General features: G+C 40.3%; 7 protein-coding genes across 10 annotated transcripts in view; 5 read left to right on the forward strand and 2 right to left on the reverse strand.

The window, feature by feature from the left end:
- Positions 1-117, forward strand: part of pdk2a (pyruvate dehydrogenase kinase 2a) — a 9,487-nt gene extending 9,370 nt beyond the window's left edge. The window contains exon 11 of the mRNA XM_078279627.1: positions 1-117. This exon is cut by the window's left edge and continues 1,251 nt beyond it. The gene's annotated coding sequence lies outside the window, so the exon portion shown is untranslated.
- Positions 118-5,482: 5,365 nt separating this feature from the next.
- myo1d (myosin 1D) lies at positions 5,483-116,495 on the forward strand. The gene is made up of 22 exons (XM_078280017.1): positions 5,483-6,010; positions 30,358-30,566; positions 31,095-31,188; positions 34,900-35,065; positions 35,805-35,858; positions 36,266-36,361; positions 37,330-37,446; positions 37,884-38,087; positions 40,601-40,746; positions 41,561-41,675; positions 41,851-42,021; positions 57,408-57,478; positions 61,769-61,843; positions 62,460-62,592; positions 62,774-62,940; positions 67,014-67,221; positions 76,804-77,027; positions 77,703-77,841; positions 77,951-78,055; positions 78,255-78,368; positions 87,857-88,011; positions 111,811-116,495. The coding sequence occupies exons 1-22, from the start codon at positions 5,916-5,918 to the stop codon at positions 111,965-111,967; spliced, it is 3,015 nt and encodes a 1,004-aa protein (XP_078136143.1). The 5' UTR covers positions 5,483-5,915; the 3' UTR covers positions 111,968-116,495.
- Positions 116,496-122,477: 5,982 nt separating this feature from the next.
- On the reverse strand, positions 122,478-123,386 carry cdk5r1b (cyclin dependent kinase 5, regulatory subunit 1b (p35)). Its single transcript, XM_078280018.1, has one exon. The coding sequence runs from the start codon at positions 123,384-123,386 to the stop codon at positions 122,478-122,480; it is 909 nt and encodes a 302-aa protein (XP_078136144.1).
- Positions 123,387-126,102: 2,716 nt separating this feature from the next.
- On the forward strand, positions 126,103-134,484 carry psmd11b (proteasome 26S subunit, non-ATPase 11b). 2 transcript variants are annotated; one of them, XM_078279324.1, is made up of 13 exons: positions 126,103-126,227; positions 128,109-128,210; positions 128,360-128,556; positions 129,974-130,031; positions 130,294-130,488; positions 131,372-131,516; positions 131,660-131,724; positions 131,846-131,904; positions 132,199-132,324; positions 132,520-132,555; positions 133,064-133,115; positions 133,250-133,392; positions 133,481-134,484. In XM_078279324.1, the coding sequence occupies exons 1-12, from the start codon at positions 126,137-126,139 to the stop codon at positions 133,390-133,392; spliced, it is 1,269 nt and encodes a 422-aa protein (XP_078135450.1). In that variant the 5' UTR covers positions 126,103-126,136; the 3' UTR covers positions 133,481-134,484. The 2 variants fall into 2 exon arrangements, with proteins under 2 accessions (XP_078135450.1, XP_078135451.1); XM_078279325.1 differs by having other exon boundaries at positions 133,486-134,484.
- Positions 134,485-136,006: 1,522 nt separating this feature from the next.
- LOC144536125 (vesicle-fusing ATPase-like) lies at positions 136,007-167,682 on the forward strand. Its single transcript, XM_078279075.1, has 22 exons — positions 136,007-136,114; positions 141,080-141,165; positions 141,272-141,368; positions 142,259-142,298; positions 145,331-145,497; positions 145,862-145,969; positions 146,090-146,165; positions 149,383-149,538; positions 151,991-152,190; positions 154,310-154,475; positions 155,352-155,426; positions 155,900-156,087; positions 157,327-157,422; positions 158,729-158,885; positions 159,089-159,222; positions 159,611-159,677; positions 159,766-159,845; positions 161,462-161,596; positions 161,873-161,986; positions 165,780-165,835; positions 166,072-166,144; positions 167,175-167,682. The coding sequence occupies exons 1-21, from the start codon at positions 136,103-136,105 to the stop codon at positions 166,100-166,102; spliced, it is 2,241 nt and encodes a 746-aa protein (XP_078135201.1). The 5' UTR covers positions 136,007-136,102; the 3' UTR covers positions 166,103-166,144; positions 167,175-167,682.
- Positions 167,683-172,516: 4,834 nt separating this feature from the next.
- On the reverse strand, positions 172,517-191,661 carry wnt3 (wingless-type MMTV integration site family, member 3). The gene is made up of 4 exons (XM_078279181.1): positions 191,582-191,661; positions 178,581-178,822; positions 175,444-175,709; positions 172,517-172,996 (listed from the first exon to the last, which is right to left on the reverse strand). The coding sequence occupies exons 1-4, from the start codon at positions 191,659-191,661 to the stop codon at positions 172,517-172,519; spliced, it is 1,068 nt and encodes a 355-aa protein (XP_078135307.1).
- Positions 191,662-204,150: 12,489 nt separating this feature from the next.
- LOC144536290 (ORM1-like protein 3) lies at positions 204,151-216,818 on the forward strand. 3 transcript variants are annotated; one of them, XM_078279348.1, is made up of 4 exons: positions 204,151-204,468; positions 205,754-206,028; positions 206,540-206,691; positions 210,747-216,818. In XM_078279348.1, exons 2-4 carry the CDS (start codon positions 205,855-205,857, stop codon positions 210,880-210,882), a joined length of 462 nt encoding a protein of 153 aa, XP_078135474.1. In that variant the 5' UTR covers positions 204,151-204,468; positions 205,754-205,854; the 3' UTR covers positions 210,883-216,818. The 3 variants fall into 3 exon arrangements, with proteins under 3 accessions (XP_078135474.1, XP_078135473.1, XP_078135475.1); XM_078279347.1 differs by having other exon boundaries at positions 205,777-206,028; XM_078279349.1 differs by having other exon boundaries at positions 205,780-206,028.
- Positions 216,819-288,358: the final 71,540 nt, after the last annotated feature.

Below are 288,358 nucleotides of genomic sequence, written 5' to 3' on the forward strand. Positions count from 1 at the left end.
TGATATTAACCATGCAGTAAGTTAAAGGTTATTTTTATAGCTACGCGTGTTGCGACTGAAATGTTTGTACAAAGTGTGAATACAATATAATTAATAATAATAAAGAACATCTTAAGTACAAAAGCTTCTCTTGTGTTATTTCATCCTGCGTACGGTGTGTTAGAGTAGACTACAGTTGATTAGGTGATTGATTATTTCAGTCAGTGGAGGATCCCTGTGGGGTTCAGCTGTGTGGGATGAAAAGGGAGAAACAAAGTGGAGATATTTCACGTCAACAGCAATATCTATTTTGAACAAGGCAAAATAGACTTTCGGCACTTTTTAATGCTGTTTGCTCACCTGCTCTTATTTATTTAGGGAATTGTTGTAGTTGTTTGCTTTTAATGTAATTTTATCTGAGTCTTTCATGGGTGTATGTTTTTTATGTGGTCAGTGAACCCCTAGTCTATATCTACGACGTTTCACTTCAGGGATTGGTCCGATGCCGCAGGAAATCCCGCCGGATTCATGTCTTTTCGCCGATGTCCGTTTCTTTCCGCTTTCTTCTTCTGCAGGACTTTGGTTAACTGCTCCTCAGATCTCTGCGGGGTAAATCCAGACAGCTAGTTAGACTATCTAACTAAAACAACTTTTGAACGTACACGTTCCACCAAAATAAGGTCCTTCTCGAGGCTATTTTTCAGCGGCTCCGTACGGAGCTTAGTGCCGCCCATGACGATTGTGATTGGTTTAAAGAAATGCCAATAAACCAGAGCACATTTTTTCTCCCATCCCAGAATGCTGTGTGGACTAGCCAGACCTTCCTCCGCGGCGCTGTGGAGGAAGGTCTGGCAAAGCGAGACTAGTGAGCCCCTAAACCAAGACAATTTTCTATCATCATCATTTTTGAATCTTATGTCACCGTCACTGGATCTGTTCTGAAGCTGGTGATGAGTTCAGGAACTCTACCCTGCAGTCATCAGACCCTCAGGCTCCAAAAAAGTCTTACCACTGAAAGATTCATGTCTGTAGAAGCTCCCACCCTTCTTGTGTTACGGCACTTTTATGCCAGCAAATGACGAGCTAGATTACACTTCTAAAACTTTCCTCCTTTGGCCCACAGCCCAATAAGACAGAGGTCACTATGGGAAGACAGACAAGTCACAGTCTCGTGGTTGTTTGCGATCAGGGAAATGTGAGGCTCATGCAGCTAAATGGTGAGAACCTATACAGAGTTCTAATAATAGATAAAAAGGTTCTGTTGGCTTTTTGTGTCTCATATGTACACTATATGGAGAGAGAGATGTTAGTACGGTATGTTAGTAATGGCAGTGGTGAAAAGTAACTCAACACATTTACTTTTTAGGTACTTGTACTACATATCCTACACTCCATACACATACGTACTGTCTAGCACTTTCTGTGTATACTTACTTAGCAGCCCTGTGTGTGTGTGTGTGTGCGTGTGTGTGTGTGTGTGTGTGTGTGTTATAATTTGTGTTTTGCTGTGCTTTAATGTTTGTTAATTGAAAAGTTTTCAAAATGATTTTGTTTAAAACTACCCCACAGTTGAAATGAGCTACACCTAAACCAGCTACAACATTACAATTCTGCTTGATTAATAATTCATAATATAATAATACAGTATATATTTCTTAGTATATGAAAAACATGACATTCTGAAAGGGAGCTGTTTGCATAATGAGTACTTTAACTCATTATCAACTTTAGTACCTTTTGCCTACTTTAAGGGAAAGTTTGAGTGCAGAACTTTTTATTTTTCATTGTTTTTTTTGTTTTTTGTTTTTTGTTTTTTAAATCTATCACTTAAGTAAAGTTTCAGAATACTTCTTCCACCACTGAGCAACGACATCATAAGCTGATACTCTTAAAGGGAATGTTCAGAAGGATCAACCAAATACTGCATCTGGCTTGAACTTAACTGGATTTAGACCTTATCTCTTAAACCCAGCTCCTTTCCCTCTTTAAATTGAATAATGTATTATATAGTTGACTAAGCATACATATGTTATATTTAATCTAGCACATTTTCTCTCAGGACACCCCTGTTGTTTTTTCTTTTTTAAAGATCTTGCAGATGGCAGCTGTCCACTGAGGCTCATTTTACAGTCAGTCTTATGTTTATACCTGGGGTTCATACGAGCCAACAGCAGCTGATCTAAATACAGCCAACGGACAAGGATGTTTACCCCCAGGCCGCCTCAGCTACATCGAGGAGTGGAAAGAATCCAACAGTGCCCTTCTCCTTATCTCAGCTTATACAAACAAAAGGCTGATAATAAACTCTCCATAGCAACAGGAACAACTGCAACTGCAGTACCGTGGCAGGAACATCATGTCCAATATCTGCATGGGAGGTGGTTAAATGGTTTAATAGATAGATAGATTTATTCATTTGAGTTTATTTCATTCATCAAACAATCAACTGAATGCAAAACGCAAAATTTCAAGTCCTGAAAAAAAAAGAACAGAAAGAAGATTCATTTTATATAATCTGCCCCTTTTTCACAAAACATACATTAACAAAACAAATCATTTAGTGATTTAAATACAAATGATTTAGACAGATGGAGGTAATTGATAGTATTGCATGGTTAAAATGTTAGCTAAAACTAAAGGATACATTAAAAAGATACAGTAGCTAAAATTAATAAACATTAGAAATACTCCGCTAAATGGGTAAACAGTTTAAGTAGCTAAAAGCAATGAAGAATTGTTTGAAAAAGAAGCCAGAAGTACAACATTGATTATTTGTATTTGTTCATTTGTATGAAATAACAGCCAACATTTGGAACATGGTCGATAAACAGTAGCACTTGACTGTAGCTTACAAAAACAGTTGGAAACCATTCAAACCACAGCAGAGGTTAGATGTACACTGATGTTTGAGGACAAACAGCCTGGCTCAGCTCAGTTAAATCCCTCTGTGACCTTTGGCCTGGTGCTCTTACTCATACCGACCATCACAACCTGCCAACACAGTAGCTGCCAACAGAGACCGTGCTGCTGCCTGGCCCACGCCAAATATTTTCACATTGTATGGTTGATAAAGTTTCTCTGGGTGCTTTGTCATTGGAGTGTTGTGAATGCCTTCATGTGCTGCAAGTGTCTGAATTGAAGCATGTGTTGCAGGTTTTCTCTACGCCAGTTCATGTCGGTCTTCCTGTCATATATGCAGGGGCGATTCCAGGATTTTTTTAAGTGGAGGGGCACCGGGGGGGAGGGGGGGTGGGGGAATAATCAGTAAGGGGTGACCTATAATCAGTCACATTTTCTATGCTGTTTTAGAATACAGCATAGAAAATCTGCTTAGAAATATAGGAAATATAGAACATAATGTAATTCTGCTAAATAAAATTAAACAAATTGTATATCAGAATACAATACACATTTTCTATAGGCTCAGTCTGCCACTTTAAAAAACAAAAACAATTCAGTGCTGGTTCCATGGTATCGGAATTTTGGATAGTCACCACGGAAACATGAATTGGTCATGTGACAAGGGCTGGAAAAATTGGCAGATAGGCAGCCAAGTGACAGAACTCTGATCTAACGGAAATCACAACTGTCAGATTGACAGCACTTTAGCCCAGGGGGGCACTGGAGGGGGGGGGGCACCAGGGAGGGGCAATCATATTCAGCCTGGATTTAATAATATCCTTGGCTTGCTGTGGTCTCAGAGTTCAAAGAGAAGCTCATTAAAATATATAGTCTAGTCTCTTCTGTAAATCACTTTTTTGCCTCTAATTTTAAAGACTGATTTACTCTCCATTTGTTTGTTTAATTTTCATTTTGATAATAGATTCTGTTCAGCATGAGCCGCAGCCCTCACATGAATGCTGGTTTGAGCGTATTCACACTTCATCCATCTGTGGTCAGTGTGTAGTAACTGTACTGACAAAAGAACAACTCTCACAGTTCTACCACTCAGTGCCGACCATACAGACTGAAAATCTGTCTACATTTGCAGCTGGTCTGTAAAAACTAACCCCCAAAACTGAATGTCAAAGATGCTGTACATTCCCCTTTGTTTGTGCTTTTACTGTGTCACCTACTGATGAGTATGTAAGGTCGAATGCGGACAGTGGTTGAGTTTCTCAGCATGGTGATATGAAGAAAAGTAACAATAACATGTTTGGAAGAGCTCCAGTATTTGAAAAGGCTAATCAGCCATATTTAATATGATTTATCATGTTAATGATTTATTATTTTTCCAGCACTTGCATGGCCTTATACATATATTGTTTATATTCTTTTTATCCTTCTTATATTTGAGAATGTGTGACATGTGCCAACAACACCATGACAAATTCTTTGTATGTGCAAAAACGTACTTGGCAATACTTTATACTTTCTGATTCTGATTCTGATTCTGATTCTCTACATGCTCTGGTCAGGACAGCAAACTGTTGACTGCATAGTACAAGGTACATTTGCATTTATTGTACTCTCTTAATATCACAGATAGTATGGATATTGCCTGCTTCTTATAGTTGAAATTGTATGTAAAATGTAGCCTTTTTTCCAATTTAATTCTCATCTTATATTGTTGCCTATGTGTTAAAGACCTCATACTGTACTATGCTCATTTTCAGGTTCATAATTGTATTTACAGGTTGTGATGGATGCTATGCAAATTATACATTACATTATTGTGTTAATCCTTAAATATTAAAAATATACAAGAATGTGCTGGCTTTTTAAATGACACAGGTAGCCTCTATATAATTACCTTACAATATGTCTCTATACTGCACATCAGCTACTGAATGTTTCATTTTAATTTACAAATAGAGAAACATTCTTTACATCAAACAGAATGATTTGATGAATGTATCTGTAAATAATATCTATCTATCTATCTATCTATCTATCTATCTATCTATCTATCTATCTATCTATCTATCTATCTATCTATCTATCTATCTATCTATCTATCTATCTATCTATCTATCTATCTATCTATCTATCTATCTATCTATCTATCTATCTATCCATCCATCTATCTATCCATCTATCTATTTATCTGAAAAAGGCACTTGCCTGTGTTTTACACCAGGTGGGGCACTAACATCAGTGTGAACCTGCTGGGTAACTGGTGGCAGTCTGTTCTTGGTGTTCAGCTCAGCGGGAGGCCTCATTCAGAGTCCACATGGGCAGATCAAAGAATACGTACCTGATAGTTCAATTGATAATAGTTCGAAGTCAGTAGGTTGAAATGAGAAGGCTGCAGTTTAAACCATAACTTTCATTCATCCCCATTGAGAAAATTCTGATGAGGTCTATTTTTTCCTTTTATGGTAACAGAGGGCATCATAAACGTCAGGCCAAAACATTACGTTTTTTTCTTCGAGTGTTTCACATTTTAGAGGTGGCCCCGTCATCGCTGAAATATGTATCAGGAACAGCGGAGCTGTGGTCTTCAGAAATATTTGACCAGTCTGACCAACACCTCTCCACAGGGCGGGGGGCGGGGATAGAGAGAGGAGGCTTCAATCCCATTGGTGGATGGTCGACCGGGACGACAGGAGACAAACTCCAGGAAAACTGACGGAGCTGGCGCACGATGTAACGGGGAAGGTTACATTTCTGCGTAAGGAGGAAACTTTGTATGGACATGAGGATATTTTGGGACCATTTGCTATTTCTAACAGAAACGCCGGACCTATGAGGAAAAAAACCGCATAGTTTACTTTCACTATTTGAAGCTACAGGGCATTTTTAAACAGTTTATAACCTTAATCAAACATGACTGAAATTACTGTTTGACTAGTGAAAATGCGCATCGACCACACTGCCGTCCACTGAGGAGAGTAGGTGCTCAGAAGCCCGCCAATGTTCACCTTTTGTCGGCACTTCAAAGCAATTTGTTAAAACATTCATCCACGGACTTCAGTGAGAAAAAAGGTAGCAGCATGGCAGAGCACGAGAGCCTGGAGTATGGAAAAGCAGATTTTGTGCTTTTGGACAACGTGTCTATGGAAGAGTTCATGACTAACCTAAAACTCAGGTAAGCCAACCGTGCAGCGGCCATTTAGTTACCTTTGTAAATCCACTCATGGTCAAGGGAATAAAGGTTGAGAAACACGTCAGGAAAAACTTCTAAAAAAAGCTCTCTTTTTAGCATCATTTTAGCCGAAAATGTGTTATTTTTAGTCCCTCAACAGGTGCTACCTGGCTCATTCAGAGTGTTATTTTCTCTTGTATAGTTCGACATTGGTCCCTACTTAAAATATAGGAATGGAAACAAGTTGTCAAACAACCCAGCATGTCTGTCACTGCACCTGCAACGATACTGTAGCCTATGTCATTTTGTGTTACAATTGTTTGAGTGATGCCACTGCATTCATTTCATGCCCTCTTTCGATCAAACTTATCCCCTAGGTAATTCCCTTCGAAAAATGCTGTGTGAGACTCCACCCAAGACACACACACACACACACACACACACACACACACACACACACACACATTATCATGAAGACCGGTTCCTATCAGCTGTGTTGGCAGTGGCTCATTGTCAGCATGTCAAGCATTATTTGGGAATGAAGAGAGCAGTTGTGTGTTAACATGACGTTTCATGTGGACTGTGACTTGGAATCAGTTTCACCATCTCCTTTCCTCACCTCTGCCATCTGTAATTAGTGCAAACTGATACCTGATTATTGAGTTTGGAAGAGCTTTTAGTGCTCAGCAGGACGTGGTGTGTGTGTGGACACAGTCATGGTACAGTTAGATGTCAAAACGACATCATTAGTGTAGCTTGCTACAGTTGGAAACTCCTTATAGTAGATCTTTGACAACACAATGGCAGGTGATAGAACAGTAGTCTAACTGATAACATTAGAACAAGTTATAGTGTAATATTAAGACCAATTAAAGTAAGTTGTTACTGGAGATAGAAAAGGGTCTGAAACGATCATGTCAAAACCAAAATCAAGGACTTATATGCATAGAAAACCAAATATTACTTCCTGAATCACGTGTTACCTCACTCTTATCAAAGAGCCAACAATGGTTCAGTAAGCGAGCGGTTTTGCTTTGAGGGAGTTGAGTATCATTTCTTTTCTGCGTTGTATGTGGTGATTAAAGCTGCAGACACACTGACCAGACGGCCGACCCTCGGCAGAAAAGGCAGTTGGACTGATCAGTCTCCCAGAGTTGGTCAAAAAAGTTCCTCGGAACACACCAAAGCGACGAGACGCGATACGTCTTCATAGCAGCAGGCGGCACTAATCTGTATTGTTGCCCAAAAATGAAAACCGGCAGCTGATTGGACGAATGTGTCACGTGGGTCTGGTTTCTCTGGAAATTCAAAGACAGACTGTCATGGCGGCTTGTTCAGAATACGATCTCATGTTGTACTAAAATAGTTCACCGAAACGTGTTTCTGAAAACATTTTAAGCGAGAAATAGGCCGTGCAGTTGTTGAATCTGTCTTCATTTCAGATCGACAAAGGTCAGTTTAAAAGATTTTCGTCAGATTTTGAGAGGCTTAGTCACGCTCATTCCGCTCCCCGTTTCCGGGTTAGCACTCTACCAATCAGATGAGTCATTTGAGTCCGACTGCCGGCAGTGCCCGCCCCGCCGATTAGACATGTCAAATCGGCCAAAATAAAGGCCGACGGCCCCTCGGACGGACGACGGCACGGAACACACCGAACAGACTCGAGTCACTGACCTCGCCAGACTGTCCAACGGCCGATTATCGGCTTGGTGTGTCAGCGCCTTAATGATGACATGGCTTGACCACGAAACCCTGACATAGGCTATTCTCAGCTACAGATGATCCCAAATTGGAATGGTTATTTAATTTTGATATGTTTAAGTTTGCTAACTTTTAGGGGTGGGTGGGAAAATCGATACAGCATAGTATTGCAATATTTTCTGTTGCAATACTGTATCGATACACAGACGGCAAGTATTGATCTATTATATATATATATATATATATAATGTATGTGTGTGTGTGTGTGTGTGTGTGTGTGTGTGTGTGTATGTATGTTGGTCAGTTTGTCTGCTTGACAATCCCATTTTGCAGCAATACAATTAAAGTGAGATGAACAAACAGAAATGTATCTTTTTAGATAAACCAGATGTTGACAACGTTTCCTTTTGGGGACATGATTTGAAATAGGGAAACATTTGAAGTTGGTAAAAGGTAATACATTGCAATATATCGCAGAATATTGCAATATGTTTAAAATCGCTATACTATCGTATCGTGGGGCCTCTGGTGATTCCCAACCCTACTAACTTTGTCTAAACCCCAGCCTGGAAAAGAAGGCAAAATGGATTATTGAATTAATCATTAATGAGATTTTCCTAGGTTATCATTATGATTTATCATGAATCTATAAGTTCACACTTTATTGATAAAATGATTAGACTGCATTTATAATCTTGCAACAATACAACATTGCAATACCGAGGCCATATACATGACATGACTTAAGCATTGTGTAAGACGATGTGGGCACATACTGTATATGTGCAGAAGTCTTGTAGAGATATGGATTTTGTTGTAGACATGAAGGTCTGAGGATCTGATTTTGTAAGTTATTCTTTCTTTCTGGATTCTTTGTATTGGATCTAGTTTATATTATTTTGGTGTGTCTTGGTAGCCCATAGCAGCCTGGGTATACTGTAGTTGTTTGCATGACAACACTTCATAAAAACTCCTTTGTCATTATCTCACTTGTTATAATTTCTCGGTGCTGACTGCACTAGTCATTATAAAGTGAATTTTCAAGTCAGTATTCTAGACACACTGCCAACAGTGACTTGTAGAATAAATATTTGGAGGGTTTTAAGGATGCAGGTTTCTGTTGTTGGCTAGGCTGCATGTTATCCTTTATATGGCCAATTAGAGTGGGCTACAGGGCCTACTTATACTTACAAGAATGAATGTCCTCCATACCAAAAATGTTGTGATTTCCTTTCTGCCATCAGGGTGATAAATGAAGACGACATTCATCTGCTTGTTATAAGCAAGTGTAGTGCACTCTGGGGATTTCAAGTACTTTCTTTGCCCTGTGTGTAACTGTTGATATCTAAAATCTAATCCACTGTGGTTCTCCTGCGTTAAGATAGTTTGTGTCAGCATTTCCAAACTTTTCATTCTTGATTCTGCATCAAGTATGTTTGTCATAGTGTGTTTGCTAATGTTCTTGGAAATGTAGAACATTAAGGCAAGGTCTGCCTGCATGGAGATTTTGAAGAGTTATAATATATTGAAATATGTGACAACAGAAAGGAGGGTTGTGTGTGAGAAGTTCTCTATGAGAAGAGCAGAAATTATTTTGATGACAGACTCTAACGTACAGACAACGATATTATACTGTAAAATCAACTATCAGAAGTTTCAATTCCAAGTTATTCTAATTATTGTTTTTTTTATTTGTGATATTTTTGTATTTTGTGATGTATAAAAAGCCCAACGATGCCAAACATTTGATGTTCCCATCATCCTAAATGGGAGAATTAGCTGCTTTACTTTGTCTTACAATACAGTACATTGAACATATTTGTGTTTTGGACTGTTGGTTGGACAAAACAAGACATGATAGCCATATGTTAATAATTTTTAGACAAAACAATTAATCAATAAATTCGAAAATAATCAGCAAAGGAATCGATAATGCAAATACTTATCAGTTGCAGCCTTAAATTTCAATGGATTGGATCAATTTGAAGCTTAAAATGTCTGAGAGAAGAGAGTGGCAGGTGTGCATGTTTGATAGAGGACTAGGCAGTTCTGGTCAACAGTGTCTTTATTGCCATACCTCTTAAATTACATAAGTTGTGGTGGTGTGTACAGAAGCTCTGGCAGCCAGGCAAGAAGGCCTGAGAGCAACTAGACAGTCAGGCAGAAAATGGGAGAGAGTTGGGAAATGAGGCCTGTTTGTTTTCCCTCCAGCTAGACAGCTCGGTCCGGAGATGGCGTGTGCAGATTGTTATTTGTAGAGGGTGTGACCAGCCAGGAGTGCTTCCTTTTTACTCCTTTTCCCATAGTCTGAGGGTGCGCGCATGCATGCATGTGTGAGTGTGTTTGCCTGGGTGGATGGATCGCTTAAAGGAGGGATCCGGAGGGCACGAGGCATCTAATGGTCTCCATTTGTCCTGGTACAGTTATCCAAAACATGTAGGGCTGGAGCACGTCTGCACATCTCTCCTGGGTGTATTTTACACTACAGTACATGTGGAAACTGCCTCACAGTTAAATGCTTGGCATCATGAAAAAGACTTGCTGCACACCAAAGCTCAGCTCCAGTCTAGACCCACTTAACAAAATTAATCTATTTCTTTTTCTTTCTTTTTTTTGTTTTACTGGAAAAGGTTCATCAGGCTTGCTCATTGAAAATCCCTCAATTTCTTTTTTTGAAGTGGGTCAAAAGCCGAGCTTTGGTGTGCAGCCAGCCGTCCTTTAGCAACTCTACCATTGCAACCAACTGAATTACACTGCAGTGCAGGGGATTTCTACTTGTGCCATTAAGTGCTTGCCACGTTGAGTTGGTAATCAAGTCCCCAAGCTGCATGTGAGGCATTATTTGGAAAAGATTGCTCGTTTCCCCTCGGTGGGGCCAGACATGGTTGTTCAAGTTGACATTTACTTTGTTTGACTTGAGATTGAACTGCGTGGCCTGTTCCAGAGAGCCTCCCCATCTCTAAATAGAGCCCAGCAGATGCCCAGTCTCTCTGTAGAGATGTCTGGTAGGATAAAAGTTCAAGCCAAATTCCTGGAGGGTCTTGGGAATTTGCCTGAATCGACCAGTCAGCAGATAAGATTTCTTGGGCTGAAACTGTGCGGCACAGCCCATTGGACCAACGTGTGTTTATATAGGAGAATCAACTGATTAAAAATGACTCATGGCAGGAAAATACAGCAGGTTACAGACTGAAGGGAATTATAGTATCAAAATACATGTTTTTTCTTTACGTAGATTGCTCTCTGGTTCTCTAACTTGATTTTTAACTGGTGCCCACAGGGATGCCACAAGTCAGGCATAGTTAGCTACAGAGGAGTTTCCTTAAAAATAACAGGGATACAGTGTCTTGCTCATAAGCTCATTAGCTCTTCAGCAGGAAGGATGAATAGATAGATAAATACAGACAAAATTACAGGAAGCTATTTCAAACTAACAGTAACGAGCAAAGGAATCTGCACGCTGTAGGTCTGATGGTCCTGTAAGCTTACAGTATGTGTGCCAGGCACATTTATACTGCAACTAAATGTCTTTATAAGGCAGCATTGTTTTGTCTGTCCCTTGGAATCCATGAAAAAACATTCCTGCTAAACTTCCATGTGTTTCCCAAATAATTATGGAAGGATTTCTTCAATTCTTCTTCCAAATGGGTGTCTGATATTCCAGAGTAAAAAAACTGAACGCACTACACAACTTTTTAAGCAGATGATTGAAAATTGGTCAAGAAGAAGGTGTCTACGATTCACAGGAATTTGTTTTTTAATTGTTGGAGTATACGACGGGGGGGCTTATATCCCATAGCAAAACACAATTGGAGCCCAAATGTGTGCGCTATTTTTAGTCCGCTTAGCACACAACGCAGTCGGATTTGCCCAGATGTGGTATGCCCCCATAGCTGGTTCAAATATGTTCAACTAGAGGCTAAGAATTCTTAGCCCATGACTGCACCCTTTTTTGTTTTCCCTGTGGGCTAGAGATAATAATTTTCAAGATTTGTGTATATATAGAATATCATGTCTGAATAAGTGAAAATATTGTGCTGAAATTCTAAAGGCTCCTGTTTGTTTGACTGAATGAACTGCTCCAAGTGATTTGACCTTTGAACCCATCTATGGGGACTTAAAGAGGACTTTGAACAGGAAGTCTCTAATAATATGGAGCAGGCCAACCAAGCAGGAAAGCTGGCATTTCCCCTTGCCTTTGCTCCTCACATTTCATTGTTTCCTGCAGCTCCTCTTCATAGCTGAGTTGAGATTCCTGTGTGCAGACAGGCACATCATGGTTATGAGATTCAAAATTGTGGGGGATTTAATTCTCAGGTGGCACTGAGACATGCTCTGAAAGAGTTACGCAACACACAGTTCAAGCATTTGAAAGTAAAAGTTTGTCAAAAGTTGCATTTCTGGTGTTTCCTGGATATCACCTTGAAATTACAGGCAACATATTCACATCTGCTGTTTTAAGGAACAATGGCTCTCCTGTTTTAACTGGTATGTAGACTAGAATAATTTGGTGCAGAAAGGGACAACCCAACTCTGTCTCTCTTCATCCTGCAGAATAATCAGAGGGATCAAAGTACCCATGTGGCTAAGGTAGAGTAGGGCTTGCCAAGGTCCTGTGAGATATGGCTCCGTAAATAAGCCTCATTTAAGTCTTAATTTTAAGGGAAAGCCCAGGTCATAGTGAAAACATTTTTGTGCCATATGAGGATCCTTTTTAAAGTTAAAACTATTGGCATTTGGCATCAAAGTATGTTTAGCCCAGCGTCCTTTTCTTAGCTCACATATTTGCTTTTTCATGCCTTTGTTCATTCTTCAGCAATAAAAGTCCACGTGCAGAACACTTTCTGTCTGACCTATTCTTACCATGCAGCAAAGATGAAAATGGGTGATACTGTGCAGCAAATGCCTCTAAGAATATTTAATCCCAACCCGCTTATTAAAGTTTTTTCCGCTTAGCTTTGGTCAGCGACTGGAAGAGAAATATTTATAGATGAACGCTAAGATAGATGTGTTCTCCTGTTAGCTTCCCAGTAGCTCTTTCCCTTGGGCAAGAACATCAACGAGGGAGTACAATGTCAATTACAATCATAGGCTTAAAGGGACAGGATCTGGCCAATTGTGCTAGTAGAATATGCTTGTTTTATATTTTTGTTGTCAAAACTCCATGAGAACTTCTTATGTAAGTGTTGCTTCAGTTCCTCAGACTGACACTCGCGGGAGATTTTGGGCTAATCATGAAGGGGAGTCTCCCCTGAACTGACGGATTCATAGAAGGCTTTTGGAGAAATGCCTCGTAGGCCCGCTCCCCTGCAATCCAGCAGTGAAAAGTCCAGTCTCGCCACAAGAATTTCCATACAACCGCCTGTAATCTGAAACACATTACCATCCTTACATAAACAGGGGCTGTGCTTGTAAAGCTTTATTCCCCTCTAAAATAAGTTCACCAGCTCACAGAGACGTCTCATTCGTGGACTGCCTGAGTTGGCAGGCGGGGTCGTGAGCAGGCCATTTAGCACAAGCTCAAGTTTTTATTCTTTTCTCTTTTTTTGGTGCCTTTTGTGTCATCTTGCCATTTCATTTGGCCACTGCCTCTCCCCTTTTTCTCTTATAACTTTATTCCTCTTATACTATGTAATATGTGTCTCATACGTATGTATAATATGTTTCATCACTGATATTTTAAGAAAGAGATATGGGGTTTAATAAAACCTCGTATCAAACCTCAATATTTCTTGAGTACTGGCCCAAATGTGTCCGTAGCATCAAGTATAGAAAAGTGACTAGATGATTTCTGCTGGAGATGTCATAGATTTGTAGATTTTCGGAGCACTTCTAGTCCTAAATGGACCTTGTGCTGAGATTGAAACTTTGCTAATATAAGACTACTTTATTTAGGCAAAGGTCTTGTACAGTTGATTTTGTTAAGACAACGTTATGCATTGTTGCAAGTTTGGTATATTTTGATAAAAGGGGAGATGTACGGATTTTACACATCAACATCAGTTTACTGGTGTTGCGGATTACTACTGCGTAGCTGAAAAAGTTGTATACAGCCTTTTTATGGCTCCATAGATTGCCTCAAGTGAGTCACTTGAGTGAGCATTGGTTGAGTCTAAAGACTACAAGTTTGAAAATATGAAAATTGAAAAATACCGGTGCTGTGGAGTTGGAAAGAAGTGACTGTTCCAGTTCTATTATTGTGAGCTGTAGGCTACATTACTACTAGCATTACACACCCGAATCTCTGGCCAAATTAGCATTGTGGGTGATGTATGCACCATTTTTCTTTTTTACAATGAAGAGTGGAATAAAAAAGAAAATATCTCTGGTTCTGCTGCATCTTTTTTGATACTTTACCTTTTTTACCTGCCCATCATGAGTCCAACAGTGTTATAGAAGTGCAATGACTTGCATACCTTTTAATATGATAATAAAAAAAATAGGGTTAGGTTTTTTCTCCTCAAACTAAGGTTTTGATATAAGTACCACGACTCAGGTATTGCATTACCACCTGTATAGAAATGATCAACCGATACCAGCCCGAGGGTTTACCTCTGTAGACGGCTGAGAGGAAGAAACCGTCTTGATGACTCCGTTTATCAGTGAGGAAATGTAAGGTTTCAGTCTCCGTTAAATGCTAATAAAATCCGGGTTGTCTCTTGGATATTTTGTTAATAATCTGGATTATCTTCATCACCTTTCCCGTAGTTACTGTCTCACTAGAGGATTTAATGTTGTTAGGCGTCACATTAAAGCTGTCTGGCTCATGATTTAACAAGCAACCGCATTCTCTGTCTGCAACATTAACCCCAGACACAACACCCCAGAAGCCTTGTTCTCCGATCCCCCCACGCACACACACACACACACACACACACACACACACACACACACACACGAGACACTCTTATCTCTTATCTAAGCCTCGTTCTCTGAAGCAGTGAGCGTTAAGTTTTTTTCAGGAATCGGCTTGCATCATGTGGCGTCATGTGTGGGAATCCCTAATGATGCATGTGACTCAGTGTGTGTGTGTGTGTGTGTGTGTGTGTGTGTGTGTGTGTTTTTTTGGTGTATGTTTGTTTGTGCTCCGTGGCTGTGATGTCATTCTCTGCCTACTACACTGTTGCATTGTTCTGTTGTCCACCTGTTGGAGTTGTGCCCTGAGCCGTGGTGGGGGGTGGAACAGCTTACTCTCTTTCACAGCCAGCGCCTCCCATTACATCACATACACACACACACACACACACACACACACACACACACACGCACACACACACTTTTTACTGAAACTACTCAATGCACTTTTAAATCTTTAAAATGTGGTTGAAAGTAGCGGAGTACATTAACTCAAGTGCTGTACCTGAGTACAATTGTGAGGTACCTTACCTGAGTATTTCCCATTTAATGCTAATTAATACTTCTACTTCACTACATTTCAGAGGAAAACTACTACTACTACTTTTTTTTTACTGCACTTTGTTTATGACAGCTAGCTGTGCCCGCCCTACTACTACTACTAGCTACTTTTCAAATTAAGAGTTTAATTTATAAAAACGAACAAAAGCTTATGAAATACAAAAGAAAACCCCTGACAAAGTTGCAGTTCCACCGAAGGGTGATTTATCAGAACTTAGTTTTTTCTTCATTCTTCCTTCCAAGTTCAAATTCAAGTTTATTTAATTATCATTCCAACTTTATCCATACAAATACACATGAATGAGATGTCATTCCTCACACGTCCTCACACGACATGCAAAACACAAGACATTTAAAGTGTGTTCTGTTTTCATTGATCATCTCATAACTCCTCAGATTTATCTTGTGACCATTTGAAGGGGGCCTCCAACCTCCTGTGCATTAATATCAATAATGTAATATATGATCACAGGGGCCAAGAACTTTTGTAGACTTTTGAATACGGGACTTTCACTTGTAATGGAGTATTTTACTTTATTTTTTTTACATTGTCGTATTGGTACTTTTACTTGAGTAAATGTTTTGAGTACTTCTTCCACTGCTGTCTTTAAATAGAACAGGCCTTTGCTCTGTTAATAGTTAATAATCCCATTGTTTCTATCCCTATTCATTTTTCCCTACTCCGTCTATTCTCATGCTGTTATTCTTTGTCTGTTTTTGTGCTCTTCCCTGCCCTTCTTTTAGCTCTGATAGAAATAATAGTGCCTTCCTAAAATAGCCCGTTGACTAATGTCTGGTGGTTCTTTTGTATTGTTTCCTTTCTTTTCTTTTTCTTTTTCTCTTTCTCCAAATCCATCCAGTCATCCCTGTTCATAGCCGAGCCCCCTGTGATTTTTACATTAGCTGCTTCTGGCCAGTGTGTTACAACCTATGGTTAAAACATAAACAAGTTCTCGTGTGGCCGGGTTAGCTCAGTTGGTAGGGCAGGTGTATGTGTGTGTGTGTGTGTGTGTGTGTATAGATATATATATATATATATATATATATATATATATATATATATATATATATATATATATATATATATATATATATATATATATATATATATGAAGTTTACTCCTCGACACAGAGGCCGCGGGTTCGACTACGACCTGCTGCCCTTTGCTGCATGTCATTCCCCCTATCTCTCCCCTTTCATGTCTTCAGCTGTCGTGTGAAAATAAAGGCCTAAAATGCCAAAAAAATAATCAAAAAAACAAAACATAAACAAGTTCTGCATGAGGCTACCAGCCAGGTCCAAAAACCACACCACCACCCCGCCGTTCATTTCACCAGAAAGCCCTTTTTATTGAATTTTGGAAATTAAATCTGATTGAAATCATCTAAATGCATGTTACAGTAATAGATAGGTGTTACAGTAATAGGTGTGTGTGTGTGTGTGTGTGAGTGAGAGTGACAGTGACAGAGAGAGAGAGAGTGAAGGGGGTGGAAGGCTGCGATCCCAGTCGGCAAAGAAAGGAGGGTCAGCCACCTGATCTTCAGCCAGGCTGTTTACACATGGCTCCCATTTCCCATAAGTATCCAGACCTGCCAGCCTCATGGGAACATCCTGTTGTGTGAATGGAAACAACATATGCTCCTAAGTACTCTTCAAGTGTTATGGCTTTGTCTTTTAGTGTGCTTGTTGCTAGGGCTGTGTATTGGCAAGAATCTGGCGATACGATACGTATCACGATACATGGGTCACGATTCAATATATTTCGATACTGTGCGTAAGGCAATATATGGGGATTTTTTTTAAGTATAATTTTAGAAAAACTAATATAGCCAGCCATAGCTACATTGTTAGCTTCTAGAAAAAGTCAGGCACTGCTAGGCAAGGACACTAGTGGTGCATCTCAGCATAGCCATCTAGCGGTAGGGGGTTTAAACACAACATAAACGTGAACCGTTGTCTTACATGAATATTTTTGTACGTAAACTAAAAAAAGAAATAATAAAAAAAAAATAATTAAAAATCGATATTGCGTTTTTGAAAATCGATACAGTATTGCTAAATAAAATATCGCGATACTCAAGTTTATCGATTATTATTTTTTTTTTTTTTTTTTCTCACACCCCTACTTGTTGCACTGTCGCTTCCGCAAAATTGTTTTTAAACTCCTTCAGAGGGCAGGCAGCAAAGATGTAACTTTTGCTAAATAATTTCCTGTCACCATTAATGCCTATTAGAAGTCTAAATTCACTTAATGTAAACTGAACACACCCAGGTCTACCTCCTACGTACTGGATGCAGAGGTGAAATTGATATCGATTCAAACGCTGTTCTTGTGGAATCTGACCTGAGACTGACTTCTGTAGAACAATGTAAAGCTGGGAAAAAGGGAGCCTCTTTATTAAAGCTGGTGAAACGGATGTGGAAATTCTGCCTTGACCTGTCTGTAAAGTGTGTATTTGAAGTTGGTTTATAAACAGGAAAATGTGACATGTCACACTACTCGAAGCATCTTGAATCTATTACTGGGTGATACGGTTTGAATCAATATTACAGTATTGATATCAGTTTTCACTATCGATATATGTATAAAAAAAAAAAAAAAAAATGATCATATTGATGTCCAATGCAATGAATCATCTTCAACTGTTGCATGTATTGCATCTGACAAAACTCTGAACATGTAAACAACAAACACCTTGTTTATATACCTATAGTTATAATCATTAACATTTTGTAATGATATTAATGGCTGGTATTATATCTGTTATTATTAAATGCACACGTAGTAGGTTGCATTGTCAGTGGCGGACTCTGCCATTCCTGTGGTGAGTACAAATGATTTGCACATGCACAAGGGATTCACAGGAAACCAATCATGCAGATTGAAATTCAGAAAACATCACTGTGAGCACGCAACAAGTCTTGTATGACTATGTCTTACACAATCCGTCTCCCTTGCTCAAGGCCAACTGTGTTGTTAGCAGCGAAACTACCTCTTCTGATTTTGGGAGGAGATATACAGTATGTGGGCCTGAGGGAGAGTGGATGTGTTATGTGTTGATGGATACATCTCCTACAGACAGTCTGGGAGCTGCTGTTTAGCACTAAGCAGGCTTTACAAAGCAGCGGAAAATCCCCTAATGCAGAGCCCAGATGTCTGACGGCTGCAGACCGTGAAGGAGGCCTCTGTCACACTGTAAATGAAAGAGTGGAGTAGAGCAACACTTTTGACTCAATTCTGGTGGGTCCCCAAAATGAAAACTGGAGCAGAGTAGATCTTCATTAGCCACTAAGGAGCAATAACTGTCATAGAGTGGAGATGATGGATGGATGTCACATATTACGCAATGACGAGCCAAATTTACCCGTTAATCCACAAGACCTCATCTTAATTTCCTCCCTGGGCCCTGGGTGTCCCAGCTGCTGCAGCTGACCGTCTTGTGCAAATCAGTTACGGCTAAACTACATTAACTATCTTCTTGTTAGGGCTGGGCAATCAAAAATCAAATATCATTGATATAAATACCTCAATATTAAAATTGTGACAATTTGTAGGCTATAATGACTAAGTGGGTAAAGGCAAATAATAGAACTGGAAGAGCCTTTAAAACCGAGAAAAGACAACACTCATGTCATATTACCATATCCAAAAACTAAGAAGATATCTAGTCTTAGTATATCACAGTATCGATATAATATCGATATATTGGGCATTCCTACTTCTCGTTGTTTTTTAGCACTTGCATGCACCTGTCCCTTTCGACCTGCACATTATCTTTGCCTCGCATCTTTCCATCTGTTCCGAATGGACTCCTGCCTGCTGTTCTGTAAGAAAACCAGCTTTTGAATGGCAAGATATATCTTACCCAGCCAGCAGCCGTGGGGATAAGCCCTAAAGCATACTGTTGTTGGTCTAAACAAGTGCAGTGATAGTAATGAACTCTGAGATAAAAGTGGAACAGGCGCAGATTATCTCCCGACCCTTCATAATTCCTACAATGACCCTGAAGTTCAAACACATAATGATGACGACACGTGCCGGCTCAATATGGGCCTCCACACTGAACCAATATAGGACACAGTACAGTTTAAATCAGATTACTTCATTACTACAACTTTGATGGCTCACAGAAAGTGTATTTAAGTCTCGATAAACGTTCTCTGTAGCCTTGAAATTCTGTTTTGAATTGAACTTTACGAGAACTTTACAGGCTGATAAAGTTTTTACGATGCATCATCGATACAGTACAATGAGCAGTACTTTTCATTTTGGAATCGCTCAGCATATGACCTTATAACTTAAGTGACACATTTGGGTGTTAAAGGCAGACAATTATGTCATAATTACACCCGTGTGTCCAGCCTCAGGGAGAGATGTTGAGGGTGGCATTCTCACATCATTTTTTTACTCACATTTACCTCTTAATTATTTTCTGTTGGGAAGAAGGGAGGGATTGTTGGTGAGAAAATGACATAAATTGCTTGCGCTCCTCCCTAAGTTAACCATAAAAAAGACCCACCCAAACAAGATCGGAGACAGTGGTTGTGCTCGGCTTTGCTCTGTAATTCACATCTGAAGGGAGAGTGTGTGCATATGTGTATACATGCTGTAGGTTTGTGCATCAGTGTGTGTGTGTGGCATTAGAGTTCCTTGGGTATTTTTGGGGCAGACAAAGTTCTTTGGTAGAGTGAAAAACATTGGTCACATTTCCCCTGTGTTTTTGTGTAAGCCTAATCTTTGAAGTTACTTTTTAACATCTTTGCACAGTTGTCTGTATCTGATTTATTTTGTGAGTGTATGTCTGAATGAGCAAAGGTGGAGGGAGAGAGTAGAGATGTTGGTAGAGAAGTTAACGATACCGCCAACAATTTCTGTTTCATCACAAGTTATTCTGTCTGACATTTAATTTGTAAAGAAGTACATATTTTTTCAGCATTTTCTGCTTTCAGTCAGAAAACGGATATGATGTAGTCGCGTCAGCATTACCGTACAAACAGAAAATATTTAGATGAATCATTGTTAAAAATAAATAAATAAATAAATCGATTGTAGGGAAAAGAATCGACTTTAAAAATCGTCGCAAAAACATCACGATACATACGATTTTCGATTCCCCATGCATTTTATATGAGTGACAAAGAAGAAACTCAATGCATCGAGATTGCACACATTACGTTGGTCTTCATGGGTCGCTTCGACTCTGGCCGTGGTATTTGTTAGTCGTAGTGCAGAGATGGTGGCTTGTAAGAACCCAATATGACCGTGAATGACTCAGAATGGGCCTTTGTGGGGGGGGGGGTAACTACGCACGATAGAAAGCATGATCGGTTTGCTACCGTAAAGGCAATGAGTCTGTTACTTTATTTGACAGAAAACTATATGCATTTGCCTGACTATTTCATAAACAAAAATGTATATTATGCTTAGTAAGTAAATGAAACCCCAATCAACAAAACTGCTTAAGAAAAATAATATTAATATTTAAATACCACCGTTGAAAATCACCGGGAGGTCCGGGACAGCCAGACTCTGGACGGTAAAACTGAGATAAGCGCTCCTATTCAAGTTTATGTTCTGCTTTTTCAACTGATGTTTGGTAAATTGCTATTAAACAAAGTCAGAGGATTTGAAGTGCTATAGTGTCTCTCAATTCTGATCATTTTAGTGCTCGTGATTTTTGTTTATTTGGGGGGGCGCTAAAAATTCCTCTACGAAGGAAAAGCCCTGGTTCTCATCTACAGTACGGCTTTTTCTTTATTAACACCCACCAAGAAACACTTTGTTCAGAAACCACAAACTTCGTCTGCTATACTGTACAGGCAGATCTGATCATAAACTGAGAGAACCAAACAAATTGCACACTAAAATTCAATTCATGATTTTTACATAATGGAGGACCAGAACGTTGTAAATAAAGTGAGTACGAGTGATCGAGGTGCAGATTTTTCTTTTTTGTTCCATTCTGTACTATTAACACCCCGAAGAAAACACAACATGAATGGGTTCATTCAAAGCCATTTCCAACTGTCTCAAAAATGTGAGCAACCAAGCTGCTGTTGTTTTTGGAGTTTGTGTTCATTCTTTTGCAGAATCTTAAAAAGCTGCCGATAATAACCAGCACGTCCCTCAGTGGGAGTCTGACTCTACACCATTAATCAGAGGTCTCACAATTTATGATTGCTGCTTGCTTGCTTGTTCTTTTTCCTCCCTTTTTCTCTTCACGCCTTCTCTACCTTCTCTCTCTCTCTCTCTCTCTCTCTCTTTCTCTCTCTCTCTCTCTCTCATTTCCTGGCAGCTCTTGGGAGGGGTCCTTTTGGAAATAGATCACACAGCTGCAGGTCACAACAGTTCAGACACACTTCCCCTCACAGCTGGACAGACAGAAAGATGAAGGGGGAAACGGAGGATGATGCAGAGGGAGTTGCACTGTTACACCTGAAGATTTATGGACCCTCCCTTCCAGTTTTATGTACTTTCAAACTTTAACGCATATCTCAACCTTTTATCCAACCCGTGGCTTCACATTGCTCAATTCAGTCTGATAATTAGAAAACAAACAGATGACCATGTTACCAAATTTAAATTTCATTTCCATGCAATCTTCTATTATGCCTATCATGGCCCATAAGGTTCTCTAATCTCTGTTCTGTGTGTCCATTTAAATCCTCCTAAATGAGAGTGGAACAGATGGATCAGCCAACCCTGTATCTCAGTTGACACGCTCCTACTAACTGATTTTTTCCCTTCTCCCCTCTCCACGGGAGGATAATAGACACAAACATGATTTGTAGATGCTATTTATAAACTCAGAGTTGGGGAAAAACACCAGAGCACCTGTGGGCCTTACACTGATTGCAACTCTGCCTGTGTTGCTCTAAACTGTGCAGCAGCTTCACAAAGAGTCGTGTTGATGTTGGATGGTTAGACTACGATTTGTTTGTCCAGTGTGTAATGTTTAGTTATTGGGTGGGAAAATGAAAACTACAATGCCAGACTGGCTCTCCCGATGATAATATTTATACAAATATCCCCTCAACATATGCTTGAATGCTATTCTTGAAACAGAATCTAGCAATATTGCTAATCTTCCAGTAAGTGCTATCTCTGTAGTACAGCTGGGGAAATTCAAAGACATTTTAGTTGAACTAACTTGACTAAAGGCCAGGATGTTGCCTTGGTGAGCTCGTAGCGCAGTAGGCAACATATCAATAAAGCATCATATAAATAAAACATGTTAAAACACCGACAAAGATCATAAACATAAAGGGTGAGCTAAAAACTAAATGTAATATTGAAATACAAAGATTGCAAAGAAAACAATAGGCTCCAGAGACAGTTTTTCTTTATGGTATATTAACTTAGTCAGACAGCTAATATCGGTAAAGGACAAAAAGCATGCAACAGTTGTTACTAATCAATCATTAATGACAAATATACAAACTAGGCCTGCACGATATTGGGAAAAAAACTGACATTGCGATATTTTTTTTTTTTTTTTCATGCGATTTATATATTGCGATATGAAAAAAGACACATTTTTACAAGATGACATAAATAGCTCTATTTGGAAATAATAAATAATTCTCGACTACTGGGCTGATTTTGTGGGAGAGTGCATCTACATAGAAAATAAAAATGAAAAAGGACTTTTTTGAGCGCTGTGACTACTCTTCTGACGTGATTTTGGAGAGGGAAATTAGATGATTAAATACACTGGTTGACTGACATGACACCATTGTATTCATATAATATCAATCCAGGCTAAAGTGAATGATATTAATAATGCATGCATGTTGCTTCCTTTAAATGTCAGGCTGTGGTCGACTAGCGGGGCCTGCTTTGGTTGTTTGATAAATTAATCAACATTGATCATGATTGGTGGTTTGCTGTGCATGAAGAGCCTGCATGTCACGCACTAGCAACAAACTGTGTATCCAAGAACACTTACATCAGTGTAAGTGACGTTATATCAGACACAGACTGCTGTTGTAGATTAGTGTTACGTTTCCAGCTTCGCTGCTCCGAACCGTAATGCTAGTTGGGACAGACGCCTTGTTTCTTTAGGCTAACTATGTTAGCTTTAGCCTGGATGGTAGCAAGTCAAGTGGGTTTTATTGTCATTTCAACCATATACACTGTATATAGTGAGACAAAACGTTTCACCAAGGGTCAAGTGGTGTTACATTTAGAATATATAGAAACAAGATTTGAGACACACATTATAGATACATAAAGTGCAATTACTACTTAAAGTAGTGTATTTAAGACAGACAAGGGACAGGACAGACAACAAAAGACAGGGCATAAGTAGACTTGTAACACTGATTGTTATGAGTTAGGTTCACAGTGAGGTGGAGGTAGAATATATACTGTAGAATTATAGAATTTAGCAGCAGAGAAAAAGTGCAGGAGTGCATTTCAGTTCAGTGTGAAACATTTGCATCATCTTTTGTTGTTCAACAGTCTGACTGCTTGAGGGAAGAAGCTCTGATGGCAGTAAGGAGAAGAGTGGGGCGGGTGTGTTGTGTCCTTAACAATGCTTATGGCTTTACGCAAACAGGGAGTGTTGTCGATGTCAGAGAGGGAGGGAAGAGAGGCCTCAGTGACCTTTTCAGCCATCCTCACAATCCGCTGCAGGGCCTTTCGTTCTGCAGCTGATACCAAACCATGCTGTGTGATGGCACTGCTGAGGATACTCTCAATAGTCCCTCTGTAGAAGGTTGTTAGGATGGGGAAGGGGAGGTGTGCTTTCTGCAGAAAGTAGAGGCGTTGCTGGGCTTTCTTTGGGATGTATGTAGTGTTCTGAGTCCATGTGAGGTTGTCTGTGATGTGAACGCCCAGAAACGTTGTGCTCTGAACAATCTCAACTGGAAGGTCATAGCAGCTTTATGTGGTGATAAATGGCCGGGAGACGTCGTGATAACGTTGCATTAATCAAGTGATTTATTTCGTCTTTGCAGCGAACATAACACACTGACCAGTGTAGCGTCACTACCTATGGAAACGTGTGTGCATCACTGTGTCAGCAGCAGCTGCCACTTACGGTTGTCTACACACGGAGAGCCTCACTTCCCATAACAAACCCCGTGAGACTAACGTTACGCCACATACACACACACGCTGCCCACATGGCTACCTGTCTTAAAGGGGAAGGGTCGCCGGTAACGATCATGTAAAAGGAGAACGGTGAAAGTTTACTTTTCTGTCAAGTTTTAGCATCAACATCGCAACGTCCTGCGATGTGACTATCGCGCATGCGCACATCGCGATGTAGACGATGAAACAAAATATCGTGCAGCCCTAATACAAACCCACATGTGATGAAAACGTCCTATTGAGCCGCGAGAGCACCACAGGAAAACATCTTCAGTGATTTGTGTCAGTGCTCAGCTTGCTGCTGGTGGTAAACTTAGGTGTATATTTTTGGGTTAATTAGTTATTTTTCATAATTACAACCTTGGTGAAATGGATGGAAGATATGGATTCAATCCCTTTTCATAGTACATGTCATTTTAAATATTAAAATATACCAATGGGTGATAAATGACTGTAAAAAAAAAAAGAAAGAAACAAGAACAAAATGAAGTGCCTTAGGAATAAGGTAACAATACCTGTGTGGATAGCAGACCCCTTCTCTCTATGCATACCCAAGCTTGGGACACCAGATACACCTCTCCCATCACGTAATACCATTGTTAACAATCCCCCAGAAGCTATTGTACATGTGCGTTAGGTGGGCATCTCGCTGTGTTGGCCCATGTACGGGGAGACGTCTCAGACAAAGACCTCCGATTGACATTTGAACAATGGAGCTGGCACACAGCAGCCTCCTGACCGAGGGGAGGGAGGGCACAATGGCTCTTTTTCTGTAACACCAGGGGAGGAAGAGCCAATAGCATGGTAGCTTAGCTGCTCAGAGAAATTATAGTGGACCTGCTTATTTTATGCAATTGTTACAATTTGATGTATGCACGTGTAAAACTGACCGGTGGTTGTTTTAAGTTTTTGATGTTCTTTATTATGGGTTTGCTTTTATATATTTGATATATATATTATATGGGGGACACACAGCCACATCATTTGTTAAATAAATGATTTGCTGTGATGCAAAAGGGATGATACGTGATATAAGTTGTGGTAAATAGGCTTAAACATGCAACATCTTCATAGTATGCAACATTGATGTTTAGATTCTGGCGGTTAGAAAGTAGCATTATATAACACTGAAGCCTTTCTTTATCCCACCATGCCCTGATCGTCCCACCCTGTCCAGGACACATTAGCATCCCATGTCATTGTTAGCCAGTCGTGCCAGTTTGTGCATGGTCTGACATACAATATGAAAACTCGCACACGGATGAGCTAATAAGAGCATGTGGTGAGTGCATACAGCTGTGGTAAAGCATTGTTGTTTCCAGCTACTGCTGTATGAGTTAGAGATGGTCCGATACCATTTTTTGCTTACCGATTCCGATACCTGAACTTGCGTATCGGCCAATACCGAGTACCGACCTGATACCAGTGTGTCATATATTTTATTATGTTTTAACATCTGTATACTACTATCCCTGTATGGATGTGATATTATTTCTATCTTTGTTGTCGGTCTGGCTCAGGTTAAACTCTTTGTGGAACAAACAAACAATGAATGCCACAGAACGTTCTTTTATTCTCCAGTTTGACAATCAGTTATAACGGAAAAAGAACATAAATAAACTACTTTAATGTAGATTTTCTTTAGGGCTTTATTACATGGTATCGGATCGGTGCATGAACTCCAGTACTTCCTGATACCGATACCAGCGTTTAGGCAGTATCGGAGCTATCGGTATCGGAACATCTCTAGTATGAGTGTAGTGCATGTAATCCCGCCTCATAGCTTTGTGTACTCTCCCTCTTTCACTCGTAAATGTACTTCATTTCAATTAAATCGTAAGCATTCTATGATGGTATGAAGTCCTACCTACTTTTACATTCCCCTTCCTGTTTTGTGTTCCCGTTAAAAGGCATTAACAAGACACTTTTAAAAGTTTAGAGAAGATGCAATGGATTGAAAAGGCCAAGGCTCATTACCATTTAAAGAATCAAGGTTTAGGAAACACTGATAAACAAGAAGAGTGGGCATCCATCAACAGCCTCACCCTTAATGTTTTAGTTGATGCTCAAGGCCCTCTGGGATGACAAATATTGTGCTCATTGCAGCAACATCAACACTCTTCAGTGCTTGATTTGCAGTTCTACCAGCAAGTCTGCAAGAAGAAATTATATCTCAATATCTGGCAAGCCTTAAGCAAATATAAGTGCTTGATTGATTTTATCTGGCAAATGCTTAAAACCCACAATCACAAATGCCTTGCGTGGGCCGATTAGGACCGTTTTGGAATAATATGCTTTTGGCCTTGTTTGCAAGGCAGCGGCAGACTAGGTTTGGCAGCTGTGAAGAAAGAGGCCATTCTTCTTTTGAGAGAAACTCGGATCCTACTCCTCTTTGGAGTGGAAGGAAGTCAGGAAGGCGGCCTGGGGCAGAGAGAGAGAGAGAGAGAGAGATCGAAAGATTGTGTGAGAAAGTAGAGCACAGAAAATAAGAGAGCTACAGCAGATCTCCAAATTTTCTGGGCATCAATTACACCCATATAATAATGAAAATGAAGTTTAATTATATAGCACTCATCAAAACCAGAGATTACAAAGTGCTTTAAAGGACAAAATGAAAAAAGAAACAAAAGAAAAATATACACATACGTTGTATATGAATTCCACATAAACCAACCTGCATACTGTTCACATGCAGACAGGTGTGATTGTTGACCTCAGTGGCTGTTTATTAGTAAGGATCGACCGATACTGGTTTTTCATAATCATTAGTAGTTAATGAAACCGAATAACAGATATTTGGATCCAATATGCATTTACAGTGAAAATGGAAATCTTTAAGTCAAAATTAAGATTTTGGAATGTTACAAACTCCAACACAAATCTTTGTTTAAATGCTTTAAGCAAGTATTTAATAAATTAGAAAGTTTCAACATAATACCCAGTAAAAGTTAGTCAGATAGTGTAGATTAAGTCAGACTCAGTGGTGAGGGACAGACACAGAGCTGTAGTGGAGCCAAAGTAGACCACTTTTTATTTAATTTACTGTATCAGTTATTAGGCACATAATACGTCGATACAGATAATCTGCAAACGCGGGCTGATAATCGGTCTATCTGGCGGTCTTTCCACCAGATTTTAGAACCTGCTGCAGGGATTTTCTCCCATCTAGCAACAAGATAATCAGTGAGCCGAACACCGATGTTGGGTGAGAAAGTTCTAGCGTCCTCCCAAAGGTGTTGGATGGGGTTGAGGTCAGGGCTTTGTGCAGGCCAGTCAAGTTCGTCCACACCAGACTTCAAAAAACATTTCTTTATTGAGCTGGCTTTGTGCGCAGGGACATTTTCACATTTAAACAGGAAAGAGACAAACGCAAACTGTTGACACAAAGTCAGAAGCACACTATTGTCTATAAAAGCATTGTATGCTGCAGCAGTAACGGTAACAATGGACAGAAATGGGGAGAAACATTGGTGTCAACATAATGACTTCCTTATTGACAGTGATAGAGGGCATGAAAAAAGCTTTTGTGAGATTGTTGTAACATGCAAATGTGTGGCCTCGGACAGATGGGAGTTCAGTGTTATAATATCTATGGCTTATTTACTAATGTTCAGCTTGTTATAAAGTCCAAAAAGTGTTGTGATCACAAAGGTAACATTGTTTTGTTACTGAACTACATTTAGTCTTGATTACAAAATAAAATGTTATAATGGATGGATGTCCCTGAGTGACCCTAAGGGCAGGTCTGTGTCCAGCTACACTGTTGTAGTTTCTAGGAATTTAATTGGCAGGTGCAACCCAAAACAATATAACATAGATTTTTATGGGGCTGCTTTTTATATGAATTGTGTTTTTTTTAATTATTGCAATTCTGTAATATAATAACAATTGTGTATTTTCTTACTGGACTAGACAGTACCCTAGACTGAAACTAAAGGTTTTAAAGGAGAAGTTTAACATTTTTGGAAATGCACTTATTTGCTCTTTTAATTTTTTGTTTTTTATTAATCTTTATTGAACAAGGACCATGCATAATAACATAAATGCCGAACTGAGAAGAGATGATTTATGCCAGATTTAGATCTGCAGTCCCTGAGCTGGTACACACAGAACATTCACCAGACACTAAAACAATAATTTGCATTCAACACCATTACACACTCTCTATCACACTAATTATATACAGATAAATCTACGAGCACACATCAACATATAAATACCAGCACATTCAGTACAGTATACAATTACAACTATTAAACTATTACAACTCTTTGCCAGAAAGCAAATGAACGTATTTCCCAAATGTCAAACTATTCTTTTAATGAGAAAGGCAATGCATCTCCAATTCTTTGTTACTACTTTTAAAAAGCCATCGTTTATTCTTTAAAAGGTGTATTTCTAGAAAAAGTATGACATTTTTTTGTTATATCAGAAATATGGGTTTCTTTCAACCAAACTGCCCAAGAATAACCTGGATGCATGGATGTGCTTCGCAGGTCAAATTAATGATTACTTCCATTGAATTGTGGGTGTTTCATTCAATTTTACTAGCATTAGATTTTTTTTAAAAAAATGTTTCAAAACCGCATCAGACTCATCTTTGACAAAAGAAACATTTGGTGATACACTCCAAATCCTCTGAACTATCCGTCAAAAAAAAATCATAGTTACTGCTTTTTGTAAACTCAATAAAAGCTTTTTAAAAAGCGTCACAAGCATAAAAAACATTTCCAAAAAAGTTCATTTTAAATTTTGACCCGGAGGACAATAAGTTGACAGGAAGACAACACAAGGGGTGAAACATGTTTTTCTACTTCCTTCCCTGGGCCTGTGACTGCCCTGCCAGTAGTTGTGTCAGAGTTAGTGTCACTCTCACTCACATGTGTAGGTGCTCATTGGTGAGCCTGGAACGGTACTTGGTTTTAATAAACTTCCTAGTGGAGAAAACTGACTCACGGCTGTAAGTCGATCCAAACATGGTTAAGGTGTGTGTGTAGTGCTACTTTGGCTAGACGCTGGGAAAACACAGACACAGTGTAAAGCCAGAAAGTAGCAGGTCAGTTGCTCCATGCCGTCATCTCTCTCACACCTCTCTTACGCTGTTGTTCTGTCTGTGTTCAGTAGCGCTGCAAAGGTTAATCTATTGATTGATTACCATTTTGATAATAGATACATCGGTTTGAGTCATTTGTTGTTTTTTTAAGAAACGACTCGCACATCCAATAATTCTTCTGTGCGTTGGAAGAGAACATCAACTTGGAAACAAAGGAACAAAGGAACAAATCCTGCACCATGCTCTTGCTATAGCATCACCTCTTATTTACAAAAACGTACGTTTCGGTCCCTCCGGACCTTCATCAAGAGTATGACTTTTTTTTTCTAAATCTGGCACGACCTCTTGCTCACCTAGTAGAGTGTAATCCCCATGTAGGCGGAGTCTGTGGCAGCGGCCCGGGTTTGAATCTGACCGCGGCCCTTTGCGGCATGTCGTCCCCCCTCTCTCCCCTTTCCTGTCTTCAAGCTTCCCTATCAATTAAATGCCATAAAAGCCCAAAAAATAATAATAAAAATAAAAGCTGATTCCAGCTTCTTAGATGGAAATATTTTCTATTTCCTTCTCTCCTCTGTGACAGTAAACTGAATATCTTTAAGTTGCGGACAAAACAAGACATTTTCGGACGTCTTCTTGGGCTTTGGGAAACACTGATCCACATTGTTCACCATTTTCTGACATTTTATAGACCAAACAACTAATCGATTAATCAAGAAAATAATCAAAAGAGTAATCGACGACGTACTGTGCACTGTCCTCTCCAGTGTACTGTCTGCAAACTGCGGTCTGCCATTTGGAGATTACCGTTTTAAAGTATGAAGTCCAACATATTCCAAGACATTGAATTGCAACTGTGCAGTGTTATGTGTTTATCATCCCACATGTGCATGGTTACAGTATAAATAAAGAAAGCGATGTTTCAGAACTTTGTGTTTTACCTGCTTGAACACAGAAAGACCCAACAGTTAGACACCTTAAACGAAAAGACTCATTATGGAGTCAGTGTGGTAATAAATGATCAAATGCAAATAGAAAGAATATCTGATATTTGATTTCTAAATGGCCCTCTGATGTGTCCTCAGGTTTGAGAAGGGGAGGATCTACACCTACATCGGAGAGGTGGTAGTGTCCGTCAATCCTTACCGTGCCATGAACATCTACGGCCGCGACATCGTAGAGCAGTACAAGGGCCGTGAGCTGTACGAGAGGCCGCCCCACCTGTTCGCCATCGCTGACGCTGCTTACAAAGCCATGAAGAGGAGGAACAAAGACACTTGTATTGTTATCTCAGGTAACACGGGACGCCCACCTGCATGGGCCGCACAAAGATGTTTTACTCTCTTTTGTATTCTGCAATTCACATGTCACTTTTGGATCGTATTTCTTCTGAGCATTTTTCTGTCCTATTTCCTACTATTATGTACAAAAAACGTCCTGCTAAATAATCCTCTATTTCCTCTTATACTTAGGTGTTTTTCTTTCCGGAAATATGTTCTGGAGGAAATGTCTTGAAAAATATTGACCTCTGTTGAGTTAATGCAAACAATCCACCTTCTAAAACAAACATTGTTATGTGGTCACAAGCTGTGTGTCAGTGTGGAGACACCATGCAGAGGATGAAGCACCACTCAGTGGTCAGAGTGGGAACTGAGCCCCTCTAAACCATGACGTCATGTCATGAATCCCCATACCAAGACAGAAATATAGTTTGGGCTAATAATGTCAATAAAAGATAAACATTGGTGTGGTGGACTGAAATATTTTTGTGCAAAATGATGAACACCAAAAAATGTCTTTGTTCTGTGTTTTTTGTTTTCAGGGGAAAGTGGAGCAGGAAAGACAGAAGCCAGCAAGTACATAATGCAATACATAGCTGCTATCACCAATCCCAATCAAAGGGCTGAAGTTGAAAGGTGAGCTGCTGTTATCGACACTGTTGAACCTGAACACACTGCAGAAGCTGTGCACAGGCTTGGTTTGGTGACTGAACAAAAAAACAGAAAACCCAGTCATACCGTGCATATTGATATATGTTTTGCTTATCCAAGTGAGACCAGATGCATGAGATATTTTAATGTGAGGTGAAAACTGTCAAAACGACACCCATAGAGTTTATAACAAAGATACTCTTTCTCAAATTAGAGTTTGTACTATGGTTTCTACCCACGAGAAGAGTTGTTAACAAAGTGCCCATTCATGATTATCTATTCTCTAGGTCACCTTTTATTGTCTTATCACAGTCAATGTAGTTAGAAGTAAGCCATCGTCCTATTCCAGGAATTAATGCCGCTAGTAGTCAAAGTCTGAGATCATAGAGAGATATAGTTACAGCTCAACAAGGCTTTGGACAACATCACTGATAACTGACAGCCCACACCCACTATAGCAGAGGAGAATATTATTGCACCAAATTACGGAAGGCTTATATTGAGGTGTGTTGAAATCGACTAGATATATATTAGAAAGAAAGCAAGAGATGAGCTTTGTAAAGAAAATGTAGGTCAGCGATAAAGATAAGATGTGTGCATGTAAAAGGTTTTAAGATCAACCCAAATACAATGTGCTGCCGATACATTTGAACATATAGAAAGTATGAGTACAGCTGTACACAACTAAATAAACATGAAATACCAGAGAGGACATAATAGTGTAGAATATAATTTCACAAACATGTTGGTCATTTTGATCTAATTTGGGTCAAAGGACAGTCAGTCCCCATGTGACAGGAATATGTGTAGCCTGATGTTTGAACTCTTATACAGTATATTATATATATTTCACAGAATCCAACCCAGTGTCAGATTTCACTGTAAAATTCCCTTTTAAATGTACTTTATTTCTTTCTGCTGCCAGCTAACTTTTGGTACCACAATATTATAACTTTACACACCGAAAAGCTGTAATGTAAGTTCAAGAGATGTGTGAGATGATAATGTCGTTTGAATGGTATCATTAGCCTTCAGGTTTTGAAACTTGGTGTAATAAAGGTCACACTTTGTAGGAGCTCAGTCTATTACCGTAAGCTACTGAGATGACTAACCCAGGAATGACCTGGCCTGAAAGGGTCCATTTTTTCAGTTTCGTTTGGTACATCAAACTCTCAAGCTATAGCACAGCGACACCCAATGCACAAACAATAAATAACACTTCATTGCAATTATTATATTCAATAGTATTTGGTATTGAGATTTTCTTTTTTGTCTTTAATAAATACAAAAGTTGAATAATACACTTCTAGAGAGAAAATATCATGAGACATTTCTAAAAACCTTTTTTTTCTAAGAGGAATGCACATCACATGTCAGTCTGACAGTTATTTTATTTGTAAAGAAGTACATAACATGTATTTTCTGCTTTAAGTCAGAAAACGGATATGATGTAGTCGCTGTCGGCGGTACCGTATGAACAGAAAATGTTTACTTGAATCATTGATTAAAAAAAAAAAAGAATATTGATTCTAGGGAAAAGAATTGATTTAAAAAATCATCGCAAAAAAAAATAACAATACATACATGAATCGATTATTCCCCACCCTAACCCTTAATGTTTTTTTTTTTTTTGAAGATTTTTCGGGCATTTTAGGCCTTTATTTCCATAGGCAGATGAAGACATGAAAGCGGAGAGAGAGGGGGGAATGACATGCAGCAAAGGGCCGCAGGTCGGAGTCGAACCCGCGGCCGCTGCGTCGAGGAGTAAACCTCTATATATGTGTGCCTGCTCTACCAACTGAGCTAACCCGGCCAGGCTACACCTGTCAGGTTTTTCACAACAACACATTTTGAAACAAAGCAACAGCTTGTTGCGCCAGAGTTATTTGCAAAATATTGATTGTAGATGTGAGTCTTACATGATGAATTGACACTGCAGTGTGAATATAACAGGGCGGACATTGTGTACAATGACGCAGACCACAATCCTTCCAGCTCGGTAATATCCAGTCCTGACTGTCCCAGCAGATTAGTGTCTGTTATCTATGTGAGTTCTGTATCAGCTAAGATTGCCCCTCTTCCTGTTCTGTTATTAGTGAGCGTCAGGGGAAAGTGTTGGCACTGTATTAATGGAAACACATATGGAAAAACTCCAGCTGTGTCTGGTCAAATCCTGACCTGAACGGGAGACTGGTCTGGCCGAGTATCACTTATACAAACACTGAGAAGACACGTCTGTCTCTGTTCTGACCAGGATTTGTAAACATGGTTCAGTTTTCATAATTCTGTGTGCGTTACATTGTATTCAACCTGCATTATTTATTCTTTTTGACCATGTGTGCGCAGCACAACAACTTATACACCCAACATTGGCATATCATCATGTTATAAAGTTGATATGGGGAACATGTTAGCAAACAGTTGCCTGTTTATTGATCTGAAGTACTTAGAAGGTATAAAATAGAAGGCTGTAGTGGCACATGGCGGAGATACGCTTCACAGTATGAGTCGTTCTTTTAACATGGTTGTCCTTAGTCAACCTCTTTTTTTATTTATGATTTTAAATACAAAACGCAGTGTGTAAGCCCTTACACTTGTGAGGGAAATGAAAATAAATGTTTGCAAAGTGATAAGGGTCTTTTGCACAATATTATATCTAGGGATGCAAGATATATCGACTGAATATCGTTAACGTAATATATCGAAAGTGTCACAATAAGTATGCAATATTTAGTTTATTTTGCGGAGCGCTGCGTCCCGTCCGTTGGCTGTGTGGCTTAGTTGTGTTTGATTTAGAGCCCGCTTCAAACACTACAATGATCATGTTTCAATGGCCAGTTACCGTGCCACTTGCACATGTTAGTGCACGTCAGTGCACAGGTCCACCACGTGACAAACCCTATGGAGCGTACCACGTGTGTGCATATTTAGACAGAGTGACAGTGGAAGTGAAGAAATTGATAGAGACAACAAAACGGAACGAATCAGAGAAGCAAAAGAAAAGTTGTGTCCTGTTCTCTTTATTTATATATTTTATACTGTCCAACCAGTAAAACATGTCCTGTTCTCTTTATTTATTTATTTATTTATTTATACTGTCCAACCAGTAAAACATGTCCTGTTCTCTTTATTTATTTATTTCATACTGTCCAACCAGTAAAACATGTCATGTTCTGTAGACATGGTCCTTATTTATTTATTCATGTTGGACCAGTCCAATATGACCGTCAGTTGAAATAAACCTTGTGTTGTAAGAAAACTTGTTTAATTTGTTACAAATCTATTTTCTCATGCGTTTTCACGTAACTTTTGTAATATTACATATGCTTAAAAATATCAAAATGAATATCGATATCGCAATATTCATAATAAATATCGCAATATCACATTGTCAATATCGTGCAACCCTATGGATCAAAGAAACGTATGAATAAAAAATAAAGATAAATTAAAAAAAATGGCACCAAAAAAAAAAAAAAAAAGATTTTACAAAATGTAATAGTGGAGCCACGAAGGAAGTGTTTTATTTTCTCTAATTTCATAAAATAAAGGGCATCCTTTATCCAATGGGTGTGGAAGGGAGGATGGCAGTGGGTGGTCAGTGGTCAGACACCAAACAAGCCGATCAAGTGTGACGGGTGGATAGTAACGCTTAGTCAACCTCTTTACCTGTATTATCGTCCTGCCTTCCCACAGGGTAAAAAACATGCTGCTCAAATCCAACTGTGTCTTGGAGGCCTTCGGGAACGCCAAGACCAACCGCAACGACAACTCCAGCCGCTTCGGCAAGTACATGGACATCAACTTTGATTTCAAGGGAGATCCCATTGGAGGCCATATCAGCAACTACCTGCTGGAAAAGGTAAAGGCCAACTAGCGAAGGGTAGTCATACCTATTACATGGTGATAGTAAAATCTATGTTTTTCTTACTAAATTTGGTACAATAAAGACCGTATTGTAAGTGCTGATACTGTTTTTATTTGTTTAACTTTTATATTATAGTTTGTATGTTATGTCATTTTCTCTTAACAAGGAAAACAGGTTTAATATTGTGTATTATACAACAGATGTATAGTTTTAGCCAAGCGTTTGCTCAAAATGTGCTGATAATTCCCAGACACTACTGTTCTTCCTCTTTGCCCCTCCACTGCATAGATGAGTGGTTCCCAACCTGGAGCTCGAGACGCCCCATTTGGTTGCAGTATACTGTAAATCTGGGGGGTTGCGTGATGATAAACAATATACTGCCAAACATTTAAAACCTAATTCTGCTACACAGGTTATGTTTATTTTTTGGAATTTTCTCTAATCTTGTGAAATACTGGAGAGTTTTCCCCATTTCACTCCTGCAAAAACTATTAAAATGAAACAATCTGAATCTTTGGTTGAGCTTCTCACAACTCAACCTGTGAGGGGTTGTGAGTAAACATAGCTTCACTTTAAAGGGTCACAAGCCAAAAACAGTGGGGACCACTGGCCAAGGTAGTAATCAAGCTTTTGCATACAGACAGCAGAATGCTGCAGCAACAAAACCTCCTTCACTTTTTGTTGTTGCTCTAAGACCGCTGTTATGTTACACATTCCTTTTTTTCCCCAACAGTCCAGGGTCATTTTCCAACAGGAAGGAGAACGGAGCTTTCATTCATACTACCAGGTAAGTGTGTGTGTGTGTGCGCACCTGTGTTTGTATGTGTGTGCACCTACCTGTGTATTAGCATGTGAAGAGAGAGCATAGTATGTGTGTGCATGCAATCATTTATTGTTTTTGTCAAGCATGTGAAAGACTGTATTCACCAGCAGTAAATATGAATCCAGTCAGGATGCCATTAAGAGGCCTTTTGTTCCTACATGTAGGAGTTTAGTGAGTTGAAAATGAGGCCACCGTTTGTATTGGATGGTTAGTGTGAGAGCAATGTGCACATCATGTATGAGGTAACGTCAGAAAATACAGTTGGTAGTAGTTTGCACTGTATAATAGCCATCTAATGATTCAAAAACACAACAAAGGGTACTGTATGACGTGCTGTAAGTGAAGTGTGTATGTTTTTGGTCCTTCACCAGCTGCTCAGAGGAGCTCCAGATTCCCTGTTACGCTCTCTTCACATTAAGAAGGATCCGACGGCTTACAACTACATCAAAGTTGGAGGCCAAATTAAGGTGGTTCTTACAATTCAACTCACAAACAAATAGAACTGGGAGTGTATGAAAATCCTGAAAACAAATGTCTGAGAGAGTGTTTGCAGAGCATACAGAGAATACAGTCAAGCATACAACTTACAGATGTGTCTCCTCACCACAGTTTATCAATGTTTGAAACAAACCACACCAGTCCTTTGAGTACGAGTGCAAACTATTTTATGTAGAGAAAGTATTTCAGTAACCATCATCTCTGTTTCTGCACATTTGGAGTGTTTTTTATTTAGACCTCTGCTGTGTGCCGTCGTCTTGGCATGAGCTTAATGAGTAGGAACAAAACCACTTGACAGCAACAAACAGCCTGATGTCATGGAACACAATACAACCAAACAGCTGAGGTGGCGGTTTGTACACTGTGTGCCTCAGCAGCTCCTATGTTTATAATAAAACATCACAGTTAAAACCTGTTTGTAATATAATCAGCTGTGGGAATTTGATATCCCGGCTAGATTAATTGGAAGAGAAAAGAAAAGGCTGTGACTCCGGGGCAAAACACACATTTATATATTTATATATTTTATAAGAAAAATATCATCATCTATCATTTTTAAGACAAAATGTTGAAAAAATGACTTTCTTTGAAAGCTAACTAAACATTGTTTTTTGGTTGTAGTTTATTTTGTATGTAAAAAATATACACATATATATACATACATACATACACACACACACACACACACACACACACACACACACACACACACACACACACACATATATATATATATATATATATATATATATATATATATATATATATATATATATATATATATATAATCAAATTAAAATAACAGATAAATAAGAACATGTGCATCTCAGTACAATCTTCCAAAATTATTGTGATTCAAATAAGAAATTCCCATGTTCAAAAAGGAGTGGAAAGAAGTTTAAAACATTTCTCCAACATTTTTCCTTTTTCTCTCTAGTCTTCCATCAATGATGGCGCTGATTTCAAAGCTGTAGCTGATGCCATGAAAGTGATCGGTTTCACAGGGGATGAGATTCAGACTGTTTACAAGATCCTGGCCACCATCCTACATCTGGTAATACCCGATAATATCCAAATCCCTGCTAATTATTTACACCAGCTGTATCCCAGAAACAGTGTGTTGATTTTAGACAAATGAGTGCCATATTGGCGAAGTGGACTGCTATCCTCGCCAAGCTACTGAGTGTACACACTGTTAATTTCTTGTTTCTTCTTACCACTGGATACAGTGTCCCATGCAAAAGCCGCTTACAATTAATCTTGCAAAAAATGTTTAACTTTTTAACACGTCTATAATTATTATGTCATTTGTTACTTGTTAAATTGAACGTTTGCCTTGTCGAGAGAGGATTAGTGCATGGACATGAACGTGATATCAATCTTTTCACTTAAACTCTTGGCAAGAAAGCAAATAATTGCATTTTCTACTAACTATTCCTTTAAACAAACTGTTAAGCACTTAGCAATAATCCTCTCTGGTTTCTCTTCTAGGGCAACCTGACATTCGGGGTGGACGGTGATGTGACCCTGATAGAGAACACAAAGCTGGTGTCTGTGATCAGGGAGCTGCTGTCCACCAAAGAAGAAAACGTGGAGAAGGCCCTGCTCTACCGCACCGTGGCCACGGGTCGAGACGTCATCGAGAAGCAGCATACGGCACAAGAGGCCAGCTATGGACGGGACGCTCTAGCCAAGGTTATTGTTTGATTAGTGTTAATCCACGACGTTCAACTTCCGGGATTGCTCCGGTGCCGCCGGAAATTCCGCCAGATGCAGCTCTTTTTAGCCGATGTCCGTTTCCTTCCGCTTTCTTTGTATTGACACAACAGATCTCTGCAGGGTAAATCCAGACAGCTAGCTAGACTATCTGTCCAATCTGAGTTTTCTGCTGCACGACTAAAACAACTTTTGAATGTACACATGTTCGACCAAAACAAGTTCCTTCCCGAGGCTATTTTGCAGAGGCACTGTGGCTCCGTGCGGAGCTTAGCGCCACCCATGACGATTGTGATTGGTTTAAAGAAGTGCCAATAAACCAGAGCACGTTTTTCTCCCATCCTGGAATGCTGTGTGGACTAGCCAGACCCTCCTCCGCAGCGCTGTGGAGGAAGGTCTAGTAATGCGAGACTATTGTTTGATAGGAAGTTATAAAATGACATGTTGTTGGTCATCTGACAGGCAAAGCACTTTCTCCAGGACTCCAGACTGCGACCAAATGGTCGCATTTTGCGACCAAAATTTGAGAGTGTGCGACTGGATGTAAAATTCAGTCGCACATCATTTGCCCCCTTTTTTACACGTTAAACGTCGAAATTTCGGTACCCGGCAGCGCGTAAGCTCAAGCTTATCTGTCCTCTCTGAAAATTGACAGAGAGCGGAGCTCTGACACAAACACACACACTCGCACACACGCATAGCTGCGGACGGTGCAAACTACGTCGGCTCTGCAGTTTTGTTGAAGTCACAGTGAGTCACGGAAATGCCGATAAAGTGGTTTCAAGTGTGGTTACAGTTTTTCAAAACTTCATGCAGACAGCGTTTGCTGCGATATGATATTAATGGAGAGCCGAAAGCGGTCGCGGTGCTGTTGACCTTAACACTTCCTAAGCAGGCACGACAGTGGTTTCTGTGCCCTGGTCACTGACTGACAGGCTGAGGTTGTAAGGCAAGGCAACTTTATTTCTACAGCACCTTTCAGCAACAAGGCAGTTCAAAGTGCTTTACATGAAACATTAAAGAGCAATTAAAAACGGTCATGAAAATAAAACAAGCTAAAAAATAATAATATACAAATACAAGAATAAAAGTTACAGTGAGTAAGAAATGAATAATTATTCAGTTTAATAGGTTGTAGGGATGGGTTTGGGGTGAGGAGGATTTTGTTTAATTAATAAAATAACAATGTTCATAGGATAAATAGGTTTGACAATAATTTTTTACAACTGAAATTAATGTTTTGTAATTATAGAGGGAAAGTACCAAAAAAAAGGTACCGTTGGGTAACGGAACCGAATTTCAGGTATCGGTACCGATATCTGTTCAGTAGTAGCCTAAACGATGCATGTTTCATTTGAAGTTGAATTCATTGTAATTGTAGACTAGAGCTGGTGTGTGTGTGTGTGTGTGTATATATATATATATATATATATATATATATATATATATATATATATATATATATATATATATATATATAGATAGATATTATTATTTTTATTTTTTTTTCGTGATGGTGCTGTCGGTTAACCTTCTATGTTGCATCTTCAAAAGTGACACTGAATTTGAAACGGCACATTGTAATTTCTGCATCTATTATCAAAGTATTTATTAGTAATACAGTGGAAATTAGTAGAAATGTGAATATTTGGTTAGCATGTTGATTTACGGTGTGTGCCCCTACATTTTCTGGTTGCGCCCCTAAAATTTTCAGTTGGGGGCCACTGTGCTCCTAGTGAAAAAAGTTAGTCTGGAGCCCTGTTCTCTGTAGTGGGCTGCACAAAAAAAAGAAAAAAAGAAACAAATAAAACTGACCAGCTGATGCCCAGAGGGTTGTGACATTTATGTTATTGCTTGGCGATAATTTCACTGTGATTCACACAAGCATGAGTCACGATGTTATGACTCCAGGCTGAGGCTGGAGACTGTGGATGCAGCCATGAATGTAGGCAGTTTCTAAACCTGCTCTGTGGGCTGTAAGCAGAAGTCTGATATTGTGTCATTCACTCTCTCTGTGCCAGACTACTCTGTGCCCTTAAGCAAGGCACTTGCTCATAGGGCTGCACGATATGAGGAGAATATCTAATTGTGATTATTTTGACTGATATTGCGATTGCAATATGATTCACGATATTGAAGGGAATGATCATGTTTGTATCATTATTCTCATTTTCATTGACTAATATTAAATCTTAAAAAATGAAATGATTATAGTGTGATTAATGCGAGGATCTGTACCAAACAGATGTTTTCTGTAGTCCGTAGGATAGGATTTGTAGGCCGGGACGTCTCTGCAGCACCACAATACTTCATTCAGAATGGTCTGACACATATTTTGCCTTTAACAAATATTGCGCCCCACTGTGATTTGGATATTGCACTAGTCCATATTGCGATTTTGATAAAATTGCGATTAATTGTGCAGCCCTACTTGCTCACTAGCTGGCAGCCAGTTAGTCTACAACACACTTTAAATATTTTGTCGTCCTTAGGCAATGTACGAGCGCCTGTTCTGCTGGATTGTGGGACGAATCAATGACATCATTGAGGTGAAAAACTACGATGCTAGAGTCCACGGCAAGAACACCGTCATCGGTGTGCTGGACATCTATGGTTTTGAGATTTTCCAGAACAACAGGTTTGGATGAGACAGAATATTGCACCAATATAAAAAAAAAAGACATCTGGATCTTTATGGAAAACATTTAACATTTGATTTTATTGGTTGCAACGCACAGCAATGATTACATCTCTCTTAGGGCTGAACGATTTGGGGAAAAAATCTGGCGATATCTGGCGATTTTTTTATCTGCCAGATATTGCGATTACAATTCGATTTGCGATTATTTAAAAAAAAGTTTAGCTAAAGTTCAGTATTCACTGTGTAACAGATAAAACATGCCATGGAGCATTAGAACACGAGATATTATTTTGCAAGGATTAGAACATTTGCCAGCAATACGTGTTTTTCTTTTAATAAGCATGGAACCTTGAACAGTCAAACACGGAGCATTTATCACAAAAGCTAAAGTTATGATAATAAAAAACAATTCCAATAAAAAAAAACTTTTCTGTAAACTGAAATTTCTGAAACGCCTCAGTTCAACAGCAGCATCTACATATTGCACCTTCTATGATGATGTTAAATAAAGTAATACAAAATAAATGAAAGATCCACTGAAAATAGGACATTTCTGTTAACAATCTGTGATATGTAACATTATTCCAGCATTTATCTTATGAAAAAAACAGTAAAGAAATAATAAAAAGAGGAATAAAAAAAAAATAACAATTCAACTAAATATTCCACATTCTGGTCTTTACGATTAGCTAATCGCATTCTTTAAAATTTCGATTTGAAAACGATGAATTGTTCAGCCCTAATCTCTCTGTGTAGAATACGTTATGTATGTAGTTGCATCGCTTACATTCAGTCTCCTCTGTTTCCATAGCTTTGAACAGTTCTGCATCAACTACTGTAATGAAAAGCTGCAGCAGCTTTTTATCCAGCTGGTGCTGAAGCAGGAACAGGAAGAGTATCAACGAGAAGGCATCCCCTGGAAACATGTAAGGAGGACTTGTGTTTGTTTTATGTTTGGGGGTGACTGTTTTCATTTCTAATGCCATCTTTGAGCTTTGACATTGTAGATTCACAAATATTTTAAGAAATTAGTCTTAAAATAAAACTATACAGCCTGCTGTGTATTTATGTCTTTTTATCCTTTGTGTCCTCTGTTGTTAGATTGATTACTTCAATAACCAGATCATTGTGGATTTGGTGGAGCAGCAGCATAAGGGCATCTTCTCTGTGCTGGACGAAGCCTGTATGAATGTGGGCAAAGTCACGGATGAGGTTTTCCTTCAAGGACTCAATGGCAAGCTGGCCAAACACGCCCACTACACCAGCCGCAAGGTAGGAAACACTAAATACAGACTTCTTGTTATTTTAAAATGAACTAATAGAGCGTACAGGACTTTAGCTGCACTGTCTCTGCATCTTTTGCTGTCAAAGATTCAAATGCTGCCAGTCTGGTCTGTGATCTGTATCACACGTCATATTCTCCCTCATGTTTCCTTCCACAGTCACTGACTACACTTGTGTTAGTTACGTGACATTTACAATATTATTTTATGCTGCTGAAGACAGACAAATCGCAATGTCAGTGTCTCAATTAGAGCTGCAACAATTTGGCAATTTGTCCGTTGACATAAAATTAATCAGCAACTATTTTGATAATGAGTTAATCATTTCAGTCATTTATCAAGTACAAACAATGAATCTATAATAAAAGCCTAATCTATAAAAAAAAAAAGTCTCAATGCTGAACATATCATGACATTTTTGATTTGTGTTTTAGAGTTGATTTTTAATTGCACATTCCTGACATAATTTGCAAATATAATGAAAGATGAATATAGACATCAAGCAGTATATCAGATTGTGGTGTTGCAGGATGTGGCTGTAGTAACCTGAGAACACCAGAGGGCAGTAAGTAACCATTAGCGCCTGAACATGATCCTGTTAGTTTTAATAATCAGGCAGGCTTGCTGTCTAATTCACTCTAATGGTCTGGACGGCCAGACAAAACATAAGCCAATTTACTTTGCTACCATTTCCACGGTTCTGTTTGGGATCCGATGACTCTAGATAAGGTGAAAGTCACTCGTCATCACTGATCTGGGGTCAGTGTATTTCATTTGTTCCGCAGATGTTGAACATGTAAAATTGTGTTTGGGACAGCTGATAAGTAGATATTAAATTCAGGAATGTTTATTTTAAATAACTGCAGTTTTTTGTACAGACACAAGGGGGCATCAGCTGTCAGAGAGAGCGAGAAGGTGTCTGACTCAACACTTTGTACCGCTTTGCACAAGTGATGTCACTGCCAGCCAATGGGAGTGTATGGAGCTGGTGCTTTGCTGTGTTTATAATGGGTGTTAGAGGGAGAAGGAGGCAGGGAGGGAGGAGGGAATGTATTTACAAATGTATATGAGGAGAACTAAGCAGAGAGCTGGGAAGAAGAGAGCTGGTGATGCAGTGAAAAGGAATGATGTCAACATACATTTCTGGCCAGTGTACTGTAGATCAAAATACTTAAAGCAACAGGCTACAAAGTGAAGCTAAGAAAGTCAATTCAGAGGCTTCCTGGAAACTACATGTTCCCATGCGATGCAAAAAAAAAAAATTAAAGTTCAAGGTGAATAAAGCACACCATGACAAGCAAACTGTGAATTAAGCAAGGTTGAGTCAAGATGAGGTAAAGATTTTACTGGTGCTGCAGGGTGTATTGATCCGTGAAGCTTCCCTTTACTGCTGTTATCCTGGAGTCGATATGCTCCCTGCTGTCGCCCCTCTGCTGCTCTCTGACCTGCTCCTCTACAGGATCTGGGAAACCAAGGGTTGAAACTTGCAGTGATCCAGCTGTTACTTCCTGGAACTAATATTGGTATGAATCAATATTAGCCAGAGATCCTTTTTCCGTACTTTCTGGAGTCCTGTTGCATGGTAACATTAACATAATGGACTTTTTGTCAGGAAGTAGTGTAAATTGTTGGGGGCTTTAGTGGATCTACAGGGTTTCTTTTCAGGGAATAGACAGTGTGTGTATTGCCATTTAAATTAACAGTCATGAAAGTTAATTTGGCTAGAGTGCCTTAGAGATGAGGCTTGCTTCTACTTAAAAAAAAAAATTAACTTTTAATTTTGTCATTATATCAACAGACACAGAAAGCTTTCATAAGCACACAATCCTCATGTAATAAATAGTGTTATAACACACTGTAATGTGGTTGTAAGCAGCTATAAGGACATTTAAAGGTGCAATATGTAATACTGACAGCTACTGTTTAAAATAATTAGTGCAGTACAAATTCAAAATACTGGAGAGAGTCAGTCGTCTCCCCCTCCTCCCCAGACTCAAAGTTCACATTGGTTGCCAGGCTGAGACTGCAGCATCCACAACAATGTTGCCAGACGTTATGTCTCACATAGCCAGACGTTACTTGACAGCAGAGCGGAGTAGCTAACGTTAGATGCTGGCTATATTCAGTCATAAAAGCCCGTGCTCACGCGGAGCTCTGTACCTAACTTACAGACACACTTTTTCGGCTTAGAATTACGATAGGAACCGCTAAAAATACCACTACCTTGCCGTCCTTTTCCACCCGACTGAAATACACACTTTATTGGCTTAGAATTATGGCAACAATCGCTACACACACTGCAAACTCACGGTCCTCTCTTCCCGATTTACAGGCCGCCTCTCTTGGCTTAAAATAACTCACCGCTGTCGGCTACGGCCGCTGAACAGGCTACATGTTGTAAACAGCCGTGGCCTGCTTGCCTGGTCCTCCGGTAACGTTAGCAGTTAGCAGGGTTAGCAGGGTTAGCAGGGTTAGCATGGCGGCGTTAGCCAGGACCAGTCGGGATCACTTCACTGGCTGTGTCTCAATTTGTTTTTGCGAGTAACCAACTCGGGTACTCTAGCTATCTATATAATTCAATGTGAGTACACAAATGTTGAAATGACATAAAATGCCCGTTCCTTGTAAAAATTAGTCTGAAGCTAATGCTTACCTGTTTAGGAGGAAATTAGCCAACTCGGCGTCCTTTTGGGCTCTAAGCTGTCTCCATCTTTCAAATACATCTCCAATATTTACCCGGGGTTTGTTACGTCTCTGGTCACGCAACTGATAGAAACATTAGGTCGGGTAGAATCTAACTCTGTTGATCCTGTTTGTTTGTTTGCTGCTTTCATGGCTGTACCAACGTTACAGCTGTAGCACGCTGGGTTTACGTGTTTACAGGTATATCTGGCAACCTGGGCAGTTGATAACAACACACAGGCCAAAACACAAACAGAAATTCCGTCACGGAACGGAAATTTCAAAAGGAGAAAATACTGGCATTAGCATTGTTGTCAGAAAAGATAGTATTTCAACTTAGCATGTTTCAATAATATCTGATGACGCATTGGGGTCATTTTTGGATTTATAACAGTAAATACTGTATATTACATATTGGACCTTTTTAAAGTATTTATTAATGCACAATATCTGTCAACAATTCTAACTTCTCCTATGAAGATATGCTTTATATTATTAAACTATTATTCACTATTTTATTTATTCATTATCTGTTCACACACCAGCCTCCACTGATTGGTGCCCACAGAAAGAGTTAGTTGTTGACAAATGCATTAATAATTAGCAGAATGACTGTCATGTCTAATTAGTGGTCATAGTATTACTTTTTCACCCAGCACCCTATGATATTGTTATAGTAATATTATCTCTGTATATTAGTGTGACCCCAAAATAGACATCCTAACCCACACTCATGATGCAAGTTAGCTCCTGGAAAAGTTCTGGAAATGTTGAGGCTTTGGGGGTACAAAGTGTACATGAGCTCTGCAGACTTTAAACACCCACGGTGGCTCTCCAGCGTCGTACAGTAGCTCACATCTGTGTGTGAAGGTTAGGAAAAAAAGGTGCGAGAGAGGAAAAGAGGTGCACAGGGCGAGATTGTGAATTATGTGAGAGGAAGAGAGATATGTAAATCAAGGGTAAGAAAAGGGTTGAGGCATTTGGTAAGGGAGGAGGGCTAAACATGTAGTGAATGATTTATTGTATTAGTGGTATTTTCTAGCATATTTTAAGGCTACACTTATAAATATTTTCATATGAACAATAGATCAAAAGACTTGGATAGTGATAGAACCACAGCTCCCCTCGTTCCTTCGTTTTAGACTCTTGTAGCTCATTGTGTTTGGTTTTCCGGTCCACAAACTTCACTCTCATCAACCTCATTTCCAGCAGCAGCAGGCCGCTGTTTGTCAGTGAAAAAGCTCCAATACATTACCACTGTGTAACATCTGCCCAGCAGCAAACAGCAGGCAGACTAGCTGGTGAACACAGCGAAGCATTTAGCAGATAAAAAGATATTTTTTGCAGGAGTTGGTGGAAACACAAACAGCTATAACGTGAATTAATATTAGACCTACATTTATCACGTGGCCAGACACACGACCTCAAATGAAAGCTAATGTTGCTCCGTGTGTAAATGAGGAAATTTGCTAACACAGTCGCCATAACAATTATTATATTTTTATATTATACATACTAAAGTCTTAGATTTACACATACATTTTGTGAAGATTATCACTGTTGCATCATTATGTTAGTGATATTAGACTGAAAGATGCTGGACTGTGTGGTTGTATCTAAAACAATAAGGTATACATATAAAGTATACCCTGAGAATAGTTTTAAAGTTGTTATAATCACGTAAATATTCTGCACACAGGGGCTTAATGAGAAAGAAAAGATCTGTATATACCTGATTTCGTATGGAAGTAGGATTTTTGGGAGGAAATGTCAATAAACCGTCTTAGACTTATAAAAATGATTTAGCACAAGCTTGTTACTTTATGTACTGTAGTACTATGAAAAAAAAGATCTCAACACAAAGTCCAACTCAGTTGCCGAGCAACTCCATACGCTGAGGAAAGACAGAGTACTATGAATCAGACCTTGAGTTGAGATTTTGTTTTGTCAAGCTGCTGTTTCTGATGTCAATAATGGATCTTGAGTCCTGCTGCCGACACCTGCCTCTAACTGCCTCTGCCGCCACAAAACAAACACAACATATATATTGAATATCATGCATTTTGATGAGAGCCTTACTGCCAAGAATTGAGGAGAGATGCATAGGAAGAGAGTGAGTCAGAGATCTATTCTAGGAGAGGTTTCTGTAACACAATCTGTGCTGTGTGTCTGCACTTATGTTCCCGCCCTCCTTCCAGTACTGAATGATGCTCTGTCTTTACTCGGTACACCTGCTCCTGTCCTGGCTGTTAACCCTGTAACCATTCATTCATTCACTAGATACTGCATGTGCGCAGAAAGATAAGATAAGATTAAGATGTGTTTAAGGTCTGTGTTAAAGAAGCAGAAGAGGAAAGGAAGTCTGTTTATACCGCTAACTGATACACTCTCTTGTGGCTTCTAGTCTGAGCTTCCACATCTCAACGTGTCAATGTTGTTTTGCAGTCTAATGATGATAAACTCTTTTTACTGGCTTCCCGGCATCTCAGTCTAGTTATGAATTCATCAGATGCTTTTGATGCATTGGAGCTACAGGCTTGTTTACAGAGATGTCTTGAATCTGATGTGCTGCGGATTATGTTTCAGTGTGATGTTTTATTTATTTATTTTATTTTTGCTTGTGCGTTGGTGCAGTACACTCCAGCTGTTTCCAGTTGTTTTCCATCAGGCTGTTAGAATCTTCACTTTCATCATGCTGAAATTGAACTTGTTTCATAAATGTTGTACTCTTGTCGGCCTGCCAGCAAACTGCACTTGAGTCGTGCAGCGTTTTATTCTATTTTTAGGTCATTGCACCACAACTAAACTGGCTGGTTATTTTTCTTCTCTTTGTGTTTGTTGCCTGATTGCAGATTTGTCCTCTCTGACATAGAGCTCCATTGTGTCTAACAACTATTAAAAACAAATTCTCCTGCTCTCACTACGTGTGTAGGTGCTACAGATATTGAAGACTACAGTTGGGCTTTGCAGTTTTGTATATGTTAGGGCTTTTATTACCTTTTGTTAGAGCAGCCAGTCAGTAAACAGAGTCCTGTGACACAGAATTTTGTACTGCAACGTGAACGTGAACACGCTTCTCAGCTGGAGAAATGTATTATTGCGGGCAAGCTGCACTTTGCCACTGCTTGGTGTGTTTTAGATGCTACTCACCTCCTTCACTCCCTTATCCCTTAACACTCTCCTTGTCTCACTGTTTGTTCTTTGATCTTCCCAGATGTCCCTTTTTTATTTTTAACTCTTAATTATTTGCTGACACAGTATTTTCTTTTGGCGCGCCCATCCTGCCTGGCAGCTTCATTTCCTGCCTCTCCCTACTTTCTCTTCAGATTTTTTTCTCTTTAACAATCCCTCCTTCAGTAGCTCTCTGTTGTCTTCACTTCCTCGTTCAATTTTTTATTCAGGGGTGTGATTCTTCCGGATAAATCCATAACTCCGTATATTTTCCTGCTTTTTTGTCCTTTGCCAATCACACCTATGTTTGTTGAATTTTCTCGTCTGCCTCCAAATTGACTTTTCACTAGTGTCTCAGCAGCATGTGGCGGGTACGGGTGCAGCACACTAATGGGATATGATGTTGGTGTGTGTGCATGTGCTGCCACATGTATGAATGCATGTAGGGGGTCTGCTCTAAGTGGTAAAGCTTTTAGGGGCCATGTGTTGGTGATGCTAATCACCGAGATATTCTGTTCATTAGCTCAAGGGAGGCGCAAGGTCAGCAATAGCAGCAAGGACACATAGGGAAGTATAATTGATCGCTATTAGAGCACGGAGCTGTGGATACATGAAGCAGCCAGCAGTTCAGTGAGTGTTAGGTGAGTTATACTCTAGGGCGTAATTTCCACTGGGGACAGGGGGACAGGTCGTCCGTCCGTCCCCTCCCCCCTACCCTTGTCAAAATCCAGTTCTTTTTTGGCGGAGGACCCCCCAGTTTTGTGTACAATATATCGTTTTCTTTTTTTTTTAACCGTCATCGCGATATCAACTGGCGCAACAAGCACATTGCAGAGGGCTGCGACATATTGCGATTTTTTGTGTTAATTGAAAGATATCAGGAGAAAACTGCACTTTAAAAAAGTAATGTCATTCTTTTTTAGTGTTGCCTTTTATATTCAACTCAATGTTCACTTTTTTCCAATAAAAGAATGTTGGAAATGATTTCTTTTCATTTGTTTTAAATTCAACAAGCAATTTTTTGTTTTTTAGAAGAATACTGAAATGCAGCAGAACCGAGTACACTCTAATATCTGTTTATTTATCGCAAGTGGTATCATCGCAATATTCAACAATATTATCGTATATTTTCCTCACATCGTGCAGCCCTAGTCTAGAGTGAGGATTCAGCTTGATACTCAGTGTTTTAATACCCTGACAGCTGCAGCTCAGTGCATTGGGCATGAAATGCAAAACCCATCTCCTCATCTGCCGCCTGGATCAGCTCCCATGGTACCCGCTGTGAGTTCCTGACAGGTTTGGAGACAGTCAGACGCTGCTCATCGGGAGGTCTGGCTTGTGCCCTCGTACTGTAGATGAGATGGCTGTTCTTGGTCCTGGGGCTAGAGCGGGAGGGCACAGGTGGCAAACAGGATTGTTGGAAAAGTGATTGCAGGAGAGAAGTGGATAGGATTTGGGCAGAGTCCGATAGAGGTGGTAGTGTCAAAACAATCTATGTACAGTGTGTGCACAACAAAAAGTTGATTTGTTCTACCAGAGAGAAGTCTACCAACCAACACATTTCCTTTTGTCTGTACAGAGGGCTGGCTCAAGTGTCAGAAAGTGTTTGGGGTGTATTGTTAAGCTGTCCTCGCACGTCTGTGATTACAAACTGACTGATACAGAAAACAGTTGAATTTGCCAGGCCTAGTTCAGGGAATAATGATGGAGAATTAAAGGCATACTATGTAACTTTTCCCTCTTCGGTCCCCCTACAGGTTGTCTCGTTGGAACTACAGCCGTGCGAGCTGTAGTTCCAACGAGACAACCTGTAGGGGGACCGAAGAGGGAAAAGTTACATAGTATGCCTTTAATCCATAGACTGTATAACAGTCTATGCTTTAATCATAAAATGACCACATAGTGAAACATTCACTTTGTATTTTAGGGTAAAATAATTTACACTTGTCACATTGTTGAAAGGATCGAGTTTCGGGGCCAGTTCACCCAGATTACAAGAACATACTTTACACCCAGTAGTAGAAGTATCTAACCATTACTAGTGGGCAATATGAATGCAATCTGTAATTTTAAATAAAGTTAATTTTCTGATTTCATTAGACAACATAACCAGATTGAGTTTTCCCTTATTCAATAAATTAATGACCTGACAAATTAGGATATTGTATCACATTGTTTCAACAATCATTTCAATTAGGGCTGCACAATTAATGGCATAATCGAAATTGCAATGTGGACTAGTGCATTATCCAAATCGCAGTGGGGGCAAATATATGTCAAACCATTCTGAATGAAGTATTATAGTGCTGCAGAGACGTCGCAGCCTACAAATCACATCCTACAGACTAAAGAAAAAAGCCTTTGTTTGGTACAGATCCTCGCAAAAATACACACTATAATCATTTAATTTTTTGAATTTTAATATTTGTTAATGGAAATGAGAATAATGATACAAAAATGATCATTCTCTACAATATCGTGATTTATATCGCAATCGCAATATCAGTCAAAAAATAATCGCAATTAGATATTTTGCTCATTTCGTGCAGCCCTACTTTCAATCAAATACTGCCATTAAACTGCTTATTGATTTACCCACACTGGCCTAATTAACAAGATATTAACAAGATAGCTATACCACAGTATAAATACAGTAGTACATCTCTCATACAGTTCTCTCTCTAACCACAAACAAACATTTTCGGCTGCACTCTGGTTAATGTGCTCTCTGCAGCTGGTGTCTGTATTCAGCCAAAGATTGTTTACGAGTGAAAAGACACATCACTCTGTAACACCACTGTACGACTGAACGTTAGTTACACCCAGTTTAGTCTATATCCTTGACGTTCCACTTCCAGGATTGCTCCGGTGCCGCAGGAAATTCTGCCGGATGCATGTATTTTCCATTGGAATTTTAACTCCTGTCGATTTCTGAGGACTATGGTTAACTGCTCCTCAGATCTCTGCAGGATAAATCCAGACAGCTAGCTAGACTATCTGTCCAATCTGAGTTTTCTCTCTCTTGACTGTTTTGCAGCGGCTCTGTGGAGCTTAGCACCACCCATGACGATTCTGATTGGTTTAAAGACATGCCATTAAACCAGAGCACGTTTTCCTCCCGTCCCCGAATGCTATGTGGAGTAGCCAGACCCTCCTTCAGTGCACTTTGGAGGAGGGTCTGGCAAAGCAAGACTACACCCAGTTAAACTTGGATTCAGATCACATCAACATTTTAATCTGATCGACTTCATAGTTCTGAATCTGGACTTCCAGTATTTGGAGTAAGTAACTTGTAATGTAATGGGCTACATTAAATAGGCTGCCATTAAACATGTTTCTGCTTCTCAGCCAACAAAAGGTGGTTAGACATCCTTGAGTTGTGGTTATTTTAGCCTTCAGTTACTTACGAATGTTGAAAGGTAAATTCTGATTCCATGTCCAAGTGGATTCAGTACATCACTGCTCTGGGCTTTTGTTAAACCTCATGGCCACATGTGGCCTGAATACACTGCTACGTGTGTATATATATATATATATATATGTATGTATGTTTTTTGTATGTGGCATTTTTAGGCCTTTATTTGACAGGACAGCTGAAGACATGAAAGGGGAGAGAGGGGGGAATGACATGCAGCAAAGGGCCGCTATATATTGTATAAACCTCCTATATATGGGCGCCCGCTCTACCAACTGAGCTATCTGGGCGCCCCACTGCTACATATTTTGCACAACAAATGAATATGAGGCAGAAAAAAAACCTGCTCTGTGCTTCAGTTTCTATAGTTAAAGTGAAGAGTGGTTGTGGTAATCTGTGTCGTTTTTCTGCAAACAAAAACCTCGAGACACGTCGGGGTAATGACAGCCAAAGGTGAACGTGTTTTCCGTTGTTAGAGTGCCTTCCTGTCACTCCTGTCAGTGCTGTACTACAGTGTGTACCTGAGACAGTCGGTCCACCGTGTTCTCATTATTTTGTCTCTCGCCTTCTCACCTCGCAGCTTCCTCTGTTCACAGATTTCCTGTTTTTCTCTGCAACTCATGTTACTGTCTCCCCTCTGTCTGCTCTGTTCTGCCTTTCTCTTTATTATATTTAGTAAAACACTAACATCCCTTCGCCCCTTTTTGCTTCACTGCGTCTTCTGCTCAAGCCAGTTCCTTTTCTTCACGTGTTACCTTGCTCCTCTTTCTGTCTTACCGCAGTGTTGTTTCTGTCTCACTGTGCCTGAAACCTCTTTGTATCTCCTTAATTAATCTCTTGATTTGGCTATCTGGTCAACAGTAAGTTCTACTCTACAGACAATCCATTTTCAGTTGAGAGAAGAGGGTGATTTGATGGCTGTTGAGGACTGAATTATTATTTTGCTGTTGCAACTTTTCAAAAAGATTCCTTTGTTTACGTATGTGGTAGAGCTGAAACCAAGAGTTGATTTAATGGATAAGTCGAGCGACCGAACAGTAATCAGCAACTGTTTTGATAATTGATTATTCATTTAAGTAAAATTATGGTTCAGCTTCTCAAATGTGAGGATTATCTGCTCATTTAATTGTAACCGTCTTTGGGTTTTGGACTGTTGCGACTTGACCTTTTAGGGCTTTTATGAAATTGTGAACTGCAGCATTCTTCGCTGTGTGCTGACATTTCCAAAGGCCAAAAAATGTATCTGAGAAATAATCATGCTACTGGTATTTTATATTATTCTATAGGTTTTGCTGGTCCTGGGATTGCTTGCTGAATTTGCTCTTATTCAGCAGTGTCCCTGCTTTACATTCATGGAGTGGTCCGCCTGAAGCTGCTCAGTGTTTTACTGCCTGAATTAGCATTACTAGCATCTCCACAACAACTGGGTTAAGTTTTTTTTGCTCCAGGGTTATTTTAAAGGGAGGGCCTTCCTGCACTGATTTAGTTTAGTTTAGCTGCTGGTGTCGGGGGGGCCAGTCCACTGTGGACTGGCCACCATTAAGTTTCTGTTCCACCTGTCTAAACTTTTCTGATAATAATACCAATACTTATACTGAACCAATATATTTGCTGTTTAATAAATAAAAAAAGTCTTAAAATAAAAACTCTTAATATAAGTGGGCCTCTCTCTCGCCTGTTTGCTCATCCTTATATCCCTCCTGTCCTCATTCATTCTGACCTTGTTCTGTTTCTATTCATTTGCCCTCCCTACACACACACACACACACACACACACACACACACACACACACACACGCACGTACATACGCCCGTCTCCATCAGCCCTTTAGTCTTAACACTAGGCTGAATCCCAAACACAGAGGATGTGCTAACAATAAAGCTGCCAAGGTGTGTGTGTGTGTGTGTGTGTGTGTGTGTGTGTGTGCGCGCGCGCGCTGGGGTGTGACTGATTGTGATGGATGAGGGGCAGTGCGACTTCCAGCAGACGCAGGCTGTCTGTCTGATAGTGCATCTGTTTGTCTCTATTTGTTTGTGTGCATTTGTGTATTTGTTTTCTGCAAGTGTCCGTAGTATGTATATATGTGTGTGTGTGTGTGTGTTAGTGTTAATTCCCAAATAAATGCATTAATCTTGAGACAGTCAAATCCCCATACAGGCTTGATATTAAGATCCTGAGGATTAAGTTCGTATTGAAACGGTGTTTGGAGCTCTAAAGCTCTACATTATAGAAAGTGTTGCTAACTGTGAACATTAAATATTCTTTTTTAATAACACATTACTGTTGGCAATAAAAAACGGAGACTATTACTGGAAGCACTTCAACGCCTCAGTAGTTTTCTGAAGTGCCAGGTGGTAAATAGTTTTGTGATTTAAATGAGGAATTTCACTTGGATTTACTGTGAGGCTCTGTGTGGTTTTGATTCAGGCTTTGGATCTGAATCAAGGCTGACTGAATCATTCAGCACTCTAAAGTAAATCTGTCCGTTTCTGTGAGGCTTTTATTGTGTTTGCAATATTTCATCTCATACGGGATTGTTCCTTCTTTCACTGACGGTGTCATTGTCTGATAGTATGTGTGTGCCTGAGAGTACTCTGATGACTCATTCAATATTTTCACAAAGACCCAACGTAATGGAACACACTGTGTTGGCTCGGCTGACAGAAATAGCATCTAGGTGGAAGGCAATGTGGCTGTAAAAGTTTTATTTGTTGGCTGTGTTTGCTTTCTTGCATTCCTTCTGTTCCTTCACACAATTGCCCATTTTTAAAGCATCTTTGTGTTTGTCCCCCCCCCCCCACCCGCACCTTTCTCTTAATGCTAAAATGTTGACCTATTCCTTTAAGATTTTCTTTTAAGTGGATGCATTTGTCAGTTTTTGTCAGTACAGTTAATAAACACAGGTTTTGAACATTTATTACTGTTGTGTTTCTGCTTCTCAGCCAACAAAAGGTGGTTAGACATCCTTGGGTTGTGGTTATTTTAGCCTTCAGTTACTTACAAATAATGAAAGGTAAATTCCGATTCAATAAGTGGATTCAGTACATCACTGCTGAGGGCTTTTGTTAAACATCATGGCCACATGTGGCCTGAATACATTGCTACATACAGTATTTTGCACAACAAATGAATATGAGGCAGAAAAAAACTACTCTCTGCTTCAGTTTCTATAGTTAAAGTGAAGAGTGGTTGTGGTAATCTGTTAATCTGTTGTGTCTTTTCTCTGCAAACAAAAACCTTAAGACACGTCGGGGTAATGAGAGCTAAAGGTGAAAATGTTTCCCGGTGTTCAAGTTTCTTCCTGTCACTTTAAAGGGTAACTGCCGTTTTTTTCAATATAATAATAAAATATTAAACTATTCCTTTCCCTTTAAAATGGAATTACGGGGTCATTTAAAGGCCCAGACCAGGGATAATTACATGCTTTTGGCCATATTGTGTATCTGTCTGTACTTTTTTTTTTCTGTATCTGTATTACACTTAAGACATCAGTCTTTTTTCTCCTGCTTGTTATCTGTGGCTTTAATCACGCTGCCTTCTGGGTGGTATTTCAGGTAGAAGGTTTAACAAACCCTGTGTAACCCTGATGTCTGAGTTGATGTACCCTGAGATGGGAAACTCTGAGTTTTCGGTTCCAGAACAGATGATATGAGTTGGTTCAATCAACTCAGAGTAGGTTCACCACCACAATAAAAAGGCAGCATGAATGGAGCCATGATACTACGATTCACCATGGTAACAACCACAAACAAACGGGTCGGCGGAAATACTCATGCGCACAGCGAGTTAAAAAAAAAAAAACGACGGCTGCTGCAAAAGAGAGAGAATTTGCGTGGGAGAAAAGTGCTGCTAGAGTAAATGCGTATATTCCAATAAAGTGTATATCATATTTAATCATAAGGATAGCCTAATATTACTGGTGAAATGGTATTGAACCTATAATCAATTTCATTTCTGCAGACGAAAAAGTACTACGCCTACTAATCCCATTCTGAGGCTGCAGCACCATCATTAACAGCATTATAATTCATAATCTTTTATTTCAAAGGGTTTACATCATTCTCCTGCAATCCTGTGGAACTCCTTTTAAAAACGTTTAAAACCAGTTTCAGAGTGCGTCACACTCTTCTGACGGCGCTTTGCTACAGCGGCTTTACTAAAATGCTCCGCATCACCAATGTTGTAAAGACAAATGCCGTTTGCAAAAAAACGTAATGCGACACAAATAATCTGCTGGGATGTAAGAACACAGATGGGTGACGTTAGTGATATGAGGACGGATAAGGTTATGCAGCCTAGGCTACATTACTGATCGACTGGGAAGATGAACGATACCGCTCAAATAGGAATTATCTAAAAATTAAAATGTCGGGGCTTCAATATCATCTCCCGACATATAACACCCTCCCTATAACACCATCAGTTACCATAGTAACTGACTCTGAGGTGAAGTTCCCTCTCTTTCTGAAACAGAAAACCCAGAGTTACCCTCATCTCAGGGTTAACAAACTCAGACTTTTCACTAAACCTGCTTTCTGAAATACCACCCTGGACTCTTGGCCCTCTGTTCTCACAACAACAATAATAATAATAATAATACATTTTATTTTTGGGCGCCTTTCATAGTACTCAACCTTACAGTTAAAAAGGCTAATATAATTAAAACAAACACATTTAAAAAATATATGCTTATCATTTCTCTCTTTCTGTGGGATTGTTTAAGAGCACAGGCTACCTCTCCCCCCACTCTCCCTAGTCTCTGATGTCAGCATAATACTTTTGGTGAATAACACACACACACACACACACACACACACACACACACACACACACACAACTTTACTGTACCTTGTCACAGGCAGCTTGCAGATGTGGATGAAACAGGAGGCCTGATGCTCATCAGAAGCTGTTGCCAGGCTGTGACGGACCTTTTTGCATTTCCATTCATGCTTCTTCCCACCCTGCTCTCTTGCTAACTGGCCTACATACAGGCATCAGTATCACACACACACTCTTTTTTTTCTTCTCTTTCTATCACGCTCCATTCATCTCTCCTCCTCTTCCTCTTCCTCTTCCTCGTCTCATCATCTGTTGCCCCCATTCTTGAATTTGATTAATCACGTCTTCCTTTCTTGCTCTCCCTCTTCCCCTCCTCTTTTCTGTGAGACTTTATCCACCCTGACAGCGTTGGTGTTTTCCGCATCACCGCATCTGGTCTGCAGTAGCTCTGCAGTTTTGCAAATCATTTTTAGTGTTTGTTTTGACCTGTATAGAGAAATGATAAAAATACTGCTTCAGAATCCAGACAGTTTGTTTGAAATTTAACTTTAGAAGATGGACAATTTACCCAAATTTCTAATACAGAAGAAAAACAATTACAGAATAACATTCATAAGATGATGTGCATATTCATGAAACAAATATAGGAACCTGTGTGCTGGTTCTTTAGTACTGCTTTGGGATTCGTAGAAATTCATTCTGAAAACTTTGTTATCCAAAAACAAGGGCCTGGTCATGACTGCTGAGACTTGACTTACTGTCAGGTGCCAGGAAGGCCTTGCATAGCCACACACATCAAATATTCAGTTATTATTAGATCTATGCATTGAAGGCACTTGTTTTCATCTAGTGTATCAACACAACTTTATAGGTCCAGATGATGACTCTTAAATGCATAATTGATCATGGTTAGAACAAAGAGTGCATCTCACATGTCTGATAGCAGCAAAACCGCTGTTTGCTGGAAGATCTCTCATATGTCATGATTATTTTTTGGGCATTTTGGCCTTTAATAGGTAGTACAGTTGAAGACAGGAAAGTGGGGAGAGAGAGGGGGAGGACATGTAGCAAAGGGCCACAGGTCGGACTCGAACCCCGGGCCACTGCACTAAGGACTGAACCAAGGGGTGCACACTCTACCAGGTGAGCTACCAGGGTGCCCCCAGGGAGAACGTTTTTTAATTGGGTCTGAAGTGGCAGAACAAGATTTGTATTTAAGTACACAGTACAGTATAAACTCCTTTGCACTTTGAATGCATTGATCTGAGATGCCTTTTATTATTGCTCACTCGCTGCTCTCTCTCCATCTGTCTGTCTCTCTCTGCAGCTCTCACCAACTGACAAGAGTTTGGAGTTTGACAGAGACTTTCGCATCAGACACTACGCAGGAGATGTGGTGTAAGTCTCCAAGTTTTATTTATTCAGGAAAAGCTTTTACCGATGATTCATGCTCCTTTTCCCACATTTGTACATTTTTTACATATTCATACCTCAGAGCTGCCTACTGAAACCACAGTCTTGTACTTTTGGCCGTTTTTAAGAGCCGATGGGAGTTTGGGTTTCCTAAATTAAACCTGATGCTTGTTTGGAGGACGTGGGAGCACCACTCATGCTCAGACTTTCTGACTAGATTTTGACCAAATATTCTTTTCATAACCCTCAGTATTTGAATATTTGCCAGTTACTTTCTGAGAAGGGATGCATGATTAATTTGACCCCTTACTTTATATGATGCCATTGATCAATTAATGTAAAACACATTTGTGGGACTACCAATAAAACTGTAATGTATTAATAATGTCTGTCCAGACTGCAGGCTCAAAGAATTTATCTTTATGATCTCTGTGGTTTTCATTTAAATCTACATCTTGGCCTTAACTTAATATTGCTTTGTTTGTTTGAATTGTTTGAAAACACAATTGCTTGAGGATTTCACATACTTCTACCTTAAAGAGTAACTTACCAATCTTACTTTTGCTGACCTCCAGTGGTTTAACCTGTCTCCAGTACATCTGTACATCACTGTTGGGTGTAGTTACTGGTGCAAAAAGTAACTGGTCAGATGTGAAACAAACAAGAAACTTTCAACCAGAGAGGATGGTGAAACACTGTTTCTCCAACTGGTGTTAAATTACTCTTTAAATTGTTTATTAAGTATATTGTATATATCAAGTATATTGTATTACATATATATATAGTACATTTTAATCTTGCCAACTAAGGCTATAAAAAAAATGTCAGTGCCAGTGCCTGAATTCAAGTCGTCTCACAACCCTAAACAACTCCCATTTGACAATTTGACGTTTTATTTTCTGCAAAAATGATGCACAAAATCAAATAACCCACATGGATTCATCTTGATTTATTGTGAATGAGGAAAAATTGATCAAAGATTATTTCATGCACATGAACTTCCCACATGAAAAGAGTTTTACGCAGTCTGGGTGCTAATTTAAAGCATGTTTTCCCAGTGCACAGGCGTGAAGAATTATTGGATAAAAAAAAGCGTTGCAGTCTGTAGTAGTCTAATAAAACTGCAATTGAATTGCAAAAATAACCCTATTTGTGGACCAGCCAACATCTGCCTCTACTTCACATTCAAAACTTAAGACTCAAAAACACACACATGCACACTGGTGCATACACTCGAACATTGAAACTGCATCTTCATTGCATGAAGTCCCCCAAAATGACTGCACCACTTCCCAATCCCCAAAGTACTTGGCCACTATTTAAATGAATAAATTACACACGCTAAGCCCCTAAAAAGTGCTCTCAGGGAAACCAGTTGTGCCCATTTGTGAGGGCTAAGTGTCTGACACTCAGGGGAGGACTCAGGCAGAGGAGCCTGACTGGCAGACTTGATTGATCCCTGATCCACCTAGACCAGGCAGGAGACAGAGTGCACCTCACACCTCACAGCATGGTTTGTAACAGCTCTGCTATTTGTTAGGTTCATCACTTAACAGCCCAAATTAACTTAAAGTGTATATTAACATAGGACCATAAGGATCATCTTATATTTACAGTAGATTAACTCAAACCACAGTTTATACTGCCAGTGGCCACTTTATTAGGTACACTTGTACACAGGGTTTCCGCGGCGTCTTAAAAAGTCTAAAAATTCCAAAATCAAAATTTTAGGCCTTAAAGGTGCTCTAAGCGATGTCACGCGTTTTTTAGGCTACAACATTTTTCGTCACATACAGCAAACATCTCCTCACTATCCCCTAGCTGCCTGTCCCCTGAACACACTGTAAAAAAAACACGATCTCTGTAGACAGCCCAGGCTCCACAAACGGCAACAAAAACAAACTGCGCCAACCTGCACCACCAAACATAACAAACAGAGTTCCAGCCAGTGTTAATTTCGTTGACGAAGACTATGACGAAAAATATTCGTCAACGAACCTTTTTCACGGACGAAAACTAAATAAAAAGTCAGATATGATGACGAAGACTGTGACGAAATGTACCAGACACTTTAGTCAACAAATAAAAATGAGACGAAAATGTTAGGGAGGGACGAATGTTACACCATGGGCACAGCATGTGAGTGAGTGAAGCTCTCTGGGTGTGTGCAGTGACACCAGGGTCGTTGCATCACTCCCACTCGTCCTCCACAGAGAAACACGAGGTGACCTTTGAGACTCCAAGGATCCACGCCTGTCCATTGCTAGTCTCTAAAGTCTAGCCCTGACCCTTTCTCTTCTGTCTGTCTTCGATATGAGCCTCGGCCGAGTCATAAACATTCTTATGAAAGATCTTGTGTGCGAGACTTCATATGGACAGGATTAGAGATATTTAGGGCTGCAACTGATGATTATTTTCATTAATCAATTAAGTCTGTGAAATGTCACAATAATAAACAAATATGAACTCCATTAAATATCAACTTTGGTCCACTGTAGATTTAGTCGACTAAAATCTGCTAATATTTGGTCTACTAAAACTAGACTAAGACTAAAACTCTTATATTTAGTCGACTAAAAGATTTCAGATGACTAAAATAAGACTAAAACTAAATGGTGTGTTATTCAAAAAACTGAGACTAAATCAGAATTTGCTGCCAAAATTAACACTGGTTCCAGCCAATAACCGACAAGAGGGATTTGGGGGTGGGGGTTGGGGGGTTCATGACTGTTTCAGAAAGAACGGAAGGGAGGGGGAGGGGACGGGATGAGGAGGAGGGAGGGGCGAGCTAGCCTCCTTTTTGTTTGACAATACTTCGGACGTCAACAAGAAGTGACGTCACCCATCATCGCTTAGAGCACCTTTTTTAAAAAGTCTTACATTTGCTCAAGTATTGTGTTCTAGGTCTTAAATCATTTTACACAGGTCTTTAATTTCTCAACGTCCATGCAACGCTACCTCTAATGCTCTTTTTGTTATTGTTCTGTGGTGTCTTTCGCTAGTCCAAATATAATTTTGCTGTATCACGACTAAAAATGAGACCAACATGCAATTTATATCGCAGCCAGCAATCAGCTCTCGTGTCATTGGTGTGAGTCTCTTTCGGATTGTACCACAGACATAAAAGATTTTTTTATTATTATGAATTTAGGGCTTAGTTGATGTTGTAATTAAGGTCTTAAATTTCATTCATAATGGTCTTTAAAAAGTCTTAAATGTGACTTGGTGAAACCTGCAGAAACCCTGGTACACCTGCTCATTGATGCTTATATCTAATCAGCCAATCATGTGGCAGCAACTCAATGCATAAGTGTCAAAATTCTCTGATTCCAGCTTCTTAAATGTGAATATTTTCTAGTTTCTTCATTCCTCTGTGACAGTAAACTGAATATCTTTGAGTTGTGGACAAGCAAGACATTAGAGAACGTCATCTTGGGCTTTTGGAAAACACTGATCGACATTTTTCACCATTTTCTGACATTTTATAGACCAAACAACTAATCGATTAATCAAGAAAATCATCGACAGATTAATCAACAATGGAAATAATCGTTAGCTGCAGCCCTAGTTTAGACCAAACATCAGAATGGGGTTTAATGTGATCTAAGTGACTTTGACCGTGGATTGATTGTTGGTGTCAGACGAGGTGGATTAATTAATTCGGAAACTGCTGGTCTACTCAAACCACCCTGCTTCATTAGATTAGCGTGGATCCATCCTGTCTGTGTCATCGGTTCGTGCTGGTGGTCTAATGGTTTGGGGGATATTTTCTTGGCACACATCAAGTCTCTTAATACAAATCCAGCATGGTTGAAAAGCCACAGCCTTGTTGCTTGCCTTGTGCATCCCTATATGGCCACAGTCTACCCATCTTCTAATGGCCATAACGCACCATGTCACAAAGCACACATCATCTTAAGCTGATTCCCCCCAACATGACAGTGACTCCAGGGTTCTCTAACGGGCTCCACAGTCACCAGATCTCAATCTAATAGATCATATTTAGGATGTGGTGGAGCGAGAGATTCACAGCATGAATGTGTAGCCGACAAATCCGCAGCAACTCTGTGATGCTATCATGTCAACATGGAGCAGTATCTCTAACAAATGTTTCCAGCACCTTTTCAGATGCAGGCCACAATATCAGTTAGATTTAGATAAAGGTCAAGGTAATCATGTAGTTATGACATTACGTGTTAAGAGTCCATTTGACAGTCAGCAGGAGAGTACGAACAAAGCGAACATATACAATTATCTGCCTTCCTCTCTCCACAGGTACTCAGTGGTGGGTTTTATTGATAAGAACAAAGACACGCTGTTCCAGGATTTCAAGAGACTGCTGTATAACAGGTGACACACACACACACACACACACACACACACACACACACACACACACAGAGTGATACACACTGCTTCAATCACCTCTACAGGCTGTACTCACTGTATTTCTTGCTGCACTTTACATGACACCCCTCACCAAAGAACAGCACAGGACTTAACTAACAACTAATCTCTCAGCTGGCTTATATCCTCGAGTTTTTAGCTCTGCTGAATATAAACATGAAGTCGAGTAATCTCTGACCTGTCTAATGTGCATTTTATAATACTCTTTACTCGGGTCAAAAGCATGATTTTGGATAGCAGCCAAAAATGTTTTAACGTGGGTGCTAATGGACTAATGGAAACAGCTTTTTGGGGTTTGGTGTTGTATCCAGAGTCTACATTACAATAAGTACAAGGTAGTAGTCATTCAGATGTTAAAATAAAATAAATCATCTGTGCTCTTGCTTATTATAATATTTGGACATGAAAACTTGCAACAAACCTCTTTCATGATGAATGTTGGATGGCCAAAAACACTGAATTTGGGCTGTGATTATGTGTTTTTTTTCCCAGTTTTTTTTCAGTAGCCATTTAAGTGTTGTAATCTCTACTTGTACAATTCTACCTTTCTTGTTTCCAGTTCTAACCCAGTTCTGAAGGCAATGTGGCCTGAGGGCAAACTGAGCATCACTGAGGTCACCAAACGACCACTAACCGCTGCAACGCTCTTCAAAAACTCCATGATCTTGTTGGTGGAGAACCTGGCCTGCAAGGTGACGAGTCAGGACGAAGAAAAAAAAGATTTGATAAACATTACATCCAGGACTATAAACAAATTCTTGTTTACCCATATCAAATTCTGAAATAGCGTTCCTGCAGCCCACACAGTCTAGCATGTTGAATTGAGATTAAATGCATGTTCAGTAGTTGTTAACCCACTGTTGCCCTCTGTAGGAACCCTACTACGTTCGCTGCATCAAGCCCAACGATGTCAAGTCCCCTCTACTCTTCGAGCAGGAGCGCTGTCGCCACCAGGTGGAGTACCTCGGGCTGCTGGAGAACGTCAGAGTGCGGCGTGCCGGCTTCGCCTACAGACAGACATACCCTCGCTTCCTACAGAGGTACCCACAACGTAGTAATCACTCACAATCAGCCACATGTCAAAACTACCGTTACAAAATCACCAGAGCACATTGTGACATCTTCACAGTCCTTGTTTCATCCAAGACAATAGTTTAAAACCCCAAAAGAATCAAATTACTTACAAAAAAAAGCTGCAAATCCTCACATTTGAGAAGTTCAATTCAGGAAATGTTTGACATTTTTCGTTGAAAAATAGCCTTGTTTTTTCACAACTTGAAAGAAACTGCACTTTTGGAACTTGGTATTAAAACTACAACCGATCAGGTCAATTAAACGTAGTTATTGCTACTGGTCAGTCCTGCAGTAGATTATTTTAGTTCAGTGGATTAAGTCAGGCCTTTGAAAAAAACTACCCAAGTTATAGTCATATTTCATAATGTTAGGGAGTTGTGATTTGAAGATTACATGTTTGCTTACGGGACTAGCTTTAAAATCTGGGTAGAAGAAGATATCGTATAACACATCACACACACTCTGGACAAACATGCTGAAGCCCTGAAGCTGTCCACTGGGCAGCCATGAAGGATAATACATGACAGTTCCTAACTGTAGGCTGTAAATATTTGTTGTGTAACCGTAGTCAGCTCACATCTAATCTAATCTTGCAGCTAATCATTTACATCTCCAGCAGCCATCACAAAATAACCCCCTCATCATCATCATCATCATCATCATCATCATCGTTATCAGCATCTTGTGTTTACTGTAGTTTTATCAGTTTCCTCCTTGCATAATTATTTAGCTTGATTAAAAGCAGGCTGGAGTGTAATTACAGAGAGGCATTGTTGTGAAACATTTTAATTTGCTGCAAATATTATTTTTAATTTTTAAAGTAGCAAACACCCTCATCAATGACCTGAGTTAGTAGCTGATGTGTTATTCATATAGAAGCTCTAACACCTGAAATTACAAGTCCATTTAGTGTCCAATAAACACCAATTTGCTTGCAAGCGGAGGACTGATAATAGGACCAAAGTTGATATTTAATGGAGTTCATATTTGTTTATTATTGTGACATTTCACAGACTTAATTGATTAATGAAAATAATCATCAGTTGCAGCCCTAAATATCTCTAATCCTGTCCATATGAAGTCTCGCACACAAGATCTTTCATAAGAATGTTTATGACTCGGCCGAGGCTCATATCGAAGACAGACAGAAGAGAAAGGGTCAGGGCTAGACTTTAGAGACTAGCAATGGACAGGCGTGGATCCTTGGAGTCTCAAAGGTCACCTCGTGTTTCTCTGTGGAGGACGAGTGGGAGTGATGCAACGACCCTGGTGTCACTGCACACACCCAGAGAGCTTCACTCACTCACATGCTGTGCCCATTGTGTAACAGATGAGCTCTTAAGGTTTTAATTTGTTTTCTTAATGATGCTTTTGGTTACAAGCCCCTACATTACCAAATATCTCTCTAGAATTTGATACAAATAGCATAATAAAAATCATTAGATTGTTCGTTAACACTTTACTTGAAGGTATCTACATAAGAGTGACACAACACTGTCATGAACACAGGAACCCTAACTCTAACCCTAACCCTAACTTGTCATGACAAAAACCGAATGACACTTAATGACAGAAGCGTTATGTCATAAATGTTTATGACTTGTTTATAATGTCTATGACACATTCATGACAGTGTCATGTCACTCTTATGTAGATACGTTCAAGTAAAGTGTAACCGAATGGTCTTTCATAATGGTCCAAAAAACACAATTGTAGAAACCATGATGGTGGACGGAGGATTAGCTAATGAGTCTTTTGCATAACAAGTCATCCGACTCTGTCACTCCGATCACCCCTCACTGATGTATTTGGACTTGGCCTTACATCACAGCCTTGGCAGTGGGTCGGCTGTGAAATGACGGGATACAGTCTGTTAACAAGCACTGGGATCTTTGGATCTTAGAGGACATGCTGTCATGAAATAGCCTCACAAACAGGATTATTTCAAGTTGTAGTGTTCTGCTATGGTCTGTAGTTTTCAACATGTAAATTCATTGTAATTTAACTAGGGCTGCATCTAACAATTATTTTCAATGTCCATTAAACTGTTGATTATTTTCATTATTAATTGATTAAATGTCAATCAGTGTTTTCCGAAGCCAAGATGACGTCCTCAAATGTCTTGTTTTGTCCACAACTCAAAATATTCAGTTTACTGTCATAGAGGAGTGACGAAACTAGAAAATATTCACATTTTAACAAGCTGGAATCAGAGAATCTTTTTTTTCTATACAAAATGACTTAAACCAAATTAATCAATATTGATTGAATATAGAGATGGTCCGATACCATTTTTTGCTTCCCGATACCGATTCCGATACCTGAACTTGTGTATCGGCCGATACCGAGTACTGATCCGATACCAGTGTGTCATATATTTTATTATGTTTTAACAGCTGTATACTACTATCCCTGTATGGATGATATGATGTATAACCGCTGTATACTACTATCCCTGTATGGATGTGATATGATTTCTATCTTTGTTGTCGGTCTGGCTCAAGTTAAACTCTTTGTGAAACATGAACAATGAACGCCCCAAAACTTTCTTTTATTATCCAGTTTGACAATCAGTTATAACGGAAAAACAACATAAATAAACTACTTTAACGTAGATTTTCTTTAGGGCTTTATTACGTGGTATCGGATCGGTGTATAAACTCCAGTACTTCCCGATACCAGCGTTTTAGGCAGTATCGGAGCCGATACGATACTGGTATCGGTATCGGAACATCTCTAATTGAATAGTTGACAACTAATCAATTCATCTCTAAATTGAACACTCACCTTTTAGCAAATACACTATTTTGATCCAGTAGCAGTGATGGCTTGTCAAATCCACACACATTGCAAGAACCTTGCTTTGTTAAACGAATACAGGAAGGAATGTTATTGTGTGACAGCAGCACAACCTGTTTCAGGACAAACTCAGCTCCATTAAGCCGTGCATAATGTTAGTTTACAATACGCATTCCTAAATTCATCAGTTCATGATTGAAATTAGTCTCAATGTTATGACTCTGTTAACAGGTTTCCACAGGTCTTAAAAAAAACATAAGGTGGATGGTTGAGAAAAATAATATAAGGTCTCATATGTCAGTCCAATTATAGCACTGAAAAGACTCCATAGAGCGTAATTTGACCCCTTACCTCCTGTGCTGGGCTGTAGGTGCACTATACAGTAATTAAACCATTTTTTCATGTGTTATATGATATCCATGGCACCATGCCATGGGCAATGTATCACGCTGTCTTGGTAATTAAGAAGATCTATACAGCACTATACATCCTAGGGCCCACTTTGTTCCTCCTTCAGATATAATATGATATTTCCCTAGCCAAATGAAGAAAACCTGCCATTATAAACAAGCACAAAGGAAACGCATACATTATTCAATCAGAGAATCTAAGAAAATCAGTCTGGATTTTTCAAGGTGTACTGTATCAGTATGATTTCTTCAACAATGACAATGTTTGTGTTGTTCATTTTGTATTAACCTCATAAAAAGTAATCATATGTAAGTAATACCAATACTGAGAGTCTGCAGCCATGCTAGCAGCTCTGTAAGGTAAATGCAAATGTACAGCTGAGGCTGATGGGGATGTCATTAGTTTTGCAGGAATTTGGTTGTAAACCAAAATGTTGGACAAATAGATAATTTTACCTGATGATGGCGCTAGATGAAAAGTGTAGGGATCACCAAAGTTATTACAATTAATCCCGAGGAGGACATGAATGTGTTTACCAGATTTATGTCGAGACATTTCACTAAAAAAAAAAGAAATGTTTACCTCATGATGGTGGCCCATGAGAAGAAAAGTCAGAAGATCACCAAAGTCGGTAGGACTCCTCATCTGGGGACCATAAGTGTCTGTATAACATTTCATGGCAATTCCATAGCCATAGTCACATTGCTAGCATCGATATGTTTTTGGTCTATTTGCAGAGTGGTAACAAGTTATTTGTGTGCAGAAAGTAAAAGTCGCTGGGTCCATATACATGCATCCAATGATATGACCACTTTGCTCCCTCCTACAGATACAAGATGATCTCAGAGTTTACGTGGCCAAACCATGACTTGCCATCAGACAAAGATGCAGTGAAGAGGCTCATGCAGGGGTGTGGATTTGACCATGACGTGGCCTATGGAAAAACCAAGGTCTTCATCCGCACACCACGTACCCTCTTCAGCCTGGAGGAGCAGCGAGTAGAAATGGTCCAGAGAATTGTCCTCTTCCTCCAAAAGGTGAGAGTCTGACCACCTCATAGTAGCTTATGAGCTCAAGATACTGCACACGACAGCTTGGAACTGCAAATTACTGATGTAATATTGCTCTGAGCCCATGGGAAGTTCATAATTTGTGAAATGTGTACTGCATTTTACAAATGTACATGGTAAATCTATTAAGAAGCCACTGCGTTATAAAAAGTCTTCCTTTATTTAATCATGGTTTTCCTCTCCCTGATTTTGCCTTAAACTTAAACCAGTGAACCAACTTAACATCCTTTTTTCAGTGTTCTCATAGAAATTCACCGGCCCTTGTTCTGCATATCAATAACCTTGGAGACAAGAAATACTCTACTCAAATTTTTATTCTAGTTCTACAAGCGCTGAGGTATTTCTGGAGCTGCATTGATGGGCGTTGGAATCGTATATCTCTCAGGGTGAATGTCTCTGCCTCTTCTTCTTCTCTCTCTGTCTGAGTTTTCACCCACGCAGCTCTTATAAAGTTGTGAGTGGATGCAGATTTATAATTTAGGATGTTTCCTAGTTTTGGGCAGCAACACAAATGCTCCTGTGTGTCCTTTACATTATCATTGAACCAAATCTATTTGTTTTTGATTTGCTGGTCATAAAGTAACCCCTCTGACTTAAACCATTTGTCCGAGGACTGTAAATATGATGAGAATAGATAACAGGGGAAAGTTTTCTGTCAGTTATGGTTAGATTACCCATGTGGGTGTACAGCAGGATTGTGTTTTAGCATAATTCAGGTCGAAGTATGATGAAATCAATGCTTTTTTACAGACACTTTCATCCAAAGTGACTTACAATAAGCACATTCAACCTTTTGTAGGAACAAAAAACTGTATTTACTCACTATTTGTTGTAGCTCTTCTCAGGCTCTCCAAGGCTTAAATGTATTGATAAAAAGATTTGAATAAAATGTATCGTCCGGCTGTCTGTACATTGTTTTGGTTTAGTAACTCAAACGTCCTGTGTAACAAAACAGCAAGATTCTGAAAGTATGAATTTTAGCATACTTGGCAGCATGGTGGCCCAATGTTTAGCACTGTGGCCTCACAGCAGGAAGGTTCTGGGTCCGAATCCAGGTCGTTCCGGGCCTCTCTGTGTGGAGTTTGTATCTTCTCCCCATGTTTACGTGGGTTTCCTCCGCGGTGTTCCTGTTTCCCCCACAATCAAAAAAACATGTACTAGGTTCTCCAGTCAGTGCCCTTGATCGAGGCACTGGCTCAGATCTGGAGTTGGTCCCCGGGCGCTGTAAATGGCTGCACACTGCTCCCTTGAGGGATTGATTAAATGCACAGAATGAATTTCACTACATGTATATGTATGTGACAATAAAGTATCTTTACCTTTACCTTAGATGCATTCCGGCCACTGAATGAATAATGCTGATCTGAAATGATCTTGACGTTGGCCTTAATTAGCAAAATCTTCTTTCAACAGTCTGTTACCTTTGTTGCACCCCTCTCGCTCTCTCTTCCTGTATTTTCTGTTTGTATCTCTGTCTCTCTCAAATGGATTCCAAAAAGCATCTTTAAAACAAAGCAAAATCAACACAAAGTGTGCTAGTAAGGTGTTGTTCCATCATAAGCCTCCAGCACAGCTTCAGTGCTCCTTGATTCTTCAAATCTGTTGAACTCTACTGGAGGGATGAACACCATTCTTTCAAAAGATTTCCCCTTGGAGAGCGATTCACATCATTTTATTTAACTCCTCGTGCCCCGTGTGAAAGTATCTGCATTAACTATGTTGCTCCACTCCTATTCAGGTTTTATCCTTTAATTTCTCACTCATTTATAGATGATTTTAAAATATGTATCATTCATATTGGCAGTTTTGTTTGATACTGATATTGCTCTGTGACCAGTGTATCTTTGGCTGGACTTGTTTTAAAAGATCGGCTATGTGTATTGATCACTGTTTGTGTGTCTCTGAAATCAGTAGTTAGTTAGTTAATAATTTGTCAGTGATACGATGACACCTTCAGGCGAGAATGTCAGTATCTTGGTGTGATAATGGTGCAAGCGTTGACATGCCTATGCGTCAGAGCGGCATGCAGCCAGAACATTGTCGCATGGATAGATTGGTTTTTGAACGTGGTGTACTGCTGCCTGGCTGTCAGATTTAAGATGCACCATGTAAAATGGCATCTCTGACTGACAGGCAGGTTGCTCAAAAAACACCAACATCTGTGCACACTCAGAATCCAGATGATGCTGACCCTGAAGCACTAAATCCTACACCTGGGAACTATGTGATTGACACTTGCATATAACACTGTCATTAGATTAGAATCCAGTTTGCAGATTCCTCCACATGGTGTTGCTTTCATGTCTACCTTTCTCAGGGAGTATCTCCAAGCTCTCAGACATGAAAGGGTTTTCCAGCCAAATTAACTCCTTTAGTGGATGGATTGGTTGACCTTTGTATTGATCAGAGTGACCCCTTTGCGGGCTCTTCCCACAGACATACCAGACGACTTCTCCCTAAGGAGAACCCTATCTAGTATCTCCCAGGTTAAGCTGGCTTCGATAAAAAAGGGAAAGCCCAGAGGAATATCCACCAAAACAAACATCACAGAGGTGTTGGAGGAAGCGTATTTAATCTTGCCCTCTGTCAATGTTAAGGCTGGGCATGCAGCAGTATGTGCTTCACACATGTATGCTCACTTATGCCATAATATGCACTCACTGACACACCAAATGAAATAGTGGTGTGAGAGCAGCATTGACTCCTATCTCTCTTGCTGTTACTCAAGCAAACATCCAAGCCCGAGTCTGATCTGCTGCGCCAAGCAATCCCCTTATCAGCACCTGGCACACCACACAGCCTTGTGCCAGTCGGGGGCCGCAGTGCCAGGACTGTCAGCCTGTGACTGAGGCTTAGACACACTCCTTGTCACTCCATTTGCCTCATGGATTTATAATAATACCACTTAGTTTGCCCCTTCAAATGACTGAAAAACACAATTTGTGAATCTGCACACTTCCCTAAAAACAGGTTGAGTGGCCCCTTGTAGTGCCACTGCCTGTCCAAATTGGAAGAACATTGTGTCTCATTTTACCCCTCTAAATTACCATAACCTCTTCTCCTTTCCTTTGAGGATGGGGGAGTGTTTGGAGAAAAGAATTGGGGCTGGAGGTGAGGAGGAGGCTCCTTCACAGCTCCATTTTAATCCTGCTGTTCTCTCCATCCTTCAATCCATCTTCATGTGCTCTTACTCACCTCATCTCTCCACTCTTGTTATGCTACAGCCCCTCAACCTGCCCGGCCTGAAATGTATTGCAATCAAGGCCTGGTGCATTACCGGTGATAGCTCTACATCTTCCTGTATGCAACCCTGCATCGACGACACTGAAATATCTGCCTTGCTTGTACAGACCAATCTAAATCATTGCCACTTTAAGAATTGGCAACTGGATGAAAGGATCACAATGCAGCATAAATACAGATATTATACATAGGCCACCCCCCCACCTTCCTTCTTTGTTAAATGAATATTTCATAGATTCAAGCTCAGCCATCCACATCACAATAACTGTCGGCGCTTGTCAGAGCAGCGACGATGACGAGAAGAGAGACTCCCCCCTCGTGTGTGTTCTGAGCCACCGCCTTAATTGCTTTCCAAAGCTTTACATAGTCTCCGTGTGGCAGTAGGTTTATCAGACATGGCGAGTGTGGTGTCTTGGGTAGTCAGCTTTCACAGCGAGGCCACGAGGGGCTCGTCTGGGCAAGAGCTAAATGAAAATGTCTTTAAAGGATAAAGAACCATATATATATATATTATTTTAGTATTGTTTCCCAGTGGATAACTCCCGTCTTGAGGTAATAAATTGTCCAGTAATGACTAAAAACAATTGTTTTTGGAAAATCTGACTGACCAAGGGAGTAATCTGTGGATAGCTCTGTGCAGCCCTCTTGTGAATAGCAGGCTTCTTAGTGCAAGAATAGCACTGTCTCCTCTCTGCTTAACTGTCCAGAACTGATCTCTCTCCTGCTAGACCTCAGCAGAAACATGATCTCTAATCCTCTGATCCCCTTCTGAACCTGCAAAGTGTTTTAAGTTATCATCCAAAGCTATCACCTCCACAAAAACTTCACCGGGTGAGAGCACTGCAGCAGATCAAAGGAGGATGGTTTAACTTTTTTGTAACAATCATGCTGCTGGATTTTAAAGAGAGGAAATGCCTCTGTTATGTGGAAACTGACATTTTTTTTCTGTCTCCTACTGTGTCGTCCCTTTGCTATATTCTTCTTATGATTCTCTACTCTGCTATTCTTCGGTGATCAATATTCAAAGAAAAGCCATTTCAGAATAATTTCGTAATGGCTATAGAGTCGACTGAATCTGTGCTTTCTTTCAACGCTGTAGTCTAAATAATATCCTGCAGTACACAACACCAAACTCTGAAAGACTGTAACCATGGGTCTTTCTCCATGGCAACTGATGTGGGGCTCACAGCTTTTTTTTCTTAGATTTTGCTTCCACTTGTCACACAAAAACCTTTTAATTTAATAATATTCAAAGTTCATATTTGTTTGTATATTTGTATGTGACAAGATGATGATGATGATGATGAGGCCACATACAATAATGTTTTAAACATTTTAATTAATTAATGGAGGAAGAAAGAATTTATATTTTATACATATATAAAAACATATTGACAATTCAAGGGTTGCAACTAACTATGATTAATCTGCTTATTATTTTCTCGATTTATTGTTTAGTCTATAAAATGTCAGAAAATAATAAAAACTTAGCATCGCATTTTTCCAATGTTTGTTTTGTCCAGCCAACAGTCAAAAACCCAAATAATAATGTATTATTGATTCAGATAGTTGTTTTACTATCATGAAATCCCAAAAAATACTCATATTTTAGGAGCTACAAATCTTGAGTTTGTTGGATTTTTGCTCAACAATTATTAAAGTTGCCCTGTGGAGATTTTCCTGCACAGTTTAAAATATTAAAGAAAACTTTGACTTGACTTTGCAAATATTTTATGGATTAAGGATGCAAAGTGCAATCTGGGCAGAAACTCTGAATGTAAACATTTAGCCCTTACATTTCTGTCTCTCTAGTAATCAATTAATCGACTGTTTCAGCTCTCGTGAGTTTTTACTGTAGATATTTAGGATTCTTAGTAATTGAGTAAAGAACACCAATGGAGTCCATTGTGTATAGATTGTATTGTACAGCACTAATGGTAATCTACAAACAAGCTGTGCAGATGTTTACAATGCACACATGAACATAACACTATGTGCAAGACCTTTACTGATGCTGTAATGATTAGCCGTCTTTCTTTTACTTCATGGTTGAAGTGGGTGGATCTAGTCTACTGTATCCATGCTTTACTTCCTCTAAGTTGATTTTATTTTGGTTTCTTCAAACATGTTTGAATAGTGTGTGTTACTTTTAAGCTTGTACTGCTGACCATCGGCAATATTCTTCCAATCTGTTTTGTCCAGTCCCATCTAATTGATGGATGGGCCATCCAGCGCTATTCCATTCAATCTTCAATACTGTCTCTCCTAATTAGACTGTATTGTTCAAGATCACTTGGAACACATTTGTCATATTGTTAGAGTGTTAGCCCGGAGCTAAGACTTTAAACTGATGTAATACTGGGAGTTATGATTAAAGAAATCAGTGTATCGTGGTGTTAGTGTAACTGGTGGGTGAGTGCTGCTCACCAAAGCACTTTATTGATTTATGATAATGACTGCTGGCCTGTGCCTTGGCCCAATGTCTCTCGATGACAGGCTGTGGCTAGAGCACATTGCGGCCTCACTAAATTGTGTCACACGCTCTTGATTTCGCCTCCCTCCACCCACTGTGTGCATCGAGCATGTCACTGGAAAACCAGCTCAATATCCCCAGAGGATGTGGAAACTCAGGCGTTGAGCAGCGGATTGCAGTCAAGTGCGTCAATCGTGCAGACCGGCCTATCTGTCTCTCCATGTCGGAATTTGGTCATGTTTTTTTTTCTTTCTCCCCCCTCTAGGGGATAACAAGGTGAAGGATTGTTTTTGTATTGGACCTTTCAAATTGCCAACACTGCAGTTCAGTTAATGGCCTTTTATAAGAGCTGCAGCTCCCAATACTTTAAGATTAAAGACATTCAGTCGCCAGTAATGGGTCCTCTCTGTGTTCTGCTCTGCTCAACATCCCAACCGAAACCTTCCAGCTCTCACCAGTTCCTGGCTCGTGTGATGTGTGAATGCTTTTACTCAGTGTGCATTACAAACCAGCTCTCTGAAAGCTCTGCCTAATTTACTGTAACACTCTGACTACAGTTTGAATTTAAATGAAAGTAACTCTTAACCTTCACAGAGACAACTAAGTCAGCTGCAGTCGGGGCCGGCAGTAATAATCCATTCATTCCTCCCACCGCTGTCACCCTGAACATGTGGGAGAGTCATCTCAGGGGTCGATTAGTGATGAATATGTACAAAAGTTGCTCCTCTTTTCTCACTCTCATCCATTATGTATTAGAGACAGACAGTGCAGCATGGAGGAAACAGAGGATTAGGTCGTCAACTGCCATTTTGCCAGAAAAGCACCTTTTGAGACCTAAAATAACGCAGGATTAGAGGAGCTATTTTTGTACCTGAATAGATGTTGGTTGCTTGGCATAGACAACTCGCAGACAATATACAATGTTTAGATATGAATACAGTCTGTGCTTTCTGTCTTTAAAGATGAAGCAAGGCAAAAACATAAAGGGTACATTAACATAGCATGAGCTAAGAAAAACAGCCCCGTTTTCAGCTGTAAGAGTGTATGTTTTAAGTTAATCAAATGCGTTTTTTAAATTCTTTATTTAGCTTTAGAAGTGGTTGAATTTCCTCAACCCATAAAGGAATGCTTAATCCTTCAGATTTTGGTTAAATAGAATTTGGAGATGCATGGTTTTCAGCAGATAGATGTGACAGAAAATACATACAGTAAGACACGCTTTCCATTACAAAGACTTGGACAAAGGATAGAGCAAAAGTACAATTGATATGAAGGACTGTGTACTTTCTAATCTGCCCTGCCGTTTCTGTCTTTTGTTGTTAATAGAGCAGTGGCAGTTAAAACTGTGCCTGTTGGGAAAAGGGCTGATTGCTTGGCCTCTGGTATTGCTGCTTGCAGCTTTCGTGAGAACCGCTCATCCAAACAACTTCACACTTAACACTGCGCTTCGTTGGGTCCTGAGCAATAAACCTGCCATGACATAGTTACGTCCCCTAGCAAAGCTATATATGCAGCATTTGCTAACGCCTAGGCTATATCTAGGAATAAAAACGTCCTTTCCAAACATTACATCGCTGGTTTGCTACAATGTAACATCTCTGGCTTTGTTTTCTTCATCTGTTTTTGAATTTTTTTGGAAAAGTCATGGAATTTTAAAATCAAATTTCCTAGGTCTGGAAAAGTCTTGGAAAAAAGGTTGCTGTGTAATTTTTCATACTAAAATAAATATTTGGAGTATAGTTTACAGTTCTGTTTGTGTTCAAGGTTCTGAATGGTCATGGAAATGATATAGGTCCTTGAACAGTCATGGAAAAGTTTAGAATATTCTTCCATAAAAATGTGTTGGAACCCTGCAGTATGCTCTTACTCTGTATCCGTTGACATCCTGGGCACAGATTTCTCAACTTTTTATTCTGATAGGGCTGACCTCCGGCTTCTTCAAAAGGCCGCCCTCTTCTCAGTTCAGAACTAATGCTGTGGTGAATCAGTGCTCTGAAGCAGATCATTCACTTATGACTCTCCAGTTGATGCTACGTTCCTTTAGTTAAAAAGTGACATTTAATATTAGGAAAATAATACCAGTAGTACAACTTAAACACACATTTGCAGCTGATATGGTTACAAAGTCATCATCTTGAAAGGACATGAATTAATCTGCTGCTTCATATTCCAGAGGTGCATGACTTATTTTCTTCTATGCAAATTATTACACCGCCAGTCTCATCAGGTGGAATCTGCCTCCTCCACAGTTTTATTATGCAAATGCAAGAAATCCTTTTTCTGTGCCGTCGGCCACCCCCACACTTTAAAAGATTAAATATTCATGATCTTCATCATTACTTTGCATTACATATTGAAGATATTCAGGAGTAAGACTCTCGGACGGTATTGCCTTAAATTTGTGACTGTTAATCTGTGACGCTAAATGCACTCTATCACTGATTATTTAAGATTTAGGTACAATGTAGTCAAATAAATGTATAAATAATTGAGGAGTTGTGTGAATGTGTGTCTTAGAAAGAAAGAAAAAGCATACAGTAAGAGGGGAGCATATGGTGGTGATTGTAGTGAGGGCGGATCAGGAGTTATGGTTCCCTTGGGTCCCACTTACATCTATAATTCATGTTTTAAGGGGTCTGATGGCCACTCAACCTATGTGTGGTTACAGGCAGGCTTGGGGGTCCTTATTTGAGTCTTAATCCATGTTATTCAAACACTACAAGCACTGACTTATAACAAATAAACATGTAACCATGTATAATGAATTCTAATGTTGAGTAATAAAACAATTTTTTTTGTATAATTAAGGAAATGGCAGTATGATGCATTGGAACACACATTTGTGTATTAGCTTCTACAGCAATATGCAGCTGTATTATTGCAACAATCTTTACTTTGATTTAGATTTTACTGCAGAGGTTGTACCTCTTTAGGGTCAGCTTTTTACCACAGCTGCATAAGAGCTTAAAATAGCCCGGTTAGGGGAGTATAGTCTACTAAATAAATGATTAAAATCTAGATACAGCAGGTCTAAACATCCCCTCATCCCTTCCTCCAGTGCTAAAAGGGGAACTCTAACTTCTCTCAGTTGTTATTATTAGCCAAGATGGGTCCTGGGACTTCAGCCTAATTCAGGCTGGGCCCAGATGTCTACCTGGATGTCCCTCTTTTTGGCCGGTAAACATCCGGTACCTTCCACTTTCTTTGGGTTGTAATTCTAAACTCCGGTGGATTTCTGAGGACTATGGTTAACTGCTCCTCAGATCTCTGCAGGGTAAATCCAGACAGCTAGCTAGACTATCTGTCCAATCTGAGTTCTCTGTTGCACGACTAAAACAACTTTTGAACGTACACATTCCACCAAAACAAGTTCCTTCCCATGGCTCCGCCCGGAGATTAGTGCCGCCAATGACAATTGTGATTGAAATGGCAATAAACCAGAGTACGTTTTTCTCCCATACCAGAATGCTGTGTGGACTAGCAAGACCCTCCTCCGCAACACTGTGGAGGAAGGTCTGGCAAAGCGACACTAGCCTAAACCTAACCAATCAAAACAACGAAGGCAACGAGTACTAGTCAGTCAGAGGCAGAGTAGGGCGGGACATTCCTTCACCATCCTAGGAAACGCAAATTGGTGTACAGTAATGTCCCGTTCTAATGTCGTGCATCATGGGAAATGTAGGATCCAGCGTTTCTAGAGTTTGACTGCTAAAAGTGATTGGTTTTGGCCAATTCTTTTTTTAAGGACCCGTGCAGCAGTTGTGTTCCAAGTGTTATCTACAGAGGCTTCATTAATTACAATACATTTTCATGATGCTGTCCTGTGTCTCCAGGTGTGGAGGGGCACCATAGCCAGAATGCGATATCGGCGGATGAGAGCGGCCCTCGTCATCCTGCGGGCCTACCGACGCTACAAGGTGAAATCTTACATCCGCGAGGTCAACCGGCGCTTCAAAAATGTCCGATCCATGAAGGACTACGGCAAGCATGTGAAATGGCCAACGCCCCCCAAAGTCCTGCGCAAGTTTGAAGAGGCACTCAGGAGCATCTATAACAGGTACTAACATATTTTAGATAACATTACTCTAACTTTAAATGTGACTGCTGTATATCTGCGGCCATTTCAAGATTCACAAGCTGCTATGTTTGTGCTAAGTTGGTCCTTTTACAGAGTAGGTTCAGGGTTAATTCTCTTCATTTCAAAAATGAAGTCAAACTGAAAAAAAAAACTACTCTTAATCATTTAATTTAAAACAGAGGCAGAGAATCAACCTTTTTAAGATAAAATGTTTTTTAAATTGCTTTCTTTTGAAGAAAATCACCTTCCTGAATTGACTGAACCGAAAGTGTATCTGAACGCAGGAGAGAACGCATGTCCTCGAGTGTTCTCTTACATCCAGACGAATCCGTTTGAAGCAACTTACACATGTTTCCTTCTGCCTTGGGCTCACACTGTGAATTGATTTTTCTTTCTTCATCAAAGACTCATCACCGCTTTTCATCCCAGTGTCTGCTTGTTTGCTTTTTTCTATTTGGCAAAGTCAGTACATAGCCTTCCTAGAGAATGATGTTGGCTGTCAGGCCGTGTGAGTGAAAGGCCAATAAGTACAGTACAGCTGGGGTTCTCTGCAGTCCTGCTATACCGCCCCACTGATCCAGGCCTGAAAGAAAGTCGATTTTCCTCTGCTCTTAGTTCTCTTTTTGTGTGTTTGTTTGATGTGTTTACCTCCAGGTGGTGGGCATGGACACTGATTAAAGGTCTCTCTCCAGAAGAGGCCCTGCAGGTGAGGGCCAAGGTAGCCAGCCTGGAGGCCCTGAAGGGCCAGAGGGCCGACTTGGGGCTACAGAGAGCCTGGGAAGGAAACTACCTGGTGAGTATGTGGGATGGCAGTGTGGGTGCATACTGGGTGTACTGTGTCTGCATTCCTTGAAATAAGTGGAGTGTTCTAAAAGGTTTTCTGTGTTTTTTGTGCCCGACAGAAGCGAGACAGCGCTGATACGGCTGCATCATTCACACTGGTTTCCAGCGAGCTGCAGCGAAAAGACAAATTCATGAGAGTTTTGTTCTCCTGCAACGTGCGCAAGGTAGTAAGAAGGCTTTAAGAGAATTTATCCACTCCTAACCACATGCACACACAGTCACAACATGCATCTGTCTGTGCAAACAAATAAACCCAACTGCTCGTGGTTTGTGCCATCCTTCTGCAGGGTGTTTAGATCTGTGTGTACAGCATGTGTGCTCTTATCCTGTGGGGTGACTAATGAGGAGCTTTGTGTTTCCCAGATCAACCGTTTCCACAAGGCGGAGGACCGGGCTGTGCTCATCACTGACCGCCACCTGTACAAGATGGACCCCCTGAAGCAGTACAAACCCATGAAAAGCATCCCCCTCTACAACGTATGGCACACTCTATTCCTCTCCAACAGCCTCCTTTATGACAAACACAGGGAGGCTCATTAGACACAGGTGTAATAGCATTTTAATGCAGATTTCCAAAGCGGTTTCATAAATTGGCCTAATAGAAGGACAGATCTTCGAAATGCAAATCCATAAAACACTTTCACATGTAACAGATCAGAATGAGAATGGCTTATGTAGAATTGCTTTTGAATTTAATTGAATTAAATGTTACACACTTCAAAATGAAACGCCACAAATCACATTACCTCAAGATAATGCAGTAAACAGCACAAGAGTCTTGTTTTAATGTATCTAAAGTGTAGCCTGAAATGAATTACAGCTAGCTGAGCTAACCAGCTGACGGCAGCTACAGTTAGCAGCAGTTAGCCTTAGCACTAACCACAAATCACTTTAGCAACGAGTAAAGCTTTCCGTCCATCAGGAAACTCCGTAAATCACGGCGTCAAGGCAGTGCTGCCGGAGGACATCGGACGGGAAAACAGGAAATGTTTTCTCCATAAAATATCATACAGTTTTACCAAAATCAGTGGTAGTATCGTAAAGCAGTACGCACTTATCTCAGGAGATTGTACCCGCTCGCCAAAGTTACACGTGCGAGAACAGGTGTTCACAGCGCACAGTGGGAATGACAGAGGCACCATTCTCCTAATTACAAATCAGAGTAGCATTATTTTTTTAAGATTATGTTTTTGGCCATTTTCAGCCTTTATTTTGACAGGACAGCTGAAGACATGAAAGGGAAGAGAAAGGGGGGAATGACATGCAGCAAAGGCCGCAGGTCGGAATCAAACCCGGGCCCGCTGCGTCAAGGAGCAAACCTCTAAATATGAGCGCCCACTCTACCAACTGAGCTATCCGGGCACCTGTAGCTGTTATTAAAGTAAAATAGTTACGCAATGTTGCTTGTAAAGACAAAAACGTACTACACGATAAGCAGCAGTGATTTAAACTCTATTCCAATTAACTATTTAATACGGATTATACTCCCTCCGACCAAGTTTTATTACAATGGCTGCCTCGTTATACAGAGACCATCGTGTATATCAGAAGAGAGCTCTCTATGCCTGCTTCATTAGAATAAACTGTATGAATTGCCTAGTTTCATTATTGAAGACCTAGTGCAGTAATAGGATTATTTTGAACATGTTTCTCATTAGTTTAAATGTATATACATGTAGAGTACTGTACATGTTGTGTTTAAAATGGACAGACTGGATAATAAAAATTGTGAATAAATATTTTAGATTAGAGGTTTCAGGAAAGCTGGTTTGAAAGTGGTTGAACAAATATCAGTTTTTTATATATATATGGAATAGCGTCTACAGTATATCAGTTTTAAAATCATGTTGTTGACAGGGAATCTCATTTCATTTTTTTTTATCTTGCAACAAATTAGCAATAATTAAAAGACGTACTGAAACAATTAGACTACAACTATTTAGATAATCAATTGACCATTAAGGTCATTTAACAAACAAAAATAGTAAATATTTGGTTTCTCAAGCTTCTCAAATGTCAGGATTTGTTTATTGGTTGTTTCATGTCACCTTATTTGGATATCTTTGGACTTCAGACTTACGTAATTTTAGTCAGACAAAACAACTAGACATTTTCTGACATGTTATTGGCCAAACAATTATTTGATTATGAAATATTCATGAGTTGCAGCCCTATTTGAGACTTTCTATCAGAAATGTTAATTTTATAAAGCAGTAAGATATACATGTTATGATATTCTTGCACTTCTAGTTGAATTTTTCATTCCTCCTGCATATCCTGCTGTATGTGAGAGCAGCTGCAGCAGAGGTGACAGTATTATCTCTGGTTTTCACATCTCACCAGCCTGTTATCCTGTGGCAACATGTCAATATGCAAAATATCTCATTCAGCTCTGCAATTGGCTGCTTTTAATTCATATTCACAATGTGATAGGCCCATTAAGGCTGCTACATGCACACAGCACATGAGGCTGTTTCCATTGTGTGTGTGTGTGTGTGTGTGTGTGTGTGTGTGTGTGTGTGTGTGTGTGTGTGTGTGTGTGTGTGTGTGTGTGTTGACTTCATGTTACTTGTTTTTTTTCACAAGCACAGGAAATTTCCTTTCTCGTTTTCTTGAATCTTCTTGCACAAATGTAATTTATTTCTTGATAAGAGGCTGCAGTTGTCATTTTGTTTTTAACCTTTTTTTTTGTATACCTGCTCAGAAAAAGACAGTTTGACGTTTAGGGGAAATATAATTAATCGCTGCAGCAAAGACTACAGGATGTCACCAAGTCTACCCATCCAGTAAATAGTTCAGCAAATAACCCCCCTGTAAAACCATAACTTATCGTCTTTACACTTTAGTTTTTGTACAGATTAAACAAACAGGATATAACGTGGTAACGAGTGAGTGATACTGTAGTCGGATTGTGTTAGCCGTTTCCCCCGGTTTCCAGTCTTAATGCTACGCTAAGCTAACCGTCTCCTGGCTATAGCTTCACATTTAACGGATATATGTGAGACTAGTATCGATCCTCTCACCTAACGCAAGTTTCAAGAACTTTAAGCACAACAAAATCGCATCAGCCGCAAATGTTGCATTGCATTAAGACTTAAAATAAGGCATGAATGAGATAAGAGATCATAAATATCAGCGATAACATTTCAGAATCTAAGCAATAAAAGTACAAAATGCAATATGAGTTATAATACAATAACGATAAAATAGTGTGCAAAGCAGCAGCAGCAAACATCCAGTAAAGTGCAGTATGACAGATATGGAGTTGTATGTAACTCTCAGCAAGCAGAAAGATGCATAGAATTCTCATACAAAAGTATTTAAATAACGGCCAAGTCTCATACTAGCTATGGGTGTGGCCAGTATAAACAAATGGGGTAAAAACTAGTGCTGTCAAACGATTAAAATATTTAAACGCGATTAATCACTTTAATGTCATAGTTAACTCACAATGAATCGCAATTAAAGGTGAGGGTGGTGTAATTTGTCTTAACACTCTTATGTCTTAACACTCAAACAGCCCTTTGAAGAGAAGATGACCAGCCAATGTGTCTTCACTCACTGATATTTCTGATTGTAACCAACACTCCTAGTAAGCTCTGAGATGATACATATTGCTCACCAGGTTTTTGCACCACTGACCTTGGAGGTGAGGCAGAAATGAGACAGGAAGTGAAGGTGTAATACATTAATCTCTGAGGTGGATATGCCCCCGTCGTCTGGTGAAATGAGTGAGATATGAGGCCGGTGTGCGGTGACAACTTTGACGAGACACCCCAGTGTTTAATCTGACAAAGTGACATGTGGGAATTAGAGAGCTTGGAGATGGACGCCTAAAGGCTGTATCGCTGCATCTGGAAGTGAAATGAGGATATGGAGTTGAGACAGATGGTGGCAGACAGAGAGCAGCATGAGTTTAGGAGATTCTTAGTTATTGTTCATTCAGAGAGGGTGAGTTACACACACACACACACACACACACACACACACACACTGAGTTGATAGATGAGGCTCAGTCCCATACACATAGCATATGGAGAGCCATCAGTGTTGTTAAAGAACAAGGCGGGCACAAAGTATGGTTTGCAGCTTTTACATATTGGCAGCGACTCAACAAGATTAGTTCAGTACAAACGCATTAAAACCAAAAGATATACTGAAGGGTAGAGACATTTACAGCTTTTGTAACCTCGCTTTTAAACCCTGAAACAAAAATGTTTGTGTCTGGTTTTTTTTATCATAAGAATTTGTTGTATTTTTAAAGGGGCTGTACTCGATATTCAGAACATTAATATAGCAGAAAACTACTGTTTGCTATGTAAAGATATAGTGGAGTAATGACGTCACACCCCCTCTGTGCGCGTTGTAATCCAAGCTTCTCTGTTCTTTATTTTGATAGTTGGCCACGCGTGCATGTTAGGGCCTTTTGTGTCTGTATCATAAGCCTAGGAGCTGTGTGGAGGTAATCCCTGACCACTTTTTTTGTATTTCAAGTACAGAACCTGTTAAAGTTGGTTATATTCTATATTTTTGTTATTTTCAACAAATCCCATTCAAACACTATACAGGGAAGTATTGTGAATTTATCAAAGCCTGATATATCTTCTTTCTCTGTGCCCTAGAGCTCCATTGTTGTCCAAAAACTATTAAAAACCCATCAATGAGCAACACTGTTGCACTGGGTGACATGTTCCTTCTTTACCATGAACACACACACACTGTAGTTTTTTTTACTCAATCCCACATCGATCTTAAATGTGCTGTAAATACGCACTAGAACAACAAATGTGGATTAATCAGCCACTGAAAATAGTTTAGTCCCCCACAAGTGCACTATTTCCTCCTGTTTGATTGATAAAAATTACAATGACCAACTTTTAATTTTTTTTATTTACATCTTCAGTAGGATGTAAATCTTTAAAAACACAATAGGTTTCATTTACTAAACAATTAAAAAAGTGTTTTGGTCTTTTCAAATTTGTTGACAATGAGATAAATATAGAAAATGGCCAGCCTTATCATTTAACAGCAGTCATCCTTTTAGTCCCCATCATATCACTGATTAGAACCACTGCCCTGCTGTATCTGTAACACCGGGCCTTTTTAAATGTCAAGCTGAGTGGGTGAGTGAAAACGAAGAAGTGCAAAGGCGGGTGAGAAGGAGGTTAGAGAGAAAGAGGGGCGAAGAGGAGGAGATAGAGTTGTAGGCCGAGAGCCACGGCAGCGTGACACGGAGCTATCGATCGGAGAAGGTCACACAGAGGGGGAAAGCAGTTAGCTCATTGTTGATTAGCACTGATAGGCTAACCCCATACTGTGTATTTACAGCTGCAGGGCAGCATGAAGGCTGATAGATGGCTAGTACTACAGAGAGGAGCCTACTACTGTGGATTTACACGCCAATTAATGCCTGTGCAGCAAAAGTGGGATAGTTACACTGTACGTCTTCTTTGTATAAAACAAATACTGATGAAGAAATGGTGAATTATCCATCATGTATCAGTGACTCATCTCACTGCTTTTCACCATCTTCTCGCGTTTCATTTTCTATTCCTGCCTCCACCCACCCCCCACCTCACCCCTCTCCCTATCTAGTACTGTCTTTCCCCTCTCTCCTCTGTCTCTCTCTCTCTCTCTCTCTCTCTCTCTCTCTCTCTCTCTCTCTCTCTCTCTGCTGCTGCTGCTCTCTTCCCGTTGTTGTCATGCCAACTTCCCGGGAGACAGCGTTGTCATGGATACCGAGCGGCAGGGCAGATCAGCTGATGTCTGGTGTCGGTCAGGCATGTGCACAAATCGGTCTCCTGTATGTGCACTCTTTTCCTTCCCTTTTTCCCAGCGAGGCTTGTTTGTGATCCCCAAGGCTCTCGTTCTCCTCGCTCTCTTCCTTGCCTTGTGTGTTTTAGTTTTTTCACATTCACCCGTTGATCTTTTCACTTAAATCAGTTTTTTTCCTCCACCTACCACCACCCACAGCTGCAGTGTGACCATATAGACTTTGTTTGTAAAGTACATTGTACATGTGCAGCCATGTAGTGGTATTCTTAGGGCCATGTTTTTTCATGCACTGGTCAATTTTTAGATTTTGGGCTATTTTGCTTCAATAACGTCTTCATAATTCTTTAAAAACTAGTGGAATAAAAAGAAAAAAATACATACATTTATGTCATTATTTTACTACAGTGTATATTTGTGTCTGTAGAATTCTCCAAAGGGTATAGTAGCTAAGGATTTGATTTGAAATAGTGTCTGTAAATAGTGGTTACCAATAAGAATTTATGGATTTTTAAAATCCATATCTTTAAAGGTTTTTTTCTCGTACTCTGAGCCAGAAATCCCCACACACAAACTTTCCAGTTTCATCTATATTCTGGAGGTTTTTACAGAGGGCTTTGTTCATATATCATCCAGAGCCTGATTTATATTACGTTAACCTTCAAAACATGGCAACATTTGATTTGTACTTTTGTTGAAAGTATTTTCTGATTCATGGATTGATAAAAAGAGTTGTCCAAAATTCTTTCCAAAAAACCTTTGACTCTAATATGTCAACAAATTAAAACAAGAATGAATTTTGAACCTGGCTTTATCCATTAGATTTCTGTTCTGGAAATGTATGCACATTAACACATTTAATAAGATAATGCATCATTTGCATATTTAGAATTTTCAGAAAATTTTATTTTCATATTTTTTTTTTTTTTATTAATGTCAGTAATCAACTGGGGAAGTTTCATGATGTTTGACCCTACCCCTCACCTGTAGTATCGTCTCTTTACCAGCTGGTAGAAAAAACCTGTGTTGGCTGTCTGTAAGAAGCTCCCAAATTATAAAGAAAAACACACAAGATCAGAATGAGAAGGTGACGAAGCATAAATGTGTTAATAAATTCATACATTTCAGAGGCAATTTGCAGGGCTATTGCTATTCTTTACTGTAAACATCACTAGTTTGCTCACTGGTGCCCTCATAGCCTCACAACACGACTGGCTGCACAGCGTAGCTCATTATATTCATTTAATCACAGAGCCCACACCCCCATCCGCTGCTTTTTCCCCCCTTTTATCTTTACAGGACTGTTGGGATGTGTTAGATAGCCAATAAGCTGTTCCCATAAGAATACACTGGGAGAACCTGCTGTTGTCCTCATGACAACCACAGAGCAGAGTGGATCAGACCAGAGAGCACTTTACAAAAACCATTGTGGTCCAGCCTGCACATTGTCAACTACACATTGTAAATGTGTTTTCTCACAAGTGCTTTTACCAAAATACACCCACTGGTGTTCCTGTTTGGGAACATGGCATTTATAAATGCAAATGAGACATTAGCAAACAATTTGGTGCAGTCCTCCTGAGTCAAACAGAAACTGGACTTGAAATTGTAATGTCCTCCTTGAGCTAGTCAGTGTGATTTAAAAAAGACATAACAGAGCTGTGAGATGCATAATATTCCAGCATTTTTTTTCAAACATATTTAGTAGTGAAAAAGAAAAAGGCTTCAAGTCAGTTTTGTCAGTATGTGAAAATCTGTGGTCGCTAATCCAAATGCTTGACCCTAGATTGAACTGCAAGTCCGTCAGTTTTAAAGCTTCAGCAACCAAATCATTCTGGCAGCGTCAGACATTTAGGACCAAATGTGATTGCTGCTTTGAACCTCATCTACAAGCCATCCAGAAAACACTGACTGATGCAGCATTTTAAGTGCAAATTTTAAAATATTTTTTTAAAAACGTGAGCCGAGCAGATGAACAACACAGGTTGATGACACATCTCTGTCAGCATTTCTTTACGATTTGCACCATAACTGGCTTCAACGAACTAACCCACTGATTATTTTAGTTAGTCGATTAATCATTTGGTCCAGAAAATGTCAGAAAATTCCCATCACAATTTTTAATTAAAGTCCAAGGTGATGTACTCAAATGCTTGTTTTGCCAAATGTATTCCGTTTACTATCACATAAGACAAATCAAAGCAGATGACTATATTGCACAATCTAACAAATTTGATATTGTGTAGTCGGACACAGATTGGGAAAAATATTTGATTAAACCCATCTCACTCAGTGTGCAATATCACTATTATCTCAGTGTGTAGGAGACTAGTTCTCAACACAAATGAACACAAAAAGGTTGGACTGCAGTAGTGAAATGTATCATTATCCTCAAGTTGTCTCAGATTGGTGTGAGTTGGCCACGCCAACACTTGAACAGATGGCTGGGCAGATAAATGCCTTGAACACATTTCTTATAGTAAAACTGATTTTGTGACAAATGAAGACAAAAAAAAGACAAGGAAACGAATCAGAATGTATCATTACCCAACTCATTAGAACACTGACTGTCGCGCCAATCAATTAGGCCTTTAATATAAATGTAAATGTAATCGTCACCATGTAATTAACTGCGGGTGGATTGCTAGACGGAGAGGCATGGCTTTAGGCTTTAATTCATGGTGATTACGTGAAGTGTTTGTTTCCGAAGTCACAGGCGTCATGTTGGAGCTAAATAAGCTAGCTGGTTGTTTAGCCGCCGGAAGCAACCCGTCCTCCCTCCCCTGATGGGAAACTTGTCTCAGTGTTTCAGTCTGGTGAGTGGATATTAATGTACCTGACTGGCTGCCCTGTGGCTGTTTCCTCAACACGCACCGCCTCATTTCAGCTCAGAAAGACAAATTAAGGGAGAAATAAATGGCTTTCAACCTAAGGGAAGGAATGACAAAGGAGATGGAGAAAAGCTAGATTTAAAGGAAGAGAGATAATAGTATATAAGAGAAAGAAATGGGGGTTAATGAGCTCATTTTCCTCCTGAGATTTGTTGAACATATCGGTTTCTTCCTGTTGTGTCTACTTTAAAGACCTGTAAAGCTAAACAACCCAACCGCAAAAGTGGGATTCCCCTTTTAGCCTGGCTGCTCTCCATTGGTATGTCGTTTGGGGACTTTTCGATTGGACCTTTGGGATGCTGATCAATAAATCTTTATTGCAAGTGCTGATTTAAACCTTGAATGGGAGAAATTCCATACACCACCATACACCAGATACTGAGAACACCACAACGGTGTTACATGGTTGCTTTGGTTCCGTTTTTACAAGAATTTCAGTGTGAAAAGCTCTCAACACAAAGTGGTTTACTGAAACTTAATGAAGCATGCCAAAAAAAGATACATCTTAAAGTAGGTAATCCATGAGGCGTCAAGTTATTCACAACATTGTACATGTTTATCATTTTAATGTTGTGGGGTTTCATTTGTTGATAAGGCTATTATACTTATATTACACTATCTGTTTGGCTTTTGACAATTCCAATAAAGTTTATTTAAACAAGACAACAACAACGTTGCCAAAAGAGAAGTATTACTTTGTGCAGTTCTACTATAAACAGAATGTCAGAGGAAAAAAATAATAATATGGAGCTGCTGGAAGATTCAGACAAAAGTCCTCAAAACAGCGCCCACGTGAAAGGAAGCCATGGCTGCATGAGCACCAACACTTTATCCATCAAGCTGCACACAACCATAGTAGAGTTAGATGTCATACGTTGTGGAGATAAAAAATAACATAAGCAGTACCTTTTTTATTACTGAATCAAGGTGTTTCTTCTCCCACTAAAGAAAGAGATCTGCTGAATACTCCAAATTCCTCAGGTCCTCCCTTCACTTCCAGTGGAAGTTGAACGTGATGAGTTGTAGCCTGGTGCAGCAGCCCCAGTGAATTCATGTCCTCTGGGGTGGGCCAACTCAAATTCCCTGGTATGCGTCTGTGTCTGCATATGTGCTGTATTTGTGTTTAGCTACAGTACAGATGGGTATGTGATGTTTCTCAACACACATTTCTGCCTTTTCACATGTTTGCGTTTCTCTGCAGACTCTATGTACATGTTTATTTGGGTTTAATTGTGTACTCTCTCTCTCTCTCTCTCTCTCTCTCTCTCTCTCTCTCTCTCTCTCCCTCTCCCACTGTCCCAGGTGACGGGAGTGAGCGTGTCCCCTGGGAAGGACCAGCTGGTTGTGTTCCACACCAAGGACAGCAGGGATCTCGTGGTGTGCCTGCAGGGCATGGTGCCGGCCAATGAGAGCCGCATCGGGGAGCTGATTGGCACCCTACTTAGCCACTTCAAGAGGTAAGCGGTGCGGGAAACAATGGGCAACAAGCGGTCACTCGTTTATCTACAACTTGACATTTTCAACTGTTGGAATGATGTTCATTGTCCTGAAATGCTTTAAAAACATGGACTGCCGATTTAAATGACCTGTGTTTGACACCAAGGGGAAGGTTGAGAACCCCTAATGTTTTATTAACTGCGCAGAGAAAATCACTTTAATTATCAGCATATTGTTCCCACTTAAACCCAGTGCTCTTCATTAAGTTTAACTTCCAGCAGTATTACAGAACAATATGTCGTTTAAAATAACTATACCATTTTTGTAATGGTGAAATAAACTTCTCAGTTGAAAAAAAAAAAAATAAGCACTGCGTCACATCCAATAGTATTGACTGATGTGACCTCTTGCAGGAGGATTATAGGGCAGATAGAGTGCACGGTCACAGCTGTCCTCACTTGAACCCTAATGTTCATTTAATCTGAGCTCAGAGATCTCTCCAGGACAGGATACTGTGAAGGCTAGCATTCATGTTGTTTCCAACCTCCTAAGAATAGAAAAAATATATAGAGATAAAGTCCCTGAATCCTGCAGTCGCTTTCTCTTCCCTTCAGATTCACTGAGGTTCACTTCAGGACTGTGCCTTTTCATATTGCTCTCCAAATCTGCAATACATGATCAGCATTGAAAACCCACTCTATATACTTTATCATAAAGACATTGAAGAACGGGCACAGATAACAACCTATTGAATTTACATGTGCATTTCAAATACAAATACATCTTGTTAACAATATTGCATGTATCCAGTTTTATTCTGTTGAAAGTAAAACTAGGGGATATATTGAGATGTGGATATGAGGAGGTATCTCAGTATATTTTACTTAAGCTCAATTTATTTCATTTTAGCTCCGTTCACATGAGGTTCTTCTTACTGCAGTAAATCTGCTTGTCTTTCCCACTTACCATCAGGAAATCCAAGCACCCACCCACTTGCTTTAACGCCAGGCTTGGTGTCCTCACTTCACTCTTTTCTTCTTTCTTTTTTTTAACGTTTTTATAAGCAGCTTACACGTAGTTTAAATACACATCAGCGGGAAACTCTTGACTCCTTCAACTGATTTGTCTTCAAAGAACCTTAAAGCTTTAGTGCGTAACGTTTTGATATTAATGGACGTCCGTTACATTCAAGCCGTTGCCAAATGAGTTGTTACAAAGCTAATTAGGACTATCAGCTCCTCACAACTCTCTCTGTGTTTCTCAGTCTGACTATGTTCAGAAGATTGTGTCGTCCGGTGACTTTCCTGCACAGAAACTCGAGTGAAGATAATGACCTCTTCTGAAGAGTCCATCATGTTTTTTTAATCCTCCGTGTCCTCCTTAGCGCCAGCTAAACATATATGATTTCATTCATTCCACTTTCATCCTGTGTTTTATTCCCAGAAGGGGAGGTCTCTGTCAACTGAGCTAACATTGACCTATATACATATACATAAATGGGGAAAAAGGAAGAAAAGAAAAATGCTATTGAAAATGTTCCTCACAATATTAAACATCAGGAGACACATAGTCTGGCTCAACGGATGTACATTGCTGGGATAAAGCCTGACATCCGGCGCATCTCCCACACGCTCAACGTTCCTCCCCTCTCGCCGTCTCTGCTATCCATGCTTAGCTCCGCCCAGGACGGTTCTGATTGGTTTAAAGAAATACAAATACTGCATAGAGAAAATGCTCTAGTCAAACCTTTTGTCCCAGTGCACTTTATTTGACTGATTGGAATCAATTGGTTGTTAAATCCAGCTGTTGATGCTCAAAATAATTAGAACCAGATCAAGGAGTAAAAAAACAAGACAATTTGTTTGCAGATATTTTGATCACTCTATACTATACTGTGATTGTTGTTTTGATGAAGCATGTTTTTAGATCACTAACTTTGCTCATTTCACTGATTATTGACGTGCCACAACAGTCTGGCACGTTGGTATTGATTTGTGTGTTCATGTTTGTCTCTCTTTGTGTATGTGATTGTGTGGGAGAGAGGCAGAGACACAGACAGGCTTTGTGCATGCAGACAGTGTCCAGATGTGTCGGAATCTGCTTATCTTGGTGTGTATGTGTGTGCAGCGTTGCCTGTGTGTGCGTTTGCTCCATCCTTGCCATTCTGTGATGGTATCTTGTTTCATTGTGGAGCCCATTTTCTCTGGAGGTGTCGGGCTGAGAAAGGCCTCCACTGGGCCTCCTGTAATGACCCTTCATGCGCTTCGCATACCGGCTCATCCATCACTGTACAACATTGGCAGAACAAAGGGCGCACCAGCATGTGCAAAAATGTGTGTGGGTTGTTTTGACTGCATTATGTGCGTATCTGCATGGGGAGAGATTCTTGAGAGGCAGTCTGCATGCGACTGTGTTTGTGTTTGTGCATCTGCACAGTGTGATTTCTTTGCATGCAGTGTCCCCACTGCTACAGCTCCCTGTAGATGTGGCTTTAACCTTTATCTCTCCTTCAACATGCTGCACAGTGCACAATATGCACAATAGCGAGCAGGGAGAGGGGCAGCTTACAGCAGCAACAAAGCAACACTTTATCCTCCTCAAAGTGACAGTGAGGCCAAAGCAGAATGACACTGCCGCTGGGAATAAACCCTCTTCTTGTCATAGCTGTGTCTGGATACGTGAGTTTCTTTGGGGCGTGATTTGTTTTTGACAGTTTCCACATGTGTTTGGTGTTAATCTGTTTTATCATGTTATTATGAATTTAGATTTTGCTGAGAACTTATCTATACCCCACCAAGTCACCAATTTGCCTCAAACTGAAGTGATTTGGAGATTTCAGCAGCGCATAACGATAGATAACCCTCTTATCGGCCATGACGCACCAGTCTAGATTCAGAAATACTTAATTCTTATTTTGCATAAAAGGGAAGGGGGGGGGATTAGATTCCCAGCCTCCCTCCTCCCTTTCTCCCTCTATCCTTTTTTTCCCTCTCCCTCTTTCATGCCTTTTTTCAGCTTCCTATTTTTGACTATATCCCCTTTGTACTAATTCCAGTCTCATGAAACCCCTGCGCCCCCCTCCATTTCCTCATCTCTCTCTGCCTCTATCTCAGTCTTTCCCTCTACCTCCCCTGGCTCCCCCTACTTAATTTTTGGAGAGGAGGCACTCAAATATTTATGGCTGTGCTGCTGATGAGGCCTATATTTAGATGAGACCAAGCTGTGTGTGTGTGTGTGTGTGTGTGTGTGTGTGTGTGTGTGTGTGTGTGTGTGTGTGTTGACATGCGCCCCAAACTGCAGCACTCCCACCGACTGCTGCTAGGACAGCAGATCAGACACTCTGCATCTGTCTCACACAAACACTGGAAAATGTTCCACCCTCTACTAGTGAGAAACTGTTAGTCTGTATGAAATAGTCTTTATTAGGGGCAAGCCTTTATTCCTAATTTTCCCAGATGTTATACATAGATTTATCATGTTCTATTAAGATGTCTCCCTGGCTCAATCTGATGCCTGGCAGCTTCACATAGTATAGTATGTCATACCTGCAAGCTAGTCGCGTTTCGGCGAAAATCGCCGCTTTGAATGGGAAAATGTCATCCACGTGAATCGTGTAGATCCGAAGAATTTTTATTGGGGGGGGGGGTCCGAGACCCTGTGCTAATACGGTTATCTACCGGACCGAATTGCAACGCGGATAAGGTTAACCCTACACTTGGCAGCAGGTAACGTTAGCCTACCGTTAGCTAGCAGCTAGAGTAAACACGGTTAAAATGCTGACGGCTGTGTAAAAGTTTGTCTGTATTTCACTGTAGAGGAACGTATGACAGCGTGCAGCTGCTGTTGTCGGAAAAACAACACAGATGTTGCGTTCACCTCAAACTCGCCTCGCCAGCCTAGTGGTGCATTCAAAGTTATTGTAAAATACCCTTTTCCCATCCAGTGGTTGTTTTTGTCGTTTAACAGGAATTTACTGGTGAAATAAGTTATTATTATAAGTTATTGTTATTACATTTTTAATAAATCATTTCATTTTGACCCTGTGGCCTTAGCAATAAACAAGCCGTTTTTTGTTGTTGTCACCTTTTTCAGCCCTTCTGAGTTTGCAGGTATGGTATGTGTTAAATGATGAAACACTGTGAGAAAAGACAGAGAGACCCGGGGTCAACCCCTCAGACAGTTTAGTCCAAGTCGAGGAACGACCTTTATTGACTACGTTTACATGCACATAACATTCCGGTTTTAGTAGACTGTTTTAGTGACTCTCAGAAGACAAACAAGTTGAAAAGTTATACTCGTGTAATACACAATATTTTCAAATGTCTTGTGACGTTATGTTAAATCAGTGAAAGCTTTATTTGTCATTTTCATTTCTTCTTATTCAAATTTGCCAACATTTCTAGCGGGTTATTTCTCTATCAAACACTTGCTTCACACTTTTCCCACTGAGATCTGAATGTAAAAATAGCTCAGTGTTGAATTATTCATCCACATCCTCAATTCTCACAGGTGGTTCGCTGCAGTTTAAAGATTTTGCTTCATCAAATGCAACAAGACCTGATACACTTACACGCAGAAATTGTCTTGTAACTGAAGACAAATGTGACGTTAGGTATGTTTAGATCATGTTAACATTTTGCAAAATGTGTTTACAGCACGCTTTCTCTCTCTACTCCTCTCTCTGTGTGTCAGTCACGACCTCATGACCGACACTTGTAAATCCCTGGTTCACATAATCTTTTCTGTCTTCCCGTCATTGTAGTTTCTGTGTTGTGTAAGCTTAGCAGCTGGAGTTGGTTTCTTAGAAAAGCAGTGTGGATTGTTTCTGTAGCAACAGCTTGGTTTAGGCTCCACCGCTGCTGTCAGTGTCCACAGTGACTAATGAAAAACCCTGTGCAGTAGATTGTGTGTGTGTGTGTGTGTGTGTGCGCTTGCATGTGTGTGCGTGCGTGTGTGACAGGATTTTATTAACCCGAGTGTGCTCTGTGTGTTTTGGTGCATCGAGTAAATTGATAGTTTAAGTGCTAAAATGGTTAATTGATTAATCGATGGAAAGAAAATGTATCGACAGCACGATTTATGCATGGTTATTATTAGTGGCAATACAATGCCTGACTTCAGTGCAGATACTAAAACTATACTTTACCTTACATTGTGAAATATAAAAATGATTTACTTTAAAAAAAATCTTAAATGTTACATTTTGTTCGATCACAAGCAGCTGTACTAAACTTTGCCTCAATGATAATAATTCTCAGAGGATAACATGAAAGGGTGAAACACTTAAATCAGGAAATCTTATCAAAGAATAAGTAAACAACATGAAAAATCTGAGCCGAGCCGACATGAGAGCTTTTAGTACTTGACTAGTCTATATCCTCGATCTTCCACTTCCGGGATTGCCCCGTTGCCGCCAGAAATTCCGCCGTATGTCTTCATTTTCGGCCGGATTTCCGTTACCTAACGCTTCCTTTGTGTTGGAATTTTAAACTCCAGTGGATTTCTGAGGACCATGGTTAACTGCTCCTCAGATCTCTGCAGGGTAAATCCAGACAGCTAGCTAGACTATCTGTCCAATCTGAGTTTTCTCTCGCACAACTTAAACAACTTTTGAACATACACGTTCCACCAAAACAAGTTCCTTCCTGAGGTTATTTTGCAGCCGCACCGGGGCTCCGTGCAGGGCTTGGCGCCGCCCATGACGATTGTGATTGGTTTACAGAAATGCCAATAAACCAGAGCACGTTTTTCTCCCATCCCGGAATGCTGTGTGGACTAGCCAGACCCTCTCCGCAGCGCTGTGGAGGGAGGTCTGGCAAAGCGAGACGAGTACTTGACAGATAATGGACACATGTTGAGGTTCAATACCCAGCTGTGATTTTGATAAATTATTAATCATTCAAGCCCTTTACTCAGCAAAAATGCCAAACATTTACTCAGCTTTTCAAAGGGGTGCTTTGAGCTAAATGCTAATGTCAGTATGCTAACATACTGATATTTAGCAGATATAATATTTACCATGTTCTGGAATATCCTTAGTTTTGCAGGTATTTGGTCACAAAACAAAGTATTGGACAAATTGATATTTTGTCCTTAAATTGGCCATGGATAAAAAATCATGGGATCACAGATGGTATTACAATTCATCCTAAAGGGATGACATGAATGTCTGTAGAAAATGTAATGGAAATTCATCTAATAGTTGTTGAGATATTTCAGTTTGGACCAAAGTGGTTGTCCGACCGACTGACTGACAAATATTCAGTCAGTCATCTATATCAATATCCATCTCTAAACGAAAAAGTCTGAAAATAAACAAAATCATTTCGTGCAGCATTTATTTTTTTGCTTTTTTTATCTTATACCAGGAATAATTTTGCGAGCCCTTAGATTCATCTCTTGGGCCTGTGGAGAGTTCCCAGGTGGGGAACCACTGAATTAAGAGATAATTAAATGAATCAAAGTTTGTTGCAGCCCTTGAGGATTTATTATTAAGGACTATAGTGAGCATGAGGACATCCTCCCCAATCTCTCTTCCCCCACTGTAAACTGTCCAAATCTGTGTCTGTGACAGATGTTTATAGATTTAAATGTCTCATATCTGTCTTCAAGCATGGCTACAACCATTCATATATTTTCTCTGTCTTACTCTTCTCTAACCTCCACCACCGCCCTTTGTCCTTCTCTACCTCCCTCCCACTCGCTCTCATTCTTCCTCTCCTTCGCCCTCACCTCCTCACCCACCCTACAATATGAGTCAGCAGTAGTGTGCTGCACATGAAGCACAGCCCTTCATTGATCTGAGATGCGGTCATATTTTGTTTCTGCCATTGCCTCCTTTCCCTCTTTCCCCTAAGACCTGTACGTTTAGCCTCCCCCCTGTCTCCTCCTGACACTGCAGAAAGGTTTTGGGGAAGTGCTAAGCCGGACTGCTTCGGGGGAAGAAAAAAGTGGGTTGAGAACAGAGGAAACACAGAAAGTGTTAGCGAGTGTGTCAGGAACAGTGAGCTAAGAGGGAGGGAGGTGAGATCATGGAAGAGATTGCAAACAATGCAGAAATGAATTCTAGAAGGAGAAAGAGATGTAGAAGATGTTGAGGATTAAAAAGATGTACACTTGTATTGAACAGCCAAAAAACTAATCGGATTTCCTTGTGGTTCAGGTAACCCATCAGGAATCGGATGAGTCTGCAGTAGTAAGAGTGACTGCAGACATGTTGGCGTCATACGAGTGTATCAGATTGGCACATGCCTACCTGGAATTGTGGTAAAAATCCAAATTTCTACAACAACACAAATTTCAACGCAGTGGCAAATGGTTAGCTGTGATGTGAAGTACATGGGATAAAGAAAATCACTGGTATGGCCCTTTAGTTAAAAGAAGGCCATCTATTCTTCTTTTTTGGAAGAATTCTATCTGTTGCTCAGTGTTTTAGCTTCAGAGAGAGTAATAATTATTTAAAAACAAAAAAACTGTTAAATTAATGTTTAAAAGTTTATTTTCTGTTATAGCTGGATATGGCACTAACATTATAACAGTAAGATGAGAGAGAGAGAGAGAGAGAGAGAGAGGGAGAATAAAAAAACAAAGAGAGAAAGCCATGCTGCCTTTGTCTTCCTCACCAAGGTCACCTTTTCTGCTGAATCAAATATTTCCGACTGATAGAAGCGGGCTTCTCCTCTCTCGCTCCATCCCTCCTTCTCTATTTCCTCTTTCTCCATTTATCACCCTCCCCACTGCTGCTCCCTCCCCCTCTTGTTTTTCACTTCACATTCCACTTCTCCTCCTCCCTCTCTCTCTCTCTCTCTCTCTCTCCCTCCCTCCCTCCTTTCTGGGGCGCTGCGGATGCAGTTCCCATGGCAACCATTGGATCCATGTTTGTCTGATACGTATGCCATCCATTAATAACCCTGCTGGCTGGAGATAATAACAGCAACACCTTGTCCCTGACCACATACAGAGGAGCAGAGACACATGCTAACAAAACAAACAAAAATATTGTAGAACAGGGAAAATGTGAGAGGAATATAAAGATTAGAGAGAGAGAGAGATGGATGGAGGGATGAAATGTGTGTCAGAGAAGATCAGCACAAGCTTGTATTTTAGCTTTACTCTACAGACAATTAGAGCAGGATATCAGTCCTCTATTCATTTAGTTTTGTGTCCGTAGCATCGAATATCGAGTTAGAACAAAATATCTGTAATCTTCTTTACAACTGCTGTTTTTAAGACAGGATTTTACATTTAGGAACTTGGCTTTTTCTGTTAATATAAAAAAAGGGTTTTGCTGAATATTTCTCAAAGTAAGGTTTAAAAAAAAAAGTATTGATTGGTATCAAAAACTAGGTATTTTATTGGCACTAGTACAGACAAAATACATTTTCTTTGTGCAAAACTTGAGCAGCCTTCTGTTTCAGTCACCATAGGGTCTTAATCTATCTGCATAGTCGTTATATAACTCCCAATTTGCAAAGTCAAATTGCAATGCGAGTTCACGAATTCTCCCAAACACATGAAAGACACTCGTACGCACACTCAGTGTCATTGTTATGTGGGCCACCGGGGAGTCCTGCTCGTCTCATTGGCACTGTGCTGCAGCCTGGGGGAGGACACTGGCTGGCTGGAGTGATGGATGGCGAGTGGCCAGGCCAGCGCGCGTTTGTGTGTGGACTGCGATGATGTGTTTGTATGCTGACTGTGTAAGTACACATTAGAGATAATATCTAAAAGGTGTGGAAAAGTGTCAGAGGTTGCGTATGAATGAAAGAGTGAGAAGGTGCAGCTCGATCTGACCTACATTTCCACTTCAGCCAGCCCCAAATCCCTGCCAAACAACCTTTCTCTCACACACAATGGCAAACACACTCAGCAGAGTGTGTCCACCTTGCTAATAGCACCATGTGTTTTTTTTATCATGCATGTAAGCACAGACACTGGCACAAGCTTAAGTAACAGATCAGTGTTTGCCCTAGGTTTGTGGAAGACTTGGGTGCACATATTGGCGGGGGTTTCGGGGTCCTCCCTCAAGAAAATCGCTGCTTGGGTGCTGCACGAAAAACCTGTCAGATGACTGGGTGGAATATAAAGCTTCATAGTGAACTAGTGCTGAAACAATTACTTTACGACACAACTGTTAATATTATTGATTCATCTTTGCAGTCATTTATCAAGCAAACGTTTGCCTCTCAGATGGATAAATCATTGCAAATTGAACATGTATATTTGGATTTGGCAACTTCCAGACATCATCTGGGGCTGTTGAGAATGAGCATCTGTCACTATTTTCTAGCATTTTATAGACTAAACGACCAGAAAACTGCTGATAGTTCTGCTGTATCATCTTCCACGGCAGTCATCTATGCCACTGACTGTTGGTCACATCTTCCAGCACTGCAATATTGCATGAAATCTCATCATACATGTGAACAAAATTGTACTCTTATAATTAGCTCTGGCCATTTGACAGATTTAGCACTCTGGGAGAGAATTATTAAGACTCATTTCAAATTCATTCTAATGGGAAGAGATAAAAGTGTTGCACTCTTTCCGAGGATCAGTTTTGCATGGAAAATTCTCTGCTTCTGAAGTTTAATTGCAGCCTCAGTTATTATTGTCAACATTTGGATTGCCGTTACTTCATTAATGAGCATTTCTATTTCAGGATCATTATGATTTTATTTTCTGAGCTTGTTGATCTCAGACAAATCCCATCTGTGAACTTTGCCTTTTAGCTTCCCCCCGTAACACAGTCCCAGCCGTCGATCGTCATAATTAGTTTCCGTCTAAGTAAGTACAAACAGATTGCGAGTGCAAATTGAATGAAAGGCTTAGCGCACATTTGCCTCATGCTTTCCTGTCATAGATTAGGCCCTCGTCGTTTTTGTAACAATTAGTGTTATTGTTTTATTTATTTGAACTTTATTTTGCGTGAATAGTTTTAAAAAAAATAAAATAGTATGTTGTTATTTAGTCTCTTTAGTTCGTCAAAATATTCACAGACTAATAAATAGTGTCTGTGCAGTCAGTACTCACTAGTAGGCTACTAAATACTGGAATTACAACTAAAACTCAATCAGTCAATTAATCATTTAGTTGAATCAACAGAAAATGTATCAGCAAAACATGTCATGACCAAGTACTTGTTTGTCACTTTTTAAGCAAAAATGCCCCAAATTCTCTGATTCAAGCTTCTCAAATGTGAGGATTGCGTGGTTTTCTTTGTCACACTAAACTAAATCTTCAGGTTTGAGACTGTTAGCAATCAGTTTGGGCCATTTTTCACGTTAGTATAACTCCATTTTTAATGAAATGTAGGTACTGTTGTGGTTATTATAAATGTTGACGGTGTCCAACTTAAACAAGCTGCGAAGAAAGTTAAAGATGTTAAAGAAAGTTAAAGGTGTGCAGCTGCTGTGTGAAGTAAAATATGTGTTCTAATTTGGTAGGAATGCATGTGTCCATAAACGATCTGTGCAGATCCAAGCAGGGATCAGGGGGTTACATTGTTTGATCATTTGTTAACACAAATTACTTTTATCCGATTACAAATGACTCATTTGTATCCTTAGATTAATAATTCTCAGGATGAACACCCTAAATTCTGCATGTGCAAGTAAGCTGCTAGTTTAGGCTACTGGCACCTTTTTAGTCCAATTTAACATCTGCATAGATTATCCCCTGTGTGTACGTATGTACATATATGAATTATTTATATGATAGTCAAAAAGCAAAGGGAGATATATTGTACATATATATACTCTTAGAGTAGCTGCCTCTGCATTCCCATAGGAGCTTTCCTCATACTGAATGTATATATGCAGTATGTTACACCGTCTCTTTGGAAAAAAGCATCAGATAAGTGCTGTACAGTTAGGATGATACAGTAGCAGCTTTAATTTGTTAGAGACTGCATCTCTTTAGCTACCTCTAGATTTACCCCATAATCCTCCATCCCCTCCCCCTAAACACACATGTTCCACCCAGCAACAGCACCAGACCATCTCCCACTGTCAGGCCAATAATGATTAGCCTCAGCACACTCTCCCCTCGGCCTCCTTCGTCTCCTCTCTTCCTTTTCTCCCTCCCTCGATCTGGTGTTCTGTCCCTACTACTTCCTTTCTTCATTTCCCACCTGCCATTAACCCCCTCCCCCCACCCCCACCTAACCTCTTTTCATCATGCTTCTTTATTCTGCTTCCCACCCTCCCCATCCCTTCATCTCGTCCTCCCATACTTTAATCTCCTTCACATCGCTCATTCATTACACCTCCATCCCTCCCTCTTTCCACCTCACCTTGCTTTCTCCCCCTCTCCTTCCATTTCTTCTATTCATTTTTGCTTTTTATCCCACCGTCCAGCCCTGAGGAAAGTCAACTCTACTGACCTGGTACTGCTCGCACAAAGAGATTCTTTGACTGTGACTTTAATCAAGCAAATAGTAAAACATCTATGTCAGATAAAGCACAAAGGAGTTCAGAAGCCATTACAGATTGACTTCAAAGGGACAGTTTAGGTTTTTTTTAAAGCCTAAAGGACTTTAAATTAATTTAGCCATTTTCAGAAGTCTCTAAATTATATATTTCTGTCTGATACAGAAAATATCTAAATGTCTATTTTTAATTGTTGCACAAAGCTGTCTAATTTTAGTCTGGCTATCACCAGACCAAGCTCAATTTTTTAAGATTGAACATTAGTCTGGGGAGTCTGCTCTGTGTTTTCTACTGCACAAGAGGCGTGATCAACAGGCATAGTTCAAATGACTCTGTACACAATCGGATAGTCCTTCAACCAATCAGACCAACGATCCGGGTGACGTAGCAGCGACAGCAGCATCAACGGGTCGCTGCGCTTCGGTGGCCGCCACGTTGAATGTAAACAAGAAGCTGCTTGGTCGCTTCTCTATCGTCATATATCGCCAATAGGGTGCCAAGTGGATAAGCCAGTTTGTGATTGGTCCCCGCAAATTTGTGGCAAGAGCATCTAGCTCAAGGGACAAAAATCAGACTTGAACACTCTCGAAGAAAAAAAACATAAAAGGACATTTTGCTAGGCAAATTTAGCAATGACTTTATAAATAATAGAAACTGAAAAATATATTTACAAGATGTTACACTGGAATCTAAAAACTCTTGGCAAACATTGCGAGATAGGGCATTTGTGCTGCATTCATGTGGTGTCGAGGTTAATGAGAAAAAAAGCCTGAGAAAATTTGTGGAGGAACTCAGTTTTACAGATCACTCAATTAAGTCAACTAATCAATTAGTCGACAAAAGCTTGTGAGCGTTTGTGCACTTTCACAGCTATATTTCGGTGCACTTCAAGTTTCTTTCTAGAGCTCCCCCTACAGCTTCGGAATAGATATTTGGCAGCTTCTGTGTTTACTTGTGTCTGACTCCTCGCTCGGTCAGTCTGCCGTTTCCCTTTCTCTGTTCCTCCGACAATGCTTTCCTAGCTTTCTGCTTCTTTTTTGTCGGCTCAGCCATGCAACTCCATCGCTATCTTGTTAGCCGGTTCCTGAATGGGCGTATGTGTGCAGTGCCTTGAAGCAATTCGATACATCGCAAGACCTGATATCCCAAGATACTTCCTGACGCTGAGGCCAGTGCTCGCATGCCGAAAGTTGCAAGGGTGGTTTTTCCACTCACAGGCGCTAGGGGGAAGCAAGACGACCACCATTCAAACCGAAAAGTCATATAACCGTTCCAATGACTCCGAAGCTGTTCAGTTAAGGTAAATTAAGCTAAAAAAAACGGCCTAGTTGCCCTTTAAGGATAGACCCCAGAAAAAAACTAAATTTTTAAGGTTTCAGTTATAAACTTTCTGAAAAATAATGGAAAAGACAAGAATCTAATCTATTGTTTATGACGTTAATGTTACTTTTCCTAGTCGTACTAGCAGTGAAAGCTCTGCGTAGTGCCAGCGTCCCGCACGTGGAGCAGTGAATGGTAAAACATGAATTGGTCTTAATTTTTGTGAAACTGTTAAACACACTTTAAACTAGTCTAGAAGCAGCACTGAGACCGGCGCCACCCAGAAGATGCACGTCCCTGATGGGGACTCATTCTTGACATTCAAACCTTCCTGCCGTGACCTGTCAGCGGATGAAAATAGATAGACCTTTGAGTGACGTATTGATTGCCTTTAATAAACACAATTGGAGGTGTAGCCACTTGAAAAGTGAGCGGTCTCCCTTCAGTAATGAGCAACTAATTGAGGCAGCCTGTCTTTCTTTTCCGTTTTGACTCAGTGTGCTCCAGCTTATTGATTGGCCTAATATGTTTTAAACTCCATTCAGCCTTGAGACGGTGGAGAGTCCTTTTGAAAGGCCAAACACGCAGCTGATCAGTGATTTAGCTCACTGGTTTCACAGTACAAAGACAACAACAATGACAGGATCCAGCACACAGTTTACCAAATGCACACACACACACACACACACACTGGTTTAACTCTCCTGCTGTGTGGCTATTATGGCTCTGCAGTGTGAGATAGCCTCCACCATCTGTGGAGCAACTACAGCATCCCCTAGAGACGGAGGCCTTTGCTTTGTACATTTCCAGTTGTGTTTCATCTCCCACTGATCTCTTAAACAGAGAGACGTAGAGGTAAGAAGTGTGTCCTTTTGTTTAACCAGGACATCTGTGAACACTGAACTCCTTACAACAGCTGGCACAAGTAGCTGTTATTGATAGCCATTATTCACCCGCTGTCCTGTGGGAATGGGGAGGGTTTACCTCCAGATGCCATGTGGACAACCTACCATTGGTCAGCCCAAATGTTGCCCATCTTCTGCTCTGCTCAAGGGTATTGCAAGGAATTATGGGCTGTGGCCACAGGATGTTGTCTTGGCAGGAACAGCACTGGGCTGTGGGGCGATTTTAAAGTAGTGGCCGCTCTGTATTGTAGAATGTGGGAAAGGAACAGCTTTAAAACGATACATTTATTTCCCCAAACACCCCAAAATGACTCTTTGTGTGATCAGAGTTATCCACGAGGTCCAATAAAAACAACCATAGCAGTAAATTATTTCACACCATTTGTGTCTCCACTAAAGGAAATCAGCTGAAAGCCTGAAAAACGTTTTTGTCTTATTAGCCCCTTGAGCATCTTAATACATTCATATCCTTAAGTCTTTTAAAGCTATATTTTTGTCTTTAAGAAAATAGAAATGTATGATATATGTAACTAAAAACAAGCATTAACATCTGAACTGCAGGAGTTGTTAGTTACAGTTTTCATCAGATAACACAGCAGCTGCTAAATCTTTTGTTTGTTTTTGAGAGATTTCAACCAAAACCAAAGAACTATGTATGCTTTTACACTTGAGGATCACAAAAGGCATTTTATTCAAGACACCTCGGAGGACCATGATATTCAGCCACTGCAGCAACCCAGGTCTTGCTTACTGTGCATAATACTAGCTTAGCATATTAACAAGAAGGGCTTGGGTTTACTGTTCATGTGTGATCCAGCTTCAAATGGAGCCTCATGGGAGTTTTGGGGAGTAAAAATATTGTAAAGTCGAATGTGTCTTATGGGACGATCTCATGTTTGAGTTGAGTTGGTTTAGAGTGTCATCCATAGCTGCTGATCTTTCTCTCTTTTCTGTCTGGTGCAGAGGCCTGGAGCAGTGCTGATGCTCAGCTACTTATAGCTGCCTTTGATGTAAGCCTCGCTTTGGCAGCTCCACCTCTGAACTCCACTTCTCCATGTACACACACTCTTTACTTTCTTTCTCTTTTTTTCTCTTCTACACACATTTTAATCAATACCATTTTTGCAGTCAGTGCATTTTCACCCCGTTCTTTCAATGACTTACTTAGTAATCTCTCCTGTTGTAAGTACAGCTCTTTTTTCTCTGAAACGAGAAGAAAAGATCAACAACTGAGGAAAGGAGCGGACAATTAAAGGGAGGCAAAAAGGGTATCCATACCCGGATTCACTGAACTTTCACAGCTTAGTAAAAATACTGCAAGCAAAGTCTGCCTTATGATATAATTTCATGCACCAAAGAGATGGAGCGAAAGGTTCAAAGAATAAGTTTTACCTTGAGAGAAGAAGAGTGAAACATTACCTAATGCAGAAATGATCTACAGTCAAGACGTGTTAACCCTGACTTCCACTGATATGATGTCTGCACTCTTGAGATATCCCTCCAGTCTTCTTTTAACACTGAGCTAAAGCACCTGTATCATACCGCAATAACTGTATCTCAAATCAACACACCCGCCATGCCGTCAAAACTGCTTAAACTCTGCGTCTTCCCTGCATTATCTCTATTATTCATACACCACATCTGCAGTTGCAGTACTAGCAAAACTGTGTAACTTGGGAACAGGGATGCTAATTAAAGAACTGCACTCAGAAAGCCTCTTAGGCAGTTTTCACACTTTAAACTGGGGCAGATGAGGCCAGAACAGTTTTATCTATCCAGACTGGTGAAGCTGCCTCATATCAAAGTGTCTGTGATAATCGTCCAGGATAATAACTTTTCCTCCCATTAAAAGCCTGTTCAGTTAGGAGGCGACCTCTAGCTCACCCAGTAAGAGCATGCTGTTTCCTGTCTATCCACTGTCACCTTCAAATAAAGGAAAAAAAGCCCCAAAACATGATCTTAAAAAAAAGCCTGTTCAGTTAGTTTCAGTGTGATGCTGGTTTGCATTCTTCTATGCTCTGTGTGCATCTTTCTGTTTCCTCTCTGGTGTGAATGTAGCACAGGGGAGCATGTGGGATGTGTGATGCAGCCATGTGAGACACAGAAAGGGTATGACAGTGAGAGGAAGAGAGATGCTGTGTCAGGTCTGGTGTTAAATGCAAATATATGTTGTTAAGTGGGTGGCTACAAAGGAAGACAGAAATGTAGAAAAAGAGCAATGGGATACAGAAACGTGGATTTAAAACAACTGCATCTTGTACAATGTAAAGTTTTTTTCTTCTGTCTAAAAGTAAGGCTAAAACTTAATTAGCTAACTGTCATCCTCTGACCTGTAATACACCAAACCCATACGTAGAAAACCATTGATGACCTTTATACCTATACTTAACCATCTCTACTCAAATATTTGTTACCAAGCCAGAGATAGGGACTCGAGTCTGAGACTCGGACTTGAGTCACACTTAAGTTGCACAAACAGCTGACTTCAGACTTGACTCGGACTCGACCCAAAAGACTTCAGACTCTAACAACTTTGGTGATCATCTGACTTTTTATCTAGTGCCTTGTCATGTCAAAATGACATCCCCATCAGTTGTTTGTTTAGTGCCAATTAGCAAATGTTGGAATGCTAACATATTAAACTGAGATAGTGAACATGGTAAATAATATACCTGCTAAACATCAGCATGTGAACTAGAAGCGCAGACTTCCACCAAGGCCAAATACCCTATCTCACAATGTTAATTGAAAAATGATTCATATATCCGCCCCATGATTTGGGTTCACTCCAAAATATAATGGGTTCATCCATGGCCCCTGCTCTGCTTTCCCCTAAATTTCAGGAAAATTGGGCCTGTGGTTTTTCCCTTAATCCTGCTGATTAAACTCAGCAGGATTAAGAAAATCAGTTCAAAAAGATCCTTTTCTAACCATGAGATAGCCGTGTGATATTTGTAGCTGGATGAAGTAGCATATAATCTCACCCAGGGTAGATCAGCCTCAAAAGCTGCAAGGTTTTCTAAAATGTATACATATAATAATGCTCTCACTCTCTGGCAGCACACCTATCGTTTAAAGTCTCCATGGGCCCTATTTTAACGATCTAAGTGCACAGCGTGAAGCGCCTGGCGCAGGTACGTTTAGGGCGTGTACGAATCCACTTTTGCTAGTTTGACACCAGTAAAAAGGGTCTGTGCACCGGATGCATTATTCAAAAGGGTTGTACTTTGTGTCTTATTCATTTATAGGTGTGTTTTGGGCGTAACATGCAATAAACCAATCAGAGTGTCATTTTCCATTCCCTTTAAAAGCCAGGCGCGTTTGTACCTTGGCGCATTGGTATTATGATGGAGGATTTGCACCGTAATATTTTTATTTGTAATGTTTTGCATGTTTGTGTGCTGCTGCGCTTCCCTGTGTGTGTGTGTGTGTGTTTGTGTAACAAGCATAATGTGTGCGCGCTGTGCACGAGCCCAGGCCCATTTTACTAAGGCGCTGTTAAAATAACAATTAAATGCTGTCTACTTTAGACCAGGTTTTTGTTGGTCAATGCCGCGATCATGTCCCGCTGCCTCAAGATAGCAATACATCCAGAATGCACCTGAATACTGCTCCCTGTAAGACCAGCACGCCCATGGACACACAGATGGGTGCAGGTGCATTTGCTATTTAAATGACGTGGGTACTGGACGGTCTTAAAATAGCAAAGACACTTGAGTCGGGCTTTGCGCCGTGCTGTGCCGGGTGCAAGATAGGGCCCCATACTGTTAATAATCCACTTTTTTTTCAAAGATTGTGTCTGATCAAATGTGGAGATGTTGCTGTAATGTGCACAAGGAGTCGGAGAATAGCCTGGCTATCCATCATCCAATCATAAAGGCAGCATGGTGTGTCTGCAGTGTGCGCTCCTTCAGTGCTGCCCCATGGTGTCTTACCTTCACACACACACACGCACACATATGTGTGCATGCTTTCTCCACTATCTTTCTTGATCCCAGTGTGGTTCTTACAAGCTGAAATATTGATGTGAGGAGACTGAAGGTTTGTTTGTTTGTTTTTTTACAAAGAAAATGGCATCATTTGGTCAGTGCTGTGTGTGGAGACACTGACTACGTTTACATGCACATAATATTCCGTTTTTTGCCCTTATTCCGAAAAAGACGATATTCCGACTAAGCTGTTTACATGGCTAATGAAAGTGAATATTCCACTAATATTCCCGTTGACATGTAACGTTACGTTAGCTGTGCAAAATAAAAATAAAAAATTGAAGTCTACCAGCGGTGGCGGACTTGTTGGACTGTGCGAGCACAGCGTCCCTCTTTCATTCCTTCGACCAGCTTCTTGAAAAGGTCGGCGTAGCGATGTGTGCGCATATCAAAAAGCCTGTTGAGATCCAAGTCTTTGATAATGTTTAAAAATAGCTGTGTTTCTCCTTCTTATCGGGTCTGCAGCCTTGCAAACTGTTGGCTGGTTGGTTTGTGTACAGCAATCATAGCAACGCACAGAGCTGACCATAAGCCGTAAACAGGCAAGAGGCCGTAAACTGCAGTAAAAACCCCAATTGAGACGCATATTCCGAATGCGCTGTGTACATGTCCAAAGAATGCCTCGAACACCCGAATAATACCGGAATATCCTACATGTCTTTATCGGAAAATGCTCTGTTCGGAAAAAGGCCTTACTCGGAATATCCAACATCCATATGCTGTTTACATGACCTGTATCAAATTCGGAATATTGATATAATCAGAATAATAGTGGAATATTGGTGTGCATGTTAACATTCTCACCGAGTCTCTGACAGATCAACAGCATGGGTTCATTTCCTGCTCCCGTCTGCATCAGCCGGCTGGAGTTCAGGTGTCTGTGTGGATGTTTTTTGTATATCCACAGTCCATTTCTTTCAGGTTGGATGGTATATTTGTTGTGTTCCTGCGTACTCTTGGCACAGAATCTGCTCTATCCATACTCACTGGTCTCTAGCGCTGTCTGTCTCTGTTTTTCATGCTAAATATCTTCCTTTTCCACTGATGCAAATATTTGCCTCCTACATTAGTCTCCTTTGTAATCGATTAAATAGGATTATGCCAAGAATAGAAATCATCTAATTACAAAAGAGTTGGACATTAAAGTGCTTTTTATTCATATGTGATGCACAAAATAAGATAAATACATCATGATGTTACCTGATGCACTCTGACCACATGTAAGTTTAAATCAGGTTATACTGTAGGTTTAGTTTAACATGCCTTCAAGCTTTAGTAACAGTAGGTTTGTAAGAGCATGAATGAGTTTGAAATACGTCATTTGGAAGCAACTCTGTGTTTTTGCTCCTTCAGTAGCTCCTAAAATGGCTCCGTTATTGTGCGGAAAGATCATACTTTGATCACCTCCTCAAAGTCCTGAGTCTTCATAGCAAATCAGCTTTGCAAAGTGTTCTTCCCCTTCTCCAACACATGCAGCGCTCATATATTTTTCAGCAGCAGAGAGCTTGGGGGAGAGCCAGGTACACTATTAGAGGAATGACTCAGAGTGGGACTAGGTGGCTTCACAGACTGGAGGTAATCCTGGCTCCGCATCCTGAAAATAGCCCGGCTCGTCCTCTCCCGCTTCTCTTCCACTGTTCTCATTTCTCCGCACTTTTTTTTTTCTCACTCCGATACTTTCAGCACCCAGACTTTTTTCTGAATAGTCTTTCCAATAAAGCTCTTTCTTCAGACCCTCTTTATTCCCTTTTCGCCACCCTTTGAAGCAACATTATGGAACATTGGTATTTTTCCGCTTTTGCACCGTAAATACGGACAGCTGTACACATGCATTTGTTATGATTACATTACTCATGATCTCAAGCAAGTGCAACAACACAAGACTCAGCAATCCAGCTAATATTACCTACTAGTCCAACAGCAAGATGGCCAGCTGACGTCTGTCTTGCAGCTTTTTATTTTGCCAAGTTCTCACCAACGACTAAAAGCCGGTCTGAGATTTACTCTTCCTCCGTCACTCTCTTCTTAGCTTCCTCTATATCGTTGACGGTTTCTTCGCCATTATGTCTGTAGAGGCTGCTGAACCCGGTTCCGTTGCCTGCTCGACTGAGCTGACGGCAGCTACAGTTAGCAGCAGTTAGCAATTAGCATGACTTGACTAACAAGCACAGCTTTCTGTCCATCAGGAAACTCCATAAATCAGTGAGAGTCAAGGCAGAGCAGCCACAATACATTAAAGGGAAAACCAGAACACATTTCCTCCCTAAAAAATAATCCTGTTTTACCAAAATCGGTGATAGTGCGTTACACACTTCCACTCCCGGGATACCGTACCCGCTCACCAAAGTTACATGGTGCGAGAACAGGCGTTCAGGGCTTGCAATGGCAATGACAGGCACCATTCTCCCTATACAAGTCAGAGTAGCATCAAAATGATTGTGAAGCTTTAAGGTAAAATATTTACGCAATGTTGCTTTATCTCTTTCTTGAGCCTCTCTAATTTTGTCCTCAACTTTTATTTTTTACTTCTATTTCACTCCCATTTATCTTCACCCTCTTCCCCTTTCCCTTCCTATCCTCCATCCTTCCAAGTAAAGAGGAGATTCTTTTGGGAACAAGTGTGCCTGGACTCGCATGGCATTAAGGGCAAAGACACACAAAGGGAATGGGGGTAGGGAGAAGGAAAGAATTGACTTTCCAGTCGGAGAGGCCATCCAGGGGAGGACTAAGTCTGCCCTCGGGGCTCAGGCCAGATCCTGGTAGGAAAGGCCAGCCAATGACCTTAAGACTCAACTGATCATGTTTTCTATTCAGAGATGAAGCGTTTTATTGGTTTTCATTGGGATGTCAGGGTATTTATTCAGAGGCAAGCTTTGGCCCAGACGGATCAGAAAGTTGTCAGAGACCTGTTTGGTGTATCCGATGGAAGCTTTGTAAGAGTGTGTTACACTTTGTGTGTGTGTGTCTACATGTGTGGGTATATGTCTGTGAATGTGAGCCTAACCCTGTTTGCCCTTCACGAGGAGAATAGCGCAGCATCCCCTCTGGCATTTCAGTGAGATGGAGAAGTAACAGGATGAGAGACGCTCAGAAAAAGGGGACGTATCACAACACACACATACACAAACGCACAGAGTACCATTGGCTGGCTGGCAGCCATGACAGATGGGGGAGTTCAGTTCACAGGGGGTTGCCATGGAAACCAGCATCAGTGCTACCCTGAGCTTCTCCGCTCTGCATAAAGCCGCCATACAGAAAGGCACACACTCTGCAGAGGAGTGCAGCGTGGGCAGCAGGAGCCTTTTGCTCCTTGTTTATGACTTGTTGTTGCGCAACAAGTCGGTGTCACCAGGTTCACGTCTCATTTCCTAATTTTAGATTTTAGGGAAGGAGATTGCGGGAATCCAACAGTGATTGCACTTAATGGATTTGTTTACGAACTGCAAAGGCAGCCACGATCAGTGACTGTCTGTGAGAAATGTCATGACGAGCACTTGACTGAACAGAAAGAAACGCATGTTTATTAACACCCCTCCTCTCTGAGCACATTTACATTTACATTACATCTTTCTCCCACTCGCTCTCGACCAAAGGGCTATTATCACATTCATCATCTCATTCCCCTTCACATTTACATCACATTACGTTTTCCTCTCTCTTTCTCTCTCTGAACTGCAATTTTCTGCCTACAACTCCTCACTCTTTGAGTTCCGTCATCGATCCTGTTTAAGAGCAAACGAGGCAAAGCACCCGTCCGCCCAGAAAGGATCTAACTAGATGTGACAGGCACTAAAAGCCAATCCAGCAAGGCAACGCCATATGGATCATTACTTCAACAGCGCTCCTGCTTGATTTCCTCTCCGTTATTCATCTTAATTTTCTTAGTGTGCATGCTGAAACATGCACACAGATAGGGTTTTAGAACATACAGCAGCATAATCCTGCACATATACTATTATTCTCTCCCACACACACATTCCTGTATCATCACAGCATCATACTCTCCTACATACATTCTCATAAAACAAACAACTGTATATGATTTGTGGTGAATGTCAAAGGTGACCCTAAACTTATCGTGGCTTTATTCAAATGCTCCTTGTAGATTAAATGTATCTTTACTGTGCCACTGAGCAGATACATGCTTTGTTTTCAACAAAGCTGTAAACCAATCAGGAACTGAACATTTAGGGCCCTATTTTAACGTTTTAAGCGCCTGGCGCAGGTGCGTTTAGGGCGTGTCCAAATCCACTTTTGCTAGTTTGACGGCGGAAAAAAGGGTCCGTGTGCCGGGCGCATGGTTCAAAAGGGTTGTACTTAGTGCCTTCATTAATTCATAGGTGTGTTTTGGGCGTCACATGCAATAAACCAATCAGAGTGTCATCTCCCATTCCCTTTAAAAGCCAGGCGCGTTTGGACCTTGGCGCATTGCTATTATGATGGCGGATTTGCACCGTAATATTTTTATTTGTAATCTTTTCATGTTTGTGCGCTTCCCTGTGTGTGTGTGTGTAACAAGCATAGTGTGCACGAGCCTAGGTGCATTTTACTAATGCGCTGTTAAAATAATAAATAAATAAATAAATAATGAAATGCTGCGTTATTGACTTTAGACCAGGTTTTTGTTGGTCAATGACGCGATCACTTCCCGCTGCCTCGAGATAGCAATACGCCAATTGTTCACCTGAACACACCTCCCTGTAAGACCAGCACGCCCATGGGCGCACAGATAGGCGCAGGTGCATTTACTATTTAAACGACGCGGGCGCTGGACGGGAAATTGACAACTGCATCAGTCTTAAACTAGCAAAGACACTCGCGTCAGGCTTCATCCACTTTGCTTTTTTTGCTGAGAGTAGATGAGAAGTTTTGATACCACTCTTATGTCTGTAAGGTAAATATAAAGCTACAGCCGTTAGCCGTTAGCTAAACCTCTCTGTCCAGTGGATCATAAACAAGCAGCTGGTCGAGTCATTTCAGTTTGAGTCAATTCATTTATTTATATAACCTCATCAACTAAATAGTTCTATTGGAGAATCTCTGAGCCAACAAAGAACTATCACACATCTTAATCTAATCCTTATCCTAAAGTTTTCCCTCATATACACTGTCATTTATCTCCTTGGCAATTCACAATTGGCATCTGTTTTGCATTATAATCTTATGAAGTAAACCGTGTTCTCAAAAATGTCCTGAATGCTTCTTTTAAACGCCACCGCCGATGTTTTTTTTTTTTTTTCTGCAGCTCAGAGCACCTTTTTGAAGTTGAAAAATGGTCAACTTTTCTGAAAAAACGCCATACGTCAAGCGCTTTTTTTTGACAGCGGAGTAGCAAGACCTGTCGTTTCCATAACAACAAGATGGAAATGGAGAAGGTATCAGAGCGAGTTTTATGATGTGACTGGGTGCTCCTTGTTTAGGGAACTCCCTTTGTTATATCAAACGTTAGTAGTAGCACCGCTCCCTCTCTTTGGTCATTCTCTAGATCGCTCGAGTGCTGTTTTATCTAGCACCGCTCCACATAGCACTCTTGGATACTGTAGCAGTAGCTGTTGTTATAACAACAAAAAACGCTTCCAACTTTCTTTTTTTTTTTTTTACAAAAGCCCCCTAGTCAATTTTTCCTTGTCAAAAAAGAAGCCCAGTCTGATCATGTCCTTAGACATATTTTCCATCTCATTTGCAAACAAAGTCATCCTTGCTTATATATAATATCAATCTTAGTCTCAGTCTGACAAAACTGCTGTAAAGGGTGTAATGGTATGTGTGTAATAATGTGATCGTATGCATGAGTAAGAATTAATTGAGTTTATTCAAAAGTACAGATGTGTGTTTTTGTGTGTGAGCAAGCGCCCCAAACAAAGTCTGATATATAAAATAAAAAAGTGTGTGAGAGAGTATGACTGTCAATACTGTGTGTGTGTGTGTGTGTGTGTGTGTGTGAGAGAGAGAGACCGGGTCACTAATGGATCTACATATTTTATCCCTGTGCATTAAACTATGACTGAATGTAATGTGAAGCCACTGAGGAAAGCTGCTTATACATTAGGGCTGCAGTAATGAGAGTATATAAACAAACCGTTTATGTGCATAAATGTTTATTCCGTGATGATTTCTTTACAAAATGTGCTATAACCTATCTTTCTGTCCCTCCATCATTTATTTTCTCCCTGCAGTGAGAAGAGGAAGCTGCAGGTGAACATCGTGAGTCCCATCCAGTGCAGCATGAGCGGGAGGAAGTGCACGGTCATCGTCGAGCCCAAGATCAACCAATCGCAGCCAGACTTCACCAAGAGCCGATCTGGTTACATCCTGGCTGTTCCTGGCAACTAAAATAGGCCAAATGAAAAAGAAATAAAACAGTGACAGCTGATTTCCAAACCAGGCCGGGATGATGATGATGATTCACTTCTCTTTTTCTTTTTTTTTTGCCGAGCTGCTGATAATGTGACGATTTAAATAGCAGCTCTGTAGGAGGATTGTGGTATTGAATCCATAATGTATGCAAAGCCATGCCAAATTTGACCTGTTTAGTAGATTTCTTTGCAGTGTTACTATAAACGGCAAGTGCACAATGCGCCTACATGTAAGATGCTATTAGCTAAACAGGTTTTATAATATGCACTACAGGATAATGTTCTTTCTTTAAAAAAAATCCAAATTACAAATGATTTGCTTTGTGCAATATTTACTTTATTTTAGATGGAATATTGTGGTAGTCAAGGTGAGAGGAGATTATGCAGCAACTGTTTTCTGAACCACTGATTGCATAATAGGAAAAAAAAAATCCAAAGGCTTTACAGTAATTTATAATCTGTGCAGCTCCACGTGTAGGAGGCGGGGCACCATCAAAAGTGAAACCCCCCCCCCGGAAGTAAGATGATATTTCCGTATGCTTTTTCAGATACTAGATTGATGATCTGCTTGATATGTGTTTAAGGAATAATAACGTAAACAAATTTAATTAAAGGCTTACCTACAAACATGGTAAATGAAAGAAATTGCAGCGACCACTTTTTTTTCCCCAATCACATATGAAAACAGCGACATGTGATTCAGCGGTTCAGTCAGTGTCTGAGGCACAAACTCCAAATTCACTGTTAGTTTGTTAGTCACAAGATGTCGCCCAGGATGTGTTGAGCGTATCCTGAACATCGCAACCTGCTACATGCAAAGTGTTCAAAATCTATTAATTTAAATCCTGCTTTGTATACTCTCTACTGCAATGTGTACTTTTATAATATACTATAATACTGCTTATATAGTAAAGGTTAGAATATACTTTATGTGACAGCACTATACTGCATTTAGTATAAAAAGAGATGCTATAACTAAAACTGAATAACTCTAGTTTAGTAGCAGAGTTTTGTTGGCCAGTACTGTATAATCCCACGTGAACTCCAGCCCCTGAACATAGTCTCATTTGCTGTCTTTGTGTTGAGTGAATAGCCTAATGAATTGTAGCGTTCCTTTGACAAACCCCCTTCATCAGAGAGAAAGCGAGTGTGAGACTACGACTGTGTGTGCTGTATGTGTGTTGATTAGCTCTTTTGAGCTCTCCTCTTGTTGGCTCGGAGACTGAGAGCCTGTCCGCTGGCCACAGTGACGGAGGGAAGACAGAGGCTCACGGGGTGGGAAGTCTGGAATCAGACTGCTGTCCTAGTTTACCTCCTTGTCTAATGATGGGAAGGACTTTTTGTGGACTGTTTGGAGACTTGATTTGCATCTGCTCAACCTAAACTCCCTTCGCAGTTCTTTTTTTAAAACCAAATCACACCAATCAAATCATCAGCACTCCGAGATCGGTTTGTACTGTTCTCACAAGCTGTCGGCTGTGTTGAACATTTTCACTCTGTTTTCATCCTTTGGTAAGTGTTAGCACATTAGAATATGTTTTCTTTTTCTAGCCATTGAAGGAAATGTGTGGCAGTAGTACAGAAGTTCATGAGATGGGGGATGTCTGGCTAATTTTAACATCCATCCACAGATTGAGTTCATAAGGCGTAATTATTTGTTCTTGTGTAAGGTTTTTGCTGCTCTTTAACCAACCTAATTATTCTGACTTTAAAAGTGCATTCTTGGCCTTTGAAACAGCAGTTGAGAAAAAAATGTCTTCACAAGGTAGCATGTAGAGCTAACATCTAACATGCTGGTCAGCCAGGCCCACACAAACGCTACTCAGTTAGCGGACAAGTCTATGTTCTGAGGGTCAATGTCATCGTATTATGACACATTAAAGGTGCTGTAGGTAGGCTTGTGAAGATCCAGGACTTAGGCAAAAAAATTTGAACATCGACAACTTCTCAGTCCCTCCCCCCCTTTCTGCTAAAGCCCAAAACGGTCTCCTAAGCCCCTCCCCCCACAAGGGAGAATGAATGTGTGTGCATGAGCAGTGATTGACACGCAGTTAGACACCCCCCCCTGGCCCTGATTGGTGCATCTGAACAGGGAGCGGTGGATTTTTGCAAATCACACTACAGGCTGTAGGTGGAGCCAGAGGAGCTGGATTTTTATTTTTAATGACCTGCTTCATGTCGTTCTACTGGAACATAGGGTCAGTTTCAGCAGATATGACAGAAAGTTAGTTTTAGAAGTCTTACCTACTGCACCTTTTAAACAGACCTTTTAAAGGGTTCTATTTTCTCAGCAATGTTATTTCCCCTGGTTTCCCTCCTTAGTCCTTAGTGCTCAGAAAACATTTAATTTTCCCATCAACATTTTCATGACAACTGGACAACCTTCAACCACTAATGAAGATCATGTGACGTGGTCGAAAGCCCCTGAACAGCAAATTAATGATTGCCTCTTTGCACAAAACATCCTCATTGGTGAATTTGGATGGAACGGATCTATAGAACGTTTTTGTTAATTTAATGCTGAAATGAACTGCAATATTCCTACTTGATAACGTGACGGTAAATTCTTAGGGCGAAGAAAACCAGAACTGTATCATCCCTCTACCCACAGAGACTTGGCTGTATTGTCTCGGAGTAAAGACTAAGTAAAGAACACTGACTGTGGGCTGAGGAACGACAGCCCAGGGTTATGAATCGGAGCTCCCTCGGTGTCTGGTCTAGTTGAAGAGGCAGTCTTGTTAGCAATCATTCTAATTGTGCCCGAGTGTTGTATGAACAAGTCATTTATCTTAATTACAAAGCGAGTGCCCCGGTTTTTTTGAAGAAGCTAACTGTACCTCGCTGCTTTGTGGTGGCTGACTTTGTCCCGACACATCGATGCAGAAAAGAATTGTTTGGGGAAACTGGTGCATTCGTAGTGTGGATTAGGGAAGTGACATTGGTAGCATTAATAGATGGGTTTTCTAAGCAGCTCAGGAGCAGGGGCTGCGTGCGTGCGTGCGTGCGTGCGGACCATAAAACTGCAGCTCTCCGTATCCTTCAGCATGGTAATCTTGCGAAGGGCTTCTCCTCCTCCTCTGCTCTGTTATGCACCGCTCATCATTAGGATGGACTCCGTGTCACTTCTCACTTCAGCGCTTCTCTCTAAGGCAAAAAGGGGGTTTCGTGAACAAAGCCTCACTTGGCCTCGTCTCCTCCACTCCCTCTGCTTTCTTTTCCTCTCTCCACCCCTCCCTCCTTTTTCCATTTTCTTTCCTCTGTCAAATTACTTTGCTCAGTTTGGCTGACTGTACCGTCCTGCAGGGCAGTGAACGTTTTCTCTTTTTTTTTTTGGTTTTCTCCTTCTTTCCGTCCTGTGCCCAGGAGGCGTGGAAATAAAAAGGGAAACTACACCAGCAACAAGGCATGTCGAACAATAGGAGTATCATGCAGTAACAAAAACAAAAAAGATGAGACAAAGATGAGTATATTAACCTGAAATGTAAATACTGTGGACGTAAATCTTAAAAAAAAAAAAATTTAAAAAAACTGCTCACAAGTATATATTTAATTCTAATTATTTTTTTTATTTTTTTTTTAAAGGCTCAATAGTTTTCTTAAACAGCTGGTCACTGTAGTTTTAGCAAATGTTACTCAAACAGGAGCTAATATTGTGTTTGTTTGGGACTGTTTTCAGCAGCAGATTAATCCACATTTGGTGCTCTTGGGAGTATTTGTGGCAGCAGGATGGTGTGTGGGGGATTGAGTCAAAATAAACTACAGTGTTTGTGTTCATGGTGATGAAGGAACATGTCACCCAGTGCAACAGTGTGGCTCACTGATGTGTTTTTAATAACAATGGAGCTGCTACGGCACAGAGGAAGAAGATACTTCAGACTTTGATAGACACACAATACTTTATTTTATGTTATTTTACTGTTGGAATATGGCATATCATCAGATTTATCCTTTAATGATTTGTTTTTGGTGTTCAAACTGAATCAGCAAAGATTACTTTTCCATTATGCTTATTGATGGCAAGTTCAAAACTCACAAGCGTTTCCTTATTACTCCTTTATGAATGGGCCTAAAAGATTATCAAATATGAATGTTAACACTAGGAGACGTGTGCCATTGTGTTCTCCCCTTTAATGTTTTCCATAGAGGGATCTTTTAAAGCTTTCACAACAACACAACTCTATTATCAAGCCCGTCCATTTTAGCCAAAGGGTAACAACTTCCATTATCTTTTCCATAATTTATTCCATGCTTTGGCTTTGTGCAAAAATGTGTATGTATGCACCACTCATTCCGTATGTGCCTAATTTTATATTACGTTTATATGTTGCATATCTGTGATTACATACCATAAATATTCTGTAATATCCAGACCAATTCAAAAAGGAACTTTCCTGTTGTATTGCTATTTTTTGTGCTAATGTATTCTGTATAAATGCATTCCATAATGTTCCATAATGAAACATGTTTCATTAATCATTTTATTAATAAATGTATTTGCATCAATAGCTGCTGCTTTCTACATTGTCTAGGTTTGTTCACTGATGTGTGGGTGATCAGATGGAACAGTTGGAAGTCATGTGTGTGGCCAGGACTGATGTTATGTTGACTCAAATGTTTCCTGAGGCCACCCGTACGCTAAACGTGCGACGCGGTAATAGTTGTTAATCCACCCACTAACCGCTGTTTCAGCGGCTGACGTTGAGACGGCTAAAACCCCTTGCAGTTGGCATGACAAGGCTGCTTCCCACTGCCAATGTGTCAGCCATCACCAGATACCTCAGCAGGGCTTTATAATCCACTGGTTGATGAATGACTATCTGCTGCAAAGAGTGGAGTGACTGTTTTTTTCCCCAAGGGCAGTGACTAAGTACGGCAGCATTGACTGACCTGGTGGTTAAATAAATGGGAGTTAATGGACACAGAGTGATGTGCAAAGAGTGAACTGACCCAAACTTGTGTTTGTGGGGGGGGCTCTCAGCACTGACTCAATACCAGGAGATGTGGAGCTGGAGCAAAAGTAGACATTGATTTTTAAAGTTTATCTGCGCATTTGTCGAGTCACCGTTTTGATGACATGTGACTCGACTTGGAAGTCAATGACTCGAGACTTGACTTGAGGCATGATGACTCGGATGACTTGCGTGCATCATAAGTTTGAATGTTGAAGCTGTTAAATATAAAATAATATAATTCATTTGTTGTCACGTGTGTTTGTCTAACTATCAAGTATGCTATGCAGCGGCTGCAGCGCAAACTGTGAATCACTATTGGACGACTCAACAAGCTCCCCGGTATGTGATTGTCATGATTGGGTGACTGGTTGTCCGTCAAAGTCCAACATATGGTAACATTAAAGGAAAAAAAAGTGACTTGATTTGGGACTTGACTTAAAATGCTCATATTATGCTTTTTGGCTTTTTCCCTTTCCTTTATTGTGTTATATATCTTTTTGTTCACGTTATAGGTTTACAAAGTGAAAAAGCCCAAAGTCCACCCCAAAGGGACTTACCATCTCCAACAGAAAACACTGTTCACAAACTGCTCCAAACAGCTCTGTTGTAGTCCAGCTTTTACTATCGTGACGAACGTGCGTCACTTTGTAACACACCCTATAATGCTCGCCTAGCTGCTAGCATGGCACGCCCTCATACTCTGCTCCTGACTGGCTAGTAGTCCTTACCTAGGTACTGTCAGGGCACGCCCTCATACTCTGCTTCTGACTGGCTAGTAGTCCTTACCTAGGTACTGTCAGGGCACGCCCTCATACTCTGCTTCTGACTGGCTAGTAGTCCTTACCTAGGTACTGTCAGGGCTCGCTCTCATACTCTGCTTCTGACTGGCTAGTAGTCCTTACCTAGGTACTGTCAGGGCACGCCCTCATACTCTGCTTCTGACTGGCTAGTAGTCCTTACCTAGGTACTGCGCAAGTGCGACTCCCAACAAAGATGGAACAGAAGTGAGAGGTCTCACTCTGTAGCTAAAACAGAGAGCTCAACACACAGGGTGAAAAGAGGAGCTGCAGCAATGTGCAGTACAACAAAAATATGGTGTTTTTTGAAAATGTAACCACATAAACCTATTCCGGTACAACCTCTAAATACAATTATGAACCTGAAAATGAGCATAATATGAGTATGTTAACTTAGGACTCGACTTGCAAAACCTGTGACTTGACCCAAAAAAACGATTTGCTTGAGACTTGGACCAAATGACTTGAGACTTACTTGGGACTTATGCAAAAATGACTTGGTCAGAACACTGCGTATTTGTGTGTTGGAGGAAAGTAAATACACATAGGATTACAGATTGATGTGAGGCTGATCTTTAGTATATTTATTCTCACAATAAAGCCACGGTAAGGCCGACTGCACAGGACCAGCCCCTTCACCAACCAGATTCATTTGTATACGATGAGCACCAGCTGCTGTGATTGAGAAGGCAGTTAGCAGACAAGTCGAAAAAGATTTCTTTTTTTCAAATTGCAGGAAACAGAGATCACTAAATGTATTCGATAAATGGTTGGCACCTTCAGTTTCTACCACTCCAAGTATTAATAGTACAAATGCAAACCAAATCTACTCAAATTGAGGCTCAAAGGATAGAGGGTGTTGTATACTCTACAGTGATTTGTAGTTTGGAGGTTCTATAAACGGGCGTAGCACAACATTCTGGGCCCTTAAAAAGGCATTTTCTATGGGCCCCTCCTCGCATCCACAGCTATTCATTCTAGCATCTTTTTGGGGCCTCCTCACATGAGGGCCCTGGGTACTCAGTCCCCTCCCCCCCCCCAGTCCGACACCCCTGTCTATAAATAAAACTGACTTGACTTAGTTTGACTTTAACTTTGTTTTTTCCATTGTCAAATTACAGTTATTAATCGTACATAGCCACAAATGGATACATTACCTCATCGCTATGCATACTACAAACAGCTGTGTTTAAAAAAGAAAAGGTAGTATTAAAAATAAGTCTTTCTTTCCCTCGCTTTCAAAACAAATGCATGCGCTAGCCAGATCAAGATCTTTACGAAACGAGTGCTCATCAGTCCACATCTGGAGGTACAAAAAGACAAGTAGCTGCCTTGAACGATCAGTGCATTTTATTTTTCCATCACAGTACAAAAATAAAATAAAATGAGCAGAAACTAACTGAAAAAAGTTTCAATTACAGTAACAGCTTTTTTGTCTTTTTCAAAAAAGAACATTTTTATTGAACAGCATCAACACCCCTCCCTCACCCCACCAAGGGAAAACCAAGTCCTAGTACCAGTGTGGTTGGTGTATGCTTCATGTCCATAAGAAAACAACATGGCACACATTCTTCTGTACAAATAAATGCTGTCATTCACACACACACACACACACACACACACAGATTCACACACACATGCAGCCATTCGAATGCCTCCCTTTTTTGAAGTTCTTAACCACTGTTTTGTTTTTTTTATCTACAAAGTACGCAACAAGATACAGAAAAAGAATTTGACAGAAATCTCTTAACTACCACATGAGTCTTTTTTTCATATTTTATAAGCTTTTGAAAGTATTTTCTCAAACAACTACTCAATGATGCAAAGTGGAAAGAAAATGGCACATTTCAAGTGAGTCGGGGGAAAGTGTGGACATGAGAGAAAAAGATTTGGGGTCTCTTCTTGAGGCCCTTTACCCCAATGCCCTTTTTTTTTCTCTGCCGGAGCAGAAGCCCATCCAAAGTGCGTGTCCCCCTATTGTGCCAGTACAAACACTCTAAATGAACTTTCGCTCACTGATCTGACTCCACATGGCACAACACAGCAGCAGAGAAGCCTTCCATTCTCTGGGAACAACTTTAAAACATGACAGAAGCCTTTTGTTGGCACTACCAGATTATGCTTTTTAGACAGATTTTCAGAACACTGCTATAGAAAAAAAGAGTTCACACTATTTGTCTATATTTAGATGAGATGTGAAAACCAGTAAAAACTCATACATTTCTGGATGGAAATACGGTAGTTTATCCAGTGATTGCAGTCATTGTGAAGATAGAAACTATGTGTAACCTGTGTAACATAACAATACAGTTGTTCTGCATGCTTCCTGTTTTAGTTGTCAATGTCGTTGTCATCGCACACCGCAGCATGTCCTTTAAGTCCGGTGGTTTCTATGATTGAAAATGTGATTATTCCTGTGGAGGTCGCCTCATATCCTACAGCACTTAGATAAATGTGATGTCACCTCACAGTTGATTAACACCGAGGTGATGCTGATGGATTATCCTGAAGGTAAGCTGTGCTTTTCTGCAGTGATGCAGAAAGAATGTCATTGAAATAATCTATTTCCCTGGAAAAGTGTGTGTGTGTGTGTGTGTGTGTGTGTGTGTGTGTGTGTGTGTGTGTGCTTGTTTAACTATATTCATGGGGTCCAAAAACCGGGAGTCCAGTATACTTGTGGGGTCTCGAAAGCTTTGTGGGGCCAAAATGCTGGACCCCACAAGTTTAAAGGGCTGTTTGAGGGTTAAGACTTGGTTGTAGGATTAGGGATAGAATTAGGTTATGGTTAGGGTGAGGGTAAGGGTTAAGGTTAGGCATTTAGTTGTGATGGTTAAGGTTAGGGTAAGGGGCTAGGGAATGCATTATGTCAATGACGGGTCCCCACAAAGATAGTGCCACGTGTGTGTGTGTGTGTGTGTGTGACAGCAGGTTGGGTTAGCTCCTCGTGCAGGCCAGCAGTGCGGGACAAAAAGATGTTTTTTTTAAGGGCTTTTTCTTTAGTTTAAGGTCAATCATGTGTTGTTCTGTCAAGGTGTCCTTCATGATGTCCCTTTGGTGACGGGTCAGATTTGACATTGGTTTGTTTAATTAGGTATTCATCAATAAATTCCAGCAACATTCATTTGCATAAACCAGATCAATCTTCATTCCCACCAAAGATAAGCACACCTGCCATACCAGCAAACCCCCCCCCCACATTATTCCCTTTTCAAAGTCTCTCATCACGGTCATTCATTTACATTAGATGTGCCTAAATAAATACATGAATGGCAATAAATTAGGTGTCAGTAAGTAGTTAGTAGTAGATGAAATTCCATCCCATCATTCAACAGCTGGACAAACAGTACAGTATTTCAGAGTGTTCTCAGACCTGTGGGATTTTCATCGAAGATATGGCACTGTTTTTTTTGTTTGTTTTTTTAACATTTTCTATACTGAACCATAAGCACGAAATCAAACATCATTCCAAAATCGACAAAAGTACAAAAAGAATTTCCCTGGTAAACAAATAGCCTATTTTAGCAAGCATAGCTAAATAAACTACTGTCACTTTGTTCACAGCATTCTCTAATGCAGATGCAGTCAGTTTACAAATCAAGTAAAAAGAAGAAAAGTAATAATTGTTCCTTCCCTCCCGGAAACTCTGTAAAATTGCATGGCACACGTGCAAAACATTACGTTTCTAAGTTCAAAAAAAAAGAAAGAAATCAAAGAAAACCTGTTCCAGAAAAGCAATAAATAAGCCTCCATAGGTGTAAGCCTCTGGGGAGTAAAACATCCATTAACTTGTTTTATTTTTTTTCCTAGATGAAAATAAAGTAGGTCTTTCTCATCATATGTCCTCTGGCTGTTGTCCTCCTTATCAAAAGTCCCACAATGCAGTGTTTGCTCGAAATACAGTATACAGTATAAGTCCTGTTGTAGAGTCACGAACAGAAACCCACAAAAATATGGATCCAGCATTGATGGCCCCTGCTGTTTTTTTTCAGATATGCATTGCAGCAAAAAGATTCCAGTGGTATCCGTATTAATGGACGGGACGTGGTGTTGGCCTTCCAAAGATCCAGAGTTTGCAGCCAGACGTGCCTGTTCATCCGTGATGCATGAAGAAAGCCAGTCAGGCGATGGCCCTCGCCCTCCTGCAGTAGGCAGTGCACATCACATCGTCAAACAGTCAGAAGGTCACTGGTGGGCTGCCGCAGCCTCAGTCCTCTCCACATTCATTGCTGTAGATGTACGCTTTCTTTTCTAATGTTTTTTTTGTCTTTTTGTCTGAAATGTTTTTTTTAAGATTTTCAGTATTTTATATAGATATATATCTGTAAGTTAGCAAAGGATTTACCCAAGTCTGGCATTTTTTGTTTATATATCATTGTCGAAAAAAGCTTTCATTCTCAGGTTTACAGAAAATCCATCCTTTGCTCGTTTGAAAATAGAACTTGATAACTACAATATTCTGGCTTTTTAGACCTTATGCCTTATTTTTAGGTGACCATTGCAAATGTTATCCCTCAATGCAAACTCCGTCTAAATCCATCTAAATCACTGAGCCCCCCCCCCCTCGATTCACAACTTACTAGATACAAAGTTGTGATGAATGTCAAATACTTCCTAATTGGCCTCGTCACACTTGAGTTTGGACAATAATAAATAAATAGCATCACAGCTAATCTTTCAAATTTGTCCAAATGCCAGACTGGAGTATTTCCCTCCTCCCCTGAACCCTCTGCGCCCCCCCTCACCGGTCCAGGCCGATGAGCAGGCGGCTCCTCTCCTCCTCCTTCTGGCTCTCGTTCTTCAGGTCTGCAAACACCTGAGTGAAGTAGTGTGGGTCGGAGTTGATCTGGAGCATCTTTGCGCTCATCAGGTTGATGATGGACAGGCAGCGGTCCCAGAAGGTCTCCTTGGAGCTCTCCACCAAGAAGGGCTTGAGAGGGTAGGAGATCTCGTTGCCCATGTAGGAGTAAGACAGGTAGAGGCAGGTGAGCAGCACGGCCTGCAGCTCGTGCTCCGTGGCCACCTCGGAGGAGACCACGTCACGGCAAAGCATGTAGACAAAGACCACGTTTGCAGGGGTGATGAATCCCTGGTCCTGCCAGCCTTGGAGCAGCAGGGAGCGGTCCACGCTGCGCAGCCACAGCACTGGGTCAGTGGGTGACAGGTGTTTCAGCCGGTAACAACGCCGGCACAGAAACTCCCCCAGGCAGCGCAGCAGCTCGCTGGTGGAGGCCTGGACAATCACTCTCTTAGGGGTCCCGGGTGCCACATTGGAGTTGGTCAGAGGGGCTTTCTTGATAGACGATACTGTGTTGTTGGAGGTCTTGGTGAGAGCAGGAGTGCTCTGATCCTGGGTGAAGGTGGACAGGTTGGCGCATGACTGTGACTTCTTCAGGTTTTCATTGTTCAGCTGGGTGACATTGTTCTGGTAGGTGCCGTTGGGCTGCACCTTCTTGGAGCCTTTCTTCTTGGCGGACACTGCTACAATCCGCTTCCACGGGAGCACATTGATGAGCGAGTGGCGCTTCAGGTTCTTGTCTTTGGCGTTCTTGCTGTTCTGGACAGCTGTATAGTGGCCCACAGTGGCCGGCCCATCCTCAAAGAGAGCAGCCTTTCGGTAGCTAGGCGACAAAGACAGCACGGTTCCCATGGTGACTGTCGGGAGGCGTCCAGGGGCTTTAGCCGCACTGGGTCAGAAGAGGGTCTGCCAGGGGAGATCCTGAGGGTCTCAAAGCCTCTATGCTTCTGGGAGCTGGGAGTCCCGGGCTACAGGCTGCCGCTGGGCATCTAAAGCCTGGGAGAAAATGATCCTGTGAACAGCTCTCTGACAGGATAACGATCACCCCAACTGAAACAGTCTCTCTTGTATTTCAGCTCTCTGTCTGCGTCTCCTGATGGCCGCTGCTGGAAGCAGAAAAGATCAATAATCAGAAAGATAATTGGTGTGGGATCAATAACCTTCAGATTATCCATGGTTATTTACAAATTGCAAACAAAATGTATTTGATCTCAGATTAGATCTATAATTATTCAGCTTGCATCAGATAATATCACAGTAATGGGTTCTACAATGTTCTCATGAATGTGTGCTGAGTGGTTTCTGCTTCTAAGCAGCATTGATTGGTCTCAGTGAGCGGTGGAATGGATCAGGCTATAGCTTACACTAATTAATCCAAACAGTAGCCTATGTATCTCTTCTTGCTGCAAATGATCAATGTAACAAGGACCCTAACATTATAAAGATTTTAGTGTGAAATTGTGCTTCAGCTTCATCTGCAGTAGATTACAGAGTTTACAGAAAAATAATACGATAGGTGATTGCTGTGCATCAGCAATTCAAAGGAATTCTTCTCCACATTTGATTTAAATGGATCCTATATGGTAAATGCATACATTTATGATGAGAGAGACATACTGTATTTTTCTGGGCAATGGCCGACTTGTCAAAGTGAACCACGCGCCACCCACCCCTCTCACTAAAATGGAAGACAGAAACGTAAACACCTTAATAACAGGTGAAGGTCGCGTTTGGTGCATATAGGATTCGGCATATTAAAGCCCAAATTCAAGCTCATATAAATTACCTCCACGAAAACTAGATAAACAAAGAGATGTAATGAGTACGATTCTTTCTTTGCACGACATATATTCGTCCTCGCTGCAGTAGCCTGCCTATGAGTTCGACTGTCGATCGACTTTGGTCGCTTGCGCAGGATCCAAGCTGCTCGATCCGTCATTCCATCACCCTGTTATTAATCCGATTCGTCAATGGTGAAAAAATTCCAAAACACGAGCTTTTAACGGGACTTCACTGGGCTTAAATTAAAACAGGCTACGTTTTGGGCTTCTTGCTGCGATAAGGTGTTGTGCTGCCTACATCATCGGGTGCTCTCCGTGGTGCTGAAACTGAGCGTCTGCGTCGAAATAAAAATGCTGGCCATAATAGGCGGTGGCTTAGAAATGAAGAACCTCCTCATCTTTTCTTTCTATCCGATAATATCTTACAATATGAAGGTGCATGTAGCTGTCTATAACGTTACATCCCAATTTCTTTCGTTTTTTTGTGCCATATTTTCCTGATTAGATACATATAGCGTATAGCTGCGCATTATCTGTTTTCAAATATGCACAAATATGAACTAATGCACTTTTAGGACCAATATGTTCCAAAAATGAAATGAAACTCACCTGATCTCCTGCTCAATGAGAATATAATTGCTCTGTAAAGATGATGCTCCGCGTCTCGAGCCTGGTTTTCCTTACAAGACGCGATAAAAACATAAAACCATCTCCGAGAATATAAATGCAACAAAGAAAATAATCCGAGCCGAGGCACACAAAAAAAACAAAACACGCTTTGGATAAACACGCCTGGTGTCGGCGGTGCTCAGACGATGGTAGGCAGTTGTGGAATGGATGCTTAGATGAAGATGTGCTCCTGGTCCTCCTGGCTGTGAGATGCGGATGCTGCGAGGGCTGATGTTGTGTTATGTCACTGGCTGTGTGAGGATGGTTGACGCAAAGGCGGTGGTGGGGCGCCGCTCTGCGCTTTGTGCGCGGTGCTGTCTCTGCTGGGAAACAACTCCGCCTGTAGCCACACACAGCAGGCGTACATGTGAACCCAGTGAACTCCGAGGATTTCTATTTTTAATTTATTGTTCAAGTGTTATTTTGTTTGCGTTTATATTTTAATTTAAGGACCTGACCAGAGTTCCTAGTTCGTCTTACAAAATAAGATAAGATAAGATAGACTTTATTAATCCCACACTGGGGAAATTCCTGTACAAAACAATGTACAAACATCAGAATAACACAAATACACATTAAGTAGACATAGGAAGTATATGAACAAGAAATATTAGAATCAGTCATAATAATAATAGTTAAAAAAAACCAGACATATTTACACAATAAACACCCTTATATCTTTATATACACCCTAACTATAGGCTAGATGCTACAGTTTAATTATATTGGCCTATGGTTTCACATTCGTTATTGTGTATTTCTGAAGTAGACTAATAAGTTCTTAAATTAACACATAATAAATGTAATTGTGTCCCATTCTCATAAAAACAATGTAATATTGTCACAAAATATTGGCCTTGGGCAAGCATTTGATTTGGGCATGTATATTATACAAATGAAGTGTATGGTGTTTAACCTACTTTAAAATTGACGACCAACTGAATGAGCTAAATGTTATGAGTAAACACACATACAAATCAAATGCGTAGGATAAGCAGCCTCTGATACATGTTTATGGCCCATTTTTTTTATGTAACTACATTTCCCATGTGCCTTTAAATCTCAACATGCAAGTCACACGCTGACGTCACATACGCTAGGTAACGTAGTCCGCGCACGTATTTTCATTCAAGAAGCATTTGAATAAGGAAGATGGCGGCTGCAGCAGTGGTTGAATTTCAGAGAGCCCAGTCTCTCATTAGCACGGATCGCGACGCCTCTATCGACATTCTACATTCAATAGGTAAGTGTTCGGCCGAGATTTTGAAATGGACGCTATTTCTTTGATCACCGTTATTTCCTATTTCTCAGGTTGCGAGGTTAGCGTGTTCAGTAGCAAGAGCCGGTGGTGTGCCGTGCTGACTCACTGTTGAACGCTGGGTAACGGCAACTGCTAGTGGATATTAGCTCGTTAGCTCGTTAGCAACTTTGCTAACTTTAGGCCTGGGTGTGAAATATGTTAGTAGCTAGGTATCAGTAATGTTGTGTTTTTGGCTGTGTAGTTGGGTCTTGTGTTGTTGTGTCATTGCCCACAGTTTCTAAGCTAACTACCATTAGCTCTATTGAAGACGGTGGATGCTAGATCGCACCCGATACACGCGTCGACGTCAACACGGGCGTACTGCGCATGCGTTAACACTCAGGGGTTTCCCCCTCTGTCATTGCAGCGCAAGACTGACTCTACCGTAAGAAATCACCAATAAAGACTTCTAATCCAAATACTACACAATCGAACATATTCCAACAGGAATTTGATCCGAAATTGGGGAGAAATTAACAATATCGGTGTATTGACGCCTGCGCAGTATGCCCGTGTTGACGTCGACACGTGTACCGGATGCGATCTAGCATCTACTATTGAAGACTGTCTGTCATGTTAGCATGATTGCTATTATGGCTAACATCGTTAGCTTGTTGTCAAAAGCCTTTAACCAATTTCAACACAGTCAAATGCAGCTCTCTGACAGAGTAAATAAAGTTACTACATAGTTTATTATTAACGTAACGCATTACTAATTGTCAGCCTGTATGTGTATGATTGCGCAAACGCAGAGCATAATGGAAATTGCATTACGATATATAATGGAACGTTACTGTAAACTATTCTCACTGTACTGAAATTGCCTTGTCACTACAGCCTACTAGCTTTGAAGCTGTCCGGCTTCACTGTTTACTTCTCTTAAGTATATTAGATGTCGTGACATAACATTGATTTAGTTCTCAGTAGTGGGGTAAATTATTTTTTTAGCAATTTGACAGAAAAGTACTTAAATGTTGATTAATAAGCTGATTCCACGTCAAATGTGAGGGTTTGCTGCTTCTCAATGCTTTATATGATAGTAGCCTACATTGGATTTATATTTGGGTTTTGGACTGTCGGACATAGTAAGCTATTTTAAGAAGAAAAACTCAGTGCCCTAGAACATTGTGGTCTGCATTTTTCACTATTCTTCTCAGACTAAACCAGGGGTCTTCAACGTTTTTAAGCCAAGGACCCCTAAACTGGAAGAGAGACGGAGCAGGGACCCTCTAACCTCTACTACATATATTGTATAACATGTTGCATATTAAACTGGGCCCAAAACCTTTATACTTACCTTTTTTAGCATACAATACTAAGCTATTAAAATAGTTGTTGGAATGATTTTATAAATCTTGTTTTAGTGTTAAACATACATGTGGCACTGTGAATCCTTAGGATTGACTCTCTGTAGATGGCCTTACTTTGTGTCTACCTCACCTATAGGCCAGTGAGCCTATCATCAGTGGGCATTTATATTTGCTAGTAATATGTCAGATTCATTTTAGGACTTTTCTAATTTTTAAAATAAGGGGTCACGGACCCCCTGTTGAAGATCCCTGGACTAAACATTATGGTTAGTTGCATCCATATTTGTCAGATGCATGGACCCAGTATTGAGTAATATTGGGATAATGTAAATAAAAAGAGATCATCAAAACCATGACTAAGTCAGATTTTGGTTTCCAAAGCTTAAAAAGTCCATGACTCACACTGATTAAATGATTGTGTCACTTTGGCAGACTGTTTTTAGAACGTACAAATTGTTACAAATTAAATAAGTAAATAGTTTTCTGATGTCAACATGTTGCCTTTCTTTAACAGTGAGGAGAGATGTCCAAGAGAACGATGAGGAAGCTGTCAGGGTTAAAGAACAGAGCATCCTGGAGCTGGGGACACTCCTGGCCAAGTCAGGACAGGCCGCAGGTAATGGTCAAACTTTGATTGGATTCCATTCTGTGCCTGTTTTTACTTTCCCAAGTAAGCCTACAAACAACCGAATGCAACCTATTCTATGTTATGTTTCCACTTTCTGAAATATTTGTCTTTTCCTTTTTTTTTGTGGCCGTCTCCAGAACTAGGGGGTCTGCTGAAATTTGTGAGGCCTTTTCTGATTTCCATCAGCAAGGCCAAGGCGGCCCGGCTGGTCCGCTCTCTCCTGGACCTCTTTCTTGACATGGAGGCAGCAACAGGGCAGGAGGTTGAGCTGTGTCTTGAATGCATCGAGTGGGCCAAGGCTGAGAAGAGAACCTTCCTACGACAGGCTCTGGAGGTAAACGGACCTAGAATAAGCTTGTGGGTGCTGTCAAATGGAATAAATGTAGCTTGATTTTTCTCCTTCTAGTCAACATCACCCCTTTTAACTGAGAATAGCTCATGTAGAGGAAAACTGCAGTACACAACTGGATATCACTGAAATATAAAGCCTTTCAAATGGAACATGAGCCCTTGTGATATATTTTGGAGAACCTCAGTGGAGAGCTGCAAATAAATGACATTGTGTTGGCAACGGTTATCAGGCTATTTAAACTTTTTGCAACAACTTACTGTATAGCGCCACTATTATGCTGTCAGGTTTATTTGCATTATGTTGTCGTTTTGTCACGACAACTTGATAGCTGATGAGGACGAAATATAGGATACAACCTATCACCAACAGGTGATGTATTCGTCCTCTCACCCAACCCCAGTTGGCGCCTACGTATAACAGCCTCTATGTTTAATGATAGTGAAAACCAGACCGATATCCCCAAACATAAATAGAAGCTGTGGAAGGGATCAAATTTAACATTTCCTGACTCATGGAGTGGCAGACGCTGTGATTTTAAACAGATTACGGTGGAGCATTTGGTTGTTAGTAGATATGCAACGCCGCCACTGTGGCATTACTTTAGGTTAAAACCAAACGAACACAGGAAACTTGATAAATGTGATTAAGCAAAGTTGTAAACTTTGCCTGAAGAAGGTAACAAAAGCTGCTAAAACAGTCACTACACAGTGCCATCTATGATGACATCGGCCTGCTATAGCTGCCAAAAGGTGCTTTGTGGCAAATGACTGCCAGCAGGTTCACACTCAAAGTCAGGAATATCTGGAGCTTTTGGCTAAAATACAAAATTTAGGATCAACAATATTTTTTTTATTAGTTCTATATATAGTGTCGAAGAAAACTATGTAATGAAACTGTGGCATGTATAAATGAGTGAAGCTGAGAAGAGGGACGCTCTTCAGACAAGCGCCATGGTTTGCCTCAGGACAAACATTATTATGAGGAATGTGACAGGAGTAAAAGAATTACAGGAAACTTTTTAAATGGCACTGTGTGTGTACAATGAGCTCAGGCTGAGAGAGAGAGAGAGGTCCTGGTGTGCTTAAATAAGATCCACCTTAAAACAGTTAATTACTGTTTTGAGGAACAGCTATAAGGGCTGTATTTGTATTTCAACGCCTATCTGTAGACCACATGACATCATGTTGAGATATGTAATTAATACTTTAAATAAAGAATTGGTGCTGAACATCAGGTTTGTGTGTCCAACTCCTCAGACCTGCTATTTTGCACCATTTAACAAACATGTTAGTCTTCCCACAGTAGTCTCAGCAGGCAATAATGTAATGCGGCATCCGCTTAGATTGGCACAGCTGCTCTCTGCTTTTCTAATGGCACTCTTCTTCTTTTTTTCTTTCAGGGACGTCTGATCTCACTGTATTTTGACACCAAAAGATACCAGGAGGCCTTGGCGCTTGGTGAGTGTATAGAGACTTAACATTTTTATCTTTTGGTAAATCGCAGCATCTGTCTCCTGCTTCAGAGACTTGACAAAAAGTCTGGCGCTGCTATCTGGGCATGACTTTACTTCTAATGAGAGGAAACGAGAAACAAGAAAGAACAGCACATATCGGGACCATAATTGCACAATTTACCCCCAAGCTGTTTACTGAATGTTGTACGAAGTTATTGCAACAGGTAATGTGCAAGACATTAACTCTGTCATTCTCTTACCCTCAGGCACCCAGTTGCTCCAGGAGCTGAAAAAGATGGATGACAAAGCTCTTCTGGTAGAGGTTCAGCTGCTTGAAAGTAAGACGTACCACGCTCTCAGTAACCTGCCCAAGGCCCGCGCAGCCCTGACCTCAGCCAGGACCACCGCCAACGGCATTTACTGCCCTCCAAAGCTCCAGGCAGCTCTGGACATGCAGTCAGGTCAGATGTGTTCGATATTCTAACTTCCAACAGTTACCTGGGCTAAAGTGGTTTAGTTTCTATGGGTTAACAGCAAGGTGGCGCTTATCAAAACAGTGAAACTGAGAATTTAGCAGTTACAGTATTTAAATTATTTATAGTATTGGTATCACAGAAAATATTGAAACTATGGAAAAGTAACTTGTATAACGCATAACCGTGATTATTATTTGCACTGATTGTATTGCTTTTTAACAGCTTTACCATCTGTACACATAAGGGATGTCTTTGCCAGGCTATGGCCATTATTACATAATGGTCATAGCAGAATGAAAGGATTGTTTATTTTATGTGACTACAGCAGCTTTCAGATTATTCTGATAACATAAAGCTTTGTTTGTCAAAAGATGAGACAATCCCTGTTGTCTACCTCATTTTCTCCTTTTGATACTACCACTGGGGGGTGCCAGGAGTTCAAATTCTTAACATTGTATTTATATTAATTATAATATTTAAATTAGTTAATAAAAAGTAATATGCCAAAGACCGCCCATGAAGCAACTTCTTCTTCTCAACAGTTCATTGAAAAAGGTATATGTGGTGTGAACTTCAGCGACTCAGCTCTTTTTATGCTGACAACCATCTCAAAGTCTCACAGTTTGTGTTTACCAGCGTGAAGGCCTGATAGTATCCTAGTTATTTGTGACTTTACAACACAGTGTGAACTGACAAAACGAGCCGTTTGTGGCTAATTCTTCGGTGGTTTTAACATTTCTTTGACTCGTACAATCCCATAGCAGCTACAGGCCCAGCAAGTTTCTCCAGTTTTTGTTGGCGTTTCACGGTGGCTGAAGCGGTTTGTTTTGGCCACAGATGGTATCATGCTGTGTCATCTCTGTTGCAGGGATCATCCACGCAGCAGAGGAGAAGGACTGGAAGACGGCCTACTCCTACTTCTTTGAGGCCTTCGAGGGCTACGACTCCATTGACAGCCCCAAAGCTGTCACAGCACTCAAATACATGCTCCTGTGCAAAATTGTCCTCAACTCGTGAGTAGTGCTTAAAACTCAACGTGCAATGCTTTACGGTTTGAACATTCATTACTTTCACATCCACATGGTGCCTTTTTGAATCTTTAACACTGCTGAGTTTATGTATCTTATACATTTTTTCTGTTACTTGACTGTTTCAGACCAGAGGAGGTTCAAGGCCTGATCAGTGGAAAACTGGGCCTGCGATATGCCGGCCGACAGGCAAGTATCATACGTAGATAGGGACAATCTACGTATGGTTTGTTGATTGATCTACAGTCCCTAAATAAAAAGATGTTTAAAAAAGAATGACATTAATATTTTTTTGTCGTCATTCATCCAGACAGATGCACTGAAATGTGTTGCCCAAGCCTGCAAGAACCGCTCATTAGCAGACTTTGAAAAGGTAAGAATCCTTTTTAGTCTCATCAAATCTGTGTTGTTGTGGCCGCGTTGGCTCTGTGGTAGAGCAGGCGCACATATACTGAGAGGTTTATGCCTCGACACAGTGACGATTTCCTGCATGTCTTCCCCCTCTCTCTCCCCTTTCTCATCTAGCTGTCCTGTCAAATTAAAGGCGGAAAAGCCCAAAAAAAACCTTGTTCCAAGTGTTTGCTCAATATATAATGCATTTTAATGATTTATTTTGTAGAAAGCTTCCACACAAATTGCCTGACTGTTGTAGTTGTGCATCTTCCAGGCCCTAACAGAGTACAGAGCAGAACTGAGGGATGATCCCATCATCAACACTCACCTGGCCACGCTGTACGACAACCTGCTGGAACAAAACCTCATCCGAGTCATCGAACCGTTTTCCAGAGCACAGGTGCGAGGCTTCTCTTTACAAAGGAAACATGTGACTATAGTATTATACTATGAAACTGCATTTATTACCAGGTCCTAAATTCTTACATGTTCCTGCCCCTAAGCATTGTCTTTATTATTTTTTAACTATTTAAGTTCTTGTTCCTCATCATTTTAACAAAGACATTATTTAATATACCTCTTCTTCGGGTTTCAGATAGAACACATATCGGGTCTAATGAAACTGTCAAAGGTATGTATATTTGCAGTTAGCCTATTTTTCCTGAGTACAGGGTTCATACGTTTTTGAAAAAACCTGGAAAAGTTATGGAATTTAAAAAATGCAAATTCCAGGCCTGGAAAGGTTTTGGAGACATAAAAAGACCCAGAAAGTTTTGGAAAAGTCATGGAATTTTTTTTTTTTTTAACGCAGCATAATAATATGTGATTCATAAATGTATTTCACGTCGTCCTAACCTCAACGGTCTATTCGGGGCGCGATATTACGACTCCCACTGTGAACCACAGAAATTGTCATTCATTTTATTGTTAAACCTCTGAGGGTAAACTTTAACACAGATTTTTATTCTTATTGTATAATGACTGACATTTTCAGGAATACATAGTCATGGAAATTTGCCAAAAAGTCATGGAAAAGTATTGGTTAAAATGCGTATGAACCCTGTGAGTATTAAAATCCTCATTTATATCTCTTAAATTGTCGGTTGTATTCATTTATTTTTTTTTAATTTTTTTAATAGGGGGATGTTGAGAGGAAATTATCACAGATGATTCTGGACAAAAAGTTTCACGGTTAGTGAAAGGTTAATTGGAATTATGTTTCTATAAGACCTATGCACTTCACAGGCAGAGCAAGAGTCTTTACTGTGTGTGTGTGTGTGTGTGTGTATATATATATATATATTTATATATTTTTATTTGTGCAGGAATCCTTGACCAAGGTGAAGGTGTCCTGATCATATTCGAAGAGCCCCCAGTTGACAAAACGTACGAAGCAGCCTTGGAAACGATTCAGAACATGAGCAAAGTCGTGGATTCACTTTACAACAAAGCCAAGAAGCTGACATAGGTAAAACCAAATACTTCAGGAAGAGAAGAAGCATTGTCTTTGGGCTCTTTCTTTAGTCTCTACTAAATGTTTTGTCTTCCGTCCTCAGAGCAGATTGCCACGGCAGTGCGATGGAGGAACTGTGTGTTTGACCAGCGTGTGTAACATTTTAAGAAGGGGACAAGGGAGCGCAACAAAAAGTCCCACAAACTGCAACAAACAGGATTCCCCCATCAAACTCCCCACCCCCACCCCGCTCCTTTCCCTCAATGGACAATTTCATCACTTCTCTTGTTTGTTATTTTATCCTCTTTTGATTTTGATATCTCTTCAGGATTCTGTATAACACTCAGCGGCCAAATCAGGCCATCAGGGAATATTGTACAACCACAATAAAAAGAATAAAAGGTTTAAGAATACATATATGTTTATATCTGCTATAAGGTCGGGCTTACCAAGCCTTAAGCTGACTCCACTGCAACCTCTAAGGTGCAACATTGACCTCTGCAGCCTCTGACTCTGCTACCTACTGTGTTTGCAGAAACAAGGCTTTCTCTTGTCCATATCTTTCAAAAGCACACTGTTTAGTTTTTGGAAGGTTGGGATACTCCTTGGGATACTGAATATTTGTCGAAGAGCTCCCCCTAACTCTTATTTCTTTTTCCTCACCATATCAATGCCAACAGTTCAGTCCCCACTGTATTTCAGATATGTATTAAACTCACTTTATTTGTTTTGGGGTTTTGTGTTTTTGTTTAAAAAGGAAAAAAAAAAAAGAATCTGAATTTTGCTACATGTCTGCCCACCCTGGATATGTAAGTTTGAACAGACAGGATGCCATTTCACCACCAGTGCCACCTTTTTGGGCGCTTCTGTTTGCCTCAGTGTTTTGGGTGCAATATGAAATCGAAGGGCAGAGGTGGAGATGTATTCATTGCCTCTGAGTGTCTGAGAGTTACCCCTGACTGAGCAATTCTCCATTGTTAGTTCCTAGCACTAGTGTGGTATGCTAGTAACCAAACAATTTGTATGGTTTTGATTTGGTTTTTGATTATTATTTTTTTTGTTTAACTCTTATAAAGACATTTTCAAAATAAATATTTTGTATTTTAAGGATTTTGTCTTGTCTCTTGCAAAAGAAATTGCTGATGGTAATTTGACGTGGTAACTTACCGGCCACTCAGCTATGATATTTGTTTTACAGTTTGAGGATTTACATGTTGCAAAGTGTCTATTGGCAGTGTGACCCAGGAAATGTATACAATAGTTAAGTGGAAGTATGTCTGCTAATCGGAGGACAAGTCAAAGGGGAGGTATCTAAGCAGTCACCATTCTTAAACCGGAATTGACATGTTGGGATTTTCAAAATACAGAATTCACCCAAGAGTATCTTCTTCCTGCTGCTATATTTGTCACTAATTTGAAAGGAAACTCGCATCAAAGGGCATTAAATCGTTAAACGGACAGCTTTGGATTGTCTTTTATTTTGATTTTTAAACAATCAGCATGATGATTACCCAACCCATGTTGTCAAACTTGGGTACAGATGTGTATTTTTCTTCTTTTTTTTTTTTTTTACTGTGTAACACTTTATGACCAAGTTTATCTTAAAAGCATCTGTGATCCGCATCAACAGACTTAGTTCTACAACCCTTTCCCCATTTATCGGAGCAGATTCTTTACACCACAGTGTTCAAACAAGCGCCACAAAATGCAGGATTTTCTAATTTACTTCTTTTTTCCCTCAATACTTAAAAGCACAAGCATGTCATTTTAAATGTAGCTGCCCAGCAGAAAACTACTTCAAAGACTCAAATATTCCCTCACAAGGAGTTTGTGCATCCAAAATAAAGATTTAACTTTACCTCTAATTCAAACTAAAACATTTTTTTGTTATTATATTGGCATGTTACATTTTAGAAATGTGAATGTAGGTCTCAGCCATCCCCAGGCTTAATTATTTACTAACTAGAAAAATAAAATATGATTGTTTTCGATACAGACTAATATTAAATATACAAGTGGTTCTTAATTTCAAAATTTTTTAAAACAAGTACAACTGATGTTCAGAATAGTTCAAATAAATCTTTTTTTTTTATTAACCATTGTATTCATTCTTGGTTTTTGTCGGAAATACAAAAACCGATAAGTAAAACAAAATGATCGTTATAATTGAGTATTATTATTGTGAAAATTGGCACTAGACATTCTACACATTTCTTAGGTTTAAGAGATTCACTGTAATTTCCAAATTCAAAAATGAATAATTCATAAACAGAGAATATTTTGTTCTATGGATGTACAGTACATCCAAGGCAAATTCCTAGTAAGTGCTACTTACCTCGCAATAAATCCGTTTCTGATTTTGATTCTGACATTTTACCAAAAAGAACCAGTCAATTCATATTTAAGTTGTATTGTTTTGATCACTTTGCATAGTATAAGTATGAAATTGCAACATTGGCTTCTAATTTAAATACATGCTTTATCTGATGACCAACATAATCCCTCAGAATGCTATTATTCATAAACGATTAATAAAATACATGTTTTGTTGTGTGCTAATACGTGTTACATCGCTCACTTATCTACGTAGCTTGTGCGTGATTACGTCACCACGCGTCGGCAGATCCCGCCTCTTAGCACGTCACTTTCTCAACGCTACAGTTGTTTTGTCAGCGGAACCTTTCTGCTAAATTGCACTTGAACAAGAGTTAAAAAACAAACAAAGATGACCGACCGGGTGAGTTTATTTGAAGCGAATATTATAACCTAAATAGACCACGAACAGAAAACAATGAATACTAAACCTAACGTGTAGTCAAAGGACTAGAAGCTTTTTCTTGTTACACGTAAAGTGAGCCAGCACAGCACTAGCCTGTGTGGCAGAATCAGATGTCATTCAAAACTTCGTAGGCAGTCCGGAAGAGGAATGGACTATCTTGTGACCACTGCTAGCATTGTTGTGCTAGATGTAAATTAATATGTGAAACAGCTTGGGTATTTTAGCCACTGAGCAGCCAGAGTCGCTGAATTGTATTGTCAATATTGTTATTGACTTCGATGTAAAACTGCTGCTAAGGGTTGTAAATATAGCTCCGATTTGGGATGCTAGCTACATCAACGATGACTCTTAAGGAAATGTTAGCTGCATTAAATGGCTAAAGTGAGATCAACTGGACTGATGTTGAATGCTCAGTTAACTCCTTACATCAGGGGGCAATTTTCAAGTAGCTGTAGTTTATTAGGTACAGCTAGTTAAAAGTATTGCATTGCAAGCTAATACAACAGCCCTGCAATATAAGTACTACCTTCATTGAAATTGTTATTATTATGGCTTCAGTTAACAATTATTTACATTATTATTCTTTATAAAATGTCAGAAAATAGTGAAAAATGTCCTTCATCATTTCCCAGAGCCCGATGTGGCGTCTTCAAATTGCTTGTTTTGTCAGACCAACAGCCTAAAATCAAAAATCATCAGTTTAATATCACAGAAGACATTATTACAAAAACCCAGTAAATATGCACGTATGAGAAGCTGGAGCCAATATATTCTTGGCATTTTTGCTTTAAAAAATGACGCAATGGTGCTGCAATTAATGTTTTTTCAGTTGATTAATCAATGAATGATTTCAGTTTATGTTTAAACTAGTTAAGAGAGTTTACCAAAACAAGCTATAGGCCTGGGCAATATATCAATATTATGTCGACATCGATATATGAGACTAGATATTGTCTTAGATTTTGGATATCGTAATATGATTTGACAGAAGTGTTGTCTTTTCCTGGTTTTAAAGGCTGCATCACAGTAAAGTGATGTAGTTTTCTGAACTCACCAGACTGTTCTAGCTGTTCTGTTATTTGCCTTTACCCACTCAGTCATTGTATCCGCATTATTAATGAATAATTATCTAAAATGTCAATGTGTAAATTTTTTGTAAAAGCACCAAAAGTCAACCCTACAATATCGCAGCAATATCAACATTGATGAATTTGGTCAAAAATATTGTGATAACTTTAAATGACTGGGTTGACAGTATCCTCGCAAATACTCCTATTATATTGTTGATTTTAATAGGTCGATTTTTAAACTTGATCCGCAGAGAATGAGGAGTTTTGTGATGTGTGTAACCCTCACGAGAGCATCTCCCAAATTACATTTCTATTATACAATACATCTATTTACCACCAAGCCCATTATTCATGACAGGGAAACTACATATAATACAAAATAATGACATGCATAATGGCCTTGTGATATTTGAAGTCACCACTTAATTCCTGATTTATTTGGTAAGCGTAGTCAATGGCCTTTAACCTTGGTTACATTGATCCATGGCCGTATATATTGCTAATTTATGACACTGAACAGTGATGGGTATTTGTGTGGTTTTATCCTTATTAGCCTAAGTCAAACTGGTTTAATCCAAATCTACGATACTGTGAAGTTTTCCATCCCACAGACAGTTGCTAGTTGTCTTATAGTCTCTTAGGTATTTGTAATAGACTATAAATACTTTATCTACTTTTGTTGGTACTTTTATTTGGTCTAGGCTACATTGTAGAACAGTTGAGGCCAAGTATAAAGTTGACCCTTTAGTAGACATTTGATCACAGTGGATCATGAAGTTGCTTGCTTCATTGAGTTGAGTAATTCAGTGTGAGGCAATGGCAGTAAATCACTCACGGAGTGAGCAGAGATAGAAGAGCTGCAGCTTTCCTCTAGATATAATGAAGTTTAGCTCTTTAACATCCAGTTTCCCCACTTCCATTTCCCCCTTAAGTAGCTTTAAGGTTGTTTAAACCACCTTTCTCCACACTGCCTGACAGCATCATATATTATGTATTTAGCTCATCATTCAAGTTCAACGTTTTATTGTCATATGCACAGTAAGGAAATATGTTTCCCTGTACTAGGGTTGCACGATATTGACAACATGTGATATTGCGATATTGAGTATGAATATTGCGATATCGATATTAATTTAGATATTTTTAAACGTATGTAAAATTACAAAAGTTATAGAAAAACGCATCAAAATAGATTCATAACAAATTAAACAAGTTTTCTTACAACACAAGGTTTATTTCAACTGACAGTCATATTGGACTGGTCCAACATGAATAAATAAATAAATAAATAACGACCATGTCTACAGAACAGGACATGTTAGAAACAATAAATATAAAAAAATATTGCATACTTATCGTGACACTTTTGATGTAATATTGCGCAACGTGACATCGCGATAACGATATTGAGTCGATATATCATGCACCCCTACCCTGTACAATGAAATTCTACCTTTGCTGTCCACAGAATGCGGAACAATGTAAAATCTACAATATATACTACAAATATACAAAATAAAACAATTTTAAAAGGCAGCATGTGAAAAATAAAGCAATAATAATAATAATAATAATAGGAAACAGTGCAAATGTAAATAGCACGTTGAAGCTATGTGATGTTTACACTGAGTAACGTTTTTTAAAACCTTAGACTTGTTTTATGGCTGCACTAAGTTCATCAAATGAAAATATTCCGCCTGAAATATTTGGTATCTTTGGGAACTTTAGGAACTGCTCCACAGTTAAAAATGAAGTTCTGTGGTTTTGAGAAATGTTTAGCTGCATAGCCTGACATTGTATTGATTGACCGACTGACTTAAACAGGGCACAACATAGGATCTGGGGGGAAAAAATCTAGGAAAACCTGAGACACTACTGGCCATTGACATCAGGGGTTTTCCTACATAGAGAAAGTGTTGGCGCCCCCCCCAAAGTGGTTTTCAGCAAGCGCCAAAGGAAAAACACAAGCGCCAAAACGTCAAAAAACGTAGAAAACATTGAACTTCATAACGTTTTGTATTCATAACAGGATTGTATTTTTGTACAAATTAGCTACAACAGTAATAGCAGTTACCTTATGTAAGTCACTCCTACATTTTTCAACTTAGTCAAGCCCTGTTCATATTAATCAAACAAACTGGACTTTGGGGTAAAGTAGTCTGACCCGGGCCCAGGTCTCGGATGAGAAAGCCTCCTTCTAGCTAGGCCTGCACGATTAATCGTTATAAAATCGCAATGTCGATTCACCCTGTTCACGATTTAATTTTTAAATAACTTCGATTTTTGTTTTGATTTAAAAAAAGGAAAAGAAAATTTATACTTCTTTTTTTTTATTTTTTTATTCTCATTTCATTTTACGAGCCGACAGCATCACAAACGCTACTACTTTCTTCTGTGAGTTTTAAACATGGACTGTATAAAATAGGTTTTAAAGAGCTCCCAAGCGCTGCAGTGCTCTCCCTTCTCTTCATTGAAGCCTCTCTGTTTACAGCCTTGTGGTGATGATCAATGTGCTATAGGTGCCAACATTTTTTTTATGTTTGGTACTGCCAATTTGCTTTGTCATGGTTCATGTGTGCAATAAACATTACACTTCGTGAGAAAAAAATCGTGGCAGAAAATCGTGATATCAATTCTAAGCTAAAAAATCGTGATTCATATTTTTCGCTGAATCGTGCAGGCCTACTTCCAGCATTATATTCCATTATATTTCTAATTGTTACCTGCCATCAGAATTTTGTGTTTTCCTTGACATAAATAAAGACGTTTTCACCATAAATTGGTGCCTAAAAATGTATCAGAATGCAGGAAATTAAGTGTTTGATGCTCAACATTTCTGGCCGCTCAATATGTGTGTCCCCTCCCCCCCCAAAGGCCCATTATGAGCCAGGAAAAACCCTGCACATGAAGGAATTCCTTTCACAAGTTAGTAAGGCTAAGCAGAAAAAAAAAGTCAATACAAATTCAATAAGTCCACTGTGTGTGCAGCACATAATGGTATCTCTGAATGTCTCGGATCCAATTGTTCCGCTGTATGGACAATCACTGCAATCCATCACGTTGTATAGGAAAGACAACAAGAACCTCTGCAACACTGCTCTCTGTCTGCTCTTTATGTGCGTTTGACAATACTTTACATTTATTTCACCCTCTATTTAAGCAAACTACAATGGACATTTGACAGTGCTAGTGAAAGCTATTTCAACCATTAAGATGAAAGATAGATCTCTGATCTTAATGGTTGTCAGAGACCGAGGAAGCTAAATTTACACTTGACATACAGACACTTGACATTTTAAACAATGAATAGAGTAAGACTTTAAGGAGCATCAGACCTAGCAGGGTGTTTCCTGTGTCCTGAAGGTCTCGAGAGGCTTTATCCGTGTAGAGAGATCACCATGGCAACATGCGTGACATGTAATGGTGGTGAGAGTGATCTCTGTGCTGAAGGGAGCAAAGTCACAAGGGTGCTGAAGTACACAATGTGCCTTTCTCTGTAGATGTCCAACTGTATTGAGATCTATACATATGGACTGTAAACTCTGTAAATGATTATCCAAAACAGTCCACAATACTGGCTTTCACAGTACTTCAGCTGTGGCACTAGCAGTTCTTGTAATGTACATGTATACTTTTTTTGCCCTTTTTAACCATAAACTGATTTATACCATTGCCAATAAATTAAAAGGAAATAGCTTCAAGAGGACGGAAAAAAGAACCTTCAATGGCTTATTTAGTAGTTTACTAAATTTGGAGTAGCAGCTTTTAAAAACCCACATCATTCACATACGGTCTATAAATATTACTTTCTCAGTGAAGTCACTGTTTTCATTTTTCTCTGCTCTTTTTTCAGGTGATGCAAGTGGCTCGATGCCCAACAGACGAACTGTCGTTAAGCAACTGTGCCGTCATCAATGATAAGGAGCCACAGACTGAACAGTGAGTGGGATTCCCTCTGGAAGAACAGTAACACATGGGCTGACACTAGATCTGTACCACACTGAATCCTTTCCTTCTGTCTCCCTATTGTTCCACTTCAATGCAGACATGTGACTGTGCGGAATTTAGCCCACAAGTATGTGTTCACCTTGAAGAGGCATCCCAGTGTTAACCTCGGGACCATTGCCTTCAGCCTGCCACAGGTAAGTTTCAGTGTTTAAGAGCCAAGTTGTCCCACATGTTCTCGATGATTCCTGCGTCACCTGATGGAAGCTGTGCATCGCTGCTAACTCTCATGCTAAAAAAAGTTTTCAGTGATTGGTGTTGTGTTCTTCAATGCTTGATGTTCCTTATAAAATGAGATACCAATGTATGGCTATATTTTCTCTCTAAATAATACATTTATTTAATAGGCGAGGTTGCATTCAGCAAACTGTACAATCATCAACACTACAATCATCGCACACTTTGTATTTATTTATTTTTTCAAACCTTGATAGTCACCAAATCAAGATGTTCTCTGGGAAAAGTGATGCTGTCTTCTTGCATATCTATGGGCTCTTTGCATGGACCTCTTTGTTTGTCTCAAACTGTTACTGCTCTTTCCTTTTTTGCTTGCCTTTCTCTGCCTGCTCTTCTTCCGTCTTTATGGCAGCCACAACGGCACACAGGTACTACTGTAACCTCCTCTAGACGCCGGTCTTATTTTACCACAAGAAGTCATTCAATATTATCCATTGATTGATAGACTCATATTTGACATCTGAAAAACTACTTTTCTGTTAAAAAGTAGACCATTAAAGATGTTTTAAATATAGATAAAAGTTGCTGTATTTTAGTGTAAAGAAGTGTTGTGAAATAAGACCATGTTGCAGAGGAACGTTGCACTGATGTCTCTGAAACACGTAGTGTTGATTAAAAAAGTATAGCTATCCTTTGTCTGATAACTTTGTTCTTCTGGAAAATGTAATTGCCTCATTGATGGCTAAATTGTTACCAATTGCCTTTTTCCATTGCAATAATGTGCCCTAAAACAAAAGGAAATGATGAGACATAAAATGAAATCAATCCCTCGCGTTTTTTTTCTTTACAGAGAAAATGGGCCGGCCTATCGATTGGACAAGAGGTTCAAGGTAAGCTTCACATTTATACCATAACACCTGTGATTCTCTAGCTTTTTGTCATTGTCAACAATTCCCACGAAAAGACCAAAATCAAAGCCTGATATATGATCTTCCTCTGTGCCACAGAGCTCCATTGTTGTCCAAAAAACTGTTAAATAAAACATCAGTGAGCCCCCACTGTTGCACTGGGTGAAATGTTCCTTCATTACCACAAACAAATTGACTCAATCCCACACACACTGTCCTGATGCAACAAATACTCACGAGAGTGAGAGAGAGAGAGAGAGAGAGAGAGAGAGAGAGAGAGAGAGAGAGAGAGACCTTGACGCAGCGGCCGCGTCTTCGACTCTGACCTGCGCCCATCATCCCCCCCCCCGTTCATTTCTTAATCTGTCCTAAGGAAATAAAGGCCTAAAATGGCCGAAAAAATAATCTTGAAAAAAAAAAAGATAAGTAACTTTTCAAATAAAACATGGCAGATGAATAGATTTTTTATTTGCTGTGGCAAAATGTACAGCAATGATTTCAGCTAACAAAAATGATGACTTAACTAGCTGTTTTCAGGTTAAATGAAAAGTTAAACAAATACTGGTTGCTACTGGTAACAGGTTAGCTGTGCCTCACATGTACAGGATCTACAAGCTGCACACACTTCTGATTGTTCGACGACGTCCTTTCAGCCTTTTGTGATGGCTGGCATTAATTTGTCATCTATTGATTTAGCAGTGATTGACAGTCATTCTCTCTTATCACTGAATGCCTTTTGAGTCACAGACACCTCACTGCAGTAGAAACATCAGACCTCAAACCCTCAGACTTTAAAGTCAGTCACATGTAAGTTGCATGACTTCTTTAAAGGCTGCGGTCTCTCTCGCTGCCAGAGAAGCATCTCACTGTGCCAACTTCTGATGGTCATATCCTAAAGAGTACTAATTATACGCAGGGTTAGGGGGTTTAGCTATTATCGAGGTGTCATGAGGGCTGGAGGGAACATGATTTACCCAGAGCAGGGAGAGACAGTATAACAATATGGGCAGGTGGTGTCATTGCACATCTGTCTCACAGGCTGGCCAGGATCCAGAGAAAGAGAAGACCAGTTCTTTGAAGTATTTCGCTCCAAGCCAACTGATGCCCAAAATGATGGCCGCTATTATGATACCGTCTGCATATCAGGAGTGAAAAGGAGGAATGAAAATATAATCCACTGAGTGAAAAAAAACCTCATGATACCTCAAACTTCCTTGACATGGTCTTGGAAAATAAAACCAGCGAAGCCACGGCTCTTTTTTTTTATGAATGATTCGATCAAAGAAATAATCTCTCTCTCTTTCGGTTTAAATCAACCATTTCAGAATATCTGAACATTACATTCATTTTCATAATGAATAGATGAATAATACGTTTTTAGGAGTGTCTCCTGGGAAATGTGATATGACTAATGCAGCATTATTGCGAGTGTAATTTCCCTAATTACCTGGGCCACCTACAGTATCTCATTTCCATAATGAGGCATTAGCAGCAGTTTGAAGACATGCAGACAATTTAAATAGGGCACCACAAATCATGTCAAATTCAGGAAGTGCCAGTTTAATTGCTGATTTTGTTACTCGCATTAAAGGACTGTTTTGATGCCTGCTAACAAGGCATTAATTGATTTGGTAAACACTCCCAATGTACTAACGGGCTTAGACCCTGCTGTCTAGTTAGTGTCTAATTGGACATGATCGGACCATAAATCTCAGGCTATGTTTAGACGGAAACTGAAGAGAGAATGCAAAAGTGGCGTTGCATTCTCACTTTTTATTCCGCGTTTAGACGAGCGTTTTGGGGGGGGGGGGGAAATCGGCGTGCATATGGTGACACAAAAGTGTGTGTGTGCGAGCATTGTCGTGTAAACAGGGCCTTAGAGATACTAGATGTGCCAAAGAGCTGTGGGTGATATTCAGTAGTGACGGGAGAAACATTGCTTTCTGAAGAACTGCATCTCTATGAAGCAATTGTTTTGAAAATGGTTCAGTGTTTAGAAGCATTTGATACAGGCACTACAAAATGGAGATATCTGGATGGATGGATGGATGGATGGATGGATGGATCTTTATTGTTATTGTGCTGAAAGTACAATGAAAATCAGTTGAGCAGCTCTTCAGCAGTGTGCATAAAATATTTGAATAAAAAGTAAATGGAACAAAGACGAATAGAGCAAACATGAATAACAGCTAAATGTATACAAGTTTTTTTGAATAGTAAAACACAGTGTTTAAAACAGTGGTGATGGTAATGTAGCAGCATAAAAGGGATTGTTTGTGCAAAACAGCAATTCAAGTCTTTCTATCTTTTGCAGTGGGGGGAGCTCTTGGAAAAAGCTGTTTTTCAGTCGATTTCTTTTACTTTTGATTGCTCTGTACCTTCTTCTTCCTTCTGTCTAATTTGCGTGGATGGATTAAGATAAGATAAAACTTTATTTATCCCGAAGGGAACTGCTGGACGGCAGTTGCAAAACAAAGTTGGAAGAGTGCAAATATTCAAAAGACTAAGATAACATAACAGCAGGTGCTCAAGGTTGGTAGGTTGATCAAACGTGTGAGGGGTCGACTCTAGAGGCAAACCCACAAATAGCTACACAGCGCTTGAGTTTCATTTAGCTCGTTGTTTTGGTTGTCCGACCATCAAACTCTGCTCTATTCAACAATGAATGCAGCTTAAGCAGTACAAAGCTAAAAGGAAGATATATTCTCATGAGGACCTGCAGAAAACAGCGTAATTGGGCCATTTTTTGGGTTGCTTGCTAGGCTTCAAGTAGAAATAACTGTCCTATCAAAAATAATCCAGATGTTCTCTAAACCAGTGATTCTCAAGCTCTTTTCAATAATGTTCCCCCTTTCAATTGATCAACAAAAGTGACAAAAAATGTTTTTTTTAAAAGTGACAAACTTCGAAAAAAAGTGACAGAAACTTTGAAAAAAAAACACGTACCCCCATTTGAGAAACGCTGGTCTAAACTATAAACCTCACCACCTATTGCTTTTTTTACCCCCTTATAGTTAGAGCCTACACATTTGACAAATCCAAACAGTGTATACGCACCATGACAGTGGAAATTGACTTCCTGCAGAAGAAGAATGTGGACAGCAACCCCTACGATTCGGACCTCATGGCCAGCGAGTTCATCCAGCACTTCAACAACCAGTCCTTCAGCGTCAACCAGCAGGTGCTCGGGGCTTTAAGGGGGCAATAATGTTGTTGTATTGTATGTACTTAAAAACTGGACAACCTCTTTAGTTTATCGTAGAATTTAGTGGAAGTGCTGACTACAGGTCTGTAGCTGTGAGAGAGACTTATTCGTATTTAAATCATAGGTGACTGATGTACGTTCACAGTAAAAGCACAAACGTGCTACACAAAACCAGAGAAATGGAGTGTTTCAGTTGTTTGATTTTGTTACATTTGTTGCATTCATTGTATCTTCATTTATTTGTTAATTTAGTTTACTGTTCCGCTATGCCAGTAAAACAATTTTCCATTCCAGTAGTTAAAAGGTATACTGTCCTTATCTCTTTCTTTTTATTGTCTAGCTGGTGTTTAGTTGCTGTGATAAGCTGTTTGCCTTGGTGATAAAGGATATTGAGGCGATGGACCCCAGCATCCTCAAGGGAGAAGATGCCTCTGGCAAGAAACCAAAGGTAACTAGAGAGCCATTTGTCACTGTCCCATGATGTTCTGTATGTATACACATATAAACACAGTAAACGCAGCTGCCGATTGTCCTAAACGATTACGATCTTTATTGTTTCTTTCTGCAGATCGACATCGGTTTGTTGCTGGGAAACGGTCAGGTGATTTTTGAGAAGTCAGAGAGCTCATCCATGACACTGGTTGGTAAGTGTTAACAACTTACAACAGTTAGATACATCTTTGTATCTTTTGTGGTCAAATCTCCACCGAACAGCCAGTGCAAATGTTAAAGGACAATTCCGGCGCAAAATGAACCTAAGGGTTAATAACATGTGTACCGAGTCGACCGTTCTCTGGGATATGTTTTCATGCTATCAAATGTGTCTCTAGCTTGAAACAAGCTACCGCAAACCGGTGATTATCTTATAACGCTAGCCTTCGGGGCAGAGGGTAAAGTAAAAAGTGTAAAGTGAAAAGTTGAACTATGTTACTGGTTGCACGGCGTTCATCGTTCGACTGGTCATGACTGTTTTCCCAAGACGGCGCCTGCCTGTATACGTGAACGCTACTGTCTTTATAATCTATCCTTTTAATAAACTGTCTGTACACTTACAAAGTTCTCAATGCTTCGATTTACATGTAGGGACCCTCATTATGCTACCGTGGAAGTGTGGTGCTATTTTGAGCCTTGTTAGTGGTGTAGAAATAGAGATTTCTTTTTACTTTACCCTCTGCCCCGAAGGCTAGCGTTATAAGCTAATCACCCGTTTGGGCTAGCTTGTTTCAAGCTAGAGACACATTTGATTAGCATGAAAACATATCCCAGAGAACGGTTGACTCGGTACACATATCATATGTTATTAACCCCTAGGTTTCTTAGGTAGAAATGAGTACACCTCAATATCTGTTGATTTATCGCAAGTAATATCATTATCGTGATATTCAAAGTTAGCGAATTTTCTTCTCATATAGTGCAGCCCTATTACAGCCACTGAAGCTGACATGAAGATGACAGTCAGCTTCTGAAGCCACAGCAAACCTCACACGAAAGAAGTGTTTAAATTCACTGTTTGCAGGGGGATTCTCCACAAGGGGGCACACTTGACACATTTTTCTCAGATCGCTTTCCCTTTCACATTCACAAGTCCAACTGAGCCAATGGCCACCTGATGGCCAGTTTACCTTCATAACAAGGTGTAAATGTAATGTATTCTACTTATATTCATATTGAATAAAGCTAAAACATCGTTTTGACTATTATCTTTATAAACTGTATTGCACATGTTCTTTTTATACTTCATACTGTGGCCTTTTGCACGTTCCTGCAAACTTCTAAAACTGTACAGCTCTTTCATTTAAAACAGATATATTGTTAATTTCTTTTGTTTAATTTTTCAACTTTGTATGTGTGTTTTGTATTTTTTTTTCTATTTCTTTCTATCTATCTATCTATCTATCTATTTATCTATCTATATATAGGTGCTGGTCATATAATTAGAATATCATGAAAAAGTTGATTTATTTCAGTAATTCCATTCAAAAAGTGAAATTTGTATAATATATACATTCATTCCACACAGACTGATATATTTCAAGTGTTTATTTCTTTTAATTTTGATGAATAGAACTGACAACTAATGAAAACCCCAAATTCACTATCTCAGAAAATTAGAATATTGTGACAAGGTTCAATATTGAAGACACCTGGTGCTACACTCTAATCAGCTGATTAACTCAAAACACCTGCAAAGGCCTTTAAATGGTCTCTCAGTCTAGTTCTGGAGGCTACACAATCATGGGGAAGACTGCTGACTTGACAGCTGTCCAGAAGATGACCACTGACACCTTGCACAAGGAGGGCAAGACACAAAAGGTCATTGCTAAAGAGGCTGGCTGTTCACAGAGCTCTGTGTCCAAGCGCATTGATAGAGAGGTGAAGGGAAGGAAAAGATGTGGTAGAAAAAAAGTGTACAAGCAATAGGGATAACCGCACCCTGGAGAGGATTGTGAAACAAAACCCATTCAAAAATGTGGGGGAGATTCACAAAGAGTGGACTGCAGCTGGAGTCAGTGCTTCAAGAACCACCACGCACAGACGTAAGCAAGACATGGCTTTCAGCTGTCACATTCCTTGTGTCAAGCCACTCTTGAACAAGACTCAGCATCAGAAGCGTCTCACCTGGGCTAAAGACAAAAAGGACTGGACTGCTGCTGAGTGGTCCAAAGTTATGTTCTCTGATGAAAGTAAATTTTGCATTTCCTTTGGAAATCAAGGTCCCAGAGTCTGGAGGAAGAGAGGAGAGGCACAGAATCCACGTTGCTTGAAGTCCAGTGTAAAGTTTCTACAGTCAGTGATGGTTTGGGGTGCCATGTCATCTGCTGGTGTTGGTCCACTGTGTTTTCTGAGGTCCAGGGTCAACGCAGCCGTCTACCAGGAAGTTTTAGAGCACTTCATGCTTCCTGCTGCTGACCAACTTTATGGAGATGCAGATTTCGTTTTCCAACAGGACTTGGCACCTGCACACAGTGCCAAAGCTACCAGTACCTGGCTTAAGGACCATGCTATCCCTGTTCTTAATTGGCCAGCAAACTCGCCTGACCTTAACCCTATAGAAAATCTATGGGGTGTTGTGAAGAGGAAGATGCCATGCGCCAGACCCAACAATGCAGAAGAGCTGAAGGCCACTATCAGAGCAACCTGGGCTCTCATAACACCTGAGCAGTGCCACAGACTGATCGACTCCATGCCACGCCGCATTGCTGCAGTAATTCAGGCAAAAGGAGCCCCAACTAAGTATTGAGTGCTGTACATGCTCATACTTTTCAGTTGGCCAACATTTCTAAAAATCCTTTTTTGTATTGGTCTTAAGTAATCTAATTTTCGGAGATAGTGAATTTGGGATTTTCATTAGTTGTCAGTTATAATCATCACAATTAAAAGAAATGAACATTTGAAATGTATCACTCTGTGTGTGATGAATGAATATAATGTACAAATTTCACTTTTTGAATGGAATTACTGAAATAAATCAACTTTTTCATGATTCTGATTGTGTTTTTTTTTTTTTTTTACTTTTGCAGTACTCCCTTTATTTTTATTAAACAGCAAGGTGAATTTGGAAAAACATACCTACGTGACAATATAACTGACTCTTACCTCATATAAAAGACAAAGCAGTTGTTCAGTCAGAGCTTGTTTAATGCATCACTACTTTTTAATTCAATAGGTTTCACTGAAAAATGATCATTTGAGATTTAAAATGACTCCTGCAACAGTCTCTTATAACTGTCAATGAAACACCTGCTGTATACATAAGAGTAGATACAAGTGTTCCCCCCCCCCCCCAGTAAATGATCATAAACCATTAGACTCTCCTTTTAAACAAAGCCTTTAGTGTCTGTTTTTGTCTCACTCCTCCAGGGAAAGCCAAGACCCGAGAGTCTCGTCAGTCCATCATCAGCCCAGACTGGAACTTCGAGAGGATGGGTATTGGCGGCCTTGACAAGGAGTTTTCTGACATCTTCCGTAGAGCCTTTGCCTCCCGAGTCTTCCCTCCAGACATAGTAGAACAGATGGGTGAGTTTTCCCTCTTTCTTTTCATCCCTCCATCACTTATTTTTTTCATGTTTAAGAACACAAACGGAACAAGAACAATTCAGGTCCATAGATCATTACATAGCCGGTCAGTTATACAGACAAGCTAAAAATATGGTTAAGCGCACGTATACATGCATAGGGGTCAAAAATAGACAATACATGGCTGGCCAGATTATACGATGAAACAATAATGACAAAAGTACTTATAATGATAGTAGAAAATGGAAAAAGAGAGGGGGAGGACATGTCTATGACATGAAAACCATGGGAAAGAATTGGTTAACAATCTGTCCTCGCCAGATGAGTTTTATAGAGGTCCCAGATCTTAGAGAAAATGTTGGATTTACCCATAAGTGTGTACCTTATCTTCTCTAAACCCAAAGACATCAGCAGAAGATCTCTAATGAAATGAACGAATGACCCTGCTTGTGAGAAGCATAGCCAGGGCCACAGCCCCACGCTGAAGTCCAGACAGACAGTTTACTGGCAAAACTCCAAATAGCGTGAGGAAAAGTATTTCAATTTTCCTAACAAATGTAAAGCGATGTGAGAACATTTTCTCATCATGCTAAATGAAGAAAAAAAAAAAAAAACACAATTATGTTGCGAGAAACACTTTTTGTCTCTTCAATTCTCAGTCATCAGGTTGAACTGATTACTAATACCTGGCAAAAAATAATCACTACGTTTTCAGTTATTATATTCAGCTTGTGTTTAATCCTTAAAGCAGCATTATAGCAAACCAAAACTTTTGAATAAATCCTTTGAGGTATGTGTCATCGCTTTAACCAGTGAAACCCAACAATCACTGATTAGCAGACGAGGACCATGACTAAAGGGCCTGGCATCCCCTGACAGTGAGACCTGCACACACTCATTAATAGATCTTTGGCAGCTGTCAGATTATGACGGGCCATCAGGTATTCTTCTTTGTGAGTCATACACAAAACCCTCCCTTCCCACACACATTCACACACATACAGTCACATCAGTCCTAATCCTTGCTCCCAGACGTCTTGTGTAAAACTGTTGTAAAGACCGCTGAGCTTGGCAAATACACACATCACTTAAATCTGGTACCCACAGTGCTCAGGGCCCGTGGCAGCGTCCAGCAGTGTGTGAGCTGACCTTTACCCCGGTGGTTGTGTGCAGGAGTCGGCCTTTGGCTGTGGCCAGCTGGCGGCTGTAATGAGATGGCATGCCCTGATAGAGCATCCAGCTAAAGGTAAAGCTGTAATTGGCAGGCGTTGGGGGCAGGGAGAGCAGGCGCTGACAGAGAGGTGGCGTGCATGTGTACGTCGCACATTTGTGTGTGCGGCGGAGCAAGAGTTTGAAAGCTTCACCTTGTCTCCCCTTTGCTCCCAGAGAGGTGAAGCAGACAGACAGAAGCTTCAGTGCGTTCTCTCCCAAACGCAACCACATACCTTCCCCCCCCCCCCCCCGCCCGGCTGGAGAAGCTGTTCCTCTTCTTCCCTCACCCGCCGCTGCCACCCCCCACCCACCCACCCCAACCCTACCTGTCATCCTGGCTGCTTTTCCTTCAGCAGGCCCAAATGGCAGCTCAGATTGTTATCTGGGGCCTCTCAATTAGTCTGGGCTAAATGTCATTAAGCAGGTGCAAAAGGCCATTAAAAGACCTACACTGTAAACTTGGTCGACTGGAGAGCTTGCAGTCTGAGTCTGCACACTTGATCTTTATGGAGACGGAGAAAAACAAAAGGAAATCAGCTGTGATGAGAACAGCTGGGTCCAGATTGAACTGCCTCGTAATAAATTCATGGTCAGTGAAGTCTGGACGCTGGAATCTCCCAACGCAAGAACAGTTTATTATCACCACGAACACACTGCTCTTTATCAGACAGATTAACATCACACAGAGACGTGCACGTTTTGAGACAATAAATTTATGGTTAAAATATGCAAGTGAACAAATGCATACTTTATCAAAGCAACATAATCCTAAATCAAAGACAGTTATTGATTGCACACAACACACCTTTTGAAGAATTGTATTCACTGGAGGAATAATTTATTGAACTATCTTATGATGTAGTAAATTAACTTGCGCGATATTGATTTTCTTTACATTTGTATAAATGCAGTATCTCACTAGGCTTCATGGGTCACCACTGTACCTTTTCATACTCGTTATTACATAGCATATGCCAATAGTAAACCAGTGGGCTAAGGAAAATGGGGACAAAAAGACAAATTGTGATCTAAATGTGGGGATAAGACCCTACACTTGAAAGGGATAATTACTGCTGATTGATTACCATATTTGAAACATCTGATTGGGCTTCACCTAACAAAGATGTGAGCGTTATAACTAGTAGATACGTTTTACCTGTGTACAAGTTGAAAAAAACCCAACATCTGTGCTCAGTTTAACTTCTACTCCTCTCTCCCTGGTTGTGTTGTCTGTCTCCAGGCTGTAAGCATGTGAAGGGAATCCTGCTGTACGGACCCCCAGGCTGCGGTAAAACCCTGATGGCACGACAGATCGGCAAGATGCTGAATGCCCGGGAGCCAAAGATTGTCAACGGCCCCGAGATTCTCAACAAGTACGTCGGAGAGTCTGAGGCCAACATCAGGAAGCTGTTTGCAGACGCAGAGGAGGAACAGAAGAGGGTAAGAGGAGGACACATTACAATATCTATACTCGCATGCACAAGAGCGTTTCTCAAACACTCTTTACTTTTATCACCGGACATTAAAAACTGTTTATTGAGCTTTCAAGAGGTGTAGAATTTAAAGCACAGCTAAACCCACATAGCCAAGTTGATGAATGAGTCTGTTTTATTACAACTTCCATATGCATTACCTGTAGTGCTCCAACTTTGCTGAACTTATTATCTTAACAGAGAAAAAGTCTGTTCTCTGTGATCAGTATTCTCCCATTATCCCCCACAAACACATTTCATCTATCTAAACAGAAAAAAAACTAATTTCTCCAGGAGTGGAGAGATCTGCCCTTTAGCCAGACATATCTGTAATAACTTTGGTAAAGTGCGTGTGTGTGTGTGTGTGTGTGTGCGTGTGTGTGTGTGCGTGCGTGCGTGTGTGGAAGGGTGGGCAGTTATGCATTAAACCCAGCAGTGATGGTTGGTTTAGAATGGGAGACACCAGCGTCGAGCCTCACTCTTCACCACCTAATGAGGGGCTGGGCTGTCTTTGACCTCCTACTAGACCTCCCTACACACACAGACCCACACACTCAGACACACACATACACACACCATCCAGTGTGTAATAAGGACAGCTCCACACCTGCTTTAAATGCTACGTCTGAGACTGACAGGTCTGTAGATGGAGGGATAACCCCCCACCCTGCTGCTCTCTCCCTTTTTCCATCCGTCTCTCTGAGGGTCAGAACTGATTTTCAGGTCAGCATGAAAGGAAAAACATCAGAGTCTTTGGAGGAAAATATTAACATGATTTTATGTTATATTTAGAATCACTTTGAGCCTCGGCAAATGAATCTGGAGCTACTGCTACAAAAGTAGTCAAAGTAGTTATCCCTACTAGCTGCTAGTTGACCATGTAAAGGTGTAGCACATTTGTTGCGGGGGAAAAAAAATGTCACTGTAATTTGTGATATATTTGACATTATTTTTTTGTGTAGAAAACAATTCATGACTCAGAGTCCAAACCAAATCCTTGTAAAAGGAATGAAATGTTTAAAAATACAAATCAGCCTCTGTATGCAGAGACAGGACATGGTTTCTTTGAGTTTTGCATGTGTATGATAGCTCAACCTGTATATTATTATATATCAATATTGTCATTTTATTTTTTTAATTCAATTGCCTAAAAGTGTTTGAAATCCAATGCATTTTTTTTCCGATATGGGAGTAATATTCACATAACTCAAAATTAATGAATTTTATTGTAATTTAATAAATTCACAAGACCATGGCAATGTCCCAGGCCCTTATTATTTCAGTTTTAGCTACCAAATCGTAGCTTAAAACATGTATTAGCATGCAACAGGTCAGGACACTGTCCTGGGAGTAAACTCTTAGACTTTCAGATCTTCTAAAAACTTCATTTAAGGATGCAAAATAAAAGATAACCGATATATTTTTAACGTATTTCCTCATATTTTCTAATGTATTTTTCTGTTTCATCGCTTGACTTTCCTAATTGTTATACGCCAAAACACCAAGACAAATTACTTGTATATGCAAACGTACTTGGCTATAAAACAGTTTCTGTTTCTGAAAGTGTAAGAATTTTTGTCAAAACAGGCCAATTATAATACATGAAGACATTGAAAAGCATGGGGAAATCATTTAGTTTGATGCCCAAATAAGTTTGGGAAACACTGGAAGAACACATATTTTGGATGTTTAAGCAAAGACTTATATATTTTAAGATTATTTTTTGGGGCTTTTTGTAGCTTTTATTTGAGAGGACAGATGTAGACAGGAAAGGGGGGGAGAGAGAGGGGGGTGACATGCAGCAAAGAGCCGCGACTCAGACTCGAACCCGGGCCGCTTCGGTAAGGACTGACACTTTGTACATGGGGCGAACACTCAACCAGGTGAGCTATCAGGGCGCCCCAGTAAATATTTTTTTTTTTTTTAGCAAATAACTTGCACACCACCATTAACTGGCACATAAGTATCGTGCACGACAAGTTACTAGTGTAAGCAGGTGGTAAAAGACAATAGTAGACAGCACTTATTTACAGTTCACACATTCACTTTCTTTCATTTATTTTCCTTCTCGTCTCTCTGTTGCACAGCTCGGGGCGAACAGCAGCCTTCACATCATCATATTTGATGAGATCGACGCAATCTGTAAGCAGCGTGGCAGCATGGCGGGCAGCACGGGAGTCCACGACACCGTGGTCAACCAGCTGCTGTCCAAGATAGACGGAGTGGAGCAGCTCAACAACATCCTGGTCATAGGTGCTCAGACACACACATTACATACATACTTTTTCCCCTCCTTTCCCGCTCTGTAGAGCAACAATAGAGTCAATTCTTCGGTCTGGTATTACCAGCTGGTTTGGGAATTTGACAGTCAAATCCAAAACTCAGATTTTCAATCTGAGTTTAGACGTCAGGCAAAATGATGGGAACACCTGCCCCTCTCAACCCGCAGGAGCTTTTTGATCAGGCTACAATCAGGCAGGCTAAGACCATTCTATCTGATAACTCTCACGTGTTGTCTTCAGAGTTTGAGCTATTGAACTCAGGAAAGAGGTACAGGGTTCCTCTGTGCAAATGTAACAGGTATAAGCACTCATTTGTTCCTCTCTCAGTCAAGCTCATTAATGAGCAGCGATTAACTTATGACTATGAATTCATTAATGTATATCTGTGACTGAATGTATGGATATTTATGAGTGGATAAATGAATGTTTATTTATGACTGAATGCATGGATGCTTATGGACGTAGGAATGAGTGTTTGTAAGGCATGTATGGGAGAACAGAAGAATATAGGAAGGATTGCTTTTTTGCACAAGTATAGAAAATGGTAATTTGCAATTTGCATAGCTCTCTGAGTAGCCCAAATGTTTACTGTACATTTGTCTTTTAATTGTTTTAACCCTGTGCTTGTTGTGTGTCTCTGTTGTAACTCTTGCAGCAATTTCCCCCAGTGTCCACAACAAATTTCTCCTTGGGGAGACTAATAAAGATACTTTGACTTTGAAAGTAACACACTTACAAACTCACAGGCTCTCCGGTGTCTTCCCTGAACATCTGCACTCTAACTCATCTCCCTCATTAATCCTTCTCCTCTGCTTTCTCCTCTTTCCGCTATCTGTCCCTCCCTCAGGTATGACCAACAGGCCTGATCTGATAGATGACGCCTTGTTGAGGCCAGGAAGACTGGAGGTGAAGATGGAGATTGGTAAGAAGTGAAAAACGCACTGATAAGGTTTCACTCTAGTATCAACCCCATACAGTTTATCTCAGTAGACTGGAAAGGGAATTACAACTGTATCAATGAAAACATTGGTACAACTAACTTTTTCCTCAGAACAGTGAACATTCAGAGAGTCGGGGTCTGTCCCAAGTTTTCTTCCTGTAAAAAGGAAGTTTTTCCTCGCCACCGTCGTACCAAATACTTGCTCTTGTGGGGTGGATTGTTGGGTCTCGGTAAATTATAGTGTGTGGTCCAGACTCTATCTGTAAGGTGTCCTGAAATAAGTCCTGTTGTGATTTCAATAAAATTGAATTAAAAGTAATTCAGCCTGTTAAGACCAGCAGCCCTAGTGAGGTAGTTTACTGGCTGCCTGCTGCTATGGATATGGGACTTGATCTGTGTCAAAAAAGGCAGTGTTGAAGCTTTAAGTCTCCTATGTCCCCTTCTCTCCTTTCCAGGGTTACCGGATGAAAAGGGTCGCATTCAGATTCTCCACATCCACACTGCAAAGATGCGTCAGCACAATCTGCTGGCCGGTGACGTAGACGTTAAGGAGCTGGCGACGGAGACTAAGAACTACAGCGGCGCCGAGCTAGAGGGCCTGGTCAGGGCTGCACAGTCCACTGCCATGAACAGGCATATCAAGGTCAGGGTCTTCATGAACAGTTGGTACATTACTGCACACAGTTATACTCTGTGAGCAAAGACTTAATTACTCTGTCCTTTTTTGTGATAACTCATTTAGTGTATAAAATGTCAGACAGTCAAGAAAGTGCCCATCGGAAGCCAATATATTCAAATGTTGCATATGTTGTCCGACAAACAGTCCACATACTATATATATATATATAACAGAAAACCAGAGAAGCAACAATCAGTGAATGTGGTGGATGTTTTGCTTGATAAATCAAAAAAAAAAAGATCGGTAATGAACATTTTCAATATCTCTGTTAATTGAACAATTGATGAATCAACTCATTGTTTCAGTCAGGGTCGCAATTTCAACAGGGGATGGGGAGGGCCCTATCGATGTCCCCCTCACTTACAAAAATCTTGACATCCAAAATAATATTGGTAATCAAAAACTCACATCTTTCAACTTGTATAAATCTGTTTAAATGCACACTAATATTCCACTATTATTCCAAATATGACAATACTGAATTTGATACGGGTCATGTAAACAGCATAATTAGGCCTTACTCTGAATGTAGCATTTTCCAATAAAGACGTGGGAAATGCCGATATTATTCAGGTCTTAGAAGCATCCATTTGGAGATGTATACTGCACATTCGGAATGTGCGTCTCAGTTGCGCCAGTTTAGGCCTCTTGCCTGTTTACATTTTTGGTCTGAACGAGAAACACACCTACTTGTGTGTGTGTGTGTGTGTGTGTGTGTGTGTGTGTGTGTGTGTGTGTGTGTGTGTGTGTGTCCGCGTGTGTCCGCATACGCACTTAAGTGTTTTATCAGGTGCATAGGCTCAAATCTACATAGCTCAGTGGAACACACAGATAAGGTGAAGTTCTCATCTGTTAAGTGTTCCCCCCCCACACACACACACACTTACACATGGAGCACAGATATTGGATGGTGATGATAAATGACAGACAAGGGCCTTACACATGTCTGATGGCTGTGACGTTTTGCTTCACTCCTCTAAACACTTATTCTTCCCTCCCTCCTCCTCTCGGTCTGACCTTTCTGCTCTGAGGGAGTACATTGTCTCCTGACACATTGTGCAATCTAAATGTGCAATACTTCATGTAATGGATTTCATTAGCGAGGGTGCATGGAGTTCATTGGGGAACGAAAGTAACTCATTATCTGCTGTCGCTCAACTTGTTTTTTTAATGTTTGTGCGTGTGTGTGTGTGTGTGTTGCAGGCCAGTAACACAGTGGAGGTAAACATTGAGACGGCAGAGAAGCTGGTGGTCAGCAGACTTGACTTTATAGGCTCGCTGAATAACGACATCAAACCTGTAAGTTGCTTTACATCACTCTCTATCTCTTTTCTGTGTCTCCTTCTATTTCTGTGTAAGATACATTTTATTGAGAAATAAACTAGAATACGGAACACATGATATTAATGTGACATTAACAGCCTTATGCTACAAACAGTTCACTATCCCCACATTCTCCCATCCTCCCTCTATCGTAAGAACAACTCTGTTGAAAATATCAACATACAATCAAAAATATAAAACATCCATGCCCATCACCTAGCAGTGATTGGTCCGCCAGAGAGGGGAGGCGGAGCTAACGCAACAGACTCATTATTTAACTCACTTGTGTGTGAAGCGCGTTTGTTCCGGTCTCTGCTAGCGTTGCGAGTAAAGGGTTACTATGACTGAGTAAACGGTTACTATGGCAGAGTAAAGGCTGATTTATGCTTCTACGTCGAATCGACGGCGTACCCCCGCAGACCCCTCTAGCTCGACGTGCACCTCCAAAAATGGGCGACGCAGACCGCAAGGACTGTGATTGGTCAACTCGTCCTGTGTGTTGATAGTCGGTGTTTCAAGCAGCATACTGTGGGGAGTAGCAACATGCTAGTTCACTGACATAAGCTTTGCAAATAACTACAGACGATGGAACTACAAAAACAAGTGAAAGTGAGTTCCAAAACCACACCTGCAATTACTGCTTATCGCCATTGGTGCCAACAAAGAGAACAAAACGGAGATCATCGAGATTGTGACATTAACAAGACAAGTTGTTTTTGTGAAGTTAAAGTCTGTGATACCTCCTGTCTTTTATATTACTAATACCTGCTATTGTTGTTCTTGTATGTTTCGTCATGCCTGTCCGATATTAACGATTGTACTCTTAATTGATTGAATCTGAGATTTTGGGGAGGGCTTTATATACTTTAAGCCCATTGGTTGGTTGCTCCGTAGCACATATATACACGTTATTGTACAGTATATTTATATATGTAGTTTTTGTTCAATAAAGATGTTAAGCATTTCAGAGATTGTATAATCAGCCTGCAGCACACAAACATAATGGATGTAAACCATTGTAAATGCTAACAAACTATATTTTAAAGGGAATTTAGTGTGCAGTTGATCCGGTTCAAGTTCAGATGAATTGATTTCTGCCTACAGACTCTCAGGGAAAAATCAAAACATTTGAAGACCTTAATTAAATCTATTTAGCGGCCTTTATGCATATTGCCCATTTGACAAATCACATTTAAAGTACGTATTTTTTTTGTCTTGACTTCACACACAAAATAAACCTGACCTAAACAATATTTTTCTCTCTCTCTCGCTTCCTGTCCAGGCGTTTGGTACCAATCAGGAGGACTATGCCAGCTACATCATGAACGGGATAATCCGATGGGGTGACCCGGTGTCAGCGGTCCTAGAGGACGGGGAGCTGCTGGTGCAGCAGACGAAGAACAGCGAACGCACACCGCTGGTCTCTGTGCTACTGGAGGGTAGGACGCACACACATCTACTCAACACACGCTAACCTCATGCAACATCCTTAGTCATCATACAACAGTTGAACACGCAATAAAAAGCCCTAAAATCGAAACTGCAGATGTCCGTTCTGTTGTGGTGGACTTAAAATGGACAGCTTAGCCCAATCATTTGTGTTATTACAAACAGCTGATTTGGGATTCATCCTCTTCCTCAGGCCCACCTAACAGTGGAAAAACAGCACTGGCTGCTAAGATCTCTGAAGACTCCCAATTCCCCTTTATCAAGATCTGCTCCCCCGACAAGATGATCGGACACTCGGAGATCGCCAAATGCCAAGCCATCAAAAAGGTAACGCTCACCACTTGACAATCTTTTCACGCTGAGTAGTAAGTGGTCTTGAAATATAGAAAACTGATGTAATCATCTCCAGGCTTAGAACTGTTTGGGATTCTCACAGAGATTATGTAAAGGTGTGGAAAATGTATCTCCATTATTGATGCATCTGCATCTCCATGAAATAGTTGTATTACTTGATCTCAGCCTTTAGTACTGACTGACAAAATATGGAAGACATTTTTAAAGAAAGGAAGACACCATTTGAATTTTAAACTGACATGCATGTACCAATACCATCACAAACAAAACATCTTTTCAGTGTTTTCAGGTCATGCATAAAGCTGTGTGCCTATTTGTGCTTTGATTTGAACCTGTTTTGCTCTTTTATTCCCTGGGATAGATATTTGAAGATGCCTACAAGTCCCAGCTGAGCTGTGTGGTTGTGGATGACATTGAACGTTTGTTAGGTAAGACACCAGTGCATTTTGTGGGTGGACTTTAAATTGTTTATGTGAAATAAGAAAATTGCTAATAGAAAATGATCTGTCTCATCAGACTACGTCCCAATTGGCCCTCGTTTCTCCAACCTGGTGTTACAAGCTTTACTGGTGCTGCTGAAGAAACCTCCTCCAAAGGTAAGAGATGCTTATTTATTTGTGGCGAGCTCACTGTGGGGTTGCTAGTCCTTAGGTGGCAGAAAGAGGGCAGCAGATCTTATGGATGCCAGCGCAAAGTCTTATAAGGAATTGTTGGAGGTCTTTGGCTGCGACTGGCATGTGTGAGCAACTGTATGGTTATTAGCGAGTGTTTTGGTCCAGGCCTGTTGTGCTCACAGTGAATGGTGGTGGTAGAGACCCATTTCTCATCGTTTCTTTGGTTGTAGTTTGTGTGTGTGTGTGTGTCTATGTTGATGGGTTTGTGAATGAGAGTATACCACTATATGGCTGCATGTGCATGAGAAGTGGCACGGGGCCTGGTGTTGAATGCCTGGCTGCAGTGCTCCTCTGGGGTTGTAAAGCGCTGGGCCCAGCGGGGTGCCTGGGGCCGGGGGAGGCCAGGGGGACAGGGAGGAGAATGGGCTCTGTGAGAGAGCCAGGACCTGGCAGCACCGCCGCCTGTGTGGCACCTCATCTGCATGCAGCATCACAACCCCCCACGCCATGGGGGGGCAGCCGGCAGCCATAATCCCCCTGTCTACTCGCCACTCCTCTGCCTCTCCTCCTTCGTCTTCTTCGCCTGGTCCTTCTCCAACTTGTCGGCTTAGTGGAGCTACATTTCTTTTGCTTATCTTCTTTCTTCTCTGCTCATGTTTGTCTTCTCTACTGTTGTTTTCTGTCGTGTTATGCGCTGTTTTGGTTGTCCTGTCTCCTCCTGTCTGCGGTTATTTTCTATTCTCTGTGCTCTTGTTGCGACTTAAAGGCCTATACTATGCTCCTGCAATAGAGGAAGCTGCAGTTTCAGGACTGCATTTCTACGACCGCATTTCTACGACCCTAGTTACCGAACGAAACTGGCATACTGCGCAAGCGTCAACATTGAGGTTAGCAGCTAGCAAGCTATGAAGGGTTAAGGTTAGGTTAAAAGACAGGGTTTGGGTTAGGGTTACATCTCGTTAGTTATAACTAGTTATAAGACTTCATGTATAATGAATTATAAAGCAGATTATTGCTGAGTTTGGCCTCATATTTATTTACTACTACGTCGCGTTGTAGCAGGGTTCACATAACCTGTGTGTTGACGCCTGCGCATTATGTCCATGTTATCATGCAAGTTACGTTCAGTAACTATATTCTAGCATCTACCTGAAAAAACTAGGGTCCTGGAAATGCGGTCCTGAAGCTGCAGCTTCCTCTATTGCAGGAACATTGCTACTCCTTAAAGCCCCTGAACATCGTTAACCTTTATCTGGGACAGCCCAAATGTGGTGAAATCTACGGTCAATCTAATGGTCCGAGATCTCACTGTGAGACACGTCAACCAACGGCCGATAAGAGCTTTGGCATCCTGCATCAAAACTTTTGACAGCTTCATAAATTTAAGACCAAATTCTCACATTGTGACAGCCACATCTACAAACCACTTAATCAGAATAACACATGAAAAGATGCAGAAAACATTGGGACAACATTAACGAGCATGTTTTGAGTAAAGGAGAAAACTGTTTAAGAGGAAAGCAGCTAAAGATTTATGAACAAATGAATGGTTTACTGAACAAATTTAAGTATGAGGGTCATGTCTGCTTCTTTGTCAGGGGCGTAAGCTGCTGATCATCGGCACCACAAGTCGTAAAGACGTCCTACAGGAAATGGAGATGTTGGATGCTTTCAGCACCACCATCCACATTCCCAACATCTCAAGGGGAGAGCAGCTGGTCGAAGCCCTGGAGGTAACACACACACACACACACACACACACACACCTACACATGCATACGCTAAATGCATGCAGCGTCACTTTTAAACCCGAAACTATTTAACACACTTGACATTTACTTTGTCAGCAAAGGTGTTAAACGTGTTTTATCCAGAACCTATAATGTGCATTACTTTTATGCTGACAAATGTACTTTACAATTCATTAATGCATTTCCCAATTTGAATAATGAATTCACCTGTTTTATTCCCATGCTGAATGCTGTCCTTTCTTTGTCTCCTCCCCACAGCTGCTGGGCAGTTTTCAGGATGTGGAGCGGGCCAGCATAGCTAAAGCTGTGAAGGGCCAACATCTTTGGATCGGCATAAAAAAGTTGCTCATGCTGATTGAAATGGCCGTGCAGGTGAGAAAGAGATACTCTCTTTGCATTTGCTAGCAGACTATTGGATGGATTGTCATGAAATTCTGCACAGACATGGTTTCCAAAAGAGTGTTTTACTATTAATTTGGTGATCCTCTCACGTGACTTTTCCTATAGCGCCACTTTTTTATGTTCACTTTTGAGATTTTAGGTGAAATGTGACAACTATTGGATGGATTACTTTGAAACATACATTTGCACATTTATTCATTTATGGTTTATTTGATTACAGTATACATAGACAAACTGAAAACGGCTATCCGAAGCAAGTAGCATACTGTAGTGTTTGCAACACCAGTCCCTAGAAGGGCTTTTATGAAACTAAGAGATTAGAACAGTAAATAGAAAGCTAATATTTAGATGAAAATTATGAATACAGCAAGAACCTTAGGAAATGGACAGCGGCCGACACGAACACACACGCCGATTGACTCGATAATGAAGCCGTAAAGTAGGCTATCTTTCAACTCAGGACAACGCCACTTCTCACAAATACAGATAGGATTGGAGATGAAAAGTTTAACTGACACGTAACCGCGATCAGCTTCGTGGACTGACAGCGACATAACCAGTCACACTATGACAGACGCTCCACTTAGCACCAACTGCAATGTTTAATTTTAAATGAATGTAGCCTACTGGCAGTCTGGCACACGGGTGCTCAGTATTTTGCGGTATCGGCGCCTATGCCCTCAGGATAAACTGTAATAACTTTGGTTTATGAACAAATCCCTACAAAACTAATAACATCCCCATCAGTCTCGGCTGTACTTCATTATTTTTCCGCTAATTAGCAAATCTTAGCATGCTAAACTAAGATGGTGAACATTAGCGGTGTGCAAAAAAAATCGGTTCACATTTGAATCGCGATTCAAGCTCTACCGATTTCAAAATCGGTTCATAGAATTCCAGAAATCGGTTCATGTTTTTTATTGTATGTCTACTGCAATCTCATGGGAAAAGTAACTACATTTACATACTGTGAATCATTTTTTTAATAGAGAATCGTTTTTTCTTGAGCCTGAAAATCGATATTGAATTGTGACATTTTCTGAATCGTGCACCCCTAGTGAACATGGCAACATCTGCATGTTAGCATATTGAGCCTGTTAGCATGCTGACGTTAGCATTTAGCTCAAAGCAACGCTGTGTCTATGAACAGCCTCACAGAGCTGCTAACATGGCTGCAGACTTTTCAGTCTGGTTTCTCTCTAACATCACAAATATTCACATTCTTACTGGCTAAAAGAGGTTATTATGGGAAATGTAATGCTGATGCAACTCCATGTGCACTGGTGGCATTAGATGTGAGAAAGCGCAAGTAGACTTTGGTGAAGGTACGAGCAAGGCTGCCTTGTCTTTTTATTTTTTTTTTATTCTGAAAGACAAATTTCAAATTGGCTCAGCCTCTTTATTATTGTTTAGTGCGGTCTGAGCTCAAGCAGCCTGTTCCTCCTCTTCCTCGACATCTGGCCAGCATTCTCAACAGTCAACAGAATCTGTCTCCGTCACAAAAAACTGTCATCTATTAGCTGGAATGAAAAAGTGTGTGGCTTTGTTGAGCAATCTCCAAACGGTTGAGATCCAATAGATTCATAGTTATGAAACCATGTTCTGCGTAGCTTTCCAAGTTACATTCACATGTTCTGAATCAGAGGGAAGCGAACTCATAAGAGCAACCATACACACCTTGTGGTTTTGGTGTGCCTACAATTTAGAGCAAAATCAATAAAGATCACCCATCCCACACATACAGCAGGTACAAATAAAACAAACACAGACGTGTACATTAAACCCATCCAACTGTGGAAACAGGGGAAAAAAAAGGTAGACCACCAACTCACAGCAGATTCTTGGCTTCAACATCAGTTGTATGTATATACATACAGTAGGCATAGTGTACTGACCTTTTTTTAAAAGTTGCCTTTAGGGGTTTTGTGGTTTGGCCTAAGAGTTATGTTTTGTTGCATTTTTCTCAGACTCCCTGTTGACATTGCTGTAGTTCTTTCTGTTTGCCGCGTGTACTCACGTTAGCCTTGTAGGGGCCCTGACCCTGTCAAATCACTAAGTTAATCAAATTGATTGGTTCTGTGAAAAGTCAAGATCAGTCATACATCACTCCCTGTTCTTGTGATTTTATATTGAGTCATAAGGACTAGTGCATTTCAAGTAAATGCATGATTTCTTTTGCTTTAAAGAACACGTCACTCCAGAGGTGGCAACTTGACTGCCATAATGCCTCTGTAAATGAAGACCTGGACCTTTTGTACTCCGCTAGGATCAGATTTAATGTCTTTCTGTCAGATTGGGTCTACATTTCATGTTTGGTTCAGGTACAAAGATACTGTTGGTGTTGATTTATCATTAGCATACACTATATTATAATTATACCCTTTTTAACTCTGATTGGCTTACCCTGATATTCTCACCCTAACCCTAACCAATCCCCACTCCTCATGCCTTAGTCTCGCATTGCCAGACCTTCCTCCACAGCGCTGCGGAGGAGGGTCTGGCAAGTCCACACAGTATTCCGGGGTGGGAGGAAAACGTGCTCTGGTTTATTGGCATTTCTCTAAAGCAATCACAATCGTATTGGGCGGTGCTAAGAGCCGGACGGACCCCCGGTGCAACAGAAAACTCCGATTGGACAGATAGTCTAGCTAGCTGTCTGGATTTACCCTGCAGAGATCTGAGGAGCGGTTAACCATGGTCCTCATAAACTGACCGGAGTTTAAAATTACAACACAAAGAAAGCGGAAGGTAACGGACACCCGGGGAATTTCCGGTGGCACCTGAACAATCCCGGAAGTGGAACGTTGTGGATATAGACTACTCATGCCTAAACCTAACTAGGTCGACCAGTCTAGCAGATCTGATTTACGATTTATGCCTCAAGAGCTTTGTCAAGTCTGAGAAATTAACCCTGATGATGTCACAGTGATGTGTCATGTCAGCACAGGCTGGGAGACTACTCATTTCTAACACAAAGTCAGTGTAACAAAGTCTGGATTCTGTTTTTAATCGCTTTCTTGCAGAACCCTTATTTGTGTCACACCAGCCTTTTCTTAAATGCTCCTGAGATGAGAATTTTCAGTACACCGTTACCAGATCATCTTAAAATGAACTCCAGTAGCCTACAAATAATGTTTGTTCACCAAAACAGGTAGCAGACTTGTACGCAGCAAGCAGTAGCAGCAGAAGCTGACCTAAATCTGACTGTTGGCTGGTGTTAATTTCTCCCACTGCCTGTGTATCTGTGGTATGTTGATGTGCGTTGCCTGATTGTTGAGGCTGGATGCTGTGTAATTGCTGTGGTATGCACAAATGCAGCCATGTTCTGCACCCTGCATCCCCCCCCCCCCCCCACTCTGAGCCTGAAGAAGTATGAATCTGTTTGCCGAGACATGCACGCAACTACACACACATTCATAGTTAGTCTTCTGTCTTCTCTTTAGCGTTTTTCCTTTCATTCCAATGTTTCTGACTGCTCTCATGTCTTAACTCTAGTAGCTACAGGCAATTCCATAGGCATACTGTAAGTTATTGCATAGGTTGCCATTAGTTTTACTTCCTCTCCCCCTCCCCTTCTCTACAATCCTGTTTGTTCAAACTGAAGAGTGAACTCCAGGACTTGCCACTATTGCTCTGATGTTTCAACACCTTGCTTCTAAAACAGATGCTTGTCCAGAAATAAAAAATAAGACCTATTCATAAATGTACGTTTATTACATTATCTGCGTACATGCACTAAAAAGTAATGCGTCTGTTTTTTTAGATGGAGCCTGGCTACAGAGTTAGCAAGTTCCTGCGTCTACTGAAGGATGAAGGAGCGTAAGTATTCCTTTCCTGTGTCTAGCCGACTGCCTTTGAGCAAAACAGGATCGTCAGTGACACTGAACACTGACGCACCGCACACATCTGTCACCTTTACTACTCTTCATTCACAAGTGTAGCAGAGAAAGGAAAAGAACTTGATAGAAGTGCAAAGTGTTTACATTGTGATCATTGTATCAAGTGTGATTAATAATATACATTTTGTCTTTTTTGTTGTTTTTTTTCTCCTTCAGACTGGGTTCTGATAAGTTTGTGGCAATCTAGACTCAGTGGAGCCACATAGTGAAAAAGAGGCATCCTTCAACGGTAAGACTGCAGGGCCTGCATCAGGCTACATGATCACATGTTATACTACCATTTCCTGTCCGGGGTGACGGGAGCTGGTGTCTAGCAGAAGTCTGACCAAAGAGTAATAAAGGCAAACAGAATGTGAGCCTCATTGAAATGTGTTAAGCCAGTAAAAGCCTTGCACAACGCACGCTACGCTGGTCGACGTAATGACACCGCCGTTGATTATGGGAAGGTGTTTACGTAGGTGGACCGTTCAATGCAGTAGGCTGTGAGAAAGTGAAAATGGAACTCCGGAGCAGAAAAAGTGTTGTTTGGCAGTACTTTCAGTCAAAAGAAGGCGATTCAAGTCCAGCTACGTGTTCAATTTGCAATGCCGATTTGTCTCGTGGACAATTGTTTACAGTTTTTATAAACTAAGCTAACCAGCTGCTAACTCTTGACAAGAAGGTAAATATTTCCTAAAATGTTAACTATTCCTTTAATCAGTCTCAATCTCTGGCCATCCATAGTCTGTAGTAAAGATAATTCAGGGCAAGCCTGCTTAACTGTACTTGTACTGTAGGTTGTGATTGTATTGATGTCCACAGTGACTTTTTATTATTTTTATGTGGGCACCATAAACAATAAGCACACTGCATATGTGTCATGGAGGAACTTCACAAAATAGGATTTGGATGTTCTTCAGATAACTGTGAAATGAGTGTCCTGTATCCACATGGGGATAATGGCAAAGTTCCAGAAGATAGTTCTCTTTTTTTCTTCTTTTTTTTTTTTTTTAAAGTTATCTGGCTAACTTGCTAATCCTGCTTTTTGAGATGCACCCTCATGAGGACAGGCTGCCCACGGTGATGATGAACAACAAAAACTCGAAACTTTTCAACCTGCAGCCAGAGCTTTGCTTCTCATCACATCACAGCCTCAAAGGCTTATGGTATAGCTAGCGCACGGCGTGCCTTAAAATAGGTCGACTAGACAGGTGCTCTCTTGTGGCAGCGTGTCTCCTTTGCCTGTCTCTTCTCACTTCTATTTGTCTCTGATCACTCAGTCGCTGAGGAACGGGAAGCCTGAAAGAGGCTGGCAGGAGGAAGCAAGCGAGAGAATGTTTCCATCTCTCTTTCTGCATCCTTCCCTCCCATCCCTGAAGCTCTGCACTGCAGCTTTCTGCAACCAGGCAACCTCCTCCTCTTCAGCACTATGTGAACATGTAAAATAAGAGAAGTAAGCAGTGTTTGTGGTATCTGTGTATATGGTATTTGCCGAAGACTAGTGCTGTATGTTTCATATATGTAGCATCTCCATATGATGCCCCAAACACTCCATCAAGATTTTTTTTATATATATATGAGTCCATGGCAGGTAGATGTGCATGCACAAACACAAATAATAACACTGTTTGATTATGTAGGCCTTATTTGTGTGCACAGATTTGTAATCTGATCATTCCAGGACATGGTTACACTTAAAGATCTCACTTTGTTCTTATCATGTTATGTACTTGCTCATGTCTGACCTTTTATATTTTATGAATAAATTAATTCTACTACTAACAAGAACCTCTGTAGTATCTGGAATTAATGATGACATAAACGATTTTATAAACGGCGATTCCCCTCAATTCAAATGGTTTGCTCCAAAACCTCCCTTAATTCACCACCGTTCGTATGAGAACTCTTTTACACATGAAAACAAACTACCACCAGTTGTTTTCATGACAAAGTGTTGCTCTCCTATTTATGGCTTGTTTAAATCATAGGGATGTGTCTTTTATAATTATGATCTAGCATAATTATCTTTTAATTATGAGAAATTTGACATCTCATCATGAGATGAACCTACTGAGACATTTGCGGTTAACCTCCACAGCATTCTACAGTACGTTGTGCAATCTCTGCACCGCTCAACAACAAAACCCAGTCAGACCTTTTATTTAAGTAGCTACTGCAGCATGTCTGCAGTGGATGGGATCCATCAGGTGCAGATTTCTTGATCCATCGCTTCAGGTGTCGGTAGCTCTTCAGTCATGATAATGCTACAAATGGAAATTCTGTTGCTGCATGTGGTCTTCCTTCTTTTATACATACGAGTGAAATGAAATGAAAATGAACCAGAGCTGGGGGATTATCAGCTTTAACCATTGCTTTCTTTCCCGTTTCCAATTTATGCCATAATTCTACATTTCTTGTATGTTTTGGTAGCCTAGAAATCTAGACACACCCTAGTGGCAGCAAATGTAATTTTCCAATCACATCGTGTATGGAGTCGGTGGGCGGGCTTATGGTTGCTGCTGCTGCTGCTGGGAACAGCAGTCTTCTGGAAGACTTGGAGTTAAGCTTTTCTTTGAGAAAAGAACGGCACTGAAGTCATTCTTAAAAAAAGAGTGTTCAGAGTTTTACCGACCGGATACGGCAAACGTTTAATCTATCAACTAGCTCTGCTAGCTTCTTCGTTGCTCTGGTTGGTTCTAGCACTATCCCATTACGTGCAGAGGGAATTTAAAGGACAACCGTTTATCCCGCCCCTCGGATTGAGCCCTGCCAATGGTTGTCTTGTCAGGCTAATGTTTTGGATGATTGACATGCAATCGTGTCACCTCATCTGGATCACCAATTAACTAATATATGTGCTCTAAAATGTAACTTTATTATGCAAATGAACAGCCAATTCAATAATATTTCATATACACGCTTCATTTTATATTTTTGTTAACAAATCCCACGAAAAGACCAAAACCAACAATGTGTTAGTCAATCTCTCAATACAAATATATATATATATATATATATAAAGTTTAATTTTGTGTATAGTTCAGTAATTTACCAAAACAGCTGGGCACTGTATATTTTATCAAACAAACAGGAGGAAATAGTGCATTTTTGGGGATTATTTTAAACAGCGGATTAATCCACATTTGGTGATTTAGTAAATATTTGTGGCAGCAGGACGGTGTGTGTGGGATGGACAATAAACTACAGTGTGTGTGTGTGTGTGTGTGTGTGTGTGTGTGTGTGTGTTCATGGTGATGAAGGAACATGTCACCCAGGGCAACAGTGTGGCTCATTGATATGTTTTTAACAACAACGGAGCTCTATGGCACAGAGGAAGATGATATATCATTCATGGGATTTGTTTACAGTAAGAAAAGTTTTTTTTTAAAGGCTTCAGCTTAAAATAAATGTACGGTATGTGATAAAACTATTGAAGTGATTAATGAATATAATAGGTATTTTTGTTTTTGTAACTTTGCTTGCGGATACTTTCAGGGTGGAAAACACAAGACTAGCCTCCAGCCATGCATCAGTAAACTTAGTCTGTGGCTTGTAAAGTATTCTGATCGGTTCTTGAAAAACTTATTGGCAGTGGAATTGCTGAGGAAATTTCTGGCTTTAGTAGCCACTGTGGTCTGCGAAATACTGGTTTAATTCTCTGGTCGTGTTCGTACAAATTTCAAAACTCAGATCACGTAACTGTTAATGTCAAAAACTCAGGCCACTCAATGCTCTTGAAAAGTCGAGCCACTGCTACCTTTACCTGTGTACGTGCTTGTGTGTGTGTGTGCGTGCGCGTGTAGGGCTGGGTACCAAATTCAATACTTTTTACACACCGACCGAATTGCTTCTTAAGTATCGAGTATCGGAAAAAATGCCTCGTCATTCAATACCCAATTTCAATACCTAAGGAGTAAATCTCATCAGCGTCAGTGAGCCTATTAGCACGCAGCATGCTTCTACCAAGATAAGATAAGATAAGATACCAAGAAAAATAATGCTGCCGATTGGCTGTCTAACGTTACACGTCGTAGAGACACGCAGGAGAAAAAAAGAACACGCACAGAGACGGACTCGAGACGAAAAATAAATAAAAAGATTTGTGGCGTAATGTGTGATGTCATTTATTTTTGTTTCATAAAATTGGTATCGAAAAAGTATCGTTAAGGAACCGGTATCGAAGTCACGGTATTGATATTTGTGTTTGTGTGTGTGTGTGTGTGTGTTTGTGTGTGTGTGTGTGTGTGTGTGTGCGCGTGTGCACTGCCAGCTATAAAGTAAAAAGCATGAGACAGTTTTGTTCTTCAAATATATAATCTTAGTTCAGTCATACAGATATATACATTGTATAATAAATAATATTTATAAAAACATAACATTTACGATTATAAAATAAAAAGGGAATTATTCACTTTAAAACATTTGTACAAAACTTTGGATATAGCGGGAGAAGTGGGGGGGGGGGTTGGTGTTGGAGGGAACTGAACACAGAAATATAGGCCCAGGTAGGGTGGGCTGTGTAGAAGATGACCCAAATGCTAAGCTATGTCACAAAGAGAGGACAGCCTATACACTACTGGTGTTTGTTGTTGAATATAATTAATAGGAAGCAGGTGGGACTGTCAGAACATGTTGTGTGGAAACCTCTCGCAGTTTGTTCCACCATTGTGTAGAGCCACCCTGCCTACCATCCATCCATCCATCCGTTTTTCCATTCGCTTCTGTTTGTCACTGGCAGCTGCCATGTGCGCGCGCACACACACACACACACACACACACACACACACACACCTGCATCTTGCACACTTAAATCATCCACTTCCTGATGAAATTCCCCAACTTTCTTCTGCTTAATGCTCTCAGAATCTACATAAAGTGGAAGTCTTTTCTGTCCACCCAAAAATCACAACAATTGCTTCAATGATCGGTAAAAAATGTACCTCAGTGATTGGTAAAAAATATCCTTTTGTTAAAAAAAAAATTACAAATCAGCCTAGGCAGACCTCCATGCCATTTTTTTTTTATTTATTTTTTTATAAATGACTGTATTGTTCTACCAATATCTCCCAAACCGCGAGGCAGGAGTGTTTTTGGGGTGTACTGAAAAGAGTACAAGTTCATAAATCAGGCTTGTTAAAAACTTCAACTGTCCAACTGAAAGAAATTATGGAGAGGAGGAAGGGAGGGCGTGAAAGCCAATCAGAACCTCTGGTCTGGACATGTCTCCCTCTAAACAAAGAAAGATTTGCGTCAGACAAAAAGTCTCTCAGATGGACCTGATGAATGCCTGAAGTGTTAGATAATAAGATCTCCCAATAATCACTTTGCTCATAAGACCAGAATTAATATTAAGCATGCTGAAGCTTGACTCACATTTGATGCATACATATATAAATGAAACGGCCACAAATCATCCAAATAATGTGAACGCTGGTCCTTTTCACCGCATCACTCCTTTAGATTGAATCGTGTATGACTGTGTTGCATCATGTGGAAATCATGAGTAATTTACAGGTTGATCGTGCCCGAATGCGGGAAACAAAGTCGTCATTCATAAGAACTGCTAGCTTGCATTGAAGAAAAATTTGCTCGCATAAACAATGCTCAAATCGTTATCACCTGGCGTAACTGAATAGTGCATACATGTACATGTGTAGGGTTGTTAGTTAGTGGAATGAGCATGCTTGTTCACACACATGCTGCATACCTCCAGTCCCAGCCCTATGGTAATATTTCAAAAAAAAAAAAATGCAGGGCTATAAAATCAGACTGTAGCATATACTGTATCTTCCAGGCTTCCCGGTTGACTGGTGCAGTAGAGTCAGTCAGCAGGGAGAGCAGCAACACTGAGGATTTCATCAGCTCAGTAGTTTACAAAAGGACAGGACTGTGGCACTTCCAACACCTGTTCAGTTCAGTAGTTACAAAGTGATGGTTTCCTGGGGCTGCCGACGTGTTCAGTGTCACTTAAGTGACGGTGTAGAGGTTGGTTTAGTTTAAAAAACAAAAAAGGTAAACCAGCCAGAATGGCCGGACAAGTGAGGTGTTAGTTAGAAAGATACTTTTTTTTTTTTATCCAAAAGCAAAGAGTCTGAAAGTTTTTTTTTTTTACTGCATTAATCTCACAGGTAAGAAGTGTTACTGTACATGCCATAAACATTGTGTTGGCATGGAGGGGGGAAATAAATAAAGACGAAGGGGAGGGGAGGGGAGGGGGCCAAATGCTGCAGGGGAAAGTGGCACAACTGTAGCTTCTTCCCATGAGAGCGGATTAGACCTCAGAGTAGAGATCAGTCAGGTCAACAGGATGCTTTCTGGTCAGATATTACGGAAATGGGTGTAGTGGTTTGGAAGACGGATTCTAGGGCAGGGTTTTTATTGTCAATAGCTGATGTGCCATTATTACCCATTGTGGTCTAAGTGGGTGTGCTGGGGAATTTGTTTTTGTGTGGGATGCAGAGTGTCTGTGTCTGGGGGAAGCAGGGAAATCGTGCAGGAGGTGGGGAGTTGAAGTGGTGGGTGGGCAGCACTTAGTAGTCCAGCAGCCAGAGGCCTCTCTTTCTCTCTCTCTCTCTCTCTCTCTCTCTCTCTCTCTCTCTCTCTCTCTCTCTCTCTCTCTCTCTCACTTGCACGTGTGGACGTCGTAGACACGCACACACTCCTGACAACTGACGTAGCAGCACCAGTGGAAGATGCAGTGACACTTCTCTTTGCGCTTCTCAGTCCGGGTGTTGTGGCCGCGGCCGCAGCACAGCAGGTCGCAGCCCTCGATGCCATGTGACGACACGTTGCAGGCTCGGTCGCGCGTCCCAAAGGAGCCCGTCTCCGGGTTGGGCTCGCAGAAGTTGGGCGAGCCCTCGTAGTAGACCAGGTCGCGCTCGGTGGGATGCTTGAAGAAGTTGTACCTGACTCGCAGTGTCTCCACCCAGCCGCGTGACTCGCGGTGCTTCTCCACCACCATCTCTGAGGCGCTGTCGTACTTGTCCTTCAGGTAGTCACCCAGCATGCGGAAGTCTGGCTGCGCCCACCAGCATGTCTTCACCTCACAGCTCCCTGACAGGCCGTGACATTTACAGCGCAGGTGCATGTGGTCGAGGATGGTCTGAGGAACACAGAAGACACTTTTATGTTCACTTTGTAGGCATCTTGGTTACACTTTACTTGAAGGTATCTACATAAGAGTGACATGACACTGTCATGAATGTGTCTTAAACATTATAAACAAGTCATAAACGTTTATGACATAACGCTTCTATCATTAAGTGTCATTCGGTTTTTGTCATGACAAGTTAGGGTTAGGGTTCATGTGTTCATGACAGTGTCATGTCACTCTTATGTAGATACCTTCAAGTAAAGTGTTACCGGAATCTTTAAAGCCAATGTTGGTTCTAAACTTGACTTGCTTTAATTCGTGGTTGGAAAAAAAAAAAAGCATGTACAACTTACTAAAGCTACTGCATTTTTCAACTTGGCAAGCATTCAACATGTTTAAGCTTTCATAACCCATTTTTCCTGACCTCTTAAAGCAATACTCCACTAAAAATATATCTGTCAGGCCCTTAGCCAGTCTAGTGGAAGGAGGGGGGGGGGGCATTTTTTCCAAAAGTGGACCTTTTTGCAGTTTTTCCCCTCATTTTGTATTTAATTATGAGATTCAAATACTTGATTTTGGTGACTTTTTATGCACTTATTTGTGCCAAGATCATGTACCACCTTTTTTAGTCCAAACGCATGCACGCACACATGTCATGACACAAAGATATAGAATAGATATTGAACCTTCTGAACCACGTACAGTAGACCACTTCTCCGTAGTGGATCCATATGTTCCGTGTGCCCCAAACTATTAGACGTTTTGACATTTTGCTTGTGTCTGTCAGTTGCTACTAGAATCCAGTTTTACTGCCGTGAATTCAAGCTGAAAACACCCGCCATCCTCTGGGGTTACGCAAGCTACAAACTTTTCAGAGCCTACAGGCGGTGCGAATTTGATACTCCAAAAGGTAGACTTTGGGTGGAGTATTCCTTTAAAGTGTAATTAACTTGAATGTGCTGGTCTTAATGTGATAACTGACTCAGTGCTTGTGGGGCAGTCATCATCACTGAGCAGTCATCTGCTGGAATTTTATGTTCAGAAATTAACAAGATATTCAGACTAACAAAACCACTGAAGACTCACAGAGCAGGCCAAGAAAAACAATATGCCACTGGCTGCAATTTCTCTAAGTGTCATGCAGCTGTGAAGTACAGAGGCTCTGTGCTGCTGCTAATTCTCTCTGAAGTCACTGGCTCACACCATGAGTGTGCTGCCGCGGGGCTTATTTTACCTTTGTGTCCTGATTTTGTTGTGATTTAACTCAACAGCTATATTTAGCTGCAGAATTCCCCCAGCTGCGGCGGAAGGCAGGTGGCTGTGGCACCTCTGGCTGAGGAAGGGGAAAGTGGGGGCAGAGGGTGGACTAGTGACATCACTCTGTGAGCTTGTCATGCCAACATCAAGTCCCAGAGGCCCCCTAGGGCAAAATAATGGAGCGTGAGAGGGCCAGGTGGAGAGCAGAAGAGTCTCCTGACAGTACTGCTGTTCAGTTAGCTCCTGTGGTCGCCCCGGCTGCTCCTGTGTGCTCAGATCAAAGTGATGTCTTGTTGCCGTGTGGTCCCTCCATTTGCCCCTCAGCGAGCAGCCGGGGAGCCTATTTTTTTCCGAAGCGGTGACAGCAGCCAGTGATGTTTTAAGTCTGGGCTGATTTCCTTCTTTTCCCCCTCAACTCACTCGGGTTATTTGACTGTCAGGGAATTTTTCATTGGGATGCAAAGCATGAAAGGCGAGGCGGTAGAGGGGGGCCGGTGTTGCTCAGATGAGTAATTAACCAGTCATTCAAAGTCAAGTGCTCATTTGCAGGTGGAAACTCAGAAATGTGCGGACAAGTCAAATACCAAATCCCCGCACGTCACACGAACAATTAGCAATCCCAAACAGTAATCTTTCCTGGATAAATCCACTCCTTTTGCACAAGGTCGTTGTCCATTGTTTACTGCGCCTCTGAAACCTAAGTTTCCCCCCCCTTTTTGCTACAATTGATCACACAATGTGTGCTAAGGTTGTCTAATGAATGTGATGTATTACAGTATTTTCATTCCACTCTACAAAATGTGCTCAACAATGGAACATTCTTTTGTCTTGCAGAGTCCGTACTACAGATACTTTTGAACCACTGCTGTCTGATCAGTTTAGTTTTGTGGTTATCAATATGTACACTGTCTGGCCAAAAGTATGTGGACTCCCCTGTCCCCCTTTTTCATGGTTTGTGCTTGGCCCCTTAGTTCAAGTGAAAGCAAATCTTAATGCTGCACAAAATCTTGTGGAAAGCCTTCCCAGAAGAGTGGAGGCTGTCAGCAGAAGACGGCACATGAATTTATAACAATCACATATGAGTGAAATGTTCAGATGTCTACTTTCTTTTGACATGTAGTGTATATTATTATGGTATACAGAAACCTAACAAGAAATCTGAGCACATTAGTTCCTCATATGTGTGTAAATGTGTTTACCGTGCGTCCCGCCTCATTGTTGTGTCTGTTCATCGCTGAGCGAGCGTCTGGACGATTCTCTCTGGCGTCGGCGAACTCCCTGGACACCAGCACCCCAAACTCTGCGTCCTCGCTGCAGCCGCCCCACTTCCAGCCCTCGCCGGGGGGTCCCTTGTGGTGGGAATCGCAGCCGCACATGGTGGACGTGCCCTCAGCGCAGGAGCGCGTCACTGCAAACGCCACGCCTGCTGAAGCTATGGCGTGGACAAACGCTGACTCTCTGGTTGCTGAGAGAGACGGATGAAGTCGGACAGAAAGAGAGATACAGAGAGTGTGTCAATCTTGTGTTAAAACATGGACAAGGCAATCTTTACTGCTGCCAACATCCAGACAGAAGTATTGAAAGGGAAACCTCCAGGCAATAACCTTTTTAACACTAACATTTCATCTTTGAGAAGGCACATTTATGCCCAGGTGTTTGCCACTGTGACAACCGAAAAAGCCTTCGGAAAAGAACTTAACCCTCTCTTATTTTACAATATGTAAACCTGATTCACAGTATTGACCATATAGGATCATTGTCAGCGATCAAGAGGCACAGACTGCAGGACACATGAAGGAGCCTAATAGCAGAGTCCCTGCAGTGACATCAGCCCATTGTGGTTGTGTCAGGAGGGCCTAACGCTCAGTGGGATCTCAGTGACCTCCTGTCATCCCTGAGGTGTGCTGCTTTGCATCTGGATAGTGTTTCAGGAATGTTGTCACCCCCACCTCCTACCCGTCCCTGTTCAGAGCCCAAGGCCTTCCTGTGAAACCAAGCAGTGCGTCGGCCTGTTTCTTTTTTTCTTTTACACCGAAGGATGGAGTTACCCCTCCTTTGAAGGCAACAGCTTATTACGTAACCAAACACCATTGTTTCACAATCACAGCACACTTACCAAGGCTCACCCATTACACTCCACTAGCCGTGTAACAGCCATACAAACACACACACACACACACAGGTAAGGGGATGCGTGGCTCGACTTTTCAAGAGCATTGAGTGGCCTGAGTTTTTGACATTAACAGTTACGTGATCTGAGTTTTGAAATTTGTACGAACACGACCAGAGAATTAAACCAGTATTTCGCAGACCACAGTGGCTACTAAAGCCAGAAATTTCCTCAGCAATTCCACTGCCAATAAGTTTTTCAAGAACCGATCAGAATACTTTACAAGCCACAGACTAAGTTTACTGATGCATGGCTGGAGGCTAGTCTTGTGTTTTCCACCCTGAAAGTATCCTGTATGGCAAATATGATGCCACAAGGCTCAATATTTGTGATGTTTTATGAATTATTTATGATGTATCTATATTTCTGAAATTTCTGAGTGTATGAATGCAAATAATTTACAGGGTGAAAGGTCAGATGGATCATCTGATGTGGTCTTTTGCAGATGCTGAAATACTGTAAATCCCAACTATATTCAGTAATATTTGAAAAATAACAATACAAACTGAACCCATAAGGTCACAATATGTTATTTTAGATATATCATATTGCATCTAAACAATGAAATACTAACTAGACTCATGTGTGTCTATGTATACTGCATGTCCACTGTTCATTCCTAGTATAAGGACACAGTTTTGGTCTAAATCCCCAGTGAGTCCTTGCATGATTGGATGACACTCAGTCCTCAGGTTGGGCATCCCCTGCTCACCCTGGCAAGGCTAGCTGGGCCCTCCACAACAGGGGCCTGTGAGCCCTGGGCCCCTGGAGCTCTGGCTGTTAGCCATGGCTAGCGCTGCTTCTGCTACCTGCTGGGCCCATCAATCCGCCTTTGTTTCCCTTGTGTCACACTGTATTATCCACACAAAGGGCCCAGCGACTCGCGCCCCCACAGCCCCGCTCTGCCCGGAGCTGGCATTCCCTGAACTCCCTAACCCCCCACCCACCCTCCTCTCTCTCTCTCTCTCTCTCTCTCTCTCTCTCTCTCTCTCTCTCTCTCTCTCTCTCTAGCCACCACCCTGAGCTGAAATCCCATACACCACCCACAGGACCTCAACCCCCCACTTCCTCCAGGCATCCACCCACAGCACCACCATGGCCAACACACAGCTTAAGGTGGCTGGGGCTGGTGGTTGGTAGCTCTCCCTTCCCTAACTCAAAATCTTCCATTCATCACCCGCAAAGTGAGATGCTCTTCTTCCTTCCTTCCTTCCTTCCTTCCTTCCTTCCTTCCTTTGCTTCCCTATCCCAAAATGCACACCCGGGCTAGGTTGGGAGAGATCCCCTTTCAGCCTGTTTTCATGACAGAGTCAAAAGGGCGTGTGAATTGGGCGTCCGTGGGAGCTGGACTGTGTGAGGCGCGCACTGGTCTTCATGCACAGTAGGGGTTGAGCGGAGCCCCCCGGCCCTTTTCTATTGCCTGTAATCTCATTTGGCCTCCCCTCTCCCTTTTATTTGACTGAGGAGCTTGGACTGCTCACACTGCCCATTGCTGCTCAGATTCCTTCCCCTCTAACACACAGGGTAATTCATTTCCAATCAGCAGCCTCACTCACAACACACAACTCTACCTTTATAATTAGAGACTGCAATGCCTTAAGCGGGACACCTGTGCCTATTGTCCCTCACTGTCAGGTTTAGTCGGATTGTGTAAAGGGCACAGTTAGTGTGGAGATATCTTACAATTAGTATTCTGCGTGTGAAGCGCCTGATGGATGCCTCCAGTATATCAGCTGTACTTGACAGGTTGCGTTGATAGATTTACCGCGCTGACCCCCTTTTATGTATGAGAGTGTAAACACGTTTGGGAAAACCGAAAAAGAAGTCACTGAGTCTGAAGACAAATGCGGTACTGAGGGTAAAGATGGATGGAAGTTGAATAATGTGTCAGTGCTTGTACCTGCACTCATTTCTCACTGCAGCCAGGAAAGGTGTATATTATTGTAATTGCCCTAGTTAGGCGTTTGTCAGCAAAAGCCCAGAGAACAGGCAGTGCTAAGCCTTTAGGGTGTACGTTTCATAACAGCTTGCAATAGCCTCAGCCATAGCTTTTACAGTAGTGAGTTGTTTAGCACAGATCATTTAGATTCTAACTTCTTTTATACCGTAAGCCTCGGATACATATGTACATCGTTACAAAATACAGAAATAGAGATTTTTATTTACCTTTATCTAGCACAGGGCCAAAGATGGCCAGGTTGTCCTTAATGGTGGTGCAGTTCCATCGCCGGCCCCTAAACTGGTGCTGGCACTCCTGGATCCCCAGCTTGACTCCTTCTGCGACGCTGGGCATGATCTCTATGTAGTTGCGACAGAAACGCAGCTGCTTGGGCACGAGGCCGGGGATAGAGCCACACAGGATGGGTTGGGAGCCCAGTGACGAGTACTGCTGCCCAAGGGCCAGGGACCTGTGACGCACACAGACAGAGAGAGAGCATCATTAGGTGAGATCTGCTGGACATAAACACATCTCTGCATCTTTATAATATATAAACATAACTGCAACATGATCAAAAAAGGTTTATCACAGCAACCAAAAACCTAAGAGGCCATCACTGCAATTAAAAAATAGGCTAAATTTAACTCAATTTAGTTAAATGGAACATCATTTTTGAAATAACATTTCATTTTCTTTGCTTTTTAGGGTTTATATTGAATTGTTTAGTACCGGCTAAAAGTATGTGTAGCACAAAAAAGTATTGAAAGCTGAAAGCCGGAATGTCTGGTCAGATTAGTAATAATCTTGTAAGCTAAAATAAGATAAACTTTATTTATCCAGAGGGATGTACATTCTTTGGCCAGACAGTTCCTGATTATATCAAGATTTTGCCCATTTTTGCCAACTTTATTTAGTCATTATTGTATATAATAGTAACTCATGTACTGCTGCTTTCATTTAGACAACATTTAACAAAAAGGTTTTGTCGTAGAATACGTATCTCTTAAAGTAAGGCATTTAAAAAGTATTGCACACTGGTATCAGCAAATGATCCTCAGCCCCAGTGCTTTTACAATTACATAGGATGTGGGAAGTGAGACTGTTTGCCTCACAGTTCAAGTCTGTGCCCTCCTCTGTGTAAGGCAACTTGCTCTTCCAGAGGAGACCACTTCTGTATTCATTAATCTCAGGTTTAAGCGTAGCTCTGTGACGGTGCAGTGATTCATACTGGAGTGTTTATTGACTTATCAGTTTAATATAGTTTATACTAAGAGCTCCTGTTTATTTTGTTTCTTTTTTTTCTACCAGGAGAGGGGGGGACTAATAGGCCCACTTCAGGGCAGGGATACAAGCTATTAGTACTGACTTTTCAAAGTGTTCCCACTTGTTAGCATAAACAGATCTGCTGATCTAACAGATAACACACAAGAACCTGTCTGTTTAGGTTGGGAAAAGCCCCCTCATACAATTTCAAATATATCAAACACCTGCCTCTGCAGTTCCATCATCAATTGTGGTTTTCCTCTGTAGCTGATTTGGTAAGAATGACAGCGTATACAGCTGAGCTTGCTGGTGATGGACGAAAACAGAATATCTGAACGTTTGTGCCTCACCAGAAGGCTCACGCAGATGTGCCTAAGCAGGGATTTATCACCACAAAGAGACAGCCGAGATCAGCTTGTGATGCCAGAAACCATTATGGTTTCATTCAGGTAATTAATTTTAATTGCTTTCGATTTCTCTTGAAATAAAAGAGAGAGAGAGAGAAGCATGTTTGCCATGCCCATGTTTTAACATGCTTTTTGTGATGACAAGCTCAAACAAAACTGTGTGGCTTTTTCCAGAAGGTCATCACTGTAGGATGTCAGTTTACCTTTTTATTTATTTCTGGGCATACAGTGTATCATCTAAAGAAACATGCATGCTTCTGTACAGGTCTGCGTTCTTAAGAGATGAATGCTTTACAATAGATGTGTGTGATTTGGGTGTTTACAGGGTTAGGGATGTGAAGATGTGCTGCCAACAGCTCTAAGAGAAGAGCTTTACCAGTGTCGAGCAGACTCTCCAGCACTTGGCTGAGTCTGGGCGTACAGCGTGGCGCTGGAGGCCATGAGAGGATCATCGGGAACAATTGACGCTGATCAGATCAGAGCGCCACTCAGGATGACCTCAGTACCCCCGCAGGGCGCAACCCAATCATAGTAGCCACTGACTCTGACAGATGAGTGCAGTGTAGTGCCCCACCCCAACACAAAAGTCAAGCCATTGAAGTCACAGGGGGGAAAAAAAATAGGTTCACAGCTCATGTGCGCTTTTGCTTTCTACATATGGCTACCAACAAAGCCCTGCCCCCATACCCTCCACCCCTCCCAAACACACAAACTTTTTGATCTCATGCGAGCATTGTTACAGCAGCCTCCCAGGTATCAATGTTTGCCAGTGCAGCTTACACACTGAGAAATGAGGCTGAGTTGTTTTGCTTTTACAGCTGCTGGTGTAATGGAATATACTGTATGATGATCACATGATCAGCTATAAACCACTTGTGTTGTTGGCATGAGCTTCCTGACTGACACTGATACACAACAAACAGTTTCAGTATGAAACCCTGTCGGATCACAGTTCCTCAAGGATAGCACAGTTACATAAACTATTCAAAACTCTCAAACACCGCTATGCACGAGAAAGAATATGTCTCTTCTCTTTCATATCCAACTTAATAATTCAAACTTAAAATGCTGTTTTGCCCAATTTGATGTTCCCATGCAGTAATTTGATAGTGCTCATCAATCTCATTCATGTTCTTGTCTTAAGTTTACTGAAGCGAAGGCAGCCACATTATGTCATCTGCCAGTCCCAATCCCACCAACATCATTGAGTTCAAGTGTTGCTGACTTCACTCTGTCTGGTGACTGAGTGACTAAAGGCCTTAATTACACTGTCTGCTAGCTTGGTTACTGCCCATTAATCTCTCAGTCATGGGATGGACCAGAGTGGGTGATGCCCTCCACAGAGCTTGAATTTGAAGCTTGGTGTCACATGCTCCCCAACAACATCAGTCAGTTAACTCAAAGGAAAATCTCTGCCCAAGTGAGATATCTCTGTATTTAGACTGCTGTGCCAACCTCTGCTACATTTCAGGTTCTATTAAGGACAGCTAAACTGCTTGCCCACGACTCTGACATGCAGGCTTAGCCAGTGAATTTGGGATTTCTGATGGAATCAATTAGCTTACCGCGTGGGTCTTTGTGGTGGACATAGCATGTTTAGACTACAGGCTGTGGATCTGCCAGTCTATTTGTCTTTGTTTGCAAAGGATGTGCCTCACTTGATTCGTGTGGACAGATGAGTTGAAAGGGATATCTTTTTGGCTAGGTGCTAATGAGAGTCTTAACCCCAAGGGGTTATGAGGCGTATCGTGCAAACAGACACACACAGACGCATGCATGCAGACCACATGAGAGCCATGCTGATCCTGCCTGCTTTGCCTCACTTCTCGGAAGCCGCGAGCAACGTGTCTCAACCGAGTGAGGGAGCAGGAGATTCAGAGACCTCCACAGAGGCAGAATGCCGGGGGAATCTGCTGCAGGGGATGAGACAAGCAGCAGAGGAGTAGTGAACAGCAGGGCTTGGCAGGTGCATGCCCAGGCAGGTCCGTATGGGGCCTCTACTGGCCTGGGGTGTTTACGGCTTGGTTGGGGGGTTTTCTCAGTATCTAAACTGGGCTGATGTGAAAATATGACGGGCCGCTGGAAACCACAGAAATGAAGCAGAGGAAACAAAGGGATTCCACCACACACCTCGCTGAAGAGTGGAAATTCACGCAATCAAGACTATAATACTGTCAACAAAAACTTGAGACCCAACCACTCCCAATGCAATAAAATCACAACTACAATCTCTGCTGCCAGGTTAGATAAGTGAAGTGGCATCTCTCCATTTTTATTTTGTCTCTGAGCAAGGAATCTTGTACTGTCAGACATATGTTGTAGCTGCTATTGTGGGAGGTCTGCATTACAGGGGTCAGTGTGTAGCACACGTCTGTGCACAGATGAGCTTTCTTTGTGTGACAGCCTCTTATGTCCAGAGGCACAAAAAGCACCAGGTGACCCTCTGAACCTGTTGAGCAGAACATGACATCTGACCTCACTGCCTTTAGCCTGATGGCCTACAGAAACAGTTTGAAGTTCATGACCAGGGCCCGTATACAAGTATCTAAGAACAGGGGTGCTGATCTTCGGCTTGTTTGCCTCATTAATCAAAGTCATTATGATCAAGTGCCTGCTCTTACTCAGATTCTACGATCATGTGTATTTGTGATCAAAAATGACTTCAATATATCTTGTCGAAGTTGCTGCTCATCTTTAAGTGAGGAAAGTAAAATAAGTGAATGTTTTCTGGGCAAACCCGATGTAGGCCCTTTAGGCTACACTGTTTGGGTCTTGGCCCTAACCTTGGCAAAGGCTTGACTTCCACACATGAGCACACACAAATACAGATGGACCTGCAACCAACCTCAAAGTAGAATTGTACCTGTAACGGTCACAAAAGCTTTAATATGTATACTTTAGGGAATAATTGTATTCATTTTATTTTCATAACTGTAACAGTTTAGATGTAGTCATATTGTTTTTACTTATCGTTTAGTTGACACTTGTATTGATGATTGCACTGCTAAGCATTTACAGTACTCTCATTTTTATTGCTGTTATTTACAATGATTGTATATTTTCATATAAAATACGTGTTCACGTGTCACTTCCGGCTGCCATCTTTGGTCAGAATGTGGAAGGTTCGCTTAATATTCTTCCTGCAGCTCACTGAGTTTTTTTGTTTTAATTGGATAACGTTTGAAGAATGTTTGAGGAATCTGGAAATATTTAAAACAGTGGTAAGTGTCGACGACCTGCTGAAATATTTGAATCAACATTTGACTTGAACGTTAACGTTAGCCTTCAGGGAAACTCAAACAGAGCGCTAGCTGTGCTTTCATTGTAGCTAGCTAGCTAGCTAACGTTTAACGTTAACGTCAGTGAGCCAACGTTAAGGGACCTCTCAAATGTAAAAGATGGTTTATGCTACATTTACTCATTCCACTTTTCTCATGTAGTTAAGTTCCTTTAAAGCACATAATATTGTGTGTTTTATGCGCTTCATTTAATTTCTATGGTTGTATCATACAAATAAAAAAGAATACAAAACATACAACTTGTATTGATGTTATACTATGGGTGATGGTTATGATATATGTATGCAGCCTTTTTAATGTTGCAGCTGATTGAGGTGGAGCTAATTATAAAGCAACATACTGTGGGGTAGTTTATTTGATTAAAGTTCACATTATATAAGCTTATGACATGCTTTGTGTGTAAAATCTGAATGAAAAGTAAGAAGTACAATATTTCCTTCTAAAATGTAATGGAGTATAAGTCTAAAGTAACATACATTTTGAAATACTCAAGTAAAATATGAAAAATATCTCAAAACTGCATTTAAGTACAGTGCACTTTGTTTGTTTTCACTGTTACTGGTTTCAGCTGACATTATGAACCTTGATCATGAGCACTGGTCAGAAAGGCACAAATTAAAATAGGTTTTATGTTCAGATTATTGACTGAAGTTTTTAGGTGGCTTGTAGTTCAGAACAAATTGGAGTGTTAAGTGGCATCCAAAGTATGAGGGTGAAGCAGAGAGGAAAGCGAGGGATTAGAGAGCCTGTCACAATCCATCCCTCCATGCATTATTCCTTAGGCACTGTTTAAAGACTCATGGAAACATGCATGCATGTATGAAGGCAAAGTGAAATACATGGTTGTGTTGGTACTTGTAAGTTCCTACTTCCAACAAGGTTACCACTGAGATTATGGCAAGAGGTGGGATGCTTTATTCACATTGCTCATTCTGGGCAAACATTGTAAAAGTGTTAATTGTGTACCAGGCTTGCACCCTTGTTGCAGGACATGCTGAATGCTGCAAACCCATTTTCCATTCAGTTTCATCACAGGCTGGGACATTCTCTGGGCTTTTGCTTTCAGGTCAAGAGGACACTTAGAGTTGATAATGTATTCAACTGCACCTTTGTTTTTGGTTTAGGGTTGGATTCATTTCAGACCAGTTTCTTAGTTAGTAGAATATCAGGCTTCATTCAGCTCTGATCCTTAAATACACTGTTTCCCAAACGTTTTATAGTCCCGTAGCCCGGCTTCAGACACTTTCAGCCTCCAGCTACATACCCCGCCCCCCCCGCACTCTCATATATGGATTTTCTTTTTTGCGTACCGCCTATGTCACTTTCCGCACCCTTGCCTGGGTGTACACAAACCCCAGTTGGGGAACCAATATTTTAATGAATCTCTTATTCAATCTTTTATCTCCTTTTTTTAATTTTATGAACAAAGACTCATACAAAACGTTTCGTTCTTAGATACTATAATTACTTTATAATATTTTCTGTTACTTGTAAAGTTTAAACCTACAGCTAAATAGAGGCATTAAGTAATTTGACAAGATTCAGCCTTCACACACATATTTGATTCTGGCTATTGCTATTGCATTCCAATGTATTTGCCATCGTTGACGATGGGTGCCAGTCGTTCTTAACCATGTCTGAACTAGTTAACTTATTTCATTAAAGATAAATTAATGTTGGCTTATGCTGGGTTTGTGCCTGAAGCGCTGAGTCGCAAGTGTATTCTGTCACATCCTCTGTGAGAGCCAGGCTCCTGAAAAGGCCTCTGCAGTAACGGAATATTGTTTGCATTAAACTCTAATCTACCTCTAATTTACCTCCTATATGTTGATGCTGCAGCTCAACTTGTCAGATTTGCCTGGAGGACATCATGTTGCTAAATGAGGCCCTGGCAGAGCAGTCAGCGACGTGCATTGAAAACATTGCCATCAGAATTTCATTTATAAATCCCAAAACAGAGTCCGTAGAGAGATAAAGACACTCGAAAGAGAGTAAGTGGGCCAAGGAAAAGTTGCCGGCTTTGCCCGAGGATGGGACTTTTCCTGGTGGAGGCTGGAATGCAAAGCTCCTGTCTGTGTTTTGTTGTCTTCTCTTTTTCTTTGGCACACTTTTGATTTGTAGTCCAACAGCTCCTGGCTGATCAGATAAAAAATGACAGGACCCCTGAAAAATGTTCCAACCTGTTCGTTGATTCTACCTCCTTTGCCTCCCCTCCTTTTTCCTCTCTGCAGACTGTTGCAGAGAGTGCGGAGTTGGGACAAGGAGCCCCTGCAGTCACAAGTATGGAGATGTGAAGAAGGAAACTGAACAGGGTGTAAACTTGTGAACCTGCCAGTCAGAAAGTGAATGAGAGCAGAAGTTGCTCTGCACACAAGTGCACTGGAGAGTATACACTGACAAATGCACGTCAGACTGGAAGCTTGGTGTCCTGGTCTGTCTGGAGGTGGACACAACAGAGGCTGATCTGTTGTCTTGAAAGGACAGAGCTTGTTTGAACGCGAGTCTTGAGGGACTGTGTGAATGAACCACAACTCAAACAGTGCATTGTTCCCTGCCACTGCTCATTAGGGGCAGCTTGTTGGCACTGCTGCTTGAATTGTCAGCAGTAATGCATCCTATGCAAATCATAACTCGTAGGGGATTGTCTGGAATCTTCCATTGTATGCCTAGAATTTCTTTGTGGCAATTTCAAACACCACATGATTGTGTGTTTAAAAGTAGTTAAAAACCTAATTGCTGTTCACCCTTGCATGCTTAGGTAATTTGGAAAAAGCTCTGTAAAAGCTGTGGTGTAATGCTACATTGTTGGGGTTGAACCCGGTTAACAGAGCGTGCCAGTCTGCAGATATTTCACTCACAGACAGTATGTCGGATCCAACTGTCATACATGTTTTTGCCTTACCTTTGTATCCCTCAATAGGGCTGGGTGTCGTACATCAATACATTTTTGGAGCAGGCTAAAATGTACCGAACTTTATTCAAAAGCTGGCATCGAACATCTGGGCAGATTGGCAATATTGTTCACATATTTTTGATTTTTGATAATTTTGCCAATTTTAGACCATTTTCTTTAGGGAATGTTCTTGTAAAGGCTGCTTTTGTTTAGACAATACAGAACCTTTTAAGACTCAGGTTTCTTTTTTTGAACGAACAAAAGGGTTTTGTTGAAACAGATTTCTGAATTTAAAGTATCGGGAAAAGGAATCACTATGGTATCAGTCCTGAAACTCAGTAATCATATCGCCGCCAGTAATGAAAAAACATACCCAGCCCTACCCTGATGAGGGTAAATGTGTGCAAATGATTTCACCATATATCATTATTATTCATGTTTGTGATTGCAAAAACATGACATCTTATCGTAAATTATTAATAGCATTTGTTTGACAACATGTAGGGCTGGATATTGTTAAAAAAATGTTCAGTACAGATACCATGAATTCAATACCGGTTCCGGAAATATACTTTATATATATACCAATTTTATCAAATCCATTTAAACAAAAAGAATTACAACATTACACATTACGGTACAACCTTTGTTTTTTTATACATCTCAACTTTACACCTACGTGTCGCACACTGTAGTCAAGGCTGCATGCTTATTGGCTCACTGACGCTGATGAGATTTAGTCCTTAAGTATTGAAATTTCATGTTGAATGACAAGACATTTTTCGATACTTGATGCTGTGGAGGCAATTCGATCGGTGCCTTAAAAGTATCGAAGTTCGGTACCCAGCCCTAACAATACGTAAACTGAATTCTTTGTCATTTAGTGACATTGAATGATAGTCCTCTCCTCCTTTCCACACTGCCTCCACCAGTTGTTTGGTTGACCTGGTCAGTAACCTGAGGGCTTTGACTGGATATACAGGTGTGAGCAACACGTCTCTGTCGCTGACTCTGTGTGTCAGAGAAATTGCTTTTTGCTAATAATTAACCTCCTGTAACAAGCCATACAGGTGGGATCAGCCAGGTAATGAAGACTTTAAATATTGTGTGTGTGCGTGTGCTTCCACACGTGTCCCCTAATGATCTGTTTGCCTCTAGCCGTTGCCGTTTTTTCCTTTGAGGAACTGCCCTGGCCTGTGTTTTAGTGCAGCTAATAGCTGTGCACTGGGGGGGGGACTTTGTCATTTCCTACAAGAGTACATTGCATGTCCTTTGATTGTGTAGGAAGATTAGAACTCCCCTTCACTGCTTTGAAATACCACTCTCCTTTGAACCTCTCGCCTACCTTGAGTCTGACTGTATAATGTCATCCCACATGCTTGTTCAGTGACGACTGCCTTGTAAGTTTGTTTTGTGAAGTATTGTGTTGGTTCAGCACGTTAAGGTAACTCTCACTGACACTACAAGTACAGTTAAAGACTGGTGCATTCTTGGTCATTGTGATAGGCAACATTATTTAAGATATTTAAAAAAATGCATTAAAATGACATCTAATCAAATTCAAAAAGTGTTTTGCAGTGGCAATACACCTGCTTAGGGCTATAGTAATTTTAGAACGCTTTACATAGTAATACATGTTTTTGTAGGAATTTACTCCTTCCATATTCCCTGTATCCTGTGGATGTCACTTTCTGTGGAAACATTTCTCTTTGGCTTTATCCCAAAATTGCCTTTGACCCTGGCCCTATGGCGGCCATCAGCCATTCATAATGGAACCCTAAAGTTTCTTATGAATGACATTCTTCTGGACTTCCCTGCTCTTTTCTCTACTTGCCACCTCACTGCTGAGAATAATACCCGAACATCCTTGATCTTTTCACACAAGACGGCAGACGGAGGATTTTCCCGCAGTAAGAATCATTTAAGTGATCCCTTTGCCAATGGTAGGGGTTTTGGGGTTTGAAGATTGGATTGAAGATTGGAGGTGGGGGGTGTCGCAGTCAGATAATGACATTCCTGAGACCCAGCGATGGACTCTAGAGCCCCATTTAAGCCGCTCAGGTTGAACTGGAAAGGTCTGTGTATAGACTGGGCAGTGTGGTAGATAGCTTTGTGTGAGATCTTTCGAGAGGTATGCCACTGACATTATTGAGGCCTCAGTGGTTCCTAAAACTTCCACAAGTAGTCCTTCAAACAGCAAACACAATTTTAGACAGGAAGCCGTATTTAGGCTTATACATGCTCCAAATTTTAATTAAAGGATGTTAAAATTGAATCACTGAAAGCCTTAAAAATGCCCAATTACAGAATAGTGTTTATGGATAATGCCTTTTTAAATTGTTATTCTGCACTGTTACCAAGTGGTATTTCTTGTTTTTTTGTTCTGATCATAAAGAGTTACTTATAACCTATTTCTGCATTTGTAGCAGCGACTGAATATTAGGCAGTTATGACTGCTTTTCATTGCTTATGTTTTCCCGTCAGATTGCCAGACTGCCAATAATGTTTCACCTGTGAGTGGAAGTTATACGAAGCCCTGCCAGGTGCACTGATTCAAAGAAAGATTGGTCGATCAGGACTGCATTGATTGCTCATTAAAGCTGATGATGATTTTAGCACCGGCAAAGTTTATGCTGACCATTATTAAAAAATCATTTGCCATGCAGCAAATAACACTCAGTTTCCTCTATCCCTTTGATTTTGATTTCATAACCACCGCAATGTAAATTAAGGAGTCTTGAGCAATGAAATTTGAGGGGAAACATGAAATGGCCGTACTTGAAATTGCAAAAAAAAAAGAAAAAAAGAAGAAGAAAATGTACATCAAGTGTACAATATCTTTGCTTTCTCTTGCAGATTAAAACGGTTGTGATGATAACAGTGGATTAGGAGAATAACAGTTATTGGTTTAAAACATCTCGTGGCTGTGTGGTGTGATATGACAGAGATAAACCGATAATCACTGCTAATGCTCGATGGCTGGTAAATTCAGCTGAGGTAATTCCTTGCTGAAAGTGACTGTCATCATTCACTTACAACCACTGCAGTTTATGCAAGGAACAAAAACACACAGTGGCTTAAGCTGTTCTAGAGATTGTTGATGAGTCAAGCCAAACAGGCTTTATACAATACCAGCCGTGACGCTTATTAACAACCTTGGCGTTTGATCAGAACAGAATATTAGTCATAGTCCTTGGCTTCAATATCTTAGATATTGATATTCTAAAAGGTTAAAAGGTGAAACCAAAACACAGCAATAAGTCTAAGAACAGATATTCTTTTCATTTTCAAACCACAGAAAGGCTGGCGTTGTCAGATAATTGGACAGAGACACTGCTGGACCTGTGGATTATGTCGAGTCAAAGCATAGCTTTAAACTGTTTGATTTCGCTCATGTTGTACGACACTGCTGTTTCCCCAACATTCTTGCATTTCAAAAAGGCAATTTACTGCTCCGTCTCGCCTTTTCCAAACCCACCTCATTAGTTTGCTATGTCTTTCTACTACACCTCATCTTCGCTCATGCATATGTGCATATCACTAGAGTTATTTATGCTCTGTTTGGTTTTCAACACCCCATCTTGTAAAAGCAAGGCTGCCAGGCATAAAGCAGTCAAAAACTGCTCTTCCCTCCAATCCGTCCCACTTTGGCTGGAGAATTTATGGCCAAGTCATCGCCCCAGAGACAGAAGCTGAGAGGAGCCTGCATGGGCCCTTGCTGAAACTCGGCACCCTCTTGTTTGACACACCACCTCATTTTGTCTCCTTTCGGAGTCCGACACTGCGGGGGGGGCGTGATGCCACTGACAGTGATGTGTGACACCCATTCCTCAGCACCTGCCCAGTCACCTGGAGCTACGGCTTTGCTTTTCATCTTTCCACCCTCCCAGTAACTCCTTCCACAGCGTACACTTCAAAATTTGTATACCCAAATCAAAGGTGGTGCGCTTTGTTGAGCTTCGAACATTATACCAGTGTCATGTAAGCTCCTTGAACAGAACAGCTGCAGGTATTTCACAGAGAGATAATCCCAGGCTCTTTGTCACTGTTGTCTGATGGTTCTTGCTGAAGCCAGGAGTGGGTGTAAAGTCCTCTTTGCCATTAACACTTCAGCCCTGTGGCCTGTGTGCTTGGCAGCTGCCTGCTCTGTAAATGAAACCAGAAGATGCTCGCGGTTTGGACGCACTATGGTCGGACCACATGCTAGTTGGGCTACTAAAAGTGCAGTAGCTCTGACAAGTATTGTGCTGTGAGCCAAAAGAGCTTTGTCATACGCCTACGCAAATATCTCCAAAATAGAAGCTTTATGTTACAAAAGAAGAGCAGGAGCTATGAGGTCAGCTGCATGTAGCTGAATTTGTAACGAGATAAACCTCTAAATTTCAGTTACTGGTGCCAAAAGCGATCTGGGATAATTTAACAAAGAATAAAGCCCTGCGGCACCTAAACATATTGTCTCTTGACAAATCCGTAGTGGAGGCGGTGAATTGCGGTACAATTGAAAAGCAAAATGATATGCTTTACTGTTTTTTCAAAAAAAGGATTAATTTAATTACAGCTGATACCGCATGGCAGACAGCACATTTGTAATATTTTTCGAAATTGTGTACAAGTTTGTCAGTCATGTCATGCATCTACCAAAAAAATAAAATAAAAAAAAGCCCAAAAACACTTTAGATTCAATTCACGCCGTATTTGGCGGCCGGCGGCCTGAATGTAGAACAGTGACGCACAATAGCAAACAAAACAAAATGACACTGATTGTTTAAGTCGTGATTGTTGAACTCCCTGAGGCACTCCTGAAATTACATGGCTGTATTTCAAGAAAGAAATTGATCATGGTTTAGAAACAGGAGCCTTTTTTTAAGGCCATGTTGAGTTTTCACGACCACCATCAGTGTTGTCATCGACCTTAAGCGATATCCACAATTTATGTAATAATGAATGATCTTACTGACGTACACTGTTGTGTGGAAATGCCTCGTAAGTCCTTGCAGTGCTGTTGACAATTAATATCAACAAGGCAACCTCTCGCTCATGTGTTTTTTCCTTTTTTAAATTAAAATAAGAAGTCTACATTTTTAATCATTCAGTGGTTCCCAAACGAAAAATGCATCCTCTTTGCATCACAACATACTCCAATATGATAAATGGACCTGAGTGTAGAGGGAAAAAGAACGGCAAGCCTTTTCCGTTACACTAGTATTTGAGGTTAAGATTCTTTGGACTGGGCCGGAGAACATTTTTCCACGCAGTCAACTGAAAGTGCACATTCTGCCCTCTCAGAAATGATCATTTGACCAAAAAGACTCTCTCTCTTTATGCAGCTAGAGGGTCTGATGCTGAAACTGTGTATTTGTACTCACCACCAGATGGGATAGCCTCCAAGCACCCGTGAGCTGGACAACCACACACACATCAAATATCCAATCAGATACAAATCCATGAGGTAAGCCTTGTAGTGTGTGAGAGGGTAAATGGATCAATACATAGAACTTCCAGCAGGCAGTGAAGAAGAGTTTCCAGGAGGAGAAGCTTTAGGGCAGCTTGATTGTTGAATGATGGGAAGATTAAAATGATATTGAAGAAAAAAAAAAAAATCTTGCTCCTGTTTTCCCCCTTCTTTGAGTCGGGCCAGGAAAGTGTGTCTGTCTCCTAGTAGTTAAGAGAATAAGTGTCTCTTACACACATGCACACACGCTCCTACCCGTCCTCTCCTTCCCTCCCTCTCTCTGAGGTTCTTCCCTAAGGTAGATATCTTTTTCTCTCTCTACTTTTTTCTCCCTCAGGATACCTCATCCACAGGCCCAATATTAAAGGGGGGTAAGAGGCGGGGGGAAAGAGGTTTGGAGATGTCAGCTGGCAAGCCAATCACAGAAGATGGCCTTAGGTTACGAAAAAAAAATTATGATTCGTTCCCATCTGTCAATCACACGCCACCCCCTGGTAATGTGGAAAAGAAAGGAAAGAGTGAAAAGAGGGAGGGAGGGAAATGAGAGAGGGAGCTATGGGGAGGGACACATGAAAAAAGGTAGAGTAGAGTAGAGTTGTTACTCAACTTGTTTCATATGTGATCATTGGAAGAAAAAAAAATTCCCAAAGTGTTTGGAGGTAGGTGAAGGGATATAGGCCGGCTTATCTGCAGAAGACTCTGCAACACAGGGTTTACACCAGCTGACGTACATGTTGACACATTGATTTTTAGGGGTTGTGCCCTGACTAATTGATCCGGATATATACTGTGTGCGCACACACACACACACACACACACACACACACGCACACACACACACACACACACACACACACACACACACAAACGGACACACAAACGGACACACACACGGACACACACGTCAACACACGCATAATCTCTGTCCCACTCACAGGGACATATACAGTGAATTTTCTAAATTGTTGTCCGCCCACCCCAACAGGGGAGGACATAAAAAGGGACACAATAAAGCCATAAAGTGTGGTGGTGGCTGGGCCAGGCATGCAGGGGTTATATGCTTCAGCGGCCCAAAGGCGACCCATTTTACATCAATACTATTGTCATTCTGATGGGCTGTGGGGCGAGTAGCCGTGGGACAGGGGGAGGAGGTAGAGGAGAGGGAGACAGATAGAGAGTGAAGGAGGAGGGTGGGACACTTGTGATGGACTTAGCCTGAAGTAACCAAGCATTTGATTCACAAACAAGGAAACTGATCAGGACGAATACAAACAAGATAGCTGGCAGAGATCAAACAAAGCCAGTTGTAGTGATAACAATCTCGTTAAGAGTTTTGTCTCAAAGGATTATCAGTCCTGGAAAGATTGACCACCAACCACTGCAGAAGACATTTTGAAACCAGTAATGAAGGGGTTCATCAGAATAGAGTTCATACTTCACAGAACATAACTTTTTATGAAAAGTGAGGCTCTGAAGTTTCTTTAACATCGGGATTATATTAATCTACCGACCAGTTTTCGGCTAGATTTTTTTATTTGTTTTTTAGAGACTGATGCTGTCAATGGGAACATGTTATTATAAAGGTCTGTGTTAAGACTGTAGTTGAATTTTAGGACAATTCACTCTTTTATGACATGATTAAATAAGCATTTTTCTTTTTTTTACATTCTTCCTCCATGAACAAGTGAACTAGACTTGAAAGACTTTTTGAACACACACTTTTAAAAATGTAAGTTAACACTTATTGGAAATACATTCACAAGAAATGAGACCAGATGGATTACCTGAGATTTCGCAACAGAGCCATGTGGAAGCCAGTCTTTGTAAAGTCTTAAAGTTTCCAAGTAAGGAATGTCGTAATAACTTCAATAATATAGTAAGAGATGTTTAATTGATTTCGTCCTGATCTATTGTAGCAACCAAAGAATGACTTTGAAGATGAAATGTCATCCATACACAATTACAGACATTTGATACCTGCATTTGTTAAAGACGTAGATTAGAGTTCACAATGCCACTAAAAGTCAGGTGAGTCAAATATCACCCACAACCACTGTTGTTAAATACAAAGTTTGTCTTGGACATGTCACTCTAACACGAATGCTTTCACACTTTAGTGATTTTAAATGTGCCAGTCGTATTTAATACTTGAAATATAAAATATCTACGTTGTCTTTCCCTCTGCTGTGTTGCCCGGGGGCCGTGGTCTTTCTGCAGAGGACCTCCAGGGCGTGAGTGAGCTCGGTGGACTGAGGGGGCTGGAAGGTCGCTCAGCAGGGGCTGGGAGCGTGCACTCTGCAGAGAGAAGGCTGAGTGCCCACCGCAGGGAGAGAGCCCAGTGACCACAGTCTGGAGGTCAGTAGTGGAGTGCCCCCTTTTACCCGCCCTTCTGTGTTTTATTCCTCATAACAAAGAAGATGGGGAAACAGGCAGTGACTGAGCAGCACTCGACCTACCACCCTGTTGAGAAGGGGGGGGGGGGGAGAGAGAGATCCTCCGAGCTGCTAAATGTGACAATAATTGATAGATATCTTTTGTGAAACGTGTATGAAGCCTGCTCTCCTGCCAGTCGTGGTGGGGAGTCTTCTACATTGTACGGAGAAAGATGACTTTTCAATGCCTCAAGTCAAGATGTGGTATGTCATAGTGGTGCTGACAATGAGGCAGATCTGTTTTCGATCATGAACATTTTCATGTGTTACGGCATCATCAGAAATGTGCGTAGCTCAGCTCTGGGATTTGGATGACAGTTGTTCTGTAGGGCCAGGGATGAATGGGGGGGGGGGATGTGACAGTGGTCTGATTTATGGGTGCAGGCAAAGGAATCAGTCTGCGGTCTGCATCTGAACAACATTGAAACCACGTTTCCCAGGTTGAGGCCACAAGTGCAACGCAAACTGTCTGGAAAGGCAACAACGATTAAGGTCAAGAACATTGGAGACGGATGTCGAAATGAGCTGTGACTCAACAACACTTGTGGTGTTTTGTACAGACCTGCAAAGGAAGGCCTCGGTCTGTGTGTCTGCATCAGTAGATGCACAGGAGGGGGAGGCACACACCGCGGTCCCCTACCGGGCCGGTTTCTACGGTGACCTGAGAAAGGCCGTAACCAGGTCCGGCTCTTTCTCAGGCCTAATCAGCGTATTACCACAAAGAAGGACATGTGTTCGGCCCCCCCACCTCTCTACCCTCCCTACTCAATCCGACCAGCATGGCTGGACACAGGCAGCCAATAAAACCAGGATTAGGAGGGTATCTACACACACTGGGCTGTAGCGAAAAAGTTTCTGAACACGCCCAATCCCGCCCTGCTCCCTTCACAAACTTCTTTTCATTCTTCTCTGTCTCTCATTCCTTCCATCTTTCACTTTATTTCACTTGCTCCCATGTTTATAGCCTTCCTTTGCCTCTTCCTTTCAGAGCCCTCACCCTGTAAGCTCTTCACACAAAGGGGCATCCAGAAATTACTCATTTTGCCAGAGCAGTTCAGCAAATTCCCAATGCCTCTTGCCCACCTACCCCCTTTTATACTCTGGATCCTGTGCTTTTTTTTCGGTTATGATAATGAAATGTGCTCCATCACAATGACAAAGCTGTGCATGTGTTTGGCTGTGTATGTGGATTGGTGAATTTATGTGAATTCACGCTCCTTTACATATTTTCCATGAATTCACGCTCCTCTACATAATGTTAAAAAAATGGAAATCTCCCATTTGAATTTAAGGACAGCGAACCACATTTTCTTTTGCCTCCATCTGAAAAGTAATTGCCTATAAAATAAATGAATACCAGATGATGATGATGATGATGATAATGATGATGATGATAATAATAATGAAGTAGGCAGTGTACTCTCTGTACAGGAAGTGCATCGTGGTTACTGTCATGATATGTGGGAAGAATTTTGGGAAGTCATCGGCCTCTTGGTGGCTGAGAGACTGCTGCCTCACCTCCGAGTCCTTGCTAATGTGTCCTGGAAATGGGAGAGTGTTAGGGATAATATCAATGCCTTTGTCAGGATTTTTTAAGACGGGGGACAAAGACGACAAGAGCTCTTCCCCCCCAAATAAACCTTTTTCATTAGAGCAGCAAACACTTCATCCCTCTGCAGTGTGAGGGAAGCTCTATGAGCTGCTCACCCTCAGCGGTCTTCAGCCGGACACTGAGGCGGCCTAATTAAAGGGCACTTAAGCTCCACAATGTGCGGCGGTGCAGGTTGGAGGTGGTGGGGGTCCCCGCCGAGAGGGACAGAATTCATGGCACTCGTAAACAAGGGAGTCCAGGACAGAGGGACAGAAGAGGGCTATGTGCCAGAGACTTTGTTCACACAAGATGAAGAGTCAACAGCCTCCCCATCCCTCACCCCTCCTTAGCCATCCCCCCTAATATCCACCTTCTTCAGAGGAGCTGCAAACACAATGCCGCCCCACTCCCCTCTTCTTGCTCTCAATCACTGTTGGGACAATGAGGGGAACCCCCCCCACACCCCACCACCACCACCACCACCACCATCCTTCTGCCCCTCCCCGACCCCCAAACAGACACTTCTTTTATTGAAATTCTTTGGTGTTCTAATCCTCAGCTTCCTCCAGGGGCAATAATGGACTCCCTGCGTCAGCCTTTTCCAGCGAGGCTATCATCCAAGCCTGCCTGGGTCACAAGTCCACCTCTCCTATTGGAGAACACTGCCCAAGCAGTGCCATTCCTGTCACATCCAGCTCATCTACAGGCCATAGGAGCTCCACTGCCACTGACCATAAGAACACATTTGTAATAATAAGCATGCATATTTCTTTTTTTATATATATATATTTTTATTGCAATTTTTTTCAAAACACACAGAACAGCTCAGACACGACGGGAAGGGGGAAAAAAGCATGCATATTTCTATATTTTCAAGTAACCTTCTCTACAGCACTGCTCAGTAACTGCAGGTTATGGGAACCACTGCTCAGAGTTCACCAAGCATATTCATGTTGGCGAGAAGTGTGGAAAGTGCTGGAAACACAAAATACTGGTTAAAATAAATCATCAGCTAATTTTATAAGTGAAATGACAAGATGCACAATAAATGTTGAATACATATTATACTGTATATTTTGAGTGCCTTTGTCTTATCTTCTTAACGTAGAGGATGTATAGCCCTCATTGTCATAAATGGGCTTGACTATTAGAAATACTTCTCAGTAAAAAGCAACACGACCACAAACTACAGCCTCCAAAATGACCATAAATTTGAATCAAAACACATTCAACAAGAACTGCACATTTTAACTCTCAAGGAGGTAGGAGTTAGCGAATAAATGTTGGAATACATTGCTTTGAGCCAGGTGTAGCCAATCATAACACTGTGTTATGTGCACTGTACATAACATCAGGACATATTCATTTAGCATACAAAAGCATTAAGCAACAGTCAGACTACAACTGTACCACTTAATTTTGGTAGGTGAAGGATGCTGAATTATCATGTGTGTGTCGTGTGTGTGTATATATATTAAAAAACCCACTGTCACATCATAAACATTGACCTTACAGTACACAGTAATGTAGATACATGCTTTTATAAAAAAAGAAGTACAATTGGAGAAACACAGAATGAGTTTTTATACCTTTTAATCTTGACTGCACCACTGTGCTCTTACTTAGCACAGTACTTAGTACTCGACTCGAGGTGTTTCACAGTACAGACTCCAGGATGGCACCAACCAGTTAAAAGTGTGTTGATGGTGACATCTGCTGGTCACACACAATCAGAAGCTCTTGATTGTCAAGTACATGTATGAAATGTCTTGTAAGCAATGAGGATGTAACGTGGCATGACGACTAGAGCTGCAACTAACAGCTATTTTTTATTTTATTTTTTATTAAAAGTCTATAAAATGTCAACAATCGTGACAAACGCCCATCATAATGTACCATAGTACAAAGTGATGCCTTAAGAATTGCATATTTATTGTGACATAATAGTCATACAACTCAAAGTGTTCAATTTAAAGTGGCACAAATGTTAAAGCAAAACAATCTTTGTATTTCAAAGCTTGTATTGCTCTAAAAACAGGAGCGGAACGTGTAGCTTCTATTAAAACAGTGAATGTTGTGCGCTATACAGTAAAATTGTGATTTGTTTAATTTAGGCAATGGTTGGGATTAAATCACTACACTAACAGAATTACAACATTGCTGCATTCTGTGGTACACCAAGAGATCTAAAACCAAATTCCTAAGCCAAGAACATTGCAATATCACTTTCTCTGCTGCAATTTATTCCAAATATTCATTTTAAAGATGGCTGCAAGCTGCAGTTGCCTAAGAGTAAAGTGTATCATTTCTCTCCAACAATCTTTAAGTGCCAAAATAATATAAAGACTATACAAGCTTCAATCTCTAGTAATCAACGAAGGGAAGACTTATAATGCGGGCTCTTTTGAGGAGCATTCAACAAGTAAAAGTAATGTTACAACAAGAAACATTTACATTATAATGATCCTAAAGCATGAAATGTTTTGGAGCAGTTAAATGAGAATTAGTTCATCAACTTGAAACAGAAGTGTAGACAGAGCAAAAGGTCCTGGGTTCATATCGCGGTCCTGGTGCTCCTACAAAATATATGCATGTTAAGTATAGTATTATGGTTGTAAATTCGTAGGTGATAATTACAGGTTTATGAATAGTTAGATATGCTTAGTGTACATTATTGATGTGTCATTAGCAAAGAATGTTTTTCACAACCATTGATGCCAGAACAAAATACAACGTGAAATGCATCTCATCATTAAAAGCTTTTATTACTGCATGAGTCCTGTTAACAGAATCACATTACGTCTGAAAGGCTTAGCCAGATGACTTGCGGGCATTAGCCAAAGTGCAGACATATGTAGTCTACAGAGGAACATATCTAAACATCTACTAAATACAGTTGTATGTGGTTGTGAGGAAATGGATACGACTGTAGGACTTTGAAGCTTTGATTTTATCGTAATCACTGGAAGCCAAAGTGTTCTTTTTTTCTTTCTTTTTTTGATTTTTGGGCATTTTTAGGCCTTTATTAGATAGGACAGCTGAAGACATGAAATGGGAGAGAGGGGGGAACGACATGCAGCAAAGGGCCACAGGTCAGAGTCGAATCCAGACCCGCTGCGTCGAGGAGTAAACCTCTATATATGGGTGCGCGCTCTACCAACTTAGCTATCCGGGCGCCCTAAGCCAAAGTGTTCTTAAAGACAAAGATCAGATACCCACTTGTGCTTGGCTGAGTGTAAATCTTTTTTTTTCAGATGGGTGCTGTACAACAAAACATAAAAGCAAAACCCTGTGGACCAAGGATACAATATAAATGAATAGTGTAGCTTGGAATACAGCTTATTTATAGCTTAAGACAACCTATAATTTTGTTTTCAGATGGGATACACTACACACAGTATCCCAATTTTATTTCATTACTTTATATAGGTGTGTACAGTATTCATGTTACTGAAAGGGCAGAAAAGTTTACTATCTACCTGACAATGTGTCCCTCAAAGTCAAATGTATCCAGATGGCGACTTGTTGATCCTTACATCTGAAGGCATCATCATTTGCCCCCCCTCCTGAGGTCTGTTTTATCAATGTCATATATTTGGCCATTGTTCCAGTGCCAGCAATGATCTCACAGCACTGTCATCCATGGTTCGCATTTGAACAGAGCTCTAGGTTTACATAGCTAACACAGCCATAGCACCCACGGCGATGAGCGTAAGAGAGAGACCACTGTCTGAAACAGTGGGTGTCACGTAACATCGCATGCAAGTATAGAACACAGTTGACCCATTTGGCCTCAGGCTACTGTGGGCCTAAATTAGTATTAATGCTTATCTTTGGATCTAGAACATGACACTGTTGATCTTTGATTTTGGGTCCAGAGTATCAGGCATGTCAGTCATTCTTCGTTGCCTCTAGCAAGGTCTCCTCTCACCTTGGGTACATTAGTAGTCAAATGCCTCCTTTTGTACTTAAGCAAGTAGCCAAGCAGAGAGGCGTCAGAGCCAATGGCTGTTTAAATGAAACAGAAATTACTAACTCTGGCCATGTAGTTCTGCCGTTCTGTCGGACGGTGGGTCGTTTGAGCCACAACTTTGGCCCAGGCTGAAATATTTCAACAATTATTTGATGGATTGCCATGACATTTGGTACAGACATTTATGTCTCCCTCAGGATGAAATTACTTTTCCTCTAGTAGTTTTCTTTTTCTTAGTATTTCATTTTAAGTTATGTTGCAAAACAAGTAGAGAAGAAAATAATCACATACAAAAATGTTTAGAAAATACAATATAAATGTCCATTCTTTTTTAAAAGGTTATTAAATGTCACAAATTATTTCCTCGTTTCCTTTTTTTTTTGCCTGCTGTTGTCTTTTCAACCATCATTGAAAAAACATTCAAATATACAAACATTGCATTCAATATAATGGTGCAGAGAAACAAGAATATACAGTACATATTCAATAAAAACAATAATAATAAAAAATATGAAATATTATTGACATGAACAAATAAAATAAACTTTAATAATATCAATTATAATAGTAAAAAAAAACATGTTTACCATAGTTTGAGTTTGTCGTCTTTGTCTCCAAAAGTAAAAACGTAAACAGCGTGAAACGCATCACTCGGACCAGTCCAATATGACGATGATAAAAGTTTTATTTGTTATAAATCTATTTTGATGTATTTTCCCGTAACTTTGGTAATTTTACACGTTTAAAAATATCAATTAATGTCGATATCGCAATCTTCATTATCGATATCGTAAATCACATTTTTTCAATATCGTGCACCCCTATCCCCCGCCCCCTTCTCCCCAGACTCAAAGTTCACATTGGTTGCCAGGCTGAGACTGCAGCATCCACAACAATGTTGCCAGACGTTATGTCTCACATAGCCAGACGTTACTTGACAGCAGAGCGGAGTAGCTAACGTTAGATGCTGGCTATATAAAAGCCATAAAAGCCCGTGCTTACGCAGAGCTCTGTACTTAACTGACAGACACACTTTTTCGACTTAGAATTAAAAATACCACTACCTTGCCGTCCTTTTCCACCCGACTGAAATACACACTTTATTGGCTTAGAATTACGGCAACAATCGCTAAACACACTGCAAACTCACGGTCCTCTCTTCCCGATTTACAGGCCGCCTCTCTTGGCTTAAAATAACTCACCGCTGTCGGCTACGGCCACTGAACAGGCTACATGTTGTAAACAGCCATGGCCTGCTTGCCTGGTCTTCCGGTAACGTTAGCAGTTAGCAGGGTTAGCAGGGTTAGCAGGGTTAGCATGGTGGCGTCAGCCAGGACCAGTCGGGATCACTTTACTGGTTTCAATTTGTTTTTGCGAGTAACCAACTTGGGTACTCTAGCTATCTAATTTATATAATTCAATGTGAGAACACGAATGTTTAAAGGGGTGATAGAATGCAATACCGATTTTACCTTTTCATAGTTGAATAACGTCAGTTTGGTGGGTAAATAGGACATACATAGAACCTCAAAATCCCATTGACCCCTCTTTCCTCAGCAAATCTCACAATTTGAAACTGCCTCTGAAAACGGGCAAATCTCAACGTAGCTAATAGTTGACGTCAACTCGATGGCTCCTCCTCATTTGGCTGTAGTCTCTATCTTTGTCACACCCCAACATTTACATAGGCTACACCACTGATCTGAGATCAGGCAGTCTTCTGAATAGGTCGCGCAGATCTCAGAAATTGTATACATTGTTCATCTGCTATTTTATCACTAAATTAACTTCTGAGACTTTGTTATGCGAGAAATCAACTATGTAGCGGTCAAATATGGGCCGTTTTACGCAAATGTATGGCTAATTGCAAATTTTGTCCAACTGTGGGTTGCTGCCTTGCCGCCCAGCCTGTCCTCCTTCACAGACCTCGGCCCGCTGTGAGCTAGATGGAGCTCCGTCACGGCCGGCAGCCCCTGGTGCTCCATACCCGCGCAAAGTCACCGTTTCTGGGTTACTGGACTACCAAACGCCGCTACCGTGACAGAGCTCCAGGGCCTCCACCTCCCCTCTTCCTGCTAAATGGCCGGTGTGTGAGTGAGCGTGCGATCAGCGAGCTTGTTACGCCCGCAATCTCTTACCACAAGTTCCAGTTAATCTTATAATGGATATGTGTGTTGAGTTATTTAAACAAATGATCGGGGAAATAAATGCCTCTTGTCTCTTGTGTGAGTGAGCTGGGGAGCTCTATCAATGAGAGCTAGCTTGCCTCCTCCTAACGAGACCTCTGGAATTCACAAAAATGCATTAAATTGAAATCGGACAAAATTGTTAGCTATAAGCTTTGTAAGACCTTAGGGTAGCTGTGATATACATGCCGTGACAAAATTAAAAGTGTAAATATACTATAGTTATGCCGAAAGTGTAGCAGCGATCTTTTCCCATAGGAATGAATGGGACACATAGCCTAGCTAGCAGCTCCTCCTAACGAGACCCCTCAAATTCACAAAAATGCCTTAAATTGAAATCGGACAAAAGTGTTAGCTTTGTATAACCTTAGGGTAGCTGTGATATACATGCCCTGACGAAATTCAAACTGTAAATATACAATATTTATGCCGGCAGCCCCAAGCCCCGGTAGGCCAGTAACCCAGAAATGGTGTCTTTGTCCTGGGTATAGAACCCAGCAGGCTTCCGCTTTCTCGTCAGACTGTGTGGATTTCCCGAAGTCCGACACGTAAAACGGCCCATATTTGAGCTTTATATAGTTGATTTCTCGCATAAAAAAGACTCAGAAGTGAATTTAATAACGAAATAGCAGACAATGTATAACGTTGCAGTGTCTGAAATATGAGACCTGCTGTCTCGTCTCCAATGTATGTGTATGTGGTTCACTCAAACAATCAGCGTGCAGCTCATCTAAATATTCATGAGCATACCATATTTGGAAGAAAAGCTCTTGTTCCAAATAGAGCCATATTCACAGGGTAGTTAAGGGCCCATCGAATAGCACTTGGGCCATTTTCAGCCCAACCAATGTTACATACCCTATTAGGATACCTTAAGGAACAGTGTGAAATACCCTGTATAATCATTCTATCACCTCTTTAAATGACATAAAATGCCCGTCCCTTGTAGCCGTGATAAATTATCCTGAAGCTAATGTTTACCTGTTCAGGAGGAAATTAGCCAACTCGGCGTCCTTTTGGGCTCTAGCTGTCTCCATCTTTCAAATACATCTCCAATTCTTACCCAGGGTTTGTTACGTTTCTGGTCAGGTTTCTGTTTTTTTTTAGGTCGGGTAGAATCTATCTCCATTGAGCCTGTTTGTTTGTTTGCTGCTTTCATGGCTGTACCAATGTTACAGCTGTAGCGCGCTGGGTTTACGTGTTTACAGGTATATCTGGCAACCTGGGCAGTTGATAACAACACACAGGCCAAAACACAAACAGAAATTCTGTCACGGAATGGAAATTTCAAAAGGAGAAAATACTGGCATTAGCATTTAATAATTGAATATATATCTCTATCTATATATATATATATATATATATATATATATATATACACACACACATATATAGACACACATATATATATATATATATATATATATATATATATATATAGAGAGATATATACACACATCTATAGACACACATATATATATATATATATATATATATATATATATATATATATACACATATCACACACACATATATAGACACACACATATATATATATATATATATATATATACACACACATATATAGACACACACATATATATATATACACACACACACACACACACACACACACACACACACACACACACACACACATATATATATATATATATATATATATATATATATATATATATATATATATATATATATTGCACCAGCTACTAGCCATATGCTGGTAAAATATGCATGGGGCTGGTAGATTTGCCTCACTTACCACAGCCAAAAAAACAATGGTAATCTATTAGGTGGCTGGTAACATTTTAACATTCCCTAGCCATTTGGCTGGTGGACAAAAAAGTAAATTTTGAACCCTGAATGTGAACCTATCCTTTAATAGAAAATGTTACCTAATCTACTTGTATCACATTCTCATGACTAAACAACATCAAATCAAATTCTGAATTATCAACAAAAACAAGAATGTACATAGAAAGGAACATATTCCTACACATAAAAAAATGACCATATATAATCAATGAGTTTACCATTAATTCAGTGTTATATTTATCATGTTCAAAATGTATATTGACATTAAGTCAATGAGGTTTGTTTTTTTTAACACACCTTCCGTACTCAATCATGTCCTGTCAATCATGCCCGTTTCCTGGGATCCCGCCTCCGCTGTGACGTCGAAAGGGGGCGTGATCCACATTCTTTTTAAAAACGCCAATAGGTCAGACGTGGCCTCGTGACACACAGCAACCAATCAGAGCAGAATGCGCTGAGTAAAAAATAAAAATACCCGAAAAAAACGGGGCCGTGAAAACGAATAGCGGTGACGTTACATCATGAAGTGTGCTGTGTTGTCACCAGCTGTTGTCTGAAGACGAAGGAAAAGTGGATGTGTCGATTGATTGTGAGCCGACACGAGCCGACCGGCAGCGCTTAGCAGCACGTCTGGAGCCGAGAGATGGTACCGGATGACTGATGGAAACACCGGAGTCTCGCCAGTCTCCCGGTGATAGTACCCGTTACATAACTGAAGGCATCGATAAGACAAAAACTGTGATAACGGACTAATACTGGTCGGAGTTGAAGCCATTTTTCTCTGCCGTGAGTGTGCTGATTTATGTACTCACTTATAAACCTATGTAAGGAACTCCAGCAGTGCTCGCTAGTCCACTTGTAGCTCTTAGTAGCCACGTTACGGATAATTATGTTACATTTTAGGCAACTTGCAAGACAGCATGCTGGAATGACCAAGCGCTTGAATTGTTTACAATCAGTTGCTGTTGACCAGGCAAATATCATCAGCAGTTTTTCTTACTTATTTCCGAGTGGACCCATATCTTAATTTACACGTTAGTTCCATGTATACCTTGGGGTGGCCATAGAAAATACTTGTTTCTGATTGGCTGGAAGGTGCCCGTTAAAATCATCATCGATTGTATTAATAGCTTTATTTAGGTGTTTGGGTTTGAATTAATAGCACCTATAAAATGTAGGACTGGGCCACATGGTTCAACATCATCTGTATCATCCCTATAGTAATGATGATAAGTGATATTAATACATCATGATATGCATAAGAGTATAGAAAATAATGTAATTGATGTTAAACAGTTAACTGGCGTTTACTGTTAGCAATATTCCTCACATATGTAAATGAACAACGTAATAACTCTTCTTTGAATTTTGAATCAGTTAGAATTTTTTTTTTTAAATTGTACAAAAACTAAATAAAACCTGATATGGTCATATACAGCATTCATGAGCAATGCTGGTTTTTGTCATTTTCATTGAAATATTGTAAATACATTTATGTACTGTTTATACCCCAGGAGGAGTAGCTATTGTTATACGATATTTAGAGGGACATAGACAGAAACATGTAACACAGGTAATACATTTGATTTGTAAAGCACTTTTCATTGTAAAAAGCAATCCCAAAGTGCTACAGAGTAAAACAAAATCCAAAACTGGTTTAGGGTGGACATTTATTTAGAGAGGTGGTCACCTGTTATACAGCAAACGGCAAATAGAGTGTATCATTTTAACGGGTCACTAGTAATTAGGAAAGTAACTCTTCACCTGTGTATGTAATTTCATGTAAATACTATCTGTATATGTACCCTGTTGTGTATGCCTCTTTGTCAAGGATCTTGTTTTAATAAATGTTCCCCAGGGGGGCATTCTCAATAGCCTACAGGGGTCTAAATAAAGAACCAATAAAATGGTAAATAATTATATTGAATAATTATCGCCCAGCCCTACATAGAAGTGATTATTTTAACTGTACAAGTTGAGTTAGGAGCAACTGATATGATAAATGACACAGGCACAGTTCAGGTAGTTTCCCTAAGTCTTGGGTTAATCTGTCTGGGCTAATCCGGCGTAGACTTCTTTCTGTTTATCTTACAGCAGACAGACCGTCACGCCAGCCGAGGTTCAAAGTAAGCCCGTTTCCACGTCGTGCTTTGAAGTGGCAAGACCGCCGTCATGAACGTGGGCACGGCGCACAGCGAGGTGAACCCCAACACCCGAGTGATGAACAGCAGAGGGATGTGGCTGTCTTACATCCTGGGCATCGGCCTCCTGCACGTCATCCTGCTCAGCATTCCCTTCGCCAGCGTGCCCGTGGTCTGGACCCTCACCAACCTCATTCACAATCTGGTGAGTGGAGCAGGGGGAACCAGCAGTGCCACAGTTTCTTTAGTCAGGTTAGGGAAGGACACAATACTGTACAGTGCAGCTGGGTGAAAGGCTTTGTGGAGTAAGAGTCAGAGGGTAACACATCGCTGCACAAAAGGAATTGTAAGAAAAAAGTAAAGTCCTACTTGCTGCTTCACTGCTCTTAGTCGTGTTCTTTGTTAATAAATGGGTGCCAGTAATGTTTCAACCAGCATTTAATTTCAAAAGCTGAGGTATTCCTGTGTGTGTGGCCCTGAAGAGTACACTATTAACTACAGTTTGTTGTTGTTACAGGAGTGTATTTAATAAAGTGTTCCTTACACTGGACATGCTAAGCACACATTCACTTGTTGCTTGTGGGCTTCCTCTTGGTTTTGGGGTCTATACAGTAAATCAAGAATATTCTAGACAAAATCGTGTCATCCACCAGTATGATATTTGTTATTCATATGTTACAGCAGTTCTCTTACAATGTGTTTGTTGTCCGTTGCAGTGCATGTACCTCCTACTTCACACGGTCAAAGGGACGCCCTTCGAGACCCCAGATCAGGGCAAGGCTCGTCTGCTAACACACTGGGAGCAAATGGACTATGGTGTGCAGTTCACTGCTTCACGCAAGTTCCTCACCATCACACCCATTGTTCTGTAAGTGACCCCTCCGAACCTAATGCTTGACGTTCGGTTGTGTGACAAAGTGGAGGGAACAGCTGATCATAAAGGGGCAGGGGGTCTAAATGTGAATACACACTGAGAAACATGTAGAGCAGGGTGGTACCTTGTGGAGAATTAAAGCTTGGCATTGGTAAGGTGTAGACAGAATAAGCAGAATAACATGGTCCCTCACCAGCTTCCCACCCACCAGCACCAATTGTGTTTGTGGGTCTCAATTGATTTGTTTTTACTAGGGCTGTCAAACGATTACATTTTCTTAATCGCGATTAATCGTTGAATTTCTATAGTTAATCGCATGTTTTATCACATGATTCAAATTCTATTATTTTGCATTTCAGAACTGTTTTAAGTACATATTAACAATGGAAAGCAATTCTTACCAGTGTATCTTGAATGGGAATCAAATGAATGCAAAGAAAATGACTTTATGAACTTGATTTTAAGATTTGTATTTGTTTATTATATTTGAATCTAGAGTCAATATTAGGGTTGGGTATTGTTTGGTTTGGATACCGGTGCTAAAGCGGTACTTTTAAAACGGTACCGGTGCCTTAACGGTGCCGTTAAAAAAAAAAGAAGGGTACTAAACAGTTGGTGACATTAAAGAATGACTTGTTTATTGCTAAGGCCATATTGTCAAAATTAAATGTTTAATAATAATGTAATCACTATAACAATAACTTATTTCACTAGTAAATAGCTGTTGAATGACAAAAACAACCACCAGATGGGAAAAGGGCATTTAATGACAACTTTGAATGCACCACGAGGCTGTAAATTACCAGTTTCATTGAACGCACCGTCTGTGTTTTTCCAACAACAGCAGCTGCAGATTGTTACATCCCGGTGTTGAATCCTCTACAGTGAAATACAGACAAACTTTACACCGTTGAGCGTTAGCTGTCAGCATTGTAACCGTGTTTAATCCAGCCACTAGCTAGCGGTAGGCTAATGTTAGCTGCTGTTGAGTATAGTGTTAACTAGCTAGTGGTAGGCTAACGTTAGCTGCTGTTGAGTATAGTGTTAACTAGCTAGCGGTAGGCTAACGTTAGCTGCTGTCTAGTATACGGTTAACTAGCGTCACGTGCAGCAATGTTTGTGTTTCCTGTAACGTCTGTTTCAGAGCATCAGAGAGAAGTGCAGACATATCAGTGGCACCAGAATGAGGCACCGAAATCCGCGTTGCTATTCCTGCAGTAGCAGGATGTGTTACGAGGAAGTACGGCAAAATAGTAGCCTGTTAGGCACGACGCAAAGCCGAGTGAAGTGAAAATAAATGGCGGCATGCGATTAATACGATTTAAAAATAAAAAATAAAAAAATGAACGCATTATGCTCGCGTTAATGCTGACAGCTCTAGTTTTTACCTTTTTAGCTCAGACCAAAATGGTACAAAGTTGTACCTTTGCCGAATTTACTTTGCACCTGTTGTAGTAAATCTGCGGGGGGGACTTTTCATCTCAAAATGTCCTCCTCTTGTACCTCTGTGTTTGGGTTTTGATTGATTAGCGTCCCTGCTGCTCCTGTATTAGCCTAGCTCACAACTTGTTAAGGTGCTTACTGAGTATTTGCAGCAGTACCCCTTGCTGCTTTAAGGCCCTTTTCTGTCCTTATTAACCAGTTTACAGGTAGCTGCCCAGGTTCCCTGGGGTGGAGTCGCCAGCTCAGCTTGAACACTGTTGTGAAAGCAGTTTTTGCAGGTGTACACTTTTTCACGCTGGTTCCAAAGGCCTTTTTTTCTGTCATTTTGTTTTGCAACCAGTGCCAGTAGGAGAAGACTACAGTAGTGGTCAGTTTCTAGGCTTCAGATGTAAAAGCTACATATCTTCAAAAGTCTCTTGAGAGTAGGGCTGCAGCTATAGATTATTTTAGTAATCGAGTATTCTACCGATTATTCCATCGAGTAATCGGATAAGAAATACTTTTGTTTTATTGAAGAGCAATAATAAACAATAGTTTGGTTCAATTTTCGGAAAAAGCAACATTTTTGTTGCCTACGTTGCTTACAATATCATCTCTCAAAAAACTAAACATATGAAGTGCATTTAAGTGCCATATTACATTTTAACATTTTTAAAGAAAACATTTTCTGAAATGACATAAACCTCACACTAAGGTATAGATTAAAACATAATTACCTTACCTTAAATTGTGCAACTTTCAGAACTACAAGTTTCATCCTGAGACTGATCTGTATATAGGCCTATATGTAAATATATGTAAATATTAATTATACTCAATCTATTTTCATTTATATATTTGATTACAATGTCACACAGCTCTGTTACACTTATGCTAGTAGATCGTTGATCAGCTGTTTCTCCGTGAAGGGAGAGAGTGAGAGAGAGTGGTGCGCAACAATCGGCTGTTTTTCCGAAGGGATAGTCAACAAGTCGTCTCTTTAGATCAAATTGTGGTCACCACTACGTATTTTCTTTGTTTTTGGTAGTTGTTGTGTTTGGTGTAGTTTCATCGTCCATACGACTCTGTGATTTACTTTTGTCCGGCAAACTTTGGACACTTTCTGTCGTTTTCTCCAGCCTGTCTCTTCTCTCAGCCCCTCACTATTTACGCTCTGGCATGTGCCGCCAGCAGACTGAGCGGCGTCTGGTGTGCGACAATAATGATCCGTGTGGAAACACCGTCCGTCAGCGATACAACGTTGGTAACATTGTTATAACGAAGCTTTGAGGCAAATCATTTTGCATCGAGGATTTTTTGTAATCGAGTTATTCGAGGAATCGTTTCAGCCCTACTTGAGAGCCTTTATTTCATGTCCTCACTTGTTCAGCAGAGAACAGGACAGGCAATTACTCATCCTAAGCTCACAGAAATCCCTTAGTGGTGTGTGTGCAGTTATATCTAAAAATGCTGTTTATATCAGATCACTGTTGTTTCTTGTTGACTCTAGTGTCTCACCAGGAACATCTGTGTGTCCTCTGCCAGCATGAAGCCAGCACACAGTCAGGGTTTATACAGGAAGTGCTGGAAACTCACTTTGGAGGCATTTCTGGATGTCTGTGGCTCGGTCACTCTCCCTGTCTGTTAATTGAGTTGTTCTTCATTAAAAATGAGCTTCGTCAATACGTCCTGTAGATTAGCATTGCAGCATCATATGTGCATAGTTCAATGAACTGGTTGTTCAACCCTGTGCAGCGTGTTAAAACAGCATCGTAAACTAAAGTGCTGATACTGTGTGAGTTAGGAAACATCTTGCTGTGATTATCAGAGGAAAAATAACTGAGAGGTTACTGCCTACTTAGAGGTATAATATGTAACATTTCCACATAAAAATGTCTAAAAATGACTAGACAGCATGTTATATATTTTGTTAAGTTGTGTGCTGGCACTATTTCTCCTTTGTGCATGCGTCAGCATCGCGGTTGTCTGCCACAAGGTGTGATAAATTCACTTTTTAAGCTACATTGACCAATACACTTTTTAGATCTTTGTCGTTTTTTAACTATATTTTAACAGGATGAAGGATTTTAGTCATCGGATGTCTGGATCTAAATTCATCAGAGAAAGCAGCTCGGCTCCAGCTCCTCCGGGACGCCCTGTGTCCACATAAGAAGTCCAAATCAATCAGAAGATTTATTGTCATTGCACAAAAATGAACAACGAAATTCTTAGCAGCAGTTCGCCCAGTAAACATAAATCTAAATCTAAAAAGACAAGAAATAAATAGTAAAACAATACAATCATAAATTGAAGAAATATACACACTAAAAGTACTAGAGTTACTGCACATGGTCCAACCTTGTCCCACGCTACTTAACATCCCCAAACAACAACTCTTTTGTTATTGTTTTAACCCCTAGCGCAGAAAATTACATATTGTACGTTTTAAAGTGATGTTTTGACAGCTTTAATTTAAATCTTTTTAATTGTAGTTTTTTCTTTTACTAAATACCTTGTTGTGTTCCTCAGGCTTGTTAACAAAATGTCTTCAGAGAAATGCAGACATGAATGCAGTTACTCATTTCTACCCTTGTAATCATTACTCCTCTTATTTATCCCTGATTCAGGTATATACTAACCAGCTTCTACACCAAATACGACCGGGTCCATTTTGTGGTCAACACCGTTTCCCTGCTCACTGTACTCATCCCCAAGCTGCCCCAGCTGCACGGCGTGAGGATCTTTGGGATTAATAAGTACTGACAAGGTGGAAGAGGACACCTCCTTCCTTTAGAAGTCCCCGTAGACTGCTGAGAGCAGTATCAGGCCTCTGATTTGGCTGCAGATCCACAAAGAGCCGCGGCTCTCTGGCTCTAATCTCTGCTGAGCAGCACTCTAAATGAGGCCTGCTGGGGATACTGCCATGGTACCAAACCCCAGGTTTACAGAGCACACAAAGGGAACGTGTGCTGTTGTGAATGTTTGTGGCCTATCTCCTTTGAGTTACAGGTTTTTCAGAGACACTTAAAAGCGTAAAAGGGAGTATTATGATGATGTCCATTTCTGCAGCAATGACAATTGTGTGATGTGTCAGGGGAAGAGGACAATGTGTTTGCACAAATATCTCAAAAATCCCATGTGCCGTTTTACACCCACTGGCACACTGAGGCCGTTGTCGAAAGTTATTTTGTACGTAATGATACACTGCTGTATTTAGTCAGCTGCTTCCTCTTTCTCGAGGTTCCTGGGCAGAGAGTAGAGTAATAATACTTTAATAATATGGTAAGGGACCTGGGAACTGCTGCAGAGGCGAGACACGACAAACCACACACGGTTTTATATTTAGCCCTCGCCGTTCCACTCAGGGCCAAGATTGGGAAGTTAAGCAACTCTTATTTTTATCTGACCATTTCCATATTTGGACTCCTCTTGTCCTGGTTTGTGTCACAGAAAGCCTTCTGTCTGCAGAGTTGTCAGGCCTGTGTGCAAAAAGTATGCGCAAGAGCACTCTACTGATTCAACATACATGCAAGTTCTGCAATATGAGTTAAAGTAGTAAGTATTTCTATTAATAGTTACATTCTGGGGACTCATGCCTGTCACTAGAAATACTTAGGAATTAGCATAAGCCTCAGTTTAGAGGCACATTACACACTGAGTTATTAGTTTATTAGATAAGCCTGTGCAATCTAATACAATCCAATATAGTAGCCTTGCAGTAGATCCTGAAATACTCAAAGGTGTTTCTAATGTTTTGTTCACCCCCCACTCCCCCATTCCCACTCCCCAATCACTTATGAAAGGGGCAGAATATTAGAAACATTAGATCCAAATCCAGATCTTTCAAGAACATCAAGTTCTCTCTCTTCAGCCTGTCAAAATCCTTTTTTTAGCATCCAAGGAAATTACAGTTATTCTGTACTATGTAAGTGCTAAAGGGATTCTGGGTTATGTTACAAAGCTGCTTCATATTCGAGCAAATATGTTACTGTTCATTTCAGATGTTTAGGGAACTGTTTTTGTTACATATTGCCAGTCTAATGCATGTGTATGACCTTTTCTGTCTTTTTTTTAAGCAGAAATGTCCATGAACCATTTCACCATGGCAGTTGATATGAAGTAGTAAGTAGTTATGATATCACATTTTAGGGAAACCACAATTAGATTTAGTAATGATAAGCCAAAAAATGTAGTTATTGAATGAATGTGATAACGGTTAAGAATACTTTAGTGTCTCCCATGGGAGAAAATTGTCTGTGTTGAAAAAGGGAGACTGCTGCATCACGACCTGACATAATAAACCACATTAAATAAGAACATGTGCAAACATCAGCCCGAGATGAAACAACCAGCCAACTAATCACAAGCCATTCACTCTGTTAGGAGCTACAGAAATTCAAGGCATACATCTCAAAACATACACACTTTAGTAGATATGTTGTGAGATGTACGCCTTGAATTACTGTAGCTCCTAACCAAGTGAATGGCTTGTAAATACAGTATGTGACTGGCTTTACCTCAGGCTGATGTTTGCATGTGTTCCTATGTGTTTTATTATTAAAAATGAAACCAAATCAACACATTAAACTGTGTTAATTCTACACGATAATGGCAGAATTATGTTTTAAACATTATGCTGCAATAAGAGGCAAAAAGTCATGTTTGTACTCTTTCACTAAGCGTTATGATACCAAACACAGTACAGTGTCGTCAAACTGGGAGACTGCTTTTAAAGACAAATCTGAAGATTCAATATTTTCTATCCTAAATTGAAAAAGAATGAAATAATTTCCCATATTTAAAAAAAAAATATATGTTTACTGATGTTAGCCCGAGCAGTGTTGGCCACACATTTCACTCTCAGCAGTAGTAATAGCAGTAGCCATTGTAGCATAAATATTGATATTACTGTCAGCGGCAGTAGTAGTAATAGTAGACGACCAGTTTCATCTTTTAATGTAGACAAAGGGACAAGATTCATGCCGTTTCATAATCATTACAGCTGGACCCAAAACGGTTCTAATCTGTTATTTACTTTAGAAGATTGTTGTATTAAATTGGCATCATTTAGAATTGATGCATTGATCCAATCAATGCCAAACATAAACCAAAAAAATACTAGTGGATCTTCTGGAGCTTTCATTTCTTCATCTTGATGTTTCTGAGATATTAGGCTCGTTCGAGATGAACCAAGCCTGCGCAGAATCGATCAGCAGTGATCGCCGCCCAATGCGTGGCGGTTAGATTAGTGTCCGAGTTGATCCCGACTTGCTCTGACACATATATGATGTCACCATTAAAGGTGCAGCAGGTAAGCCTTATTAAACTAACTTTCTGTCATATTTGCTGAAACTGACCCTATGTTCCAGTAGAACTACATGAAGCAGGTCATTAAAAAAAAAATCCGGCTCCTCTGGCTCCACCTACAGCCTGTAGTGAGATTTGCAAAAATCCACAGCTGGCCCTGATCGGTGCATCTGAACCCCTGCTCAGTGTGTCTATGCATACGCATTCATTCTCCCTTGTGGGGGGAGGGGCTTAGGAGGCTATTTTGGGTTTTAGCAGAAAGGGGGGAGGGACTGAGAAGTTGTCAGTTAAGTCCTGGATCTTCACAATTAGGGTTGGGTACCGTTTGAATTTTTTACGATTCCGATGCCGAACCGGTACTATTAAAACGATTCCGATTCCTAAACCGATTCTTAAAAAAACTGAAAAATGACATCAAAGAGAGGCTCTTTTATGGAGTTTTTTTTGTTTTTCATTGAAAATTATGTAAATTTAACAATATATTAACGTTTTAAAGTACTTAAATATATAATAAGTAAACCTAAGTCACCTAACGCATAACTACAATAATTTAACAAATAACAGTTACACTATTAACAAAGAACAACAAAATAAATGTTGAGTTGGTATGCCAACCAGCTTCAAACTTTAGCAGTTCTTTTGCAAAACAATGACCATATTAGCCTTCTCTGGCAAGATAAGACACCTCTCCTGACTAATGGCATGTCCTGCACAGGAGGAAACTCTCTCAGATGGTGTCCAAGAGGCCTGGACACACAGGTATGAGTTTGAAAGGGCAGACAATTTGGGGAGGCTGTCCCGCCTCCCCCACCACCAGGCTACAGGGTCTTGTCCTGAACGATAGACTAGCAGAGCAGGTGTAATAATAATAATAATAATAAAATAATATGTTTACTAGTGATCAATAGTGAAAACTACCGTTTGCGTAGGAATCTGTTCCATAGTGGAACAGGGTTTCGGTACCCAACCCTATTCACAATCCTACCTACAGCACCTTAAGGGCTTTAGTTTAAGGACGTGCTATAATATTTCACAGCACAAAGTGATTATGCATTCTTTATGTATTTTTGTTTCCTGGACCGTTTAGGACAACTTTAGGGTTTTTGACAGAAGGTTGAATTGAATGTTGATTAAATGTGAAACAGTGGCTTCGGTTTGTTAATCAGTGTACTAGTGTGCGTTTTGAAGCAAATGTCAATGTGATCCTCTGTAAGAGTACATGACCCTAAAATACAGTATTTTTCAAGTATCTCAAACTTCTTTTTGTATTGTTGTTAGTGTCTCACGTGGTTGGACGAGATATGCTGGATTTATTAAGACACACCAACGTTTTTCTAATTTGTTGTTTAATAGTTGGTGCGACACGATGAGAGCCTATCAAGGGCTTTGAAACCTGTAGGATCCTCGTGCCTTTTTGTGGCTTTTAATTATTGATCAGTAGGGAAGGTTGAGCATGAAATCTATAGATTTAAAGATCACTTTCCAGCCTTCATTGAGGACAAAGAAACGTTGACTTGAAGTGTTTGTAGAAGTAAATGAACTCTTACAAAGCGTCTCAGAATAGTCACGCTTGTATAGAAACCGTGTTTTAGTACTTCCAGTGTACATTTTAACTTAATAAAAGTAGAACAGTCTTTCAAAATTTGTGAATTCATTTGTTCACAGTAATGGTGTGTGTGACAGAAATGGGTATTTACAGTTGAAAAAAGCTTTAGATGTTTATGTCATACAAGTACAAGTGTGCACAAAGCATGCTCATTGCCTTGCAATAGTTGTTTAGCTGCAGTACACCAGACTAATAAAAGTTACATTATTGTCCTAAAGCCCACAGCTTTAAGCTCGCTGCTTTGTACTCCTCTTGTCAATTTCAGCTGGTAGCAACAGTCAATCTAAAATGTAATCCATGGGCTTTACTTTGACATTGCAAGCTGATACAGGTACTATACAAAGCACGCGCTGTTACACAACACCGGAGGATTGTTAAACATTGATTAAGTGAAAGTAAATAATGAGGTATTAGAGTGAATTTAACAGGGTATCATGTTGGATTAGTGTTCTGAAACCCAAAGATCTGGCACCCTGATGTAAAAAAATAAATACAAATAGAATCGTTTTGAAGCTCGAGGTGTAACAATATTTTTTCAGTTTCGTATGTAATTCTGTTTTCATGAGTCATAAGACTTTTAAACGTTGGTCTAATTGATTTTTGAAATGTTCCTAGTGAAAAATGTTAAAATCATCATTTCATGTATAAAAACCAGACCGGTAAATAGAATTAGATGAAAGTGCAGGAATAAGTTAAACGGTATACCATGTTATTTAATACAAATAGCCAAGATGTCCTTCTGTCTGTCACTGATATCGCCGTTTTCCTACATCACATGCTCAAATACAAATGAATCAGTGTTTGTTTTGTGTTCAACACTTAAATAGGTTTTTCTTTAAAAATCGTGTTACACATACTGTATTATCAGCCTTGTTTATCCATAAATTATGCATTTATCAGTATTGCAAGTACAAGTATATGTACTATGGAAATTCCTTTTGCAGAGTCTGTGCTAATCTGCTGCTAAATCTGCTGCTGTCTCATCTGAGTTGCAATCACTCCAGATGTATATCTCGACCCTGCTGTCTGTGGTGCAGACACCTTGTGATCAGCATTGGGTTTTGATTAGGTTTAACACAGTGGCAGAAAACTTTTGCAAGGGATATATAGTTGATATACAACATAGGTAAGTCAGACAGAACAACACATTCAGCTCTTCCTGTCCCGTGTAGCTGAGGACAGGCACAGAGAATCTCAGGGATGGAAATTGGCACCGCGAGACAGCCATCCTGCCTCCTCCTGTCTGAACCTGGCGTATGATTGTCCAATATTTGTCATCTAGACGTGCGCTGCTCTTTTACCGGTCAACCTGCGGTAAATGCTAGAATGTAGTCACCGAACAAGTCTCAACCAAGCATGAGCAATGTGGGTGCGGCCAGGCCAAATCCAGAATTCCAGAAAGGTTAGATGTGCTTCAAGCCCCTTTCAGACCATGTTAAACAAAATAATGATCATAACAGAGTAGTTTACATACTGTAAAATGTGTCTGGAGTGGGATTTTAAGTTGTAATGCCACTGCCCAACGTGCTAGTTTATCTTCTTTTTGGTGTTAGCCTATTCCTGTTCTAGTTTGATCTGATAAAGGACATGTTGAAAGATGAACCAGTGAAAGCAACTGGGGATGAGGATGGGTGGAGGAATGTTTTTGTTTTGGTTTAATCTGCTCAACTCATTAAATGTAACTTCATGGTCAATGTGTGGGTGTACTATGTGTGTGCATGAGAGAGAATGTTAGTATTTTTCCTTAATACTTTACCTTATGAAATAAACATGCTTGAGTCTTGTAGATCTTGGTGTGTTATTTTTCACATGCAGTTACACACTTGCAGGTTAAAAACAATAAAGTGGCTGGTAAAACTGTATTTACTATAGAGTGAACAGGTTTAAAATAGCCAGATTCTTGAACTCAAATCATATATTCTATCAGAGGTATGCCTAGCAGAATGCTAAACTCATATGAAGTGATATATCTCTGTCCACATGTGCCACCTCTGATATGGATAGAAAAAAAAATCCACAAATGGCTATGTGCTAACCCTAACCAACACTCAAGTTTTCACTATAAGTCAAGAGATTTTGTATTTGTTTTTTTTGTGTTTGGTTTGTTTTGTCTCTTTATTTCTTAGATTGAAATAATCCAGGAGAAGTGCCCTAAAGATGGAAGCCAGAATGGGTCTGTGCCACAATGTCCAGAAGAGATCCACATGGGGGGGAAGGAAAGCCTGGACGATGCCAAAATGTAGTTGAGGCTGGAGGAGTTTCCCCATTCAGCCATATGTCTCCTCTTTGGCACAGGCGGAGGTGCTCTTAAACCTTAATGACGAAGCGAGAGGATCACCTGAACGTGAATGCTAAGTCTATTCAAATACTAGTCTCGCTTCGCCAGGCCCTCCTCTACGGTGGCCGACAGGGGCAAACGCCCTGCAACTTAAGAAAACACACGCAAATAGACAACACACAAGCAAATTAAGAAAAACAACTTCATTCATTTGACAACACATGCGCAGCATTCAGCAAACGCGCTGCAAATACACACAACACAACCAAATACACAAACACGCTGCAAATACCACAACACAACCAAATACGCGAACACGCTGCAAATAAAAAACGATGCAAAAAGAAAAGCACACAAACCCCGAAAAAAGAAGCGATGTAAGAAGAAAAACAACTTCATTCATTTGACAACACATGCGCAGCATTCAGCAAACGCACTGCAAATACACACAACACAACCAAATACACAAACGCGCTGCAAAAAGAAAAGCACACAAACCCCGAAAACATATGCAACAAAAAAACGCAGCATCCAGATTACACAACGGAAGTTCTCCAGACCTCTAGAGGGAGCAGCTAGTGGAACAGCTGGATTTGACCCCACGGGGAGAGAGCGCTCTGCCTTTTTATTAGAGTCGGGTATGGCTGCAGCCTGGAGAACTCCCGTCTCATGCCTCCCGTCCATAGTCTGTATATTAAATTTATATATATATATATATATATATATACATACACAGTCTATGCTCCCGTCTCATGCCCTCCCGGCTGGTGCCGTCCCCAAGCTTCGACTTTTCAAAATAAAAGCTTGTGTCTGGTCCCTATGTCTTCGTACTTTGGTGTTTTGGATGTTTTTGAACTAAACAGTACGGCAATCATGCTAATGAATACACTAACTTTTTCAGCAGATGATTACTTACAACACGTTGGAGTTAGCAAAGCAGTTTTGTGTTTATATGTGCGAGCGGGATTTATTCAGTTTGATAAATCCCACGGTAATTCGGCTGGTTTACTAAACAGGGAGGGACTACAAATCCTGTCTGTTTTTTGTTTTTTTGTATTTCAAGAGCGAATTGCTCCACAATATGAATACAGATTGATCACCTATTTTGTTGGTAACCGTTGTTGTATAATGACAATATTAGGCTACACTTGAGGAGGCCTACACTTCAGTGATGCGCCTTTCGGACCTCGAAATTAAACCCTCTCATGTGATATGGCTTAAACAAACGTCAACATTAAACGCTGATGCAGTTTTAAATGTTTTATTACCACGAGTTTACAGACGTCTCTGCTGATTGAGTATCACCTGTGACCTGAGCCGAGACACACTCACCAAACGAGAGAAAACATATCTCAAACATAGACTTAATATTTACAGTCTATGATCTCAAAGCAGTTGCACACCGTTTCACAACGGTGCACACCGTCCTGAGATTGAACGTGCCCCACCGACTCTCTCTCACTCTCTCTCTCTCTCTCTCTCTCCCTCCCTCTCTCTCTCTCTCTCTCTCTCTCTCTCTCTCTCTCTCTCTCCCTCCCTCCTCTCTCTCTCTCTCTCTCTCTCTCTCTCTCTCTCTCTCTCTCTCTCTCTCTCTCTCTCTCTCTCTCTCTCTCTCTCTCTCTCTCTCTCTCTCTCTCTCTCTCTCTCTCTCTCTCTCTCTCTCTCTCTCTCTCTCTCTCTCTCTCTCTCGAAAATCCAGCTGTTCCACTAGCTGCTCCCTCTAGAGGTCTGGAGAACTTCTGTTGTGTAATCTGGATGCTGCGTTTTTTTGTTGCATTTGTTTTTGGGCTTTGTGTGCTTTTCTTTTTGCATCGTTTTTCATTTTCAGCGCGTTTATCTATTTGGTTGTGTTGTGTGCATTTGCAGCGTGTTTGCTGAATGCTGCGCATGTGTTGTCAAATGAATGAAGTTGTTTTTCTTAATTTGCTTGTGTGTTGTCTATTTGCGTGTGTTTTCTTAAGTTGCAGGGCGTTTGCCCCTGTTGGCCACCGTACTCCTCCAAATACAGACCAGTCTCCTCATCTTTCACACACAATGAGAGTACTTTGACTATAGCACCACTGAAGGACAAACACAGTTTGTTTTAGGGTTTGATGCACTCAGCTATTTAGTTACAAAGTAGGACTTGACTAACTGGACAGTTGTGTAGTCAGTGATGTAGTCTACGTGATACGCAGGTATACATAGTATACCCAGTAAGAAAACTCCAGGATTTCCACATACCCACTTAAAAATGCCCCATGACACGCAACAACATCCTTTCCATTGTAATTTTAATATATTTTGAAATGTCATCTGTGTTTTTCATCTTCACATAGGCTAAATAAAGGTATTTCCACCGTAAATTGGTGCATAAAAGTGTGTCAGAACGCAGGAAATTAAATGAAGTAACCCTAACACCCAGACCCACCACTATGATATTCCCCCCATCCCCCCCCAAAAAAAAAGGGTAGATTCTGGCCAATATATATATACAGTACAGTATACCCACTACAATACATTAGACTACACCACTGTGTGTAGTTGCATTTGTTGGTAGCTCCAGTTGGGACCAGCACCTGCAACAACAGCATTTAGTAATGGGGGGATGTTGCCAATCTAGGATTCTTTTTATATATATATATATATATATATATATATATATATATATATTTATTTATTTTTTAATTATAGCTTTTCTGTGCACATCAGAACACAGCAAAGTAACCCACTCATAGGCAAGCAAAAAACAACAACAACAACAATAGACTAACAAATAAGTAGCTAAATAAAATATATATTGTATTGGAGTATGCATACATTATATATACATGTACAAACACAGGTCCAAATAAAAGAAATAGAGTAAAAGAAACAAAGGTTGCTCTTCTGAAAAACATAGTAAAACAAGTTGACACCAGTCACCAAGTGAAGATCGGCAATGTATGAAAGACCAAGGATAAGGTGCTAAAAATGAAGCATTTGAAGACATTCTTGATAGATAAGACAAAAATGGTTGCCACATTTCGTCAAATGTTACAGAGTTGAGAGAGACATTGTATCGTACTTTCTCCATATGTAGCAAGTTGGATATCTCTGCTAGCCAGGTCTTATAGGGGAATAATAAATAATAAATAATAATAGGGAACAGTTTTCAACATCAACTTTTTGGCTTTTTCCCTTTCCTTTTCATCATCATCATCATCATCATCATCATCATCATCATCATCATCATCATCATCAACTTTATTGCCAGACTCAAGGTCCATTCAGAAGATACACAACATACATACACATAATAGATATAGATAAACATATACAGAGAAATAAAAACAAAAGAAACAACAATACTGCATTTCTATAAAAGACACTTATACCAGCGTTTCCATAGTGATGATTGGTACCGTATGGCACTAGACCTAGGATTTGCCAGCAGCATAACAATGCCTGGAAGGTGCTGACCCTTGCATTACAAAACAGGTCACTTGCATTAGAGCACCTGGGTTTGTTGAGCAGTTTCCTCATACATACTTCTGCATGCTTGCCTTTTTAAACTTAGTCCATAAGGGAGCAGTATGCAATATTCTTTAAACAGGCTAATTTTAACGTCATCCATGCTGATGTGGAATTTTCTTACCAGCATGTTAGCTTGGGCATATGCATACTGCCTGTATATATCCTCATCATCAGATAACTGATCTGTAATGTAGTGACCCACATATTTCATTTTATTACAGACACTCATAACTTGTCCTGACAGATAAAAGTCTGGAAAACAAAGATCTTTTTCCACTTTTGTCCTACATATCAAGACAGCACTCTTTTTGGCATTATACAACACATATGTATTGTGTTTATATATCTTTTTTTGTGCGTGTTATAGGTTTACAAAGTGAAAAAGCCCAAAGTCCACCCCAAAGGGAGTTTCCATCTTCTAGAGAAAACACTGTTCACAAACTGCTCCAAACAGCTCTATAGTAGTCCAGCCTTTACTTCAGTGACAAACGTGCGTCACTTTGTAACACACGTTATAATGCTCGCCTAGCTGCTAGCGTGGCGCGCCCTCATACTGCTTCTGACTGGCTAGTAGTCCTTACCTAGGTACTGTCAGGGCACGCCCTCATACTCTGCTTCTGACTGGCTAGTAGTCCTTACCTAGGTACTGTCAGGGCACGCCCTCATACTCTGCTTCTGACTGGCTAGTAGTCCTTACCTAGGTACTGTCAGGGCACTCCTTCATACTCTGCTTCTGACTGGCTAGTAGTCCTTACCTAGGTACTGTCAGGGCACTCCTTCATACTCTGCTTCTGACTGGCTAGTAGTCCTTACCTAGGTACTGTCAGGGCACTCCTTCATACTCTGCTTCTGACTGGCTAGTAGTCCTTACCTAGGTACTGCGCAAGTGCGACTCCCAACAAAGATGGAACAGAAGTGAGATGTCTCACTCTGTAGCTAAAACAGAGAGCTCAACACACAGGGTGAAAAGAGGAGCAGCAGCAATGTGCAGTACAACAAAATATAGTGTTTTTAGAAAATTAAACCATGTAAACCTATTCTGGTACAACCTCTAAATACAATTATGAACCTGAAAATGAGCATAATATGAGCACTTTAAAATGTTCTGTTTGGCAATAATCATGCCATATTGAACAGTCTTACGATGCAGGTGGCTAGTCTACGTATGATTCTTATACAGTCTTTGATGTTGCCCACATGTGGGAAATGGAACTGCAGCAGTCATCGAGACAGCAAGAGTTCTGGGCGCCTGAATAGCTCAGTTGGTAGAGCAGGCGCCCATATATAGAGGTTTACTCCTCGACGCAGTGGGCCCGGGTTCGACTCTGACCTGTGGCCCTTTGCTGCATGCCATCCCCCCCCCTCTCTCTCCCCTTTCATGTCTTCAGGCCTAAAAATGCCCAAAAAAGAAGAATAAAAAAAAAAAAAGAAAAGAGTTCTGCTGCAGCCCCATCTGCAGGCCATGCTAGAGGCGGCTAGATATGCTTCTATAATTATCTCTTTATCTGATATTATGAAACGTTACTGTTGTAAGTTTATTTAATTGTGTTAATGTTGTGATTGCATATATATTTTAAGCCTGATTACCCCTTCCCCTCTAGATGCATGTGCACAGTCTTGCATTATCATATTCTTTTCATACCATGTGAACTTCTAGACTAATGCCTCAGGCGAATGTAAATATGGATTTGTGAAATTCATGGTCCAATTAATTGAATTATACTGTGCCATGTGAAGATGTGAGGCATACAGTGCACAATAATATGCATGCATTATAATGTGACAATGTGTAACAGTTTAATTCTAAATATGAACTGTTCAGTGCTCGTATTATTCTTGGAAAAGGAAAATATATAATTTATAAGAAAATATAAAGGATTTGGAGCTGGTCACAGAATAATGTAGTTGAAAAAGATGTATTATTATCCCTCTCCAGCAGGGGGCAGCAAATGGCTGTCATTGACCTTAATCTGAAGCGACATTCAACCTCTATAAATAGGAACGCCAGGAGAGATTATTGGTCTTTTTCTCGTGTCCAGAGGTTTTCTCTTCTCTGCTCATTCACTCATTTATGCACATCCAGATTTACACTACCGGTCAAAAGTTTGGGGTCACTTAGAAATTTCCATTCCGCTCCATTACAGACAGAATACCAGCTGAGATCAGTTGCATTGTTTTTGTAACCAGGGCAGCCGTTTTCAGATTACATTATGTGCTTACATAATTGCAAAAGGGTTCTCCACTGTTGTAGAAAGAAGTGGCTGATCTTTAATGCAATATCTACATTTCCCATTATCAGCAACCATTCATGCCTGGAAGGTGCTGACCCTTGCATTACAAAACAGGTCAATTGCATTAGAGCACCTGGGTTTGTTGAGCAGTTTCCTCATACATACTTCTGCATGCTTGCCTTTTTAAACTTAGTCCATAAGGGAGCAGTATGCAATATTCTTTAAACAGGCTATTTTTAACGTCATCCATGCTGATGTGGAATTTTCTTACCAGCATGTTAGCTTGGGCATATAATAATACTGCCTGTATATATCCTCATCATCAGATAACTGATCTGTAATGTAGTGACCCACATATTTCATTTTATTACAGACACTCATAACTTGTCCTGACAGATAAAAGTCTGGAAAACAAAGATCTTTTTCCACTTTTGTCCTACATATCAAGACAGCACTCTTTTTGGCATTATACAACACATATGTATTGTGTTTATATATCTTTTTTTGTGCGTGTTATAGGTTTACAAAGTGAAAAAGCCCAAAGTCCACCCCAAAGGGAGTTTCCATCTTCTAGAGAAAACACTGTTCACTGTTACATTATGTGCTTACATAATTGCAAAAGGGTTCTCCACTGTTGTAGAAAGAAGTGGCTGATCTTTAATGCAATATCTACATTTCCCATTATCAGCAACCATTCATCCAATGTTCCAAAGGCACATTCTGTTTACTAATCTGATATCATTTTAAAAGGCTAACTGAGAACACATTGGAGAGCCCTTTTGCAATTATGTAAGCACATAATGTAATCTGAAACCTGCTGCCCTGGTTAAAAAAAACAATGCAACTGATCTCAGCTGGTATTCTGTCTGTAATGGAGCGGAATGGACATTTCTAAGTGACCCCAACCTTTTGACCGGTAGTGTACATTCTCCAGGAAATCACTGAAATAGTCCTAAATGTAAAAACACATGACCCATATAAACCAGGATTCATTCGAAAATATGACTTTGTAAAAATTAAAATATGTTTTAGCACAGATAGGAAGTGTTCTGTTCACAAAAAAAACCCATGGTGCCAACAGTATGTCTGTAGAAGAATGATGCAAATGCATTTATATCTGCAAGCAGTGCACCTGTGTAATGAGTTGCAAAATATTCATAAAAACAAATGCTACTCATTACACTGCTACTCTCTAAATCTAATTTATATATATACTCTATTGTAACACTCACAGGGGCCATGTTGTCTGCATAACGAGTATTTTTACTCTTGATATTTTTCGTTTAAGTTTATTCATTCATTCATTATTAGTACTTTTATGTAAAAAAGGAGTTAAATACTTCCTTCAACATGAACCATGTGTTCTGCATACAAGGTACTTTAAGTATATTTTGCTGATAATACTCCAGTGCTTTTACATGTAGTGGAGTATTTTTACATTGTTGTATTGGTATTTTTTCTGTATACTGTACATTCAATCAAAGTCAGAGAAAATCTAACAATCCTATCACCATCTGCTGTAGAAATTCCTAGGAAAAATCCAACAGAAATCCCAACGAACCCTTATTCTGATTACATATATTTTATTTTATTTCATTGTGACTGATATATGCCATTTAAGTCAAATAAATGTGGAATTATGAAACAAAAGTTGCCTGAAATAAAGAAAAGTAGTTCTTTGTAAAACGTCCTTATGAAAACAAATACAAACCTATTTTTATTGAACTGTTGACTAATTTCTATATTTATATTTACATTTATTTCTATATTTATTGCCTCATTTACTTATTTCAGGATTTATTTCATAGGGATATTTATTTATCTATGTATGCATTTATTTATATAAAATTGACCTAAACGTAAGTCCAAAGGACTCATATTGTAACTCCATGAGAAGTTTGTGCTGATGCCGGGCCGGCAGCATGTCCGCTTTCCTCTGCGGAATGAATAACAATGTCACACATGGCCGCCACGCAACCAACAACATCATTCAATATGGATGACAACCCTCGCCAGAAAGACCGCGCCCTCATCGAGCCCTAAACAACCGAGAGAAAGCGTGGTGATGCCGTCTACTCAGATGGAGCATTTGAAAAATGCATGCCCCATGTAGTGAGGCTCCCAACAGTGTGTGCTCTCTTTTTCCTGTGCATCCAGAATGAGATGAAGCACAACAAACCATACAGTTAGCCTACCCTGCTGTGACATTGATGCATTTTGACCTGATCATGATGTGCCGGATCATGAGTGTCATGAGTTGCATGTAGGAGGGAAGAAGGAAGTGTTACTGTATGGAAGTGGTTAACTATAAATAGAACCAAACAAGAGTTGGTGATCAATTAATTATGAGCTCTGGATACCCCCACAGGGTTTTCTTTTTCCGCCAAGGGCAGCGGGACTGACAACAAAGCTGCTGTGCTGTCACTGAAATGCACTGCGGGGCTCTCAGAGGGAACTCGTAGGTCAGTCTACTGTTTAATGGCTGTTGTGCCAAACACAGGAAAAACATGTGTGCTATATAAAGTCTTGTATAATATAGAAATAGATGTGGTATGAAGCAGAACAGGCAGTACAGTGCAGTGTTGATTATATGTTTGTCCATGTCAGCAAGGTATGGATGTGTAAATATACATGTCAATCTTGTCTCTGCACTACTTCTAAACTTAAACTGGAGTACTAAAATTAGCATTTCAATTCGTTTTTTCTTTTCTTCTGCTGCTAAAGAAAGAAAGAAAAGAAACGCGGAACATTCCCTACTTTCCCAATTCACAAAAAAAAAAAACATATCATGCCTTTATTCTAATTAGGAAAGTAAATGGAGTTTAGAAAGGATGTATGTTTGATTTCAAAAGTGGATGACACAAGAACAAACAATTGAACATGTATGAAGCTGTGATAACAGTATTGGATGCAGAGCTTTGAGAGGAGTCTCACAGAACTGTATTTGACTGGAGACTAAAAACCACTTTACTTTGCTTTTACAGATGAGACGGTCCACGGTGACACCTTCAAATGATGAATGGCTTTTAGGAATTAGCTGTCTGCCCGGCGGCGGGGCTATAAGCCAACTCATAACGCCTTAACCAGATCTATCATGGGAACTATGAATATTCATAAACTGCTCTTGTTTTACATTATTAACATGCTCATTCCACCCAATAATAAGATTTATGATTGCTCTGTGACATCCAGAGTTTGAAACCGGCGGCGTGACATTCTCCGGTCGCCATGGTAGTGTTGAATATGCAGTCATAAATAAAACACATCACGGCTTAAGAGACAGGCCTAATTAGCTCTCACTTCGCAGCAATTTAGGGCTGCACTGCTGGGTATTAAGCCATGACTAAATCCGAACATTCTTAATGAATTACCTAGGGCTTACTGAGCATTTTGTGCTGGCTTTGTGTTGTTTTCGTTGTATTTTCCCTCTTTAAAGGACAGGTAGCTCTATTGTTTTCTAACAGTGCTTGTCTGGTCTGTGGGTGGGTGCGGTGTTAGCTTCTGTGGTGTTTTATTATCTCACTTTGTGTGAGTGCCTGGGGGAAAGAGAAGAGGAGGGGAGGGAGGTGAAGATGCTGAGACAAAGAAAGGGGAGGGATAGGTGTGTGTGTGAATCAGGGCTGTAGTCTTATCCTGGTAAAATATTCGATAAAATAAAATAAAAATGGGGGGGATTATTTAAATGTAGTTTTTCTTAACCCACTGGAGTCAAAATCAAACATTTCTTTGAGGCCTGGGGGTGATACTTCCCATCCATGCACTAGTAGTCCGTACGTATGAGTACCTCCTGAAGGATTAAGTCATTTCATCTACTGGACCACAATTAGGCTACATTACTCTAACTTAACTCTTACTCAAGGATGAGAGCTCACGCTGAAAGCCTTCATTCAGGCACTAAGACATTGTAAGACATATGACACGCAGGTGTTACATATGTCTCCCTGACTGACGGGCATGGATCCACGTGACCTCATAATTTCTTTTTGATCTCTTTAAGTGGTCCGAGTCAGTAACATAACAGCTGACAAATCATCCCAGCACGGTTGGATTTAACCAGTGGGTGGGGGGAAGAAGTACTGTTGTTAGTGGTCACCTGTTTTACTTAGGTGAAAGCAGCAATACCACAGTGTAGAAATTCTATTCAAAGTAAAAGAAAATAATAATCCTTCATTAAAACGTTTACTTACATGAAAAAGGACAAACGTATTAGCATCAAATTATATTCAAAGTATCAAAAGTAAACATTTTGTACAATAGCCCATTTTAGAAATACAATTTACAATAAAAGAAAAATAGAAATATGACATCCATCAATCCAGCCATCCATCGTCGTCCGCTTATCCGGGTTCGGGTCGCGGGGGCAGCAGCTCCAGCAGGGGACCCAAAACTTCCCTTTCCCGAGTCACATTAACCAGCGCTGACTGGGGGATACCGAGACGTTCCCAGGCGCCTCATTTATAAAACGGTGCGGCGAATTTGCGTCAGAAGTGGCGTACGGACGAAAGTGTGGCAGTCTTTTTTTTTTTCTTTCCGAGTGGCGCGCGTGCACGCTCGCGGTGTGAAGCGCGTATCCGCGCTATTCTCCGACATGTAACAATCAACGCTCATAGACGGCCTTTTGTACAAGCATACTAATCTGCTGCTACACAAGGGACATACGGCACTAGCAGCAATCAGTCTCTGGCTGTATTGTAGATCGAACGCACCCATTCAAGGCGGTCTATTTAAACTGCCTATGCCCCGCCCACTCATTAGCTCAACGTGCAGGTGTGTGGCGCGGCTGCTGCCACCTGCTGAGGTCACTGTGACCTCTGCTGTTTATGTAGCATCTCGTGATTAAACTCGCCTCCTAAAGTCTTATATGTTGCTTCAGGACACGTTGGAGAAAATAATAAATCCCCTACTAGTCTTCTGCCCTGCCCAGACGAGTTTAACCGTGTTTAATCCAGCTACTAGCTAGCGGTAGGCTAACGTTAGCTGCTGTTGAGTATAGTGTTAACTAGCTAGCGGTAGGCTAACGTTAGCTGCTGTTGAGTATAGTGTTAACTAGCGTCACATGCAGCGGGGTTTGTGTTTCCTGTAACGTCTGTTTCAGAGCATCAGAGAGAAGCGCAGACATATCAGTGGCACCAGATTTTCGTCTGTATGCAAACCTCAATATGGAATGGATTAATCTGCGTTAATTTTTTTAACGCATTATTTTTTCTCAGATTAATTAATCGAAATTAACGCGTTATTTTGACAGCCCTATATATATATATATATATATATATATGGGTCAACAGTAACCTGTATGAAATATAGTTAAACAATCTTTAAAGATACAACAAAATTCTCATGAAGTCATGACAATTGTCTTTTTTTTTTTTTAAATGAATTTGTGTACTATTTTAGTTTTCTGTTTTAGGGTGAATTAGAAAATTGTGCCTTTTTTAAAAAAAAAAATATATTCTTTATCAAAGAATATATCAAATATCAATATTTTCTTTTGCCCAATTTTCCAAACTGTAGACCTTTAAAGCTGAGAAACTCTCCACAAGTTTTTGCATTTATTTGAATGACTAACATCCAATAAACAGTAATGTATTAGAATATACAGATAGCAAACATGAACACTACATATTTTCCAAAGCACCTAAAGTAATTGTGTTCTGCAAAAAGACTTCAAAGGGAATAATAAAGTTTATAAAGTGAGGTTGGTACTCTGCCAAACCGCCAGACCTTAGCAGCCTCTCATGTATCACATCTGGATCTAATAACGTCATGCTTCATAACCATATTTTAATGAAATACTATATATGGCCTACAGTATGAGATATCACTGCATGCTGCAGCAAATATAGAACAATGCTAACAATACCTTATGTGGACTAAGTCCTCCTAACGGTAGCTAGATTTCAGGCTTTTTTCTGGCTGATGTGATGACCTGGGTGGAAACTGACTTGGAGTACCTCATACAACCCCATATCCAAACCGTCCCTGTTAACCTTTGTGATGTCCTTGGGTCAAATTTGACCTGTTTTCAAAGGTTGTCATATCAGTGGTATGGGTTTCTTACAAGCAAATTGCCCAGACATAACTTGGGTGCATGGATGTACGTCGTATGGAACCCATACCACATTCTTTGCAGGTAAAATGAATGATTACTTCCATTTCATTTTTGCTTGTTGTATTTATTTTTTTTTAATGGTTTTAATACAGTATCCTGACCAAACTTTGACATAAATCAGTCTGTGATCATCTCAACATCCTCTGATGGCGTCCTTAGTCAAAATAATTCATAATTTCAGCTTTTTTTCAAACTAAAAAATTAGGTATAATGTCAATTAAATTAAGTTTATTGACCATGAATTAAAAAAAAAAGTGTGACAAAAATGTTTAAAAAAGCACCAAAAGCAAAAAAAATAAAATAAAAAAAAATAAAAAGTTGACCCGGAAGGACAACTTGTTCATGGACGACGGGAAGACAACACAAGGGTTAACTTTTACACCAGAGTTTTATCATTTCACATTATTTCATTTGAGGAAATAACGTTTTTTTTGTGGTAAATTATAAAGCGTGATTTATGCTTCTGTGTTAAATCTACGCCGTGGCTACGTACGTAGGTACGTGGAGACACGGACCCTCCGCCATAGCCTGACATGCACTTCTCAAAAAATGTAACTACACGGGGCGACGCAGGTCAGAAAGCACAGGGGAGACACTTTGTTTTTCTCACTGTGACTCTAGAGTCGCTACTCGCTCCAAAGCTAATCACGTCACTCTCTCACTCGCTCTACCACACACTCCCCGCGCACACACACACACATGCCGGCCCTGCTTTTCTCTTAAAGGTCCTATTGGCCCATCTGAGCTTTCATTTTCTCAAAGGCAGAGCAGGATACCCAGGGCTTGGTTTACACCTATCGCCGTTTCTAGCCATTGGGGACCATAGGCAGGCGGGGGGAACTCATATTAATGTTAAAAAACCTCCATAAAGTGAAATTTTCATGCCATGGGACCTTTTTAAAGAGATCGACGCACACACCAACACACAATTATAAACTTCAGGCCACTTACGTAGGCTACGGCGAAAGCTCTGCGTGGAGCCTCCACAGAACCATAAATCACACTTCACACAAACCTTCATATTTTCTAATAATGTGGGACTAGTTTTATGTTGTTTTATTTTTTTAATTATTAATTATTGTTTTTTAGGCGGGAGAGGCATTAATGCCTTTTAATTAGATAGCGACACTAAAGAGATGATTACAAATGAGGGAGAGAGAGATGCAACAAAGGTTCCTGGCCAGACTTGAACACAGTGGTTCCTGGTTGGCGTCCTGATCCCTAAGCCACGGGGGGGGGGGCACTGTGTTATAGTAAGTGCTTAATTAAAAAAGCTCTTACTATATGTGTAATTAGCCGTGTAATGAACTGGGAGAGGGTGATGCTTTCCCATACAAATACAATTTATTAGAAAGTGTTGCTCCTTGTGCCTGTGCCATGTGTGTGTTTTCTCTGCACTAACAAGGCGACGTGTGACAGCAGCAGCAGCAGCAGAGAAGCTGATCTAACGTCACACTCTTGTCAGAAGATGACAAGAACACTTTGTTTGCAGAGAGCTTTTTTTCCCCCAATCTCCCGTCTGCGTTGACATAAACATGGAAGAGGGATATGCATAGAGGAATTGTGTTTTGGTGCAATCACCAGCACCAAAACGATAAGAACTGAGAATAAAAACACATATTCAAATCCTCTCCGAATGTGTTTTAAGAGCAATTTACCGAACAAGCGGAACGTAAACTTGAGAGCTAATCTCAGTTTTATCTCCAGAGTCAGGCTGGTGATTTATTTAACCAGTTTTGTTAATCTGGGTTTTGTTTCATTCAGCGTAACCCTGTTCAGGATAAACCCTGTATAGGTATTGATTCCTTCACCTCTACCGTAGATGATTAACATGCACACAAGTGCTGTGGGCTTGGCTGTTAGCTGCACTACTTTTCCACTAAATTCTATTTTATTTTCTCCTGGTGTAGGGCTGGGTGATATGATGATGATATACAGTATATCGTCAGAACGATATAAAAATGTCTGTTGTATGTATTTTTTGACATTGTTTCTATCACGGTCAAAAAACCAGCAGCTGGACAGCGTTTGTCATTTGGACGGCGCTTTACATTCTGATCCTTTGCATGTTAAGTTCATTTTGCTTTAAAGTTCTTAATACAATGAGAAAATACTCAGTACTATTCTTATTTGTCAAGTATTTAATTCACACAGGAGTATACAAAACTACGCTTTACCATGTGGTTATTTCATATCAACTATTTATTTACAAGGAAACTACTATATCGTTATATAGCTCGATCGTTACTGAGATATGATATGACCTATATCGGTATAGAAGAGGTTGCCCATATCGCCCTATCCTGGAGACAGGTTTAGCATTTTATGAAAAAAATGTAATGATTGAATGAGACAAACATCTTTCCTCTGGTCTTCACATGACGACCGTGTACCACTGTAGCATGTCTGTTCAGGGTTAACATTGTTTTTAAATTTAGCCTTAGCTGCTTGTTATGACCTCCTAAGTCAATGTTTTCCTCACCCCTATACTTTATGGATAATCAGACCCACAAGTGATTATTTTAATAATTCATAGGGGATGGCATGGAAATGATGAGCGATGTAAGTCACCCTGGATGAATCTGGTGCTGCGATGAATAATGTAGACTGCAGTAACCGCCGTTACTCCTTTTCACTCTGACTTTATGTATCGTCACACTGCTCTTTGTCTCCAATTCTTATTTGCTCTCTGTCTCACTACCATCCATTTAAACTTTTCTCTCTGTCTCTTTCCTCCTCCTCTTCTAACGTTTTCTTTGCCCCCCCCTCCCCCCTCTCCCTTTCTCTCTGACCCCTTTCCTTCAACCTCCCTCTTTGTTCCTCTGTAAAAGCATTAAGGAATTATTCACAGTTATTTTTCTCCTGCCTGAGCTTGAGCTGAGTGCTTGGCTGAATTGTGAGGAGCACCAAGGTCAGCCAGATTCTGCTGCTGCGGGTCTCGCCCATTACGTCCTCCATACATCTATGTAGGAAAATTTCAATTGCCTTGAGAAAGCACACTGCAACAAAGGCATCACACTTTGAATTGTGTGTGTTAAACCCATACGGTTGTTTGCTTGTTGTCCTTGTCTTTTTGAGTAGCAGCACGTTGGCCAGTGTTTTTCTCAACTTCAGCTCCCACTCTTTTTGTGGAAGATCTAAACTTAGAATACATTCGACGAGGCCACAGTCCCAGGCATTTGTCAAGTTTCCATCTAAAATGTAGCAAAGTTTTTCCAGAAAAAAAGCAGGCTTTCCACACAAACATACGTGTCATTAGTATGAGGAAAAAAAAAGATTTCAACTGGGTCGAGCTCAGACACAAATTTCTTCCGGTCGGGCCGGGTTTGGTCAGAAAAATTCGGCCCGATGCGGACTCTAATGGAGACCCGCCCAGGTAGATGAATTCCGATTGTTATTTTTTTTATTTTTTTTTACAGTGGACACAGACCAGCAGCCTCCAGCCCCTCCACCTCGTAAAGTCGCGCGCCGCGCGCATGACAGCATCAACGCTGCACTTCAGGCAGAGGCTATCGTTAGTAGTAGCATGCTGCTAGTGGGCTTGCGGTGGGATTAACTGTACTAATAGAAACAACACGGCCACACCGCTGTGAAAGTTCCCCGAACGTCATTTATCATTATATAACATTTGGGCTCCAGGTAATCTGGTATTTGATCTGCTGAACCGTTAACATTTGGCAAAAATCATCATCGCTACACTTTCATTTGTTTTAAATTCAACAAGCAATTTGTTGTATTTTAGCAGAATACTGAAAGCAGCAGAAAAGCAGAACTGAGTACATTTTAATATCTGTTTATTTATTGTAAGTAATATCGTGGTATCCAACGTTAAGGCATATCGCATATTTTCCTCATATCGTGCAGCACTAATAACTACCCTGAAATTGTGTCTGATGCAGAATAGCGTCGCAATAATTTTATGTGTATCATCGTTAAGTCTAATTTGTTTAATATGTAAATAGTTATTCTTTCTAAATTATCGGTTAATGTAATGTAGTCATTGTTTTAAAAAAATTGTTCATAAACCTTCATTTGACTAGTTTATTACTGAACCCAGCCATCACCTGCTGCCCCATCACATCCTGCGCCACCCACCACCACAAGTAAATTCTCAACCTGTGGGAAACACTGCTTTAATAACTCAATTTTAATAAAGTTTCTCTGATTTGATCCCAAGATTAACTAATGTTGCGTTTGTGTACTGGAAAGATAATATTACCCTTCTGCATGATTGATTGGGCTGATCTTATCTTCCACCTTTTCAATATTGCGGAATGATATCATCTGTAGACAGACCGAGCAGGGCTTTTCTCGCTGGTTACTTTTTATATATTACTTCAACTGAGTCGAAAAGTGTCTCCATTATTAAAATCAATAAATTGTAAGAGCCTATCCAAATGCAGATGATCTATAGTTGTGGGCAGCGTGTGTCTGCATGCGAATTGTGGCGCTGCACCAAACATGCCTTAAAGGGGCCATAAGTTTGATTATAAATGCATGTGCATAACCATAACGGCAACACTTAGCCATAACCACAGCACTCGCCCTGTCCCCTATGGGAAGGTGGACAGAGTAGAGTGGGCTGAGGGGGGAAATGTATGTATTTATGACATTGATCTGAAGCCGGATGGGGGTTGGGTGTAAGAGTGGACGACACGGCCTGCCGGCTATTATCCATGGCCCGTCCGAGACACGAGGCATGGCGCAGAGCCGATTAGCTGACAATGAGAAGACGAGTGGCCTGTCCATCTACCTGGTATACATCATGCAGACAGGCCAGGGCCCTGCCGCTTGCATTTGCAGTCCCATTAGGAAATCAGGCCTCAGTCATATTTCTTAGATCGGGGCTGAGCAGATCAATGAAACGAGATGGACTTGCTGCCAGCAGGCCACTTGTCTGAGTGGGGCCAGCACAGCTCTCCTTATCCGTTCGGGAGCGGACATAGGTAGGGAGAGCCTTGCCTCAGCACTTTGCCTGAGGGGCGAGGAGGGTGAGCGCACTGGTGATGAGTCACTTCCACAAGTTGTTATTGATCGGCTGTGGGGCATTATATCTCAGTGCTCGTTAAGTGTGCTGTCTACTCGTCTGCTCTGCTCCTTTGCATGGAAATGATCTTTGAGACGGACTCGGTATTTCTGCTGCTCAGTTGGTTATCATGGTGTCAAAAAGAAACGAAATTAAGGATATAACAAGGGATCAGAGGTTCTACTGTGTATCAATTGGGCAGGTACATCATTTATTCTGTTCTAAATTAGTTTTGCTTCGCTGGAGATGACATTTTCCTCTGGCTGATGTGTGAACGTGAAATAATTTCAGGCAGAGCAGAGAGAGATTTTGTTGCAAGAAATATGTGTGCGTGTGTACAGATTTTTGTGCCGCCTATTAAAATTCCACGTGAACAGCCGCACATTGCACCACTATCACAATCTGCTCAGTCTGCCATTTGCACATTTCCTCAGAGATTAGCTATTTGTTTGAAAAGGCAAATCTCTTGAGGAGAGTGAGAGGGGACATATGCAAAATTGAAAAGCTGTCCTAAGACAAATGCTGTTGGGAAATGAAAAACTGATTTGAATAGGGCTCGGTATCACTTGTATTGAATCCAAGTACTGATACGAAACCTGAGTTTTGGTACTGATATTTCACTTTGAAAAATACAAACATGTTTTTGTATAAAACCCAGAAGAAGCCAAAGTTCTCAAATGTCTAAACGCAGCCGAAAATAATTGACAGATTAATCGACAATGTATAATCAAACAACAAAAATGTATATCATCAAAAATAATCGTTAGTTTCAGCCCTTGTACATAGTATGCGATTTCGGATTTAGCAATAGGGTCATCTATAACATCTTTCCCAATTCATTGTCAGTGGAGCAATTCCAGACTTTATGATCACAAATTTGAGTTTGGGCACTCTAGATTTTAGATTTGGGAGAGAATTGTTAATTTTTACTAATATGCCCTTTAATAACATTAAATGTGTTTTTATGTCATTTTATATAGAATATCTCTGTTTTGCACAGTTGCTCAAACAAAACAACTCTGTGCGTGCGTGCATATATCGGACTTTCTGTGTCTATGAGTTATCAGTGAATGCTTGAATCTGAGGTGTTGGAAGGAAAACATGCATAATACAGACTGTGCACTCCATCAGGCTAAATAAATAGATGATGAAATGTTTATGTCCTGTACTGCATGAGAGAGCATGTCACTGTAGTTCATAAAATATCCATGTGCGTGTGACCTTGACTGTGTGCCCATTAAAATGTTTGTGTAGCTTCTGCTTGTCGACTCTCCACATTACAGGTCATATTAAATGAGATTACTATGATATTGTAGCGTTAGTGTTGCTTTGGCAGAACTGTCAGCGGAGGACAAAAAAAGTAAACCTTGTTCATCCCTAGAATCGTTAATATCGCAGTATGACCCAGTGAATTGAAGGAGATGGAAAATATTTAACTTGAAAGTTAATGTGAAGGTGTGTAGAACAATATTCTTGTATTGCACATAGAGCTGGGCAATATATCAATATTATATCGATATCGTGATATGAAACTAGATATCGTCTTAGATTTTGGATATCGTAATATCGCAATATGGCATAAGTGTTGTCTTTTCCTGGTTTTAAAGGCTGCATTACAGTAAAGGGATGTCATTTTCTGAACACACCAGACTGTTGTAACTGTTCTATTATTTTCCTTTACCCACTTAGTCGTTATGGCCACATTACTGATGATTATTTATCGAAAATCTCATTGTGTAAATGTTTTGTGAAAGCACCAATAGTCAACACTACAATATCATTGCGGTATCGATATCGAGGTATTTGGTCAAAAATATCGTGATATATGATTTTCTCCCTATCGCCCAGCCATAATTGTACAGTATGTTTCACAACAAGGGCTGCAATAAGTTGTTTATAACTTTTATTTTCGTGCATTGGTCTGCAGTATATTTAATGCACTGAAGTTTTTTTTCAACTGTATGACTGAATATCCCAGTCAGTGCATAATGTGGTCACAATACTTTAATAAATTAGATGTTAAATGTTCATGTTAAGTAAAATACAATCAGCCGCTGTATCAGGTTTAGAAAAAACCTGTATTAGTTACAGGGCTGTAGCTAACAAGTATTTTTATTATCAATTAATCTGCCTATTAAACCATTTATTTGGTCTATAAAGTGTCAGAAAATAGTTTAAAAAAAATGGCCATGACATGTTCCCAGAATTGAAGCTAATATATTCAAATGTCTTCTTTTGTCAGACTAACGTTCCAAGATATTACGTTTACAAAAATATAAAACAGAAAAGCAGCAAATCCTCACATTGGAGAAGCTGGAGAAAGAGAATGGTTGAAGTTACTTGACTGCCTGTGCTGATAATCTATTATGAAATTAGTTTCTGTCCATCGACTAACTGTTTTATCGACTAATTTCAGCTATTGTTGTGCATCATGATTTCAGAAAATTGAGTTCTCAAGTAGGGATAGACCGATTATCGGCCTGTTTTTTGGCAGTTTGCAGATTATCTGTTTCGATCTATTATGTGCCTAATAACTGATAAAGTTAATTAAATAAAAAGTGGTCTACTTTGGCTCCGCTACAGCTCTGTGTCTGTACCTTTGCTTCAGTTTCACTCACCACTGAGTCTGACTTAATGTACCGCCCACAACACTCTGACTATCTTTTACTGGGTATTATGTTGAACGTTTCTAATTTATTAAATAATTGCTTAAAGCATTTAAACAAAGTTTTGTGTTGGAGTTTGTAACATTCCAAAATCTTAATTTTGACTAAAAGATTTTAATTTTCAATGTACAGTAGGGAGAACAAGTATTTGATACACTGCCGATTTTGCAGGTTTTCCTACTTACAAAGCATGTAGAAGTCTGTAATTTTTATCATAGGTACAATTCAACTGTGAGAGACGGAATCTAAAACAAAAATCCAGAAAATCACATTGTATGATTTTTAAATAATTAATTTGCATTTTATTGCATGACATAAGTATTTGATCACCTACCTCCCAGTAAGAATTCCGGCTCTCACAGACCTGTTAGTTTTTCTTTAAGAAGCCCTCCTGTTCTCCACTCATTACCTGTATTAACTGCACCTGTTTGAACTCGTTACCTGTATAAAAGACACCTGTCCACACACTCAATCAAACAGACTCCAACCTCTCCACAATGGCCAAGACCAGAGAGCTATGTAAGGACATCAGGGATAAAATTGTAGACCTGCACAAGGCTGGGATGGGCTACAGGACAATAGGCAAGCAGCTTGGTGAGAAGGCAACAACTGTTGGCGCAATTATTAGAAAGTGGAAGAAGTTCAAGATGACGGTCAATCTCCCTCAGTCTGGGGCTCCATGCAAGATCTCACCTCGTGGGGCATTAATGGTCATGAGGATGGTGAGGGATCAGCCCAGAACTACACGGCAGGACCTGGTCAATGACCAGAGAGCTGGGACCACAGTCTCAAAGAAAACCATTATTAACACACTACGCCGTCATGGATTAAAATCCTGCAGCGCACGCAAGGTCCCCCTGCTCAAGCCAGCGCATGTCCAGGCCCGTCTGAAGTTTGCTAATGACCGTCTGGATGATGCAGAGGAGGAATGGGAGAAGGTCATGTGGTCTGATGAGACAAAAATAGAGCTTTTTGGTCTAAACTCCACTCGCCGTGTTTGGAGGAAGAAGAAGGATGAGTACAACCCCAAGAACACCATCCCAACCGTGAAGCATGGAGGTGGAAACCTCATTCTTTGGGGATGCTTTTCTGCAAAGGGGACAGGACGACTGCACCATATTGAGGGGAGGATGGCTGGGGTCATGTATCGCGAGATCTTGGCCAACAACCTCCTTCCGTCATTAAGAGCATTGAAGATGGGTCGTGGCTGGGTCTTTCAGCATGCCAATGACCCGAAACAAAGGAGTGGCTCCGTAAGAAGCATCTCAAGGTCCTGGAGTGGTCTAGGTCTCCAGACCTGACCCCAATAGAAAATCTTTGGAGGGAGCTGAAAGTCGGTATAGCCCTGCGACAGCCCCGAAACCTGAAGGATCTGGAGAAGGTCTGTATAGAGGAGTGAGCCAAAATCCCTGCTGCAGTGTCTGCAAACCTGGTCAAGAACTACAGGAAACGTATGATCTCTGTAATTGCAAACAAAGGTTTCTGTACCAAATATTAAGTTCTGCTTTTCTGATGTATCAAATACTTATGTCATGCAATAAAATGCAAATTAATTACTTAAAGTCATACAATGTGATTTTCTGGATTTTTGTTTTAGATTCTGTCACTCACAGTTGAAGAGTACCTATGATAAAAATTACAGACTTCTACATGCTTTGTAAGTGGGAAAACCTGCAAAATCGGCAGTGTATCAAATACTTGTTCTCCCCACTGTATATGCATATTTTTTCCAAATATCTGTTATCGGTTTTATTAACTACTAATATTGGTATTGGTATCAGCTTTGAAAACCAGTATCGGCCGATCCTTATTCCCAAGCATGGGAATAGTCCAAACAGAGATCCCGTAATGCTGTATTTAGTCAGAGAGGCACACCACATATCATTAGCTGCTATGCATATACAGTAGAGCTGTTAGTATTCCTCTATAATACCATTCGAATTTCTTTTCTTTTTAATATTCAAATATTAAATGCTCAAATGCAGCCTGTTATAAATATGTACTACACTACTCAGGCTTATGCATTGTCAATGCCACTACAAGCATGTGGTTGTTGTTACACGTTCTGTCCACTAGAGGGACTTCCAACATCAGCCTGGCCTTGAAAGGGATCTACGTCATGGCGCATTGCATTTCTGGCACGCCACTCTCTGTTTACATTATTTTCCACCACGCACACAGCGACAAACAGAAATCAGCCTAGAACTCTGTAATGAAACATTAACAAGTGTATTGAAGCGGCTCTGTTGTAAAGGCTAACGTTGCTCGGTCAGCACAATGACATCATGTTAGCACAGCCGAAACGATTTGTCATAAACTAAGTAACAATAGTGTTAGCCACGATGCTAACAGCATTGAATACTAAGCCAAACAGTGCTGCCACTATTATTTTAGTGATTTATAAGCAACCTGTTGCAGATTGTCACATTACTGAGAATACAGCTGTTAGAAGGTAATATATGAAGTTGAAGCTAACTCTGACAGCTGCAGGGCACCGCTAACATGAACTTTAGCTGTCTCCATGAAGCTCCCAGCTCGTAACTCGTGACGCAGTTAAGAAACCAGAACAAGCTAACTCTTGATAACATAAGCATTTTGGCTTAGTGGATATCGATTTTAAAGTCATGTCAAAACTAATTCCCATCCTTCTTCCGATTTCTAGCCGCAGCATGTCACTCCCCCCTGTACTAACGTTACTCGGTACGTAACGTTAGCACACAATGCCTAGTATTTCTGACTTCCGTAACTTATTGTTCATCAGACATGGGAAGAGGGAGATTAGCTAACGTTAGCCAACCTATTTATTTAAAAAAAAAAAAAAATCGCATTCGAATAGTATTGATTTTTTTTTTTTTTTTTACTATTCAAATTATATTCGACTTTCTGAATTCGTTCCAACAGCGCTAATATACAAACAAAGAGTGTTGCAAGTTGAATCAGTTCAGGCAGGTTACATCAATCATGTGCCATCATCTTAAAAAACACCAATCACTCATCCATCATTGGTACACTGTACACTTGTCACACTGCTGTTAATATGAGCTCTTTGTTTCCTCCTTTCTGGTTCGTCGCTAATTTACATACAGTACAGTACCTGTGATGATTCCTGTTGGCTCATTACTTGAATATTTTATGTGACTTTCTGCCAGCTTTGTTCTCTTCCCCGCTGAATTTTCAGTCGACTGCTCATACAACCCACAGCACAATAGAGAGCAGAGCAGTACCTGTGCCACCACACTCAAACTGTATAACCTTTCAGATAATAATGGCTTTGACTTCACAGTGAGTGTTCCTGGCTGACGTGAAACTCAAGACGGGCTCGGTTAGACCACCAGCTCGGCAGCCACTTAGCCTGGTTTCATTGCTTATCAAATAATGGCTACTTTTTTTGCCCAGGACAAATTGCTGATTTTAGATTGAACCTTGAAAAAGTTCCATAAAGGAAAGGCTAACTGGAGTGTACGTCATTGCAGCTAGCTACAGTAGCCTCTGCTTCCCAGTTCTGACCATTACAGTTGTGCCACAGCAGGTCTGACTTTGATAATGTCCTGTGCTCTTCTTTGAGAAAAGCATCAGTACCCAAAAGAGGTACAACCAATCTGTTTAATCAATCTGGTAATTGATTAACAGCTTATTCATACACTTTCTGATTGCTAATGAGAATTAATGAATCTCATTTAAATGTCATATTTCAACTCAAACACCAGGGTTTTTCCTGGCTCAGAATGGGCCTTTGGTGGGACACATATCAAGTGGTGGAATTTCCAGAAACGCCATGCAGTGGTATGATGAGACTAATGGGAAAGCTTAGACATCAGGTCATCATAGGTCACAGGACAGGGGACGAGAGTATTCATCCAGTCTCTGATAACCAAACCTGTTCTGTTCTTGCCTCCCTGTCTCAATCAAGGAGCCTACGTAGACAGCTGCATGATCAGGGAATGTTTGGTTCCAGGACTATCTCCTATTTGAGGTCAGTGGAAGCAGTGTAAAGGGGCCTGCCATAGTTTCTTATGCAGCCCAGAACTAGGCTCAAGTTGACCATCTTTTCTTTGGCGCCATCGATATCTTGAGATACCACATACTTGGTTGTTGGGGCTAGGGATATAAGCATCAGGAAAAAGCACAGGACCTCAGAGTTGGGGAGGACACTGCAGAATAGCACATCATGGTTAAACTGTACTGTCTACCTTGATCTCCTCGATTGAGATCAATAAATGCTTGTGGGTAAGACATCAAAGTCTCGGAATCTTCATGTATCCTGAAGAAAGGTGCTACTGAGTTTTTCCATAACAACGGGTGTGGGGGTCAAAGACTTAATTTTCTGCTTTTTGATATATTATATTTTGATACCAATTCATGGTAAAAAAAATATCAAGGAAAACATAAAATTCTGGTGGTAGGTAACAATTAAAAATATAATGGGAGTTGAAAAAGTTAGGAGTGACTTACACAAGTAAGTAGGTACAGTTTATTTATATAGCACTTTTCACATAAAAATCACAAAGTGCTTTACAATAAATTGGAATATGATAAATAGAAGACATAATAATACAAGGAAAACATAGGTACATAAAATCAGACAGCCATGAAAGCCCTTGTCTAACTAAACGCCTGTTTACATGTCTTCAACTGTTTTTTAAAAGAATCAACAGCATTTGAGAGCAGCAGTGCATTCCACAGCCTGGGTGCCACCGCCTGAAAAGATCAATCCCCTCTGGTTTTAAAATGAGTGCGGGGGACCACTAACAACATCTGACCTGATGACCTCAGACACCGGGAAGAAGTGTGATGCTGTATCAGGTCAGACATATAAGGAGGAGCATGTCCGTGCAAGGCTCTAAAAGTAAGGACCAGAATTGTTTATCACACCCCCAACCGGCATCGTCAGACACCGCCTACCGAGAGCCTGGGTCTGTCTGAGGTTTCTCCCTAAAAGGAAGTTTTCCTCACCACTCGAGGTTGGTCTAGACCTACTCTATCTGTAAAGTGTCTTGAGATAACTCTTGTTATGATTTGATACTATAAATAAAATTGATTTGAATTGAATTTTAAAATGAATTACAAAATGAACTGTGAATCTAAACGAGACGAGATAAAAGCATGGATGATCGTTTCCAATTCAACCTTCGACACCAAAGTTCGGAGGTTTGATATGTTCCTCAGTTGAAAGTAACAGTTTCTAATTAACTGTTTGGAGTGATGCTCCAAGGATGTACAATAATACAATCGTGTTATGAATACAAAACGTTATGAAGTGTAATGTCTTCTATTTTGACATTCTGGTACTTGTGATTTTCCCTTGCCGCTGGCTGAAAATCTCTTTGGAGGATGCCAAAACTTGCTCTTTGCAGACAACCCCCTGATCACTCAAAGTCCCTCTGCTCCATTTCTTATCATTAAACCGCTGCAGAGTACAGTCTGTGTGGACTAATATTACTGTTGAAGGTCTATCTCATTCACGTATGGTGGATAATACTGTATCACGTATGTATCTTTAGAACAGAATCACTTCTTGTGTGATAAACATAGAAAAAGGAAAGCCGAATGTAAACTGTCTCTATTAGTTTAGGGCAGATCATTTTTTCACGGGAAATTAATTCTGCGACAGAATGAAATTGTCTTAAGATGCACCTCTGAGATACGGTCCAGAATAACCAAATAAATCACTCACAGATAGCATATTACATGAGATAAGTTACTGGGTACAGTAATGAGAACAATACATGAATGAGAACAGTTTAAAGTTAAACAAAAAACATACATCCCCTGTCAGAGAAAAAAAAAGTCTTTGAGGAAATGGTGAAAGCAAAGCATTTTTTTTCTTGTCACTCAAAGGGTTTTAAATCAAGGCCAGAGAAGAAAGAAGCTGTTGAGAGTTAAAAAGAAGTTTCAGTGAGAGCTAGCTGCATCTTCGTATGGATTCAGAGTGGAGCTCTTTGATGGGGTTTGCATTTTTTAAGATGTTTTCAATCAGAGGGCTCCTGATTTCATCCCAAGGTTTTTGAGTTTGCTGCTGTATAAAATATTAGCCCACTGAGTTTTACCAAGATAATTTCCTTTAAAGTTAAGGCGGCAGAGGGTGGGCGGGTGCTAAGCTGCGTATGAATATATACATGGACACACACACACACACACACACACACACACACACACACACACACACACACACACACACACACACACACACACACAGCACGCTCCTCTATGACATAGATTGCCATTCTCATTCCCTTTCTGCAGCTGTCCTCGTGTGTCTGCCTGGCCTTTTCCTCCAGCTGTTGCTTTGATATTAGCTTCATGAAATCTGTGTGAATACCGTAGACGCAAGTAATCTGCCCCACTGCAAAGGCTCATTCAGATCTCTCATTTTCTTCTCATCTTCTTGCGTCCTCTCAATCTTTAATCCTCCCACCCTCTAGAATACAATGACTTCTTGTATTCATCACTTCTTTTTTTTTTGTCCTAACTTGGAGCAAGTTGCGTGACATAATGTCATGTTTTTCATTCTTTTCTGCGGACATCTGACTGTGTAGCTTTGATTAGGTTTCCTCCAGGTGTCCTGATAGACGGGTTCAATGTTTTTGTCCTCTGCTCACCCATCTTGTACGTGTGGCAATCTGTTGGGGACAAAAATGTTTCTTCCAAAGCATCGAGAACCATAATAAGCTAAACAGACCTTGAGCAAATCAGTATTAAATAAAAATATATTAAACTCAATTTTTTAAGCAAATCAGCCCATTAAATTAAAAATGTAATTTAAATTTACCCTCTGGTTTCTTGTATGTAACATTTTCAATCAGTTAATAATTAGGTGTGCTCTGGAAATTGGTGTCTCGTCACAGTTTGACCTAGGTATTGAACCTCCATACTTTTATGGTATTGAATAAAAAAAGTGCTCATATCACAAGAGAATCAAACTACTACAAACTATAAAGTACTTAATAGCTGGCATCAAATGTCTATCTTGTTTACGTCCTCTTTGATCAGATGTTTACTGATTTGTTTCCTATTCCTTTTGTCAGACTGTGTTTTACTTAAGCAATGTTTTTGTATGTTTTTGAAAGTATCATTTTTCGTATTGATACATTGCATCAACACCAGTATCAAAAAATCCAAACAATACACAGCCCTAATAACATTGAAATTGTGACATGTAAACTGCTGTACAGCTTTAATGTGTTCATTTTTCATTGTGCAATGATTGAATGCAGATACAATTAAACACTTGCTGAAAATGTTCAATCCAAATTGATGTATGTAATATATTTTTTTTTATAATTTCAGTAATTGAGATTGAATGTTTCAAACATTACAGCAATGCTAGCAGCTCTGTGAGGATGTGTGGGCAGTAGAGGATGGATACCCGGGTTCGGACAGATATTTAGAAATGATGTTCGGGTTCTGGTTGGGCTCAGTCACATCAGCGCGATAAGGCATTGAACATTTTAAATTTAAAAAAAGGTTATTATGTAGGTGCGCGCCTGTGTTAACGTGCGCTTGTTCCCCCGTGTGCGCTGATGCGCTCATCTGTTGACATTTCCGAATGCCTTCCTACAGTTGCTTAATAAAAGCGGGCTTTCCACACAAACAAACGTGTGTGTCATTAGTATGAGAAAAAAACTAGATTTTAACTGTGTCTGGCTCGGGTAGGGCTCGGACATAAATATCTTAATGCCTGTTGGGCTCGGGCTGGGTTCGGTTACTGCTCTGTCGGACGCGGGCCGGGCTTGGACAGAAAAATGCGGCCCGATCCGCACTCTAGTGGGCAGCCGTGCACGTTCTGGCTCACGATTACGTGGGCTACACACTAATTATATTGCATTACTTTTCGTAGGTATAAAGCCCAGTTCAGACCAAAGATTTGTGACGAGACAAACCCGTTTTAGAATGTTGTAGGGAAAAGTTGCAGCCGTCGGAACCGGCCCGTCTCAGATCGTCTCAAGCCAGATAATGGCGGCGCCTGCAACTCAAGTTCTCAAGACGCCAGTGGCTGGTTTTAGAACGTAAGGGTTGTCACTAGGCCTGTAACAACTGTAACATAATTGTCTAATTGTCAATTTTTTTTTCATAATCGCGGTTTCTTTGTTTAACTGCAATAATTGCGTACATTAGCTAAGGTCTTAAGGGGTATGACTGTTAAGGGTGATTGTTGATTTAATTTGGATAAGCCAAATTGTAATTAGGAATTATTGGTCGGTAGGTTGAGCTAAAGCTATGCTAGTTGTTGGTACTTGACCCAATACACCCTCATAGCAAAAAAAATCACAAGGTTGGATACAAAAATGTTTTATGATAATGAGGCGTTGTTTACATCATAGGCTGTGTATTTGTGTTATTACATTATCTGGGTCACATAACCTATATGATATGACGTGATATAACCAAAAGCTGATCCTGCAATTCATAAACTTTAATTTGTTAAAAAAATTTCTCTTTCAGTCTTAATTAGATTGAAAGAGACTATTTTATTGTTAATCGCAATTATTTCTGAGACAGTTGTACAGCAAAATTTGGAATTGTTATTGTTGTTGGAATTTAACAGCCAATAGCAAAGTCAGCTGGTCAAGTCATTTACAACTAACTGTTTTATATCTATGACTTACAAACTGTCAACTGGTCAAAACGGCAGAGGAAGAGGAAGTTAGAACGGAAGTACAGAGAGTCGTTGCTATGGAGATGATACACCGTCTTGTCTAGTCACATTGGTGTAAACTGGCAGGTTTCAGAACATTGCAGATTGGCGCAAGTTTCAACTCGTCGCGAATCTTTGGTCTGAACTGGGCCTAAGTACAACCAGTGAACGAGAACAGCCTGTGTGTTATGACACTACAGAAAAGGTTGGGGATCACCGGTCAGCTGGCTTCTACCTCTGGGGACCATGAATGTCACTACATCATTTCATGGCAATCCATCCAATAGTTAATGAGATATTTAATTCTTGATCAAAGTGGTGGACGGACAGAGAGACAGACGGACATTGATCCCTTGAGCCACACTGCTAACGTGGCTAACAGCAAACCACCACTGGCTATTTCTACAACAGTTGGAGAGTGAGTTGATGTACTCGATGTTTGTGATTCAGTCGAGGAGCTTGTGTTGGAGCAAGTGGTATTGATTCAGTGGTAAACACTATAAGCCTGTTTGTTTACAAATTAGACACCCCTCGCTGGTCAAGATACATTTTCTTAGATAGAAGCTAAACATTGATGTTTGGTATTGATTTCCGGCTGCAACTCCTTTCAATTTTGAGCATTAAATGTGATAATGAATGGGATGCTTCAGACCTCATTATGGTATCGAACACCAGTTGGGAGTCAGTTCTGCCCTGCTGAAGGAGAGATGATGAAGCTAAGCTCTTGCTGTCTGCACTCAGTGAGCTGAGGCAAGGAGAACAGAGTCTTTAGGGCCTACAGATCACCATTATTGATTTGGTCTTGGTTTTCCTTTGTTGTCCAAGATATGAATTAAAACTACTGTTGATATGATACAGCCCTCTCTTTTTTGGTTGATAAGATGAACAGGACTGCATGTCAAAATATCTCCAGGTTTTGCATTAAGGATTACGGAGAACAGCTGATGTGACTGAAATGAAAGATTTTAAACCCTGAGAGACTCACTGTGACTAGACAGGCATTTCATTTAAGACGAGGCTCTGCAAAGACAGATGCATTCAGAATTCACATGCACGTAATACTCTGCACATGAAAAATCAGATTAAAATTTAGAAGGATGTGTTGCAGTAACAGCCACCGTTTTTAAAGGTAAAATATACAATAGTTGCCCAAAGGGGGGATACATTTTCACATTAAAAAATATTCTGTATATGCTCAGCATTCAGAGGCAATATTTCTAAAATGTCATTAATCCGAAGAGATGAGTTACAGTGTTCCTGTGAATGTATTGAATGAGTCTCTGTGGTGCAGCACAGCAAGACCAGCAGAAATGATCGTCTTACTGTCAAGGATGATTACTGGCAATCATCAATATTGTCAATTCATTTTTACAGTCATTATCATCGGTATGAAATTGCAAATGTTTTTCAAGCCAAAAACATATAGGTCTCATTTACTTTGTTGTTCTGCAAAGCTACAGAAAATATGTATTTCTGTTGCAGAATGCTGTCAAGAAGAGACACGAGAATGTTAAAATGGTGGATTAACATCTTCCTCTGGTTAAAAATCTCATCGTTTCTCTTTCAGATGAAGACCATTGCTTTGCTAAAATAGACCCCCAACAAATCACTAATTTCTGTATTGTGTAGAAGTGAAAAGAATGTGCCATGAGTGTAGTTGCATTCTCAAGTTGATTGCAGGAACAAGCTTGCAGGCTTTGCTTCATTTAGGTAATGTTCAGAGGTGGTACAACAACATAAGTCCCTTTACGACCAGAGGGATTTTTGCAGTTCCTACAACATAACATTCCTAGAACCCTTTTTTTCTCGTATTCAGACTGGACCAATTTGGGGATTATTAAGTTCCTATGACCGCAGTTCCTGTAACTCTTTCAGCTCCTACTTCAGGGCAGGGTCTTTTCCTTAGTGACCTAGCAATGTCTGAAACACAAACAGTACATATTCTTCAATGTCTGTTGCAATTCACCTACGTATGCTAACTCATAAAACAAACATCATGCATTCAACCAGTTAATTGTTAATGCTAGTTAAACTTACCCGTCGTTTCATTTGCCTGTTGCACTCTGCTCTTCTATCTTCTTCCATCATATTAATTAGGATCCTATTACTCTGGAGCCTTCGTACTCCAGCCTAGTCTTTAAACGCCGCTGTTCGAACTCTGTTATGAGGATCCCGGCAAGGCACGAACATTCCGATGGCCTCCTCCATGCTGGTTTGTTGTTGTATGTGGCGCTAAAGTCAAGTGACGACGCTATAAAGACTGTTGCCGTGCTTGCGTCACTCCCTTACCCCTCCTACCAGTTCCTATCGCCACTTGGCCAGTGCGAATGCAAATGGAAAAACCGGTTTTGGGGGAGAGTAGTTAGTAGAACTGTTTAGAAGTGGACTGTTCCTATAACTACGTTTCTGTAACTACTTCGGAAAGAGGCAATACAAGTAGTTTTTAAGTACATCTTTGGTGCCTTTTTATAGGTGAGTCCGGCGGCTGATATACTGTATGTGTTGCGCTCTCAAAGGCCGACGCCATTACTGCAGTGGGACTGAACCCATTTACAGTGAGAGTGGGAACAGAGATGTTTGGGTTATTCGTGGTCGCCCTCTGCGACAGATGTAGGTATTCTGTGTGAATGTGGAAGTTTCTCAATCTCAAAGCACTTGTCTGAAAAGTGGTTAGGACAAAAAAAATAATAATAATAATGTACCACTTCTGTCCAACCTCCAGTCTGATGTGAAAGTGACAAATTGATTAAACACAGCAGAAATTGCTAGCTTGTGATTACAATGATCAACTACAGGATTTCTTCCATTGTAATCAGAAGAAATGAAAAGGAAACATAAGAGTACCAAGCTAACGAGATATGCGTGGTGGCGTCTTCACCATTATCCCCGTGATGGGAGATTTCTCGGTCTTTAGTTGTTCCTAGTTGGTCAGTCATAATGTAATTTAAACATGAGGACTTAATGGAGATTTATGAAACTAAAATTGATTTCCTGGAGCAGAAACTTGTGGCTCCATTTTTTTCTGTTCTGTTTGTTGAGCAGCTGACAGCATAGCATAGAAGAGACGTCTGGCTGTTAAAACTGGACGGAATTTCATTTAAAAGTTAGTTATTACGAGTTATTTTCACTGTCACTCTTCGAAATAAATAACTCATTGGTTGCAAAATCCTTCAGTTCAAATTGGAATTGGGTGCAAACACAATCCTGGGATTGCAGTTATGATAACAAAGCGCTCACTTTGACTACATACTAGATAAACAAATCTGCTGACAAGTTTCATGGGGAGTTAAAATACCCTGAAAGGAAAAATTATGGTAAGAAGCAATACAAAGTCATCCAGCAGCACTTTTTTTATTGCACTCAGCATTCCCTTTTTAAAAAAAATTAATTTCATGTTTGCATAATTGGTTAGTCTGATAATGTAATGCATGTAGGAAAGTAAAAAAACCTTTTTAATAACGGCATAATAAAGATAATGTTAAATGCATTTTGACAATTATTTTCCTACTCGCATGAAGAGCAACAAGATGTTCCCTTGAGTGAAAGCACAGTCTCTTTAAGCACTCGTAAATTCTGCTCTTGCCATAAAACGGAAGAGAATACTGATGAGCACCATAACCTTCACTTTTATGTAAGACCATTTAAAGACTAATCAGCTGTTCTGTGAGGCCCAGTATATCTGTCTTTCCACATGGGTCAAAACCACTGGTATTCCTCTTTGAAGCTGCTTGTGCTTTCATCTCTTTGCACCCACGTGCTTTTGGTTCTCTTCCTCCCTTTGCCTCTCCACCCTGTATGTTCTCCTAACGGACGGCATTTAATGTATACATTTTCTGTGCTATATGAAGACTTGTGTAAAAGCGTAGCTCAGATTAAAAGAGTGTTGTTTGCAGGCGGTATGGAGTGGGAGGGCATTCAAGCCCTGAAGACAACATTGTTCTGTTGAAGTAGATGTGAGTCTGAGTCAGAAAGGCAATTTTTAACACTGTGTGTAAACTCTATCTCGAAAATGTCTTCCATGAAATTGCACTCAAACAATAGACGAAGCTGTAAATCCCACAGCCAAACACGAACAAGTTACTAGTAAACACATCCACAACGTATACATATACTGTTTGTGTATAAATAACAAAAAACTGCGGTAGGGAAATGCCAAATTAACATTTGAGGTAGATTATAAACGGTCCACCAGACAAGTTTATTTTTCAACTGTAAAATGTCCTGATCAGTATATGTGCTAGTCATAATGCTTTGAAAACAAATGTATTATGTTAATGCAAAAAAGAAACAAGGTTTTTATTATAAAAAACTCCCAATTATTGTTTTCATCAATCAACTTTGTGTGAAAAATCAACTGTCAACTTTTTGAAATTAAGAGTCTGATGTACCTTCTGTAACTCAATGACGTCTCTGACGTCTCGTAACGTATTCATTTTTAGCAGTTTGACGTGATTTATTTTGAACCAATCCCTGATGTTTAACTTACCCTGTTGCCTAAACTTAACTACTGCAGTTCTGTTTTAACCGCTTTAACTGTGTTTAAAAGTGTTACTTTAAACAGAACTGTCACATGATTAAAACTGCCATCACGATCACGTGACATGTTTATAATGGCCACCGTGTTAATACACTATCACAGCATTAAAGTGACTTTGTAACTATTAAATGTTTCTGAAACTGTGTAGTTTTCCATCTGATGATCGTAAATGAGCTGTAACAGCAAACGAGACTAACAGTGAAAAGATCACTATTTTTATATAGTTTTTATTGATGCCTCTGTACTGGTCCGATTTTTCCCGTTTTGTCACAAAATGATTTACAGCAGGTAGTAGGCGCTACAGAGCACACATTCTGACGGGTCACAGATTTCAGCATAACACCGGAAAAGGCTGTGTTAGTGTGTCCAGCCTGGAAAAAGGTAGCAGGAGATTTCTTTATATAGGCCTAATTGTATTTTTTATTCTATTTTAGAAGTTATCTGTTGTAGTTATGGCTGATACTGGAGCAGAGCCATCACAGGAAAGAAGGAAACTAACGAAGAACAACGAATCAATCTCAGTCAGGCTTTCAACAGATGGAAACAATTATGGGATAGTAATTGATTTAGAAACGTCCCCGAATTGGCCCTCAGCTATGTAATATTTCTATTTCATTCATAAGATAACTTTACAATGCGCGATGTGGTTGTACATCAGTAGCCGACATTAAATTACATCCCCCTTCCATTTAGCGCAGACGTTTTATTCCTTTTAGTCCGTGTTTGTGTTGGCCTACTAGTTTCTATTCCCTTGTCCCCCTTTACTTATGTAAAGCATACGTGGGTTTCATGAAATGGGCTATATAAGTTATTACTGCGTTGGTTGTACAGTCTCTTAATGCTTTGGCTCGTGCACAGTGTTTAGTGTGTGTGTGTGTGTGTAAAGTTTGTACAGTAAGATGATTTGGCATTCTTTTACGAGAATTGTTTTATGACTGATTTAACTGTTGGTGAGTTCATGAAAGAAACTGCCCCAATCACCCCATAAAGAATAAAGAATCAGCCAGTATTGTCTGCCGCGGGGATACCGGCTAGTTATACACAGCAACAATTAACATCTCCTCGTCTTGGCTCACTCGGGCCTCTCGAAAACTACATCCAAGCGGGTTCAACCACACACACTGCTTTGCTATTGGTTGAGGGTGCCTTGCTCAAACTTCACCAAAGTTAAACTCCACGCGATGCGAAATTGCTTTGCCACCAGAAGCAACTGTTTTATTCGCCCCTTTGCTCGCATAGAATGGAAGTCAATCAGCAGATCATTGCACTAAATGTAGCTTGTCTCAAATGTCGCTTGTATATTATGTTGTTTTTATATAATGTCGTTTTCATATATTTTAAATGTGTAACACCACTTGATCCATGGTGAAACGTTGTTTGGTTTCACTATATACAGTGTATACGGTTGAAATGACAATAAAACCCACTTGACTTGATTGTAGATGTTAATTTTGCGCATGTGTGACCGACTGTAGCTTTATACCTGGAATTCCAGCTAAATGCATATAATTGGATAGTAGAACGGAAAACCAGCAGCAGCCTGGGTCATTTACCCAACACTTAACCCTCTATAGCAACTCATCAGTCTGAGTCAGACAGAGGCGATGATTCACAGGCTAAAGGGTGCAGGTAGTTTTTGTAATGGACTTCTGGTGAGGCTCACTTTGTCTTGACTGACACCTGGACACAGGACATATACTGTACTGCTTTAATGTCCTCATGTGTACTGTATTCATTGGCACCCTAACAGCGCGGTATGTGAACAGAGTTGACCTTTCTCTCTGCGCTGCACTGTGGCATGATGCAAAGCTCTGCTACTCTGTGAAGGACACAGAAGCAACGGCTGAAAAACAAAAGCCGATATCCCAATCCCATATTCCCCATACATGCTGTGGGATACTTTCCTTTGTTTTAATCTGTTTCTGCTTCGTAGCCTTACCCATTTAGATTCAGTTGTTGTCCATATGTCATCAGTTCTCTACCTCAAAAGGAATTAATGTTACAAATTGATCTGAGACTAACTGGTGTAATCAGCTCGCTAATGTAATCAAGGCTTGTTTCAATATGATTCTCCTCCCAGCCAAATATAGCAGTCCTCTAATAAAAAAGGACAGAAAAGCAATTCATAAGCTTGGAGAAGATATGAAAGTCATAGATGCAGCAGTAGGTCTGTGTATGAATGCAGATTTAGATGTGGAGAGGTGAGGCAGAATGAGCACTGCAGCCACCATTTAGAAAGTAATTGGATCATTTTGAAATGTTTCAAGTAAATAGCCGCAGTGTAGAGATGAAAATACTGTTTTAAATTATGAAGGTTAAAAGGGAAAGAAGACAACTTAAGTACAATAAAATGAGAAATGGGAAATAATTTATGTAAATGATCAACATTTTTGTCTGATGGGTAATTTCAAGATTTTCAAGCTGAAAGTTATGCAAGACGCCTAATGCTTCTGTTTTGTGTTAAGTATTCAAATGGTGAATCATGAGATAGCTTTTATTCTAAAGCAGGCACAGAGAATGCAGTGTATTTGTCACTTAGTGTTCACTTACAGGGTTTCTAAAAGTTTCACCAAGTCAAATTTAAAGGTCCTATGACATGCCGCTTTATGGATGCTTTTATACAGAGCTTAGTGGTCCCCTGATACTGTATCTGAAGTCTCTTTTATATAGACCTTAGTGGTCCCCTGATACTGTATCTGAAGTCTCTTTTATATAGACCTTAGTGGTCCCCTAATACTGTATCTGAAGTCTCTTTTATATAGACCTTAGTGGTCCCTCAATACTGCATCCTGAAGTCTCTTTATATAGACCTTAGTGGTCCCCTAATACTGTGTCTGAAGTCTCTTTTATATAGACCTTAGTGGTCCCCTAATACTGTATCTGAAGTCTCTTTTATATAGGCCTTAGTGGTCCCCTGTATCTAAAGTCTCTTTCCCGAAACTCAGCCTTGGTGCAGAATTACAGCCACTAGAGCCAGTCCCACAATGAGCTTTCCTTAGTACGTGCAAGTTCGTGTCTGTAGCTTTAAATGCTATTGAGGAGGAGAGAGGGGGGGCAAGGTGGAGGGTGGGGGTGTGGCCTTGACCAACTGCCACTTTTCTTGTTTGCAAGCCATGATGTCTCTCTCTCTCATGGGCGGGCCAAATTCTCTGAGTGGGCAAAGCAGAGAAAGGGGAGGTAACCTTTCCCCTTATGACCTCATCAGGGGCAGATTCCAGATCGGCCCATCTGAGCTTTCATTTTCTCAAAGGCAGAGCAGGATACCCAGGGCTCGGTTTACATCTATCGCCATTTCTAGCCACTGGGGGACCATAGGCAGGCTGGGGGAACTCATATTAATGTTAAAAAACCTCATAAAGTGACATTTTCATGCCATGGGACCTTTAAGACTTTTTAAGACCATTTTGAATGAAATTCAAGACCTTTTATCAAAACATCAACTAAGCCCTAAAATCAGTTTTTTCAAGCCAATTATCGCTAAACTTTCTTCACCATAGCGGAAGAATAAAATCTGTTTTATGTCTGTGGTACAATCCGAAAGAGACTTGCAAGCTGATTGGCTGCAATATAAGTTGCATGTTGGTGTCATTTGTAGTCATATTACAGCGAAATTATATTTGGTCTAGTGAAAGAATCAACTACAACACCACAAAATAAAAAAAAAATAAAAAACAGTTTAATGACCATTAATAACCATTAGAGGTAGCGTTGAATTGACATAGGAAAATTAAGACCTGTTTACAATTATTTAAGACCTAGAACACAATACTTTTTTTTTAAAGACTTTTTAAGGCCAAGAATTTAGATTTTGAAATGTTAGGCTTTTTAAGACCCCGTGGAAACCCTGACTTAGAAAAAGGTTAGAAAAAGGCAAACAAAAAACAACAAGATATGGACATTTCCAGCTTTTATGTTTTAAATGTTGCAGGGAGGAAGGTTACCAGAAGAAACTACCACAGTAAGCTGTAAGATGAAAAACTACAGACAAACAGGCGCCTACTGCGGTTCATAAGAGGCGACACCCCTACAACACGCCATCAAGGTAATTACAAGATATCTTGTTGTATGTAAAAACTACTGGAGCTGTACGCACAGCACGAGATCTGCTCGCAGGTGTTCACAGCACATTTCTGTATGGGTCTGCAGCTGTACGACTGTTCTTCTTTACTATTTGTTTTTTCTGACCAAGTAGCTGTTCAAAGCTGGTTTTTGCCCCCAGTGGTCGATACAAGTGTCATTTTGAATAGAAATCAAATTATCATTGTGTCATAAAATCAATCAGGACTAAAATAAAGCATTGTAATTATAATTCTTCAACTGAAAATTCATAATAAAGAGAAAAGAATGCATTACACAGCTTGATGTGTGTGTTAAAGTTGTAAAAAAAAAGTTAATTAATTGAGCAAACCATTAAGAGAAAATAAGCTTTGTTCAACAATGAACAATCAATTGAAACTGAGGGGTTTGATTTGTTCATTCAGTGATTACTTCTTTTGCTCTCGCATCGCAGAAGTAGCTTTGCAGTAGCACTCAAGCCTTGTCTTGTTTGTCATTTTCCTTTTTAAAGGGTGTAAATAGAAATCTGGGACTGATGACGGAGATTGACGTGGAAAGTCTCCCTGCGACATCTGAGATAGCTGGTAATGCAAGTTGTCTTGACAGTGCTGACTTTGGAGGAGACAGAGAGCCGGGCAGTTCAAAATAGAGGACACTTTTGTAAATTTTTAGCCCCATTAACTTTTATTTAACCCGGTATAAACTGGTCCACAAAATAGCTACGGTTATAACAGTTTTATAATTAGCCTACGTCTTCTAAATCAACTGTATGAACTTTTGTGTCTGACTGGCGCTGTCACATTCCCGGCTGGCTAGCATGTTAGCGGTTCACTAGAAGTTCACCAACTAGCCCTCTTTTATACTTATCGAACCAAATATTTTTGGTTTCAGAGACGTGTGGATGAATGTCACTGTGCCACTTTCTGCTGTGACCAACCTTCTCATTGATCCCACGTGAAACAGGAGGTCAGATTTCTGATCTGGTGTTCATTATTCTACCATATTTACAATAATAAATCATGCTCTTAAAAAAAAAAATATGTTAATGTTCACATCTGTGAATGTTTTCATATGTAAATTATGTGTGAATTGTGATGTGCTAAAATGATTACGGCTTTGAATGAAATGTTACCCAAATTCTCTGTTTCATATAAGTCTCCTTTCTCTTTTATGTGCAAGTTGAAATATTGTCACAGTCTCTTTCATAAATATCAGTGTCTCTGTACAACGTGGAAGCACATGCATCCTTTTTAGTGCACATGTGTAAATTATTTACACATGTGGCACCAGAGCAGTGTGAGAAGTTATCCCATGGCACAAACACAGCGTGATGGCTCCATTGGAGTCACTGTTGTTGTGAACTTAAAAAGTAAAGTATGAGCTAAACCAAAGCAACCACGATAGAATTCATTATTTCCATCGGTTTCAGGGAAGTGGTTTGTCTGTTTGCAATAATCGAGGAGTAGGAGGAAAAGGTTTGTGTGCATTTCTCTGCTGAATATATTCTTTCAGCAGTTTATGCTGGAGGTTGACACGCTGAAAGGTCAAGGTTCAACCAAAATGAAATATTGCTTGAAACTAACCTTGTATTGTTATCATAACAGAGGTCTAATCAATCTGAATTCATGTTGTGTTGAGTATGACTAAATAAAAAAAAATATCTGAGCTTTCAATAGATATCATGACAATTATTATTGTTGAAGTGAGCTGTTCAAAATGTCTGATTTTTTAACCATTTGTAGCATACTGCTTAAGGAAAAACTGTGCAATTGCTACCCTGCCTCTTAAAAATAACATTCATATACTGTACAAAGCTAGTAATTGCTGCTTTATCAACGTAATGTAATGCGAAAAACGCATATTCAACTCTTGGCTACAATATGGTTAATGTTTTTATGGTTAGACTACAAGACCACTCAAAGCAACTTGGTTAAATAGTGAAAAACGCTGACTGAAAGCGTGAGATGGAACATGTTTCCTTTTTAAAATATTTAACCAAAACCACAATCTTTCCCCAACTCTAGTAGTATTTTAAAGTATTTTATAAGTCTAAACCCTACACACAAGTAACAGCATGCAGAGCCCAGTGTGTGTCTTATATTATATCTTTATATCTATATCTATATAATAGACGTGAGATTAGGGCAAATTAAGATACTTTGGTTAGATCATTAGTCACGCCAGGTAAAGTCACTTCTAAAAACATTGCCGGTAAATGTAATCCAAGCAGCTGTCACATTTCATCCAAAATATCTTTGGCAAAGCAAATTAGAAGATACATCTGGTGTGTTTCAGTGCTATTAAACATTTAAGATATACTTAAACATTGCAAGCACTGAACCCATTTAGCAGTTTCATTGATTATAGTGGGAGCGTAGTGTTGCAGCATCGGCTTCATGAACGGTTCACGACATGTTTATCGTAGCCTGCCCGTTACTGTTTTCCTTTTGGTTAAGGCGGAGCTGTCGCTGCAGCTGCACTTGTCGCCATCTTTAACGTGTTGTTCTGTGCTGGTTGGCGTTCTTCTTCTTCTTCTTCTTCTTCTTCTTTCTTTTGCGTTTAATGGCAGACTAGAACAGGCGGCTTGTATCCCCCGTACCTATGCTACCTGCGTTACTGTACGTACCAGTGTTTCCCCCAGTGTATTGCAAGCCCGGCAGCCCACTGGGCCTAAGTTGCCCCCCATCAGGCCTAAGCCACGGGGAATTATTTTTAATATATTTCAAGACGTTTTTTTAAAATGGTCGGAAGCTTAGACATAGTCATATTTTCAAATTTCCAGTTAGCTTTTACCACCGACTTAATGTAGGGCCCTATGGAGTCTGGCTTACAGCTTTTTTTAAATCTCAATTTCGCGATTCCATCCATGATTCTGTGATGACAGAATCTATAGGGCTCTACATTAATGCTGCCATCAGTCTGTGACTGGCCCCAGCCGCGCCCTCGTAAAAAAAGAAAAGAAAACACTTGCCACTGGGCTAAACAACTTTTTTGGGGGAAACCCTGTGTACTGTACGTACTGCTGTACATTTTCAGACTTTTGGAACCAAAACATTGGTTCCTGTGACATCCTACTTAATGAACAAACATTTTCCCAAAAGGCAACAGGTCACAAAAGGCCATAAAGCTGAAAACCATCTCGTATGCTTTGAAATTGAAAATAACAGAATACATGGAATAAAAAAAAAATAAAAAATAAACTTGTGCGTTAGTAGGCATTATCTGCATGAATCTACATATCGTGTGTTCTGCGTGCTGCTGCGTGTACCGAACCAAGCCTCCCGTACCGGGACTTTTCAGGACAAATAAACGAACCATTACAGCCCTACACAAACCTTTACAGCCCTACACATTGATTAACTGGGTCTTGGGTTTCCTCTTTATTAGTATGTTAACATCGACCACCCACAATCTCACAACCTCCGGTATTTCATAGAGCTACATTAGGACTTCATATACCTGTGTTGACGGATGCTGTGCAAGGCAAACTAAAATGATATACCTGGCTTTGAACTTGGACAGATCTCCTCGTATACCATATATTATTTATTGTGAACAGACCAGCATACCTCCCACTCCCCCTCCTCATTACAGTCCGATGAGAGCTGAAACATCCCTTTAGGGCTCAGGCTCACTAATAGCTGCTGTCTGCTGACGGAGAGGTCTGGTGGAGAGCGCACTCACCCATGGCATACCAAGCTCTAACCACTCATTCATTCAGCCAGAACTAATTGACCCCACAAGCAGCAGCAGCACCTCCTGGCAGCACAAGTGGTTGTAATGCAGGAAACACTAATCATAATCATATATACTTTAGTGTAAGAAGGCATAAATGGTAAAGCAGCTAGATTGTCTCTGTCTCTGTTTCTCTCTCGGCCTCTGTCTCTGTCTCTGTTTCTCTCTCGGTCTCTGTCTCTGTTTCTCTCTCGGTCTCTGTTTCTTTCTCTGTCTCTGTTTCTCTCTCGGTCTCTGTCTCTGTTTATCTCTCGGTTTCTGTATTTGTCTCTGTTTCTCTCTCTGTCTCTGTTTATCTCTCGGTTTCTGTATTTGTCTCTGTTTCTCTCTCTGTCTCTGTTGCTTGTTGCACATATGCTTGTTTTCTGCCTGCATTCCCCTTAGGAATAAAAGGCATGTTCAGAATTTCCCATAAACCCCTGTTTTGTGTCCGTGGATTCTGTGTTAGTACAGTATGTAACGGCTCTGCAGAGCCACACTGGTGTGTTTAGTTATTCTGGCTGATTGGACCTCTTCTCATGTGGAAGTCAGGTGGAGCTACATTATGCTGAGAATTTCATTAAACTTGATATACTCTACAACAGGGCTGTCAATTAAACATGGTCTGTACATGCTAGCATTTAGATGTTTTACTGCAATGTAAAATACTATTTTACAAGTAGCGCTGCAAAGAATAATCGATTAGTTGTCAACTGTTAAATTAATCTCCAACTATTTTGATAATCGATTAATCGATTTGAGTCATTTTTTTTAATGAAAATAAAGAAAATAATTCTGTGATTCCAGCTTCCTAAATATGAATATTTTCTAGTTTCTTCACTCCTCTGTGACAGTAAACTGAATGTCTTTTGAGATGTGGACAAAACAAGACATTTGAGGACGTCATCTTGGGCTTTGGGAAACACTGATTGGCATTTTTCACAATTTTGCAGCCCTAATTACAAGTTAAAGTCTAAGGAGTTGTAAGATGATTAACAAGACAGGAAATAACAAAAACTTTGTCTGTGTAACTTTGTTTTGAATGGTTAGTTTGGATTCACCAAAGTCACACAATAACACAAACTAACTAACGGATCGAAGCAGCGGTAGACCAGCAACTCCCATATTCTGAGAGGTAACATTGCTGTTTTTTGTCAAAGGGGTCTGGTGGCTTTGCAACTAACGATTATTTCCATTGTTGATTCATCTGTTGATTATTTTCTCGATTAATCGATTCAATTGTTTGTTCTATGAAATGTCAAAAAATTGTGAAAATTGTCAATTAAAATCCAAGATGACTTCCTCGAATGTCTTGTTTTGTCCACAACTCAAAGATATTCAGTTTACTGTCACAGAGGAGTGAAGAAACAGAATTCCCAAAAATCGGAACTATCCCTTTAAGTACAGCGCATGTACAGTATAATAGCAAAGTTACTTAGTTATACTCCTCCACCGGGGCAGTTGACAGTCCTGAGAAATTGTGTAAATTAGTGCTTTAAAAAGGTGGGATTTATAGCAGGATTAGTTTGAGATTGTGTTAGATCGTACAGGTGTAGCCTACCTAATAAACTGGTACCTTAGTGTGTCTGCTGTGTTGGCAGCCTTGGAACAGTAAATAATGATTCAGCAGCTACTGTGTACATATACTGTGTACATATATAGGGAGCTACATACAGGCAGTGATAGTGGTCATCATTTAACGTGGAAAGATCAACAGAGTCTGAGTGAGAATACAGATTGATTGAATACAGATTTCAATCACTTGGATTGCTTGTTAGGTTATGTTGAGAGATCAGTGAGATCAGCTTAGCTGTTGATTTTGCTTTATATATTGCCCGAGTGTAATATAAAAAAAAAGAGTCATAAAATGATTCTATTTTCTTTGGTTTTCTCATTCCTACATTTTGTTTTTTAGCCATAAAACATGCTGATAGCAAAGGGAACACTTGCCAATGCAGTGTGCCGTCAGGGCTATATGTTTCCCTACATTTGTTGACACGGCAAATAAATGGCGCTTATTTCCAAGTAAATTTACTTTGCATCGTGGAAGGAGCAGAAAGCATTATATTTACAGTCGCTCTTCATTGTATCGGGTACAAAAGAGTTGTTGTTATTGTTGCACCTAAACAGAAGCTTGTGTCTCCAGTTTTTACAGCATTCCGGAGGTGCAGCTCGTTTTTCTTATTTGTCTCCTTGTTTTTCTCTCTGCTCCTTTAGTGAACATAAAGACAATCATGGTGGCAAGCCTGTTTGATGTCCTCATCATGCAAGGACAGAGGAAGTAGGAAAACGTGACCATTATTAGATATAAATGATATATGTGCTAGGTGTAATAGCTTAATCGATAATATACATTCATATTCATAACACTAATGGACAACATCCAGGCTGCTAACAAGACCAATTTATTTTGTCACTGATCTCACTCATCTTGCAGTGGATGTTTTTGAACTGGTCCAGAATCAGATTGTGATATGTGTTTATTTACCCGTGACCGATGGCTGACGGGAAAGCAAATACCCAGGGACAATGACGTGGTCACACATGATATTTCCATTTAACAATTCACCAGGCTGCAGAGGCTAATGGGATGCTGAGGGCTGCAAAGGACAAAGCAGTGTTGTCCTCTGAAGTTTTTTTAGCTGCATTCAGAAGAGCTTTTGAAACATGAGTGGACTTTTTTTAATGTGTTCAGTCTTGCAATGCAGACCTTGAGCCCCTGAACTTAAATGCAGCAGTTCTGTCCTGAGGTTAGAGAATATGCCATGAGGATACAAACCAAGCTGATAAGACTTTTCTGTAAAAAAACTATGTGCAAGTGGAAACAACCATCTGCTCAGTCAGCTGCTGTGAATGTTAATTGGACTGTACAGTAGAGGCAGTAGAGATACAGACAGGACATTGATTGCAATTGTAAAATGTACACCTTGACCAGGCAATTAGCTAAACTACTGTAATTATACACCAGACCAAGTTCTGCAGTGAGTACTTTATAAAATACTTAATTGTTCAATTCAGCAACCTAGTATGGAAATAAATGGGCTTAATGCACCTTTGTATTGGATTCTATTTTATAGTTAATTATAAAATGACCGGGTCGTTAATTATAATGCCCCAAAAGATGAAGCAGGTAGAGTAAATGTCAGACTGCAGCAGGTGTAGTTGTAACGGTCATATAATGAAGAATATGATACAAGAATTCAGATGTAAAATGCAGTTTAATACAAAGTAAAATAAGTGTAAAGAAATACATGACAATGTAAATAGCTGACGTTAAGAGGATCAGCCTTCCACGCTGTTAGTAACTCCAAATGTATTGCCGTTTGGGTTTGTGTTGCATAAACATAACACCAAATCTAGGCACATTTGTTTGCATTACTGTCGCAGTAAATTACAAATTGACGTGAAGATGAAGAATGCATGTTATGAGAAGAGAAGTTTGTCCACTACTTCTCCAAGAAGGTTACCTACTTTTACTTCTTACTTTTGTTGTTTTTGTGCTGCTTGGTATTGAATCCATGTTTTTAAGGAATCTAAGTCATCATTTGTGTGACCTTTTTTAAACGCTGGATTTCAGATTGAGTAGGCGGACATGAATGATGCACTACATAAGTTTACATCAGCCGTCTAATCGATGCACACTCAGAATGCTGCACACAGCGTTTGGTGGGAGGCTCTGGTTATAAAACTGCTGAGGGATTACCCATACTTTAACGTGATATTAGATATTCATGAGAGACAGATGCCTATAATGGATGTCTACAAACCGGAAGCTATACGGAACGGAAAGTAGGCTATAGCTTTTCTTAGGGAATTCCCACATGGGTCACTGCCTGACAGGAAATTCAACATTCCTGATAAACTTATTTGTGTAATAATTCCTATAGGATGTCATGAATTCTCCATATCTGCTTTAGCGAGTTGATCAAATGATCATTTTAAAAGCGAGCATTGACAATGGGCTCTGCTACCCAACACAGGAATAATGGATTGTATTGGTTGCCTGATCCGTCGTCCATTCCTGTAATTTGCCCACGTTTTTGTCCTCGCTTGACAATAATGTGGATGGATGTTTAAATATTTAATACGCAGGAGGGGGGTAATGTAGCCGCTGGCCCCCAGAGCCAAACCTCTTTCCTCTTTCCTGTGCTGCTGCTGCTGACTTGGACGGATGTCCTCAGCCACTTAGCCACTCAATTACAACTAAACAGCCATCAAGGCCCATTTCTTTCAAAGGATACACACAAACACAGTGGTCAAGTTCACATATGTACATACTGCACATACTCTACGCGGCGCTTACGCACCCGGTGTGTTTTCACTGTTATTCTGCCTTATTCTGCCTCTGATTGGCAATGATTGGTATTATTACCCTTACCCATACCTAACTACGTCGGCCATTTTACAGACCCAATTTAGGATCTACCCCTTTAGTCGGAGGAAAGAATGGGTACATTTTGGCACACGACTTGCCAAGTTGACGTCATTTACGCAGAAACATGGAGGGCGAAAGTAAATCTTGGATTGATGTCAAGAAACGTATTGTATATACATTTTTGCTCACATGTAATTTGTAATATAGTATTAGGTTGTAACTGCTAGTTGCTGAAGATGGACTAGTTCGAGAATTACTGTATATTATTTATTAGCATTAACCCTGATAACCCTGATTTTAGTGGTTTTGGGGAATGTCCTGGTGCAATAAAATACAATCTCTTGTAGTGTCCATGTTGTTTTCCACATTAGCTTGTGAACACACCAAAGTCCTAAGCCTCTACCAGTGCATTGGCTTAATGTTTCACCCCTCTGACTGTAATTTTCACTATAGTAATGATGGCTGAAGCTTGTATGTCATTTAGAGCCATACAGACTGAAGGAAAAACATATGATTTTAAAACACACCTCCAGTCTTTCTGTTGCTCTGCTTCTCTCTGCGATCCTGCCTCTCAGCCTTTGCGCACACACACAGAAGACCTGTAGACATAAGCAGACCCCGGCATCTGACAGGGGTCACTGTGTGATATTAGGCAATAAAAAAAAATCAAGGCCTCTGTGTGGAACTGCAGATCAGTGAGGCTTTGATTTTCTCACATTGCCCTTTCTGGAATCATCCGTAGAGCCTCTAGTGCCAACAAAACCAATAAAAGTTTTAAAAGCTGGAAATATCGGTGTGGGCTTTCGAAAGAAGATATATTGAAGACGGATGGCGAAGGGAATAACACCAGTTTTAATGAATTGTCAGGTTATTTCTGCTGCAGAAAGAGAGCTGGCATTTGCTACTGCTCTGTCTGTTTTTTTGCTGTGATAGTTCACAGCAGGTCCAAGTCTAATGTGATATGATTGAAGCAGCCAATTAAATAACTAAGTAGACCTATTCCTTTGTTTCATTCAATTTAAAGCACTAATGTAGTCAAAGGAATTCAAAAGTTTTAACTACCAAAAATACCAAAAATCTCCCACGTTGTTTTTTTTTCTTCCATAACTCCAAATGGTCACTGCTGTTCTTTTTGCGCTGACAATAGGGTTGGGGGGGTGGGGGTCGATTCTTGGATGCATTGCAATTGAAAGAGTATGGCTCGATGCAGAAAAGTCAATAATCGGAAATTTTAAACTATTACACTAGCTAACAAAATCAGGCTATTTAACTAATATTTCCTCACATTTACAGTATAGCCTTGGTCTTGCAGGAATATTGTCTTATTGTAGTCCCAAAAGTGTTTTCTCTTTGAACTATATTCCAATATTTCACATTCAGCAGCAGATAACACTTTATTTTGCCCTCCATTGTTGTCCAGACTTGCACAACCCATGCCGAACAACATCCGGTGTTTCTTCGCTGCACTTCATGCAAATCAGATGAACTGCTGCAGGAATCATTTACATGTGCAGTCTAATTAAGTGCCCAGCTAAATTGAAAAAGCAGTGATGCACAATTCTGTGCCTCTGATGGTTATCTAACCTGCAGTAAACAGCTAGTGTATTCCTATTCCCTAACCGTGCACTCTCATCTGCTCCTTTTTGTTCAAGCCTCTCTCTCTCTTCCTGTTTCTTTCCCTCTTTCTTCTCTTACACTTGGACATTAGTCCGCCACAGGGATGCTCTCGGCCCCCCCTCTAATCACTTACTGGACCTGCTCCATAGCAATGGGGCTGCATGCTGCCAGCCTTTTTAAAAAGTCTGCATTGCAGGAGAGATGGAGAGATGCTGAAAGAGAGAAATGGAGAGATGTGAGGGAGGTAAATTTACAGCATGTGCAAGCAGAATTTTTATTTTAGTTTTTCCTATGTCAGGCTGACATTTCATTGGTGTAATTGGAGAGAGGTGCAGCAACGAGAATTAGGGAAAATGATAAGAATGGGAGCTAAGAGTCTGCAGCAGTGCTGGTAAAGAGACGCGTATGCAGCTTAGTGTTTGTGCATATATGTATTACTCTAACAGAAACAGAGTGGAAAGAGAGTTGGGCTATATGATGATATATACAAAATAAATGTGTCAGAGTTATCCAATGTACTCTAATGTTAGTGTTCAATGTTACAAATTCAATTTAATTCATTTATAGTATCAAATCAAAACAAGAGTTATCTCAAGACACTTTCTAGATAGAGTAGGTCTTATTTAAAAAGACCCAACAATTTCCCACGAGCAAACATTTGGTGCAACATACAAGTCACACTTTATCCACTATATGTCAATATTATATGTAATTACCCACACCATGAAAGAGATTTTATACACATTGCTTCCTGAAGTTTATCATTCAGCAATTCTTACATAGGACCTATTTATTTATTTTTTTTATTTTTTTTACAATTCCTATTTCAGAAATGCATTATTAAATGTTAAATGCTACTGGTTATATCAAGGATTTTAAATGGCACACATTTTTGGTTGGTTGTTGGTGGGAAAATGTTTTCAGATTCCTCTAAGGTGAGAGGGAGCAGTATATGAGTAAGCTAAGTTAAAAAAAAAAAAGAAACACTTGCGTGAGCAAAATAAGGTTAGATGAGCAGAAGAAGGCATGTCTGTGTCACAGTGTGCACAGGCATGCCCTGTTAACTCTACTCTATCTGCTCTGAGTCGCTGACCCTTTAGTTCTCGGGGTAGCGCACACCAAGGGCAGTCCTCAGAGGTCAATTCTATGTCACCAAACCCAGAAATGTCAGTGAAGACTGTATAAGTAACGTTTATATATAGCACTCATCACTGACTTCACAGGCCAAGTAAATAAATACATTAAAACAAATCGATTATTAATAAAAAAAAACTAAAAAAAACAGCGACCTGAAAATCAACATCAGTCGGCAATAATTGATTATGGTCACTGCATTGATGCAGAGTCGTCTAGGTCGTCGATGCAGTGATTAATTTCAACACCCCTATAACACAGTCAACAATGTGGGTAAACGAATGCCTGACTATAGAAGTGTGTCTTGACTCTCAAATCATGTGGCAAAGCGTTCCACAGTCTAGGAGCCACTGTTTCAAAAGCTCTGTCACCTTTAGTTTCAGCTTTGTACGGGGTATACTGTACTGACTGGATGTCCCTAGTCTCTCAGCATGCATATCACGAAGAACAAGCTGGGATTGAATCAGTGCAATAACAATTTGATATCTAGTTTACTCCCTGTAGATTCTTTAATAACCACTGTGCCAAGTAAGACTTGTGTGCAAATATGGAAGCTGCTCCATTGCCCTCGTACTGTGTACAGCCATAAAAATAACAGTTTTATCCCGGTGAGTATTGCATGCCTTTGTGGTGTAGCATTTTTATGGTTGGCAACCTCCCTACTGTATGAATATGTATCCCCATAGTGTTCATTACATGGTATATTTGATGATAATAAATTAAATCTCAGTTGGAATTGCTGAGAGCTAAACAAGGGAACATTTTCCAACAACAAAGACATTTGCTTTGGCAACAGCACACATGAGAAATTAGAGCTTGTGTCCTTCCTTCTCACATACCTCTACAGCTTTTCCTCCTCTGCGTTCAGTGTCTTGTTTTCTCAGGCTTGTGTGGAATAAGAGACATCTGGGGAGAAGTGGGTGCACGGCACACCTAGCGATGGAGTGGTAGAGGCTGTGTTGGTTTTGGCTTCAGGTCGTGGATGAGTTTTATGACAGCTGTGCTTCCAGGCATGCGACATGATAGGGAATCTTATGAGTTCCACGCTACGTGAACGGCAGACAAATTCAAGAAGATGAGGAAGGGAATGAGTTTGCCTGGATGGTCTTGGATGTGTTTGAGTTGGAAGCTGTATCGCAGCCTTTGTTACACCACTCCCGACTTTACTTTTTTTCCCATGAGGAATATCTTTTAAGGACAGGAATCATGTAGGAGGAATGGGAAATTACATGTTATAAAAGTTCCCTGCTACATTCCAACCAGGGACATTGTAGTTACAGTTTATGGCCCAGTACACGTCTTAAAAAGTTAAATATTTGAAATAGTAAAAGAATATCCCTTTACTTTAGCAACTTCAGCAGTTTCTTTCCACCTGTGCAATAAGAAAAAGGAAATTTGTCAGTGAATCTTTACGTAATAGTTAGTCTTGAAACTTTGGAGTATTAGTGGCTACTTGTGGAATTACTGGAATTGTTGGGTCTTTGTAAATTAGAGTGTGGTCTAGACCTACTCTATCTGTAAAGTGTCTTGAGGTAACTTTTGTTATGATTTGATACTATAAATAAAATCAAATTGAATTGTGGGCTTGGAGAGCCAGTGTAACTGAGAGGCTAACTGGTAGCTACCCATGAACACTCTTGCGATAGCTAGCCACAATTTTGAGCTAGTTGGTTTCCTAACTGCCACTTAGAACTTATTTAGGAGACGTAGTTTGTACCATCGACTCCTGTATCACTACTGACCGTAAACTTTACCTATAGTTCAGCTTTAATGTCCTTGTTTTTAGCTGTATGTCTATTTCTGTGTAAGTACATTGAAAAACCGGAGTCAAATTCCTCGTATATGTGCACATCCTTGGCCAACAAAGCTCATTCTGATACCTCTTTTGTGAGAAATGTATACTCCGACTGAAGACGCACATTTATGTGTCAATACATCCATTCAGATTCACTTTGACTCTGTGAGCGGATTCACTAATTGTGTGTGATTCATATCCTCATCCTTACCTGAGGAAACGATGTCAGTACCCATAAGATGAAAGAATTGGGACAGCAGTGTGCAGGTGTTTCTTGTCTCTGCTTTTGATAAGGTCCCACTTGTCTATGCGCAGACTGGTGTAACCAGTAGTGTAATTACTTGACTGCCTTGATAGATGCATTACACTTTGGACAGAACGAGGAATAATGCTTTCAGCTCCAGAAAACCCTTTTCAATCGAGGCCACTCCGGTAGCCCATCTCTCCAATCACAGTACACAACTCTTGGTTGCCTTCAGAGTGTGTGTTTGCAGCAGGCTGTGCTTGTGTATGTCCAACGCACAGATCCTCAGCAATCACCAAGCCAGCAGAACTACCATTAACCTCAACACAAAGGCTTGTTGAGCTCTCAGAGTGAGTGAGTGAGTAAGTGAGTGACAGCCTCATGACACACAACAGCTTGCGTGATTTATAGCATTGCAAAGTGATGTTTGGAGCTCAAAGCAGAGCACAAGTTTTGTGTGCTTTTCTCTCGTTAGATCATTTAAGGTGAAAAGAAGGGACATGACTACAAGTTAGGGCGGCTGTAGGTCAGTTGGTAGAGCAGGTTGGCTGATCGGTCCACTGAACCCCAAATTGCTCCTGATGCATGTTTATGCAAAAAATTCAAGTGATTTTGGATAAAAGCTTCCGCCAAATGAAGATAGTGTAATGTACCAGGGTGGCCATTGTTCCTTGGCTGATCTCCAGCACTCTTATCTTACACACGTGCAGAAATCAATGCAGAGTGATTCTTGTTTTCACCTGGTACTGACGCACTCCCACAAAGTGCGGGAAATGGTTTTCTAAAGCCCCTGTGTGTTGTAGAACATCTGTTTGTAAGCTCTCGTGTTGGTATCTAGACCTGTGCTTCAATGTGGATTTGGAGGCTGTGCAGTTAGTAGTTAATAGTCTTTACTATTACTGTACTAATACCTTTATTATAATATTCTACTATTCTATAATTATTCTAATATTTTTTCCCAGACATGCTCAATAAAAACAAGTGCAGCCCAGAGAGATAATGGGATCTTTATAAGTAAGACTAGACTAATAAAGACTTTTTGAACGGAAAATTTTGAGAATGTTTGGGTGTTGAATTTAGGTATACAGGTCGTTATTTTTTTTTATTTGTTATTCTTTGAAATATGACATTGTCTCCGAAATACGTGTTTATTCTCATACATTCTTCCCAAAAGTCCCTTCACCACTTTTTCATACTGTTTACTGGCTTTTTTTTAATGTTCGTTTTGATAAATAGAACAAACATTTACACAAACCCTCCCTTTAATCCCCAATAATACAACATTTTCACAAACATAAAATTAACAGACTGATCTCAATAAGTGGCGTATGTATGACACGCCAATTCGTATGCCATTTTTGGCGTATTATCAAGACGCATACTCGTTTTTTAGCGTGTTTATCAACACCGTTTGGCCTCCATTGACTTACATTACCTTGCGATTGTGTGTGAATTTACACCGTAGCGAGTAGTATGAAAGGGCGGAACACAGGACTTTCACCCAGGAGACCGGGGATCGTGTCCCGCGTGTCACGATTCCTTCATGTCCTGCGTGTCACGTTTCCTAAACCCAACTGTCGCTTTCTTCTTTTCCTAAACCCAACCCGTCCGCTGTATACGGCGCTCAAAATGCGTACAGATAACACCCTACTTGGCTTTAGAAAGTGGCGTGTATGTTTACGTCCGCTGTATACAGCGTAGACATACATGCTGATAGCTCAAAATGCGTACAGATAACACGCCACTTGGCTTAAGAAAGTGGGCGGGTGTGTTTACGTGAAGTCATGATGTTATGTTCAGCTACTATATTAACAAGTGCAAGCTGAGCATCACTATAACCAGAACTTAATTTTTTTTTAAGATTATTTGGTGGGCATTTCCACCTTTTAATCACCAGTACAGCATGAAAGGGGAGAGAGAGAGGGGGAAGACATGCAGGAAATTGCTGCAGGTCAGATTTGAACCCTTGGCCTTTGCGTCGAGGAATAAATGTCTTCATATGGGCGCATGCTCTACCAACTGATCTACCCGGGTGCCAATAACCAGAACTTCTAACTCGTCAGCCGCCGAAATCTTCAACAACTTTGCAAAATGAGATTTTTTTAAAACACCTCATGAAGACAGACATCTTATGGATTCCCCACAGGTGTGAGCCCATTGGCCTGCAGTGCATAAACATGAGCGCCGCAGCGACTTAGGACCAAAATGGGATGGTATTACCAAAACTCATTCCGCGGCTGCTGTGAAAATGGAGGCAGGACGTTTTTTTTTTTTTTTTTAAGGACTTGTATTTATTTTGTTCTCCTTTGCTGTGAATGTTGAGCAGGACTTATCAGCCTCCTCGCTGTTGTAAATCCTGTGCACCTGCAGTGCCCGTAGCGCCAGTGTCTGAGAGACTGTGGTTGAGCGGCGCTTTGATCCTCTGTGCCATCAGATCAGCACAGCCGGCACTCTGGTTTATTAGCGGTGTTGGTGTGAATATGATGAGCGACTCAAATTCATAGGCATATAGGCTGTGTATGTGAGGGGGCATCATTGTTTCTGTGTTCTGTTTGTGCCATGAATATGTAATCCACATACAGTAGAGCTACAGGCTTAAACATGTATGATAGTGTGCCTGATGTTTCTACAAACTGCATATAGGGTGTTTGGTGTGCGGTTTTAGAGAAATCATAAGCAGGTGTGTTGTGATGGTCAAGGTCTCCTTATCAACCTGTTAAATGTTGCTTTTAGTTAATTAATCGTTTAATCTATATTGAGTCAGAAAACTGTAAAGCAATAACCATTACAATTTTCCAGAGCCCAAGGTAACATGTTTAAAATGTTGTCTGCCAACCACAAATTGTCAATTTACAATGATGTGTACAACAGAGAAAAGCAGAACATTCTCACATTTGACGAGCTGGAAGCAGAGAATGTTCGACATTTTGACACAAAAATGATTTATACAGTTGATCTGAGTGTGGTGTGCAGAGCCGGTGCAGAGGGGAACATACAAAGCTTCAGACAGCCAAATGTTTGGTATAAGATGGAGACATTTTGACAGGTGATGCTAATTGAACAAATACGTCAATGAAAACTTTTTTTTTTTTTTTCAAAAGCCTTGTGTGATGGAAGAGTCATGTGTCTAAAAGTTTAATCTTTTGCATTTTTAGCTGTGCTTGGCTGCATCATGGCTCTATGGAAATGTCAATCTGTTGGTCGGTCGGTGGGTCTACCACTTTGGTCCAGACTGATATATCTTTATATCACTAATTATATCAGATATATATGTATCTAACTATACGTTGGCTTGCCATGAAATGTTTGACAGACATTCCCCAGCTCAGTATCCTCTTAAGATGACACTTTAATGAGACCTTTCAAAGTGTTTTATGTTCTCAGCAATGCATTTTTCTCTAGGTCAAATGTTGAAACCACCCACCTACAGCTTACTGATGTTATAATCCCTCAAAATTGCGGACAAGATTCTTTTTTGGACATTGATGTCACCACAGTGGCTGAACGGATGTTTACCATTCAAATTGCATTTGAAAAGTCCATCTCCCTTCATTCATTTGCAATTTGAACTGTGAAGATTACCCTTATCAATCTCTTACAATAGTTAATATCAAGAACATGAGACACCGGGAATATAAGGATCACCCCATCCTCAATACTTTGGTCATCCACTGATTTTTCCTAGCGTTAAAATAACATTTTAATTTGTCCACTACTTTCCAGTTTATAACCTGCAAAACGAATGACATTTGCATCAGCCTCAGCTTTACTGTGTTTAGTGCTAATTGGCATATGTTAGCATGCTAAGACGCTAATCTTTGATGATGAACTAGGTAAACCTTATAACTGCTAAACATCAGCTTGTTACCATTGTTATTGTGAGGGTGTTGGCATGCTCACATGTAGGGCTGCAGCTATAGATTATTTTAGTAATCGAGTATTCTACCGATTATTCCATCGATTAATCGGATAAGAAATACTTTTGTTTTATTGAAGAGCAATAATATACAATAGTTTGGTTTAATTTTCGGAAAAAGCTAAATTTGTATTGCCTATATTGCTTACAATATCATATCTCAAAAAACTAAACATTAAGTGCATTTAAGTGCCATATTACATAGTTTTTTAAAGAAAAATGCAATAACAACCTCAAACTAAGGCCTACATTAAATATAAACATTACGTTAAGCTGTGCAACTTAACTTTCAGAACTACAAGTTTCAACCTGAGACTGATCTGTATATAGGCCTATATGTAAATATTAGTTCTACTCAACCTATTTTCATTTATATATTTGATTACAATGTCACACAGCTCTGTTACACTTATGCTAGTAGATCGTTGATCAGCTGTTTCTCCGTGAAGGGAGAGAGTGAGAGAGAGTGGTGCGCAACAATCGGCTGTTTTTCCGAAGGGATAGTCAACAAGTCGTCTCTTTAGATCAAATTGTGGTCACCACTACGTATTTTCTTTGTTTTTGGTAGTTGTTGTGTTTGGTGTAGTTTCATCGTCCATACGACTCTGTGATTTACTTTTGTCCGGTCCGCTTCGCGGAACAGATGATTAAGTTAGACTCAATGTTTTCTGTTGAGATGCTGAAGCGTTGACGTCGTGCTATTATTGTGATAAGCTAGTTTGATTTCGCAGTAGACACACTGTACAGAGTTTTCGTTTTAATTAAGTTTGAACTGATTCCAAACTTTCGACACTTTCTGTCGTTTTCTCCAGCCTGTCTCTTAGCCTCTTAGCCCCTCACTATTTATGCTCTCTTTCTTCATTTTGTAATCTGCGCCGTCAGTCTTCATGGCATGTGTCGCCAGCAGAGTCAGCCCGGTGTGCGACAGTAATAATCATCCATGCGGAAACACCGTCAGCGATGGTAACATTGATTAAACGAAGCTTCGAGGCAAATCATTTTGCATCAAGGTTTTTTAGTAATCGAATTATTCGAGTTACTCGAGGAATCGTTTCAGCCCTACTCACATGCTTAGCATTTAGCTCAAAGCACCAAAGAACAGCCTCACAGAGCTGCTAGCATGGCTGCAGAATACCTATTCCTTTGCACAAGAGAAACCACATAAAGATGAAATACAGTAAATCATGCAGTTCATGTTTTTCTTTATCCTTTATCCCCAGAATGTTTATAAAAAAAAGTGTGATGACATTTGTTCTGCTTTCAAAGAGGGGTATAATGGAACAAATTTCATAATCGCTAGATACTTGAGTCCCTTTTCGTCTCCTATCCTCTTCTTCTAATCAGCTTCTAGTGGAGAACACTGCTTTGTGTGTGTGTGTGTTCCAGGGCCTACAGTATGTCTGTATGTGAATATGTGCATTCCCTTGTGGGCACAGCTACAGCTACAGAGTGAAGGGGTCTCCTTATAGCACACCACTACCCAGCCAACGCTTTTTGTCTCTCTCACATACACTCACACACACTCACATGGACCAAAAATATTCAGAATATTCTTCACATCCATGCTACTGTAGCTCCCAGGCAGAAGGGCCGGCATGTGTTTGAGGCACGTTTTTTGCGGAACATACAGGCCTGAGAAGTACTGCCAGCGGCTGGGTTTGCATGTGGGATGATCCTGACACATTGCAGAGGGAAATTAGTCTTAGACATGCCTTTGTGCTCGCTCACACACACACACACACATTGTAGATACACACAAATTTCACAGACACACATGTGACATGTTTTCATGCTCTCTCCCCACCGGTCAGTCACACAGTCAGCCCATGTATAAGATGGCACCCTGCTTGGCAGAAGAAGAGAGGTGATAGCAGAGGGAATCTGGAGGCTTAATGTTCTATCAAACAGCAGCATTAGTATGCAGAGGAGCCCAGGAGCCAAAACCAGGCGATCAAGACGCTTCTATGGCTTCTTGAAAAGAGATGAGGGGCACTTAAAGGTATAATGGGATACGACCGCAAGTGTCCTTTGGGCTTGAAAGGCTATTTAGAACATTTACATGTGATATTTTAAACCTTTGAGACATTTCAGTCTCAGAGTAACCAACCGTAGCTGCGGCACATTCTTCTTAAGACGTATTTTTCTACTTGGCTCAAGTGGTGTGTACTGTAGCCATGCAGGTTTGACATATAAAGTTGAACAGTGTACCATCAGAGAACAGTAGCAAATAAATAGTAAATTCACAGTAGTGTCGTGAATTACAGTGAACTGTTGACACCTTAGCTCTCAGCCAAACAAAGGGTTGATTTTAATTCAGTGCAGGTTTCACTCTTATTTTCTGTCATCTGACCCTCAGCACAAAAACAAGTGTTTGTAATCGCTTCTCGCTCTGTTTGCCGCAATCTCTGTCGCCATGGACACAAGCACATTGTGCAGATACAAACACTACAGATGTCCCATCACAGTACACAACTCTTGGTTGCCTACAGAGTGATTGCAGCAGGCTGAAATGTGCAGCACTGGACATCACACAGAGCCATACACATCAGGTCATTTGTTCATGGAAGCTCTGCTTCAAACCAGGTCCACAATGATTTCAAAGACCTGCTTGGAACATTTTTCACAATTTAAATATTTTTAGAACATTTAATTTTGGTGTCTTCTTTTGAGATTTAACCTTTTTAAATGTTCTTCGATTTACACAGGAAAAGGGATGTCTCTGCAGTACCAAAGTACTCCTTGTAACAGTGTTAATTTCGCTAATGAAAACTATGACTAAATATGTTCATCAACAACCTTTTTTTCGCTCTTCTCACTGCAACATCAGGTTAGGAACAATTTGTCACAGGTTTGATTCTCACTTCAAAGCCACTGCACACTCATCTTTCACGTAAGTGTTTTAACAGAACAAGAGTCCGTCAGTAAAAGACATTTCCTTCTCAACTCTGTGCACATCATGCAGGAATCACAAATTCACAAATCAAAACGGTACTCTTTTCCAGATATTTTTCTCTATTTATTGGAGCAGACACTGAAAAAAAAACAAAGCCCTAACATATGTACCCTCCACCCAGAGGTTCTCTTTATTGTATAAAACAAAGCAAAGCTCATTTATGTTTAGGAATATCAGCTAAATAAGTAAAGACCGAGTCAATGCCAGCAGCTCTTTGAAATAAAGCATTCCTTTTGAAACATTACATTAGATCTTATCGGTGTGGTTTTACTCGATCCCCAGCCACAAGCTTGTGTGTGTGTGTGTGTGTGTGTGTGTGTGTGTGTGTGTGTGTTGTCTCAATGTAAGTGCATGGCTATGTGACCTTGGTACACATGTTGACGCTGCTTATTAATGAAAACCTACCACAAAGCCTCCGTGCAAATCATCCTGTCAGTCAGAACGAAGGGGGTCGATCAACACTGGGGTTGTGTCAGAATCTATTGAATGTGTAGGTAGTGTGTGTGTCTTATGCTGCATTTCAAATGCATGGCACAGCTCTACTCTACTCACCCTTTTTTGGTTTTCCAATAGCAAAAGTCGTGGATAGTACCTGGTACTTTAGTTTGGTATCACCTCTGTTGAGGTTCCAAGCGAGTTGAGCCATTACTAGAAGGTGGAGTTAAAGGTCCCATGTTGTAAAAAGGGAGATTTCCATGTCTTTTATATTATACTAGTGCAGTGCCCGTTGAAATTGTGCCTGTTTGGAACGGCCGATTGGCCTGTGGTATTGCTGCTTTTAGAATTCATCAAAACCAAATTGTAGCCTACCCCAAAATTACTTGCAGAAGGACCCCAAACCACTTAAAATGCGACTCCCCTCTATACCCTACTACTAACTTACTGATTTACCTGACAGAGAACATTGCAGATTCAGAATTTAATCACAAAATATCACAATGAAAATGTGGAGTAATAAGACATCAGCCTCATTGGACTCATGGCAGTGCCCTATCCACCTGGCCCGTTATGAGCACTAAACAGCACATATCTGCATTCATATGGATTTGATTTGCGGGGTTATTTTGGCAACTTAATTAACCCGACCTAGGGTGAGTCTGATGAAAACTGATGTATCTGCCCGGTTCAACTCTGACATTTTCTCGCATTGCACAGCGCTGTGAAGGAATAATCTCCAAGAATACGTTATGTTCTGCCAGCTCACAGCAATTTAATACAGTAGCAGGAAAAGAGTCCCCCCGCTGTTCTAAAGCGTTCTGCATGTGGCGTCTGCTGATGTGCAGGTTACCTTCCCCTCAAACACGGACACACATACAGTACAGATACATCTTGCTTTATAAGATAGATAGCCTGCCTATAAGTGGCATCATGCTCTGTCTGCACTTGTTGTCTGGTTGTGCTTTGCATGTGTGGGATTCTGAAACGTCCTTAAACGTTCCTGAAATTTATATATATATATAAAAAAACATGTTCGAGAAGAAGCCCAAAATACAGATATGAACTTGAAAATGAGCAGACTTTATAATCCTTTAAAACACTGCAGCCCACTAATGGTAACGCAGGACATCCTGCACAAACTGGCCATTTTTAAATAAACAAGCTACTATCAATAGCGACCACAATTGTTTTTATTCACCTGACCCAGATTTTAAATGAACATGTCAGCCCGCAAAAGTGTAGACGTTCCTCTATTTGGTGACAGATGAAAGGATCCAGTGAGTGTTGGTGTGGATAGATGTAGACTGTATATATACATCATTTTAAATTGTGTCATTATGACTGGATTTTAGTTGGAGAAATATGCTGGCTAATTAATGATGGGCCCTATCAACATTCCTTCAGGTCCAGCTTGTGTAGACCTCCTACAGGGCTTCTATCACTGCAGTAATGATTTCTCTCTGGTAAAGGTTCACAACTCAGCCTCTTGCGCCACACTCACAAAGTATCTTATTTTACCACTGGGATTCTTCTAAATGCCACTTAAAGTTCCTAGCTAAGTGTTTCCTCTAAAGATCTACAAAGAGCAACGTTTACTTAGAAATAGGCAAAAAAAAAAAAGAGGCAACATTTCGACCCCAGCTGGTCTTTATTAGTGGCCCAAACCACCATTTTGGTGTTATTGAATTGTTTCAATTTGACTTTTTGGGCTCATTGGATCGTTATTCACCCCTCTGCCATCAAAATACCCTCTCAATTGAAACTTTTTTTTAGGAGTTCATTATTGTGTTTTTCCAAAACTCAGTACCTGCAGCAGCCGTGTGATTGACTGGACTGCCTCTCACATCCCATAGACTTAGGATCTGATTTGAGTGATAACTCATTAATCACCCATCCCAATTAACCAACACTAATTACCACAACACAGGAAATAAATACCCACAAAATAAAAGCATGGATAAAAACATTAAACTGTATTCCATAATAAAACTGTAAAAGCATTTTAAAGAACCATCAAAACAAAAACATAAAAGTAAACTAAGAAAAAGCTCAGTTTATGATCTCTTTACTAAGTTTTGTACGGACTTTGTTTCTCTCTTCCATTTTGGGGCTACTTTAAACCTTAAGATATTTCATATTTCATGAATATGCCCTCAATTCAAAAATGTAACTTGATTGCAGTGTCAACTTAACAGAATCTCATTTTGCCTATTTACAGATACAGCGGATATGGAGCAACATTAGTATTCATTTGGATTTGCATTTATAATTTGATTTGTAATTTATACTTTTTATTGTTTATTCCTGTCCACCTGAAAAATGAAATCCAATATTGAATGTCTTTTAGCTCTTTTTTTTGGTCTGCACCAACTCCTTAAGCTGCAAACAATGTTCAACAGCTGGGTGCTAACTTTGTATCTGTGCTATTTGGTGCTGTGCAGACAGTATACGTTGGGATTTTAGAGCCTTTTCACCAAAAACAGCTGTCTAAAATGACACTGATTAGACCAAATCAGTAAAGTTGCAGCCGGACAACCAAAACAACGAGCTGAAAGTATAGCTGAGGGGAACTGCTGAGGGGAACTGCAGGGGTGAGTGAGAATTCATAGTAGGTTTGTTACTTACAAGCGACCCTTGTCACATTTGATTCATTGTCGGTATAAAACTATAGATTATAGCTGCTTTTAAGTTCTAGTACAGTATATAAAACTCTGGTGATTGGGTAGAAAACGGGCGTCACTACGGCGATTATGCTTCCCAGTGCATCTGTCTGAGTGTGCATGTGTTGTGTAACTGATTTTAGAAAACTTCTACATCTTCCGGTCACACTGGGTCTCGCTAATCACCGCTAAACAAGGTACGCCTCCACGATGGAATGAGGCTCTTGTTGCTGTGCATTTCAAAGAGTTCCCCTCGCGACTGGCCATATCCATTTGGATTTTGCTCCACAGGGATTTTGCCTCCCTCAGTTCTTCCCCACCACTGCAAAACCAGAGGAAATCAGTCTTTGCCGGTGCTGAGCCCCAGCCATAATGAGATTTGAGGGACATCAAAGTGCCTCTCCTTTGAGGAGGAAAAATAGATCGAATGAATAATAGGCCTGAAATGCAAATGTCCCACTGCGATGATGAACATGAGACAGCTTCCTCAGGAGCACGGCACAATGGGGTGAGGCAAGTTCGGACAGCTGAGAAGTTTGGCAAAAATAGTTAGTGGATATTTTCCAAAGATAAGCTGTTTATGTCTAAATCCAGATATAAATCATGTTGTGATGAAAGGATGCGGGGCAGGCTCCGGTTGAAAAAGTGGCACCCACAGGTACAACTATGAAACCGAGACAGAATCAAAGACGCATTAAGCCATAAACCAAATACAACAAATAAATATATCAAACAAATGAGTCTACAAGACTAAAGGCTTAATATTCTTGTCAGCAAAGTTTGAGATTAACCTTGGCTTTTCAGTCTCATAATGATGACCCCTGTTCAACCTTAGGTCTTTTTCCATGCTAGGGGGAATATAACTGGGGCATTCTGTTGAAATACTACATAATAAGAAGTGCTGTAGTTTAGTGGGCATAACAGTAATACATCAAAATATTTAGCACGAGGAAAACATGGATGTAGACTATCCCACTAGGGTTATTTCTAACTAATGTACTACTGTAGTGATTTTACTTTACAATCTGCAATGTTTCTAACTCATATTTTTCGTCTCGTCAAGGAGGTTATGTTTCGGTTTGGTTTGTCTGTTGGTATGTTTGTCTGTCTGTCAGCAGGATAATGGAAAAACTACTGGCCCGATTATCATTAAACTTGGTGGGAAGGTGTACCATAGGCAGTGTTTTCCCTAGGTTTGTGGAAGACTTAAGTGCACATATTAGGTGGGAGGTTTAGGTGGCTGTTAGGGAAATTTTGATTTACATACTTTCCCTCTTGTTATTCATTAAACTATTTGCATAGAATAATATTATATTCTCTCTCTCTGTTAAATTAAACTGCTGTGGATATTGTTAAGAAACCATAACACTACTTGAACTCTAAACAAGATAACATGGAGCCATTGCGTGTCCTTGTCTGAGCACGGTGTGTTTATGCCCTCCCAGACCAGATAGGGGAGACGTCATCGACTCTGACAAGACAACAACTGACGACATCAAACCCTGTCTCATGATTGTATTTCACACATAAGCAAACTACTGTAGAGAGCTTTTCGTTAGGTCATTGTCTGTACTATTCCGTAGTGCGGAGAAGGCCTCCTTGTTGGGTTCTCGAGTAAAATTAACTTTAATATAACTTCAGTGGTCTCTATCTGTTCTTGATAATGTAGTTATTCTAACCGGGGCCTCCCTCAAGAAAATATTATGTTTTTTAATTTAAAAACATGCAATTTCACATTATTTTTGGACCATTAATAATACCATATCTGTGTCTAAAATTTTGGCAAAGCTCAAGCAGATGATAAATAAATAACACTCAAAAAGCTTAAAGAGAAAACTTGCTAAAGAAGCCCACTGGGGACCAATCTACAATTATTAGATCTGAAAAGTCTTTTAGTGATATTCATTCGGCTTAGGTGGTGCCCAGAATGTATTAGGTGCTGTGCCTTAGCTTTAGGAAAACCCTGCCATAGGCCAAGGAAGAACCCAATACATTTTGGAGCAGATCTAAATCACGAGCCGGATACAAGAATAGTTTTTCACTTTGGTTAACATCGTGAGATAGTGCAGTTGGTGCTGCATTCACAAGGTGTCAATTGAAAAATTAGTTCCAGACTGCAAGAATTCACACGGCATTAACATTGTGAAATTGGTGGAGGTCTGCGCTCACTCAGAGCCCTCCTAGTAATTACTGTAGTTTGCTATATGGCTTCAGGAGATGAGTCTTTTCTTCCACACAATACATTTGCCTACACACACACACACACACACACACACACACACACACACACACACTTCAATAACCTGAATAACAGTATAAGAGATTGCACCTCTTTGTGTAAGTAATGGGACAGTTCCTCATAGCAGTATTAATGAATATTGGCTCCTTTTACAAGCAGTTAGGTCTATACAGGTATTACCTGTGTGAAGTTTTGTTATCTAGAAAGAATAGCACTAATCTTATTTTAAGTAATTTGATCTTGTTGTAAGACGGTAGCTGAGTATCCTGACTTAAGAAATCTTAAGTGAAAATCACCTGCACTGGCAGTCAGTCAGTGCTTATTTCAAGCTAAAACAAAGTGTTTTCACTTAAATCTGATAGGCCGTGTTACGTCCCAAAATGATTTTTTACATTTAGAGTATGGTACAGTATGAGGCAATGCTGCCTGAAGGTGAGTCTGGAGGGTGGGCCGCGGTTAGATCATTTGGCCTCCTTTACACTTCTGGTCTCAGGAAGCTCTCAGTCTGTTGTTTAGAGCAGCAAAGTGAGGAGGAAAAAAATGTCCAGATGTTCTTCCCTCAAACCACCAAATACAACATTAAAGGAAGGGCACAGAAACAATAACTGATTTTATCAGTGAGATGAAAAAGCCGAGGGGCTGGTAAAAACCAACGTTTTTTTCTGGAAAACAGTAGAGACGACAAACTGCAATACTGTACAACTGACTGATGCTGTAGATGCAGATGTTTCAGAGCACCTACTAGCTACTCGCTGCATGGCAACGATGAAAGGATGTCAGAGACGACAATACATGAAAATCAGCCATTGAAAACATGTAGGAGCTCCTAGCTCCTCATTGCATTTTAGCAGTTTAGTTTGAATAGTGTTACATAGCAAGAAAGATCCTTGAATTACAACGACATGTTAAGAGGAACAACAATGGGTGTTTCAGTTACATGATTTGTTTTGTCTGTTGAGTGTTTACAGTAGGTCTGAACTGTACACATTAGGGGTTATGTTATTTCCTCCTGTGTAATTTCTTTTTGTTTAAGGAGAGGAAAAAACAGGTCTCTTCCCCAGCAGTATGTGTGCCTAATCATCTGAAACCACTGCTGTGGATATAAATGGAACCTTACATAATAAGAATGGTAAATGGTCTGGAATCTGTTTAGTGCTTTTCTACCTTACAGGACAAAGCACTTTACAATTTGCCTCTCATTCAACCATTCACACACACACACACGCACAGATAGATAAATAGATAGATAGATAGACAGATAGATACTTTATTCATCCTGAGGGAAATTTTAGGCATCCAGTAGCTTAGACACAATTTTAATTTAAAGACTTATAAAAATCACTCACAGAAATTTAAAGAGTTAAAGGTGCTAAGGTGCAATGGTATGTATTGCAAAAGTGAACAGTGCAATAGCTTATTATTAAATATTAACTATGAATATGAAAAGACAAGAATGTAAAAATAATCGAACTGCTTGACAAACAAGGAAATAAATAATATACGTTAAGAACTATATATAACAGGGAATAAGTTATAAGATGTAGATGTTATGACCACAGTCCAGATTGTGTAGGAGGGCTGATATAGCCTATAACACAGTCAGGTGTACAGCAGACAAAGTGATAAAATGGCAGGGGCTGAGAGAGACAGGCTCATGCTGAAACGTCCATTTCTCCCCTCCCCCTTTGTGTGGTATTGAAGAGTTGGATGGCCCTGGGGACAAAGGACCTCCTCAACTTGTCTGTTGAGCATGACAGTGACAGAAGTCTGCATTCTACCTCCTGAGCCACAGCCGGCCAAAATAAATTATTTTAAAGAAACAAATTGTGCTGCATAACTGCCAGACTGAAATGATTTGAAGTATTTACTTTTTATGAGCCCGCTGTGGTTTCCTATCAAAATAAAAATAAAAACTCAAGGTTTACCGTTTTGCTGTGGTGAGAAATTAATTCTGAGTGCTTCTCAAGATCTCATGAATATTCTGCGGGCAAAGTGTTAACTTCACTCTGACGTTGAGAAATTAACAAACTGAATTTATTTAATCCTGTTTAGAAAATTCTAATTTGTTAATTTAAGGCCAAGTGTGTAGGATTAAGGGGGATCTGTTGGCAGAAATGGAATATAACATGCATAATTACGTTTTCATTAGTGTATAATGAACTGAAACTAAGAATCGTGTTTCGTTCGCTTTGATTGTCCATGTCGCACCGCCATGTTTCCACGGTTGCCCAGAACGGACAAACCAAACAGCGGCCCTAGAGAGAACAGCGGCTTCTTTCGTGTTTTTACGTTACCTCAAGGCCCCACTTGGAAAGGGAGGGGTGAGGGGTATTCAGTTGGTTCAATCTGCAATCTCACCGCTTGATGCCACAAAGTCCTACACACTGCTCTTTTGATTCTACAACAAACACTCCATGAGCAGCAACTTTGTCAGAAATACAACAGACAAAATATGCTTACGGAGCAGCCAAATAAACTCATGTTTCATTGCATGTTTATTTGAATAGGGACAGATGCTTAGACATAGACATTTGTGCAACAAATCTCCAATGTACAGCATCACAGCATTTATAGCTATTGCTAATTGCGTGTCAATCACTGCTCATGCACACGCATTCATTCTCCCTTGTGGGGGGAGGGGCTTAGGAGACCGTTTGGGCTTTAGCAGAAAGGGGGGGAGGGACTGAGAAGTTGTTGATGTTCAAATTCTTTGGCTAAATCCTGGATCTTCACAATCCTACCTACAGCACCTTTTAATAAAGAAGTCAAAAATGATTGCCACCGTGATTTGATTTAATGTTACTCACGGCGTAGGAGTAATCTTCCACACACACCAGCAGGGCGCAGTAAAGTTTGTTACCGTGCTGAGGAGTTGGAGATGCAACTCTTTAACAGATCTTCTTCTTGTTAACCCTGCAATATTTAGAACCGAACTGCTGTCAAAAAATGCAGAAAATTATCATTTAGTTTAGAAGATGATTGCAGATAGTGCTAACCTCCATGACAAATACATACTCTTGTTTTCCTACCGAAAAATAAAATTCCAATTTATCTAATTTTTCAACACTACTTCAACAACAAACGTGTCCCAGCCGTGTGCATCACTTTTAGCTGTCCCCTGGAAACCGTTTCCATTGTTGTCTGAGATACTTGCAGTGTTTCTGTATTTGGTTGTGTGTTTTTTTCCTCTATTTGGAGCTAAGTGTTGTCAAACTGGTGAAGATGTTTTCTCAGTTTGCTAGTGTTTTGTTAGGTTGCAGTGCATTATGCTCTCAGCTCCACTGTAATATTGCCTATATCTTCATTAGATCTTAATTAGAATGAATTCATTCATTCAAAACAAGATTACCAAAAGCCTTGACAACTTGGAAAAAAAACAAACAATTTCAACAAAGCCACAGTCAGTTTTGCAGTTGATTAATAACAAATTGCCAAATAACCTTTAACACAGTGGGCTCTGTATAAACCAGAGAACAACATGTTAACTTCAATCAACAGAGAACTTTATCATGGGCTAGATTCTGTACCAGTGCCATTAAGGCAGAGGACAAGCTGCAGATGGAGTGAACCATTATTCAGAGCAGAGCCTCTCTAGTATCAGTCGTTGACAGCCATTTGTTAGATTAACTCTCACTTTGTTGCATGCGGACAAAGGGGGTATCATGCTGGAAGACGTATGGGCTAATTGGAAAACATTACATGTCGGACTTTACACATAAAGCTGTTTAAGAGATTTATTTAAATAGTGGATGCTGCTAGGGTTCTACGTTGATATTCAAAAAGTTTTTCTCTGGGAGGATCTGCTGGCAAATGTCACAGGTGCAGCCTGCCATTCATTTCGGGTTTCACTGGTGTTGTTATACCAACAAAGCAGCAAACAATCAGTGTAAGTGTCAAGAATACGAGTGCAAAGGTGCAGGAAATGAAAGTAAATTGAGGGCGGAAGACCAGGGTCACTAATGACTAGGGCTGGGCGATTAATCGAAAATGTATCGACATCGAAATTCCGAAGCTGTTATCGACGTATTTTTCCCATGACGATAATTTCGATAATTTTTATAAAACAAAAATGTGACTTTTTTCACTAGACATTTTCATTTCAAGTTTATACATTTTCAATAAATAGCCATAATAGTTCCCGCTTTGTATGTTTCCTTCAATTATTTTAAAGTCACAAAAATAAGTACTTTTGAATTACAAAAAATATCTCACCTTCAATATTTGAGCCTATTTACAGTACAAACCTTGCTAATAAACTATGAGGACAAAAAATTTAATTATCGTTCATTTATTGTTATCGAGGTTAAAATGTGATTTTGATTTTAGGTCATATCGGCCCCGTTTCAGAAAGCAGGTTTAGTGAAAAGTCTGAGTTTGTTAACCCTGAGATGAGGGTAAGTCTGGGTTTTCTGTTTCAGAAAGAGAGGGAACTTCACCTCAGAGTCTGTGAACCTAACCTTCAAGACCTTCTCCTCCCTCTGACACAGCACTCTCTCATTTCCTCATCCATTCATTCAGTCTGTATTTTACATACGCATGTATTTTTTTCTTAAAACACGACATTTCCTTTTGTCGACGATCCCGTTGATGAAGAAGCTGCTTTACTTCGCAGGGTGTTATATGTCGGGAGATGATATTGAAACCCCGACATTTTAATTTTCAGATAACTTCCTATTTGAGCGGTATCGTTTTTCTTCCCAGTCTGTTATGCAGCCTAGTCTGCATAACCTCATCCGTCCTCATATCACTAACGTCACCCATCTTGGGCATGCTCTACATCCCAGCAGATTATTTGTGTCACATTAATTTGTTTTGAAAACGGCAGTTTTCTTTACAACATTGGTGATGCGGAGCATTTTAGTAAAGCCGCTGTATAGTAAAGCCGCTGTTTAGTAAAGCCGCTGTATAGTAAAGCCACTGTATAGTAAAGCCGCTGTTTAGTAAAGCCGCTGTATAGTAAAGCCGCTGTATAGTAAAGCCGCTGTATAGTAAAGCCGCTGTATAGTAAAGCCGCTGTATAGTAAAGCCGCTGTATAGTAAAGCCGCTGTATAGTAAAGCCGCTGTATAGTAAAGCCGCTGTATAGTAAAGCCGCTGTTTAGTAAAGCCACTGTTTAGTAAAGCCACTGTTTAGTAAAGCCACTGTATAGTAAAGCCACTGTTTAGTAAAGCCGCTGTATAGTAAAGCCACTGTTTAGTAAAGCCACTGTTTAGTAAAGCCACTGTATAGTAAAGCCACTGTTTAGTAAAGCCACTGTATAGTAAAGCCACTGTATAGTAAAGCCACTGTATGCAGCCACTGTTTAGTAAAGCCACTGCATAGTAAAGCCACTGTAGAGTAAAGCCGCTGTTTAGTAAAGCCACTGTTTAATAAAGCCGCTGTATAGTAAAGCCACTGTTTAGTAAAGCCACTGTTTAGTAAAGCCACTGTATAGTAAAGCCACTGTATAGTAAAGCCGCTGTATAGTAAAGCCACTGTTTAGTAAAGCCACTGTATAGTAAAGCCACTGTATAGTAAAGCCACTGTATAGTAAAGCCACTGTATAGTAAAGCCACTGTTTAGTAAAGCCGCTGTATACCAAAGCGCCGTCAGAGTGTGACTCGCTCTGTAACGTTTTTATAAATGTTTTGTAGTGTTCCCTGGGCACAAACCAGTAGGAGCCATTAAAAATACGTTCCACATGATTGCAGGTGAATGAGGTAAACCCTTTGAAATAACAGATTATGAATTATAATTCTGTTAATGATGGTGCTGCAGCCTCAGAATGGGATTAGTAGGTGTAGTACTTGGCAGTACCCGCAGGATTGCACCTAAATGAAATAGATTATAGGTTCAACATTATTTCACCAGTAATATTAGGCTATAGCCTACTTATGATTAAATATGATATACACTATATTGGAATATACGCGTTTACTCTAGCAGCACTTTTCTCCCACGCAAAATCTCTTTTGCAGCAGCCGCTGTGTTGCTTTTTTAACGAAATACATGTTCAAACTCGCTGTATGTGCGCATGAGTATTTCCGCCGACCCGTTTGTTTGTGGTTGTTACCATGGTGAATCGTAGTATCATGGCTCCATTCATGCTGCCTTTTTATTGTGGTGGTGCACACAGGGTTACAAACGTACAATACCTCCATTCCACAGACAACATCATTGTTCCAATTATTATAAACAATCAATAAGTAAGATAAATGAACACAATATATGTATATAATGCAGAAAAAGAACAAAGAAGGAAAGGGAAAATAAATAAATAAATAAAAGGTAAATAATATGGGGGGGTTCACTCTTTTGCTATAGTAAAATCTTATTTATTGTTTTTGAGCAGGAGTTTCGATTTGGAAGTTAGAATAAAAATGATAATGAATCAGCACACTCGGCTCCACTAGCACACTCTGCTCACAGTCCTCAAAAACAGAAATCATTGTAAGTCTGATCAGAGTGCTGTAATTACGTCCTTTAAATGATGAATAACAACAACAACAACTGAGAATGGTCCTGCACGTTGCTTTGGTCCATCAGTGTGATTTTACAAGCTTAACTGTGCATTCAAGAATTCTCATGAACCAATACAAACATTTATAATCTAAGTATGATTAAACTAATGATGCACACTAATGTGGATAAATGTAAAAGAGGCTATGCAGGAATTAATTCCTTAAGTGATCTCCTGTAGAAATGCAGGGCTCTGCAGTGCTGCTGTAGGATAATAGCTAAAAAAACATGTAAGGGTTAATGCAGTTCACACACAGATTGCGATTTCCCATGATCTAATCCAGTGTTTAAATCCTGCTACCAAATGGAAGCAAAGCTCTTACGACATGCATTCTATTAAATACAACCCTTGAAATACAATTGAAAAAGAAAAACAGGGTTAGGATTAAATGGAAATGCCAAGTTTGACCTCGTATGTACAGTATAAGCAAATGCCAAGGCAATTATTATCAATTATTTTGTCAAATCATAACAGACATTACCGCAGGACACTTTACATATAGAGATAGTCTAGACCGCACTCTATAATGTATAATATAAATCTATAATCTGAAATGTTTTTCGGACATTTTGCAAGCTAAAAGTGTCCTTAGATGTAAATGGTAGGGTATTAAATGTTTAAGGCATTGCATGTGTGTGTCTGCATGTCTTTGGTGATTTCTGGCCTGATATTTGTGTTTTTACAGCCTGACAGTGATTTATATCCCTCCCAAAAGAGGAATAGTTTATTTACATATTTCATTCCAAGAAAAATACACTATGAAAACAAAGACCATTAACAGTATATACACTTCCATAAATGGTGCGCTAACAAATAATTAAATAACCAAATGCAAATTAAACGCACAACCACAATGACACAAGGCTAATTAATAGCAAAGGAGAAAAAACATCTTTGTTACCACATGACAAGATGTTTTTAGCACCTTTGCACCAAATATATTGTGCCAATCTAACAAATCTAAAATAACAACAAATACCAATTCAAGATATCTAGTACTATGAGACTTTGCAGCAACACTGAAGACAGATCTGACTGTGCCAATAGTCCACTTTGACCAAATCTTAATTTCGTGGCTTCAGTAATGATGCTAATTGGTAAACCCAAATTAAAGCCTCAAAGGTCCCAGATGCTACTCACCTATTGTTCTACAGTCTGTTGTGGGAATATATTCATATAAAAGAGCTACTATCCATCTGTCCATCCTTGCACTCCTTAGCGTATCTACTCTACTGCCAAATCTCTGTGGGAATAACGTTCACTTGGGCAAGTCTGCAGTTTACGATTTATGTCCAAGCGCCAACGCTCAATGCAATGTGGGAAGTAGAGTGACATTTACAAAACACAGCCAAAAGGGTGATGGGTGGGTGTTTAATTAATGTGCTTGATTCGACACAAGGCCGGGGTTTGGCCAGTACTGGCTTGTTTTTTTGATAATCAGTATAACCATAAAGATGATCTTGTCCTAACCATGTTCTAGTTACCTAACTTTGAATGATAGGTTCAGATCTTTAGTCCTATAGTGTAGCAATGTCAGTAGGAAGTTCATGGTTCAGACAGACAATGTATCCTGACGACTTTGGTGATCCTGTGTAACCATGAGGTTGACATTTTTGGTGCGTAGTGAAATATCTTGACACTTTTTTGAATTGGATGGTTTGCATTCCCCAAAGGATGAATTGTAGCCTTTCAGGTTGAATTTTTGCTTCAGTTTATGACCAAACATCTGCGAACCTAATGACATTCCCATTAGCTTCAGCTGTACTTTATCTTTAGTGCTGATTAGCAAATTCTAGCATGCTAACATGGTGAACTAAGCTGGTGACCATAAACATGATACCTGTTAACACCGCCAGTGTTAACAAGTTATCATGCTGTGGTTAGCATTTAGCTCGAAGCATTGCTGTGCCTTAGCACAGACTCATAGAGCCTTGGAAGATACCCATATTTTTTCACAGAACGAGGAACTGTGGATTTTGTAGTCGCTCAAGGAGGAGAACGCTTTAAGGCCAGTATGGACAGAGGGTGTAATTTCCTCTTTCATTGTGAGTATTGAATTAGCATAGAATTGAAAGAAATCCCAAAACTTGTTTAGTTTCCTAAATTTAACCTTAACCTCACTGTAGTTTCCACGTGCATGTATTGTAGGAACAATTAATAGACACATTTTCGCAGTAAATTCGATGTACCGTCAGGTAATGCCTGGTAACGCTATAGGATTTTCAAATAACGGATTTTAAAAAACGTGGGAGGCCACAGACATAATGACAGATTTAACCGATTTTTTATATTTTAAAAGTAAGAACGCACACACTATTGAGTCAAGACACAGGACCACACACTTGGCATTCTCCTAAATTATTTCAGAGAGGCAATCCTATCCTAGTTCTGTCTGCGCTATTGGCAGCCATCTTACTGTTTTACACAAGTAATGTACGCAACATCTGGTTGGTGACCCTTCCCGGTCAGCTAACTCTCAGTATTGCAGGGGTCAGCTTGATATCCCATCGCTGTTCCTTTCACACTACAGGGAAGACTCAGATCCAGTTGGTAACATTAAGATGTCTGTAAACTAGGGCTGCAAATAACAATTCATTTAATTGTAGTTTCATTTGTCAATTATTTTCTCGAATCAATCGATTTGTCGATTAATTTAATTAAGCAGCTCTACTGTAAACCCCTCACACTACAGGATCTTTTGGGCAGATA

Source organism: Sander vitreus, chromosome 21 (genome assembly GCF_031162955.1).
Source record: "Sander vitreus isolate 19-12246 chromosome 21, sanVit1, whole genome shotgun sequence".
Lineage (NCBI taxonomy): Eukaryota > Metazoa > Chordata > Actinopteri > Perciformes > Percidae > Sander > Sander vitreus.

Excerpts from the sequence above, each read along its gene's own strand:
- myo1d (XM_078280017.1), top strand. The coding sequence starts at position 5,916 with ATGGCAGAGCACGAGAGCCTGGAGTATGGAAAAGCAGATTTTGTGCTT. Across the intron at positions 35,859-36,265 it reads GCTTTCATTCATACTACCAG|CTGCTCAGAGGAGCTCCAGA; the intron begins GTAAGTGTGTGT and ends GTCCTTCACCAG. Across the intron at positions 41,676-41,850 it reads AAGGCATCCCCTGGAAACAT|ATTGATTACTTCAATAACCA; the intron begins GTAAGGAGGACT and ends CTCTGTTGTTAG.
- cdk5r1b (XM_078280018.1), bottom strand. The coding sequence starts at position 123,386 with ATGGGAACCGTGCTGTCTTTGTCGCCTAGCTACCGAAAGGCTGCTCTC.
- psmd11b (XM_078279324.1), top strand. The coding sequence starts at position 126,137 with ATGGCGGCTGCAGCAGTGGTTGAATTTCAGAGAGCCCAGTCTCTCATT. Across the intron at positions 132,325-132,519 it reads AACCGTTTTCCAGAGCACAG|ATAGAACACATATCGGGTCT; the intron begins GTGCGAGGCTTC and ends TTCGGGTTTCAG. Across the intron at positions 132,556-133,063 it reads GTCTAATGAAACTGTCAAAG|GGGGATGTTGAGAGGAAATT; the intron begins GTATGTATATTT and ends TTTTTTTAATAG.
- LOC144536125 (XM_078279075.1), top strand. Across the intron at positions 156,088-157,326 it reads CCATGAACAGGCATATCAAG|GCCAGTAACACAGTGGAGGT; the intron begins GTCAGGGTCTTC and ends TGTGTGTTGCAG. Across the intron at positions 159,846-161,461 it reads TGAAGAAACCTCCTCCAAAG|GGGCGTAAGCTGCTGATCAT; the intron begins GTAAGAGATGCT and ends CTTCTTTGTCAG.
- wnt3 (XM_078279181.1), bottom strand. The coding sequence starts at position 191,661 with ATGGATTTGTATCTGATTGGATATTTGATGTGTGTGTGGTTGTCCAGC. Across the intron at positions 178,823-191,581 it reads GGAGGCTATCCCATCTGGTG|GTCCCTGGCCCTTGGGCAGC; the intron begins GTGAGTACAAAT and ends TGTGCGTCACAG. Across the intron at positions 172,997-175,443 it reads ACAATGAGGCGGGACGCACG|ACCATCCTCGACCACATGCA; the intron begins GTAAACACATTT and ends TGTGTTCCTCAG.
- LOC144536290 (XM_078279348.1), top strand. The coding sequence starts at position 205,855 with ATGAACGTGGGCACGGCGCACAGCGAGGTGAACCCCAACACCCGAGTG. Across the intron at positions 206,029-206,539 it reads CCAACCTCATTCACAATCTG|TGCATGTACCTCCTACTTCA; the intron begins GTGAGTGGAGCA and ends TGTCCGTTGCAG. Across the intron at positions 206,692-210,746 it reads ACCATCACACCCATTGTTCT|GTATATACTAACCAGCTTCT; the intron begins GTAAGTGACCCC and ends TCCCTGATTCAG.